At 41.2% G+C, this 272,667-nt stretch overlaps 5 protein-coding genes, 1 long non-coding RNA gene and 136 other non-coding genes across 156 annotated transcripts in view; 139 read left to right on the top strand and 3 right to left on the bottom strand.

The window, feature by feature from the left end:
- The window catches only part of hapln1b (hyaluronan and proteoglycan link protein 1b), a 13,777-nt gene extending 741 nt beyond the window's left edge, over positions 1 to 13,036 (top strand). The window contains exons 1-5 of one of the 3 annotated variants that reach the window (XM_027031227.3): positions 220 to 368; positions 6,949 to 7,082; positions 9,022 to 9,384; positions 10,030 to 10,329; positions 10,991 to 13,036. In XM_027031227.3, coding sequence (XP_026887028.1) covers positions 6,980 to 7,082; positions 9,022 to 9,384; positions 10,030 to 10,329; positions 10,991 to 11,280 — 1,056 coding nt within the window. In that variant the 5' untranslated portion in view covers positions 220 to 368; positions 6,949 to 6,979 and the 3' untranslated portion in view covers positions 11,281 to 13,036. Of the gene's footprint in view, positions 1 to 219; positions 369 to 6,224; positions 6,415 to 6,948; positions 7,083 to 9,021; positions 9,385 to 10,029; positions 10,330 to 10,990 lie in introns of those variants that run through there. The other 2 variants (XM_027031225.2, XM_027031226.3) reach the window with 2 other exon arrangements.
- Positions 13,037 to 13,699: 663 nt separating this feature from the next.
- vcanb (versican b) lies at positions 13,700 to 31,531 on the bottom strand. Of its 3 annotated transcripts, none has more exons than XM_035535927.2 (16): positions 31,374 to 31,531; positions 30,617 to 30,687; positions 29,295 to 29,720; positions 26,979 to 27,153; positions 26,740 to 26,867; positions 25,991 to 26,284; positions 22,375 to 22,872; positions 19,952 to 21,153; positions 19,648 to 19,810; positions 19,313 to 19,426; positions 19,101 to 19,214; positions 16,753 to 16,911; positions 16,057 to 16,139; positions 15,259 to 15,403; positions 14,784 to 14,966; positions 13,700 to 14,650 (listed from the first exon to the last, which is right to left on the bottom strand). In XM_035535927.2, exons 2-16 carry the CDS (start codon positions 30,684 to 30,686, stop codon positions 14,511 to 14,513), a joined length of 3,894 nt encoding a protein of 1,297 aa, XP_035391820.1. In that variant the 5' UTR covers position 30,687; positions 31,374 to 31,531; the 3' UTR covers positions 13,700 to 14,510. The 3 variants fall into 3 exon arrangements, with proteins under 3 accessions (XP_035391820.1, XP_035391821.1, XP_081558057.1); XM_035535928.2 differs by having other exon boundaries at positions 19,313 to 19,408; XM_081701931.1 differs by lacking the exons at positions 13,700 to 14,650; positions 14,784 to 14,966 and having other exon boundaries at positions 15,291 to 15,430.
- Positions 31,532 to 34,083: 2,552 nt separating this feature from the next.
- On the bottom strand, positions 34,084 to 59,398 carry xrcc4 (X-ray repair complementing 4). 9 transcript variants are annotated; one of them, XR_003412139.3, is made up of 9 exons: positions 58,622 to 59,138; positions 58,169 to 58,325; positions 57,887 to 58,077; positions 49,503 to 49,669; positions 47,082 to 47,231; positions 46,418 to 46,557; positions 43,252 to 43,393; positions 37,408 to 37,573; positions 34,084 to 34,356 (listed from the first exon to the last, which is right to left on the bottom strand). XR_003412139.3 is itself a non-coding variant. In XM_081701913.1 (9 exons), exons 3-9 carry the CDS (start codon positions 58,305 to 58,307, stop codon positions 34,254 to 34,256), a joined length of 1,032 nt encoding a protein of 343 aa, XP_081558039.1. In that variant the 5' UTR covers positions 58,308 to 58,325; positions 58,622 to 58,666; positions 59,290 to 59,305; the 3' UTR covers positions 34,084 to 34,253. The 9 variants fall into 9 exon arrangements, 8 of the variants coding, with proteins under 8 accessions (XP_081558039.1, XP_081558038.1, XP_026887019.2 ...); XM_081701913.1 differs by lacking the exon at positions 37,408 to 37,573 and adding an exon at positions 59,290 to 59,305 and having other exon boundaries at positions 58,622 to 58,666; XM_081701912.1 differs by lacking the exon at positions 37,408 to 37,573 and adding an exon at positions 59,203 to 59,251 and having other exon boundaries at positions 58,622 to 58,666.
- Positions 59,261 to 66,238, top strand: tmem167a (transmembrane protein 167A). Its single transcript, XM_027031219.3, has 4 exons — positions 59,261 to 59,400; positions 60,037 to 60,146; positions 64,062 to 64,096; positions 64,194 to 66,238. Exons 1-4 carry the CDS (start codon positions 59,398 to 59,400, stop codon positions 64,262 to 64,264), a joined length of 219 nt encoding a protein of 72 aa, XP_026887020.1. The 5' UTR covers positions 59,261 to 59,397; the 3' UTR covers positions 64,265 to 66,238.
- Positions 66,239 to 82,848: 16,610 nt separating this feature from the next.
- Positions 82,849 to 95,682, bottom strand: atg10 (ATG10 autophagy related 10 homolog (S. cerevisiae)). Of its 2 annotated transcripts, none has more exons than XM_027031220.3 (7): positions 95,563 to 95,682; positions 94,262 to 94,387; positions 94,001 to 94,120; positions 91,921 to 92,047; positions 91,204 to 91,301; positions 84,661 to 84,758; positions 82,849 to 83,971 (listed from the first exon to the last, which is right to left on the bottom strand). In XM_027031220.3, the coding sequence occupies exons 2-7, from the start codon at positions 94,385 to 94,387 to the stop codon at positions 83,872 to 83,874; spliced, it is 669 nt and encodes a 222-aa protein (XP_026887021.2). In that variant the 5' UTR covers positions 95,563 to 95,682; the 3' UTR covers positions 82,849 to 83,871. The 2 variants fall into 2 exon arrangements, with proteins under 2 accessions (XP_026887021.2, XP_026887022.2); XM_027031221.3 differs by lacking the exon at positions 95,563 to 95,682 and adding an exon at positions 95,266 to 95,408.
- LOC113590886 (uncharacterized) lies at positions 95,346 to 98,706 on the top strand. 2 transcript variants are annotated; one of them, XR_014118686.1, is made up of 3 exons: positions 95,346 to 95,478; positions 97,189 to 97,252; positions 97,680 to 98,706. It is a non-coding gene; the product is annotated as an uncharacterized LOC113590886 (long non-coding RNA). The 2 variants fall into 2 exon arrangements; XR_014118685.1 differs by lacking the exon at positions 95,346 to 95,478 and adding an exon at positions 95,585 to 95,680.
- A 5,061-nt stretch (positions 98,707 to 103,767) lies between these two features.
- Positions 103,768 to 103,848, top strand: trnas-aga (transfer RNA serine (anticodon AGA)). The gene has a single exon. It is a non-coding gene; the product is annotated as a tRNA-Ser (tRNA).
- Positions 103,849 to 105,821: 1,973 nt separating this feature from the next.
- On the top strand, positions 105,822 to 105,904 carry trnal-cag (transfer RNA leucine (anticodon CAG)). The gene has a single exon. It is a non-coding gene; the product is annotated as a tRNA-Leu (tRNA).
- Positions 105,905 to 105,985: 81 nt separating this feature from the next.
- trnas-aga (transfer RNA serine (anticodon AGA)) lies at positions 105,986 to 106,066 on the top strand. The gene has a single exon. It is a non-coding gene; the product is annotated as a tRNA-Ser (tRNA).
- A 2,050-nt stretch (positions 106,067 to 108,116) lies between these two features.
- Positions 108,117 to 108,199, top strand: trnal-cag (transfer RNA leucine (anticodon CAG)). Its single transcript has one exon. It is a non-coding gene; the product is annotated as a tRNA-Leu (tRNA).
- An 81-nt stretch (positions 108,200 to 108,280) lies between these two features.
- trnas-aga (transfer RNA serine (anticodon AGA)) lies at positions 108,281 to 108,361 on the top strand. The gene has a single exon. It is a non-coding gene; the product is annotated as a tRNA-Ser (tRNA).
- A 2,051-nt stretch (positions 108,362 to 110,412) lies between these two features.
- Positions 110,413 to 110,495, top strand: trnal-cag (transfer RNA leucine (anticodon CAG)). Its single transcript has one exon. It is a non-coding gene; the product is annotated as a tRNA-Leu (tRNA).
- An 81-nt stretch (positions 110,496 to 110,576) lies between these two features.
- trnas-aga (transfer RNA serine (anticodon AGA)) lies at positions 110,577 to 110,657 on the top strand. Its single transcript has one exon. It is a non-coding gene; the product is annotated as a tRNA-Ser (tRNA).
- Positions 110,658 to 112,874: 2,217 nt separating this feature from the next.
- trnas-aga (transfer RNA serine (anticodon AGA)) lies at positions 112,875 to 112,955 on the top strand. Its single transcript has one exon. It is a non-coding gene; the product is annotated as a tRNA-Ser (tRNA).
- A 2,054-nt stretch (positions 112,956 to 115,009) lies between these two features.
- Positions 115,010 to 115,092, top strand: trnal-cag (transfer RNA leucine (anticodon CAG)). Its single transcript has one exon. It is a non-coding gene; the product is annotated as a tRNA-Leu (tRNA).
- An 81-nt stretch (positions 115,093 to 115,173) lies between these two features.
- Positions 115,174 to 115,254, top strand: trnas-aga (transfer RNA serine (anticodon AGA)). The gene has a single exon. It is a non-coding gene; the product is annotated as a tRNA-Ser (tRNA).
- Positions 115,255 to 117,306: 2,052 nt separating this feature from the next.
- trnal-cag (transfer RNA leucine (anticodon CAG)) lies at positions 117,307 to 117,389 on the top strand. Its single transcript has one exon. It is a non-coding gene; the product is annotated as a tRNA-Leu (tRNA).
- A 60-nt stretch (positions 117,390 to 117,449) lies between these two features.
- On the top strand, positions 117,450 to 117,530 carry trnas-aga (transfer RNA serine (anticodon AGA)). Its single transcript has one exon. It is a non-coding gene; the product is annotated as a tRNA-Ser (tRNA).
- Positions 117,531 to 119,746: 2,216 nt separating this feature from the next.
- Positions 119,747 to 119,827, top strand: trnas-aga (transfer RNA serine (anticodon AGA)). Its single transcript has one exon. It is a non-coding gene; the product is annotated as a tRNA-Ser (tRNA).
- A 2,051-nt stretch (positions 119,828 to 121,878) lies between these two features.
- trnal-cag (transfer RNA leucine (anticodon CAG)) lies at positions 121,879 to 121,961 on the top strand. The gene has a single exon. It is a non-coding gene; the product is annotated as a tRNA-Leu (tRNA).
- An 81-nt stretch (positions 121,962 to 122,042) lies between these two features.
- Positions 122,043 to 122,123, top strand: trnas-aga (transfer RNA serine (anticodon AGA)). The gene has a single exon. It is a non-coding gene; the product is annotated as a tRNA-Ser (tRNA).
- Positions 122,124 to 124,176: 2,053 nt separating this feature from the next.
- Positions 124,177 to 124,259, top strand: trnal-cag (transfer RNA leucine (anticodon CAG)). The gene has a single exon. It is a non-coding gene; the product is annotated as a tRNA-Leu (tRNA).
- Positions 124,260 to 124,340: 81 nt separating this feature from the next.
- On the top strand, positions 124,341 to 124,421 carry trnas-aga (transfer RNA serine (anticodon AGA)). The gene has a single exon. It is a non-coding gene; the product is annotated as a tRNA-Ser (tRNA).
- A 2,220-nt stretch (positions 124,422 to 126,641) lies between these two features.
- Positions 126,642 to 126,722, top strand: trnas-aga (transfer RNA serine (anticodon AGA)). The gene has a single exon. It is a non-coding gene; the product is annotated as a tRNA-Ser (tRNA).
- Positions 126,723 to 128,939: 2,217 nt separating this feature from the next.
- trnas-aga (transfer RNA serine (anticodon AGA)) lies at positions 128,940 to 129,020 on the top strand. The gene has a single exon. It is a non-coding gene; the product is annotated as a tRNA-Ser (tRNA).
- Positions 129,021 to 131,073: 2,053 nt separating this feature from the next.
- trnal-cag (transfer RNA leucine (anticodon CAG)) lies at positions 131,074 to 131,156 on the top strand. The gene has a single exon. It is a non-coding gene; the product is annotated as a tRNA-Leu (tRNA).
- Positions 131,157 to 131,237: 81 nt separating this feature from the next.
- Positions 131,238 to 131,318, top strand: trnas-aga (transfer RNA serine (anticodon AGA)). Its single transcript has one exon. It is a non-coding gene; the product is annotated as a tRNA-Ser (tRNA).
- A 2,056-nt stretch (positions 131,319 to 133,374) lies between these two features.
- Positions 133,375 to 133,457, top strand: trnal-cag (transfer RNA leucine (anticodon CAG)). The gene has a single exon. It is a non-coding gene; the product is annotated as a tRNA-Leu (tRNA).
- An 81-nt stretch (positions 133,458 to 133,538) lies between these two features.
- Positions 133,539 to 133,619, top strand: trnas-aga (transfer RNA serine (anticodon AGA)). The gene has a single exon. It is a non-coding gene; the product is annotated as a tRNA-Ser (tRNA).
- A 2,220-nt stretch (positions 133,620 to 135,839) lies between these two features.
- On the top strand, positions 135,840 to 135,920 carry trnas-aga (transfer RNA serine (anticodon AGA)). Its single transcript has one exon. It is a non-coding gene; the product is annotated as a tRNA-Ser (tRNA).
- Positions 135,921 to 137,971: 2,051 nt separating this feature from the next.
- trnal-cag (transfer RNA leucine (anticodon CAG)) lies at positions 137,972 to 138,054 on the top strand. The gene has a single exon. It is a non-coding gene; the product is annotated as a tRNA-Leu (tRNA).
- Positions 138,055 to 138,135: 81 nt separating this feature from the next.
- On the top strand, positions 138,136 to 138,216 carry trnas-aga (transfer RNA serine (anticodon AGA)). The gene has a single exon. It is a non-coding gene; the product is annotated as a tRNA-Ser (tRNA).
- Positions 138,217 to 140,265: 2,049 nt separating this feature from the next.
- Positions 140,266 to 140,348, top strand: trnal-cag (transfer RNA leucine (anticodon CAG)). The gene has a single exon. It is a non-coding gene; the product is annotated as a tRNA-Leu (tRNA).
- Positions 140,349 to 140,429: 81 nt separating this feature from the next.
- On the top strand, positions 140,430 to 140,510 carry trnas-aga (transfer RNA serine (anticodon AGA)). The gene has a single exon. It is a non-coding gene; the product is annotated as a tRNA-Ser (tRNA).
- Positions 140,511 to 142,723: 2,213 nt separating this feature from the next.
- trnas-aga (transfer RNA serine (anticodon AGA)) lies at positions 142,724 to 142,804 on the top strand. Its single transcript has one exon. It is a non-coding gene; the product is annotated as a tRNA-Ser (tRNA).
- Positions 142,805 to 144,852: 2,048 nt separating this feature from the next.
- On the top strand, positions 144,853 to 144,935 carry trnal-cag (transfer RNA leucine (anticodon CAG)). The gene has a single exon. It is a non-coding gene; the product is annotated as a tRNA-Leu (tRNA).
- Positions 144,936 to 145,016: 81 nt separating this feature from the next.
- trnas-aga (transfer RNA serine (anticodon AGA)) lies at positions 145,017 to 145,097 on the top strand. The gene has a single exon. It is a non-coding gene; the product is annotated as a tRNA-Ser (tRNA).
- Positions 145,098 to 147,146: 2,049 nt separating this feature from the next.
- On the top strand, positions 147,147 to 147,229 carry trnal-cag (transfer RNA leucine (anticodon CAG)). Its single transcript has one exon. It is a non-coding gene; the product is annotated as a tRNA-Leu (tRNA).
- An 81-nt stretch (positions 147,230 to 147,310) lies between these two features.
- Positions 147,311 to 147,391, top strand: trnas-aga (transfer RNA serine (anticodon AGA)). The gene has a single exon. It is a non-coding gene; the product is annotated as a tRNA-Ser (tRNA).
- Positions 147,392 to 149,440: 2,049 nt separating this feature from the next.
- On the top strand, positions 149,441 to 149,523 carry trnal-cag (transfer RNA leucine (anticodon CAG)). Its single transcript has one exon. It is a non-coding gene; the product is annotated as a tRNA-Leu (tRNA).
- Positions 149,524 to 149,604: 81 nt separating this feature from the next.
- trnas-aga (transfer RNA serine (anticodon AGA)) lies at positions 149,605 to 149,685 on the top strand. Its single transcript has one exon. It is a non-coding gene; the product is annotated as a tRNA-Ser (tRNA).
- Positions 149,686 to 151,734: 2,049 nt separating this feature from the next.
- trnal-cag (transfer RNA leucine (anticodon CAG)) lies at positions 151,735 to 151,817 on the top strand. The gene has a single exon. It is a non-coding gene; the product is annotated as a tRNA-Leu (tRNA).
- An 81-nt stretch (positions 151,818 to 151,898) lies between these two features.
- Positions 151,899 to 151,979, top strand: trnas-aga (transfer RNA serine (anticodon AGA)). The gene has a single exon. It is a non-coding gene; the product is annotated as a tRNA-Ser (tRNA).
- Positions 151,980 to 154,028: 2,049 nt separating this feature from the next.
- trnal-cag (transfer RNA leucine (anticodon CAG)) lies at positions 154,029 to 154,111 on the top strand. Its single transcript has one exon. It is a non-coding gene; the product is annotated as a tRNA-Leu (tRNA).
- An 81-nt stretch (positions 154,112 to 154,192) lies between these two features.
- On the top strand, positions 154,193 to 154,273 carry trnas-aga (transfer RNA serine (anticodon AGA)). Its single transcript has one exon. It is a non-coding gene; the product is annotated as a tRNA-Ser (tRNA).
- A 2,213-nt stretch (positions 154,274 to 156,486) lies between these two features.
- Positions 156,487 to 156,567, top strand: trnas-aga (transfer RNA serine (anticodon AGA)). Its single transcript has one exon. It is a non-coding gene; the product is annotated as a tRNA-Ser (tRNA).
- A 2,049-nt stretch (positions 156,568 to 158,616) lies between these two features.
- trnal-cag (transfer RNA leucine (anticodon CAG)) lies at positions 158,617 to 158,699 on the top strand. Its single transcript has one exon. It is a non-coding gene; the product is annotated as a tRNA-Leu (tRNA).
- Positions 158,700 to 158,780: 81 nt separating this feature from the next.
- trnas-aga (transfer RNA serine (anticodon AGA)) lies at positions 158,781 to 158,861 on the top strand. The gene has a single exon. It is a non-coding gene; the product is annotated as a tRNA-Ser (tRNA).
- A 2,213-nt stretch (positions 158,862 to 161,074) lies between these two features.
- On the top strand, positions 161,075 to 161,155 carry trnas-aga (transfer RNA serine (anticodon AGA)). Its single transcript has one exon. It is a non-coding gene; the product is annotated as a tRNA-Ser (tRNA).
- Positions 161,156 to 163,204: 2,049 nt separating this feature from the next.
- On the top strand, positions 163,205 to 163,287 carry trnal-cag (transfer RNA leucine (anticodon CAG)). Its single transcript has one exon. It is a non-coding gene; the product is annotated as a tRNA-Leu (tRNA).
- Positions 163,288 to 163,368: 81 nt separating this feature from the next.
- Positions 163,369 to 163,449, top strand: trnas-aga (transfer RNA serine (anticodon AGA)). Its single transcript has one exon. It is a non-coding gene; the product is annotated as a tRNA-Ser (tRNA).
- A 2,049-nt stretch (positions 163,450 to 165,498) lies between these two features.
- On the top strand, positions 165,499 to 165,581 carry trnal-cag (transfer RNA leucine (anticodon CAG)). Its single transcript has one exon. It is a non-coding gene; the product is annotated as a tRNA-Leu (tRNA).
- An 81-nt stretch (positions 165,582 to 165,662) lies between these two features.
- Positions 165,663 to 165,743, top strand: trnas-aga (transfer RNA serine (anticodon AGA)). Its single transcript has one exon. It is a non-coding gene; the product is annotated as a tRNA-Ser (tRNA).
- A 2,048-nt stretch (positions 165,744 to 167,791) lies between these two features.
- trnal-cag (transfer RNA leucine (anticodon CAG)) lies at positions 167,792 to 167,874 on the top strand. The gene has a single exon. It is a non-coding gene; the product is annotated as a tRNA-Leu (tRNA).
- Positions 167,875 to 167,955: 81 nt separating this feature from the next.
- trnas-aga (transfer RNA serine (anticodon AGA)) lies at positions 167,956 to 168,036 on the top strand. The gene has a single exon. It is a non-coding gene; the product is annotated as a tRNA-Ser (tRNA).
- Positions 168,037 to 170,084: 2,048 nt separating this feature from the next.
- trnal-cag (transfer RNA leucine (anticodon CAG)) lies at positions 170,085 to 170,167 on the top strand. The gene has a single exon. It is a non-coding gene; the product is annotated as a tRNA-Leu (tRNA).
- An 81-nt stretch (positions 170,168 to 170,248) lies between these two features.
- trnas-aga (transfer RNA serine (anticodon AGA)) lies at positions 170,249 to 170,329 on the top strand. The gene has a single exon. It is a non-coding gene; the product is annotated as a tRNA-Ser (tRNA).
- A 2,049-nt stretch (positions 170,330 to 172,378) lies between these two features.
- trnal-cag (transfer RNA leucine (anticodon CAG)) lies at positions 172,379 to 172,461 on the top strand. The gene has a single exon. It is a non-coding gene; the product is annotated as a tRNA-Leu (tRNA).
- An 81-nt stretch (positions 172,462 to 172,542) lies between these two features.
- trnas-aga (transfer RNA serine (anticodon AGA)) lies at positions 172,543 to 172,623 on the top strand. The gene has a single exon. It is a non-coding gene; the product is annotated as a tRNA-Ser (tRNA).
- A 2,050-nt stretch (positions 172,624 to 174,673) lies between these two features.
- On the top strand, positions 174,674 to 174,756 carry trnal-cag (transfer RNA leucine (anticodon CAG)). The gene has a single exon. It is a non-coding gene; the product is annotated as a tRNA-Leu (tRNA).
- Positions 174,757 to 174,837: 81 nt separating this feature from the next.
- Positions 174,838 to 174,918, top strand: trnas-aga (transfer RNA serine (anticodon AGA)). Its single transcript has one exon. It is a non-coding gene; the product is annotated as a tRNA-Ser (tRNA).
- Positions 174,919 to 176,967: 2,049 nt separating this feature from the next.
- Positions 176,968 to 177,050, top strand: trnal-cag (transfer RNA leucine (anticodon CAG)). The gene has a single exon. It is a non-coding gene; the product is annotated as a tRNA-Leu (tRNA).
- An 81-nt stretch (positions 177,051 to 177,131) lies between these two features.
- Positions 177,132 to 177,212, top strand: trnas-aga (transfer RNA serine (anticodon AGA)). The gene has a single exon. It is a non-coding gene; the product is annotated as a tRNA-Ser (tRNA).
- Positions 177,213 to 179,260: 2,048 nt separating this feature from the next.
- trnal-cag (transfer RNA leucine (anticodon CAG)) lies at positions 179,261 to 179,343 on the top strand. The gene has a single exon. It is a non-coding gene; the product is annotated as a tRNA-Leu (tRNA).
- Positions 179,344 to 179,424: 81 nt separating this feature from the next.
- trnas-aga (transfer RNA serine (anticodon AGA)) lies at positions 179,425 to 179,505 on the top strand. Its single transcript has one exon. It is a non-coding gene; the product is annotated as a tRNA-Ser (tRNA).
- Positions 179,506 to 181,554: 2,049 nt separating this feature from the next.
- On the top strand, positions 181,555 to 181,637 carry trnal-cag (transfer RNA leucine (anticodon CAG)). The gene has a single exon. It is a non-coding gene; the product is annotated as a tRNA-Leu (tRNA).
- An 81-nt stretch (positions 181,638 to 181,718) lies between these two features.
- trnas-aga (transfer RNA serine (anticodon AGA)) lies at positions 181,719 to 181,799 on the top strand. Its single transcript has one exon. It is a non-coding gene; the product is annotated as a tRNA-Ser (tRNA).
- A 2,050-nt stretch (positions 181,800 to 183,849) lies between these two features.
- Positions 183,850 to 183,932, top strand: trnal-cag (transfer RNA leucine (anticodon CAG)). Its single transcript has one exon. It is a non-coding gene; the product is annotated as a tRNA-Leu (tRNA).
- An 81-nt stretch (positions 183,933 to 184,013) lies between these two features.
- On the top strand, positions 184,014 to 184,094 carry trnas-aga (transfer RNA serine (anticodon AGA)). Its single transcript has one exon. It is a non-coding gene; the product is annotated as a tRNA-Ser (tRNA).
- A 2,050-nt stretch (positions 184,095 to 186,144) lies between these two features.
- trnal-cag (transfer RNA leucine (anticodon CAG)) lies at positions 186,145 to 186,227 on the top strand. The gene has a single exon. It is a non-coding gene; the product is annotated as a tRNA-Leu (tRNA).
- An 81-nt stretch (positions 186,228 to 186,308) lies between these two features.
- trnas-aga (transfer RNA serine (anticodon AGA)) lies at positions 186,309 to 186,389 on the top strand. Its single transcript has one exon. It is a non-coding gene; the product is annotated as a tRNA-Ser (tRNA).
- Positions 186,390 to 188,438: 2,049 nt separating this feature from the next.
- trnal-cag (transfer RNA leucine (anticodon CAG)) lies at positions 188,439 to 188,521 on the top strand. Its single transcript has one exon. It is a non-coding gene; the product is annotated as a tRNA-Leu (tRNA).
- An 81-nt stretch (positions 188,522 to 188,602) lies between these two features.
- Positions 188,603 to 188,683, top strand: trnas-aga (transfer RNA serine (anticodon AGA)). Its single transcript has one exon. It is a non-coding gene; the product is annotated as a tRNA-Ser (tRNA).
- A 2,049-nt stretch (positions 188,684 to 190,732) lies between these two features.
- On the top strand, positions 190,733 to 190,815 carry trnal-cag (transfer RNA leucine (anticodon CAG)). The gene has a single exon. It is a non-coding gene; the product is annotated as a tRNA-Leu (tRNA).
- An 81-nt stretch (positions 190,816 to 190,896) lies between these two features.
- trnas-aga (transfer RNA serine (anticodon AGA)) lies at positions 190,897 to 190,977 on the top strand. Its single transcript has one exon. It is a non-coding gene; the product is annotated as a tRNA-Ser (tRNA).
- A 2,049-nt stretch (positions 190,978 to 193,026) lies between these two features.
- Positions 193,027 to 193,109, top strand: trnal-cag (transfer RNA leucine (anticodon CAG)). Its single transcript has one exon. It is a non-coding gene; the product is annotated as a tRNA-Leu (tRNA).
- An 81-nt stretch (positions 193,110 to 193,190) lies between these two features.
- On the top strand, positions 193,191 to 193,271 carry trnas-aga (transfer RNA serine (anticodon AGA)). The gene has a single exon. It is a non-coding gene; the product is annotated as a tRNA-Ser (tRNA).
- A 2,049-nt stretch (positions 193,272 to 195,320) lies between these two features.
- trnal-cag (transfer RNA leucine (anticodon CAG)) lies at positions 195,321 to 195,403 on the top strand. Its single transcript has one exon. It is a non-coding gene; the product is annotated as a tRNA-Leu (tRNA).
- Positions 195,404 to 195,484: 81 nt separating this feature from the next.
- On the top strand, positions 195,485 to 195,567 carry trnas-aga (transfer RNA serine (anticodon AGA)). The gene has a single exon. It is a non-coding gene; the product is annotated as a tRNA-Ser (tRNA).
- Positions 195,568 to 197,780: 2,213 nt separating this feature from the next.
- Positions 197,781 to 197,861, top strand: trnas-aga (transfer RNA serine (anticodon AGA)). The gene has a single exon. It is a non-coding gene; the product is annotated as a tRNA-Ser (tRNA).
- Positions 197,862 to 200,073: 2,212 nt separating this feature from the next.
- Positions 200,074 to 200,154, top strand: trnas-aga (transfer RNA serine (anticodon AGA)). Its single transcript has one exon. It is a non-coding gene; the product is annotated as a tRNA-Ser (tRNA).
- A 2,213-nt stretch (positions 200,155 to 202,367) lies between these two features.
- On the top strand, positions 202,368 to 202,448 carry trnas-aga (transfer RNA serine (anticodon AGA)). The gene has a single exon. It is a non-coding gene; the product is annotated as a tRNA-Ser (tRNA).
- Positions 202,449 to 204,498: 2,050 nt separating this feature from the next.
- trnal-cag (transfer RNA leucine (anticodon CAG)) lies at positions 204,499 to 204,581 on the top strand. Its single transcript has one exon. It is a non-coding gene; the product is annotated as a tRNA-Leu (tRNA).
- An 81-nt stretch (positions 204,582 to 204,662) lies between these two features.
- On the top strand, positions 204,663 to 204,743 carry trnas-aga (transfer RNA serine (anticodon AGA)). Its single transcript has one exon. It is a non-coding gene; the product is annotated as a tRNA-Ser (tRNA).
- Positions 204,744 to 206,792: 2,049 nt separating this feature from the next.
- trnal-cag (transfer RNA leucine (anticodon CAG)) lies at positions 206,793 to 206,875 on the top strand. The gene has a single exon. It is a non-coding gene; the product is annotated as a tRNA-Leu (tRNA).
- An 81-nt stretch (positions 206,876 to 206,956) lies between these two features.
- trnas-aga (transfer RNA serine (anticodon AGA)) lies at positions 206,957 to 207,037 on the top strand. Its single transcript has one exon. It is a non-coding gene; the product is annotated as a tRNA-Ser (tRNA).
- Positions 207,038 to 209,086: 2,049 nt separating this feature from the next.
- On the top strand, positions 209,087 to 209,169 carry trnal-cag (transfer RNA leucine (anticodon CAG)). The gene has a single exon. It is a non-coding gene; the product is annotated as a tRNA-Leu (tRNA).
- An 81-nt stretch (positions 209,170 to 209,250) lies between these two features.
- On the top strand, positions 209,251 to 209,331 carry trnas-aga (transfer RNA serine (anticodon AGA)). The gene has a single exon. It is a non-coding gene; the product is annotated as a tRNA-Ser (tRNA).
- Positions 209,332 to 211,380: 2,049 nt separating this feature from the next.
- On the top strand, positions 211,381 to 211,463 carry trnal-cag (transfer RNA leucine (anticodon CAG)). Its single transcript has one exon. It is a non-coding gene; the product is annotated as a tRNA-Leu (tRNA).
- An 81-nt stretch (positions 211,464 to 211,544) lies between these two features.
- Positions 211,545 to 211,625, top strand: trnas-aga (transfer RNA serine (anticodon AGA)). The gene has a single exon. It is a non-coding gene; the product is annotated as a tRNA-Ser (tRNA).
- Positions 211,626 to 213,674: 2,049 nt separating this feature from the next.
- trnal-cag (transfer RNA leucine (anticodon CAG)) lies at positions 213,675 to 213,757 on the top strand. The gene has a single exon. It is a non-coding gene; the product is annotated as a tRNA-Leu (tRNA).
- An 81-nt stretch (positions 213,758 to 213,838) lies between these two features.
- On the top strand, positions 213,839 to 213,919 carry trnas-aga (transfer RNA serine (anticodon AGA)). The gene has a single exon. It is a non-coding gene; the product is annotated as a tRNA-Ser (tRNA).
- Positions 213,920 to 215,968: 2,049 nt separating this feature from the next.
- trnal-cag (transfer RNA leucine (anticodon CAG)) lies at positions 215,969 to 216,051 on the top strand. Its single transcript has one exon. It is a non-coding gene; the product is annotated as a tRNA-Leu (tRNA).
- Positions 216,052 to 216,132: 81 nt separating this feature from the next.
- On the top strand, positions 216,133 to 216,213 carry trnas-aga (transfer RNA serine (anticodon AGA)). Its single transcript has one exon. It is a non-coding gene; the product is annotated as a tRNA-Ser (tRNA).
- A 2,049-nt stretch (positions 216,214 to 218,262) lies between these two features.
- On the top strand, positions 218,263 to 218,345 carry trnal-cag (transfer RNA leucine (anticodon CAG)). The gene has a single exon. It is a non-coding gene; the product is annotated as a tRNA-Leu (tRNA).
- Positions 218,346 to 218,426: 81 nt separating this feature from the next.
- trnas-aga (transfer RNA serine (anticodon AGA)) lies at positions 218,427 to 218,507 on the top strand. The gene has a single exon. It is a non-coding gene; the product is annotated as a tRNA-Ser (tRNA).
- Positions 218,508 to 220,557: 2,050 nt separating this feature from the next.
- trnal-cag (transfer RNA leucine (anticodon CAG)) lies at positions 220,558 to 220,640 on the top strand. The gene has a single exon. It is a non-coding gene; the product is annotated as a tRNA-Leu (tRNA).
- Positions 220,641 to 220,721: 81 nt separating this feature from the next.
- Positions 220,722 to 220,802, top strand: trnas-aga (transfer RNA serine (anticodon AGA)). The gene has a single exon. It is a non-coding gene; the product is annotated as a tRNA-Ser (tRNA).
- A 2,049-nt stretch (positions 220,803 to 222,851) lies between these two features.
- On the top strand, positions 222,852 to 222,934 carry trnal-cag (transfer RNA leucine (anticodon CAG)). The gene has a single exon. It is a non-coding gene; the product is annotated as a tRNA-Leu (tRNA).
- Positions 222,935 to 223,015: 81 nt separating this feature from the next.
- Positions 223,016 to 223,096, top strand: trnas-aga (transfer RNA serine (anticodon AGA)). Its single transcript has one exon. It is a non-coding gene; the product is annotated as a tRNA-Ser (tRNA).
- A 2,049-nt stretch (positions 223,097 to 225,145) lies between these two features.
- On the top strand, positions 225,146 to 225,228 carry trnal-cag (transfer RNA leucine (anticodon CAG)). The gene has a single exon. It is a non-coding gene; the product is annotated as a tRNA-Leu (tRNA).
- Positions 225,229 to 225,309: 81 nt separating this feature from the next.
- Positions 225,310 to 225,390, top strand: trnas-aga (transfer RNA serine (anticodon AGA)). The gene has a single exon. It is a non-coding gene; the product is annotated as a tRNA-Ser (tRNA).
- Positions 225,391 to 227,440: 2,050 nt separating this feature from the next.
- On the top strand, positions 227,441 to 227,523 carry trnal-cag (transfer RNA leucine (anticodon CAG)). Its single transcript has one exon. It is a non-coding gene; the product is annotated as a tRNA-Leu (tRNA).
- An 81-nt stretch (positions 227,524 to 227,604) lies between these two features.
- trnas-aga (transfer RNA serine (anticodon AGA)) lies at positions 227,605 to 227,685 on the top strand. The gene has a single exon. It is a non-coding gene; the product is annotated as a tRNA-Ser (tRNA).
- A 2,049-nt stretch (positions 227,686 to 229,734) lies between these two features.
- trnal-cag (transfer RNA leucine (anticodon CAG)) lies at positions 229,735 to 229,817 on the top strand. Its single transcript has one exon. It is a non-coding gene; the product is annotated as a tRNA-Leu (tRNA).
- Positions 229,818 to 229,898: 81 nt separating this feature from the next.
- Positions 229,899 to 229,979, top strand: trnas-aga (transfer RNA serine (anticodon AGA)). Its single transcript has one exon. It is a non-coding gene; the product is annotated as a tRNA-Ser (tRNA).
- Positions 229,980 to 232,028: 2,049 nt separating this feature from the next.
- On the top strand, positions 232,029 to 232,111 carry trnal-cag (transfer RNA leucine (anticodon CAG)). Its single transcript has one exon. It is a non-coding gene; the product is annotated as a tRNA-Leu (tRNA).
- Positions 232,112 to 232,192: 81 nt separating this feature from the next.
- trnas-aga (transfer RNA serine (anticodon AGA)) lies at positions 232,193 to 232,273 on the top strand. The gene has a single exon. It is a non-coding gene; the product is annotated as a tRNA-Ser (tRNA).
- A 2,050-nt stretch (positions 232,274 to 234,323) lies between these two features.
- trnal-cag (transfer RNA leucine (anticodon CAG)) lies at positions 234,324 to 234,406 on the top strand. The gene has a single exon. It is a non-coding gene; the product is annotated as a tRNA-Leu (tRNA).
- An 81-nt stretch (positions 234,407 to 234,487) lies between these two features.
- On the top strand, positions 234,488 to 234,568 carry trnas-aga (transfer RNA serine (anticodon AGA)). The gene has a single exon. It is a non-coding gene; the product is annotated as a tRNA-Ser (tRNA).
- Positions 234,569 to 236,617: 2,049 nt separating this feature from the next.
- On the top strand, positions 236,618 to 236,700 carry trnal-cag (transfer RNA leucine (anticodon CAG)). Its single transcript has one exon. It is a non-coding gene; the product is annotated as a tRNA-Leu (tRNA).
- Positions 236,701 to 236,781: 81 nt separating this feature from the next.
- On the top strand, positions 236,782 to 236,862 carry trnas-aga (transfer RNA serine (anticodon AGA)). The gene has a single exon. It is a non-coding gene; the product is annotated as a tRNA-Ser (tRNA).
- Positions 236,863 to 238,911: 2,049 nt separating this feature from the next.
- trnal-cag (transfer RNA leucine (anticodon CAG)) lies at positions 238,912 to 238,994 on the top strand. Its single transcript has one exon. It is a non-coding gene; the product is annotated as a tRNA-Leu (tRNA).
- Positions 238,995 to 239,075: 81 nt separating this feature from the next.
- trnas-aga (transfer RNA serine (anticodon AGA)) lies at positions 239,076 to 239,156 on the top strand. The gene has a single exon. It is a non-coding gene; the product is annotated as a tRNA-Ser (tRNA).
- Positions 239,157 to 241,206: 2,050 nt separating this feature from the next.
- Positions 241,207 to 241,289, top strand: trnal-cag (transfer RNA leucine (anticodon CAG)). The gene has a single exon. It is a non-coding gene; the product is annotated as a tRNA-Leu (tRNA).
- Positions 241,290 to 241,370: 81 nt separating this feature from the next.
- Positions 241,371 to 241,451, top strand: trnas-aga (transfer RNA serine (anticodon AGA)). The gene has a single exon. It is a non-coding gene; the product is annotated as a tRNA-Ser (tRNA).
- Positions 241,452 to 243,500: 2,049 nt separating this feature from the next.
- Positions 243,501 to 243,583, top strand: trnal-cag (transfer RNA leucine (anticodon CAG)). Its single transcript has one exon. It is a non-coding gene; the product is annotated as a tRNA-Leu (tRNA).
- Positions 243,584 to 243,664: 81 nt separating this feature from the next.
- Positions 243,665 to 243,745, top strand: trnas-aga (transfer RNA serine (anticodon AGA)). The gene has a single exon. It is a non-coding gene; the product is annotated as a tRNA-Ser (tRNA).
- A 2,049-nt stretch (positions 243,746 to 245,794) lies between these two features.
- Positions 245,795 to 245,877, top strand: trnal-cag (transfer RNA leucine (anticodon CAG)). Its single transcript has one exon. It is a non-coding gene; the product is annotated as a tRNA-Leu (tRNA).
- An 81-nt stretch (positions 245,878 to 245,958) lies between these two features.
- Positions 245,959 to 246,039, top strand: trnas-aga (transfer RNA serine (anticodon AGA)). Its single transcript has one exon. It is a non-coding gene; the product is annotated as a tRNA-Ser (tRNA).
- Positions 246,040 to 248,088: 2,049 nt separating this feature from the next.
- trnal-cag (transfer RNA leucine (anticodon CAG)) lies at positions 248,089 to 248,171 on the top strand. The gene has a single exon. It is a non-coding gene; the product is annotated as a tRNA-Leu (tRNA).
- Positions 248,172 to 248,252: 81 nt separating this feature from the next.
- On the top strand, positions 248,253 to 248,333 carry trnas-aga (transfer RNA serine (anticodon AGA)). Its single transcript has one exon. It is a non-coding gene; the product is annotated as a tRNA-Ser (tRNA).
- A 2,049-nt stretch (positions 248,334 to 250,382) lies between these two features.
- On the top strand, positions 250,383 to 250,465 carry trnal-cag (transfer RNA leucine (anticodon CAG)). The gene has a single exon. It is a non-coding gene; the product is annotated as a tRNA-Leu (tRNA).
- An 81-nt stretch (positions 250,466 to 250,546) lies between these two features.
- Positions 250,547 to 250,627, top strand: trnas-aga (transfer RNA serine (anticodon AGA)). Its single transcript has one exon. It is a non-coding gene; the product is annotated as a tRNA-Ser (tRNA).
- A 2,049-nt stretch (positions 250,628 to 252,676) lies between these two features.
- trnal-cag (transfer RNA leucine (anticodon CAG)) lies at positions 252,677 to 252,759 on the top strand. Its single transcript has one exon. It is a non-coding gene; the product is annotated as a tRNA-Leu (tRNA).
- Positions 252,760 to 252,840: 81 nt separating this feature from the next.
- Positions 252,841 to 252,921, top strand: trnas-aga (transfer RNA serine (anticodon AGA)). Its single transcript has one exon. It is a non-coding gene; the product is annotated as a tRNA-Ser (tRNA).
- A 2,049-nt stretch (positions 252,922 to 254,970) lies between these two features.
- Positions 254,971 to 255,053, top strand: trnal-cag (transfer RNA leucine (anticodon CAG)). The gene has a single exon. It is a non-coding gene; the product is annotated as a tRNA-Leu (tRNA).
- An 81-nt stretch (positions 255,054 to 255,134) lies between these two features.
- Positions 255,135 to 255,215, top strand: trnas-aga (transfer RNA serine (anticodon AGA)). Its single transcript has one exon. It is a non-coding gene; the product is annotated as a tRNA-Ser (tRNA).
- A 2,049-nt stretch (positions 255,216 to 257,264) lies between these two features.
- On the top strand, positions 257,265 to 257,347 carry trnal-cag (transfer RNA leucine (anticodon CAG)). The gene has a single exon. It is a non-coding gene; the product is annotated as a tRNA-Leu (tRNA).
- Positions 257,348 to 257,428: 81 nt separating this feature from the next.
- On the top strand, positions 257,429 to 257,509 carry trnas-aga (transfer RNA serine (anticodon AGA)). The gene has a single exon. It is a non-coding gene; the product is annotated as a tRNA-Ser (tRNA).
- Positions 257,510 to 259,558: 2,049 nt separating this feature from the next.
- On the top strand, positions 259,559 to 259,641 carry trnal-cag (transfer RNA leucine (anticodon CAG)). Its single transcript has one exon. It is a non-coding gene; the product is annotated as a tRNA-Leu (tRNA).
- Positions 259,642 to 259,722: 81 nt separating this feature from the next.
- Positions 259,723 to 259,803, top strand: trnas-aga (transfer RNA serine (anticodon AGA)). Its single transcript has one exon. It is a non-coding gene; the product is annotated as a tRNA-Ser (tRNA).
- Positions 259,804 to 261,852: 2,049 nt separating this feature from the next.
- On the top strand, positions 261,853 to 261,935 carry trnal-cag (transfer RNA leucine (anticodon CAG)). The gene has a single exon. It is a non-coding gene; the product is annotated as a tRNA-Leu (tRNA).
- An 81-nt stretch (positions 261,936 to 262,016) lies between these two features.
- On the top strand, positions 262,017 to 262,097 carry trnas-aga (transfer RNA serine (anticodon AGA)). Its single transcript has one exon. It is a non-coding gene; the product is annotated as a tRNA-Ser (tRNA).
- A 2,049-nt stretch (positions 262,098 to 264,146) lies between these two features.
- On the top strand, positions 264,147 to 264,229 carry trnal-cag (transfer RNA leucine (anticodon CAG)). Its single transcript has one exon. It is a non-coding gene; the product is annotated as a tRNA-Leu (tRNA).
- An 81-nt stretch (positions 264,230 to 264,310) lies between these two features.
- On the top strand, positions 264,311 to 264,391 carry trnas-aga (transfer RNA serine (anticodon AGA)). The gene has a single exon. It is a non-coding gene; the product is annotated as a tRNA-Ser (tRNA).
- Positions 264,392 to 266,441: 2,050 nt separating this feature from the next.
- trnal-cag (transfer RNA leucine (anticodon CAG)) lies at positions 266,442 to 266,524 on the top strand. The gene has a single exon. It is a non-coding gene; the product is annotated as a tRNA-Leu (tRNA).
- An 81-nt stretch (positions 266,525 to 266,605) lies between these two features.
- On the top strand, positions 266,606 to 266,686 carry trnas-aga (transfer RNA serine (anticodon AGA)). The gene has a single exon. It is a non-coding gene; the product is annotated as a tRNA-Ser (tRNA).
- Positions 266,687 to 268,735: 2,049 nt separating this feature from the next.
- On the top strand, positions 268,736 to 268,818 carry trnal-cag (transfer RNA leucine (anticodon CAG)). The gene has a single exon. It is a non-coding gene; the product is annotated as a tRNA-Leu (tRNA).
- Positions 268,819 to 268,899: 81 nt separating this feature from the next.
- On the top strand, positions 268,900 to 268,980 carry trnas-aga (transfer RNA serine (anticodon AGA)). The gene has a single exon. It is a non-coding gene; the product is annotated as a tRNA-Ser (tRNA).
- Positions 268,981 to 271,029: 2,049 nt separating this feature from the next.
- trnal-cag (transfer RNA leucine (anticodon CAG)) lies at positions 271,030 to 271,112 on the top strand. The gene has a single exon. It is a non-coding gene; the product is annotated as a tRNA-Leu (tRNA).
- An 81-nt stretch (positions 271,113 to 271,193) lies between these two features.
- Positions 271,194 to 271,274, top strand: trnas-aga (transfer RNA serine (anticodon AGA)). Its single transcript has one exon. It is a non-coding gene; the product is annotated as a tRNA-Ser (tRNA).
- The last annotated feature ends 1,393 nt before the right edge of the window (positions 271,275 to 272,667 follow it).

The raw sequence follows: 272,667 nt of genomic DNA, 5'->3' as shown, positions 1-272,667 counted from the left end.
TGGGGGGGGGAGGGGGGAAGCATCATAATAAGAACAGTGCGCTTGAAATCTGGTGGAGTAAAGCAGTTCCGTGGCTTACCACTATGGATGATGTGGATTCACATAATTCCGTTCATTAGCCTAACTAGTTGTTTTACACAAACAGCTTCGCCGTGTTAATTCTCAATGAATAATGAGAAAGTCTGGTTCCACAGAAACCAGTGAATCTAGCGCACATTCTTAGAAATGAAAAGCTCGCTTGTGGACCTTGTGCAATGACAGAATGTTCTGATGTAGCAAGTGGGCAGGAAAAGCATCTACACAGAGAACACTTCAATGTGGGCAAATATGGAGTGAAGGAACAGCTGCTTAAACAAATATTGGAAACGGTGAGTGTGAAATGGTCTGTGTTAATTATGTCTTATGTCCCACATGAAAGGAATGTTATGCAATGTTTTGTATCATTATCTCCTATTCATTTTTTAAGCAGGAGAATTTAGTTTCCCTAAAAATGATTTCAGACACAACACGTTGAGATGATGCATTTCATTCTTTCAACTTTCTTTTGGTTGCTATTGGGAATGGGCAGATCTGAGGCCAGACTGTTTGTATTGCCACGTGTTTGTCATACACAATTGTGCCACATAGAATAATAAGGATGGTTTGGCAATTTGTTAGCAAGGAGTTATTTGTGGACTTCAGAGTTGTGCAGTTATCAGAAACAACAGTACTCTAACATGTTATTTATTTATTTATTTATTTATACAATTTTATTGTAATACATTTCTGTCTTAACATCTTCAAGTGGCAGAGTGTCCTGGCTGGTTTAACATTAAGCTGGAAATTGATATAAGCAAATGTCTAAATGTCCTCTATCAGACTGTTACAAGCATATCTTTCACTCTGGTCATTCTGAATACTTTCTTGAGATTAAATCAAGAGGTGAGAGCTGGTGTTGTGTGAGCTGACCTCTGACCTGGTTATAACATGGATGTCTGCACACATTAAAGTTTCAGCACTTTCCTCTCCCCCACCAACAGTGCCACACTGTTGGGAATGTACAGCACAAAGCCCTGGACAACCTCCTCCAGTCTCAGCTCATGCTATGCTAAACTTTAACACAGGACTGTGTGGCATTTCATCAGGCATCCCTTTGATTTCATTTTCAGTGTCACAACTGGGATTTAAAAACAAAAGCTTTGCTTTCTTGCATGAGTTTAATGTATGAATAGTTCATTATTAAATAGCTCATTAACATCCCTATGGTTGTTTTATTGCTTTCAGTATTGGAATAATCAATAGGAACACTTAGCCTACCGAGACCGAATAGGAAAGAAAAAAGGTTTTGCTATGGACTCTGACTGTAGTTGGAGATACAGGCATACAACAGATATACCTTATTTATAACAGTTATGCCTTACTTACAACAGTTATACCGTATTTAGTCTAGGCCAAGTAAAAGAACAATGAAGCAAGTTGAGAGTTTTAATAAATGAATAAAAGTCACAACATGTTCTAAAACTATAGGAATTGGAATGTAGGCAATTTTATTGCAGCAAAAATCTACAGTGGCAGTCCTGTCCTTTCATAAATATTCAGTAATGTTATTCATTTTTGTGCACGTGGACAGTCTGCTTCTATATATAAACAATAACCTATTTGCATTAGTCACTTATGGGAACACACTGGAAGTCATACTGAGCGTAAGTGTGGATTTACTTAGGATGTTTGTGCCTGCCCACCCAGTGGAGTGGTGTATGCAGTATGCAGCTTTACTGAGACGTCTTTGTGTGAGCTAATGTGGTGCGAGGGTGACGTCAAAAACCCACACAGTTCTGATTGAGATCCTGGATGGTTGGACTGGAGTGAACCTACTGTGGGGGAGATTTAACTTTTATAAACAAAGACTTTATTTGTAATATTTGCAGATTTTAGCATTCATATGAACACTTAGTGCAAAGTGACTTGGTTCTTTTTGAATTTGTCCTGATCTTATTGTCAAAATGGACAAGTTTTCTGTAATAATGGTTAAATCATTTAATGTTAAGGAAGTATTACATATTGCATCATTGAAATGTTCATATGCTGTATTTAAACTAAGCTTGGACATTTCCATTTTTGGATGAAGTCTAACACAAACAGGTAGTTCTCCCACATCGATGGTTCATTATGCACTCACCATAGGAGCCTACCTGGATGAATCAGGGTGTGTTTCCTCTAGCTCTCACTAAAATAGTAAAATACTATACAGTACAAAACTGCAGCAGGAAAAAAGTATGTTTATAAAAAAGTATGTGTATTTGTACAAGGTTTCCATAATTGTACAATGTTTCCAGAGAAACAGGACATTTCAGATAGAGGTCAGAGCTGTGCAAGCAAAGTACACACACACACACACACACACACACACACACACAGACACACACACACACACACACACACACACACACACACACACACACAAAAAAAACATTCAGACTTTACATGTGGCCCTTAGGATGGGTTTAAAGCTAAATTTGTATACATCCTAAGGTTGAAACACAACTCCAAATGAAAGAAATAAGAAGAGCAAAGCATTCAAATATGGTTTTTGTTCTGTTCTCTGTTTGTGTGTGTGTGTGTGTGTGTGTGTGTGTGTGTTCAAAGAAAAAAAATATTTTCAAAATCTCCTCACCAAAGGTTATGTGAAATGTTAATTTATTTTACAGATAACATTAGTCTTACTTAATTACATGCAGAACATATAAAGGAATGTGACTGATGTTGTAGCACTGATTTATAACATGGGCTGTTGTGTTCTGGGTGCTGAGGCTGAAACAGGCTTTGTGTCACATCTAACAAAGTGTAGGTGAATAATTACATCTGTAATCAAGACCCTGACATGAACTAACTTTGTTATGGCTGAATAAGGGTCTTGGATACATGAATATGGATACAGAAGAGGTTCATTTTCTCTTTTGTACGAAATTGGTTAGGAGTAGTGCTTAATACATGTTTAATAAGTGGTTCCCTAGTTATGCAATCAGTAGGGCAATTCTTAAATATGTCAGGATGTTAATGTTAATGCTAGAAAAGCATTAGTGCTGGGTGCTGTGCTTTGAATAAGATACTGTTGCCTGTAAATGGAATATAAAGACTTGACATACTTACATACATAGAATATATATATATATATATATATATATATATATATATATATATATATATATATCTTGCATATATATATTTCACATATAGAGAATATCTATATTTCTCTATGCACCCCTGTTTTCTTTTCCTCAGTTTGGACAGAGCACTCTCCACCATTTCACTGCGAGTTATACTGTGTATGACTATGTATGTGACGAATAAACCAAACTTGAACTTGAACTTGACAGCGTGAATTAGATTTGCTCTTAAAAATTATAAGAGAACAGGACATGAAATTGTATGTTTATATTGTAATGTTCCAGGTCTCCAAGATGTTTGAAATTTTTTAATCTAAAAACTCTCTCTAATTTAGAATTATGTTTAATCTGCATCCTGTAATTTAGATTGTCTAAACCCTCTGAGCATGTGTAGGGGTATTAGCCCAATCCCTCTGAGATATCTTTGTATCTTTTGGAAAGCAAATCTGTGCTGAGAGCTGTGTTTTATGTAGCATATCTTCACCAAAAGTGTTTGCATTTCTTTAATAAAAAAAAATACAAGCAATCATCAGATTATATCTCTAGTAGATAGCAGATGTTCATTAGACATTTTGACATGTCCATTAGGCATAATTTGGCTCTTTACCTAAAATCCTAAAAAGTTTCAAAAAACATAGCTTGCATCCACTATAATAAATAAAACAAACATACAAACACCCCCCCCCCCCCCCCACTGGCACTGTCATTAATACATAGCTTTCTTTGTTATGTAGGTAGTACTTTAGTTTGACTCATGAATCACATCTGTTCGATTTAGGTGTGAATAATTAGAATAAAATAACCTTTGGGGTTATTTGAGTAGTTTTACTGGGTTATAAAGACTTGGTTTTCACCCAGTAAGAACTTGGAGGTGTCTGACAATCTTTGTGAAAAAAGCTTCATAATTGACACTCTTAATTGATAAAATGTGTACTTTTAACTCCGTGGAATATCCACTCAAATTAAAGCAATTCACATATTCACATGATGAGATTCCATCAATTAATCCTAAATCTGCTCGTTCTCATCTTATATCCACTCAAAGGAACTGAAGGTTAAGGAAGTTCTGCCCATGTCATACAGATTGACGGTTAGGGAGGTTTGTAGTTTCCAATATAAAAGGAGCCTTACCCTCTCTTACAGGTTATCTCTCATTCTCTTGCTATCTGGTGCAGAAACATTATGCTCTTCAAATGAATTAGGTTGTTTGAAGGGAAGTCATGGCCCTTTATCATCAGCAAATTCAGGGTTTATTTAACATTCTGTAAAAGCAAATATTATGCATTATAAACATCATTTACAAAATGCTGTTATTCACTCATATGGATCTATTTAGAGGTCACGGTGGCATTTTGTCACATCACTGAAGCTCTTGTAAACTATTTAAAAAAGCAAAGGCAAATGTATCAACCACCAGTCTATAAAGTCTTGTAGAAATGTATCAGCTACCAGGCTGTAAAGTGCTGTAGAAATGTATCAGCTACCAGGCTGTAAAGTGCTGTAGAAATGTATCAGCTACCAGGCTGTAAAGTGCTGTAGAAATGTATCCGTCACCAGACTGTAAAGTTCTGTAGAAATGCTGCAACCAAATGTTTGTCAATTTGTTGTATTTTCTCTTGTACCTTCTTGTATCATAGATTTTGTTTCTAATAGTCTTGCTATAATTATACTGACTGAAATGATGGAATTTATGGAGCTATGGAATTTAAAATTAACATGAAAGTTATTTTCAAAGCAAATACAAAAATTCTTACTTCGGTTTTGTAGGCACATTTTACAATGGCAGAAGATATGCTTGACTCCAAATTAGAATTGTGCAGTTAAAACAGATCAATGTGTTCCTGAAGTTTAATGGAGATGTTTAAATTACATCATTCTCAGACCTAGTATTTTCAGTAGGTCATTGTTTTTCTTTACAGATAAGCTTGTGCCTGGCAGCTTAAATTTCAACTATTTGGCCATGGAGTCTGGGACATGGCCACACTACTTGCTGTTCCCCCATAGAACCTGTTTTGCTGCATACACAGCAGTCATCATTTGTTTCTTATTTTGAAGATTCAACCAGTGCAGTTTGAGAGAGGAAAGAGAACCTCACTGTAGTGTGTGACAAAACTACAAACACATTTAAGTGCACTTAATCTTGCCAAAATCCATCCCATTTAGAAAGCATGCAGTACCCTGGCATTTATGCATCTGATTAGGTGGAATTAGCGTGAGTCAGTGTTTCTTCCGGCTTGCCTTTGGCCATGTGAAACTTCAGTGAAGCATGGGGTAGATTGTAGCCTGTACATTTTTCCCCCTGTCCCAGAACTTTTGATAAATTCCCTAATTCCCCAGTGATATCACAACCACACTGCACATACTTGTCCAAGTCTTGATATGTATGGTTGTATTTAAACTCATCACGTTGATCTGCTATTTCTGCTCTAGTCCTGCAGTGCATCTCACTGTAGTTTATCTACCAAGAAGTGTTTCTGATAACATTCAAGCATGAACCTGTTTTTTCAATGCTCATTCTCACTATAAACAGTGCAGTGTGACAGAGGAATGTGTTTGGTGATATAATCCTCTGTCAAAAGCATGTTTGCTGTTGACTGGAGTGAAAGGAGGCTGTGTTTGTTTAAGTAATGACACACAAAAAGCTCATGTCTGGCAGTCGTTACATTGTAGATACCCCTGGGACTCTTGGGTGGGAATAAACTTCTCCAGCTGTAACAACTGTCATAAAGCCATCTCATGGGCCACCTTAGTACTGCTAATGCAGTGCACGCCCTTCCTGTGGCTAATCTGGCATTTTGTTTTCATTAATGAAGCCAGACCTCATCTCCATTGTATTCTGCTGCAAAGGACTTCTCTGTAGTTTATTTACTGCAAACAAATTGAGCATGCTGTAACTTTGGTTGTAGGAGAGGACACTTGTGTGTGTCCTCTCAGGTCTTATCACTGGTGGATCCCAGGTCTGTGTAATGGTTATTTGTGGGCTGGCTGGGGGGTGGGGTGGGGTGGGAGGGGTTTGGGGGGGAGCTGTTCTGCAGAGAGCTCTGCTCTGCTCTGTTCTGTTCTGCTGACTGCAGAAGCACTGCCTGCCAGTGCGTCAGCACTCTGAAATAAATGAAGAGGGCGGAAAAGCCCAATCAGTGTGACTGCAGAGACAGAGCGAGAGTGAGAGAGAGAGAAAGAGAGAGGGAGAGAAGTCCACACACGTCTTTTGCGTGACTATCTGCACATACATTACACTAGTGGCTAGAACTGTATTCTCTGTAAGATGGTAAGTGTTCTACCTTCCTCCTTTAGGCTTTGGTGTGCTAGAAAAGGACAATTTAGCTCTGCTCAAAAAGTGTGTCTGCTAAAGTTTGTGTGTGTGTGTGTGTGTGAGAGAGAGAGAGAGAGAGAGAGAGAGATTTCTGCTTTTTGGTATTTCTACTGTTTGGCAAAATTTGGGGATGTTATTTGAAATTTGCTTATGCATGCAGAGGGCAATGGTGCGAGTTTAAAGCCATGCATGTTTATTCCTGTAGCTGCCCTATTTATGTGTGCCTGGTTTTGTAAAAACTGAGGGATCATAGTGGCAACGATAAGGACACTGTGTGCTCCGCACTGTAAGTGCAATCAAGGCCCTCCACCAGGGAATTACTGCAGATGGAGATATACAAGGGGCTCAGAAGCAGGTCACACAGGACCATTCAAAAAGAGCTTTCTTTAGACCAGCTTAGCCCTAAGATGTCACTTTTTGGACTTGCAGTTGTAGATGTATTATATGAAACTGGAATTACTGAGTCTGTTCTGCTCTATTTACTTGTAGTGAAGTGACCTCACTGGTGCTATACAGCAAAATGATCACTCTGCTTCTCCTCACCTTCATCTCCCTGAGCCAAGCAGACAACTTTAATGAGGTATACAGTGACCTGGAGCACTACAGGACTATTTACATCTCAGGTAGGTAGAGGCTGGCAGCTGTTTGAGTCTGCATCCATGTTGAAGGAAGTAATAAAAGAATGCCAGAGGGTGAGCATGGCCATTCACCCCTACTGTCTCTAGGCCATTTATAACATTTATCTCATTAAGTTTCTCTTGATAAAATGCAAACCTTTGGGTTCAATCAGAGCATGTGTTTTAAGAGTGGTATGTGTTAGCTGTACTAGAAATGCTGACAAACTGATAAGCTTTGGCATTGTATTTACAACAAGTTTTATGTCTGATGATAATGTTACAAACAGCATGGCCTCACAATCTTTTTTGCCACTGAGTCAGTGCATTCTGTTTTGAATGACAAGAGAAAAATATGGGTCTTGCAGCCACTCCAGAGAGAGGTATGCAGTAACTATCCATGACTAAGTATTCATGACAGCAACTGGCAACGTACCTTGCTTGACCTTGAAATGGTTTAGCACAATGAAATCACAGCTAGCATGAGGAGAGCACTTATTGAACACAGCTGTGAATGATCAGTGCAGTGGAGTCTTGAACCTGAAATGTGTCTTTGTTTCTTAATAAATTCTGTGACAACCACATGAATCCTTAGCAAGCTATATACATTATCAATGGAGAAAGATCTCCCTCACTGAACAAAATAACTTTTGAAAATGAAATTGAAGCAGTCCACTGGCAGCCTTCATGGTGTACTAAGTTCTTATGTCACAACCCCTAAGACATAATCAGTGTATAGTTCTATTTCACTGCCTTGACATTAACATGACTAATCAATTTTTCATCTGCATGTATGTAATAACACAAGACTAGAACAAAACAACAAACAAAACCCTAACTCTCAGAGAATGACATGAACATGCTGACTAACAAATGCATGTTATGTAAGGGAAGTGTAATGTGAGAACATAGACAGGCTCTTGCAGATTTATGTTTACTCTTTTACTCTTCGATTTGCTTTGTAATATCTAGCCTTCACTGCCATTTAGTAAAATAAATTTTATCATCTTATCAGCTGTATGAAAAGTTAAATATGGTTAAATTAGGAGTGTGGGTGGACTTTTTAGCTTAAACAACTTTATGCTATGGCAAATATGGTCTTGCATTTTTGTGCAATGCAAATCTTTAATCTTGCATTTTTTATATATGAAAACATATGATATAACAAAGTCAGATTCATGATGTGACACCTACATTGCCACTAGAAGAATGTTTAATTCTTCTAGAATTCCCTGTATCATACAAAAATGAAGGGGCAGTTCTAGTAAACATGGTGATTAACACATCTGCATAACCACAAGGTCCATGAAGGATTTGCTCATGAAAACACACTGTTCTGAGATGCCATATGCTATTGGACTTTAACCAGCACATCAATACACAGATGGCTGGTCTATACTAAATGCTAGACACTGCACCACACACTGTAGTAAATGGTTACGTGATTTGGTTATTTTCCCTAAATTCATTTTACTGCACTTAAAATCAGTCCAATTTTCAGTTTTGGTGTCAAGGTTGTCAAACATGTAATAGGGTTTTCAGACATAAAATACCCAAATTTAATATTTTTTATTTATATGAGATTTGGCATATATTTCTTAAATATTCTTAAAATATAATATTGAACGTGTCTTATGTATGAAACAACTGCAAGGATAACTTGTACCAAATAAATTCGTTGGCTCAGAGATTTATGATACAAAGAAGAGACGTTTTACACCCATTTGGCTCTTTACAGAGAGTTCTGGAAAAGTTTAATTAGTTATTGGTTCTTTCCTCCAATGGAACAGTGACATGTACCTATCTGTTTCCAAGGACATACAATGGATTATTTTGCCATTGACCCTGTTCTCATGATCTAAATACCAAAAAATTTACCTTCCAAACATTGTGATTGCTTAGACTTTTTTTAATCAGAATTTCAGAGCATTTTAATTTTGTATTTCAGAAAATGGGCCGCGACTCTCAGTTGGGACTGAGAAACCTCGAGTGGTGTCTCAACGTGGGGGCAACGTAACACTGCCATGCATTTTCCATAGGGACTCCTCATCTCCCCCCAACCCCAAACTGAGGATCAAATGGACTAAGCTGACCTCAGACTATCTTAAAGAGACTGATGTCTTTGTAGCTATGGGTTTCCACAAGAAGAGCTATGGTAGCTTTCATGGGCGAGTGCATCTGCAGGGTGCCAGCGACAATGATGCCTCATTGGTCATTACTGAGATAACTCTGGAGGATTACGGAACATACAAGTGTGAGGTCATTGATGGGCTAGAGGATGACACAGGAGTAGTGTCCCTGGATCTGCAAGGTAACAGTTACAACATGATTAAGAACTCCACATTTTGCATCTGCAAATGTGTGGTGAGAGGATTCACACTCTTTGGAGGAAGGCATATATGGCTTTCTTTGGGTGTTATAGGAAGAACAAAACTGCAAAAAAAAACAACTTAAGACTCTTTTTTAGAAGAATTAGGGTGAAAGATACAAATGAGTTTTAGAAAAGGAGTTCAAAATGACTCCTGCAATAGCTGAAGTTTGGGAGAAGGACCAAGCCTGAAGCATCTGTTATAGTTCTTCAGTGAGGGAGATCTTGAGCAAAGACCAGATCCACATCCCAAGGTTTCAGATTTCTTTCCCCTTCCATAATTCTACAGTCATTCCTCATACCACAGCCATAAACATCAAGGTGTGGTCTGCATTCACAAACTCAGAGTCAGGTCAAGGGGTGGGTGACATTGTTTATGCAATTGCTCTCTGGGTTCCTTGAGCTCCTTTTAAATTTGATTTAGGCTGTATTTTAATAAACTGTGTAAACATAACAAAATTTTGGATTTTGGAAAGAAGTGCAAAATAACTGGATTATAAGTTATAAGTTAAAGACATTATATACCTGTAATGAAAGACAACTATGCAACTTGCCAGCTAAAACACTGACTGATAAAACTCTCCTTAGGTGTCATTTTCCCATATTTCCCACGTCTTGGTCGGTACAACCTGAACTTCCATGATGCTGAGAAGGCGTGTAGGGACCAGGATGCCATTGTGGCTTCTTTCGACCAGCTATATGAGGCCTGGAGGGGAGGGCTGGACTGGTGCAATGCTGGTTGGCTTAGTGATGGATCAGTGCAATATCCAATCACCAAACCTCGAGAGCCTTGTGGAGGGAAGAACACAGTCCCTGGTGTAAGGAATTATGGCATGCAAGACAAGGAAAACAGATATGATGTCTTCTGTTTTACTTCTAACTACAAAGGTGTGTCATCATTTTAGTTTGGAAACAGCTGAAAAATATTTTTTATTACATCTATCTTTTCTAGCTTTTCTTCAATAAGGTATGCATTACATGGTTGAAATACATTATAGATACCCAGTTAGAGATAGATAAGCTCTATTTGGGGCAAAATCTCAGAGGATGTTAAGACACTACCCTTTGTAACTGGAGTAATTAATCACTGTCAAAAAGTAGTAAAGGGCTCCTACTTTTAACAGAATCTGCCATATGGGGGAAGCCCTGAAGCAGACAAATTCTCCAGATTCATATCAGATATTTCATTGAAAACAAGCCCCGAATCTTGCCAACCTGAATGTTAACACTATTTCTCAGAAAGAGGATCAGTTTTATTTAGCAGGTATGTTACACACAAGGAATTTGTGCTAATGAGTGGACATAGCAAACAGATTGAGTGGACACAATGGAATATTAATAGATATGTAGAAAGCATAGGGAATGATGAATAAACTAGACTAAGATAAAAATAAGTTAAAATAGAGTTGATTTAACATAGAGGTATATTATAACAGAGGGATAAAAATAAATATGTTTATATGAGCAAAGTTTGACATACAATACAATGTTGAACACATCCTTTATACTCTAATAATAAATGGTGTCAACATTATGTCTGTGTCTCTAGGCCGGTTTTACTACCTGACACCTTCTTCTAAGATGACGTATGATGAGGCAGTGATGGCATGTCTAAAAGACGGTGCTGAGATTGCCAAAGTGGGTCAGATGTATGCAGCATGGAGGCTTCTAGGCTACGACCGCTGCGATGCAGGCTGGCTGGCCGATGGCAGCGTGCGGTACCCCATCTCCCGACCCCGGCGACGCTGTAGCCCCACCGAGGCTGCCGTGCGCTTCTCAGGCTTTCCAGACAAGAAACACAAACTCTACGGTGTCTACTGCTTCAAAGGGCAAAACTAGACACACTCCCAAACTCTACTGAGTCTACTGCTTCAAAGGGCAAAACTAGACACACTTACATGAAGCATTGAAAGGGAGGAATCAGTATGTGTGTTAAAACTGTGACATTTTTCCAATACTGTAATATGCAGGTAATTGGGAATACAGTGTGGAAATGGTGTGTTTTGAGGTGAAGGTTTTGAGGCGGGAGGGACAGATTATGGTGAGAAGAAAAGGTTGCTCTCTCTTCAAATAGGAAGTTTACTCTGTAAAATACCAAAACTATAAAATAAATTCATTTCAAATTAGGCCATGCAAAATTCATTTTGGGGGTTTGAACAGTGTTTCAGTGATATATGTTTTATTTTTATAATGAGAGACAACTTTGCTGCAATATTACAGGAGGAAAAAATACCTAAATAAACAAAGATGACACACCATCTCACTAGCAATACAGAACTCTTTTAGTAAACACATTAGTAAGAACTTGAAGGATGTGCTAGGGCAGAATTGGCAGTAAAGCCTTAAAATACTGGACTAAGACATGTGGGCACTTAATTTTCTATTCAGTAGCATCATATGCCCTGAGAATTTAACAGCATGATGTGTTTTTTTTTCTTCAATGAAAAATGATTAAACAAGTAAACAGCCTAAAGTTTTATCAGAGCACAAGTAAACAATCTCTCTCTCTTTTTCTCACATCCTTCCTTTCATCCTTACATGGTGCTATAGTCTAAAGTATTTTGTTCTTAGACCATATGTTTTAAAATTGTATTTATGACATCTGCATTCTCCTTATCAAGTATTTTAAGACAGTGCAGAACAAGTAGGAAACAAAACACAGAAACAAAAAAATGTGCACTGATCTTCTTTATTAGTCGGAGGGCCAAAAAGAGACAGAGGCATGTGGTTCAGGATATCAACAGCACCATTCACATTTACACATGAATTTTTTATAATATGTTTTTATGTATTTTATGTATTGTATTTGTATTTTACATAACTTACAGGATGTGTTTTTAGCCTATGACAGCAGCTCAATATATCAGCATCCAAGGTCCTCAACTTCAGTTGAAAAAAAAGCACACCTTGCGGAATATGTGAGTAGCTTGTGTCCTGTTTTTATCAGCTACATATTCAAATCTCGATCTATAGTTTTAGTAACTGCATGTTAATATCTGTAGAGCACTCTTGATGTGGCTAATGTGATAACTCAAGTATGTGGGCCACAATTAAAGAAAAAAAGCAGAACAAGTATTCACCAGTAGAGCAAACAAACCTTGCAGGTTAAAGTGACTCAAAGAAGACCTGAATCAGTGATGCAGGAGCACAGCACACTGCATAGTGAGCATGCTGCATCTATATATTTCCTTTGAGTTGGCTGAAATACATTTAACTTGGAGAGTCATTGATTATGGCCTCTGTAAACAAAACACACTGACTGCCAACCCAAGACACACATTGTCTATGATTGTGTAAGACTGAGCAACCATTTGACATCTAAAGGGCATGTGCTATATTAGCCACTACTGTTAGCGTAAACAAAATCTGCTTTTGACAACATTGGAAATAATTCAAAAGCCTTTGTTTATATTTCATTATAAATCTATTTTGCTTTTTTTTTCTTGGCAACTGTAGCCTACAGGTGCCTTGTTTACAGTTTCAAGAATTACAGTTCTTTTGTGTACATAACACATTACATTTAGGATTTGATTGTATCTACATAAAGACCCTTTTGTCCCAGAGTCAAGAGAATAATAAAATCATTTTAAAATTGTGTTTGCATTGCTTGAATGTTGCTTGTCCTTGGAACAAGGAGCACATTTAACAATGATTACTGGCTGTTGCCCAGTATAGGAATATAGCAAGAAAGAAAGAAAATAAGTCAGCATGGTCTGAGCCTGTATGTTCAAACAACAAATAAAGAAAAATATTTTCATCTTACATTGTTTACAAATAGAACGGTTAAAACACAGACATGCACTTTCAAGAACTAGTGATAGAGATTTTTTTTGCTATGCTGGAGAAACACATATTCTATGAGTATTAACCCTCATGCTTTCTCCATAAACACTACCACAGAGGCCACACAAAAATTATTCCTTCAGATCAGTCAATTTTCTGTCCTTGTTTAGGACGTCTACCTCAGACTCTGCGCTTACATCCCAATCTCTTACCCAGCTGTAAAGTAAGAGTAGTTCAAAGAGTGTTATATAAAGGTTTGAACATAAAGAACTTTTTCATCATGAATGTGCATTTTAAAGTCCAGGTTTCGTTTTTTGTTGTTGTTCTAACATAAGCATGTTTTCAAAATTTACAGCCAGGAAAACATATAGCTATAACATGACATGGCTGTCAAATGCTTTTCTAGGCATTCTTCAAATTATATTTAATTTAAAAAATTGTAATTTTAAGAAAGAATACACAAAATAAAAATGTATTGATATGATGACAATATTTGAATGTCTTTTATTATTAAAATTCTCACAGTTTTTTCATTGTTATGAAATAAATTAAACCTCTATGGTTTCATGTAACAGTTGCAATATTGTCTGGCACAAAAAATGACCAACTCATTCAATCACATACAGTAGGCCATTATTTGCATTGTGATATTCAAAGAAAAGTTAAATATGGTTACAAACCCACATAATTATTGCACATTTTGTTCGTATATGTGCATATACTGATGGACAACAGACATATTTTGGGTTACCAAGGAGGCCAAGCTGCTTACAGCCTCTTATAGTTCCTCCTGTGTTGTGAGGATGAAGATGAGGAAGATGAAGATGGTCTTTATTGTCATGAGTTGCATTCCTTTCACCATTGTCTTCCTCTAGTCTTGTGACTTCTGTAAGCCTTTTGTTTCATTATTCTTGGCCTATTGGTATGCATATTGTAGTTCTCTCCTTTTTGTCTCATAGAAGTAACAACAACAGGAATCTATACAATATAGAGTTATGAATTCATTCGTCACAATTCGTTTGCCCTCATTCTATCATTTTTTAATATTGACTCTTCCCTTTTATGCTATAAATTTTGAGACTTTAACATAATATAGAATTACAGTATTGCATAGTCAGCAAGACAGCAAATATGTTTTAGTGATGTCATTTTTGTATTGCTCTAAGATAGAAGATCTTTTTGCTTATTTGCTTTAAAGTAGAATCAGCAATATGAAGAGACATTTAGAAGCATATTATTCAGATTTGCCACTTTGTCCCTTTAAAAACTGCAGAATTGCTCTTTGTTCAGGTGCTGCCTCTTCCCGTTTCACTGCAGTCTTTTCCCCTTTTCCAATCCTGTAGTGCTGCGTCACTGTGGGGTTTCTTAGTGTTGAAGTCATTATTTGACTGGTAATATTGTGAGAAGGTCTCTTGATATGTAGATGCTGCAAGAATAAAATAGACAAAGACTGTCAACATAAATAAGTATTTTTTTCAACAAGCAGCATCCCTTGACTTCATTTTTAGATTTTACTTTAACTGACCAATTCACAAAAAGCATATGGGGACGAGACTTACGATTCATGCAGGAGACTCTGGGTTTGTCCCAGTGGCCATCATCTCTACATCTGATGGTGGGTATGTGTCTCTGAATGAAGCCATTCTTACAGTGATACCTCACCAGAGAGTTGATCTCATAGCGTGGCTTAACGCTGCCAAAGATACGAGCATCCTTCACAGAGGGTGGCTGCCCGCAAGCCACTGGGAGGAGGGGAGGAGAAAATGCACTAGGTGCATATACTCACTACAGATTAACACAGCCTGGACTAACACTCCACTTAGCACAGTGTGGACTAAAGACTGTAAACTGTTTTGCACAATAGTTAATCTGTAACCTACTTCAATGCAATCCAATATTTGACAATAGAACTGAACTTGGAGATTCTACTGCTAACAATTTAATTATACTTGTACTATCTTACTGTAATAAATCCAGCTCCAGTAAAAAACTAAATCACCCACAGTGCTAATGGGCGAAAAAAAGAGGTCTTACCTGTGCCCTTTTTGCAGGTGAAAGTCAGATGGTAGTTGCATGGCACATCATTCCACTGTCCCCCCTCATGCCATATCATCACCACACAGTCCTCACCATTGGAGAAGAAGCTGTCTGGCTGGCCTGGTCTCCAGTTTTCATATTGCTAGCAGAAAGAAGAAGAAAGCACTAACTATATATATATATATATATATATATATATATATATATATATATATATATATATATATATATATATATATATATATTTATTTATTTTTTATTTTATTTTTGTTTTTATTTTTGTGTGTGTGTGTGTGTAATGAAAACATAGTAAAAGTACTGCAGTTTCATATTTTACTATTTTCAAGAGAACAGAAAATCTGCATTATGCAAGCCAAAGCTAAGAAGGCTTCTGCAGGACTGTAAATTTACTATATAGAGCAGCATTATTCACAGAGACCTATTCCTTGGAAGAAGCTAGATGATCTTTGTGTACCACATACTTTTTCTCACATGGGGGCGCTAAAATCAAGCCCTGCTATATGTTTTGCAACCCTTCAACTATGGCAGAGTTATAATGGATTATAATGGACACACAAATGCATGTGTATTTTTGTTTTAAGAGCGAAATAACTGTATATAAGCAAGTATGTGGTATAAAAGAAAGACAAAGCAATTATTTCAGTGGGAAAAGATGAAAATGTCAAGAAATTAAACTGGGAACATTACACCTTTTCTTGGCACTCTTTGTACAGTATATCATATTAATAAATCAAAAAGTGAATGGATGTTTTACATTTATGAATGTCCTCTTACCATGGGGTTGCCATCTGTCCAGTAGAAGTCATTCTCAAACATCTTGTCATTGAGTCCAATCCACTGGTAGTCATGCCCCAAGCCTATCAAACCATTGGATATAATTATTGTTTTGCCACACTTACTCTGCCCTCAAGAATTAAACAGACATCAGTTTCTTCCCCAAACAACAAGTAGATCCACCAGGAAGCCTGTTTCCTCTTCTTTATCCTACTAATCCTTTTAAGATGAATGTAATTAAACTGATGCATGTGCTCTCTAGAGCAAGAGCAATACCAAAGTAAGCAGTCCAAAGGGTAAGGCAGAAATTAACTGTTTTTTGGGGTTTTTTTTTTGATAGCGCAAAGTTATGCAAACTACAGTATTATCCTTCATAAAATACCTGACCAGCAGGAAGTCATTTAACCCAAACCATGCACTATGAAATAAACATATCTTTTTTTCCCTAGAGAAGTTGAGGAAGCTCAACAGTGGTGCCAAAAACGGGTAACATAACCAGGGATAGTCTCTTAGATAATCCCTTAGCTCACTTAGATAACATCTTTCTCCCTCTACTATGTACTGTACTTCCATTAATGTTATTCACAGAACAGTGTCACTGTTCATTTCAAACTTTATCTTTAAACTGTTTCAACAGTATCTTTAAATAGTTTCAACAGATATCTTGAACAGAAGTGTTTTGAACTTCAGACTTACGATTGACAAAGAGCTGTTCCTCATAGGAGAGGACGCTAGTCAGGTGGGCACCCTGCAGCCGACACTCCCTCTCTGCCACATCCCATGTGCGCCTGTGGTGGAAGTATTTATAACAGTAGCCCTGAAACTTGTGCCAGCCAAAGTCACAGGATTCTGTATCTGGATTTGAAAGACAAAAAAGAGAGATCAGACACACAACAAAAAAAGGCAGTGTGTAAGATAGTGGATAAGAATTTCTTTATTCCTCCATTGAGTTTCTGGTATATCTTCTAGTATCATCTGTTGTCACTGTGGGATTTTCTTTAAATTGCCACTGTACCAGTGATCAACTGCTACACTAAGAACATTCTGAGTTTAACATAAGCACACAGACTTAACCTCTAATTCAGCTCTGTAAATCTGTGTATATATATTCTTTTATCAACATGTAAAATTGCAGGCTACAAGGCAACACAATGTTGATGCTAGAATCTAAAAGCTATTGCTGAAGTTCTTAAGAAACAAGTAAGGCTTTGAAATAAAGTATAATCAGTTACTGGTGGAGAATACAGACAGGCACAGAACCATGTCTGTTTTGACGATTCCACATATAGCACACATCACTGTTTGTCCAGGAGCATACATTGATAACCCTCAACAATGTGTATGTTTGGAATCCCCTGATGATTGCATTGCTTATTGTCAGGGCTACTAGCACACATTAACATCCACTGAGACTGGCAAGAAAGGACCACACAAGGCATGAAACTAAATGACCTCAGAGTTTCCACTGCAGACACTATACTCCTTGATTATAACTACAAAAATTACACATATTAAGACTGAGCTTAATGCAAAATGTATTCTTCTGTTTACATCCATGAAGATCTAAAAACAAAAGGCTTGAACATCTTAAAAACTGATACTTGTTACTGCAGAAATAACACAAAGAGCTCAAAAACTCTTAATTCACATGTTAAGGGCTAAAGGATATTTAAAGTGCTAAAAACTAAACTAAAACAAAAAACATGTAATGTATTAGCATGTAATGTGTTCTATCATAATTAGAACAGAACAAAAACCATATTTGAATGCTTTGCTCTTCTTATTTCTTTCATTTGGAGTTGTGTTTCAACCTTAGGATGTATTCAAATTTAGTTTTAAGCCCATCCTAAGATCCCACATGTAAAGTCTGAATGTGTGTGTGTGTATGTGACTGCATGTTTATTTGTTTGTTTCTTAGATTAGATGGACTGTTTTACTGCCATTATTTTCATGAATTTACTTGAAACTGGAATTGCTACACTGAAGATTCAGTACTCAGTTTGATAATCAAGCATGTAAAGCATGAGTTTAAATTCTAACAAGCAGGCAGTAGAAATCTAACAGGTCTATTAAAAATAGTGATGTTAAAAGAGTTAAAAGAGTGATCGGATGAAAGCAGGTATGGGGTCTCCATGATTAGGGAAGTTTTTGACACAAGCAAAAACAGTTTTGGTATGCTTACACTTATAAAATTCACCTTACCTCTCACTGAAGATTCTGCACAATATTCAGGCAAATATATTGAGAATAACTGCTCCTCATAATCCAAACCACAAAAGAGGAGCCAACAAGGACATTCAATGTTTGAAGAATGTTTGATGTTATTTCAGGATGAAGCATGCATATTGGTGTGATAATAAGCAGATAATAAGAGTGTGTGAAGTGAATATACCCTGAATTCAAACATTCTACAGTGTCATAACTGTTTTACTCTTTACTTTAAAATATCAACGATCTTGGGAAATTGTTTTGTAATTCTAGAAAGAAGTGAAAGATTCAACTTATTGCCAGGTTTAAGTGCCAGACCAAGAGAGATGTCGAGTATCTGCAGGATAATTGTGCAAAGCCAACTAAAACTCCTAAATGGAATTGAAAAGCAAAGCTCGCTTTTTCTGACAACCAAATTAGACCAACAAGAGAGTAATTGCAGTAAATTAAGTTAAATACATTCATCTTTTACAGGCATATGCAATGACCTAAGGCACTGGTTCTGTGTATATGAAACTGCTGACTGCAAGAGTCAAGATATTGCCCTTTCTGACGATGTACTCTTCTCTGTGGACCCTGTTGTTGGCACTGCACTACACTACATTCCTTCCTTCAGGAGCCAGACTTCACTCCCACCAGAGTCCTATGCTACACTTGTGCCAGATGTGTGCTACAATAGATGGTTTGTCTGGAAGAAATACCAGGTTTGGACCTAATTCAATTTTCTTACTGCTCAAACAGATAAATTAACCAGGCTCACATCAGGAAAATATCTGCATTCAGTCATCAGACAATGGTGTTTCTGTTATTAGATCACATAAACATGGACATCTTACCTTGCTCACAGAGATCACCTGAGTAGCTGGGTAGACAAACACAGGTGAAAGAATTAGCTCCATCAATACAAGTGGCTCCATTATGACATGGATTGGACCGACATTCATCAATATCTGCACAACATACAAATTAAGAAAAGTTCATAAGATGTTTTGTTATGGTCATCAGGAAATTACAAAAAAAATATAAAGGAGTTTATAAAGCACCATACCATTTTCACAGCGTTCCCCACTGAATCCTGGCATACAATGACAAGTGTTGCTTTTACCATTAAAATAGCAAGTTCCTCCATTCTCACAAACAATTCCTGTGCACAAGGTGAGATCTGTAACAACAATCCAAATACTATTCTTTATCCATACTCAGTTACAAACAATTAAGAATTAATTGGGCGATAGTCCAAATTAGTTCCAATTGCAAGGTATAACCTCCAATTACTAGCTAGAATTCTACCTAAAAGCCATTACTTTTACAAGTACTAAATGAATACTAAATGAATACAACAACAAATTCCCACAAATTTAAAAGGTTTTCATGATACTCTACCTGAAAATTCAACTTTAGGCCCTTCCACTTCATATCCATAATCTGTCCCAGTTTCTGGCTCAGATGTAGTCACTTGTTCCTGGTGTGGAGGCAGAGCTTCTACTATTAATGGAGTACCATCAGAGTCTATCATAAATGGAATGGCAGTGGTATGGAATGGAATCTGAAGTGGAGTGGAAAGAAACAATTTTGTAGAAGGATACTGTGTGGTTATCTCAACTCCTGCTTGGACAGGTTCCTGCACATGTCCAGGAGCAGAGCTTACAACTTTCTCAGTGTTAAATGCAGACGGACTAACCATTACCTTGGGGATGGTCTCTTCTCCAGAGAGCGGGGTTGCTCTTTGATCATCAACTTCATCAAACTCAGGAGTTGTATCTAACTTACTCTCTCTGTCTTTTGTGGAGATACTAGTGATAATGATGCTCCCTGGCCTTTGCGTGAACATAGTTTGATATTGGTCAGGTGGCATGTAGTCTTCAGTAGAGCCCTCAGATTCTGAGCTTACTACAGAAGAATGTGTAAAAGTCTTTTCAGTGACTCCCATCTGCTGAATAAACGTGGATGGGACAGATGCTGTAGTCAAAGTTGATTCCCTTGAAAATGTTTCAGTGGTTTCATCACCAGACTTCACCTCTTTAGTCAAAGAAATAACCGTGCTTTTAGCTTTCTCTACTGTGGGTGATGAAAGAGGGACCTCAGTTACAAAATCAAGCATTTTGGAAGAGGTGGTGAAGATAGGGGATGACACAGTAAAAGGAGATGAGCTTAGATGTTTTGTGTATAGCTCCTGTGCTGAACCTTCCTCTGCTGAGGCAGATCCTTCAAAGTCATCTGAGTCTGGTTGCTTTTCTCTCTCAATAGTGCTGTGACCTGTAAAGACAGTGAAAAGGTGGGAAGGTGTTTGGGTGGAGAATTCCAAATCAAGCGGCTTTGAAGTCCTCTCTGATTTAAGGATTTCTGACTCATCTGTAACCACTACTTCTGGTCCATAAGAAGCAGGTGTTGGCAGGACATCTTCTGTGGGGTGCAACCCAGAATCCTCCTGAAGTGTAGGTGAGCTGCGAGTGGACTCTGCGGTGATCTCATAGGCTGAGGATTTGTCTATTGTGAATTCTGTCATTAGCTCTAAAGTTGTGACTGTCTCATGTGAAACCTTTAGGGTAGAACTATGTTTAGCATCCACTGCAGAGGAGGTAAACATTTCTATTTCATAATCAAAGAGCGTGGCTGTTTCAGTTTTCTGCTCAATTTCTGGACTTACTGTCTCAAACTGGTCTCCTCTGGCTTCCTGAGCCACCGTAGTCTCTAGAGTTAAATGCACCTCATGCTTGCCATTGATGAAAGTCAGAGTTGGACTGGTGGTACCAGAGGATGAAGGCAATCCATCAGTGTCCTCAATAATTGAAACAGGTTTACCTTGAATAGATTTAGTGGTATTTTTAGGAAGGAAAGGAGATGTTTGCTCTAATGGACCAGGCTCAAGTAGGTTCACTATGTCATCAGCTGCAAAAAAAGAAAATGTATTATTTTGATGCTATAAAGGTTCTGACTTCTTAATTATAATCAACCAGTTCATGAAGACCTCAAAAGGAATGTCTTGACTTAAGGAATGTCAAATATAGTACTGTAATTTTAAATTTAGCTTTCTCAAACTAAAACTCTTTTTAAAAAATGTCATTTAACTTAACACATTTTGAAAAATCTTCCTTTTGATGGTCAATGGCAAGTATACACAGTAAGATGACCCAAAGGGCAGATTAACTCTGGGAAATTATTTTGCTGAAAGTGACTGATGGTTGATGTTTAAGAGCTTTTGCCAGGCATATACTTATGCACATGGATACATGTGCACACATACACAATGACACAAATCCTCTTCATTCCCTACTCTGAAAACATTAATTTCAACTGTATCAAACATGAAACTCAAACTCAACTCAAACTCCACTCCAAAATCAACAGTAATTAACAATATATAAATCATTGGTCTGTGGTTCATTTTCAAACACAAACTGAAGACCCTCTTATTTGTGGAATATTTAAATAACCACTGATCCTGCGCTTATGTTGACTAACTGAAACATTAGTACTTATTGTAGGGTATTGTTTATTGCACTGATTGTGTTTTGCACTTCTAGGTATCAGCATTGATCCCTGTAGTCCAACAGTATTCTAGTTTAGTGGGATCTTGGACTCTAACCTACTGTACTGGCTAGGATGTATTCTATGAATAAATGACAAAGAACTTTTGTAAGTCGCTCTGGATAAGAGTGTCTGCCAAATGCTGTAAATGTAAATGTAAATTTACAAATTTCTGTCAAACGTATCTTTCTTCAGCAACATGGAAAATATGCTATGGTGATTGGAATGCCCTGAATCTAATACTGTTCATTAAGCAAGCAGGTAGATATTTTGCTTTAGCTATATTCTGACAAAAAATCTGAATAAAGAATTCTGGTTTGGTTGGCTGGTTGAACAGAGCCAAGTCTGCCCTTTCTGCAGTCAGTACCTACATATCTTTGGTCCTCTTTCCTGTGAATCTGTTAGTTATTTACAAATTTTTTCTCAGAAAAATGTATTTTATTATGAACAAGTATGGTCTTCTGAAAAGTAAGATGTTAAGTAAATCTGCCCTATTTTTTTGTATAAGAAGACACTAAAAGTAACAACTATTTTGCTATTTTCTCACTTCATGATCACACTGATACTGAAGACTCGGCTTACCTGACACCTTTTTATCATGCACATCAACTACGATGAGCTGGATAGGAGGCTGAGGGGCTGTTCCATTTCCCTTAGTGGTCATATCCTTGTCCACATACCCTCTCATCTGGGTGGTGACCTCTGCAGTGACCCCTGAGCGCTCCATATGTTCTTTATACACAATGGCCAGTGTAGCTTGGTCTTGCTTGATATCAAATGGCTCTTGAGTGGCAGTGACAATCATTTCTTGATTAGGAGTCTCAGATACTCCTGCGTTTTCACTGCCACTGCCTTCGATGATGTCCAACCCAGGAGGCATACTCTTCATCGTTGGGAGAGGAGGCATGGATGTGGGGTTTAAGAAATCTGGTTGATCAGGCACTGCCTGCACTTGGCCCCCAAACACACCCATGTCATAGTCACTGAAGGGAGTTGTGGAACCCATACTAGGAACAGAGAGGAACATTGTGGTTGAGGAGGTGGGAGAGATGTCCGTGATGCGAGTTGTTGGCTCTTTTCCTAAGGAAACAGAAAGATGAGGCAGTTTTTTTCAGTTTTGAGATAATGAACAAGACAGACTCAACAGATCCTACAGAGGACCTAAAAAATATTGTTTAAATTGAGAAGTATGATAGTATAATCTCCCAAAATAAGCATCCACCTCTGGATAAACTATGACCATTTAGGCATAACATTGGGCAATCAAATCAGAGTATTTTAGCAATGTATCCCACTTAGTATCCCACTTATAGTGGCAACAACAACAAAGAAGCCAAAGCATTTCTTTGAATCTTTGGCTTGTTAGAAAGTATTTTTAGGAAATTATGTCATAAGTGGGCTGAACATTACATTCTGTACTTGTTACATGGCTTTTCACCTTTTCAGCAGCTTATGTTCTTAGAATCAGATATAAATTTGCATGCATATAACACTAGTACCAACATTTTACTGTTAAAAACAGACATGAAGGCGATCTTCCAGATGTTTAGTTGTGACACTTAAGGGAGCTTTATCTCCCTTAACGCCACTCTAAGGAAAACACACTTATGGTTGGACACTGGTGCAAACCTAGTTATGAGGTCATATATTTTGGAAGTCGCTTATCTGGTTAAATGCAGCCCTAGAAACATTACAATAGCATTTAAAAGTATAGCTAGCATTATACCTCTACTAAAATACCTGCATGTTTCTGCTGTATAGTGAATTTCTTTACAGTACAATTCTCATAAAATCTTTTTTTTTTTGGCTAATGTTGCTAAATTAAGTGTGCTGATTTCTTAAGCCTGATAGTGCAGCAGAGGTTACTTTGACTGTGATTGACACCTGAGAATAAATGAATAAATGAAATGTGTGAAGCATTAAAATTATTTTCCAAGTAATAAAATATCCATGATGTAGTGTAGCCTAATATAGTGTATCCTGATAACACAACTTTAATTCTGATTTGTATCTAAATCACTATACACACACATACATTTTAAATATATATATATATATATATATATATATATATATATATATATATATACATTTTAAATATATATATATATATATATATATATATATATATATATATATATATATATGAAACTATGTGGAACTCTATAGATGCTAATCTGTGGCCTATGCCCTGATCCTTTTCTCACTTGTCATTTTCCCTTCTCTCTTCTCTCAGATGTCCCACTCTCTCTCCTACTCTACCCAATTTTCTCCTGCTACCCATTACAGCTCCTCTCCCTCTCCCCCATACTCATTCTCTCCATGGCATTGGAAGCAGCTGTTAAACATTAGGGACATGTCCTCCTTTTTCAGCAGTTCTCTCTGATGTAAAACATGAGGCTCTCTACTGAGCTACCACATAATACAAGAAGGGGTTTCCCCCAGTCCTTGTCTGTGTATTGTTGTAGGGTTCTTTTGCCTTCCCACCTTTGAGCATACTCACCATGACTTTGTATGTTTTGCGATATATAGTGCTAGAAATTCATTTAAAAGGGTCCCTGTCAGTACTGAATAGCTATTAAGGGAAAAGAAAGTTTTAATTATACCCATCAATTTTAACTGACAGGTTTGAGCTAGACCTTAGACATGGCCTAAGCAGGATTTAGAAGGAGAAGGGGAAGAACATGCAGAAATCTAATGATTCTCCAGAGAGAATAGCCAATCCAGTTTCCACCCAGCAGAGACAAGAGTTCGCAAAGCAGTCCAGCATCAAGCCAAGCCTGAAGTTACAGCTGTTATGATGTGACACCATTCTCTTCTTTTTAAAAAGCAGTGTGAGAAAAAGAATTTCACCCACAGCTTTGTATGCCTTCAAAATGTTATATATCACACACATTCAAAAGATTTTCCAAAATTATAGCTATTCTTGTATTTTCTGTAACTACACTATATATAGGTAGCAATGAACATTAATAAGCATTTGTACAGTGGTATGTTGTTTTGAACTAAGCACACAGGATTTAAAATTAAACAATGGCTATGAGGATAAAGTACAAAATGTCAGCTTTAATTTGTGTATTTAAATCTATACATGGTGGTGCTGTATGTGTGTATAATTATTTATTTTAGTTTTTTTGTGTGTGTATTTAGTTTTGTCTTTGGCCTGTCAAAAACACTTTGTGATCCTTAAGCAAAAATGCCATACTTGCATTAACAGTGTGTTCAGGTCATTATTTTTCTGTTCACTAAGGTTTGAGACATTTTGCTGGATCAGAGCAGTTAAGATTCTTCTGTACATCCAGATGCAGTCACATTATTAGTAAACACCAGTGACCTTACATGTCCATGATTTTAGATGTTTCATATTTGGATCACGAGCAGTTCTCAGGTCTTTATCATATTCTCCATACATTCTTGTTCCCATTACTTTGGTACAGATTATTTTTTTTACATTTACTTTACACTTTTATCCAAAGAAACCTTTTTTTATGACTGAGTCATACTTGAGCAATTTAGGGTTAAGGGTCTTGCTCAGGGGCCCAACAGTGGCAACTTGGCAGTGGTGGAGCCTGAACCAGCAACCTCTTAACTACAAGCCAAGTACCTTAACCACTGAGCTACCACTTTTTGCTAACATAAATTATCCTAGTCTCAGGTTCTTTGGGCATAATAGTTGTTTGTTCTTATGGTGAACCCTCCAAAGTCCTGGTTATTATGTTATGGTGGTCTTAGACACATATCATTTGACATCTCTGATTGATTTTCAAGACCTATTCTCATCAAGGCCTATTTTACTGGCTATTTTACACTTCTTTGGTCCTTTTGTTGAAAGACAAGAGCAACAGACACCAGATGTAAATTCTACATCTAAGCTCTACATTTGTGAGTTTGCTTATATGTGGCTGACCAAGAAACAACTCGGCATTCAATTGTCCATTTACTTATAGTCCCTTATGGCCTTGTATGGTTCCTATATTGTTCATTCTATACATGTGTAAACACCCTCCAATTAAAGCTGACATTGAATTTTTGACACATAGTTGATGTTTCATTTCTAATCACATTGAACATGGAATATAAAAAGAACACACAAAAAATGTCACTTTTCAAATGCTTATAATCTGCTCTATACTTTCAGATTGAACTGCAAATTTTCAGATTGAATTGCAGATTGAATTAGGCAATGACAAATGTGCACCTTTAAAACAGAAGGCTCCAAACTTCTCAGTGGGTAATGGATATCCAGTCTGGTTCAAAAAGCGGTACATGGTCCGGACCCCCAGCAATCCTCTACCACACTGCATCCTGGGCACTGAGATGGGGTAGCGGGCACTGCCATCTGACAGCCAGCCAAAGTCACACTGGTCCAGGCCCTCCCTCCAGGCTGCATACATCTGACCTGGGGAGGCCAGCACTGCGCCAAGCTGCTCACACTCCTCTCTAGCCTCCTGCAGTGTAAACTTATTGCTGGATGGATGATAAAACACTTCACCTAAAGAGTTCATGTGCACATGTGCATGCACACACCCACACCCACACCCACACACACACCCACAAAAAAACAAACAAACAAAAAAAACAAAACTGAAGTCATGGCTACAAAACTCAATATATGTGATGAACATTTTTTTTTAATCTCATAAAGCATACAGCCAAACACACACACACACACAAAATATATATATTATATATATGGTCTTTGTTAGATAAAGCTATTCTGCTCATGGGTGTATGCTGTAATTAAACTCTTGACTCTTATGTTGTCACCTTGGAATTCTGTGAGACCTAAGTCTGCTAAATGCATTATCTATGAATGTGCTGTGGGAACATTGTCCTGGATATAAAACAGATGGTGGAAACTGCACCATGTATTTTTTTAGTCCTCACTCTTGTTCTTGAGCCTCATTCTGTCTATTCCTTTCAAAGTATAGACGATTTTTAACTTACCTGCAAGTTTCCCCACATAACAGTATACATCATAAGTTTCTGAGGGATCTCTATTTCCATATGTTCTAATGCCTGGTTTCCCCATCTTGTCACCATGGCAACTTTCCCTAGGCTTTGTAATTGGGTATCTGTGAATAACAAGTCAGTGTACATAAAATCACCAATGTTTAAAAAGTTATAAATATGCTTCATTAATTGGACATAACCCAAAAAGACTTGAATATGTACAAAATTCAAACCTGACTGTTTGGTCAGCCAGCCATCCGGCATCGCACTGATCAAGGCCATCTTCATAGGCAGAGAGCAGCTGATCAACTGAGGCAATGGCTGCACCTGCATCTTTGCAGGCTTGTTTGGCGCTTTCGAAGTTCAGGCTGTACCGATTGGCGTTGACCCGGTAATGAAACACAACACCTGTGGAAATACAAGTGTCAGACCCATTAGGTTTTTGCCTACAGTTTTGTGACTAAAACCATGGTTTACTGAAACACCCACCTCCAGAAGTTAGGAAAACATTACCATCTCTATCTGTGTTCTAACAGGGCTCAGATTGAAACATTGAAACAAACTCAGGAATTGAAACATGACTAATGAATTGGTAAATGTTCTACCAGCAGACAAATCTGTACAGGTCTGTTTGAGCTACATCTATCTCCTGTATAGTATCTACTTCAGGCAACAACTCATTGTGCTAGTAGTAATGGTTTGATATTTATTCAGTAGCAGCATGGTTAGAGAGCTGATTTGAATTCATGCATACAGAAGTACTGCAATTACAGATAGGCAAACCTGTAAGGAAAACCTGTAAGTGAAGTTGTTTTCTTTAGTTGGTTGGTCGCAACATGTTTTCTGTATGTGTTGTGTATATAGATAAGCTATGTGAGATGGCATTGACAAGGGTAAACCCTCACTATAGAACAAGCTGTCCTAAGCATTGTGGAGAAAAATATTTTATGCTTCAAATATTTATAGTATAATATTTTAATCTCCTGTAAATTTGTATTGCTTAGTTGCTCCCACATATATTCTCAAGATTTGTTGTATAAAATGTTTCATAGAGAGAGGAGAAAGTTATGATAATGGTTCTTAAATTGTATTTTACACAACTATGCTTTCAAGAAAGCCAGTCAAATAGTTCAAAATGAGATTTAAATGACCAAGTTCTACAATCTGTAAGTTTAATATAATATTAAACTTTTGGTCATCTTAGATCAATAGCAATGTGGATGAGAGGGTCAATTTACCTATATAGCTCTTTATAACTCTCGACATGTTTTTAGCTTAATGTAATCAATGACTAGCTAATGGGAGCTGTAGTTTCCTAATATGCTGTATATATGCTTGATATGAAAAGAGCTACAATTGGTATTCATCACATATCAGGGCTTACAGACTATTTTGAGCTTTATAGTAGGTTTTTAAATTGCTAGAAGGAAGCAGATTCTGTTGTAGATTTCCTGGATACAGTATTTATGGGGGTTAGGGTTAGGGGATCTGAAGAAGGCTTCCTTGTATGGCTGCGCCTAAACAGTCACCACAACAACTGCTCATTGTTACACTGAAATCATGAATCATTGTGCATTTCAGTTACTTGTTGAGCCATGTTTGTCTGATATCAAGCCTGATTGTTTTAATGCCAATCATAACACATTCCAACATTTAAAGAATATTATGCAACAAAAAAATATAATGGTACAAAGGAAGGATTTTACCAAATATTATGTTTCATAAGAAAATAGGAACATGGGACTAATGATGTTCTGCTGGACTAATGGTATAAGTACAGGGTTTATTATAGTACACAGTAGATTTTTTTTTTAAACTTTTTTACATTTTCAACTGTGATTTGTGCAGTGGCATTTTTGTTAATTAAAAAGATGACTGAATTTTACTTAAAAATCTATTTTAAATAATGATAATGAATACAGTGTAGCCTAGTTTAAGAATGCCTCTTCTGTGTGGCATTACTCATTACTCAGGATGCAGTGTCACATATCTTCTCTACAATGAAGCAATGAGTTTATTCAACTGGAATAATGCAATAATGCCACTCATGGTAAAAAAACACCCTGTCCAGCTTTCCTTCTGAAACTCATCTAAGCCAATCACTGCATTCCACTGTAAGCATGCAAAATATCCTTTGGTATGGATGATTAAGTGGACAAGAAGACTGGTATTACTGTCTATGTGTTAGCATGGCCTATGCAAGTTTTGATATTTTTGCATAAGTACAAGCATGTGAAGATAAGGAAATTAAGATGTTTGAGAATGTGATGCTTTCAAAAATCAGTTTAGTCTCTATATGTAGTTTTTTTAAACAACAACTTCTTAAATAACTTCTTGTCTGAAGTTCATGGTAGCTCAAAAATTTAAAAAGAAATTTACCAGCAATTTACTAAAGCAGTAGAATGCCTTCTGCTTAGAATGGTTTTGTTTTTTTTGAAATAATGAATCATCAGACCAATGACAACTTTCTCTGAAGAAGAGTAAGCTGTTGTACAGATGTCAACTTGCAGTTAAATCTGTAACTGATGCATACTTTGTTAAACACTCACCAAAAACATCCAGGGGGATGACATCCTGTGTATCCTCAATGCCATGCATGACCTCACAGCGATAGGCTCCAGCATCACTGGCTCTCAAGTTCCCCATCGTGAGAGATGCATCCCCCACATCCTCAAGGTGACTTGGTACAGATACTCTCCCTTTATAATTTGGTCCAATCTTAGTAATGCCATTCTGGGCTACCAGTACTATGCTCTCAGTGTCACCCTCTAGTTTTGTCCACTTGATACGGAGGTGGTCTACTGGTGCAGGTGTGATGGTAACAGAAGCATTTTTCAGAGTGGTGGTGTCCAAGGTAGGTTTGGGTTTTGGCACCGATGGTCGCAGTGTGGAGAAATGGCAGGGCAGAACCACCGTCTGTGCCAGAGAGCCCAATACTGAAGAACTCTTTTCTACTCTAATTGCATTGCTTGACTCTAAACATAGACAATACACTGGGTTATGGACAATTGCTTCAAGTCAGTCAACCCTGCTGTAGGGTTGTTTTACAAGACAAATTGGATGCTAGTAAGGCAGATGTATCTGACATGGTATAGACTCACAGTATAATCAAAGATAATTTAATAATACTGGAAGTTAGCTAGTTAAACTATGTGAAAAATCAGTCCTGAATGTATGAAAAACCAGAAGTGATACATTTCTCCTTCTGTATTCCAAATTTATTTTCACACTTTCTTGTTTCAGAGTCAAATATTTAAAATTACACTTAAAAATATCATTTTTAAAAGGTGAAAAGTTTATTGTTAAAGACTCTTTCCCACAACACACAAATCACTATCTGTGACTGATCAGAGAAAAGTTTGATTACTGTTGCTGAATTTGAGGTGCTTATACAACTAAAGAATGTCTGCATAGCTGTCAGTAGAGTAGAAGAGACGGGGCTAGTTTCATATTGCTATTAATCTGTGAACTATGGAACCTACTGAAATATTAAGATTTGAGGGAAATGTTTGATTAGTTTTTTTTTCCATTTATTGATCTTTAATGAGAATTGAATTTTGCTAAAAATCTATTATAGGTATAATTTAAAAATAATTGTGACAACCCTGCCATGGGGTTGATTATCGCAAATGAACATGTAACATTCAAAATGCAATATCTTATTTCACCAATAAGTGAACTACATTAGGTTCCAATCCCTTTGTGCAGGACAGCCAGATCGTTCGTCTAGGCTTGTCTGACAGAAATAATTTGGTTTGGGAGTTGAGAGCAAGAAAAAATATGAGAACAAACCCTGGTCTCCCCCACTGTAATCAGTCAAAGTTTCCTAATCTCTAACCTCCTTTTCACATTAACCTTTATGAAAACTTACCATTATGGGTTACAGTACTCCACAGGAAAATTAACCAGAAGATGCACTTTATGTCCAAGAGCATCTCCATTCTGTGGACAAAATATCAGACTGTTTCCATCCATTTTGTTGTGAAAAATCCTTCAAGCACAACCTTAGAAGCCCCTCCCTCCCCAATCCATTGAAATGACACAATCCATCCACCATCATGCAGCAGTGTGAACAGCAGATGTATGCGTCAGACTCTCTTCATGTTTTCTTGCTTTTTAGCAAAAGTCAATACTTCTGCTAAAAGCCTGATGAAATGTGTGCAATGCTCTAGCATTTAAAAACTTTTCTGTATGGCGACACTATGGCCGAATCAAATGAACTTCAGAAGGTAATTGTTAGTTCTGGCAGGCAACTAAAACTGACACTCATTGAAATGAAAGTATCATAAACTGCTTGTAGCGAGGTATCTCCAACTGCCGACAGATAAAATAGGCTCAGCTAATAATGTAGGCCTATTTGTATTGTGCTGAGATAGACAGAATGTAGTATCGGAGCAAAGGAATTAATTCTGATCAAGTTATAGACAGACTTCTCGCACAGCCAGGTACTTGCACAAAACGTTTGTAACTGATGCCACAACGCTTGCGGGCAATACGCAAGCGAGTACAAATGAACACAAATAATAATAATAATAATAATAATAATAATAATAATAATAATAATAATAATAATAATAATAACAATAATAATAATATAACTCTATATATCCTATATTTTGTGTACTCACGACCGTCCAAATTCGAGAAATAAGAGGTGATCCAATTGTGAAAACTCGAGAAACTTCTCTTGATGCTACCAACACCGGTTCAGCAAATTCCGTTTAACGTGGTAACACCGAAAGAAGAAACAAGAAATCAGCCGGCTGACAGTCAAATTCAATTTACACCCAGTTTCGTCATTGATGAGAGGAGGGGCACAGAGACCGAGCCTCTCTCGGACAGCTACTTTCCTTTCTTGGAAAAACTTTGGAGAATTGCGTTTGTTACGTATATCAGTATGAACGAAGAAATGAAGTCTGCTTTGGGACCGCAGCTGCACAGGTCCACTAATGCTTTCTGCAGAAAGGATGAGTAAAGTATATGTAATACTTACGCTAATCAGCTTTTCGAAACAAGAACCTAAAGTCCATTATTATGAGACAGGGTTTACCCTACGCCGGTCCAATGACATTTCTATCTATCGAGACGTTAATTTGCTGTGACCTCATCTAGAACCTGAAGTCGTTCGGTTACGGAAACTCACTAAAATTTTTAAAATGTGTAATTTGTGAAAATATTATAAGTCTTCGACCATATGTTTAGAGACCACCAAAAATCAAGCTATGAATTTACAAATATGGAATTGAAATGTCTGTTTTACACTCAACATCTGCCTTGTCAAACGACCAGTTTTCCCCAAACCAACCGCAGCGGGAGACGAAACTATTATCCTTTGGGATCTTAATCCTTAAAAAAAGACCGAAATTAAAACAAGCAGAAACACACATGTATTGGCCTACTATGGCCTCCTGACTACCAGGAAAAAAAATGTCTCCCAATTTTTTTTTTTTTTAAACTTCCCCAATTGTTTGGAAGCAATGAGCATATTGAAAACATTTTTATTTTCAAAAATGTTTTTATTTTAGAAATATAATGTGTCCACTACAGTGGACATCTGAACACACTACCTATGAAACTGAATCATAATCACAGCAAATCAATCCCAAAGAAAATACCAAGTTGTCAGATTTATGATGAAAACTACCAACAGCTGAGCTAATCTATATGTAACTCTTTACTAGTGTATATCTAGTGTCTGTATTTTCATGTTATGGAGTTATGTTTATGGAGTATGATATTTCAAAAAGCAATTCCCTTTCTTTTAAACACAGAGGAAGATCTTGCATTTTGTACACATCACATACGTTTTGCTGTTGCAACCAGACCTGCGACACCTTGATGCATGTGTTTCATCCACCATCTTTGGGAGATGGATGGCCCCATAGTGTCTCAGAGCTGCATTTGGCTGAAGTTTCCACTTTTGACATGGGGGAGTCTAGTCATCTTCACTTTCACTGGAGATTCCTACTTAGACCTGAGTAATCATCTGCTCACCAAGGAGCAATTTCAAGGAACTTCAGCGGTTTCTTTCCCAGAACTTGGCAGTCAGTCATTCATTGGTGTTTGCCAAACCAAAAAAGTGGAAAATTGTACACACTGTCCATTTCCGAGTGCGAGTGGCCATCCTATAGAAACTTAGCATCCTGTCGGCCATTACCATACCACCCATGTTTTTGTTGTACTCAGCAATTGCCACTGGTCTTGACACCTGGACATACCTTTTCTATTTTTTAGACCATCTAGTGCATGTGTCCTGTGGCTCAATGCCATAAGCAGAGGATGCCATGACCATAGGTTTGTTGTCAAACCACTTGATGACAACAAGGTCAGGATCTCGCCTGACCACCATCTCAGATGCCCCTCTTCCTTTCTTTTTGATGGCCTGATCCCCTATAATGTTGCACTCCTTTGGAATTCTGTTCTTCAAGAGAGTTCCTGTACCTCCCAAGCCTTTCTCCATCATGGTGTCCAGGAGATTGACAGTTGTAAAGAACCTGTTAAAAAACAGGTGGGTTCCTCGGGGCACAGTCTCTGCCAAATGAAGGACAGCTTGTTCTCCAATGCCCAATCCCTCTGTGACTCTAAAGGTGGTCTTACCTTGGTAAACCACAAAATCTAAGACCATACCACTTGGTGTGGCCAAGACAAACACTTTCAATCCAGTGGGGTATGGTTTGCCCGGTACATACTGGCGAATTGGGCAGCGACCAGTAAATGGAATCATTTGTTCATCAATGGACAATTTTCCTGTTCTAAGCTCATTTAGACATCCTTGCCTTGCTTTGTTCAGAAGGGGCCTGACTTTCCACAAGACGTCTCTGCTTTTGTCCTCATCTGAAATATCAAGGTTATTGACAATCCCTTCCTTCTCAGTTGAAAATACAGAGAACAAAATGTAGGTATTAAGTACAAATGTCCACTGTGGAGGACATTTTTTTTTAACTCTCCTATCATTATAATATATTGTTATATTACTTTAGAAAATGGTTTAAAGTGTTCTTAGGAGATTCATATAAAAAAATGACAACATTATTTCAAGACAAAGTTTGCTCAATGATTATTAATAAGCACTTACTTTTCTTCTTTCCATAAAAGCAACTTGAAAAATGCTGATGAACAGCATTTTCTTTAAAGAAGAAGAGGAACTTGCCAAAACCCCACACCCATAACATTGGTATCATTTAAAAGTTCTAAATGTCCTCTTTAATGAACAAACGGAGTTAGCTCAGTAGTATGTTTGAGGTGGGAGATATTTAAGTCCTCTAGAGAGGACAAAATTGAACTGCTGGTAGTCAGGATAGAACTATTGGAGTGTCCAATAATCACAGAAGAAAAACATACAAGCAGCTCTTTATTTCAGCTTTCACATTACACATAAAGGACTAAAAATGTGGCTGTTTATTACTTAGGCTATAATTTCATTTTGTAAGATTAAAAGTTACTCTTCACTGTACAAATGTATGGTAAAAACTGACAGTTAAATATGGTATAAAAAAATAAAAAGCTTGTTAGATGTCATCAAACAGGTCATCAGGATCTGGACTGACTTGTGCATGCTGAACAGCTGGAAGTTGGCTCACCTCTGCTTTGGCTTCCTGATGCAGCTCATTCCTATAATTAGAGTTAGTGATAACTGTCAAAATAACAAATATTACTCACATGACAGCTACTTTTAACAAGAAGCATGTGTGGAAGTGCATAATTAACCAAGTAATTGGGAAAGTTGAATGGTACAATGATATTAATCCAAATGTCACGGTTATTAATTTCTATGAGAAGGTGTGTGGGATACTGTGACCGCTATAACTAGAACAGACTTCATTATGATCAGTTAGAAACATTACAAACATACTGAGCTACTCACAATGCTAATACAAAGGAAAAATCATTAAGACGATTTAAAAATCTCCAAATGTATTGTAAAATAGCAATTTTATTAACTAGCAGGGCAATTGACATACTAGTGCGAATTGCATTTTACAAAAATGACAACTAAGCCTCCCTCTAGTGAAATCATGTGTACATAACACAAATCTCTCTGTATTTCTGAAGGATCCAACAAAGAAACACTGAACACTTTTCAAAGCACAGTCCTGCAAGATGAATATATCAGCTTGGAGGACAATAGACAAAGTTTATGACCCTGCCTCCTGATTAAATGTAAGGACATGCTAAGGCTCAGGCAGCCTTTTGTGCAAGCCTTGTCCCCTGGAATACCAAATAATTTACTGAAATAAACAACCCTGAAAAGAAATTACATAAAAAGAGGGACAGATGTGACAGGAGAGTAGTTTGGCTGTATGTTAGAGGGTTAATACATAAATACAACATAGTCATTGGTCAATAGTGGTTGCTACCCACTGTTTCTGCAAAAAAAAAAAAAAAAAGAAAAAAAAGAAAAGTACTTCTTAAAGTGCTTTCTCCCCTTATATCAAAGCTGAATGGTAACAATTATAAGCTCATTTCCCAATGGATCCACAAAACTATCAGTAGTGAATAGCTTAAAGTTTACAGATTATGGCATTTTAGAATGCTTATTTATGGAACGTTTGTCTAACAGCTAGCCATTGGCGGGCAGCTGCTCAATAACCTAAAAGGATAAACAGTGCTACACACTGGGTACAAGAAGGACATTTCCCAGCTTTTTAAACAGGATTAGAATAAATAAAGGACGGCGCAAGATGCCATGGTCATAGTGTGTGGCGATACTTTCAACAATCCTCGAGGAGCAGTGTTCCAGATGTCAGCTGGGGTAAGAACGTTTGGCAAAGGATAATGTGAACCAGACATGGCATCAACCAATGGTAATTATGCAAATAAGCATTAAAGTGAATTTGTCTAACTGTTAGATATCAAATGTACAACACACTAGCAAATAGGTACACTGATCATTTGACATCTGTTCTGAAAGCACAAATTATAACTAGTTACATACTGAAACACGAGTAATAATGAATCTATGTAATTGCATAAGCTACTTTAGAATTCATATTTGCATTTTCCAAATATGTAATGCATTACTATACAAACTTTAATCTCAGCATACCAGTTATACATCACATATCTGTCATAGTCCTCGATCAATACATTTTGTGAAAGCATTCAAGAAATATCACCACCTTAGTTATTTTAAACAACTTTTAGCTAAACAAAACTGCCACAAGAGAAAAATGCTTTATAAAATCTTTAGTTTTTTGGGCTTTCCTATAAAAACCTGTACATCTAAAGCAGACCAGGCACACAATTTGCATGTGTATGTGCATGTAGTGTAAATACATAAGTAAACACTTGGCCTGATCAAGGTGCTTTCATGTACATTGTACATCTGGAAGTCATTCTGAAGATATATCAAAGACAGTGAGTCTAAAGCAACTACACACAGCAGGCTTGTGTATATAGTCTTGATAATGCACTTTACATGATACTTTTACAACAGAGTTACAACTCTTGAGAGAAAAAGCTATGCAGCACCAGGATGTAAGAGGTGACTAAGGACTCAGTATAGCAACATTATGTTTAAAAGTGAATAAAAATGAACTGTATTCATCTTTCTTCTCTATTCATCTATGGGCTCTTCTCACTTTCCCTCATCTCTCTCACTTTTTCTCATTGTCCTTATCTTCAATTCGGCTCATTAATTTCACTAACATTGCTGAGACTGGCCTCTATATGACCTAGAGAAGAGATAGTTCAGTGAAAAGGGAAAAATCAATGGGGGAAATGGATAGTGATTCAATAATTATAACACCTGACTGTGGAGTAAAGAGCTCCAAATCTATGACTCCAAACTGAACTTGGCACAAATTAATTACAGATGAGAGATTCTTTTTGGTATTATAGACAAAAAAGATAATTCTGTGAAAATGGGCATTTATTTGAGCAGATGTGCATGGCTCATTGTCTCCCCATCTGTGTGAGGCTCTGAGTCAGGGTCACTGACCCATAGATCCATAGATTACAAATCTGTCTGTGAAAAGCCTGTTCTTGCTTCCTCTCATAGTAAAGGCCACATGTTTGGACATTCAACAGGCCAGTTACTATTTGCAATGCCCATTTGTTAATGCCCCACCATTAAATGTTGAGGAACAAACTCTTTGGTTAATTGAGAGTCTTGGCATGGTGGCTGAGAAAATAGTAGGCAGAAATTGTAAGAATTATTCAATAAAAAATAAAATCAGTGAAAACAAATCCATGTCTAAATCTTTTTTTTTTTTTTTTCACAAAATGCAGCCATATTTTCCACTGTTTAATAAATACTGGAAATGGCTACACTCAGTGGAAATGGCAGGGCTCACTATAGTAACTGCAGACCCAAGGCTGAGACAGAGCCCAACAGAAAATCCCCCCACCCCTTCCATCACTTACCCATTCACACACTCTGGCACAGAGCAACATTCTGTAATAGGCCATAATAGCCAACAACACAGACAAGACATTGGAGATTAGGGGCTTAGTCAAGTTTGTGTTGCTAATGGGAACAGTGAGTGACTAAGAGCTATAATTGTAACTAGACTAAATGACAATTGACCCATTACCCTAACATTTGTAGTCATAAAATATATACATTACTACATCTGAAGGATATCACAAGCCTGTAGTTCTCCTATCAGGCCAACAAGATTTCTGATGATGCAGTCAACATGGGTAAGCAAACAAACTCACCAAACTCAGTGTCCCTGTGTCCATCTGCCAGTGCATTAACAATTTCCTTACAGATAGACTATAGCAGATAAGGTTGAGGAAATTCTCATCTCACAATCAGTATGTTAAGCCCCGATGTTGTCATCTCCCCACTGCTTTTCTCATTGCACATCCTCAAACCCCAGTCCTGAAGTTTGGAAGAAAAAATATATATACACTACAGTCATGCACTCAAAAGAGTGGTAAAGTGGACAAACATTCCTTCACTAAATACATTGCATTATCAGGTCTGCAGAAGAGACCATCAATGCAAACTTGCTCACAGCTCATGTCCTATTTAACATTTTTATCAAAATTATATGCATCCAAGTAAATCTTAAAGGCAACAATATGTGAATGAATGATTGTCCTTTAATCTATCTTAAATTATTTCAGTTGTACTTGTTTAAAAATAAGTATTTCAGGGAAACAGTACACTCTCTCTCATGATCTAAATCTCTCAGAAGACACTGGATCTGAAGCACTTTAGTATTGCTCAACAAATCTGAACCATCTGGGTTATTATAATGTTCAAATAAAGATTCATAAAAATGACATTCAGTGTTGCACATTTCCCATTAATAAATAAAGCAGAAGGGAAAAAGAAGCATCCGGGAGGTCTTCGCGGACAGGGACATCCCTCAGGGGATCTGCTACTATTTGTACAAAAAGTCCTGGCAAAAGAAGACCAGGAAAAAATAAAAAGACTTGATTTCCACAAAGTGGAAAAGAGTTGTGAGAAAACTGGTTGTGTCTGCTTGACTGGATGTAGGCACACTATAAAGCAGCATCCAAGACTGCATAAAACAGACAGCTGAGAATAAGAGATCTGGGAATATGACTGATGTTTTCTGTGAGCTGTAAGAGCCAAGTCCTGCTAAAACATGTGCACTGAAATACTAAAGTATCACTTTAATCAGTTCAAGTCAAACTCAAGACCCAGCTAAGAATAAGAACAAAGATTTTGGATCCATGCATGGATTGCAGGGTTTCTCCCAGGGCAGATCCCATGGTAGAATTAAAAGTGAAGGAGTAAGAGCTAAAAATTAAAAAAACAAAAACAAAAACAGGAACAAGAGGCTGAGCTGCTACATCTTTGTGCTCCACAGGTAGATATGCAAAGGGAGGTGACACTCAAGAGGTTGACTATGGGCTTGGAAAAACATACATCTTTGTCTGCCCAGCACCCGTAAGCTCTGTACCTCTGGGTACACCAGTGTCTAAGCCCTGTTCTCCTCGGGTCTGTTACCCCAGCTCCCTCCAACCCTGCCACTGGACATTTTGATGTCACTCGACATATTACCTTGGTCTCTACTTTTAAGGAACATGAAGTTGACATTTATTTCCCAGTGTTTGAGCACATAGTGATGACTCTGAACTGGACCAAGGAAGTATGGGCTCTCTTACTGCAGTGTAAGCTAGTTGGTAAGGCCCAAAATGTGTGTTCCTCCTCATCACTTGAACAGAGTCTGGATTATGACATTGTTAAAGCAACTGTTCTTTTAGATTATGAACTAGTGCCAGAAGCATACTTACAGAATTTCAGAAGTTTAAAGAAAAACCCCAGGCAGACATTCATGGAACTTGCCAGGGAAAAGAGTTATTATTCATATTAGAGAAGTGGTGTGCTGCTTGTAATGTTACTATAGTTGACCAATTTAAGAGCTTATTCTGGTTGAAGTACTCAAGAATTGTCTTCCCGAGAGCATCGTTATGTATTTAAATCAGAGGTGTCTGATTTTTTGCAGGATTCTGGCCCTCCAGGACTGGACTTGGAAACCTGAGTGTGTACTCTATCCATGGCTGCTGCACTTGCTGATGAATTTGTGCTGACTCATAGAACTGTTTTAATGGACCTGTGCCCCATAGTGAAGCCACCAGGCTTTAAGGACTCCTTCTCAAGGACTCACTCAAGGACCCCTGTGAACTCCCCGAAATCTGATGCCCTACGTTTCAGCTGCTTCTGTGGAAACACGAGTGCTTTTACTGCCATGAGCGTAGACACGTTATAGCTAAATGCCCTCTGCTGAAGCACAAGAATGCCAGTTCAACAAAAATGGTAAGTCCTATAGTCTGCAGATAAGTCCTTGCTTTCCGCTGTTTCAGCCTTTTCTTTTTGAGAGATATATGTCTGTCTTCGTCTGCCTCAAGAAGAAATCACAGGTTGGTGTGATACGGGTGCTGCAGTGTCTCTTATGTTGGATACTGTTTTGCCCTTTTCGATTTGATCCTATTGTGGTAGTGATGTATTAGTGCAAGATGTTGAACTAGAAGTACTCAGGCGCCTACTGCATAACATTTTCCTAAGAACAGACAGAATCACTGGCATGGTTAGAGCTGTTAGTACAGGTTTGCCTGTGAACAGGGTGTCCTTTATACTAGGGAATGATATTGCTGGTGCAATTGTATTTCCCTTGCCTGAAGTAGTTTTGAGCACAGTTGATGATGATGGTGTAGATGCTGCTATCGATAAGCCTGTTCTGTCTAGCCCCATTTCGACAGAGTCTATAGATCAAGCTGTGTTGATGTCTGTGCAAAGGGCAGACCAATCCCTTGCACACTGTTTTGAGTTGGCTGAAGGGAAAACAGTCACCCCAAATCAGTAACAGCACTATTTATTTATAGATGGTGTATTAATGAGGACCTGGTCTCAATCTAATATAAGTGAAGGGTGGGGCACTCTTCAACAAATAGGTATTGTATTTGGCTTATGAACATCCCCTTTCTGGACATTTTAGACTCAGGAAAACCATTATTTTATCACCTTGCTTTTGACCTTCTATAAATAGTGACATTAGTTCACTACTGTTGTTTTTGACACACTTGTCAAATGGTTGGAAAACCTATTCAAGTGATCACCTGTGCTCCACTTTGCCCCATACCAGTTGTTGGTGAGCCTTTCGAGAAACTACTAGTAGATTGTGTAGGTCCCTTGTTCAAAACCCACTCCAGAAATAGCTACCTCCTTGCGTTAACGTGTGCCGCTACCAGGTTCCCAGAGGCCATTCCCCTGCATTCCTTTAAATCAAAGGTAACAGTGAAACTGTTAAATAAGTTTTGCACTACATTTGGTTTACTTAAATGCATACAGACAGAGCAAGGTTCTAACTTCATGTCAACCCTGTTTGCACAAGTAGTTAGCAAATTAAAAATTCCACATCATCACGTGTCTACCATCCAGAGTCGCAAGGACCCCTAGAAAGGTTCCATCAGATCTTCAAGAATATGTTGAAAACATATCATGATTTTGATAAACATTGGGATGAGGGAGTGCCTCATTGTTGTTGCCTCATTGATGTTTGTCATTTGCAATACAGTGCAAGAATCCACTGGTTTTAGTCCAAACACCCTGCTTTTTGGTCAATCAGTGCAAGGTCTCAGTTCCTCCATCTGTCTTGAGTTGTGTGCCATCTACAAACTGACTAGCAAAAACCTATGTTCAGTCCAGACACCTATAAAATTTCATTTTGATCAGAAGGCTTACGTTCATTTTAATTAGATCATGTGCTTGCTCTTTTGCCCATTACAGTTCCTCTTCTTAGTACTCGATTTTCTGGCCCTTATGTTGTGCAGTCTAAGATACCCCCCAATAATTATATATTGGCAACTGCTTGTCATCGACACAAATCATGTGTGTCACATAAACCTGTTAAAGCCATATTTAGACTGCCAGCACTCCTTTAAATCGGATTACGTCACTACCCTTTCTTCTGTGCCTGTTTCAGTAGTTACTACCACAGTAACCAGTGAGATGCAGGTCACCCGAGCAAGACAACCTGCATCTTGGCCAGAATTGCTTACCTTGTGCCCATCTCCCCAATTCCTTTACATTGCAGGCTTCTGCCCTTCCCCTAGCAGCTCAGGCTGACTTAAGCACCCTTATAGATAAATTCCCCCCTTTGTTTTCTGATGTCCTCATTAGCACGTCTGTGCTACAAACATATAGCATCTATACCACTTGAACCCCCATAAACACTATAATGCAAAAAGAAACAATATATTTTAGAAAATGGCCTTGCTAGAAAGGTCCTTAGTTGTAGAACATGGTGCTCTCCATGTCTGCTGATGCCAAAACCAGATGGTACTTTTTGTGTCTGAACAGATTATTGTACGGTTAATGACCATCTCAGACTTATTTCCAATGACTAGAATGGAAGATTTCCTTGACCGTATTTTTGTCAGAAAACTTATATAAAAATATATTGAAAGGTTACTAGTAGTGCCCACTCACCACTCATGCATCAGAAATATCTGCTTTTGCCACACACACACACGATACATTTATCCAATACATTATCATGGCTTTTGGTCTCCAAAATACTCCGTCCACCTTTCAAAGGCTGAAGACTTTGGTACTGGGTGACATGCCTAACTGTGAAGCTTACTTGGATGACGTAATTTATACTCACACCTGGGATCATCATATGCAGGACTAGAGACTATTTTTTAAAGAAATTGCAGGAAGCTTCCCTTGTTTTAAATTTGGAAAAGTGTGAAGCTGAGGTTATCTATCCAAGAAAAGTGCCCTCTCCATGCCAAGGTGCAAGCCATAGGTTCTTTTCCTCCTTCCCTAACAAAACAACAATTTAGATGCTTTTAAGTTTGTCAGGCTACTACCACTGCCTTTGTTAGAACTTCTTTGATGTGTCAAAAAAATAAATAAATCAAAAACTGAAATCTCATTCACAAGAGTATTCAGACTAGACATACTACCAGTTTTTCTTTATCAATTCAGTAACAAATTCTTGCATTTAAAAGATGCAAGAAAAGCCTTTTATCAGTACTGATCTGATACTTTTAATTAAAAACCACTGTGGAGCTATGGTTCAGTTGATTGGGTGAAACTTTGTTAGGGAAATTTTTTGGGGTGATATGTATTCTATATTTTATAGATTGGCAAATTATACAACAGAAACACGTTGTTTACATTACTAAAGCATTTTTTTTTCCTTCCATTGCCATATAGCATCTTTCTTAGTGAGATATTTGTTGCCTTACTCATCACCTGTTTTCTTCCCAGCTGTACAGTATCGGACTGGTACATATCGGATTAGGTTCCTTTAAAACATTTTCTCCTGTTGTCCAACTAAGCAACAACCTATATGCTTCAGGTCATTGTTGTGTTGAAAGGTGACCTTTTTTGTACCAGTCAATGCTGATGGTACAAAACGTATGATGGTTCTGTAAACATGCCCCAATATTGAATCAATTCAACTGCTGCATCCCTCTGAAAGATATTTTACAATTTTTGACTTTTCAGAGTCAGTTAAAACTTTTTTCTGGTCCATTTTGGCAGAGGAAAAAAAGCTGCCTAATAGTTATGCACACCTTAATATAGGGTGTTGATCTCCTTAGGCCACGCCCTTCCTCATTACACAAATACACATCACCTGATATGTTTAAATCCAATAAGCATTCAAGTTTATAAAGCTTGAAATTAGAAAATATGCATAAAAATGATAATATGGTCAAAATACTTTCTTGCCTAATAATTGCACACATAGTGTAGTGTAGCTTTAAAAGCTCTGGTCACTATGCCGGTTTGACTTACCTTGTGCACAAAAAGATCACTTTAATCAGTCACTTCCTCTAATAAAACCTGTTCAATCTTAAATTCCCTTGGGGTTTACATAAGAGAAGCAGACAGAGTTAAATTCCATTTACCAGAACTGTGTCTATCAAAAGAGATGATATAAAGAGGTTCTGTCTACAGAATGCCCTTGTAAACTAAACATTATGCTGTTTTCTTCTTGCAGTCATGTATGACCCTCAGTACATTGTGTAATGCATGCATTTTTTAATTACCTTAAGGTAAGAAGGCCTTACCTTGAGCTCTTATGCTGCTCCAGAGCTGCTTTCTTGGTCTGAGACTTCAGCTGCTGGAGATGACGACAACGACGTTTACGGCTGGGTGCTACATCCGTCATGTCATTCAGCCTGTCATCCAATGGGTTTTTTGCCAACAGTTCTAAAGAAAAAAACCAATAATAGCATTCACCACATATCAAATATAAATGCATCAAAAGAATTATGCATATTTTGTTCTTAAATATGTTTTTACACCAGAGTTATGGACTGGTAGCCAAACCATTAATCATTTGAAAGTTTTCTAAAAATGTGTTAAATACAAACTGTACATTATTAGCTGTACAAGAAGGGCTAGACCCAACTTTACATTCAGAGAAGGTCTTTTGGTGTAAGAGGCCAGATGATGCAAATTTTCAATGAATCTGTGGTTTTAAGTGCCATCTTTTATGCTGCTGTGTGCTAGGGCAGTAGTATTATTGGTGCTAGACTAGACAGGGCCAACAATTCAAAAACTGCCAACCTCACAAGCTTTTCTGTGTTGGAGAGTATACCGATCAATGGTGTGAAAAACAAACATTCACGGGAAAGGGCATCCCATGGATGCAAAAATGTAAAGTTTATATAGTGCATTTCACAAACTCAAGGACGCTTTACATTGGGAGGGGTAAAAAGCAGAAAGAATAATGAGCAGTAAAGAGTAAAGTTTTTTTGTTGATTTTTAAAGGAAGGCAGAGAAGAACAGTTAAAGAGATTGTGGCAGAGAGTTGCAAAGTTTAGGAGCAGCAGCAAAGAAGGGATCTGCTACCTATGGTTTCAATTGGAGTCTGTGGGACAAAAAGAAAACCAGTTAGAAGATCTAAGGGTGAGAGAGGGACAGTATAAATGAATGTTCTCGGAGACATACATAGGGGCAAGACCATGCCCCTATAGACATACATAGGGGCAAAACCATGGATTTTATGCTTAGTCCAGGAGGTAACAGGGAGCCAGTTCAGTTGCTGAAGAACAGATATGATGTGTGATATGACAGGTGTAATGTGTGCAGTTCCTTTGGCAGATGTGAGGACTGAGTTTTGGATGTACTAAAGACAGTTCTTCAGTTTATGAGGGTGACCATAAAAATGAGAGTTCCACTAATCAATATGGGGGAAAAAATAAAGGCATGTATCAACATTCTTGCATCATTATCACTGAGCATAGGGCAAAGGTGTGCAATGTTGTGCATATACCTACAGAATCTCATACCCATTTGCCATACAGCTCTTCACATTCCTGCAAAAAGTCCATCCCTTACTCAGACCTAAGACTTAAGTACATTTGCAGTGACAACAAAGACATCCTCCAGAAAAATATAGAAGTGTGAAAATATAGAATATTTTCAAAACTGTGGGTTCCCTAAGGAAGTCATAAATGATGCTTTACTTATGTTTTACCTGTTCAGAGAATGGATGTATAAACAAACAATCTGCTGTTACGACAAAAATAATCCCCTTGGGGCTGACATATCATCCTACAAATAAAACAGTGGCTAATATTATAGTTCAACACTTCAGAATCTTCCAGAATTATGCAAAGACTACATCCCTTTTTAACAATCCTCCACTAATCTCGTACAGACAAGACAACAACATTAAAGACATGCTCATCAAGAGTGAAATAAATGACCATTCAAATGATAACTGTGGCACGGTAGGGTACAGCCACTATAGATTTGCTGCATGTAGATTTATTAAACACAGCCACTAAAATAACTGGCACAAAAGGATCAACTGTCATCACCCAATCCTCTTTATGCATTAGTACAGGAGTTGTCTACTGTATTATTTGCAAGAGATGTAATCAGCTTTACTAAGAAAAGGCTTACTGGTTTGTTGAACACCTTTGGATAATCAGAATTAATGATTTGTCATTTACAGTGTCAAGGCATTTTAATACTAATGCAGCCTGCATTCAGGACATATCGGTTTGGATTGTCAATTGTTGCTATAGCAGCAATAAAATTAGGAAACTCAAAAGAAAAAGAACTCATCTACTTTGTGTATGTCACTAAACTAATATATATATATATATAAATATATATATATATATATAATATATATATTTAGAAAAATAAATAAATAACCGATTTACCCACCCCCCCACCCCAAGACCAGTTTTCCATCTGCCCAATAAAAGCACCAGAGAACCAACCTAAACAAAACATTCTGCATCTAGCAACTAGGCATTACATTAACGATGATTAATAGTAGGCATAACAGAGGGGAAAGTGATGCTGACTTTTACAAGCAGCTATTAATAAATGGGATTTACACTGGTATAAACGAAAGTTGAGCAAATCACATACAAAACATGATGTTTCTACATCCTCCACTCATTTCACATCAGACTTTCTATGTGCATGTTTTAAGAGTCTGCATGTACAGATGGACCCACAAAATTCAGCCTGAAAGTAACCTAATGTTGAACTCCAAAGAACACTTAATTTAAAAAATATGGTGACAATGACATCACACCAGAAGTCTAGAGATGCAAAAGGAACTATGGATAAACAGAAAGAAACTACCTGTGGGTTGTCACACTCACTTCTACACCAAGCCATCTGGTGCACTGATTGGAACCTCTGGAACTGAACTCAGTTACATGATGAGGAATTCCAACATGTAATGGGGTCAAAACGGTGCCTTGTTCTTCAGCCATAAAAAGATCCAAGAGCTCCACATTATACTAAACTCCAAGCTGAGGCAGAACACCACTGCTTGCTTAGCTCTGCTCTGCTTATGCAGAGTTCATTCACATCTGGGGCATTAATATAAGAGCAGAACTGAATCTGAGTTTGATAGCTACGATGGATGTCTGCATTTACATTTACAGCAGTTGGCAAACATTCTTATCCAGAGACATCTTATCCAACTTGTTCCATGACAGAAATGCACTGTTTGTGAATAAATATGTCATGCTGAAATTGCAGTGAATGTCTAATAACTGTAAGTACTGAACTCTAGACTTGCAGGGCCATGTTGTGACAGGTGTGTGTGTGTGTGTGTGTGTGTGTGTGTGTGTGTGTGTGTGTGTGTGTGTGTGTGTGTGTGTGTATATATATATCACTTGACCATTAGCAGAATAAAACCTTAAAAGCAGATGTTGCTTCAAACTTAAATGTAATTCCAATGAAATGCCATTATACCTTTATTGTGCAGTTTAGCAGGAGGTAGTTTTGGATCCCCTGGCCCTTCCTCATCTGTAGTGCTTCCGTAGTAATTCTCTTCTTCAGGTTCATCACCTGCAAACCGATACTCTACACAGCCGACTGCTTCACTGTTCAATCTGGAGAAGAGAGCAGTAGAGTGTACATTAATAGATAATTCAAAATGTAAACCAATGTAAAAGACAAATGGTTTCATTTCCAGTGCTGCATTGGTTTGTTTCATGTAATGTAACTTATTCTCATGTCATTTAAATATTATAGATTTTTGTATTACTTATTAATTTAAATAAAAATAATAAGAATTATTACAATATTGCTTTCTGTGACAATATGTTATGTCCCTTCTGTTTATTTTTTTTAAATCACACATTTAATAGAAGTGCAACATTACTAGGCATGACATTAGGTGAAAGAGTGTAGACTAAACAGAACAGAGAATATTTCAACAATAATGTTATTGGTATTCAAATGCTCCATTATGTTTTGTGATACTGGTACCTTCTGAAACAATTATTTGTGGTTTTAATTGGGGAAAAGGGAAAACGTGTACATGTATCAAATACATAATACTGTTTCATATTCCACAGGACTTTGCATGTGATATTCATTGTGAAAGGTTATAGGCAATCATATAATGTGTTACCTCTGCTTTTCTGCCTCTATAGTGTCTTGTAGTTGTTTAATTGTCTCCTGGAAGGTGCGAATTTTGGCCTTCTTCTCATTGAGGACCAACACAAAGCGACTGTACAGGTCCTTTTCCAGCGTCTCCTTTTGCCGAACGTACCTTTCCAGCCTGTAAAGGAGTCATCAAAGACATGCTTTAGAAAATGAATGAATGAATGAATGAATGAAAGTCCATATATTCTAGCGTTAGTTTATTCCAATAAATAAAAGAAATTTACACACTGAGTATGAGTCAGCTGAAAGATGACAGACCACTAAAGCAATACAACACAGAAAAAGTGTGAGAGAAAAAAACAAATAGTGTTATATACTCAGTTGTGGAATGCATTACTAATAATTCACAATCCCATTTTTTAGGATGCACCATAATTTATCATGTGTAATACTTGGCTCTAACAGTCCTAAAATTGCACATATCAATAATCAGATAATCAGTTTACCAGTACCCACTTCTCTGCACAGACTGTAGGGCTAAGTTTTTTTTTTTTAGGTGAACAGTTTAGCAGTGACTACGGCCCCTAGTCAATACATCTATGATCTAAATAATAAATATGTGGTCTAGGTGGAGATATCCCTAATGTTATTTCAAGTCATATGTAGAAAGCACTAGCCTAGTGGTGGACTTAAACCTGCGCATGCACGCACGCACACACACACAATCAAGGATTGTCTGCATTTGGGTCATAATGGCACACCAACATTACCTCATACTTTTACTTCGCAGTTACATACAAAGCACTTGTGAGAGTTGCTCAAACATAGTGAGTTTAAGTTCCCTAGCAATGTCAGATGCAGGAAAACTTGTGTCTTATGTTGAAACTTTATGCATAGTGAGGAAATGGAACATGTTACACAGCATATGTAAGTCTAAACACTGAGTGCTTTTTATATTACTGGATCAAAAACTATGAAAGGCAGTGAAACCTGACTTTTGTTTAGAGTTAATCTACTGAGTGGAACAGGTTTTTTTTAAACTCAGCCCAATCTGTAGCAAAAGCCATCATTTACTATCAAAACAAATATGGTAATAACTTAAAAAGGGTGAGAATATACAGTGGCATGAATGCGTTAGTAGCTATATGGTTACAGGCTATATTTATTTACCATTATTTACCATATACTTTACAATTATGTAATTTATTTAAGTGTTCTGAGGTAAGCTAGCTTACGATCAAAAATTTGTCCCATTTCAATGTGGCTAACCTTAGATTTAAGTTTACATTTATGGCATTTAGCGGACGCTTTTATCCAAAGCAACTTACAATTATGACTGAATACAACTCGAGCTATTGAGGGTTAAGGGCCTTGTTCAGGGGCCGAACAATGGCAACTTGCTTGAACCAGCAACCTTCTGATTACTAGTTGAGTACTTTAACCACTGAGCTATCACTGCCCAAATTCTGTGCATCTGATGGCAGTCCGGCAAAACTAAGCTTGCTTAGTCTTGTTTATTTTTGTGTGTACATGCTATTATACTTATTGTTTGTAAAAAGCCTTGTCACAGATTTATCGTAAGATTACATTACGATTTTCCAAGTTCTACTTTTTTTAATTTTTTTTTTTTTTTTTACAAAAGACAACATGAAAGATGATACTTTTTCAGCCTTTTCAGAATAATGTAAAGTATTAATGCGACATTTATCCCATAGTTGAAAGAAGCAGGTTCTGCATGGTGAACCATGAGGCAGAAAGAGTTATATCCCCCAGAACATATACTAACTGTATGCCCAACCAAGAGTGGCACAAGGCAACAGGATCAGCAGAGTGCTGGAACAGCAAAGAGCCTTGGGCTGTGTTGGTACAATATTTCAGAATTATACTCCTACATAGTGAATATGAGATATGGCTTGTAATATATTAACACCCACAGGGTACCCCCTAATTTGACATGACCTTGATTACTTTGATCCAGGTGATATTGGTTTCATTCAAGTGACACGATCAGTTGCAAATCAAAGTGTAGATACTTTTGAAAAGGTCAGAAGGGGCCATAAACATTTTTTAATCAAGTTAAATCTCATTTTATCCACATTCAACCATCCTTGAGGACACTTTGACTGACTATTAAAAATGCAACAACTGAAACTCTATTCACAAATAGAAATGGTTCATGTCTTTATAATGAGTCAAAGCAGATGTATTTAGCAAAATATTTCATCTTTACAATTTCAGATTTAACAAGATGTGGTCCTACTTTTATACAAATATATATTTGAATTTTTCCTTCCAAGAACTTGCATTAATTAGTACATTTCTATTCCATTAGTAAAAGGCTCTGAATAAGAATAGACAAATAAGTAGAGTAAGTGGAAATCTCTTTTATAAGGAAAAATAATGTATTTAGCATTGAGCACTGCCTGGAAGTGAAATCATTACTTACTCTGAAGTGATGTGCTCCTGTTCACTCTTGAGTCTCTGGTTCTCCTCATGAAGGTGGTGGTTCTCCACCTGCACATGTGTGCTGCGCTCCAGGCCATAACTAATGAGCTCTCTGATGACCTTAGTGGGCTCTGGTACTGGCAGCAGTTCCACCACACCAAGCTTGAACTGAAAGAGCAACCCCCCGCCCAAAAAAAAAAACCAAAAACAAAACAAAAACACACTTTACATTTTAGGGACACACTGATATTACAGTAGCAGGTCACAGACTGTAGGGCAGTATATGCACAATTGCAGTATATACACAATTATAAACACAACACAAAACATACATAATATAATTTGATATATTTGTTCATTATTGTTTTAATGAATGCTTTAAAATGTGTCCACTGTCACACTACAGTTTTTCTTCCATGTTTCTTTCAAACTTATCTTATCTAATCTGTCCATGGAAATGTACAGAAACAAACCTAAGTAGGGTGGCTGCTACATTGTGCAGACGGATGCACAATTAACAGTTGAAATATGGTGAACTGTATATTCTCTACAATGATGCTTATGTGAAAACTTGTAAAAAGAAAACTTGGAAGAGAAAAAGGTGGTTAGCTTTATGTCCTTCAAAGTATGTGTGTGTTCGCTTATACCCCCTGACTGTTTTGTGATATGGAGGACACTTACAGTGCTGGCTATAGCTAAGTTACCAGAAAACAGATTGTTAAAGGCTCACTGCAGTTTGTGATAAAGCATGGATAGTGCTAGAGTATTAATACACAGAAGACCACATGCATGTCTGCAATGCTCCAAAAACTGCACCCTCCAGGCCCTACAAGTCCTACCTCACAAAGTCTGCAATGTGGTAGATTTAACCAAGTTAACCTTTTGGACTCCTTGCTTTTGGTGACTGGTATCGCCACAATTCAAACTTGGGACAGGTTTCAAACTTGAGCAAGAGGACACAATGACCTCAGTTACTTGTGTCTCTTGGGAGCCTCTGAGAGTCAACAGCCTTAGTGCAGTCTTAATTTCAGGGCTCAGAAAGAAATCTTGTTAGTGCACCATCTATCATTACCACACTAAAAACATTTGTGAAAAGCAGGTTGATGAAGGTAATAAATTTGGGCCTGACTCAAAGCTTCAAGGGTCTTAAAAAGATACAGATGGTCAGCTTCCTCAAAGGCCTTTTCAGGGTCAAGAGAAAGGAAACGGACACTGAGGTTAAAAGGACTCAAACAGGTAACTATATCTCTGACCAGTAACAGCATATCAAAAAAGATTTTCTCCAGAACACAGAATAGAATATATATATACACACACACATCGCTTCAGCTATGCTTTTGAAGTTAGTTTTGTATCTTAAATCTCACTACCTTAAAAGTGAGAGGTTGTGGAGACACGAGTCACAAATGTAAAACAAACCATCCTTAGGTATACTGACCAAAGAATTATATGTTGTAAATTTCCAAATTGCGAACTATGTATGTGCTAACCCCGGATATTAGGGAAATACAGCATTTGACAATGCCTGATGATAAATTAATATTTTTGAAGAGGTATTGGATGATGTGGTAAGTAAAATTCCTTTCCATAGTGGAGTGGAACTCTGAGCTTACAACAATTCAATACAGTTCTTTAGTAAATAGTTCAAAGTGTCATAAAATCTAGCATTTCATCATTGTGGAAGATGAGGACCTCACACTAGTCATAACTACATAACAGTCATAACTAGTGTATGCCAACTTCTCACCTCTGCTCAATCATGATCGACCACACAGTGTTCTGTCCATAAAAGAACCCACATAGGAAATGGTTTGGGGATTTGGACACAGGATCTGGATTCACTAGATTTTTGTTATGACTTGATAAATGACTTTTATGACAATACTACATATTGGCCTACCAGAGGAAGCTAACTATGAACAACTGTTTAATTTTAATTCAGTTTAATTTGGGCAAGAGTAGCATATTTCCATCATCATACCTATAACAATTATAATAAATAGGCTATAATTCTGTATAAACTTGTAAGTGCTAGGAAAATGAACCACTCCACAAAAAAAAAAAAAGAAAGTCAGTCAGAGAGTCAAACTGATGATGCACAAAGTGCTTTTCAGTGTTTGTGAACTCATGTAAATGTAATTTAAGCAGACAGATTATGCTGCAGCTGATGCAATGGACAGGTCAGAATTATGTTATTTAAAACAAAATTATAGTAAAATTATATAGGGTGTCTGCATAAAAAGTAACTGAATGGGAAGAAAACATAAGAACGAGAGGAAGTTGCAATCAAAAGGGGTATTATTGAGGAAAAGCATAACTGCACCAGACTTGCAGTTGTGACCATGATTTGCACGTAGACCTCCACAACAGAGCAAGCATTGTTTCTTTACATAGCTGGTCTGGAAAGCATTAGACAGTTACAACTCTGCAATCAATCAACCAGCCAGCACAACTTTCAGCAACGATCACCCCCTGCAAGGGTGCTGGGAACCAATCTCAGTTTGTCACAGTGGGAACAACTGTTTTCTAGGTGTCACACAACAGATGTGCCACACATGGTGTGATGGGTTCCCTTGGGGCTCACAAACTGAGCTGAGTTTTGCTTAAATCTTCAGTATGGTTTTAAATGTCCATTATTTCTTACACTTAAAAGTCTGCATAACTGAGTTATTGCATATTGCATTGGTCAGTTGAAAATTTACATGGCTGTATTGGCTCTTTTTTGTCTTTTGTAGAACCACTCTGAACTTCAAAAATGCACAACTCACTTTACATATGCCCAGTACTGTGTATTGGACTAAATAATTGCACTGTCTACTCATTTTGTATTTGTCTTGTCCTGTATTTTTTATTGTTTATTTAATGACATATTTGCACTATATTGGACTGTTTGCACTTGTGTAGCATGTTGTCTGTTGCACTGTTGTTTTGTGTTGTACCATGGTCCTGGAGGAACATTGTCTCGTTTTTGTTGTGTACTTATATATAGCTTAAATGACAATAAAACCTCTTTGAACTTGAACTTTGAACTTTGAACTTGAAAGTGTCACTGTCAGGGTAGTTCAGACTGTACTTCACACTGCTAGTAGTAGCGTATTCCTGTGTATCAGAGTTTAATTCCAAATCAGTATATTAAAAAAGAAACATAACAGGATTTCAAATCTAATAGTAATTTAGCTTTTGCAAGACCCTCTAAGGACAAACAAACACAAATGACTTTATTAATTTAGCTACAGGTCATAGATATCATATTTAAGACAACACTCTAAAAAGGGAATAAGCCTCTATGGAATATACTAATCCAGACAGCAGAGATTCAATTTAATAAACATATTAAAGTGATTCTATCGCACCAAGTTGTTGAAACATTTAAAATTTAACAAATCACACTGCACCACCTCCTACTAGTTGATGAGATGAAAAATAATTTACAATATACATTTTAATACAGAACTCATATGCAACAACACTGGAAATGATTTACAATATACACTTTAAAATATAACTCGTATGTGCAACACTGAAAAGCAGCATTTACGGGATGAAGGATACAATATTAATGGCCCAACCGATAATTGAAGCCGATAATAATGCAATTTCACAATTACTGGAATTGGCACATGAACATTTCCTTGACAAAAAAGGCATTTTTAAAATCAAGGGACACAACCGACAACCACGATCAAAAACACACTTCTGTAGTCTGGCTCAATGTTCTACCTAGTGTTACTGGATTGCCTGAAATGTGGCTGATGCATCAAGTAAACATACAAACACAAAGTCTGTCTCTATACCCCACTTGCAGAGTTATTTGAATGGCATTAAAGCCAACCAACACTTACGTATTTTGTCTCTATGACCGGCATGAAGCAGATTTTCATTGGAACTTGTGTGGGCAAATGTGCTTCGGAAGCTGGACAAAATTTGGGGTGGTTTGTCATCATTTTGAGCAGGTTTTTTTTATTCATAAAATATGTATTGCTTAATAAAGCATTTGAAATTTGAAGAAGCCTACCTTATCCCAACATTCAATCAGATGTCAAAACCATCATTGACATGTTAGTTGGGTGATGCTGCTTCCTGTTTTTGAAACTGTTTCACACCAACACCACTGCTTTGACATATTAGCCCTTACTGTTCATCTAGCTGTTCATCAATTCTTTCCTTGGACTTAACTACAGTCTACCTGGAAACTAGTAACTTTATCATCACAAACTACATCCAAAGAACTACCAAAAAAGTAAGTAATTTTTCATCATGGCCGTTTCTGTTCTACTTCAGTGTGCTGAGTGCAGCATGTTTAGTTATTCTTCCTTCGTTAGCGATATTTTTATCTGTGAGAAGTGTAGATTAATTGCTAGTCTGATTCTAGTGCTAGAAGTGTGCATTCAGACCTTAGAAAGTGTTGGACCTACCGAGGAATTAGAAGTACAAACTCTGGATGCCTATGGGGAAGTTAGCAAGCCCTCAGCTCCGGCACGACAGCCCTTGCAGCGGAGCGAATGGTTGACTGAACTGCTGAATGTCCAAGTGGTACTCACAAAACAATGTGGGGTTTATAGATAATTGGAACACATTCGAGGGAAAACCTGGCCTTTTATGGCAGGATGGTATCCATCCTACTAGGGAGGGCACTGCTCTCCTTTCCTGTAACATAAGCCATAATCTCATGACAGACCTAGTTAATCTATGACAATCCAGAGCGGAGCCAGGCAACAGACAAAGAGGCTAAACCAACCATCTGCTGGTCGCTACATGACTTCACCCGTGGTTCATCATACTGACACTGCGTCTGTTTCCCGGGCTAAGCTGAAATACTGAAAACAAAGAAAAACATGCCTCAACAGAATTAGCATTAAAGTAACTGATTTACAGAACACCTTTGATCTAAAGCTGCACCTTTTATCTAAAGCTGGCTTTACTAAATGTTAGATCCCTAACATCTAAAGCACATGATAAGTGAAATCCTAACAGATCATAGAATTTATTTTGCCTAACAGAAACCTGGATCAAGCCAAATGAGTACATAGCTTTAAATGAAGCATGTCCATCTGGCTGCAGCTATGTACACCGCCCTTGTCTAACTGAACATGGAAGCAAATTGCGGTTATTTATACTGACACATTAGGCATAAACCAGAAAGCTAGATATGATTTTGAGCCCTTTGAAGTTATTTTCACTAGCATAAAAGATGAGCCAGCAATGAGAAGCCTACCCAGCCTCTTCCAATAATTGGTATCTACAGGCCACCAGGACTCTACTCAGAATTTAAGAAGGAATTTGCAGATTTCCTTTCCTAAGACCCTCTGAGATCGGCCTTTATTTCTATATTAGAATCAATTGGTTTCTCCCAGTGTATAATAGAACCCACACACTCTGGTGGACGTACGCTTGACTTAGTACTGACATACGGTGTAGACATAGAGAACATAGTTATACTATCCCAGTTGGATCTCATATCAGACCAATCCCTAATTTCATTTGAACCACGCTATCATACCAGATGCACGATTACGTCAATCACTGCACCTAGATTTATTACAAATCTCCCAGATTTATCATTTGTGACTAGGATACCCTCAAACTCCATGAAACTTGATCAAATAACTGAATGCTTAGAATCAGTATTCTGCTGCACACTCAATGATGATCCACTTAAGAATAAAAATATTAGAGACAAAAACTTAGTAATGATGACATGCTCATGTTTACAACAGATGTGCATTAATTTGCAATAAACAAAAGATAAGATAGAACAAGATATTTTATGCATGTGTCAAAATATTATTTTACTTTTATTACAAAATGATGATACATATACGCAGGCATTTAGATTTAATAAGGCCTTTCAAAAATAAAAGTCTTGCAATAATGGCAGAACCTTATGCAAATCAACTTTATCGTCATGTTACAATGCCCAGCTTTGTTTAGCTCCTAGTTATTGATTAGGCACATTAGTAAACAGCTTATTTGGAGACCTGACTACTTTGAACTTGTTTTGTAGCTAATTAACAGGTTCTAAACCGGTTGCAATCATTACTCCCCTGCGATCTCTGATACCACTTTCATATTTTTGGTTGTGTGCATTTACATCGAAGATTAAGTCTACTGACAGTACAGTGCACCTTATGTAATTTTGCATCTGTACTTGGAATGTACATTAACCACAGTGGGGTGGAGGAGCACAGGGATCAGTCAGTACAAGAATAAACTATATCACTCAATTCTCATACATTTTCTTGTCTTTGTAGAAGATACTACTTCAAGACGCAAAATTCTCAATGCCGTGATATCCAACATTTTATACATGACTACAGAGCACATAGTTGCATGGATCAAGTGACTTGTAGATGTGCAGTATAAATGCTAGGTTACTCAGTCAACTAATAAAGGTATCTGGCCACTGAACTAGTAGTCATTTTGACAAATACTCCTCCCAGTCTAATATTTTGCAGGCATCTGGGAGAACGTCTCCTGCTGGTAGGGTGAGTTTGCTTATATAACTGACATGATCCTGCTAATTAAGTTGATTCTCATAGGGACTTACAGTAGATGCCACCATTATTATGAAACCTTTATTTTGAAAAACCCTATTATATCTAAATGGATGCGAACATATATCATTATGCACGGATAAATGGAATCATGCTTTGATACACATACATACAAAATCTTGATATCTTTTACTAACTGATTTAGCAAGAAATGGGATCACCACTGTGGATCAATGGCACTTCCATTACCAAAATACGCACACATCTTTATGGTGATGCTGCTCCTGAAACTGTCTTACTTGATTGGTAGAAATGTAGACCATATGTTGAGTAAATCTAAAATAAAGCAGTGCCTGCATTCACTTCCAGAATAAGATGAAAAATAAGAACATGTTGAGGTTGAACAACGCTGTTGGCAGAAGCACAATGCATTCATTCATATAATTTCATTCATACACATGTTGAGATAATGACTGTCATAAGTGTACTTTTCACACAGTTTTTGTTCTTGTTCTGATGCACATGTCTAGCAAAACTTATGGTTTGGCCTATGGTTTATCACAACCAACCTAAACATCACTTTTTGTGCCTTCCAGTTTAAGCCTTCAACAGGAATTCCTTTGTTCTGAGGGCAGTACAGCAACTCCTCTTACCGGCTCAAAGCCGTAACCACTCTTCACTCAAGAATGAAGTGAATATCTTAGAAAGATTATCTAACATCATAACTATCTTAAAGATAAGTTTCAAAGATGTTTCTTTATGTAGAAAGATGTTTCTACAAGCTTTGGTGGAAATATTTAGTCCAAATGTTATTGGCCAAAGACCGTTGAAGGTCTTTAGATGACATAAAAGTCGAAGGCATCGCACTTGGTTGAGTCTAAGAAAGCTAAACTGCAAATTCTCCAGTATTTTTCCCAGTGAAGGATGAACATGAATTTTTCACACTCATTAAAATAATACAAAAACTGGCAGGATCATTTCATGGGTAAAACATCATTTCCTCTAATTTCTTCCTAAACCATCAACAGATTTCATGCATGTTTTACTCCTGTCCACCTACATAATTAAAGTGTAAAAACTGTTTCGAGAAACAGAAGGTAGGGTTCATGTCTTACTCTAAGGTTGAGGTCTCCACCATGAAAAATGTTGCTTTTGTGAAAGGTGTTGCTTCCTTTTTTCTCTCCATCTTTATTGTTATTGTAACGCGACCTTGAGTCTGTGAAAGGCGCTATATAAATTAAACTATTATTATTATTATTGTTATTTTAGACAGTTCATGTCATCTTATTTAGCTGCAATGAAAACTATCCTAGCATGTCAAACAACTGCTTAACCAACCTTAAACACATATATTTGCAAATGCAAGTGAACCTGTGCATTAAATATCCTCATGGCACACTGAAAGATCACCAAGTAGTATAACACAGACCTAGTCACAAAAACCAAAACTTTCTCAGAAAACACATTTCCCTTAGCTCCCTTTTTCACATTAATTCATGTTTGATCATTTTCATGCTAAAAATTCTATATAGAAAACAGGTCTTGATAGAAAAAATTAAATATTACTGCAGAAATTAAAACAACTAAATCAAAAAAGCAAGAATGCTAATAAAAATGGGCAGTCAACACATTCTGAATCAATTAATGTTGACCAATATCATTTCATAAGGCATGAAACATGAATAAGTATAAAATGAAGTCAACAGGCCTGTGTGCTCGGATCAGACAAAGCAAAACGCAAACCCAAACACAAACCCAGTTGAAGAATTCAATATTACACCATTCTGAAACTAACAGTGTGCACATCTAGATCTGCATGAATCTAAAGATCGAATGTTGCTCCCCTTTACATCTACACCACATTGAGTGCCAACCAAGAGATGCCACTCACCGAGATGTCACTCTCAACTTTGTCATAAAACAGCTGGAGCTTTGGACCACCAGCTTTCTCAGGAGTCAGATGGAAGCTATACTTCTGGGCTGTCTGGCCCTCCTCTGTCAGAGCCAGCTCCAGTTCTTGAACATACCTCTCCCTTGGCATCTCCATCTCCTGAGCCTCCCTGGTTACATCCTCCTCTGAAACTAGAAGCAACACACAATGTCACAGATGTTAAAAAAAGGAATTTAACTCTTTTCAGACAACAAATTGATTCTGTCAGTAACAACAATCTACCTTCACCACTCCATGCAGAGATGCCATCACAGAGAACAACAACAAAGCCAGCTCCCAGATCTTTGGTCCACTCTAACTTGAGGTAGAATGTGCACTCACGTTTAGAAGCAGTAGATATCTGACGCACAGTGACCTTCATAGCAAAAGGTGTACAAACCTAAAATGTATATAAAAAGCTATATTACTCACTATATTCCACCATCTTAAAAATCGTTCTTCCAGAAAAACTTCAATTACACACTTTGTTATCTTTAAAGCGAGAAGGAATCACACATCAAGTCAATCTGTTGTTAAATCTGAGATTTATAGTCTGGTAGTCCACACCAAGTAAATTAATCCATCTATTTTAAACTAGGAAACTAGATTGGGTTAACAAGGATAAACATTTTTAGCTGAATTTGACATTTAGAAAATCCGATGTCCTATAAAAGTGTTTCGGGATCATATTCTTACTTTGTCGCGTGTAGCGGGTTCACAGTTTATCAAGAACACGTAAAACTGAAAAATGTGAAAAGGTGATAGAATTTTTGCTGTCACATACAGGATAAGTATATGCGGTCTGCTGTCACAATAAATCGCGAGTGTAAAAATGGTTACTTTTCAACTACTCTCAGTCACTTTCGGACCTTCCAGTTGCTCTTAAACTAAACAGCATTTGACAAGGAAGGTTCAATTTGCATTAACTGCTTCTAGACCCTTTGTTAAATTAACGTAGTTAACGTTAGGTTAAATCATCGTGATACTACAGTTCAGCCAAACAAAACACAAAGGCAGTTAGATAATTTCAGCGTTGCAAAACACCAATTACTTTTATGTTTGCTATTGTTTAGTGGGTCAGTAGCTACGAATATTACTCTAGTTTAATTTATCGCATAAGAAATGTAAATCTTTGCTAACGTTAGCTATTTACCAGAACTGTTTACAACATTTACTATGCATTTTTACAGGAAATGACGTATCTACTAATGTAGCTAGCTAGAGAGTTAACGCTAACCAAATGATGCAAATACGTTTTAAATAGATCGCAAACATACCGTGAGCGAATTACTGATTAGGCTACACTTCAAAGCTGTTACCTAATATATTTGTTTGGTTCGTATTTGTTTGCAGTCTCGTTTTACCTCTCTGAAAGGTATCTGATGAATTTTCGATTCGCCCGCGAGGCATCCGTACTTTAGTCATTTCCTCGATACACAGGAAGTGTGAGGTGGCTTGGCAGAGCTGTTAAAATGGTAAGGCATGTCGTTTCATCCTTCTTTGCCTAGCGTGTTAAATAGGAAAATCTCGCCATAGTTCATTGTTTCCCTTGGTATTTTTAGCTTATTTCATTTCGCCTGGCATAATGTAGCGATGAAAGATGGTAGAGCTAATAAACAAGCTAGGTTTACACCTTATTGACTTGAATGCTAGCTGGCTATGTCGCTCTCTAGCTAGCTATTAGATTAAAAGTATCACAGATCTCACAATTTCAGGACTCCTCACGTCAGTCCTGATGGATTATTTGCAAGGCATTCCACCTTCTGTAAATCGGGTCCATCAAGTTAATATTGCTCGCTAGCCTACTAGTTGTCGAAAATTGGCTAGTAGTGTCGACACTTTTTTTTTTCTTTTTTTTTTTTTTCTTTTCTTTTTTTTTACATCAGTCTGGCAGTGATCAAACATATGTTATTTGTCGAAATCGCAAATTAAATATCGCCTGCTGTATTGTGTCAAGAGCCATTAATCGTCGAATCACATGTTTTGAAATTGTTTGTTTCTGTGACTTTTAGAAATATAAATAAGTATAGGTTGTAATTGTTGTTACACGTGAAACATGGATATAATTAATCAGGTCATATTTTGTTAATAACATGTCTGCTTTCTTGCAGTCTGCCATATTCAACTTCCAGAGTTTACTCACTGTCATCTTACTGCTCATCTGCACGTGTGCATACATCAGAGCACTATCACCAAAATTGCTTGATAAGAACAAAACAGGGTATGTACTTGAAATTGTCTTGAATCCATGTTTTTTTTTTAATATCATGAAAACGATTGATTTAAAATGATCAGTGAGATGACAAACTCCTATTAAACTCTTTGTACATTTTTACTATGATTGATTTTTGTAGGGCTTGTCCATATTCTTTTCAGTTTGAGTAATTTTGTGTCTACAGTGGTCTGAGACCAACCACAATCCAGATTGCAACACCATTTTTTTTACTGTATTATTTATTTTCAGTATCTATTCCTAAATCAACTAAATGATTTCTGTAATATAAGGACTACACAAATTGAGAAAAGTACTGCACTATGATTATATTAAATATTGTAATTGTAAAAAGATTTGCGATATATTAAACAATGGTGACTTCTTTATATGATTCAAATTTTGCATCTATTAGCAACAATAATTACACTTGTTGGATCATGTGAATGCTGTCATTCATTAAACGCTCATCTCTAATGTCTGTGATATCAGTATTACTGTATTGCAATTAAATAATATATGAAAGGTGTGCTGCTATACTGAATATCAGTGCCTTTGACCAAATCAGCCATGCTGACATTCAGTATAACAGTACAATCTCAAGTGTGATATTGCTTTTAAACAACAGGTCTACACCTGCCATTTATTAGTTAACAGTAATAAATAACAACAGCTACTTTGTATCATCTGTGTCGGTGCTGGAAGTGGACCAGTACTCACTGCTATGCATGTCTATACTTTGGTGTACCGTGACCTTTTCTGGTATACTGGCACTTCTCACAAGCCCCATGTACTCTTTTCTGCCATATCCATTTCATGTTCTGAGCAATTCATAATGATCCTAAAGAAACTGCATTACCTAGAGGGCACTATGTGCTGCTCATCTGTTCTTGTTCTCTCTACAAGTCTAATACAAGTAAGACAAGTAGCATTAATTATAGTCTAAGTAATGTTAATGCTAAATAACAATGTTTGCCTGGCTCCAAAAAGGCACAACAGAGTTTCAACCAGAACCAGTACTAAATGCAGGTCAAGAACAGCAAGCTAACGTTAGCGCCATCCTAGCAGTAAGGGGCCTGTTGATGTAGCACCTGAGCTACTGCTACCATGTACAGTGTTAACATCAGTAACATCAATAAAGATTAATGTTGGCCCAACAGATTTTTGTCCAAATACATGTTATAGATATTACATTATTAAATTATTCTGTAGGCTATTATATATGATAATTAATAGTTTTGAATAATGGTTTGAATTAATACATTTGTTGTGATATCTCGTAGTATCTTTTATTCGCTATAGAAATTAAGAATGTAATACTTAATGATTTGCTGATACCAGTCAATATATACATCAGTATGTGAAAATGGGGACTACTGATCTGCTTGTTTATTATATTTATCTGTATCTCCAGTAACTTTATTTCCTCCCCTTCATCCTCTCCTGAGGACCATTCATAATTTAACTGTTATTTGTCAAAATATGTTCATCTTTGCACTGCAAAGTTTGTTGCACTTTAAGATAGATAACAATCATTAATCTACTTAACATTAATAGAACACCCCTGTAAAGTGGGGTGTTGCATGTTAAAAATCCCTGTGCTGCTATACTTTACATCAGCACTACTGGAATGTCTTTTGGTCAATCAAATTACTTGGTCAGAACTAACTGTTCTATGATATAAATTAACAGTCAATATATAGTACAGCCTCATCCACACTTATCTCCAACCGTCAAATAGCAGGAGTGTTTGGAAACTGTTAAGATTCCCTTTATTGATCCCCACGGAAAAACTCGGGTGATACAGCAGCTCCAGCACAGAATAAATTAAAGGTAGAATTACAATTAAATAACTAAAAATAAAAACTATGGGGACCATTACTATATTAAACACAATAGCCCAAGTGCCACCCCATCCCCTAGTGATATTCACTGACTAGTGATATGGAGTGTAATGAAAGTGACGGTGTGAAATAGCAGCAGGTATACAACATGGAGGACTATTGGGACTATGCAACAATGGTTTATGATATTAAAATATTATTAGTATACAATAGTAGTAGAACACTCATTTATGTGTGTGTGTGTATATGTATATATGTGTGTGTGTGTGTATATATATATATATATATATACACACACACACACACACACACACACATATGTGCTATGTAATAATTAACAAGAAGTCTAGTGCAGTAGAAGTGGGAGAAAGAGACTCAAGTTATTGTATGAGGAGGGTGCTGGTCAGCATGAGGACAGACTGTGTCCTCAGATATTGTAATATAGTCTGATTTCAGACAGACTTTGTCCTCAGCTATTGGTTATATAGTCTGATCGCCGTGGGCACAAAAGAACATCTGAAGCATTCTGTCCTACACTTGGGTTGAAAGAGTCTATGAGTAAATGAACTGCCCAGCTGCCACAGTTCCTCATTGAGAGGGTGGGAGGGATTGTCCAGAATTGCCCTGGATTTTGTCCTTCATTCTCCTCTCACACAGTCTCCAGACTGTCCAGCTCCAGGCCCACCACAGAGCTGCATTTCCTCACCAGCTTTTTCAGTCAGTCAGCCTCTTCAGCCTTGATTCCACCACCCCAATGCACCACTGCAAAAAAGAGGGCACTGGCTACCACACACTAGTAGAATACCTTCAACAATTTATTGCAAACATTGAAAGACCTCAGCCAGAACAGCCTACTCTGTCCCTTCCTATAAATTACATCAGTGTTGTGTTGTCAGTATTCTTCAGATTTTGTCAGTAAAAATGATGTACATTTATGTGATCAATTCTAATAACATAACAAATGCCTTTGTTTATTGCTGATTTCCTTTTTCTATGCAAAAAGGTCCCAGTTTCTATTGTTTGTCTTGGGAAGAATTCCTGAAAGGAACAATAGTTCTAGTTTGAGCAACAAGATGTCTGCCACATGTTTGGACATCAAGTGGTCAGGGAAGGAAATGAAGGGGATTATCATTAGCCAGTGATCTGATCTCTGCAAGCATGATTTTTCCATGATTATTTTTCAAGAATTTTGGGGAATTATAGTAATGATTTTTGCACTCCCTAAATCATTCTACAAACATGGATTGCTGTTTGAGTGTTTTCAGCACCACATAGTTCCCATTTGGCTATCTGATTAATTATTGGAAAGGAAAAAAGAGAGTGAATCTAAAGACAATGTTGTAATAAATCTTTGTTTCATTTCATAAAACAAGTCATTCAACTATGTGGAAATCCCAGTCTGCTCATAGACGGGAGAATTTTTGTTTGTTCTTCCTGTTCATGCCAGATGCCAGGGCCTGTGTTTTTAAAGTTTTCTCCTACACTATTTTGCTTGTCAAGATCTGTTACCTCTTAAAAAACACTCATATAGTCCTGATACCAGTGATTTTGGTGTAGGAAGATGTCTTAAAACCCTCTTGGCATGTAGTACATCAGTAGATGTTAAATGGCTGTGGTGTGCTTCTTTGCTGTTTTTGCCTTTCTTCCTGGTTGTAAAGTAATAGGCTTTTATAAACTTAACAAAATTGTTTCTTATGGAGAGAAAAGAAGCAAAAGACTTAGTCCTTTACCTGTTTGCTATGAGATCTGAATAAAAACTTTCATCTTGGTAGTTTCCCTTTTCTGCGGTTAGAATGGACTGGTGAATGCTGTGTGTACTGGTTGTCTGCTTAAGATTGAATGTTCTGTCAATTCACAGGTCTTTATGCATGCTGATTAATTTGTTATTGAAGGACAGTTTAAGTGGACTGTAAAAGGGAATTTGAGTTCATGTCCACTGTAAGATTGTGTGAATTATTGTTAATTGCAGTTTTTTATTGTAGTCAAAATAAATATATTCACACATCTTTTTAATCAGGATTGATTTTAATGTTGTGTATTGTCACATATAATAAAATGATCTCTTTCTCCCTCCCCCCAGATTTCTTGGGATTTTTTGGAAATGTGCAAGAATAGGTATGTTATGGACTGTCTGAAATTGCCTGAAAATATTACTTTTTTTTTTTTTTACTTCAGAATTATGATGATAATGATTTTAACTCCTCTTTTTTAGGTGAACGGAAAAGCCCTTATGTGGCTTGTTGCTGTATTATCATGGCATTCACTATTTTATTTTCAGAGTAGCAGCACATCATGAAAGAACTTTGCAAATGATGACAGACATTGCAATATCTAAGAAGTCTCTTCACCAGGGAATTTGTCAGAATTTGTACTGGATTTTTCCTCATGTTTGGCAGTGCTGGGGTTCTGCTGAAATGTACCATTTATGCATCAGGACTAAAACGCTTTTGAAGTACCATTTTTCATTTCTCTGCCTTGCGGACCTTATTTTAAAACCTGAATTTTTGTTTGTGCCTTATTGCTCCTGTTGTCTCTCCCTGAAATAATTTTGCTAATAACAAATCTGTTGACTTTCTTTCAGCACAAGACGTGTACCTTGCAGATGCACATATGTGCCTTCTGCAGTCACTCTTGTGAATGTATGCATTTCAATCCATTGCTACTCTATACAGTGAAACATCTCTTAGATATACACCATAATTAAAGACTATACCTTCATTTCACCCTTAAAATTCACTTATCTTTGATTAGTGGGCATTCCATTGGGGTGTCAAAACAGGACAAAGGTGTTAGATGATTTTAGATGAGTTTTAGTTTTAGATGATTTTAGTTTTGACACATGCCATTTATTTTGCATCTACAACCAGTATCCCGATTACAACACCTGTTACCCAGTATGGCTTTTGTAGTCACAGCTTAACTGGTACACAGATTCCTTGGTGGTTGTCCTTCCCCAGGAAAAGGACAAATTAATGATGCAGTTTTCTACTATTTCACACACACACGTAGACATATCTAATTTCATTGCTGCCACAGCAACAACTGGCTATGTAAACAGATATGCTATTAAATTTGTTTGAAATGTCAGTTGTTGCTATGGAAGAAAAGAAAGTAGGAAACTCAAATAAAAATTACTTTGAACTTTAGAACCCCATGGAATATTTTTCTAATATACACTGGCTCCTCCTACAAGTTCAGAAGCCGTTTGCTTGCACAGCTGTTGATGGACTTCTGTCCGAAACATCCAGTTTCACTGAAAACCTTGTACTTCACTATGATTTTGAATATCTTTACATCACTTATTGCAGTGTATTATATATATTATATTGGGGGGGGGGGGGGGGGGGATTGTTTTAAAATTTCATTAAATCTATTTGTGTTCCTCAGTAATCTTCCACTTTAGGGTAAATTGTGTATATTTAGAGATCTTCATGTCAGTTATTGAAAATTATGGTTATTGAAAATTACACTCACTTATTCACTCACTCACTTCTGCTTCCTCTGTCGTACCTTTATTAAATAGTTTTGACTAGCTAGTGACACAGAAGGCTAAACAGCCAGACTGAGGGAGGCTATGGCTACTACTTTTATGGCTACTAGCCATAGCCAACTATTTTGCATATTTCTGAAATGCAATAAAATGTGTATTACTAACTGCATTTCATTTTCAAAAATTTGAAAAAAGCAATGATGCCCCAATAACCACTTCAGCAACACACTGATTATCAACCATTCAGCATTAATACCCACAGAGTGCTCTTTGCATCTGCTGTTGTGAACTGATTTCATCCTGCAGCTTTTGGAAGAATCCAAACCCATAGAGAAAGAAGCGGGGGAGGGGGGGGGGGGGAATGTGACTTTCAGCGATATGGCCTGTGACATAATTAGAAGAATATATTTGAGTCATGATATAAAATGAACATAAGTACAAAACTACAAAAATAGTAATAAAATGAAAATATCAAAAATAAGATGGCAAAAATGTGAACATCTCCCCCTCCCTCCCACATGTCAGATTAAAGCTATAGTAAATTTTGTTCGGATCTTTAAATGGTCTACTAATTTCTGCAGTATAGGATGTCAGCTATCAGTGTGTTATGTTCAAGGAAAACCAACTTGAAATGTGTATATATCTGTCTGCACACAAAATTAATGTGTTTGTTTTAAAAGTAGTGGTTGATATTCACTTTAAGACTTTAGAAACATTATCATGACTGAATGGAAATTACACTGAATAAAAGGTTGGTCACGGATTCACCAAGGTCTGAAATACTTTTTAGTACTTATTGTAAGAAGTTGCTCAAGTGCAGGAAGGATAACAAAATCCTATTCAGCTTAAACCCTTGCTATTTTTCATAAATATGATTACTATTGGGGAAATATGACCTTAGCCTTAAAAAAACAAAAACTTAAGCAATGGTTTGCAAGTATTTAAAGATTTTAAAAGAAAATATTCTTCAGGACACGTGTCACTGAGATGTCCTTATATTTAGACTTTCTTCACTCAGATTAACATGAAAATCAACAAAGTGTTGTGGTACATAATACAGTAATTGACATGGGTAGTTTGAATGGGTTTGAGGACTACAAAATGGTTAAGTAGCACTCTTTGAATCACAGATCCTTTCTATTTACTAATCAGCTATCATGAATCATAGAATCATTCAATGCCCAGTATCCTCATAATTCCTTATGAGTAAATTTACACAATGCATTGTATTTGAGCAAATATGAAGGATCGGTTTGCAAAGATGAATACCAGTAGACATACAGTCACACCGAATAAGACATTAAGTAAATCTGTAACATTACAGTGACTATAAGATATAGTCAAAAAAGGACCTCAGAATAAAAAGTAAGTGACCCCAATAAAACAGGGCCTAATAAATAGGAAATGGATCATTATGTAATAGTTAATTATCCATTATTTGTAATTTAAAGGTTTATAGACATTCATAAATTTAGGTAGGAGTGTATGTGTGTGTGTGTGTGTGTGTGTGTCTGCGCGTGGGGGGGGGGGGGTGTTGGGGTTGTCTTTTTTTATTGCATCCACTGCCATCCCTCCTCAAATGGAGCTTTGGCTGTAGCATGGTTTTCATTGATTATAACAGCTAGAGATGGAGTGCTAGGTTTACTTGTAACCCAAATTCACACTCATACAAACAAACCCTGGAACCAGTTTGGAGGCTCAGAGGAAGAGGTACAAAGAACTACAGCATCCAAGTATCTCTGAGTAGAACAAATGGACAGATATACAAGTTCATGTTTAGTAATTCAAATAAACCAAGTAAAGAATATAAATAGTTATATAATTTTAACAATTATTAATAAACTATTATATAATTATTAAATTCCTAAATTACTATGTAATAGGGCTATTGCTAAATTGAAGGTTAAAGTACACACAGAACACAGATCAGCAAAAATACTTTTTTTTTAAATAAAATGAATTCATTTTAAAATTACATGACAAATGTTAATGTGATTCTGTGATGATGGTGGAAGTACACTGTGAAAATTAAAAACATATTTAGGTTCTTATGTTACCCTGCCTTCCTGGAACTGCTGAGACTGCACTAAACAGTTGGGACATTCAAACCTGGAATGACTAAGACTCTGTCTCTGTTCCTTTTTCCACTTTGACAGAAGCTTTACTGAAAAGATGAAACTTAACACTATTCTAAATAGAAACAAGATTAGAGAAATATTTTATCAGATCAACTTGAAGGACTATCATACAGTTTGTACATACAGTAAAATGTGCTTATTTAAGTAAGTTTTCTTTTTTTCTTTTGGCTTTTTTTTTTGGTCAATGGCCCATTCATCACTCATGACTGATGGGTTCTAGAAACTAATAAAGAAGAAAAAATCAAGTTATTAATCAGGAAAACCACCATTAATGTTTATTAAAGCTGATCAACAGTCTGCCATGAATGTTTATTAACTGTGTATTCAGAAACTTTAAGATTACAGTATTGTCTTATTTTATAGCAGACTATTGATCATCTTTAAAGAGGATGCCAAGTTGAAAACTTGAACACTTAAGAACTCATCAAAAGAGGCAGTGAAGGGTAAGAAAAAACTGAGTCATTAGGGATGTATAAGATGCTTTTGTGCTAAATTGAAAACAGGGCATATGGTAGAGCATGCTGTTATGAATAGATCCTCTGTGCCTTTGTTATGTAATCCAACCCCCTGCATATTAAATGTTTGTAGAATTGCATAATAAACATCTTTTGCATTGATTTCTTTGTTGGGCAGTTTGCTTGCTCCATTGGCACACAAGTAACTAAAGTGCCCATGGGCATAATTGAGTGGTCTACTCTCAGTCACCAGATCCACTGTTAGAACATGCTGCCAGAGGGGAATCATGAATGATTCTGCAAAATGATTTCAAGCTGTTGTGTGTGAACGCCACTATTGTCTATTACCAAGTATGAACTCCACTACATGCTCTATTACCAAGTGTGAACCCCACTAAATTCTTTGGTACCAAGCATTAAAATACAAGAAAAAAGCTAGTACCTCATCCTCTTTAAGGGTGTTGCCAAAGAATTTGTCGGAGGCCAGTATCAGTGATGCTGACATTGCACCAATCTAGTCAAGTCATGAGTCAAGAAGTCATTATCAAAAAAAAAACAAAAACTAAATGTCTTAATGTGCACAATATATATATGCATTTATAGTTAGGAAGCACATATTTCCAATAAAAAATGTTTTGAAAAATAATGCAGTTATCCAAGAGGACAGATATGACTGGAGTCATTTTCATGTGTTCTTCATGTGTTTCCTGTAAGGGTTCACATTTGAGCAGACATTGAAACCTGGACATTACTCATGAGATCTACGAAGAACAAATAAACCAAATCTTGTTAAACATGTGTAAACCATGTTCATCTATCTATCCATCTTCATTCATAATAGAGGCTTTATCAGTGGATAGTTTAAAATTTCATCCATCTGTTCTGCTGTTCCTGAATAGGTACTTTGGGCTTCTTTCAGTTATATGTTGTAGATTCAGATTTATTAATGTAGACTGAGCAGACTGAGCTCTACTGAATGTTTTTTAAATGATTGCAGCTGTATTGCTTAAAGTGAACAGATTTATAAAATAGTAAATAACAGCCAGGAGGGCCATCTTTATTAACTGTTAAACTGAAGGTCACTCAGTTTGGCAAAACAAAGAGCACAAATAAATCTTACTCTAAAAGTGGACATCCCCACTGCACAAACTCATGTTATCTCTGGTTGTTTTTCAAATGTAATTTATCTCCACATTAACACAAAAGCAACGGTGTTACCAGTCTCTTCAGACATGAGTTAAAGAATGAAAAGGTACGTAATCACTGTTGACTCTTAGTACATTAGAGCACAAATGAGACAAGGGACAATGTTAGATAATTTCCTTTAGTTTGAGAAGAAGTTCAAAGGAAAGTTTTAAAAAAAAAGGCAGTGGCTTTCCCTTGGTGACTAATTATGTGCACCTGTAAAAGTTTAGGTTGTTCTGTCATACCATACAGATATACTTTAAAGTCATGCTGAGGTTTTTTTTTTAGGTTTATATACATGGTGCACATGTTACAATAATTGGCTAAAAGTCAAAAGAAATATGTATTGTGAATTAAATACTCTGAGAAGGCTATGAGGAGGTGAGGTAGCACACCCATGGAGATGACCTGTGATGCATGAAGCCTGTTTTAGATGACTCATCATTGTGCATCAGAGAAAACCATGGAAGAAGGGAAGAAGGGCTTTTGGAAAAAGACTGTAAAGTTGAATTATTGCCATCTTATGTTTCAAGGAAACAAGCAAATCATGCCAATTCTCAAATAGGAAGCAGCTGAATGTAAAGACCATTATAGGGCCTTCAAATAAATGAAAGCCAAATAAGATGTGCCTGATGCATACCTGGACAGATTTCAGTCAGTTAAAATTAAAAGTGACCCTCCAATGCTCCACTCTATCCATGTAACATATAACTGTAAATAACTGTAAATATAACTGTAAATATGTCAATTACAAGATGGGACTGTACATTCTGTACATTGTGTACATACATATATACATCATATATACATTGTACATTGTGTATATAAACATAATATACATATATTGTACATACATTGTTAATATATTTTTGTATATATATAGAATATATATTTCTCTATGCACTCCTGTTTTTCTTTTTCCTCAGTTTGGACAGAGCACTCAACCATTTCACTGCGAGTTATACTGTGTATGACTATGTATGTGACAAATAAACCAAACTTAAACTTAAACAAACTTATCTACACAAAAGCATAGTGCCATCCAGGTAGACTGAGAAAGAAGTCTTAATTGTGATGTTTGCTGAATATTTAAATTTAAGTTTCGCAACATGATTAAGCTAAATTTAAATCAAGTACTAGGCTTCATGTTATAATGTGCAGTGATGTAACATATATAACATTAACAGTCATAGCTATTTAGAACTATATAGAACAGACTGTTCATTCATTTTATGCTAACTGAATAAAAACAGTAGATGAACACAGTTTAATATGGAGTAGCGAAGTTCAAAGACTTCTCAATGAGAATCTCGAAAAACACATATGATTGAGCCTTAAGGTATGTATGTATGGTGAGATCCACTTTAGGTGGCCTAGCTATGTACACATCCTAAAAACTGCTCATATGAATTGAGGCCTCTGTCACCACACCAGATTCACTCCATATGGGACTACTTTACTATCCTGTGAGCCAAACCTAAGGGGGCATTTTAACAAGTGCAGCATGAGGCTCTCTCCACACATTCAGAACTGCTTTCCCAAGCAGAGACCAAACTGTAGGGTTAAAATGCATCAGCGTGTGAACCTTACAGCAATTGATTTACCTTTTTTAAAGCTAACACTACTCTTAGAATTTTTTTTTTTAAAACTACCAACTTGGATCAATTTTAACACAATACATACAATATAGTTAGGCCTTAATGAAAGCCATATGCATGGACTGAAAACCCAGAGAAAAAGAAAGCACAAGCAAGAGAAAGGCAGTCTGGCAGTGCATTTGGAGCCTTCAAGACTTTGCATCATCTGTGACGCAGGGCTCCTTTCTGGTTCTCCTTGGGGTTTTACCTCTTTCAGAAAATTGTAGTCATTAGTTTGACTTACTATAGTTTCACACAGTTGTCAATGTGCCTCATTAACGTGATAAAAGGTTCAAGTTTTAAGGAAGTAAAATGCCCCGATAACCACTGAATTAAGTATTTTGAAGTCTTCCACCCCTACAACCATGCCCATGTAAGCCTTCATGTGAAACTCTGATATATACTCTCTAGCCAATATTATTAGACAGAAAACTTAAAGAAATGTATTGCATTTTGTGGTTTTGCTAAACTATACATTGTACACTACATAACTATCCAGATAAAGGCTATAAGGCCATCTGCTGATCCAGGACTCTGGACTCAGCTCCTGTTGTTATGCTACTTTCTTCCATCAGAGCAACTCTGTTTCACTTGGCACTGCAGACATCTCAACATAGTTGGGGAAGCCATTGTTAAAGCCCATTATAAAGGGAAACAATGTGCCATTTCTTCATCAAATCCAGGAAAAGCATTTGGTTGACTTTAACACAAAGACCGCAGACTGACTAAATAAACTAAAGGACTTCTATTTCCATGACCGTAAATAAGCGCAGACAGTTATGGTATGTTCTCATTTACTACCTACTACTCAGAAATCTGCAGATTCATGAAACATTTCAGTGGACTCAAACAACTGCTAGCTCAGTTCCTTGTACTGTAACATAAAGGCACAAAACAAAACAGACACCACCAACCAGTGCATGCAGGATGATCATTTAATATGTTGTCTACGAATTCTACAATTACTGACCAAGATTTTAATAAGCATTTAAGCATTAATGATACTATGTCTCATCAGAGCCAGTGAATTTCAACTTCAGTGTTTATTTTGAGTCATCACAATTCTGAACGATTTAAGAATTTAGTAAAACAGCATCAGAAACCTAATAAATGTACTCATATATTTGTACTTATAAATTGCTATATTTCTTGTGGTCTGTAAATATTTTTCTGTTCCACATGAAGGATAGTATGCTTTATACATCAACATAGGACCAAGTCCACATTAATGTATAGTTTAAGAAGCAACCACATTCACTTTAGAAAGCCAAAGAAAATGTAACTATTTAGCATCAACGTAAATGATGCACATAACATTTAGATCAGAACATTTGATTTAAAGCTAGGATTACTAAAATTAGATCTCTAAGCTCTAAAGAGCTGATGAAAGAGATGAAGAGATGAAAAATGATCATAAATGATAAGTCATCACTGATCATACATTTAATGTACTCTGTCTAACAGAAACCTGGATCAAGCCAAATGAGTATATAGCTTTAAATGAAGTTTGTTTTTCTGCCTACAGCTATGTACACTGCTCTTGTTTAACTGGCCATGGAGGCGGCATTGCAGTTATTTATTCTGACACATTAGGCATAAACCAGAAAGCTGGTAATGATTTAAAATCCTATTAAATTATTTTTATTAACATAAATGTTGTAGCCGACAAAACAAGTCTATGTGTATTTTTCACTAATTAGAATTTACAAGTCAGCCTATGCTGTAGCTAACAAAACAAGTCTAGGTGTATTTTTCACTAATTAGAATTTACAAGTCAGACTATTATGAATTTCTTAATGAGTTTGTAGATTTCCTCTCTAATCTAGTTATTTTGTTAAAAGGAGCTATCATCAGATATTTCAATATTAACTTTCATCATCCTCAATCAACATTTAGTTTTGTACTAGAATCAGTTAGTGTGTGAGAGAACCCACACATTAAAGGTGGACATATGCTTGATTTAATACTGATGTATGGCATAGACATTGAAAATATCCTACCCCAGTCTGATGTCATCTTAGACCACTCTATTAATTCATTTGAACTGTGTATCAGTCACAATATAGTACATATGCATTAATATAGTCCACCTTGCTTTATTGCAAATCTTCCAGATTTAGCAGTTCTCACTAGAATACCCTCTGTAAGTGCTTGCAGGTAAGCACAAAGTGATGTGAGGGGTCAGATGCAAGTGCAGATGGATTTTATTAAATAACAAAGCACAAACATAAACACGAATCAGGGAGATACACACAATGTAATAAATAAGGCTAACAAAGATAATGAAGGCTAGGGCACAGAACATCACAAACCAAACATAGCAAACAAACTAAACAAACCAAACATTAGCCTACCTTTAGTAGGCACTATAAAGGAATACCAAATCAGTAGCCGCAAGGCCGCACAGATGAAACCGTTCTTTGTGAAGTAGCAATTCCACCTTATTCTTTTTCTCATCTCTAATGCTGCACTAAAAATGGATTATTCAGGTAACCACTCCCCTCTAGGTATAGAATGTTCCATTACAGCAATAAAGGTTAAAAGCAAACTAACAGTTTAAAAGATTTTTTCGAGATATGTATACTGTGTACAATGTCTCATGAGTATTTACATGTCTAAACTGGTCAGTATATACATTTTCATTGTCAATTTGTGCACATGCAGTCTCTTTTCTTTTACAGGTTCCCCTGTCTGCAAGGATGGCTGTGGTACAACCCAACCTCCTAACAGTACGCGCACCTGCTGGTCGATCTCTTTTCTTTGGCATAGAATGCAACTCACCATTCACATTACACAGACACGGAGTGTTACAGTGTCCGTGGTAATGGGACTGTGTACATGTCCTCATCACATCATGCTCATACTTTAAAAGAGAACACTCGAAAGACAAAATGCAAATGCTCATAGCCTGGGCATAACTTTGGACAACCAGTTGTCATTCTCAACTCATGTTTCAAATCTGACCCTGTCTTGCAGATTTCTCCTTTGTAGCATATGAAGGATTTGGTGATTTCTCTCGCACGAAGCTGCCCAGGTACTTGTGCAGTCTAATTCTGCTGCTGCGCTCCCTTCATTGGCTTTCAGTAGCTGCCTGCATCAAATTTAAAACCTTGATGCCTGCCTACAAAGCCAAAAATGGACCATTCCCTCCCTACATGTCAATGGTCAAAGCCCAATCCAACCTCAAGTACTTCAAACCTCAATTACGGCTCAGCTGGAAATAAGGCTCATGGAGTCTATTCTCTGTCCTGGCTCCCAGATGGTGGAACAAACTTCCACTAGCCGTCCGGACAACAGAGTCCCTTGCAGTCTTCAAACACCCAACTATTTGTGGAATATTTAAATGACCACTGATCCTGTTCCTATATCGACTAAATGAAACTCTTATAAACTAGTACTTATTGTAGGGTATTGTGTATTGCACTTATTGTTGTCTGTTATAGAGCTTATGTGTTTTGCACTTCTAGGCATTAGCATTGTGATGGTTACCCTGTCTTGTGTCTGTTTTGCTTTACTTCCTTGTTGTGGTTTTGTTCCTTAATTTTGTTTTCTCCACCCCTCATGAGTTTCACCTGTGTCTTGTTTAGTTCTCATTAGCCCATGTGCTTAATCCTTATGTTTGCCTAAGTGTGTTGCTAGTCATGGTGTTAATCCTAGCCTCCATTTGTAATTCTTACCTCGTTATTCTCCTGCCTGTTTTGTTAATCACTAGTGATAGTTAAGTGGTCTTATCATTGCTTGTGTTTTTATTATAGCCTGCTTCCTCCTTTTCATCGTGTTTTGTTTATGATCTATTCTCGTACTCTACACATAACCCTGGACTGTTCTATTAATTATGATTCATGATTTGCCCATCATTAATCCTGCTCTTCTCAGGATATGCATCTGTCTCCTAACCGCTCAATGTTACAGTGAGCATAAATGATAACTTAAGCTTACACTAAGGTTAGATTTGGTGTCCCACAAGAATCTGTTTTAGGGCCCCTGCTTTTTCCTTTATATATGCTACCTTTAGGTGAAAAGATTTATAAACACTAGTTGCCACTGCTATGCGGATGACATCACAATTAAGCTTAATATTATTGTGCAATGTGTAAAGGACATTAAACACTGGATGTTGAAAAACCTTCTCTTACTTAATGCTCACAAAACATTAGGTTGCTAGTAGGCCCACATGCAGCAATGAGTAAGCTCCCTGAATTTGTAATAAACTTGGGATGGTCTCCCAATTACACCATGTTTAATGGTTAAAGATCTAGGTGTAATTATGGACCCCAGTCTCTTGTTTGAAGCTCATGTAAATAATATTTCTCAGACAGCCTTTTTCTACCTCAGGAACATTGCAAAGGTTAGATATATTAGATTAGATATTATTAGATTAGATATCTAATCTAATAGATATTAGATAAATACTATCATTAGATGATCTTGAAAAATAAGTCCATGCATTTATCACTTCCAGAATAGATTATTCTATGTAGTTGTACCAGTAAGTGTATAACACTTCAGATAGTTCAAAATACAGCAGCCAGAGTTCTTACTAGAACTAGAAAGTTTAATTATATTACTCCTATTTTAGCTACACTGCATTGGCTCCCAATTCTTTCATTGTTTCTAAATTACTTCTAAAGACATACAAAGCACTGAATGGTTTTGCCCATTCTTGTCTAATACCTTAGTGAATTCCTGGTGTATTATGATCTGCCACATCTTAGATCATAAGGTGCATATTTAAGGCTGGGCTGAAAATCTATTTCTTTAAACAAGCATTTTATGTAAGTAAAAGTATAGATCTAAGGGTCCATGGGCATTGAGAGTTACAGTAAACCAGGATGTGATGCTGTCACTTAACCTCTTTTTGTCTGAGAGCAGCAGGTTGTTGATGTTCCAGGGAGCCCTCATGTATGTTATCTTCTGCCTCTATCATTTTAGCTGTACTGCCATACCTAGATCTGCCAGAGTCCATCCTTGTACTTTATATACCCCTATTTTACACACTTTAGCATTTGACTATGCTTAACAATCTATCCTCTCTCTCTTCCAAGATACATTTATTCTTGGTGTCAAGTTGTTGCTGAGCCTCGACCCATCTCAGCTGCTGTGGTTTCTCCCACCCCCCCACCTACCAGTCACTTCTTCTCTGCCCTGAACAGCTGTTCCTGGGTCATTCCTTAGCCAGATGGGTTTCTGATACACCTCATTTTATAAACCCACACTAGGACTAGGTAACCTGGAATAGACTATTGCTAACTTGTTGCTATTACTTATTTTGTTCTTTGTTTATATTGTTGCTGTTGTTGTGTCCATTGTTGGCCAGAGGAGGATGGGCCCCCTTTGAGTCTTGGTTCCTCTCAAGGTTTCACCCTCATGCTCCAGGGAGTTTTTCCTTGCCATTGTCGCCCTTGTCTTGCTCACTAGGGGCTTGGACTCGGAAATGTGTAAGGCTACATTGTGACAACAGCTGTTGTGAAAAGTGCTATATAAATAAACTTGATTTTGACTTGTTCCTCTTCAAAGGCTGGCACTATGTAAACTCTGAAAACAGCATAAAATAGTAACATGAAGTTGCTAATAGGACATTGTCAAAGGTCCCACAAAAAACACATGTGCATTTCAACGTGTAGTATTAGGATATGTAAAATGGCAAGAAAAGGAATGTGAACTCTTTGAAATTACCTGCATTTATGCATAAAAGCATCTTAAAATTGTAACGCTGTCCCAAGTGCCACAAGGCACGGTACAGAACACACAGACTTCCTCGACAGTGACAGTGATGTTTATTAACACACAACACAGACATTAACGGTGGCACTCACATGTAACATTTACGAGCAACACGACTCTACACTTAATACATAACAAAGCTAACTAAAAGGCAACGGAAGATGATACAAACAGGCATAACAGCTAAACAGACGTTTTAACATTACAGGGCGACAATAACCAATGGGGATCATACACTGACAAGGGTTTAAGTAGACAGACTAACATTAATCCCTGTCCAGGTGTACGCAATCCCCAGGGGGGCGTAGTTACAAATGACACGTGAGTCCCCCTGCACGCTGTGGGCCGTACCACGTGACTCGTGGGGGAGGAGCGTTCCATGACAAAAATATCATCTGGTCTTCATCTAAAATACAATAAAGATCAATGACAGTCTGACAGTCTGTTTTAACTAATAACACAAAAATATATTGTTCTTGTCCATGTTGAATACATCATGCAAACATTCACAATGTTGGTTGGAAACATATGTGAATCCCTAGGCTAATAGCTTCAACCAAAGATAAATGGAATCAAGGGTTTGTAAACCTGCAGTCAGAGCTCAGACCTTAATCCAATAGATGCCATGAAATGACCTAAAGAGAGCCACTGACAACAACATGAAGAGTATGAAGTGAAGCAATTATGTATGAAAGAAACATTCAAAACTTCCTCTTGAACATTGTGCAGGTCTGATCTGCAGATAGCAGAAGCACTTGCTTGAGGTTATTGCAGGCAAAGGAGGTTCAATCAGTTATTAAATGACTTCATCCACCTGTAATGTGAAAGTGTAATTGGTATGCACAACGAACACATATGATCATAACTGTTTGTGTATTATTAGCTTTAGCACATTGTGCTTTTCTATACTTGTGACTGATAAGCAACACATTTTATGAAGAATTTGATAGAAAAGTAGGCAATTCCAAAGGGTTCAAATACTTTTTCCTGCCACTGCGTTTGTGTGTATATGTAGCTCTAGGAGATGAAACTGAATTGTGTACCACAATGCAAACTACTACATCTATGACCACAGTACACTGCTATAACTTTATAATAAGATTTCAGGGAGTAACTGTAGTGTATTCTAGTTAGAGATATTATTTTATAATAGCACTTCATTGAAAACAAAGAAAAATAGCAAAAGCAATCTCTCTAGTTAAATTATACTGTAACCCATTTTGTTTGTATTCATGCACTTGCATGTGAGCTATTGTGCCTAGGCAGTCCCTTTCATTATCTGTGTATTTACTTTTCATACTTCCTAGTTCTTAGGCACTATCCATATTTCATCAATGCATGAATAATACAATTCAGATAGCTTGTACAGACTATACATAGCCTATAGTTTGAAATAGTTTACATTTCATTATTACAAAAAAACATTTACATTTTAAGGATTTGACAGATGCAGTTATCTAGATCAACTTACATATTTATTTATTATAGCAGGATGTATTCTCCCTGGGAATCAAACCCATGATCATGTTGTTGGCACCTTGCACTACTAGGTGAGCTAAACAAAATCAACTCCAACTCCACTTCTAATGGGTATATGGGTAATATTATCTAATTAGATAATGGAGGGTATCTAAGTTGTTAACAAAAAAAAAAAATCATTTTTTAATGCTGGTTACTTTGCTGGTTACTTCCTTAATTTACCTCTGACAACAGGTATGTTGAGTCTCCTTTCTACTATCCTCTTCTATAATTGATTGTTTTCCAAGTCCAATAAAGCAGCCTCTTTGGTTCAATATTACTGACAAATATTCACTGTTACTAATATTAGTCTGCATATTAGTATACCAAATTCACATTTCAAATTAATGAGCCCTTTGGTGTTAGTATATACATGATGAAGGTGCCTTTTTGCACCAGAGTCTGAAATTAAATTCTATTTGTTAGAGAGCAAATGTGGAGCAAAAAAACCCCAAATAGTTTAAGCCTGAAAAACAAACATCCATATGATGTCTGATTGGATGTCTCATTAACATTTGGTCTGGTGAGGTGAGACAATCATCAATAACCTGATTAATAAATAATAACAATAAATATGAATTAAATTATAACAGAAATATGAATTTAAACAAGAAATGAATTTATTTATAAAGAATGCAGAGCCTTGGTATTGCTTTCTAACACAGAGAGAAAAAGAGAGGGCGAGCGAGGAAGAGAAGTGGAAAGTATGTGAGAATTTACAGAAGAAGAGTAAAGGTGAACATTACATTTAGGCACAATAGTTGAGGGCAGATAGAAATTGTTTTTCGAAACAAGGAGTCAGGCCAGTTATCCTAGCAACCAAGGTGGAGTATAAGACATGATGAAGACATCTGAGCACTTTAGAAAATGGGCCTTGTGATGGGCAAAAAAACCCAAAAACATCTTTATATTGTTAATTGAAGTGGGGAAAATTCCAGTCTTACCCATTTTTGTGTGCGACAGTCAGAGGTAAGGCAGGAAAGTGTTTGGGGCCCCAGGTCAGTGGGGAGCCCCTGTGAGCTGACAAACTTTAAACTACAGCAGTGGCATTGTGCAAAGTTTGCAATGACAATATGAGAACTGAATTCCATATTTTTTTGCCTAGGGCCACAACACACTCCAGAATTGCCAATGTTGATAGTGTATTCATCACCTGGGTTCAGCAAAATACTATCTTCTGTGAATATGACTTATCGACTGTATGATGTAGATTAATATACTTGAGTAAGAATCATCAATCCTTTAGAAACTACATATGGTGTATAGGCATATACAAAGGAAGAAAGGTAAGAGAATGAGGCAAATGTACAGGTGGTGAGGTTAGCACTGAATCAGTACATCAAATCAGAAACTTTGGTCCAATCAGATGGTGGGGGTGTATACATGCACTGGGAAGAACACCTGCAGGGCCGTCATGGTGGGGCTAGATGTGGAAACTGGCAGGCATTAGCACACCCAATAATCTTCCCTTGGTGTGTGAAATCCCTCATCATCAGGGACATATTGGTAACCTAAATGCCATTCATCATGGGCGCCACCAAAACAGAGAGGGTCAGTAATAACAGGGGATGCCTTAAGGTTCAACCTGGACACAATACACCAAACAAAACATCTCCTCTTTTCATATGGGCCTTGAAAGACAGCTGCAGAACAGATGATGCAGGCGGAACAGGTTTAATCTGTTGCAGATGGATCCATCAATTTTACCAGGCTCTAACTCTGCTATCAATGACTTATGCGTGGTCAGCAGAACTGTACATGGCCCCTTGTAAGCTGATTCTGCAGAAGATCGTAATCAGCTTTATCTACTAGCACCTGGTCACCTCTGTTCAGAGGATAGTGAGCATTTAAAAATTTTATTGTGAGTTTCGCAGATCTTTCAAAGCATTGGAACTAATGGCAGAGAAATTAATGTGTCAAAGGCATTTAGTGAGTAAGGCCAGATAATCAATCAAAAGATGGGCAAAGGGGCCTGAGGAATTGCTCTTACTCAGAAGAGCTTCAAAGGGCAGCAGCATAGGCTTACCTATGCAAATCTCAAAAGGGAACAGCCCAAAGAAGTGTGGGGCTAGGACTGTATCGACATCAAGACAGTGGTTATATGCTGAACCTAACTTTGTCCAAGGGCTGTGATGATCCTGAAGGGCTGTTATGATGGATTTGTTCTATGAATCCACCAGTAATAATAATATTACGTTTATAGCAACTTTCACAGACTCAAGGTCGCTTTACAATGACAAAGCTGGAGAGAAAAAAGAGCCATTGACACAATCAACACATGAATTAACAAATAGAGATGTTGAAGAGAAATGCTGAGATAAGACATATGTTTTAAGTTGTGATTTGAAAGAGTAAAGTGAAGAGCAGAAATAGAGAGATTGAAGTAAAGTGTTCCATAATTCTAGGGCCTTGACACTAAAGGATCTGCCTCCTACAGAGACCAATCTAAACTTGGGGATGGAAAGGAGACCTGTATCAGAGGACCGATGTGTACGGATGGGTCAGTATGAGTGTAGGAGTTCAGCTAAGTAGGGAGGTGCAAGTCGGTGCAGACCTTTGAATGTAAGGAGGAGTATTTCAAATGCGTTCAGGGACAGGGAACTGGTGTAAGTGATGTAGACTAGAGGTGATGTGGACTGATTTTCTTATATGAAGGAGGATACGCCCGGCTGAGTTTTGGACATACTTAACTGAGTGGATGGGTTTTTTTGGGATGCCAGTGAAGAGTTACAGTAGTCAAGACAGGTGGTGACAAAGGCATGAAAATATTTATGTCAGGGCAAAAGGCATTCAGAAGGGTGCTGGACTTAGCAACAAGAAATGCAGTGGGGTTAGAGACTATTTGGTTGAGTGTAGTTAACTGTCAAGCAACAAGTGCCATGAGGCCTCTTAACAGGCCACAGGGGGTAGTTAGTATTGTAAGGTTCTTTAGTGTAAGTGCAGCTGTACCATTTCTGTCCAGTTTGATCTCTCCATGACCTCAGAGGGCAACCCCAAATCAAGAGACCAGAGTCAATTATAGTCAGAGGTGCTCTAGTTTATTAGCAGGAAAGAGAATAAAGGTATTTGTAGGGGTGAAGTGTGTGTGAGGAAGAGAGAAGGGATGCAGGGAAGGAGGAGCAGTGTGTGTGTGTGTGTGTGTGTGTGTGTGTGTGTGTCTGAGAAGGTCATAGTGGTGATAAGTAATAGTGCTGTTTGGGAGCAGAGATTAGCCAACTACTACTGGTTATTCATTGCGCTACAGATACAAGAGAAATGATCTCCTAGGACATGAAGTACTCCTCGGGGTCAGAGGTCACAGATGTTAATAGAGTGCTGCATCATCAGAGTATGCCACCACTGCCAAGTTACCACTGTTGGGCCCTGTGAAAGGCCTTTAACCCTCAATTGCTCAAGTTGTATTAAGTCACAATTGTAAGTTCCTTTGGATAAATCTAAGTACTGGACACCGGGTGATTACAAACACAATGGTCTGTACTTACACAAACATGGCAAGAGGGAATGCTCCCCTGGCCATTGTTCTTACCTTTACCCTTTGGGGTATTAAAATCAGGTTCTATGGCTGCTACCTGGTGTGTTTTACATTTGGCACCTTGGTGTTGAGAGCCTGAGCATGCTGTCCCTAGCTACAAAAGTCAGCCATTGACGGGGATGCTAGTATTATAGCCTGATAAGGAGAACTGTTAAGATTACTGCAAGCAGCATGTAGAATTACAGGGTCATCCTGATGGGACCACCATTATTAAGAGCATATTCACATGAGCTTGTGCAACGTAATCAGAGAAGTGCCTTCGACACAGGTGCAGACTCATCTGTGCCCTGTACAACATTATTCACATCAGAATAGGTCATAGCACCATAGATCAGCTTACTGATGGGCATATATCTGAACAACAGTGGGAGGAGGTTTGAGAACCTTGATGCCATTGGAGTTAGGGGGAGTGGTACATTCAACAAAGCAATAAGGTCCTTAATGGACAGTCAATCTGAGCCAAGACCCACAGTTTGTTCCAAAAGGGGCAGTTAGGATTACTATGGTGCAAAAGAGGAAAAGCAGCTATTATATCAGATCATATTTTAGTAGTAAAAGTAACATGCATACCAGCGTTACCAGAAAAATCAGTCATTAGGTCATTGTCCCCCTCTAGCAGAGCCCAAGTATGCTGGCAAAAACTTATGATACAGAGGAGTAAGAGGGCCCCAAGGAATGGGATTTGAATCTGAAAACTCAATCTGGGGTAGGGGTAGGTGGAGAGAGGGTTGGGTAGTGGGCGGGTAGAGAGAGGGTTGTTGCAAAGGATCATGACACTCCTGATCACTGGTCTCATCTTCCCTGTCAGGAGTAGTTTAGGAGGGCTCAGCACCCTTCTCAACCTACTCAAGCACCACAGCTGTGACTTGGGCTTTAGGTCCTGCTAATAGGGGCGAAGCTTGAACAGATAGCAGACACATGCACACCACTTAAATAATTCCTCCACAGGCAGTTGGGTTCATAAAACCATTGAAGACTCATGGGCTGACCTAAAACCTAATTAATCCCATAGATCAACAATAGCAGTACATTTACATTTACGGCATTTAGCAGATGCTCTTATCCAGAGTGACTTGCAAAAGTGCTTTGTCATTTACCCATAGAATACATCCTAGCCAGTACAGTAGGTTACTCCAAGATACCAATAAACTTGAATACTGTAAAAATACAGAGATCAATGCTGGTGCCTAGAAGTACAAATACATAAGGTCTTTAATATCAGTATAAATATCATGCAAATTATTGCTTGAGATTAAATTACTACTCAACAGCCAGTGAGAGGTACATGTTGGAGTCATATAAGGAGAAAATCCAGACTTCATCATGTCTCTAGGAATATCACCATCTCCATCTAATATTATGAATGAAAAACAAACTCTCTTTCATACCAGTAACACACCAAAAGGTTCTAACAGCCTAACACAGTTTGAACAGCATGAGAAACTCAGATTAGTGATTCACTGGTTCACATCTGAAAACAAATGGAATCAATCCCTCTTTCTAAAATACACAAGTTTCAAAATTCCATTTACATTGCATTACATTAATATGAATCAATTTTCCTCTTCTGTCTCATCATCCTGGCTAGATTGCCAAACTGCAAAACATTTTGTTGATGGCTGGATGAGTTCAAAATTATTATTATTATTATTATTATTATTATTATTATTAATATGGAGGAGCAGTCAGTAAAGACAGCACTCAAACATTTCAAATGTTTACATTTTTACTAGATGGCTACAGAACCACCTACTACAAATTAAACTATACTCTCCTAATGTAAGTAATATCACTACCGCCTTTTAATTAGCATCTGTTCATATAGGCACAAAGATACACAAAGCTATTTATTAGGTTAATTAATATTATTAAGTTAAGCAGCAACACAAATTTAAATAAGTACATATTTACAGTTCACAAAGGTTACACAGGGGTGGGAAAGCACAGCTCAGAGTCAGACAGTGAAGATTCTATTGCCTGCAGCTTGCTACCATTGCCAGTTCTTGTCAACATAAAACTGATATTTTAAAAAATTGAAATCAGAAAAAATAAACTTAAATCTTAATACATCAATAATCAGAAAGTCGTTGACTTTTGTCAAATGAATAATCAGTTTGTTTGCATCTTGTTGTGCTCTCCGGTGCCTAAGCAGACTGAACGGCTGAGTGGATGGGGTCTGCTGATCTGTAAGCTATAATAGATATTGAAGTCTCAGTCTGGAGCAGTTACTGCTGTGCTATAGCTAAGAGGTATGTCTAGTCCTACCACAGGCCCAACCACACTCAGCCATGCCAAAATGTAGTTCACTCTCCTGAAAAAGACAACAATGGAAATGAATATACAGACAGAGTATGCTTTCTTACTTCATTACCAAGCCAGCAAAGGTATTAGAGTTCTTAAACAGGAAAATGTCCTTGAGAACTACTAGTATCCATAAATAATTAAAATGTTTAAAAAATTAGCTAAAACTTAATTTGTTATACAGGTTTTCTTTGCTAAGCTGCAAGACATATAAACAACTATATCACATTGATAATTATTCCAGTAAATACTGATTTTCAATGTTTACCATCTCCAAGCAAAATGTAAGCTCTAAAGTCATTAGTTATAAGGAAGATTTTGTACCACATCTTAAAGCAATCGTATCAGTGAAAAATGTGAAATGCAATAAACAAACATTTTCTGTCAAAAAGTAAAATCTTTTGTGTATTGCACTTAATATTTTTTCATTGCCACACTCCATAATGAATGACCTCTATACATGTTAACATCACACACAAACTTAGAAAATGTAAAATTATAATTACACAAAATAAGATACTGCTCATTAAATCTCCCTGGACAGCAAATAATTTATACATTAAAATGGTTAATATTAGCTCTTCACCATGTTTTGGCTATAAGGTGAAGTAAGTATGCGGCCACCTTCTCTGCTTAAGACTGCCAACAATAATGAAATGATAACAGAACTGTATGACAGAGTTACCATTGTGATGTTACCTTTTCTCAGAATGTGCCATTTGTAAAATTGGCCTTATAAACTCCTCAGTTCGACAAGGATGTAGCATGAAGAACGGCTGGCCTAACAAAGGATGCTCCTAAAATGTAAGCATGCACACACATGCAAAAAACAACAAAAAAGTTCCATTATTAATAGTTATGCACTGACAAATGAGTAACTCAAATGGAAATCAACTACCTTAAATCATTTAAGTTCAAACCATTTGAGCACAAATAAATTCGTTAAGTAATGCAAAGTCAAAGTTATTTGTTTAGCACATTTTACAACTGTTGTCACAAAGATTTTAACTCAGATGTCTGAGTCCAAGTCCTCAGTGTGCAAGTAGGTGTGAATACCACAGAGGTTTATGACTGTGTAAATCAAGTGAATTGTACAAATACATGGTGCTGAACTAAAATTAGGTAGCTATAACTAATGGCATTTATGGTAGTTTGACCTTTTCACAAATTGCATTACACAGCTACCTGTTCAACGCAAAGACCGGAATCTTGACAAATTTATTTCCACAGAAATACTTCATAAACACCAACACAAAGTGCACGCACAAATCAAGTTAACCACAGGAACAGATTAACTTGCCTTGTGCGTACATGAAGCGTGATGACAGGAGCCAATACAGCAGTTGCACAGAAACAAAGTAAAAGAAAAAACAATCAAACAAACAAACAACAAAAAAAAGCACTGGCTGGGTTTTCCAGGTAATAAATAGCAATATCAGCAATGCGGCCAGTGGAGTTTTTTAAACTGGCCATCAAGCTGTGAATTCACACATTTCTGATTGATTGGAATGTAATAAAAGTGTTTTTTTCAAAACCATGTTGCTGACTGTAAAAAGCTTGTTTTTCAATGCAGAGCTTAATACAGTCATTGGTATGAGTTCTCACATTGTGTTGCTTTGTTTTTTCTGTTACATAAAATAAATCTATTTGACTATACTGTAAACCAAAAATGAGTTATGAATAACCTAGATCTGAATCAACAAGGCCAAGGAGCTAAACGTCATATCACCACCTCCCCCCATGGACCCATTCACCTGTCAAGCTCCATGTCCATGTTATGTCTGAAAGATTGCACTGACCAGTTAGTAACCATCTTCACACAGATGTTCAACAAGTCATTGGAGTTGTCCACTGTCCTATCCTGCTTTAAAAGCCCTATCGTCATTCCCATCCCCCCAAAAATCCTGCATCTCAGGACTGAATGACTTCAGGCAAGTTGCTCTAACAACTGTGGTGATGAAGACCTTCAAAAGAATACTATTTGCCCACCTGTAAGACATTACAGAACAAGGAACTGTACTCCTTCTGTGTCAGAAAACAGGCAGGGAATATTACTGAGAACCTATTGGACCCAGGAAACACTCTCATACTACTACCACCATCTGGCAGGCACTACAGAACACCTGGCACCAAAACATGCAGACACAGGAATAGTTTTCTTCCACTACTCATTAAGCTAAATCAATACCCTACTGAGAGCACCAAACCAGCCAGCTCTATGGTCAAAACACTATTTGGACAGGCCAGCTGGCATTAACCTGGGTTATGACCTTGCTATCTTGAGGAATGGACACAAACACCCATTAGATGATACAGATCCCACTCTATTACTATATGAAGCAGCACATTAGCTTGGCCTTCAGGGATCACCCAAAGTACACCATGATGTACTTGTTGTCCATGGAGCCACAATGTCAACAGCCAACCAACCACTAAGACCTTCTACCGTTGGAGAGCATTTACCACATAAGAGCTTAGTCTGTCTCCCCACACCTACCCAGTCTCAACACTCAAGATGATGAGGGTTAAGGGCCTTGTTCAGTGGCAACTTGGTGGTGTTGGGGCTTGAACTGGCAACCTTCTGATTACTAGACAAGTACCTTAACCACTGAGTTACCACTGCCCTGCTCTCACAACTCTGCCACCCACATCACAAAGCCTGTTTGTCTAGGCCCACCAGGAGAGCTATCTGCAGTTAAAACCCAGCTGGGTTGGTTACTTTAGGGTTCATCCAAGTAGCTAAAATGCAGCCCTTTTGCTCAGCAGTGCCTTCTGACATCCATGTCCCCTACCTCAGAGCTACTTAGCCATGTTAAGAAGCTGTGGATACTTTACACTATAGAAGAAATAAGATTGTGACAAGTTCAAGGCAGGACACAGATTTTGAAGGAGAAAACTGTCCGAGTAGAGATAGGAGTTCTATTCCTGTGGAATCCACTACTGTGGAAAAATGAATGGAAAACCCATGATTGCTCCTTGTGATGTGATGCCCCATCTGCACTGTACAGACAACAGGCTTGCTGGTGATCCTCATATGACTGTCACTTACAACATGGAGATCACCCAATTGGTTGAGAGATCCTACATGAAGAAGGCCATGTGAAGAAGAGGTCACTACTCCTGGGTGATACATTCCTCATCACAATTGAAAGAACAGAATAGTTTTCAACTGTTCCTTCTCTCTCAGTGGTATTAGTTTGAATGATCACCTCTTCTCTGGACCTACGTTGGGTGAAATACTTCTCTCCTCTGCTGCAACTTCCAGTACAGTTGCCCAGGGTGTTGCAAGTGGCGCGGAACATCCCATGGATGGCTGACTTGGCCCCCTCCAGCCTAGGGATCTACAGACCAGCTTTTTCATCTGCAGACTTAAACTGTTTTGGCATATTCCTGATCAGGGTATGGATACACAATGAAAAAAGGTTGGGACATCTTACACATGTGCCATACCACTAAAATAATGCACATAGATCTCCTGTTAAGCCTAGATTCTGACTCCATTTTCGCATGTCAGTTTCATGTGCAGGAGAGGCAAAGCACATGATTTTGTGTTATCGAGACACCAACATCAAGCAGCCTTATAGAACTGACAGAGATGTTCCAGACCCTCCGATCATTCCCGAAAGAACAGCTGACTGCTCTACAGATTGATTTCCACTACAACCTACCAAGTGCTCCCCACTTCAGTGTATCTTAGGAAAGAGAAATATGGCACACTAATGCAGCATTGTACAAGGTTCTTGGAGGACAGACGGTGCCAGCAGAGGTGCTCAGGACAATCTTGGTACAGATCAAAGGCATATTTAATTTGAAACCTCTTAGTTGTATTTCTTGGACATCTCAGACACAGACCCCATGACTCCACATTTCCCCTTATGGGGTTGCCAGACCCCTCTCTACCCAAAGTGGTTTATGCTGAATCTGAGCTATTTACCCACAAAAGATGGACACACATTCAAGTTCTGCCTGACCACTTTTGCGCCAGATTTGTCCATCATTATTTGCCACCACTACAGGCACATCAAAAGTGGCAGACAAAGGACTTGACTGTGAATATAGCGGTGATGATTGTGGATCCTCAGGCACCAAGGCCTCTCTGGCTGGTTGGAACTATTATGGAAGTCGGAAGAGTGAGGACAACCAAGGTGCTAGTGTAGTTTTAGCCTTTTTTTCATGTTAAATAATAACATACCAGAATCATAAACCAGAGTTATAATTGGTTTGATCGAGTTCAGGGAAACATCTTCCATTACAACACCAACAATATAACATTACTTGCCTACCATAATTAATATTTTTTCTTCGGTTTCCAATTCCCATACCTGTTACAAATGCATGCTTAAAACTATATTTACAAAGTGCTGCTTGATTTTCTTTAATGAAAGAAGATGAAAAGATTAAAAACTTTCCATGTACATTTCAGGCATAATAAGACCATCTTCCTGTGATTTCTCTTGGCAAAAGTATTCATCTTTTTGAATGATCTATTTTTCTGTCATAAATCCACAGTGGCACCTAGTGGCTGAAATGTTAAGTTGCATACATTCATTAACCATGCATTCTGAGTTATATGATGATTCTTTTCTAATGCTTTGCTTGAACATTTGCTTCTCCTGTTGCCTTTTCTTCACATTTATTGCTGACAGAAGTGTTAACCATTTCTAATTGCATTACTGGTAGTCCTGTATAAACCAGTTAGGTGAAATATTTGATTTTATTGAAATAAATTCAAATGTGATTTATTTAGTCCGTAACTAGTCCAAGTTAAGGACTAGTCCTTAACTAGTCCAAGTTAAGGTAGGAAAGAAAATGAAGTAATTGTCTTTCTTTGTGTTCCTGAGGATCTGAAGGTTGCAATGCATTTATTTTCTTTTATTTTCATTATTAATATTATGTTATGTAAACCAGATTCGAAGACCACGAGGTATGAAACTATGCAAGAAGTCTTATTTATTATTTTTCTTATTTATTATTTTATGTATTTTATTATCTTAAATTTTTGGTTGCAGTGAGTCTCCCTGTAATACCTGGATAGGGAGCTTGACCCCCAATAGCTAGATAGGTTAGGACAAACAATGAGTAATTAGAAAAGATGTTTCCCACAAGAAGAAAACTAAGAATTAAAGGTTAAGAGAAAACCATGTTAAAAGAAAATCAAGACTCTCATGAGAAGAACATAAATCATGAGTTTTCTTTTATTTTCTTAGATTCAAGTTTTTGTTGTCAAGTTCATTGTCCACCTTCGCTTTGCTCACATGTGCCTGGTAAATTTAATTTTATCGTTTAGTAGATCTGTTTTTTCTACAAGTCTGATAGAGACAGTTTTTTGTCACTTTGCCAGTGGCAATTAGTCTTGGATCTTCAGAGTAGGTAGTTACAGAATTACAGAAATGGTCCTGCATCTTACTTTGGACAAACCCAATATCAGTAGTTTGCCTAAAAAAATCAATGAGGTCATGGCAGTTCCAAAAGGGGCCAGCTTTGAACATGCAGGAACACCATCTCCTCTCTCCTAGAATATCCTTTGAGTGATGGGTTGTTGAAATGTAATTCCAGGCCTCCAAACTAAGCCTTGGGCTTAGCCAGCAAGTGTAATCCAACTTTGGCCCAGTCCAAACATGAACGGCCTGCGATTTTTTAAAACCCGTCACTCTAAGTAAGGTATAATATATGCAAAGTTGATGCTGTTGATTAGAGAATTCCCTCACATTCTTCCTGATTTGTCATCCCAAATTAATTCCCTCTCATCACTACATGTTGTTTTAATTATTTGTTGTTTTTAATGTTTTTTTTAAATTATTATTATAGCCCATCTCAGGAGATTACCATGAATCTTGATTAATCTTTTCCTTTCCTTTCTCTCAGGTAGTTCTGTGAATTTGATACATGTAGTCCATATATGTCTATACCTTGTCCACCTCTACCTATCATTTAAGGCACAATTCATTATTGCTGATTGATCAATAAACATTCCATTAATTGTAAAATCTGTGGTTCATGGGTAATATTTCTATGTTTTGGTAGATTATCAATAACTATGTTGCAGAGCTTTCAGCTTTTAGTTGAGACTAACATTCTGTTGAAATTGAGTACCACCGTAATTCAGGGAAAAATGATTAGATTTTAATTCAATTTGCTAATTTATTAGGAACCATATTACCATAACACTGTAAAGGTATAGACTTTAAGTGACAGTCAAACATAAGTATGTCTTGTTTTCCATTACTTGGCATTAACAGCTCTTGATGGAAGCTGTTCTACTACTGATATTATAGTGGTGTTTTCCATTCTCTGAAAGCTGAATTCTGAATGTTGCTCTTTTTTTGTTCACATGGTATTTTTATGAATAACACTTATGAATAGCACTTAATGGACAAATGGGGCACAGAGTCTGACAGTACAGTCATAAGAACTGACTTAACGACAAAACTGTTTCAATGCAAAGCACCTTCGCAGCATTCGTTCAATGCTCTCAGCACGTATTCATCCAGCATGCTCTCAGCACTCATTCATCTAGCATGCTCTCAGCATGCATTCATTCTAAGTCAGTTGTGATAACTTCAACAGACCTGCATATTTAGGAATATGGCTGCATAGAGGATTATGTCTCCACAGAACACAGACCACAAAACCTTTCCAAACATGCTTCTCCCAAAACTGCTTCCAACTTTCTTAGTACCCTTTCTTTATATATATATATATATATATATATATATATATGTACCTGTGGCTCTCCTGGTGTGCCTTTTCCCTGAAGCATCAACATTTCTTTCTATGCTCCTTTGCATTTGATACTATAATGATGCAAAATCTCTTGTGCTTTCCTGGAAACATTATTCAAAATCATGGTATCCATGATAAAGTGTAATGTATGCTTTCCCCCAGTGCAGGGCTAATATTACAATACATCTATAATGTCTGCATTTTCTTGATCTTATTTAAATAGCTTGAGCACATTTACTTGCTATGTAGGTTTTCATTTATTGCAAGCTTTAAACTAAGGATAGTGTTTACTGCTGACTGTGGTGAGAAAACAGATTGTTAGAATTCAAGCATGGGGTTTGTGCTCCATTTGGATATGTTCAAAGCACAAAGTACAGAACTTCATATGAAAGCAAATAAGTCCCAAATACACCCCCATTAGCAGTTCTGTGAGAAATGAAGCACAGACACTGCACAAATGTTACCTGTAAATTGAATCTGGTAAGTGCAATGGTGTTGGTGTAATTCAGTGAGTATCACCTGTTGGGTCAGTGTATCCCAAGGTCCTTGCAGTAGTCTCTGCCTGTAGTTTGGGTGGACATTGTTCCAGACCTCTTCAAAAGACAAGGACCGTCCATCTGACAAGGGAGAACAGAAAGCTGACATATAAAAGCAAGGTTTACCAACAGTTCTTTTTAAAGACAAATGCAAGCTTTTTTCTCCCAATTTAGTTATGCCAATTGCCACCCACATACTAGCTAGCCTTGACCATATGACAACTACCAACTGTAGGGGTTGAGGTAAGCACATGCTTCCCACAAAACACATGATGGCAAGCATCAAGTTTTTTAAACTTAATTTGTGCAGTGTCAGAGGGCAGCATCAGAGGGCATTCAGAGAATAGCACTAAATCAAATGTATTTATTTAGTGCTTTTTACAACAGATGTTGGGACAAAGCAGCTTTATAAATGTCCAAGTACAAGCCCTCAGTGAACAAGCCAAGGGCAACAGTGGCAAGGAAAAACTCCCTAGAGCATGAGGAAGAAACCTTGAGAGGAACCAAGACTCAAAGGGGGGCCCATGCTTCTCTGGCCACTAACTGCCCTTCATCAGCAAGCACAAACACACAGTCCTCACCAATTGGCTAGTGCCGAGTTAATGACAGGAGCAGAATAATGGCATCCCTCCCTCCCAGAGAACAGTGCCAATTTGCTCCCATAGACTACAAGGCATGTGTGCAACTTTTAATATCATACCCATAGAAGAAGCTCTGAAGTACAGAACGGGGGCCTGATAGCTGCAGGAGTATAAAACATGGTATTCGTAGTGTACGACAGCTTGGCTCTCACATACAGAACAAGTTCCACCATCCACATTATCCACCTAGAGAGAACACATTATATTAATGAATACACTGCAACAAAATTTGACTTTTTTTGCTTCACAAACTAAAATAGGTGTACCATGTAGTTACTCTGAATTCAAATCTGGTTTTAGAATTTATCAATCACATTTGGTTTTTAATTAACAGGGCAATTAAATGTTATTAAGTACATATTACTTATTCATTAACTCTTAAAAGAAATGTACAAACTTACTTCTAAAATGTACAGTGTATGATTTTGCCTATATGTGGCCTCATGAACATCCCTCTACAGTGTCTCTACAAAAGATAGATAAATTCTGAAAACATATTTGGATACAGCGTGCAAAAATATATAAGAACCAGGTATTTTGCTGCAGGAAGCAAAATCACTGTTGACCAGTGTTATCAAATATACAATTCAAATGTATTCATTGTACACACATTTAGGGATTATTTTCTTAGAATTATAATCATAATATTATAACCACATCTATTTTATTTTATTTTTTTTTAGTCATAATTTCAGTCCCTGCTGCTGAAAGGTATCCGTACTGGATTATATGACTGCCAGCAGAATTCCGAGAGGGATGATGCAGACTGATCCGAGAGGGATGATGCATCACTTAAACTTACTATTACTATTGTGGTGACCGTTGTCGGCCACAGAAGGATGGGGCCCACCTTTGAGTCTTGGTTCCTTTGAAGGCTTCTTCCTCATGTTTTAGGGAGCTTTTCATTGCCACTGTCAGCTTTGGCTTGCTCACATTTCTTTTTTTTGGTATATCTGTTTATATTTTGGTATATCTGTTTGACTTGTAATTGGAAGGTTGCTGGTTCAAACCCCACCACTGCCACTGTTGGGCCCCTGAGCAAGGCCCTTAATCCTCAAATGCTCAAGTTGTACTCCATCATAACTGCAAGTCGCTTTGGATAAAAGTGTCAGGTAAATGTTACACTGGCTCTGCATCTCACAGTGCATTCAGTTTAAAGATCTCCGGCTAACCTATAAAGTTCACTTTCTCTCTTCAAGGCCAATCTTAAAACCCTTTTCCTTTCTCAACAATGCTTTTCACCCCAGTTGATATTGCACACAAAAAATCGCAGTAGTAAGTGTGCATGTGCATACTTTGTCTTGTACAGCACCTTGGAGTATGAATAAGTTGTTATATAAAGCATTATCTTTGTTGATAAACTGGACGTGTAGACTGAACTTTGAAAATTTTATTTTCTTAATAGTGGAGAAAATGTCAGAACAGAACTCACTAGCTGAAACAGAGACCTTTTAGTACTTTGAAAGTACTACAAATCTTTGAAAAGAGCAGCAGTATCTGTTTTAAATGGTAAAGAAAGATTAAAATATGTTTCCTTTAATAATTATTGTAGCGGTGTACTAACCAATACTACTTACCTTAAGCCATCTTATGTAACCTAAATATTTATTGTCAGATATATACTGTAATAATAAAAAACTAAAACTAATGCAGCACTGAAAGTTAAAAATAAAGAATCTATTTTGTTCAAATGTAGATGTGATTTTAGAAGCCTAAAGGTCTCAGAGATCACAGACTTCTGTGTTCACAAGAGTCTACTTAATGAACATTTTAGCCAAACTACACAACCTATCAAATTAGCTCAACATATATGTTCAACAATGCTAGGTATCTGGTGAACGAGCATACTAAATCATTGCTACATTTTGTGTCAGGCACATTGTAGTCATATAAACAGTGAATTTAAGACCAACCTATGTAACCCCTATATAAGTAGCCAAATGAAAAGATCGCATATTATGCTAGTGTGCTCAAGTTTTCAATTTAGATAGGTAAATATTTGGTGTTAGGCAACAGCAGCAGACTTTGTAGACTTTTTGAGCAGTTACCAGAGTGCCAGTAGCACACCTTTTTGAAGGACTTCTCTATTAGGTTTATGAGAATGCAAACATACATGTGCTAAAAATACTTTGAGTTTACCTGGTCTTCTTCCGTCACAATATCTATATATTCCTCAGTCTTGTGTTGTCCATGCTGGCTAAGCAGAGAACCTAGTCTTCCAGGTACTAGAACAGTCTTTTTCATGTAGCCTTCAACACCCTGAATCAAAACAACAGTGAATGTTATGTAGGGTTAATGCCATATGATAATTTGACAAGAGTATTGTTTCCAGTCTAGTTCTTACATTTTTAAAAAGCTGTTCCACTATAAAGATGTTAAGAGTCTCGGCTGTTAGCACACCTTAATTTCTCTCCAGCTCCATCCATCTCCAAGGACACTGGAGTGATGAAGGAAAAGCTGGCAGCAGAGATAAAAGGTCTTCTGATCCAGGCAACAGTTAGTATTGCCCAACTTTTCATCAGACATCTGAGAAATAAAATATGCTATTACAAACACTAAATCACGTAATCATGACCTGAGCTGGGTGAAGCACAATTATAATGGCTTATACTGTCAAACACAAAAAGAAGTTAAAATTTTAAGAGAGCCAGTTTTGTAAACTCAGTCAGCATAGAAAAAGTAGACTGACCCTCGGTCACATTAGTAGTAAATCAATTTTGCAAATACAGCAATACATGGATTAATTTTTTAAATAATGCAGTGAAAACTGAATACACTACAATGTAATAATGTATGAACATTGGGCAAAGAGCAGATGTGCAGGAACGGGTTGAATCATCACATTATTAGTTTAAAGACAATGATATTAACAGAAAACCCAGTGTTGTCACTTAGTTTTATCTGCAACTTTATTGTTATGTTGCTTGATTGTGACCTTTGCATTACTTTGAATTAGTCTCTTAAATGTAATTTCTCCTTGCATGTACCTGGAACCAGGTTACTTGCTTTTTTTCCCCACAATTGTTGTTCCCAGTAATATGAAAAAGCAGCATAAACTTACTATACAAGAATAGATATTCTCAGAAAATCTGGCTTTTACTGATTCATCAGAAAGGGAACTAGCTATATAATTGAGCCACGAGGTTCTACTGTGGTAGACCTATTGTCAAAACAAATGAGTGAATGTTATCTAATGTTTTTGTTGTTTGCGTATTTGTTTTTAAATAGCTGTTCAGGATGTTTTTATTCAACAAAACAGTAAATCGAATTTAATACGTGAAATAAATAATTCATTTGGTACGCCTGTTTTAAGATGTATCAGCTTTACGTTAAACGTCCTACTTTTGGTTCTCCCCGCCCAAAATACGACAAACAGATCCATATTCCTTCTTAAACTCCATTACTCTTAGATGTAGAAGATGCTGGATTCCTGCTGCTAAGTAGAGCAGTTCCGCACGCCACTTTGGGGGCTTGTTTAACACTCCCTGTCTCGTTAATAGTAGCTGGCAGTATAATGTTCTCAATCATCGAAGGGTTGAAAGGCCAACACCAGTTCGGTACTGCAATCTGAGGTACTGATCACACAGAAAAGGCAGACATGTTCAGGTCGAGGCGAGGTTAGTATGAGAGCGTTTACATTCACAGCGTTATAAGAGTAAAATGTACGATAACATGCCACAAGCCTGCCAGTACCGTCTTACCGTGGTCAGTGCGCTAAACTTCCGGGATCCTTCAAGCGGAAGTGGTAACGTGACACAGCCCGTGTTGTTCAGTACGGACGGCAGTAACGAACCAACAATGTTAAGAAAACATAATATGGTAGATCTTTGTGTATTATTTTTAATCGTTTATGACTGTAGACAAGTACCGTTTTTGTACCGTTGTCGCTAGCTGGCCAACTAACTATAAAGAGAGAAACTAACGTTATGTTTTTCGATATTAATGTCGAAATGTTCCGTGCAGTGGAGCTAACGTTTATCTTACTTCCAGTGCAAGCTAGCAAGGTTAACCTAGTTAAGCTAAGTAGCTAGTTGCCTAACTAGATTCATTTAATAAATGATTCATTTAATAAAAGCCTTGTTATCTCTGAAGTGTCTTGTTCTCATCCATGTTGCCCTGTCTCATATATATATATATATATATATATATATATATATATATATATATATATATATATATATTCTAGAATATTCACAGAATATTCACATATATATATATTCTAGAATATTCACAGAATATATTCTAATATTGTGATGTTACATGTTATTTAACATATTTTGAAAAATATCTATATTTTCTTAGCATATGAGATGTTTAATATCACATTCATCTCACATTGTCCCCCTCCTTTCTGAAAAGACCATTTTCAAAGCACTTGTTTACTACTAATAACATGTTAACAGTTACTTTATCATTAATGTACTGATGCCACCTAATGGAGAATTGTTATAAATCTGAGTGACCCCTTGTCAATAGCCCTGGTCTTTAATTCTGTATTTACTGGGAGAAACTGATGAGTACATCTTGTACTGACTGTATTATCTTAATGTATGATTACTAAAAGGAGTCTAAGCTCCCTAGAAATATTTCAGCCTTTTGCAAAGGGCCTAAAAGTGGATCAGTGTCAGTTTCGATTAGGGTTAGGGTCTGCATGCTAACTTTACAGACTACTTGTTCTGTTAAATTATGTAATTATTATTATTTTTTTTTTTTGCATTATTTTTTTAAATGTAATTTTTAATCCAACTTATGTAATCATGAGAAAGCTGCCCTGTCCAAGCATTGAACAGCAGAAATGCATGATTTTAATTACAACATAATTGAAAATGATGTAATATTTCTGCAATAAACATAACAATTACATATGTCTTCTGTTTTTAAAAGTAATGCTTGTATTTTATTGTAGAACTCATTTCTCACCACCAGGTGGCAGTGTTATGTAGCGTTTTGTCCTTAGAAATAACATGCATATTTTTTCTGTACACTTTTACAGAATCTTTCTATGGAGTTCTGTCATACCCCTTACAGAATCAATCTGTCTTAATATTGAATTTTCATATTTTTTCTATATGCTGTCATAACTTTTACAAAATCTGTCCTTATAGAGAATTGTGTATATATTGTGTATATATTTTTCTCTATTATGTAACCGAGTCTAATCCTAGTATCCGATATATTGGGAAGATCCAGATTGTTTGACGTGCCCCAATGGAGAGCTGTGGTGCTCAGATAAAGACCAGACTTGAATTACAGACATTTTACAGAATCTTTCTAGGTCTTAATAGAGAACTCACATATGTTTCTATATTCTGTAACCCAAACTCTAGTTTTCAGCACGTGGACAGGATCCAGATGGTCTAATGTGCCCCACTGCCAACTTCTAGAGCTCAGGTAAAGACCAGATTTGTATTTCAGAAAGTTTAAAGAATCTTTCTATGGAGTTCTTGTTAATGGTCATTTCTCTCTCTTTGCACTCTTAACAGTTCTGGGTGTGCCCAGAGAACTTTGTTTGCCTAAGACAAAGAGTAAAGTTAATATAAAGTCTTCAATGATTGAATTAAATAAATTAAATTTCATATAAATAAATTGTATTGTGTTGCTTTATGTGTTCGTACCAAACCATGAGTGAACTTCATTCCATTTGTCCATGAAAGCAATTCTGATTGTTCTCTTGAAATCATCATTATAATTCATTTTTTATCATTTGCATTTTAGCCATTAAGAAAATATTTGTACATTTATTTGCGTAGTGCACCTTTTAGCATGCCTAATTTAGTTCCCGAGTCAATTTTCATTTTCATTTTTCATTCTTTTTCAGCACTCACTGCACCTGAATAAAAACAGTTGTTTTCTTAAGTTCTCATTAGGTAAGTGTGGATGTGGTATCATACATGTAGGAAGGTAAGGAAGTATATTAGTGGTTTAAAGGAGTAATTTGCATATGTATCTCTGTTTTTTATTGTTGTCATGAAGGTGAGTTAACCGTTCCTTTTTGAGCCCAGGGGGGAATTTTCAGTATGGTTGAATGAAGCTATGAATTTTAAAAATGTCATTATGGATGAATAAAATGTAATTGGGTTTAGTGTTTTAGGCATACCAGTTGCATCAATTCTTGGATATTTTCAGGAGGTTCATCAATGGCATCTGATTTTTCAGACTCTGAACTCTTGCCTACTTCAGTAATATGATCACCTCTCTCTGCTGGGACAGCTCTGCTGGTTCTGTTCCTCACTTGTCTTTCCTTCATAATCACAGTTTATCTCTTATGTGTTCTTATTCTTTTGATAACCTTGGCTTTTTTCCTCACTGTCCCTATACTGCTCATTGGCTTCTGGTTTGTCCCTTCAGCTTCCTGCATGTTCCCTTCACATGCTTTTTTTCATTAGAAATGGAACATTTACAGAAGCTGCTGGGCTGGAGTTGGCAAGATAGAATTTGTCTGATGTTTTTAAGGTGTGACACATTGCTTCAACAACTCTCTCTCTCTCATCCTGACAGATTGTGATTCGCCTGTGTAAAACACATCAAAATTAAAATCAAGCAAAAGAAATAAAGTCGTGGACAAAATCACGAGCTTATTACTTATGTGTGGCTACAGATGACCATATATCTGTTATGTTTGTCTTCTCTCGTAACCCCGCATAGACCCAGGCCATGGAATAATAATGAGACATTTTTCTGAGTGCAGTGTCTGTTCTTGTGAAAAACAGGGTGTCGGTGACATCGCTGTAGCCTGGCAACCTTTGACAGAGATCCGCAAACCTCTGAAACCAGGCAAACTCCTCTTGTGAGGGAAAATGTTCTTCTTCAATGGTTTTGTGGTTACACACATAAAAGACCTAAATATAAAAAAAGTGTTTTGATACAAAGTCTCTAAAGGTAGATATTTTGAAGAGTATCAACAAGTTATTTTTGTGTTTACTACATGGTGATCTTCATGCTTAGCTGTCCTGAGGTCTTGAAAGGTCATGTTGGTAAACACACAAGGGCGGTACCCTGCAACACAGCCTGCATAATCTGTCAAAAACCCAAACAGGAGATGCCAGATAGCTATGTTGTTGGGTGCTAACTTGTAATTCTCTTGGGGGGGGAATGACCTGTGACATGTCAATGTTGTGCAGAAGTGTTGCCCTAATTCTGGACTTGTATTATTAAACACAAGTGTGCATAATATATTAGGATTAGTATGTTTTGGCCTTTTAAACACTAAACACCCTAGGCCTAGGTTTTGAGAATCAATGACTTCCCCCATTGCTGTCCATCAAACGGAATGGTAGAACAGGAAGGTCAAGGGTCATGCACAGGGTGGCACTTGTTAAGCTTTGCCACTGGTCTTAGGTTTTCTCATTTTAGACTCAGCCTGTATGGGTTTTGTCTTAGGGTGTCTCATCAGAGAGTCAGAAGTTAAGGGCTGGGGTGACTCATCATATGATTTCAGGGTGGCTTTTAGGCTTGCAGAAGGAGTAGGTGCACCACCGGGTTTAGCGGGACACCACCCATACCTGTCTGGGCACTTTCCACTCACCTACCCATACTCCCTACCTCTCATTTGACAAGCTAGAAGGTGGGCTGGTGTGGAGTGTGTGTGTGTGTGTGTGTGTGTTAGGGTTAGGGTGAGGGTTTAGGGTTAGGATTAGTGTTATGTTAGGTCTAGGTTGAGGGTTTAGGGTTAGGGGTTAGGGTTAGGTTAGGGCTAGGGTTAGTAGGGTTAGGGTTAGGGTCAGGTTAGGGTTAGGATTTGGGTTTAGGGTTAGGGTTAGGTTATGGTTAGGGTTAGAGAATTCATCACCTTTTTGGAATATTTAACATGGGCCGGAATACGTGTCTTGGAATATATTCCAAGATGTTGTTTGCTTCCAAGTTTTTAGAATGGTGGGAATAGGAAGCTTGGAATCCAAAAAGTTGATGAGAAAAACTTGCCACCAGTTGGTGCCATAGAGTCACTGAATCAGATCTTATTTTTGGAAGTTCAGACTGTATATTTGGAATGGGTGGCTTTTAAAACCCTGACCAATCAGAAAACATTTCAGTTGTTGTTACAAAATCTTTATCCCATTGCCAAGACCATGATCTATATTATTCCAAAGGTTGTATCTCAATTACAAGAAAACAATCTTTTCATTCCAAAAGGTGCATCTCAATTCCAAAAATACCATCTCTTGGTTCAAAAAGTGCATCTCAATTCCAAGAATACCATCTGTTACTCCAAAAGTTGTCTCAATTCAAAGAATACCATCTCTTATTCTAAAAGTTGTATCTCAATTCCGAAAATACTATCTTTTATTCCAAAAGTTGTATTTCAATTTCAAGTATACCCTCCTTCATTACAAAAAGTGCATCTCTAGGTCGATATCTCCTCATTCCAAGAAAATAATGTTTTTCTAAAATCTTAAATCTCAATTCTAATAATTCCGTCTGTCATTCCTAAATTTGTATCTCAAATTCCAAGAATACCATCTTTCAATCTTTCATTCCTAAAGATGCATCTCAATTCCAGGAATACCATCTGTTATTCCAAAAGTTGTATCTCAATTCCAAGAACACGATCTTTAATTTTCATTTCATTTCATTCCAAAAATTCCATTCCGAGAATAGTGTTATTCAAAAATCTCAATTCCAAGAATACCATCTGGTATTATAAAAGTTCTCTCAATTCCAAGAATACCATCTTTCAGTCCAAAAAGTGCATCTCCAGATCAATATCTCCTCCTTCCAAGAAAACAATTTTTTTTCCAAAACCTGAATCTCAATTCCAAATAATACCATGTCATTCCAAAATCACTCTAATTAGACTGTATGAAAAGTTCTGTGCATGTGCAGAGATGGAGTCCCTCACAGCAAAGTGAATGCAACTTTATTAGAGAACAGGGGAATTCCACAGTCAACATCCAAAAATCAAAGCAAACCAAAACAGGCAGGGAACAGGCAAAGAGGGTTATCCAAAAACAGGCAGAGAGCCAACAAACCAGAAGCGATAAGCAGCTCAGAAACATAACACAAGTTGACAACTTTGCAAAAAACTGAACACACAGGGCTTATATACAGGGAGACTAATGAGGACTAACACAATACAAGTTATTACAATAACAGGAGGGGATACTAACCAGGAGGAGTAACCAACAGAAACCAAAACAAAGAAGCACAAGGAAACAAAACAAGGACGTAACTCAACAGAGGCATTGCCGTGGGAACCGCGATGCAAGGTAGGGTCGAAGGTGACAATGTTAAAAACACAGATTGAGCAGGGTTGCATGGCAACGCTTATGCATAGCTGCTCCTAACTAGGCAGGCATAGACTACTCCTTGGCCAGATAGAGCATTCCCAGTTTCAACCCCTCACCTTTAAAGATGCATGTATGGTGGCCATGAACCGACCCACTTTGGCCATGATCTTTTTTTCCCCAAAATTCACCCATGTGTTAGTCTTGGTCCCGCAAATGACATATCAGAGCACCAAGTAGCCAACTCTAAGTACCCTTGGGGAGGAATTAGAAAGTTGGGACAAGCAAATGAGTGTCTCTCAAGTCTCTGACCTGAGATTTGAGTTTTTAAATCTGGTGAATCTTTGTATCCCAGTTTCTTCCAAGTTTAGCATGTAAAGTTCTAAACATTCCAACTAGTAAATAAACATTAATTAATTTATTTATCTGGGGTAGCCAGAAATCTAAATAGTTTTCCCGACCATGTGGGGGTCAAGCATAGACACGCATGTATGCATTTGTGCATGCATGCATGTGTATGCGTGCGTGTGTGTATGTGGGTGTGTATGTGTGTGTGTGTGTGTGAGTGTGTGTGCATGCATGCATATTTGTGTGTGTGTGTGTGTGTGTGCATGCATGCGTATTTGTGCGTGGATGTGTGTGTGAGTGTGTTTGCATGTGCGTGCATGTATGTACGTGCGTGTGTGTGCGTGTGTTTTGTGTGTGTGTGCTCGCACGAAAGCATGTGTGTGCGCACGTGTGTGTGTATGTGCATGCATGTGAACGAGTGCGTGCTTGCGTGTGTGTTTGTATGTGTTCATTCTTATTTGTGCGTGTGCTCGTGTGTGTGTGATTGTATGTACATGTGTCTGCGTGCTTTTGTGAGTGTTTGTGCATGCGATTGTGGAAGCATTTGTATGTGTGCACATGTGCTTGTCTGGCAGTGTGTGTGCGCATGTGTGCATGTGTATGTTTGTTTGTGTGCGTGCGTGTGCATGTGTGTGAGTGTGTGTCTGTGTGTGTACATATGTGTGTGTGTATGTGTGTGTACGTGTGCGTGTGCATGCGTGTGTGTGTGTGTATGTGGGTGTGTATGTGTGTGTGTGAGTATGTATTTATGTATGTGTATGTATGTATGTGTGTGCATGTGTGTGTGCATGCATATTTGTGTGTGGGTGTGCGTGAGTGTGTGTGTGTGCCTGTGCATGCGTGCATGTGTGTGTGTGTGTATGTATGTGTATGTGTGTTTATGTGTGTATGTGCGTGTGTGTGTGTGTAAATGTGTGTGTGTGTATGCGTGTGAGTGCGTTTGCGTGCGTGTGTGTGTGTGTATGTGTTCATGTGTGTGTGTGTGTATCTGTGTGTTGGGGTTAACCCTAACCCTAATTCTAACCATAACCATAACCATAACCCTATCCTAAACCCTAGACCCATAACCCTAACCCTAACCCTACCCTAACTGTAACCCTAACCCTAACCCCTACTGAGCTAAAACATAAAAGAAATTAACACTTTTTGATACTGTTTTTACTGTTCCAAATATTGGTGAAAAATCATAAGTGAAGGTAAGGCTATTCCTTCATGTATTTAAGCAGTTTAGGTGCAAAAAGTTAGAGTGATTTTCTTTGTTAAATTGGAAAGTTATTGATGTTTTAATGCATACGAAAGTGATTTAAACTCAAAATAGATCAAATTAAGACTTTTGGTACTATTTTTACTGTTCTATATATTTGTGAAAAATCATAAGTGAACGTAAACCTATAGCCTTATTTAATTTACAAGTTTAGGTGCAAAAATGCAGAGGGATTTTCTTTGTTAAATTGGGTTGTTATTGATGTTTTAAAGCATATGAATGTGATTTCAACTCAAAAAGAAGAGAAATTAACACTTTTTTTCTACTATTTTTACTGTTCCAAATATTGGAGAAAAACAATATATGAAGGTAAGGCTATTCCTTCATGTATTTAAGCAGTTTAGGTACAAAAATGAAGTGATTTTCTTTGTTAAACTGGATTGTTATTGATGTTTTAATGCATGTGAAAGTGATTTCAAATCAAAATAGACGAAAAAAAGACTTTTTGTACTATTTTTACTGTTCCATATATTGGTGAAAAATGAAATGTGAAGGTAAAGCTATTCCTTCATGTATTTTAGCAATTTAGGTGCAAAAACGCAGAGGGATTTTCTTTGTTGAACTGCATTGTATTTGATTTTTTTAATGCATATGAAAGTGATTTCAACTCAAAAAGTAATTAACAATTTTTGGGACTATTTTTGCTCTTCCATATATTGGTTAAAAGTCATAAGTGAATATGGGCCTAGAGCCTTATGTAATTTAACAGTTTAGGTGCAAAGAGGCAGAGGGATATTCTTTGTTAAACTGTATTGTTATTGATATTTTTAATGCACAAGAAAGTGATTTCAACTCAAAAAAGAAGAAATTAACACTTTTTGGGAGTATTTTTCCTGTTCCATATATTGGTGTAAATACATGATAGCCTTACTCTCACATAAGATTTTTCCAGAACATATGAACTGATAAGAATTGTTGATAAGTTTCCTGATCTGTAGCATGTTAGAGTTCAGTCTTGTCTAGAGGTGTGGGTTCGAATCCCACTTCTGACAAGCTTTTCTCACTCGACATTTCATGCGTTGCGTCGGTGCTCTTCAGCTTCAGAGCTGTGCAGTATCCACCTTTGGTACGTGGTAGTCATGGCCGAGAGGTTAAGGCGATGGACTAGAAATCCATTGGGTTTTCCCGCGCAGGTTTGAGTCCTGCTGACTACATGAGTGTTCTCTGCTGTTCATGAGCTTTGAGTCTGCCTGCAAAACTGCCTTTCCTATCTGGGAGGGAGTCTAAGCACTCTTCTTTCTGTGAGTTTCCATGTGCGGAGCTCTCTTATTTGTCCATCAAAGGCATGATCATTTCAGACCTTTGCTATGCTGTGTTTCCACCATAGCCGGCTTTCTTACTTCACCCAATTGTTACCAACAGGTGTATCTGTAATAGGTGATGAAGAACAACCCAGTTCTTCTCCTGTAGTTCTTCCACCCTACATAATCTAGTTGCCTGCCTAATATAACTTGACTGTTACGTTACAGCCAGTCCTTCGATGTCATCTTTACATAGCCTTTGAAAAGAACACTCCTAAGACCTTGAAAAGAACACTCCATTCGGCCTCAACTTTTTTAGCCTCTGAAATACACATTGGACATGACAGGGCAAAATGCACTTAAAAAAAAAACAAACAAAAAAAAACACGACCGCAAGGCCTGTGCATCAATGATTTCACTTAGCCACACCAAACTCAATGGCTTTAACCTATCCTTTGGACAGAGGGAGGTCATCGACTTTTAAAGCCCCATTCTTTAAAGTTGGACCTAGGGCGACCCGTTTCTCTTTAGACGTAGACATTGCTTTAAGGTGAGGGTTGCCGTTGTAAATTCCTAAAAACATAACAAGCCAATTTTGCACCAGGAGAGTTTCTTCTTAAACCCAATGTAGCGCAATTGTTAGATTTACTGCACTCTTTCAATTATTTTAGAGTAAACTGTACTAAAGGTATTCTCTGTGGGACACTGGATCACCAGGAAAGGACTTGGGCACCATTGCTTGGTCTGAAGTTGAACTTCACTCAGCAAAATTAAACACAAACCTAAATGCTCTCACAGCAAGAAGAGTTTCAAGGTCAAGGTGGGCTTTTGGGCCAGTTGAACATAATAACTCTTGCAACCAAAGCTACTATCGCAAGCCTAAAATACCAAGCCTCTTAGTAGGGCAATCTAGTGCCATTTTGACTGGACATTCGTAAGAAGCAGAAGTCATTTATTTTGCTCATTTCATAAGGAGACAACGAAGCATGGTGCAGCGCAACTGTGGATCAGAAGTACGGATAAAGAGCTCATCCAGCAATTGAACCTGGGACCACTCACACCCTAAGCAAGAATCAGACACCTAGACCAACGAGCCCAGTTCCCGCAGCTTGCTTTGTTATTCTTTCGACGTTTGCCTCTTGTCCACATTCTGCTCAATTGGCATTATTGATTTGTTAGAATTTTCCTTTGATCAATTTAGAGTTCATTTGATGACTTTATTGGCAAGAGATCAGCACGCTGTTTAAAAATGAGCTGTCCCAGAGAAAGGTCTCACTCCTGGTTCAAAATGTATACCATTTTCTTTTTTATTCCGTTGAAATCGAAAGCTCGTCAGACGCTGGTATATAAATTTGAACAACTAGCGCGCTATGTAAAAATGAATAAAATGCTTTTCTTTTCCCAAATTCAAAAGCAAATGTTGAAATATTTCAAGGAACGGGTATTATTCCTCATCTTTGATTCAACACTAAAATCAATGCAAAGCATGCTTGCAATACACTGAATTTGTATTGTGAGAATGAGACAGTTTTCAAAAATGATTCAACATCACACGGGCGCATCATTGCAGAGTAAGGAAAAGGCTTTATGCAAGTTCGCACGTCTGTCATAAAGAGTTTTAAAGTGTTTTGAAATATAGCCACTTGTGGGAACCTTACACAGTAACTCTGTGCTAATATTCGGAGTATGTAAATAACATGATAGCCTTACCCTCACATAAGATTTTTCCAGAACATGTGCACTGATAAGAATTGTTGATAAGTTTCTTGATCTGTAGCATGTTAGAGCTCTGTCAGTTTATGGACAACTCGGGCTCAAAGGCAGCGCTCATCATTGCATAAAAAGTGGAGGCGTGGTCTGGTGGTCCCCGCCACCCACAGAAGCGTGTCAGGATGGCCGAGCGGACCAAGGCGCTGCGTTCAGGTTGCAGTCTCGTCTAGAGGGGTGGGTTCGAATCCCACTTCTGACAAGCTTTTCTCACTCGACATTTCATGCGTTGCGTCGGTGCTCTTCAGCTTCAGAGCTGTGCAGTATCGACCTTCAGTACCTGGTAGTCGTGGCCGAGAGGTTAAGGTGATGGACTAGAAATCCATTGGGTTTTCCTGCGCAGGTTTGAGTCCTGCTGACTACGTGAGTGTTCTCTGCTGGTCATGAGCTTTGAGTCTGCCTGCAAAACTGCCTTTCCTATCTGGGAGGGAGTCTAAGTCCTCTTCTCTCTGTGAGTTTCCATGTGCTGAGCTCTCTTATTTGTCCATCAAAGGCATGATCATTTCAGGCCTTTGCTATGCTGTGTTTCCACCGTAGCCGGCTTTCTTACTTCACCCAATTGTTACCAACAGGTGTATCTGTAATAGGTGATGAAGAACAACCCAGTTCTTGTCCTGTAGTTCTTCCACCCTACAGAATGTAGTTGCCTGCCTAATATAACTTGACTGTTACGTCACAGCCAGTCCTTCGATGTCATCTTTACATAGCCTTTGAAAAGAACACTCCTAAGGCCTGCACACCAGTGCTTGGACCTATCGGTACCAAACTCGCTGGCTCTAACCTAAGCCTTGACCAGATGGTGCACGGAGCTTTTCGTGGCGCTGCATCATTCGGCCTCAACTTTTTTAGCCTCTGAAATAAACATTGGAAATGACAGGGCAAAATGCACTTAAAAAAAAAAAAAAAAAAAAAACATGACCGCAAGGCCTGTGCATCAATGATTTCACTTAGCCACACCAAACTCAATGGCTTTAACCTATCCTTTGGACAGAGGGAGGTCATCGACTTTTAAAGCCCCATTCTTTAAAGTTGGACCTAGGGCGACCCGTTTCTCTTTAGACGTAGACATTGCTTTAAGGTGAGGGTTGCCGCTGTAAATTCCTAAAAACATAACAAGCCAATTTTGCACCAGGAGAGTTTCTTCTTAAACCCAATGTAGCGCAATTGTTAGATTTACTGCACTCTTTCAATTATTTTAGAGTAAACTATACTAAAGGTATTCTCTGTGGGACACTGGATCACCAGGAAAGGACTTGGGCACCATTGCTTGGTCTGAAGTTGAACTTCACTCAGCAAAATTAAAGACAAACCTAAATGCTCTCACAGCAAGAAGAGTTTCAAGGTCAAGGTGGGCTTTTGGGCCAGTTGAACATAATAACTCTTGCACCCAAAGCTACTATCGCAAGCCTAAAATACCAAGCCTCTTAGTAGGGCAATCTAGTGCCATTTTGACTGGACACTCGTAAGAAGCAGAAGTCATTTAATTTGCTCATTTCATAAGGAGACAACGAAGCATGGTGCAGCGCAACTGTGGATCAGAAGTACGGATAAAGAGCTCATCCAGCAATTGAACCTGGGATCACTCACACCCTAAGCAAGAATCAGACACCTAGACCAACGAGCCCAGTTCCCGCAGCTTGCTTTGTTATTCTTTCGACGTTTGCCTCTTGTCCACATTCTGCTCAATTGGCATTATTGATTTGTTACAATTTTCCTTTGATCAATTTAGAGTTCATTTGATGACTTTATTGGCAAGAGATCAGCACGCTGTTTAAAAATGAGCTGTCCCAGAGAAAGGTCTCACTCCTGGTTCAAAATGTATACCATTTTCTTTTTTATTCCGTTGAAATCGAAAGCTCGTCAGACGATGGTATATAAATTTGAACAACTAGCGCGCTATGTAAAAATGAATAAAATGCTTTTCTTTTCCCAAATTCAAAAGCAAATGTTGAAATATTTCAAGGAACGGGTATTATTCCTCATCTTTGATTCAACACTAAAATCAATGCAAAGCATGCTTGCAATACACTGAATTTGTATTGTGAGAATGAGACAGTTTTCAAAAATGATTCAACATCACACGGGCGCATCATTGCAGAGTAAGGAAAAGGCTTTATGCAAGTTCGCACGTCTGTCATAAAGAGTTTTAAAGTGTTTTGAAATATAGCCACTTGTGGGAACCTTACACAGTAACTCTGTGCTAATATTCGGAGTATGTAAATAACATGATAGCCTTACCCTCACATAAGATTTTTCCAGAACATGTGCACTGATAAGAATTGTTGATAAGTTTCTTGATCTGTAGCATGTTAGAGCTCTGTCAGTTTATGGACAACTCGGGCTCAAAGGCAGCGCTCATCATTGCATAAAAAGTGGAGGCGTGGTCTGGTGGTCCCCGCCACCCACAGAAGCGTGTCAGGATGGCCGAGCGGACCAAGGCGCTGCGTTCAGGTTGCAGTCTCGTCTAGAGGGGTGGGTTCGAATCCCACTTCTGACAAGCTTTTCTCACTCGACATTTCATGCGTTGCGTCGGTGCTCTTCAGCTTCAGAGCTGTGCAGTATCGACCTTCAGTACCTGGTAGTCGTGGCCGAGAGGTTAAGGTGATGGACTAGAAGTCCATTGGGTTTTCCTGCGCAGGTTTGAGTCCTGCTGACTACGTGAGCGTTCTCTGCTGGTCATGAGCTTTGAGTCTGCCTGCAAAACTGCCTTTCCTATCTGGGAGGGAGTCTAAGTCCTCTTCTCTCTGTGAGTTTCCATGTGCTGAGCTCTCTTATTTGTCCATCAAAGGCATGATCATTTCAGGCCTTTGCTATGCTGTGTTTCCACCGTAGCCGGCTTTCTTACTTCACCCAATTGTTACCAACAGGTGTATCTGTAATAGGTGATGAAGAACAACCCAGTTCTTGTCCTGTAGTTCTTCCACCCTACAGAATGTAGTTGCCTGCCTAATATAACTTGACTGTTACGTCACAGCCAGTCCTTCGATGTCATCTTTACATAGCCTTTGAAAAGAACACTCCTAAGGCCTGCACACCAGTGCTTGGACCTATCGGTACCAAACTCGCTGGCTCTAATCTAAGCCTTGACCAGATGGTGCACGGAGCTTTTCGTGGCGCTGCATCATTCGGCCTCAACTTTTTTAGCCTCTGAAATAAACATTGGAAATGACAGGGCAAAATGCACTTAAAAAAAAACAAAAAAAAAAAAACATGACCGCAAGGCCTGTGCATCAATGATTTCACTTAGCCACACCAAACTCAATGGCTTTAACCTATCCTTTGGACAGAGGGAGGTCATCGACTTTTAAAGCCCCATTCTTTAAAGTTGGACCTAGGGCGACCCGTTTCTCTTTAGACGTACACATTGCTTTAAGGTGAGGGTTGCCGCTGTAAATTCCTAAAAACATAACAAGCCAATTTTGCACCAGGAGAGTTTCTTCTTAAACCCAATGTAGCGCAATTGTTAGATTTACTGCACTCTTTCAATTATTTTAGAGTAAACTATACTAAAGGTATTCTCTGTGGGACACTGGATCACCAGGAAAGGACTTGGGCACCATTGCTTGGTCTGAAGTTGAACTTCACTCAGCAAAATTAAAGACAAACCTAAATGCTCTCACAGCAAGAAGAGTTTCAAGGTCAAGGTGGGCTTTTGGGCCAGTTGAACATAATAACTCTTGCACCCAAAGCTACTATCGCAAGCCTAAAATACCAAGCCTCTTAGTAGGGCAATCTAGTGCCATTTTGACTGGACACTCGTAAGAAGCAGAAGTCATTTATTTTGCTCATTTCATAAGGAGACAATGAAGCATGGTGCAGCGCAACTGTGGATCAGAAGTACGGATAAAGAGCTCATCCAGCAATTGAACCTGGGATCACTCACACCCTAAGCAAGAATCAGACACCTAGACCAACGAGCCCAGTTCCCGCAGCTTGCTTTGTTATTCTTTCGACGTTTGCCTCTTGTCCACATTCTGCTCAATTGGCATTATTGATTTGTTACAATTTTCCTTTGATCAATTTAGAGTTCGTTTGATGACTTTATTGGCAAGAGATCAGCACGCTGTTTAAAAATGAGCTGTCCCAGAGAAAGGTCTCACTCCTGGTTCAAAATGTATACCATTTTCTTTTTTATCCCGTTGAAAGCGAAAGCTCGTCAGACGCTGGTATATAAATTTGAACACCTAGCGCGCTATGTAAAAATGAATAAAATGCTTTTCTTTTCCCAAATTCAAAAGCAAATGTTGAAATATATCAAGGAATGGGTATTATTCCTCATCTTTGATTCAACACTAAAATCAATGCAAAGCATGCTTGCAATACACTGAATTTGTATTGTGAGAATGAGACAGTTTTCAAAAATGATTCAACATCACACGGGCGCATCATTGCAGAGTAAGGAAAAGGCTTTATGCAAGTTCGCACGTCTGTCATAAAGAGTTTTAAAGTGTTTTGAAATATAGCCACTTGTGGGAACCTTACACAGTAACTCTGTGCTAATATTCGGAGTATGTAAATAACATGATAGCCTTACCCTCACATAAGATTTTTCCAGAACATGTGCACTGATAAGAATTGTTGATAAGTTTCTTGATCTGTAGCATGTTAGAGTTCTGTCAGTTTATGGACAACTCGGGCTCAAAGGCAGCGCTCATCATTGCATAAAAAGAGGGGGCGTGGTCTCATGGTCCCCGCCACCCACAGAAGCGTGTCAGGATGGCCGAGCGGACCAAGGCGCTGCGTTCAGGTCGCAGTCTCGTCTAGAGGCGTGGGTTCGAATCCCACTTCTGACAAGCTTTTCTCACTCGACATTTCATGCGTTGCGTCGGTGCTCTTCAGCTTCAGAGCTGTGCAGTATCGACCTGCGGCACGTGGTAGTCATGGCCGAGAGGTTAAGGCGATGGACTAGAAATCCATTGGGTTTTCCCGCGCAGGTTGGAGTCCTGCTGACTACGTGAGTGTTCTCTGCTGTTCATGAGCTTTGAGTCTGCCTGCAAAACTGCCTTTCCTATCTGGGAGGGAGTCTAAGCCCTCTTCTCTCTCTGAGTTTCCATGTGCTGAGCTCTCTTATTTGGCCATCAAAGGCATGATCATTTCAGGCCTTTGCTATGCTGTGTTTCCACCATAGCCGGCTTTCTTACTTCACCTAATTGTTACCAACAGGTGTATCTGTAATAGGTGATGAAGAACAACCCAGTTCTTGTCCTGTAGTTCTTCCGCCCTACAGAATCTGGTTGCCTGCCTAATATAACTTGACTGTTACGTCACAGCCAGTCCTTCGATGTCATCTTTACATAGCCTTTGAAAAGAACACTCCTAAGGCCTGCACACCAGTGCTTGGACCTATCGGTACCAAACTCGCTGGCTCTAATCTAAGCCTTGACCAGATGGTGCACGGACCTTTTCGTGGTGCTGCATCATTCGGCCTCAACTTTTTTAGCCTCTGAAATACACATTGGAAATGACAGGGCAAAATGCACTTAAAAAAAAAAAAAAAAAAAAAAAAACACGACCGCAAGGCCTGTGCATCAATGATTTCACTTAGCCACACCAAACTCAATGGCTTTAACCTATCCTTTGGACTGAGGGAGGTCATCGACTTTTAAAGCCCCATTCTTTAAAGTTGGAACTAGGGCGACCCGTTTCTCTTTAGACGTAGACATTGCTTTAAGGTGAGGGTTGCCGCTGTAAATTCCTAAAAACATAACAAGCCAATTTTGCACCAGGAGAGTTTCTTCTTAAACCCAATGTAGCGCAATTGTTAGATTTACTGCACTCTTTCAATTATTTTAGAGTAAACTATACTAAAGGTATTCTCTGTGGGACACTGGATCACCAGGAAAGGACTTGGGCACCATTGCTTGGTCTGAAGTTGAACTTCACTCAGCAAAATTAAACACAAACCTAAATGCTCTCACAGCAAGAAGAGTTTCAAGGTCAAGGTGGGCTTTTGGGCCAGTTGAACATAATAACTCTTGCACCCAAAGCTACTATCGCAAGCCTAAAATACCAAGCCTCTTAGTAGGGCAATCTAGTGCCATTTTGACTGGACACTCGTAAGAAGCAGAAGTCATTTATTTTGCTCATTTCATAAGGAGACAACGAAGCATGGTGCAGCGCAACTGTGGATCAGAAGTACGGATAAAGAGCTCATCCAGCAATTGAACCTGGGATCACTCACACCCTAAGCAAGAATCAGACACCTAGACCAACGAGCCCAGTTCCCGCAGCTTGCTTTGTTATTCTTTCGACGTTTGCCTCTTGTCCACATTCTGCTCAATTGGCATTATTGATTTGTTACAATTTTCCTTTGATCAATTTAGAGTTCGTTTGATGACTTTATTGGCAAGAGATCAGCACGCTGTTTAAAAATGAGCTGTCCCAGAGAAAGGTCTCACTCCTGGTTCAAAATGTATACCATTTTCTTTTTTATCCCGTTGAAAGCGAAAGCTCGTCAGACGCTGGTATATAAATTTGAACACCTAGCGCGCTATGTAAAAATGAATAAAATGCTTTTCTTTTCCCAAATTCAAAAGCAAATGTTGAAATATTTCAAGGAACGGGTATTATTCCTCATCTTTGATTCAACACTAAAATCAATGCAAAGCATGCTTGCAATACACTGAATTTGTATTGTGAGAATGAGACAGTTTTCAAAAATGATTCAACATCACACGGGCGCATCATTGCAGAGTAAGGAAAAGGCTTTATGCAAGTTCGCACGTCTGTCATAAAGAGTTTTAAAGTGTTTTGAAATATAGCCACTTGTGGGAACCTTACACAGTAACTCTGTGCTAATATTCGGAGTATGTAAATAACATGATAGCCTTACCCTCACATAAGATTTTTCCAGAACATGTGCACTGATAAGAATTGTTGATAAGTTTCTTGATCTGTAGCATGTTAGAGTTCTGTCAGTTTATGGACAACTCGGGCTCAAAGGCAGCGCTCATCATTGCATAAAAAGAGGGGGCGTGGTCTCGTGGCCCCCGCCACCCACAGAAGCGTTTCAGGATGGCCGAGCGGACCAAGGCGCTGCGTTCAGGTTGCAGTTTCGTGTAGAGGCGTGGGTTCGAATCCCACTTCTGACAAGCTTTTCTCACTCGACATTTCATGCGTTGCGTCGGTGCTCTTCAGCTTCAGAGCTGTGCAGTATCGACCTGCGGCACGTGGTAGTCATGGCCGAGAGGTTAAGGCGATGGACTAGAAATCCATTGGGTTTTCCCGCGCAGGTTCGAGTCCTGCTGACTACGTGAGTGTTCTCTGCTGTTCATGAGCTTTGAGTCTGCCTGCAAAACTGCCTTTCCTATCTGGGAGGGAGTCTAAGCCCTCTTCTCTCTCTGAGTTTCCATGTGTGGAGCTCTCTTATTTGTCCATCAAAGGCATGATCATTTCAGGCCTTTGCTATGCTGTGTTTCCACCGTAGCCGGCTTTCTTACTTCACCCAATTGTTACCAACAGGTGTATCTGTAATAGGTGATGAAGAACAACCCAGTTCTTGTCCTGTAGTTCTTCCGCCCTACAGAATCTGGTTGCCTGCCTAATATAACTTGACTGTTACGTCACAGCCAGTCCTTCGATGTCATCTTTACATAGCCTTTGAAAAGAACACTCCTAAGGCCTGCACACCAGTGCTTGGACCTATCGGTACCAAACTCGCTGGCTCTAATCTAAGCCTTGACCAGATGGTGCACGGAGCTTTTCGTGGTGCTGCATCATTCGGCCTCAAGTTTTTTAGCCTCTGAAATACACATTGGAAATGACAGGGCAAAATGCACTTTAAAAAAACAACAACAAAAAAAAAAACACGACCGCAAGGCCTGTGCATCAATGATTTCACTTAGCCACACCAAACTCAATGGCTTTAACCTATCCTTTGGACTGAGGGAGGTCATCGACTTTTAAAGCCCCATTCTTTAAAGTTGGAACTAGGGCGACCCGTTTCTCTTTAGACGTAGACATTGCTTTAAGGTGAGGGTTGCCGCTGTAAATTCCTAAAAACATAACAAGCCAATTTTGCACCAGGAGAGTTTCTTCTTAAACCCAATGTAGCGCAATTGTTAGATTTACTGCACTCTTTCAATTATTTTAGAGTAAACTATACTAAAGGTATTCTCTGTGGGACACTGGATCACCAGGAAAGGACTTGGGCACCATTGCTTGGTCTGAAGTTGAACTTCACTCAGCAAAATTAAACACAAACCTAAATGCTCTCACAGCAAGAAGAGTTTCAAGGCCAAGGTGGGCTTTTGGGCCAGTTGAACATAATAACTCTTGCACCCAAAGCTACTATCGCAAGCCTAAAATACCAAGCCTCTTAGTAGGGCAATCTAGTGCCATTTTGACTGGACACTCGTAAGAAGCAGAAGTCATTTATTTTGCTCATTTCATAAGGAGACAACGAAGCATGGTGCAGCGCAACTGTGGATCAGAAGTACGGATAAAGAGCTCATCCAGCAATTGAACCTGGGATCACTCACACCCTAAGCAAGAATCAGACACCTAGACCAACGAGCCCAGTTCCCGCAGCTTGCTTTGTTATTCTTTCGACGTTTGCCTCTTGTCCACATTCTGCTCAGTTGGCATTATTGATTTGTTACAATTTTCCTTTGATCAATTTAGAGTTCGTTTGATGACTTTATTGGCAAGAGATCAGCACGCTGTTTAAAAATGAGCTGTCCCAGAGAAAGGTCTCACTCCTGGTTCAAAATGTATACCATTTTCTTTTTTATCCCGTTGAAAGCGAAAGCTCGTCAGACGCTGGTATATAAATTTGAACACCTAGCGCGCTATGTAAAAATGAATAAAATGCTTTTCTTTTCCCAAATTCAAAAGCAAATGTTGAAATATATCAAGGAATGGGTATTATTCCTCATCTTTGATTCAACACTAAAATCAATGCAAAGCATGCTTGCAATACACTGAATTTGTATTGTGAGAATGAGACAGTTTTCAAAAATGATTCAACATCACACGGGCGCATCATTGCAGAGTAAGGAAAAGGCTTTATGCAAGTTCGCACGTCTGTCATAAAGAGTTTTAAAGTGTTTTGAAATATAGCCACTTGTGGGAACCTTACACAGTAACTCTGTGCTAATATTCGGAGTATGTAAATAACATGATAGCCTTACCCTCACATAAGATTTTTCCAGAACATGTGCACTGATAAGAATTGTTGATAAGTTTCTTGATCTGTAGCATGTTAGAGTTCTGTCAGTTTATGGACAACTCGGGCTCAAAGGCAGCGCTCATCATTGCATAAAAAGAGGGGGCGTGGTCTCGTGGTCCCCGCCACCCACGGAAGCGTGTCAGGATGGCCGAGCGGACCAAGGCGCTGCGTTCAGGTCGCAGTCTCGTCTAGAGGCGTGGGTTCGAATCCCACTTCTGACAAGCTTTTCTCACTCGACATTTCATGCGTTGCGTCGGTGCTCTTCAGCTTCAGAGCTGTGCAGTATCGACCTGCGGCACTTGGTAGTCATGGCCGAGAGGTTAAGGCGATGGACTAGAAAGCCATTGGGTTTTCCCGCGCAGGTTCGAGTCCTGCTGACTACGTGAGTGTTCTCTGCTGTTCATGAGCTTTGAGTCTGCCTGCAAAACTGCCTTTCCTATCTGGGAGGGAGTCTAAGCCCTCTTCTCTCTCTGAGTTTCCATGTGCGGAGCTCTCTTATTTGTCCATCAAAGGCATGATCATTTCAGGCCTTTGCTATGCTGTGTTTCCACCGTAGCCGGCTTTCTTACTTCACCCAATTGTTACCAACAGGTGTATCTGTAATAGGTGATGAAGAACAACCCAGTTCTTGTCCTGTAGTTCTTCCGCCCTACAGAATCTGGTTGCCTGCCTAATATAACTTGACTGTTACGTCACAGCCAGTCCTTCGATGTCATCTTTACATAGCCTTTGAAAAGAACACTCCTAAGGCCTGCACACCAGTGCTTGGACCTATCGGTACCAAACTCGCTGGCTCTAATCTAAGCCTTGGCCAGATGGTGCACGGACCTTTTCGTGGTGCTGCATCATTCGGCCTCAACTTTTTTAGCCTCTGAAATACACATTGGAAATGACAGGGCAAAATGCACTTAAAAAAAAAACAAAAAAATAAAAACACGACCGCAAGGCCTGTGCATCAATGATTTCACTTAGCCACACCAAACTCAATGGCTTTAACCTATCCTTTGGACAGAGGGAGGTCATCGACTTTTAAAGCCCCATTCTTTAAAGTTGGACCTAGGGCGACCCGTTTCTCTTTAGACGTAGACATTGCTTTAAGGTGAGGGTTGCCGCTGTAAATTCCTAAAAACATAACAAGCCAATTTTGCACCAGGAGAGTTTCTTCTTAAACCCAATGTAGCGCAATTGTTAGATTTACTGCACTCTTTCAATTATTTTAGAGTAAACTATACTAAAGGTATTCTCTGTGGGACACTGGATCACCAGGAAAGGACTTGGGCACCATTGCTTAGTCTGAAGTTGAACTTCACTCAGCAAAATTAAACACAAACCTAAATGCTCTCACAGCAAGAAGAGTTTCAAGGTCAAGGTGGGCTTTTGGGCCAGTTGAACATAATAACTCTTGCACCCAAAGCTACTATCGCAAGCCTAAAATACCAAGCCTCTTAGTAGGGCAATCTAGTGCCATTTTGACTGGACACTCGTAAGAAGCAGAAGTCATTTATTTTGCTCATTTCATAAGGAGACAACGAAGCATGGTGCAGCGCAACTGTGGATCAGAAGTACGGATAAAGAGCTCATCCAGCAATTGAACCTGGGATCACTCACACCCTAAGCAAGAATCAGACACCTAGACCAACGAGCCCAGTTCCCGCAGCTTGCTTTGTTATTCTTTCGACGTTTGCCTCTTGTCCACATTCTGCTCAATTGGCATTATTGATTTGTTACAATTTTCCTTTGATCAATTTAGAGTTCGTTTGATGACTTTATTGGCAAGAGATCAGCACGCTGTTTAAAAATGAGCTGTCCCAGAGAAAGGTCTCACTCCTGGTTCAAAATGTATACCATTTTCTTTTTTATTCCGTTGAAAGCGAAAGCTCATCAGACGCTGGTATATAAATTTGAACACCTAGCGCGCTATGTAAAAATGAATAAAATGCTTTTCTTTTCCCAAATTCAAAAGCAAATGTTGAAATATTTCAAGGAACGGGTATTATTCCTCATCTTTGATTCAACACTAAAATCAATGCAAAGCATGCTTGCAATACACTGAATTTGTATTGTGAGAATGAGACAGTTTTCAAAAATGATTCAACATCACACGGGCGCATCATTGCAGAGTAAGGAAAAGGCTTTATGCAAGTTCGCACGTCTGTCATAAAGAGTTTTAAAGTGTTTTGAAATATAGCCACTTGTGGGAACCTTACACAGTAACTCTGTGCTAATATTCGGAGTATGTAAATAACATGATAGCCTTACCCTCACATAAGATTTTTCCAGAACATGTGCACTGATAAGAATTGTTGATAAGTTTCTTGATCTGTAGCATGTTAGAGTTCTGTCAGTTTATGGACAACTCGGGCTCAAAGGCAGCGCTCATCATTGCATAAAAAGAGGGGGCGTGGTCTCGTGGTCCCCGCCACCCACGGAAGCGTGTCAGGATGGCCGAGCGGACCAAGGCGCTGCGTTCAGGTCGCAGTCTCGTCTAGAGGCGTGGGTTCGAATTCCACTTCTGACTTCTGCGTTGCGTCGGTGCTCTTCAGCTTCAGAGCTGTGCAGTATCGACCTGCGGCACGCGGTAGTCATGGCCGAGAGTTTAAGGCGATGGACTAGAAATCCATTGGGTTTTCCCGCGCAGGTTCGAGTCCTGCTGACTACGTGAGTGTTCTCTGCTGTTCATGAGCTTTGAGTCTGCCTGCAAAACTGCCTTTCCTATCTGGGAGGGAGTCTAAGCCCTCTTCTCTCTCTGAGTTTCCATGTGCGGAGCTCTCTTATTTGTCCATCAAAGGCATGATCATTTCAGGCCTTTGCTATGCTGTGTTTCCACCGTAGCCGGCTTTCTTACTTCACCCAATTGTTACCAACAGGTGTATCTGTAATAGGTGATGAAGAACAACCCAGTTCTTGTCCTGTAGTTCTTCCGCCCTACAGAATCTGGTTGCCTGCCTAAAATAACTTGACTGTTACGTCACAGCCAGTCCTTCGATGTCATCTTTACATAGCCTTTGAAAAGAACACTCCTAAGGCCTGCACACCAGTGCTTGGACCTATCGGTACCAAACTCGCTGGCTCTAATCTAAGCCTTGACCAGATGGTGCACGGACCTTTTCGTGGTGCTGCATCATTCGGCCTCAACTTTTTTAGCCTCTGAAATACACATTGGAAATGACAGGGCAAAATGCACTTAAAAAAAACAACAAAAAAAAAAAACCACGACCGCAAGGCCTGTGCATCAATGATTTCACTTAGCCACACCAAACTCAATGGCTTTAACCTATCCTTTGGACAGAGGGAGGTCATCGACTTTTAAAGCCCCATTCTTTAAAGTTGGACCTAGGGCGACCCGTTTCTCTTTAGACGTAGACATTGCTTTAAGGTGAGGGTTGCCGCTGTAAATTCCTAAAAACATAACAAGCCAATTTTGCACGAGGAGAGTTTCTTCTTAAACCCAATGTAGCGCAATTGTTAGATTTACTGCACTCTTTCAATTATTTTAGAGAAACTATACTAAAGGTATTCTCTGTGGGACACTGGATCACCAGGAAAGGACTTGGGCACCATTGCTTGGTCTGAAGTTCAACTTCACTCAGCAAAATTAAACACAAACCTAAATGCTCTCACAGCAAGAAGAGTTTCAAGGTCAAGGTGGGCTTTTGGGCCAGTTGAACATAATAACTCTTGCACCCAAAGCTACTATCGCAAGCCTAAAATACCAAGCCTCTTAGTAGGGCAATCTAGTGCCATTTTGACTGGACACTCGTAAGAAGCAGAAGTCATTTATTTTGCTCATTTCATAAGGAGACAACAAAGCATGGTGCAGCGCAACTGTGGATCAGAAGTACGGATAAAGAGCTCATCCAGCAATTGAACCTGGGATCACTCACACCCTAAGCAAGAATCAGACACCTAGACCAACGAGCCCAGTTCCCGCAGCTTGCTTTGTTATTCTTTCGACGTTTGCCTCTTGTCCACATTCTGCTCAATTGGCATTATTGATTTGTTACAATTTCCCTTTGATCAATTTAGAGTTCGTTTGATGACTTTATTGGCAAGAGATCAGCACGCTGTTTAAAAATGAGCTGTCCCAGAGAAAGGTCTCACTCCTGCTTCAAAATGTATACCATTTTCTTTTTTATCCCGTTGAAAGCGAAAGCTCGTCAGACGCTGGTATATAAATTGGAACACCTAGCGCGCTATGTAAAAATGAATAAAATGCTTTTCTTTTCCCAAATTCAAAAGCAAATGTTGAAATATTTCAAGGAACGGGTATTATTCCTCATCTTTGATTCAACACTAAAATCAATGCAAAGCATGCTTGCAATACACTGAATTTGTATTGTGAGAATGAGACAGTTTTCAAAAATGATTCAACATCACACGGGCGCATCATTGCAGAGTAAGGAAAAGGCTTTATGCAAGTTCGCACGTCTGTCATAAAGAGTTTTAAAGTGTTTTGAAATATAGCCACTTGTGGGAACCTTACACAGTAACTCTGTGCTAATATTCGGAGTATGTAAATAACATGATAGCCTTACCCTCACATAAGATTTTTCCAGAACATGTGCACTGATAAGAATTGTTGATAAGTTTCTTGATCTGTAGCATGTTAGAGTTCTGTCAGTTTATGGACAACTCGGGCTCAAAGGCAGCGCTCATCATTGCATAAAAAGAGGGGGCGTGGTCTCGTGGTCCCCACCACCCACGGAAGCGTGTCGGGATGGCCGAGCGGACCAAGGCGCTGCTTTCAGGTCGCAGTCTCGTCTAGAGGCGTGGGTTCGACTCCCACTTCTGACAAGCTTTTCTCACTGGACATTTCATGCGTTGCGTCGGAGATCTCCAGCTTCAGAGCTGTGCAGTATCGACCTGCGGCACGTGGTAGTCATGGCCGAGAGGTTAAGGCGATGGACTAGAAATCCATTGGGTTTTCCCGCGCAGGTTCGAGTCCTGCTGACTACGTGAGAGTTCTCTGCTGTTCATGAGCTTTGAGTCTGCCTGCAAAACTGCCTTTCCTATCTGGGAGGGAGTCTAAGCCCTCTTCTCTCTCTGAGTTTCCATGTGCGGAGCTCTCTTATTTGTCCATCAAAGGCATGATCATTTCAGGCCTTTGCTATGCTGTGTTTCCACCGTAGCTGGCTTTCTTACTTCACCCAATTGTTACCAACAGGTGTATCTGTAATAGGTGATGAAGAACAACCCAGTTCTTGTCCTGTAGTTCTTCCGCCCTACAGAATCTGGTTGCCTGCCTAATATAACTTGACTGTTACGTCACAGCCAGTCCTTCGATGTCATCTTTACATAGCCTTTGAAAAGAACACTCCTAAGGCCTGCACACCAGTGCTTGGACCTATCGGTACCAAACTCGCTGGCTCTAATCTAAGCCTTGACCAGATGGTGCACGGACCTTTTCGTGGTGCTGCATCATTCGGCCTCAACTTTTTTAGCCTCTGAAATACACATTGGAAATGACAGGGCAAAATGCACTTAAAAAAAACAACAACAAAAAAAAACCACGACCGCAAGGCCTGTGCATCAATGATTTCACTTAGCCACACCAAACTCAATGGCTTTAACCTATCCTTTGGACAGAGGGAGGTCATCGACTTTTAAAGCCCCATTCTTTAAAGTTGGACCTAGGGCGACCCGTTTCTCTTTCGACGTAGACATTGCTTTAAGGTGAGGGTTGCCGCTGTAAATTCCTAAAAACATAACAAGCCAATTTTGCACCAGGAGAGTTTCTTCTTAAACCCAATGTAGCGCAATTGTTAGATTTACTGCACTCTTTCAATTATTTTAGAGAAACTATACTAAAGGTATTCTCTGTGGGACACTGGATCACCAGGAAAGGACTTGGGCACCATTGCTTGGTCTGAAGTTCAACTTCACTCAGCAAAATTAAACACAAACCTAAATGCTCTCACAGCAAGAAGAGTTTCAAGGTCAAGGTGGGCTTTTGGGCCAGTTGAACATAATAACTCTTGCACCCAAAGCTACTATCGCAAGCCTAAAATACCAAGCCTCTTAGTATGGCAATCTATTGCCATTTTGACTGGACACTCGTAAGAAGCAGAAGTCATTTATTTTGCTCATTTCATAAGAGACAACGAAGCATGGTGCAGCGCAACTGTGGATCAGAAGTACGGATAAAGAGCTCATCCAGCAATTGAACCTGGGATCACTCACACCCTAAGCAAGAATCAGACACCTAGACCAACGAGCCCAGTTCCCGCAGCTTGCTTTGTTATTCTTTCGAGGTTTGCCTCTTGTCCACATTCTGCTCAATTGGCATTATTGATTTGTTACAATTTTCCTTTGATCAATTTAGAGTTCGTTTGATGACTTTATTGGCAAGAGATCAGCACGCTGTTTAAAAATGAGCTGTCCCAGAGAAAGGTCTCACTCCTGGTTCAAAATGTATACCATTTTCTTTTTTATCCCGTTGAAAGCGAAAGCTCGTCAGACGCTGGTATATAAATTGGAACACCTAGCGCGCTATGTAAAAATGAATAAAACGCTTTTCTTTTCCCAAATTCAAAAGCAAATGTTGAAATATTTCAAGGAACGGGTATTATTCCTCATCTTTGATTCAACACTAAAATCAATGCAAAGCATGCTTGCAATACACTGAATTTGTATTGTGAGAATGAGACAGTTTTCAAAAATGATTCAACATCACACGGGCGCATCATTGCAGAGTAAGGAAAAGGCTTTATGCAAGTTCGCACGTCTGTCATAAAGAGTTTTAAAGTGTTTTGAAATATAGCCACTTGTGGGAACCTTACACAGTAACTCTGTGCTAATATTCGGAGTATGTAAATAACATGATAGCCTTACCCTCACATAAGATTTTTCCAGAACATGTGCACTGATAAGAATTGTTGATAAGTTTCTTGATCTGTAGCATGTTAGAGTTCTGTCAGTTTATGGACAACTCGGGCTCAAAGGCAGCGCTCATCATTGCATAAAAAGAGGGGGCGTGGTCTCGTGGTCCCCGCCACCCACGGAAGCGTGTCAGGATGGCCGAGCGGACCAAGGCGCTGCGTTCAGGTCGCAGTCTCGTCTAGAGGCGTGGGTTCGAATCCCACTTCTGACAAGCTTTTCTCACTGGACATTTCATGCGTTGCGTCGGAGATCTCCAGCTTCAGAGCTGTGCAGTATCGACCTGCGGCACGTGGTAGTCATGGCCGAGAGGTTAAGGCGATGGACTAGAAATCCATTGGGTTTTCCCGCGCAGGTTCGAGTCCTGCTGACTACGTGAGTGTTCTCTGCTGTTCATGAGCTTTGAGTCTGCCTGCAAAACTGCCTTTCCTATCTGGGAGGGAGTCTAAGCCCTCTTCTCTCTCTGAGTTTCCATGTGCGGAGCTCTCTTATTTGTCAATCAAAGGCATGATCATTTCAGGCCTTTGCTATGCTGTGTTTCCACCGTAGCCGGCTTTCTTACTTCACCCAATTGTTACCAACAGGTGTATCTGTAATAGGTGATGAAGAACAACCCAGTTCTTGTCCTGTAGTTCTTCCGCCCTACAGAATCTAGTTGCCTGCCTAATATAACTTGACTGTTACGTCACAGCCAGTCCTTCGATGTCATCTTTACATAGCCTTTGAAAAGAACACTCCTAAGGCCTGCACACCAGTGCTTGGACCTATCGGTACCAAACTCGCTGGCTCTAATCTAAGCCTTGACCAGATGGTGCACGGAGCTTTTCGTGGTGCTGCATCATTCGGCCTCAAGTTTTTTAGCCTCTGAAATACACATTGGAAATGACAGGGCAAAATGCACTTTAAAAAAACAACAAAAAAAAAAAAACACGACCGCAAGGCCTGTGCATCAATGATTTCACTTAGCCACACCAAACTCCATGGCTTTAACCTATCCTTTGGACAGAGGGAGGTCATCGACTTTTAAAGCCCCATTCTTTAAAGTTGGACCTAGGGCGACCCGTTTCTCTTTAGACGTAGACATTGCTTTAAGGTGAGGGTTGCCGCTGTAAATTCCTAAAAACATAACAAGCCAATTTTGCACCAGGAGAGTTTCTTCTTAAACCCAATGTAGCGCAATTGTTAGATTTACTGCACTCTTTCAATTATTTTAGAGTAAACTATACTAAAGGTATTCTCTGTGGGACACTGGATCACCAGGAAAGGACTTGGGCACCATTGCTTGGTCTGAAGTTGAACTTCACTCAGCAAAATTAAACACAAACCTAAATGCTCTCACAGCAAGAAGAGTTTCAAGGTCAAGGTGGGCTTTTGGGCCAGTTGAACATAATAACTCTTGCACCCAAAGCTACTATCGCAAGCCTAAAATACCAAGCCTCTTAGTAGGGCAATCTAGTGCCATTTTGACTGGACACTCGTAAGAAGCAGAAGTCATTTATTTTGCTCATTTCATAAGGAGACAACGAAGCATGGTGCAGCGCAACTGTGGATCAGAAGTACGGATAAAGAGCTCATCCAGCAATTGAACCTGGGATCACTCACACCCTAAGCAAGAATCAGACACCTAGACCAACGAGCCCAGTTCCCGCAGCTTGCTTTGTTATTCTTTCGACGTTTGCCTCTTGTCCACATTCTGCTCAATTGGCATTATTGATTTGTTACAATTTCCCTTTGATCAATTTAGAGTTCGTTTGATGACTTTATTGGCAAGAGATCAGCACGCTGTTTAAAAATGAGCTGTCCCAGAGAAAGGTCTCACTCCTGCTTCAAAATGTATACCATTTTCTTTTTTATTCCGTTGAAAGCGAAAGCTCGTCAGACGCTGGTATATAAATTGGAACACCTAGCGCGCTATGTAAAAATGAATAAAATGCTTTTCTTTTCCCAAATTCAAAAGCAAATGTTGAAATATTTCAAGGAACGGGTATTATTCCTCATCTTTGATTCAACACTAAAATCAATGCAAAGCATGCTTGCAATACACTGAATTTGTATTGTGAGAATGAGACAGTTTTCAAAAATGATTCAACATCACACGGGCGCATCATTGCAGAGTAAGGAAAAGGCTTTATGCAAGTTCGCACGTCTGTCATAAAGAGTTTTAAAGTGTTTTGAAATATAGCCACTTGTGGGAACCTTACACAGTAACTCTGTGCTAATATTCGGAGTATGTAAATAACATGATAGCCTTACCCTCACATAAGATTTTTCCAGAACATGTGCACTGATAAGAATTGTTGATAAGTTTCTTGATCTGTAGCATGTTAGAGTTCTGTCAGTTTATGGACAACTCGGGCTCAAAGGCAGCGCTCATCATTGCATAAAAAGAGGGGGCGTGGTCTCGTGGTCCCCGCCACCCATGGAAGCGTGTCAGGATGGCCGAGCGGACCAAGGTGCTGCGTTCAGGTCGCAGTCTCGTCTAGAGGCGTGGGTTCGAATCCCACTTCTGACAAGCTTTTCTCACTGGACATTTCATGCGTTGCGTCGGAGATCTCCAGCTTCAGAGCTGTGCAGTATCGACCTGCGGCACGTGGTAGTCATGGCCGAGAGGTTAAGGCGATGGACTAGAAATCCATTGGGTTTTCCCGCGCAGGTTCGAGTCCTGCTGACTACGTGAGTGTTCTCTGCTGTTCATGAGCTTTGAGTCTGCCTGCAAAACTGCCTTTCCTATCTGGGAGGGAGTCTAAGCCCTCTTCTCTCTCTGAGTTTCCATGTGCGGAGCTCTCTTATTTGTCCATCAAAGGCATGATCATTTCAGGCCTTTGCTATGCTGTGTTTCCACCGTAGCCGGCTTTCTTACTTCACCCAATTGTTACCAACAGGTGTATCTGTAATAGGTGATGAAGAACAACCCAGTTCTTGTCCTGTAGTTCTTCCGCCCTACAGAATCTGGTTGCCTGCCTAATATAACTTGACTGTTACGTCACAGCCAGTCCTTCGATGTCATCTTTACATAGCCTTTGAAAAGAACACTCCTAAGGCCTGCACACCAGTGCTTGGACCTATCGGTACCAAACTCGCTGGCTCTAATCTAAGCCTTGACCAGATGGTGCACGGACCTTTTCGTGGTGCTGCATCATTCGGCCTCAACTTTTTTAGCCTCTGAAATACACATTGGAAATGACAGGGCAAAATGCACTTAAAAAAAAACCAAAAAAAAAACCAAAAACACGACCGCAAGGCCTGTGCATCAATGATTTCACTTAGCCACACCAAACTCAATGGCTTTAACCTATCCTTTGGACAGAGGGAGGTCATCGACTTTTAAAGCCCCATTCTTTAAAGTTGGACCTAGGGCGACCCGTTTCTCTTTAGACGTAGACATTGCTTTAAGGTGAGGGTTGCCGCTGTAAATTCCTAAAAACATAACAAGCCAATTTTGCACCAGGAGAGTTTCTTCTTAAACCCAATGTAGCGCAATTGTTAGATTTACTGCACTCTTTCAATTATTTTAGAGTAAACTATACTAAAGGTATTCTCTGTGGGACACTGGATCACCAGGAAAGGACTTGGGCACCATTGCTTGGTCTGAAGTTGAACTTCACTCAGCAAAATTAAACACAAACCTAAATGCTCTCACAGCAAGAAGAGTTTCAAGGTCAAGGTGGGCTTTTGGGCCAGTTGAACATAATAACTCTTGCACCCAAAGCTACTATCGCAAGCCTAAAATACCAAGCCTCTTAGTAGGGCAATCTAGTGCCATTTTGACTGGACACTCGTAAGAAGCAGAAGTCATTTATTTTGCTCATTTCATAAGGAGACAACGAAGCATGGTGCAGCGCAACTGTGGATCAGAAGTACGGATAAAGAGCTCATCCAGCAATTGAACCTGGGATCACTCACACCCTAAGCAAGAATCAGACACCTAGACCAACGAGCCCAGTTCCCGCAGCTTGCTTTGTTATTCTTTCGACGTTTGCCTCTTGTCCACATTCTGCTCAATTGGCATTATTGATTTGTTACAATTTCCCTTTGATCAATTTAGAGTTCGTTTGATGACTTTATTGGCAAGAGATCAGCACGCTGTTTAAAAATGAGCTGTCCCAGAGAAAGGTCTCACTCCTGGTTCAAAATGTATACCATTTTCTTTTTTATCCCGTTGAAAGCGAAAGCTCGTCAGACGCTGGTATATAAATTGGAACACCTAGCGCGCTATGTAAAAATGAATAAAATGCTTTTCTTTTCCCAAATTCAAAAGCAAATGTTGAAATATTTCAAGGAACGGGTATTATTCCTCATCTTTGATTCAACACTAAAATCAATGCAAAGCATGCTTGCAATACACTGAATTTGTATTGTGAGAATGAGACAGTTTTCAAAAATGATTCAACATCACACGGGCACATCATTGCAGAGTAAGGAAAAGGCTTTATGCAAGTTCGCACGTCTGTCATAAAGAGTTTTAAAGTGTTTTGAAATATAGCCACTTGTGGGAACCTTACACAGTAACTCTGTGCTAATATTCGGAGTATGTAAATAACATGATAGCCTTACCCTCACATAAGATTTTTCCAGAACATGTGCACTGATAAGAATTGTTGATAAGTTTCTTGATCTGTAGCATGTTAGAGTTCTGTCAGTTTATGGACAACTCGGGCTCAAAGGCAGCGCTCATCATTGCATAAAAAGAGGGGGCGTGGTCTCATGGTCCCCGCCACCCACGGAAGCGTGTCAGGATGGCCGAGCGGACCAAGGTGCTGCGTTCAGGTTGCAGTCTCGTCTAGAGGCGTGGTTTCGAATCCCACTTCTGACAAGCTTTTCTCACTGGACATTTCATGCGTTGCGTCGGAGATCTCCAGCTTCAGAGCTGTGCAGTATCGACCTGCGGCACGTGGTAGTCATGGCCGAGAGGTTAAGGCGATGGACTAGAAATCCATTGGGTTTTCCCGCGCAGGTTCGAGTCCTGCTGACTACGTGAGTGTTCTCTGCTGTTCATGAGCTTTGAGTCTGCCTGCAAAACTGCCTTTCCTATCTGGGAGGGAGTCTAAGCCCTCTTCTCTCTCTGAGTTTCCATGTGCGGAGCTCTCTTATTTGTCCATCAAAGGCATGATCATTTCAGGCCTTTGCTATGCTGTGTTTCCACCGTAGCCGGCTTTCTTACTTCACCCAATTGTTACCAACAGGTGTATCTGTAATAGGTGATGAAGAACAACCCAGTTCTTGTCCTGTAGTTCTTCCGCCCTACAGAATCTGGTTGCCTGCCTAATATAACTTGACTGTTACGTCACAGCCAGTCCTTCGATGTCATCTTTACATAGCCTTTGAAAAGAACACTCCTAAGGCCTGCACACCAGTGCTTGGACCTATCGGTACCAAACTCGCTGGCTCTAATCTAAGCCTTGACCAGATGGTGCACGGAGCTTTTCGTGGTGCTGCATCATTCGGCCTCAACTTTTTTAGCCTCTGAAATACACATTGGAAATGACAGGGCAAAATGCACTTAAAAAAAACAACAACAAAAAAAAAACACGACCGCAAGGCCTGTGCATCAATGATTTCACTTAGCCACACCAAACTCAATGGCTTTAACCTATCCTTTGGACAGAGGGAGGTCATCGACTTTTAAAGCCCCATTCTTTAAAGTTGGACCTAGGGCGACCCGTTTCTCTTTCGACGTAGACATTGCTTTAAGGTGAGGGTTGCCGCTGTAAATTCCTAAAAACATAACAAGCCAATTTTGCACCAGGAGAGTTTCTTCTTAAACCCAATGTAGCGCAATTGTTAGATTTACTGCACTCTTTCAATTATTTTAGAGTAAACTATACTAAAGGTATTCTCTGTGGGACACTGGATCACCAGGAAAGGACTTGGGCACCATTGCTTGGTCTGAAGTTGAACTTCACTCAGCAAAATTAAACACAAACCTAAATGCTCTCACAGCAAGAAGAGTTTCAAGGTCAAGGTGGGCTTTTGGGCCAGTTGAACATAATAACTCTTGCACCCAAAGCTACTATCGCAAGCCTAAAATACCAAGCCTCTTAGTAGGGCAATCTAGTGCCATTTTGACTGGACACTCGTAAGAAGCAGAAGTCATTTATTTTGCTCATTTCATAAGGAGACAACGAAGCATGGTGCAGCGCAACTGTGGATCAGAAGTACGGATAAAGAGCTCATCCAGCAATTGAACCTGGGATCACTCACACCCTAAGCAAGAATCAGACACCTAGACCAACGAGCCCAGTTCCCGCAGCTTGCTTTGTTATTCTTTCGACGTTTGCCTCTTGTCCACATTCTGCTCAATTGGCATTATTGATTTGTTACAATTTCCCTTTGATTAATTTAGAGTTCGTTTGATGACTTTATTGGCAAGAGATCAGCACGCTGTTTAAAAATGAGCTGTCCCAGAGAAAGGTCTCACTCCTGGTTCAAAATGTATACCATTTTCTTTTTTATCCCGTTGAAAGCGAAAGCTCGTCAGACGCTGGTATATAAATTTGAACACCTAGCGCGCTATGTAAAAATGAATAAAATGCTTTTCTTTTCCCAAATTCAAAAGCAAATGTTGAAATATTTCAAGGAACGGGTATTATTCCTCATCTTTGATTCAACACTAAAATCAATGCAAAGCATGCTTGCAATACACTGAATTTGTATTGTGAGAATGAGACAGTTTTCAAAAATGATTCAACATCACACGGGCGCATCATTGCAGAGTAAGGAAAAGGGTTTATGCAAGTTCGCACGTCTGTCATAAAGAGTTTTAAAGTGTTTTGAAATATAGCCACTTGTGGGAACCTTACACAGTAACTCTGTGCTAATATTCGGAGTATGTAAATAACATGATAGCCTTACCCTCACATAAGATTTTTCCAGAACATGTGCACTGATAAGAATTGTTGATAAGTTTCTTGATCTGTAGCATGTTAGAGTTCTGTCAGTTTATGGACAACTCGGGCTCAAAGGCAGCGCTCATCATTGCATAAAAAGAGGGGGCGTGGTCTCATGGTCCCCGCCACCCACGGAAGCATGTCAGGATGGCCGAGCGGACCAAGGTGCTGCGTTCAGGTTGCAGTCTCGTCTAGAGGCGTGGTTTCGAATCCCACTTCTGACAAGCTTTTCTCACTGGACATTTCATGCGTTGCGTCGGAGATCTCCAGCTTCAGAGCTGTGCAGTATCGACCTGCGGCACGTGGTAGTCATGGCCGAGAGGTTAAGGCGATGGACTAGAAATCCATTGGGTTTTCCCGCGCAGGTTCGAGTCCTGCTGACTACGTGAGTGTTCTCTGCTGTTCATGAGCTTTGAGTCTGCCTGCAAAACTGCCTTTCCTATCTGGGAGGGAGTCTAAGCCCTCTTCTCTCTCTGAGTTTCCATGTGCGGAGCTCTCTTATTTGTCCATCAAAGGCATGATCATTTCAGGCCTTTGCTATGCTGTGTTTCCACCGTAGCCGGCTTTCTTACTTCACCCAATTGTTACCAACAGGTGTATCTGTAATAGGTGATGAAGAACAACCCAGTTCTTGTCCTGTAGTTCTTCCGCCCTACAGAATCTGGTTGCCTGCCTAATATAACTTGACTGTTACGTCACAGCCAGTCCTTCGATGTCATCTTTACATAGCCTTTGAAAAGAACACTCCTAAGGCCTGCACACCAGTGCTTGGACCTATCGGTACCAAACTCGCTGGCTCTAATCTAAGCCTTGACCAGATGGTGCACGGAGCTTTTCGTGGTGCTGCATCATTCGGCCTCAATTTTTTTAGCCTCTGAAATACACATTGGAAATGACAGGGCAAAATGCACTTAAAAAAAACAACAACAAAAAAAAAACACGACCGCAAGGCCTGTGCATCAATGATTTCACTTAGCCACACCAAACTCAATGGCTTTAACCTATCCTTTGGACAGAGGGAGGTCATCGACTTTTAAAGCCCCATTCTTTAAAGTTGGACCTAGGGCGACCCGTTTCTCTTTCGACGTAGACATTGCTTTAAGGTGAGGGTTGCCGCTGTAAATTCCTAAAAACATAACAAGCCAATTTTGCACCAGGAGAGTTTCTTCTTAAACCCAATGTAGCGCAATTGTTAGATTTACTGCACTCTTTCAATTATTTTAGAGTAAACTATACTAAAGGTATTCTCTGTGGGACACTGGATCACCAGGAAAGGACTTGGGCACCATTGCTTGGTCTGAAGTTGAACTTCACTCAGCAAAATTAAACACAAACCTAAATGCTCTCACAGCAAGAAGAGTTTCAAGGTCAAGGTGGGCTTTTGGGCCAGTTGAACATAATAACTCTTGCACCCAAAGCTACTATCGCAAGCCTAAAATACCAAGCCTCTTAGTAGGGCAATCTAGTGCCATTTTGACTGGACACTCGTAAGAAGCAGAAGTCATTTATTTTGCTCATTTCATAAGGAGACAACGAAGCATGGTGCAGCGCAACTGTGGATCAGAAGTACGGATAAAGAGCTCATCCAGCAATTGAACCTGGGATCACTCACACCCTAAGCAAGAATCAGACACCTAGACCAACGAGCCCAGTTCCCGCAGCTTGCTTTGTTATTCTTTCGACGTTTGCCTCTTGTCCACATTCTGCTCAATTGGCATTATTGATTTGTTACAATTTCCCTTTGATCAATTTAGAGTTCGTTTGATGACTTTATTGGCAAGAGATCAGCACGCTGTTTAAAAATGAGCTGTCCCAGAGAAAGGTCTCACTCCTGCTTCAAAATGTATACCATTTTCTTTTTTATCCCGTTGAAAGCGAAAGCTCGTCAGACGCTGGTATATAAATTGGAACACCTAGCGCGCTATGTAAAAATGAATAAAATGCTTTTCTTTTCCCAAATTCAAAAGCAAATGTTGAAATATTTCAAGGAAGGGGTATTATTCCTCATCTTTGATTCAACACTAAAATCAATGCAAAGCATGCTTGCAATACACTGAATTTGTATTGTGAGAATGAGACAGTTTTCAAAAATGATTCAACATCACACGGGCGCATCATTGCAGAGTAAGGAAAAGGCTTTATGCAAGTTCGCACGTCTGTCATAAAGAGTTTTAAAGTGTTTTGAAATATAGCCACTTGTGGGAACCTTACACAGTAACTCTGTGCTAATATTCGGAGTATGTAAATAACATGATAGCCTTACCCTTACATAAGATTTTTCCAGAACATGTGCACTGATAAGAATTGTTGATAAGTTTCTTGATCTGTAGCATGTTAGAGTTCTGTCAGTTTATGGACAACTCGGGCTCAAAGGCAGCGCTCATCATTGCATAAAAAGAGGGGGCATGGTCTCATGGTCCCCGCCACCCACCGAAGCGTGTCAGGATGGCCGAGCGGACCAAGGTGCTGCGTTCAGGTCGCAGTCTCGTCTAGAGGCGTGGGTTCGAATCCCACTTCTGACAAGCTTTTCTCACTGGACATTTCATGCATTGCGTCGGAGATCTCCAGCTTCAGAGCTGTGCAGTATCGACCTGCGGCACGTGGTAGTCATGGCCGAGAGGTTAAGGCGATGGACTAGAAATCCATTGGGTTTTCCCGCGCAGGTTCGAGTCCTGCTGACTACGTGAGTGTTCTCTGCTGTTCATGAGCTTTGAGTCTGCCTGCAAAACTGCCTTTCCTATCTGGGAGGGAGTCTAAGCCCTCTTCTCTCTCTGAGTTTCCATGTGCGGAGCTCTCTTATTTGTCCATCAAAGGCACGATCATTTCAGGCCTTTGCTATGCTGTGTTTCCACCGTAGCCAGCTTTCTTACTTCACCCAATTGTTACCAACAGGTGTATCTGTAATAGGTGATGAAGAACAACCCAGTTCTTGTCCTGTAGTTCTTCCGCCCTACAGAATCTGGTTGCCTGCCTAATATAACTTGACTGTTACGTCACAGCCAGTCCTTCGATGTCATCTTTACATAGCCTTTGAAAAGAACACTCCTAAGGCCTGCACACCAGTGCTTGGACCTATCGGTACCAAACTCGCTGGCTCTAATCTAAGCCTTGACCAGATGGTGCAAGGAGCTTTTCGTGGTGCTGCATCATTCGGCCTCAAGTTTTTTAGCCTCTGAAATACACATTGGAAATGACAGGGCAAAATGCACTTAAAAAAAAAACAAAAAAAAAACCAAAAACACGACCGCAAGGCCTGTGCATCAATGATTTCACTTAGCCACACCAAACTCAATGGCTTTAACCTATCCTTTGGACAGAGGGAGGTCATCGACTTTTAAAGCCCCATTCTTTAAAGTTGGACCTAGGGCGACCCGTTTCTCTTTAGACGTAGACATTGCTTTAAGGTGAGGGTTGCCGCTGTAAATTCCTAAAAACATAACAAGCCAATTTTGCACCAGGAGAGTTTCTTCTTAAACCCAATGTAGCGCAATTGTTAGATTTACTGCACTCTTTCAATTATTTTAGAGTAAACTATACTAAAGGTATTCTCTGTGGGACACTGGATCACCAGGAAAGGACTTGGGCACCATTGCTTGGTCTGAAGTTGAACTTCACTCAGCAAAATTAAACACAAACCTAAATGCTCTCACAGCAAGAAGAGTTTCAAGGTCAAGGTGGGCTTTTGGGCCAGTTGAACATAATAACTCTTGCACCCAAAGCTACTATCGCAAGCCTAAAATACCAAGCCTCTTAGTAGGGCAATCTAGTGCCATTTTGACTGGACACTCGTAAGAAGCAGAAGTCATTTATTTTGCTCATTTCATAAGGAGACAACGAAGCATGGTGCAGCGCAACTGTGGATCAGAAGTACGGATAAAGAGCTCATCCAGCAATTGAACCTGGGATCACTCACACCCTAAGCAAGAATCAGACACCTAGACCAACGAGCCCAGTTCCCGCAGCTTGCTTTGTTATTCTTTCGACGTTTGCCTCTTGTCCACATTCTGCTCAATTGGCATTATTGATTTGTTACAATTTCCCTTTGATCAATTTAGAGTTCGTTTGATGACTTTATTGGCAAGAGATCAGCACGCTGTTTAAAAATGAGCTGTCCCAGAGAAAGGTCTCACTCCTGCTTCAAAATGTATACCATTTTCTTTTTTATCCCGTTGAAAGCGAAAGCTCGTCAGACGCTGGTATATAAATTGGAACACCTAGCGCGCTATGTAAAAATGAATAAAATGCTTTTCTTTTCCCAAATTCAAAAGCAAATGTTGAAATATTTCAAGGAAGGGGTATTATTCCTCATCTTTGATTCAACACTAAAATCAATGCAAAGCATGCTTGCAATACACTGAATTTGTATTGTGAGAATGAGACAGTTTTCAAAAATGATTCAACATCACACGGGCGCATCATTGCAGAGTAAGGAAAAGGCTTTATGCAAGTTCGCACGTCTGTCATAAAGAGTTTTAAAGTGTTTTGAAATATAGCCACTTGTGGGAACCTTACACAGTAACTCTGTGCTAATATTCGGAGTATGTAAATAACATGATAGCCTTACCCTTACATAAGATTTTTCCAGAACATGTGCACTGATAAGAATTGTTGATAAGTTTCTTGATCTGTAGCATGTTAGAGTTCTGTCAGTTTATGGACAACTCGGGCTCAAAGGCAGCGCTCATCATTGCATAAAAAGAGGGGGCATGGTCTCATGGTCCCCGCCACCCACCGAAGCGTGTCAGGATGGCCGAGCGGACCAAGGTGCTGCGTTCAGGTCGCAGTCTCGTCTAGAGGCGTGGGTTCGAATCCCACTTCTGACAAGCTTTTCTCACTGGACATTTCATGCATTGCGTCGGAGATCTCCAGCTTCAGAGCTGTGCAGTATCGACCTGCGGCACGTGGTAGTCATGGCCGAGAGGTTAAGGCGATGGACTAGAAATCCATTGGGTTTTCCCGCGCAGGTTCGAGTCCTGCTGACTACGTGAGTGTTCTCTGCTGTTCATGAGCTTTGAGTCTGCCTGCAAAACTGCCTTTCCTATCTGGGAGGGAGTCTAAGCCCTCTTCTCTCTCTGAGTTTCCATGTGCGGAGCTCTCTTATTTGTCCATCAAAGGCACGATCATTTCAGGCCTTTGCTATGCTGTGTTTCCACCGTAGCCAGCTTTCTTACTTCACCCAATTGTTACCAACAGGTGTATCTGTAATAGGTGATGAAGAACAACCCAGTTCTTGTCCTGTAGTTCTTCCGCCCTACAGAATCTGGTTGCCTGCCTAATATAACTTGACTGTTACGTCACAGCCAGTCCTTCGATGTCATCTTTACATAGCCTTTGAAAAGAACACTCCTAAGGCCTGCACACCAGTGCTTGGACCTATCGGTACCAAACTCGCTGGCTCTAATCTAAGCCTTGACCAGATGGTGCAAGGAGCTTTTCGTGGTGCTGCATCATTCGGCCTCAAGTTTTTTAGCCTCTGAAATACACATTGGAAATGACAGGGCAAAATGCACTTAAAAAAAAAACAAAAAAAAAACCAAAAACACGACCGCAAGGCCTGTGCATCAATGATTTCACTTAGCCACACCAAACTCAATGGCTTTAACCTATCCTTTGGACAGAGGGAGGTCATCGACTTTTAAAGCCCCATTCTTTAAAGTTGGACCTAGGGCGACCCGTTTCTCTTTAGACGTAGACATTGCTTTAAGGTGAGGGTTGCCGCTGTAAATTCCTAAAAACATAACAAGCCAATTTTGCACCAGGAGAGTTTCTTCTTAAACCCAATGTAGCGCAATTGTTAGATTTACTGCACTCTTTCAATTATTTTAGAGTAAACTATACTAAAGGTATTCTCTGTGGGACACTGGATCACCAGGAAAGGACTTGGGCACCATTGCTTGGTCTGAAGTTGAACTTCACTCAGCAAAATTAAACACAAACCTAAATGCTCTCACAGCAAGAAGAGTTTCAAGGTCACGGTGGGCTTTTGGGCCAGTTGAACATAATAACTCTTGCACCCAAAGCTACTATCGCAAGCCTAAAATACCAAGCCTCTTAGTAGGGCAATCTAGTGCCATTTTGACTGGACACTCGTAAGAAGCAGAAGTCATTTATTTTGCTCATTTCATAAGGAGACAACGAAGCATGGTGCAGCGCAACTGTGGATCAGAAGAACGGATAAAGAGCTCATCCAGCAATTGAACCTGGGTTCACTCACACCCTAAGCAAGAATCAGACACCTAGACCAACGAGCCCAGTTCCCGCAGCTTGCTTTGTTATTCTTTCGAGGTTTGCCTCTTGTCCACATTCTGCTCAATTGGCATTATTGATTTGTTACAATTTTCCTTTGATCAATTTAGAGTTCGTTTGATGACTTTATTGGCAAGAGATCAGCACGCTGTTTAAAAATGAGCTGTCCCAGAGAAAGGTCTCACTCCTGCTTCAAAATGTATACCATTTTCTTTTTTATCCCGTTGAAAGCGAAAGCTCGTCAGACGCTGGTATATAAATTTGAACACCTAGCGCGCTATGTAAAAATGAATAAAATGCTTTTCTTTTCCCAAATTCAAAAGCAAATGTTGAAATATTTCAAGGAACGGGTATTATTCCACATCTTTGATTCAACACTAAAATCAATGCAAAGCATGCTTGCAATACACTGAATTTGTATTGTGAGAATGAGACAGTTTTCAAAAATGATTCAACATCACACGGGCGCATCATTGCAGAGTAAGGAAAAGGCTTTATGCAAGTTCGCACGTCTGTCATAAAGAGTTTTAAAGTGTTTTGAAATATAGCCACTTGTGGGAACCTTACACAGTAACTCTGTGCTAATATTCGGAGTATGTAAATAACATGATAGCCTTACCCTCACATAAGATTTTTCCAGAACATGTGCACTGATAAGAATTGTTGATAAGTTTCTTGATCTGTAGCATGTTAGAGTTCTGTCAGTTTATGGACAACTCGGGCTCAAAGGCAGCGCTCATCATTGCATAAAAAGAGGGGGCGTGGTCTCGTGGTCCCCGCCACCCACGGAAGCGTGTCAGGATGGCCGAGCGGACCAAGGCGCTGCGTTCAGGTCGCAGTCTCGTCTAGAGGCGTGGGTTGGGATCCCACTTCTGACAAGCTTTTCTCACTCGACATTTCATGCGTTGCGTCGGTGCTCTTCAGCTTCAGAGCTGTGCAGTATCGACCTGCGGCACGTGGTAGTCATGGCCGAGAGGTTAAGGCGATGGACTAGAAATCCATTGGGTTTTCCCGTGCATGTTCGAGTCCTGCTGGCTACGTGAGTGTTCTCTGCTGTTCATGAGCTTTGAGTCTGCCTGCAAAACTGCCTTTCCTATCTGGGAGGGAGTCTAAGCCCTCTTCTCTCTCTGAGTTTCCATGTGCGGAGCTCTCTTATTTGGCCATGAAAGGCATGATCATTTCAGGCCTTTGCTATGCTGTGTTTCCACCGTAGCCGGCTTTCTTACTTCACCTAATTGTTACCAACAGGTGTATCTGTAATAGGTGATGAAGAACAACCCAGTTCTTGTCCTGTAGTTCTTCCGCCCTACAGAATCTGGTTGCCTGCCTAATATAACTTGACTGTTACGTCACAGCCAGTCCTTCGATGTCATCTTTACATAGCCTTTGAAAAGAACAATCCTAAGGCCTGCACACCAGTGCTTGGACCTATCGGTACCAAACTCGCTGGCTCTAATCTAAGCCTTGACCAGATGGTGCACGGAGCTTTTCGTGGTGCTGCATCATTCGGCCTCAAGTTTTTTAGCCTCTGAAATACACATTGGAAATGACAGGGCAAAATGCACTTAAAAAAAAAAAAAAAAAAAAAAACACGACCGCAAGGCCTGTGCATCAATGATTTCACTTAGCCACACCAAACTCAATGGCTTTAACCTATCCTTTGGAAAGAGGGAGGTCATCGACTTTTAAAGCCCCATTCTTTAAAGTTGGACCTAGGGCGACCCGTTTCTCTTTAGACGTAGACATTGCTTTAAGGTGAGGGTTGCCGCTGTAAATTCCTAGAAACATAACAAGCCAATTTTGCACCAGGAGAGTTTCTTCTTAAACCCAATGTAGCGCAATTGTTAGATTTACTGCACTCTTTCAATTATTTTAGAGTAAACTATACTAAAGGTATTCTCTGTGGGACACTGGATCACCAGGAAAGGACTTGGGCACCATTGCTTGGTCTGAAGTTGAACTTCACTCAGCAAAATTAAACACAAACCTAAATGCTCTCACAGCAAGAAGAGTTTCAAGGTCAAGGTGGGCTTTTGCGCCAGTTGAACATAATAACTCTTGCACCCAAAGCTACTATCGCAAGCCTTAAATACCAAGCCTTTTAGTAGGGCAATCTAGTGCCATTTTCACTGGACACTCGTAAGAAGCAGAAGTCATTTATTTTGCTCATTTCATAAGGAGACAACGAAGCATGGTGCAGCGCAACTGTGGATCAGAAGTACGGATAAAGAGCTCATCCAGCAGTTGAACCTGGGATCACTCACACCCTAAGCAAGAATCAGACACCTAGACCAACGAGCCCAGTTCCCGCAGCTTGCTTTGTTATTCTTTCGACGTTTGCCTCTTGTCCACATTCTGCTCAATTGGCATTATTGATTTGTTACAATTTTCCTTTGATCAATTTAGAGTTCATTTGATGACTTTATTGGCAAGAGATCAGCACGCTGTTTAAAAATGAGCTGTCCCAGAGAAAGGTCTCACTCCTGCTTCAAAATGTATACCATTTTCTTTTTTATTCCGTTGAAAGCGAAAGCTCGTCAGACGCTGGTATATAAATTTGAACACCTAGCGCGCTATGTAAAAATGAATAAAATGCTTTTCTTTTCCCAAATTCAAAAGCAAATGTTGAAATATTTCAAGGAAGGGGTATTATTCCTCATCTTTGATTCAACACTAAAATCAATGCAAAGCATGCTTGCAATACACTGAATTTGTATTGTGAGAATGAGACAGTTTTCAAAAATGATTCAACATCACACGGGCGCATCATTGCAGAGTAAGGAAAAGGCTTTATGCAAGTTCGCACGTCTGTCATAAAGAGTTTTAAAGTGTTTTGAAATATAGCCACTTGTGGGAACCTTACACAGTAACTCTGTGCTAATATTCGGAGTATGTAAATAACATGATAGCCTTACCCTCACATAAGATTTTTCCAGAACATGTGCACTGATAAGAATTGTTGATAAGTTTCTTGATCTGTAGCATGTTAGAGTTCTGTCAGTTTATGGACAACTCGGGCTCAAAGGCAGCGCTCATCATTGCATAAAAAGAGGGGGCGTGGTCTCATGGTCCCCGCCACCCACGGAAGCGTGTCAGGATGGCCGAGCGGAACAAGGCGCTGCGTTCAGGTCGCAGTCTCGTCTAGAGGCGTGGGTTCGAATCCCTCTTCTGACAAGCTTTTCTCACTCGACATTTCATGCGTTGCGTCGGTGCTCTTCAGCTTCAGAGCTGTGCAGTATCGACCTGCGGCACGTGGTAGTCATGGCCGAGAGGTTAAGGCGATGGACTAGAAATCCATTGGGTTTTCCCGCGCAGGTTCGAGTCCTGCTGACTACTTGAGTGTTCTCTGCTGTTCATGAGCTTTGAGTCTGCCTGCAAAACTGCCTTTCCTATCTGGGAGGGAGTCTAAGCCCTCTTCTCTCTCTGAGTTTCCATGTGCGGAGCTCTCTTATTTGTCCATCAAAGGCATAATCATTTCAGGCCTTTGCTATGCTGTGTTTCCACCGTAGCCGGCTTTCTTACTTCACCCAATTGTTACCAACAGGTGTATCTGTAATAGGTGATGAAGAACAACCCAGTTCTTGTCCTGTAGTTCTTCCGCCCTACAGAATCTAGTTGCCTGCCTAATATAACTTGACTGTTACGTCACAGCCAGTCCTTCGATGTCATCTTTACATAGCCTTTGAAAAGAACACTCCTAAGGCCTGCACACCAGTGCTTGGACCTATCGGTACCAAACTCGCTGGCTCTAATCTAAGCCTTGACCAGATGGTGCACGGAGCTTTTCGTGGTGCTGCATCATTCGGCCTCAAGTTTTTTAGCCTCTGAAATACACATTGGAAATGACAGGGCAAAATGCACTTAAAAAAAAAAAAAAAAAAAAACACGACCGCGAGGCCTGTGCATCAATGATTTCACTTAGCCACACCAAACTCAATGGCTTTAACCTATCCTTTGGACAGAGGGAGGTCATCGACTTTTAAAGCCCCATTCTTTAAAGTTGGACCTAGGGCGACCCGTTTCTCTTTAGACGTAGACATTGCTTTAAGGTGAGGGTTGCCGCTGTAAATTCCTAAAAACATAACAAGCCAATTTTGCACCAGGAGAGTTTCTTCTTAAACCCAATGTAGCGCAATTGTTAGATTTACTGCACTCTTTCAATTATTTTAGAGTAAACTATACTAAAGGTATTCTCTGTGGGACACTGGATCACCAGGAAAGGACTTGGGCACCATTGCTTGGTCTGAAGTTGAACTTCACTCAGCAAAATTAAACACAAACCTAAATGCTCTCACAGCAAGAAGAGTTTCAAGGTCAAGGTGGGCTTTTGCGCCAGTTGAACATAATAACTCTTGCACCCAAAGCTGCTATCGCAAGCCTTAAATACCAAGCCTCTTAGTAGGGCAATCTAGTGCCATTTTCACTGGACACTCGTAAGAAGCAGAAGTCATTTATTTTGCTCATTTCATAAGGAGACAACGAAGCATGGTGCAGCGCAACTGTGGATCAGAAGTTCGGATAAAGAGCTCATCCAGCAGTTGAACCTGGGATCACTCACACCCTAAGCAAGAATCAGACACCTAGACCAACGAGCCCAGTTCCCGCAGCTTGCTTTGTTATTCTTTCGACGTTTGCCTCTTGTCCACATTCTGCTCAATTGGCATTATTGATTTGTTACAATTTTCCTTTGATCAATTTAGAGTTCATTTGATGACTTTATTGGCAAGAGATCAGCACGCTGTTTAAAAATGAGCTGTCCCAGAGAAAGGTCTCACTCCTGCTTCAAAATGTATACCATTTTCTTTTTTATTCCGTTGAAAGCGAAAGCTCGTCAGACGCTGGTATATAAATTTGAACACCTAGCGCGCTATGTAAAAATGAATAAAATGCTTTTCTTTTCCCAAATTCAAAAGCAAATGTTGAAATATTTCAAGGAAGGGGTATTATTCCTCATCTTTGATTCAACACTAAAATCAATGCAAAGCATGCTTGCAATACACTGAATTTGTATTGTGAGAATGAGACAGTTTTCAAAAATGATTCAACATCACACGGGCGCATCATTGCAGAGTAAGGAAAAGGCTTTATGCAAGTTCGCACGTCTGTCATAAAGAGTTTTAAAGTGTTTTGAAATATAGCCACTTGTGGGAACCTTACACAGTAACTCTGTGCTAATATTCGGAGTATGTAAATAACATGATAGCCTTACCCTCACATAAGATTTTTCCAGAACATGTGCACTGATAAGAATTGTTGATAAGTTTCTTGATCTGTAGCATGTTAGAGTTCTGTCAGTTTATGGACAACTCGGGCTCAAAGGCAGCGCTCATCATTGCATAAAAAGAGGGGGCGTGGTCTCATGGTCCCCGCCACCCACGGAAGCGTGTCGGGATGGCCGAGCGGACCAAGGCGCTGCGTTCAGGTCGCAGTCTCGTCTAGAGGCGTGGGTTCGAATCCAACTTCTGACAAGCTTTTCTCACTCGACATTTCATGCGTTGCGTCGGTGCTCTTCAGCTTCAGAGCTGTGCAGTATCGACCTGCGGCACGTGGTAGTCATGGCCGAGAGGTTAAGGCGATGGACTAGAAATCCATTGGGTTTTCCCGCGCAGGTTCGAGTCCTGCTGACTACGTGAGTGTTCTCTGCTGTTCATGAGCTTTGAGTCTGCCTGCAAAACTGCCTTTCCTATCTGGGAGGGAGTCTAAGCCCTCTTCTCTCTCTGAGTTTCCATGTGCGGAGCTCTCTTATTTGTCCATCAAAGGCATGATCATTTCAGGCCTTTGCTATGCTGTGTTTCCACCGTAGCCGGCTTTCTTACTTCACCCAATTGTTACCAACAGGTGTATCTGTAATAGGTGATGAAGAACAACCCAGTTCTTGTCCTGTAGTTCTTCCGCCCTACAGAATCTAGTTGCCTGCCTAATATAACTTGACTGTTACGTCACAGCCAGTCCTTCGATGTCATCTTTACATAGCCTTTGAAAAGAACACTCCTAAGGCCTGCACACCAGTGCTTGGACCTAACGGTACCAAACTCGCTGGCTCTAATCTAAGCCTTGACCAGATGGTGCACAGAGCTTTTCGTGGTGCTGCATCATTCGGCCTCAAGTTTTTTAGCCTCTGAAATACACATTGGAAATGACAGGGCAAAATGCACTTAAAAAAAAAAAAAAAAAAAAACACGACCGCGAGGCCTGTGCATCAATGATTTCACTTAGCCACACCAAACTCAATGGCTTTAACCTATCCTTTGGACAGAGGGAGGTCATCGACTTTTAAAGCCCCATTCTTTAAAGTTGGACCTAGGGCGACCCGTTTCTCTTTAGACGTAGACATTGCTTTAAGGTGAGGGTTGCCGCTGTAAATTCCTAAAAACATAACAAGCCAATTTTGCACCAGGAGAGTTTCTTCTTAAACCCAATGTAGCGCAATTGTTAGATTTACTGCACTCTTTCAATTATTTTAGAGTAAACTATACTAAAGGTATTCTCTGTGGGACACTGGATCACCAGGAAAGGACTTGGGCACCATTGCTTGGTCTGAAGTTGAACTTCACTCAGCAAAATTAAACACAAACCTAAATGCTCTCACAGCAAGAAGAGTTTCAAGGTCAAGGTGGGCTTTTGCGCCAGTTGAACATAATAACTCTTGCACCCAAAGCTGCTATCGCAAGCCTTAAATACCAAGCCTCTTAGTAGGGCAATCTAGTGCCATTTTCACTGGACACTCGTAAGAAGCAGAAGTCATTTATTTTGCTCATTTCATAAGGAGACAACGAAGCATGGTGCAGCGCAACTGTGGATCAGAAGTTCGGATAAAGAGCTCATCCAGCAATTGAACCTGGGATCACTCACACCCTAAGCAAGAATCAGACACCTAGACCAACGAGCCCAGTTCCCGCAGCTTGCTTTGTTATTCTTTCGACGTTTGCCTCTTGTCCACATTCTGCTCAATTGGCATTATTGATTTGTTACAATTTTCCTTTGATCAATTTAGAGTTCATTTGATGACTTTATTGGCAAGAGATCAGCACGCTGTTTAAAAATGAGCTGTCCCAGAGAAAGGTCTCACTCCTGCTTCAAAATGTATACCATTTTCTTTTTTATTCCGTTGAAAGCGAAAGCTCGTCAGACGCTGGTATATAAATTTGAACACCTAGCGCGCTATGTAAAAATGAATAAAATGCTTTTCTTTTCCCAAATTCAAAAGCAAATGTTGAAATATTTCAAGGAAGGGGTATTATTCCTCATCTTTGATTCAACACTAAAATCAATGCAAAGCATGCTTGCAATACACTGAATTTGTATTGTGAGAATGAGACAGTTTTCAAAAATGATTCAACATCACACGGGCGCATCATTGCAGAGTAAGGAAAAGGCTTTATGCAAGTTCGCACGTCTGTCATAAAGAGTTTTAAAGTGTTTTGAAATATAGCCACTTGTGGGAACCTTACACAGTAACTCTGTGCTAATATTCGGAGTATGTAAATAACATGATAGCCTTACCCTCACATAAGATTTTTCCAGAACATGTGCACTGATAAGAATTGTTGATAAGTTTCTTGATCTGTAGCATGTTAGAGTTCTGTCAGTTTATGGACAACTCGGGCTCAAAGGCAGCGCTCATCATTGCATAAAAAGAGGGGGCGTGGTCTCATGGTCCCCGCCACCCACGGAAGCGTGTCGGGATGGCCGAGCGGACCAAGGCGCTGCGTTCAGGTTGCAGTCTCGTCTAGAGGCGTGGGTTCGAATCCAACTTCTGACAAGCTTTTCTCACTCGACATTTCATGCGTTGCGTCGGTGCTCTTCAGCTTCAGAGCTGTGCAGTATCGACCTGCGGCACGTGGTAGTCATGGCCGAGAGGTTAAGGCGATGGACTAGAAATCCATTGGGTTTTCCCGCGCAGGTTCGAGTCCTGCTGACTACGTGAGTGTTCTCTGCTGTTCATGAGCTTTGAGTCTGCCTGCAAAACTGCCTTTCCTATCTGGGAGGGAGTCTAAGCCCTCTTCTCTCTCTGAGTTTCCATGTGCGGAGCTCTCTTATTTGTCCATCAAAGGCATGATCATTTCAGGCCTTTGCTATGCTGTGTTTCCACCGTAGCCGGCTTTCTTACTTCACCCAATTGTTACCAACAGGTGTATCTGTAATAGGTGATGAAGAACAACCCAGTTCTTGTCCTGTAGTTCTTCCGCCCTACAGAATCTAGTTGCCTGCCTAATATAACTTGACTGTTACGTCACAGCCAGTCCTTCGATGTCATCTTTACATAGCCTTTGAAAAGAACACTCCTAAGGCCTGCACACCAGTGCTTGGACCTATCGGTACCAAACTCGCTGGCTCTAATCTAAGCCTTGACCAGATGGTGCACGGAGCTTTTCGTGGTGCTGCATCATTCGGCCTCAAGTTTTTTAGCCTCTGAAATACACATTGGAAATGACAGGGCAAAATGCACTTAAAAAAAAAAAAAAAAAAAACACGACCGCGAGGCCTGTGCATCAATGATTTCACTTAGCCACACCAAACTCAATGGCTTTAACCTATCCTTTGGACAGAGGGAGGTCATCGACTTTTAAAGCCCCATTCTTTAAAGTTGGACCTAGGGCGACCCGTTTCTCTTTAGACGTAGACATTGCTTTAAGGTGAGGGTTGCCGCTGTAAATTCCTAAAAACATAACAAGCCAATTTTGCACCAGGAGAGTTTCTTCTTAAACCCAATGTAGCGCAATTGTTAGATTTACTGCACTCTTTCAATTATTTTAGAGTAAACTATACTAAAGGTATTCTCTGTGGGACACTGGATCACCAGGAAAGGACTTGGGCACCATTGCTTGGTCTGAAGTTGAACTTCACTCAGCAAAATTAAACACAAACCTAAATGCTCTCACAGCAAGAAGAGTTTCAAGGTCAAGGTGGGCTTTTGCGCCAGTTGAACATAATAACTCTTGCACCCAAAGCTGCTATCGCAAGCCTTAAATACCAAGCCTCTTAGTAGGGCAATCTAGTGCCATTTTCACTGGACACTCGTAAGAAGCAGAAGTCATTTATTTTGCTCATTTCATAAGGAGACAACGAAGCATGGTGCAGCGCAACTGTGGATCAGAAGTTCGGATAAAGAGCTCATCCAGCAATTGAACCTGGGATCACTCACACCCTAAGCAAGAATCAGACACCTAGACCAACGAGCCCAGTTCCCGCAGCTTGCTTTGTTATTCTTTCGACGTTTGCCTCTTGTCCACATTCTGCTCAATTGGCATTATTGATTTGTTACAATTTTCCTTTGATCAATTTAGAGTTCATTTGATGACTTTATTGGCAAGAGATCAGCACGCTGTTTAAAAATGAGCTGTCCCAGAGAAAGGTCTCACTCCTGCTTCAAAATGTATACCATTTTCTTTTTTATTCCGTTGAAAGCGAAAGCTCGTCAGACGCTGGTATATAAATTTGAACACCTAGCGCGCTATGTAAAAATGAATAAAATGCTTTTCTTTTCCCAAATTCAAAAGCAAATGTTGAAATATTTCAAGGAAGGGGTATTATTCCTCATCTTTGATTCAACACTAAAATCAATGCAAAGCATGCTTGCAATACACTGAATTTGTATTGTGAGAATGAGACAGTTTTCAAAAATGATTCAACATCACACGGGCGCATCATTGCAGAGTAAGGAAAAGGCTTTATGCAAGTTCGCACGTCTGTCATAAAGAGTTTTAAAGTGTTTTGAAATATAGCCACTTGTGGGAACCTTACACAGTAACTCTGTGCTAATATTCGGAGTATGTAAATAACATGATAGCCTTACCCTCACATAAGATTTTTCCAGAACATGTGCACTGATAAGAATTGTTGATAAGTTTCTTGATCTGTAGCATGTTAGAGTTCTGTCAGTTTATGGACAACTCGGGCTCAAAGGCAGCGCTCATCATTGCATAAAAAGAGGGGGCGTGGTCTCATGGTCCCCGCCACCCACGGCAGCGTGTCGGGATGGCCGAGCGGACCAAGGCGCTGCGTTCAGGTCGCAGTCTCGTCTAGAGGCGTGGGTTCGAATCCAACTTCTGACAAGCTTTTCTCACTCGACATTTCATGCGTTGCGTCGGTGCTCTTCAGCTTCAGAGCTGTGCAGTATCGACCTGCGGCACGTGGTAGTCATGGCCGAGAGGTTAAGGCGATGGACTAGAAATCCATTGGGTTTTCCCGCGCAGGTTCGAGTCCTGCTGACTACGTGAGTGTTCTCTGCTGTTCATGAGCTTTGAGTCTGCCTGCAAAACTGCCTTTCCTATCTGGGAGGGAGTCTAAGCCCTCTTCTCTCTCTGAGTTTCCATGTGCGGAGCTCTCTTATTTGTCCATCAAAGGCATGATCATTTCAGGCCTTTGCTATGCTGTGTTTCCACCGTAGCCGGCTTTCTTACTTCACCCAATTGTTACCAACAGGTGTATCTGTAATAGGTGATGAAGAACAACCCAGTTCTTGTCCTGTAGTTCTTCCGCCCTACAGAATCTAGTTGCCTGCCTAATATAACTTGACTGTTACGTCACAGCCAGTCCTTCGATGTCATCTTTACATAGCCTTTGAAAAGAACACTCCTAAGGCCTGCACACCAGTGCTTGGACCTATCGGTACCAAACTCGCTGGCTCTAATCTAAGCCTTGACCAGATGGTGCACGGAGCTTTTCGTGGTGCTGCATCATTCGGCCTCAAGTTTTTTAGCCTCTGAAATACACATTGGAAATGACAGGGCAAAATGCACTTAAAAAAAAAACAAAAAAAAAACACGACCGCGAGGCCTGTGCATCAATGATTTCACTTAGCCACACCAAACTCAATGGCTTTAACCTATCCTTTGGACAGAGGGAGGTCATCGACTTTTAAAGCCCCATTCTTTAAAGTTGGACCTAGGGCGACCCGTTTCTCTTTAGACGTAGACATTGCTTTAAGGTGAGGGTTGCCGCTGTAAATTCCTAAAAACATAACAAGCCAATTTTGCACCAGGAGAGTTTCTTCTTAAACCCAATGTAGCGCAATTGTTAGATTTACTGCACTCTTTCAATTATTTTAGAGTAAACTATACTAAAGGTATTCTCTGTGGGACACTGGATCACCAGGAAAGGACTTGGGCACCATTGCTTGGTCTGAAGTTGAACTTCACTCAGCAAAATTAAACACAAACCTAAATGCTCTCACAGCAAGAAGAGTTTCAAGGTCAAGGTGGGCTTTTGCGCCAGTTGAACATAATAACTCTTGCACCCAAAGCTGCTATCGCAAGCCTTAAATACCAAGCCTCTTAGTAGGGCAATCTAGTGCCATTTTCACTGGACACTCGTAAGAAGCAGAAGTCATTTATTTTGCTCATTTCATAAGGAGACAACGAAGCATGGTGCAGCGCAACTGTGGATCAGAAGTTCGGATAAAGAGCTCATCCAGCAATTGAACCTGGGATCACTCACACCCTAAGCAAGAATCAGACACCTAGACCAACGAGCCCAGTTCCCGCAGCTTGCTTTGTTATTCTTTCGACGTTTGCCTCTTGTCCACATTCTGCTCAATTGGCATTATTGATTTGTTACAATTTTCCTTTGATCAATTTAGAGTTCATTTGATGACTTTATTGGCAAGAGATCAGCACGCTGTTTAAAAATGAGCTGTCCCAGAGAAAGGTCTCACTCCTGCTTCAAAATGTATACCATTTTCTTTTTTATTCCGTTGAAAGCGAAAGCTCGTCAGACGCTGGTATATAAATTTGAACACCTAGCGCGCTATGTAAAAATGAATAAAATGCTTTTCTTTTCCCAAATTCAAAAGCAAATGTTGAAATATTTCAAGGAAGGGGTATTATTCCTCATCTTTGATTCAACACTAAAATCAATGCAAAGCATGCTTGCAATACACTGAATTTGTATTGTGAGAATGAGACAGTTTTCAAAAATGATTCAACATCACACGGGCGCATCATTGCAGAGTAAGGAAAAGGCTTTATGCAAGTTCGCACGTCTGTCATAAAGAGTTTTAAAGTGTTTTGAAATATAGCCACTTGTGGGAACCTTACACAGTAACTCTGTGCTAATATTCGGAGTATGTAAATAACATGATAGCCTTACCCTCACATAAGATTTTTCCAGAACATGTGCACTGATAAGAATTGTTGATAAGTTTCTTGATCTGTAGCATGTTAGAGTTCTGTCAGTTTATGGACAACTCGGGCTCAAAGGCAGCGCTCATCATTGCATAAAAAGAGGGGGCGTGGTCTCATGGTCCCCGCCACCCACGGCAGCGTGTCGGGATGGCCGAGCGGACCAAGGCGCTGCGTTCAGGTCGCAGTCTCGTCTAGAGGCGTGGGTTCGAATCCAACTTCTGACAAGCTTTTCTCACTCGACATTTCATGCGTTGCGTCGGTGCTCTTCAGCTTCAGAGCTGTGCAGTATCGACCTGCGGCACGTGGTAGTCATGGCCGAGAGGTTAAGGCGATGGACTAGAAATCCATTGGGTTTTCCCGCGCAGGTTCGAGTCCTGCTGACTACGTGAGTGTTCTCTGCTGTTCATGAGCTTTGAGTCTGCCTGCAAAACTGCCTTTCCTATCTGGGAGGGAGTCTAAGCCCTCTTCTCTCTCTGAGTTTCCATGTGCGGAGCTCTCTTATTTGTCCATCAAAGGCATGATCATTTCAGGCCTTTGCTATGCTGTGTTTCCACCGTAGCCGGCTTTCTTACTTCACCCAATTGTTACCAACAGGTGTATCTGTAATAGGTGATGAAGAACAACCCAGTTCTTGTCCTGTAGTTCTTCCGCCCTACAGAATCTAGTTGCCTGCCTAATATAACTTGACTGTTACGTCACAGCCAGTCCTTCGATGTCATCTTTACATAGCCTTTGAAAAGAACACTCCTAAGGCCTGCACACCAGTGCTTGGACCTATCGGTACCAAACTCGCTGGCTCTAATCTAAGCCTTGACCAGATGGTGCACGGAGCTTTTCGTGGTGCTGCATCATTCGGCCTCAAGTTTTTTAGCCTCTGAAATACACATTGGAAATGACAGGGCAAAATGCACTTAAAAAAAAAACAAAAAAAAAACACGACCGCGAGGCCTGTGCATCAATGATTTCACTTAGCCACACCAAACTCAATGGCTTTAACCTATCCTTTGGACAGAGGGAGGTCATCGACTTTTAAAGCCCCATTCTTTAAAGTTGGACCTAGGGCGACCCGTTTCTCTTTAGACGTAGACATTGCTTTAAGGTGAGGGTTGCCGCTGTAAATTCCTAAAAACATAACAAGCCAATTTTGCACCAGGAGAGTTTCTTCTTAAACCCAATGTAGCGCAATTGTTAGATTTACTGCACTCTTTCAATTATTTTAGAGTAAACTATACTAAAGGTATTCTCTGTGGGACACTGGATCACCAGGAAAGGACTTGGGCACCATTGCTTGGTCTGAAGTTGAACTTCACTCAGCAAAATTAAACACAAACCTAAATGCTCTCACAGCAAGAAGAGTTTCAAGGTCAAGGTGGGCTTTTGCGCCAGTTGAACATAATAACTCTTGCACCCAAATCTGCTATCGCAAGCCTTAAATACCAAGCCTCTTAGTAGGGCAATCTAGTGCCATTTTCACTGGACACTCGTAAGAAGCAGAAGTCATTTATTTTGCTCATTTCATAAGGAGACAACGAAGCATGGTGCAGCGCAACTGTGGATCAGAAGTTCGGATAAAGAGCTCATCCAGCAATTGAACCTGGGATCACTCACACCCTAAGCAAGAATCAGACACCTAGACCAACGAGCCCAGTTCCCGCAGCTTGCTTTGTTATTCTTTCGACGTTTGCCTCTTGTCCACATTCTGCTCAATTGGCATTATTGATTTGTTACAATTTTCCTTTGATCAATTTAGAGTTCATTTGATGACTTTATTGGCAAGAGATCAGCACGCTGTTTAAAAATGAGCTGTCCCAGAGAAAGGTCTCACTCCTGCTTCAAAATGTATACCATTTTCTTTTTTATTCCGTTGAAAGCGAAAGCTCGTCAGACGCTGGTATATAAATTTGAACACCTAGCGCGCTATGTAAAAATGAATAAAATGCTTTTCTTTTCCCAAATTCAAAAGCAAATGTTGAAATATTTCAAGGAAGGGGTATTATTCCTCATCTTTGATTCAACACTAAAATCAATGCAAAGCATGCTTGCAATACACTGAATTTGTATTGTGAGAATGAGACAGTTTTCAAAAATGATTCAACATCACACGGGCGCATCATTGCAGAGTAAGGAAAAGGCTTTATGCAAGTTCGCACGTCTGTCATAAAGAGTTTTAAAGTGTTTTGAAATATAGCCACTTGTGGGAACCTTACACAGTAACTCTGTGCTAATATTCGGAGTATGTAAATAACATGATAGCCTTACCCTCACATAAGATTTTTCCAGAACATGTGCACTGATAAGAATTGTTGATAAGTTTCTTGATCTGTAGCATGTTAGAGTTCTGTCAGTTTATGGACAACTCGGGCTCAAAGGCAGCGCTCATCATTGCATAAAAAGAGGGGGCGTGGTCTCATGGTCCCCGCCACCCACGCCAGCGTGTCGGGATGGCCGAGCGGACCAAGGCGCTGCGTTCAGGTCGCAGTCTCGTCTAGAGGCGTGGGTTCGAATCCAACTTCTGACAAGCTTTTCTCACTCGACATTTCATGCGTTGCGTCGGTGCTCTTCAGCTTCAGAGCTGTGCAGTATCGACCTGCGGCACGTGGTAGTCATGGCCGAGAGGTTAAGGCGATGGACTAGAAATCCATTGGGTTTTCCCGCGCAGGTTCGAGTCCTGCTGACCACGTGAGGGTTCTCTGCTGTTCATGAGCTTTGAGTCTGCCTGCAAAACTGCCTTTCCTATCTGGGAGGGAGTCTAAGCCCTCTTCTCTCTCTGAGTTTCCATGTGCGGAGCTCTCTTATTTGTCCATCAAAGGCATGATCATTTCAGGCCTTTGCTATGCTGTGTTTCCACCGTAGCCGGCTTTCTTACTTCACCCAATTGTTACCAACAGGTGTATCTGTAATAGGTGATGAAGAACAACCCAGTTCTTGTCCTGTAGTTCTTCCGCCCTACAGAATCTAGTTGCCTGCCTAATATAACTTGACTGTTACGTCACAGCCAGTCCTTCGATGTCATCTTTACATAGCCTTTGAAAAGAACACTCCTAAGGCCTGCACACCAGTGCTTGGACCTATCGGTACCAAACTCGCTGGCTCTAATCTAAGCCTTGACCAGATGGTGCACGGAGCTTTTCGTGGTGCTGCATCATTCGGCCTCAAGTTTTTTAGCCTCTGAAATACACATTGGAAATGACAGGGCAAAATGCACTTAAAAAAAAAAAAAAAAAAAAACACGACCGCGAGGCCTGTGCATCAATGATTTCACTTAGCCACACCAAACTCAATGGCTTTAACCTATCCTTTGGACAGAGGGAGGTCATCGACTTTTAAAGCCCCATTCTTTAAAGTTGGACCTAGGGCGACCCGTTTCTCTTTAGACGTAGACATTGCTTTAAGGTGAGGGTTGCCGCTGTAAATTCCTAAAAACATAACAAGCCAATTTTGCACCAGGAGAGTTTCTTCTTAAACCCAATGTAGCGCAATTGTTAGATTTACTGCACTCTTTCAATTATTTTAGAGTAAACTATACTAAAGGTATTCTCTGTGGGACACTGGATCACCAGGAAAGGACTTGGGCACCATTGCTTGGTCTGAAGTTGAACTTCACTCAGCAAAATTAAACACAAACCTAAATGCTCTCACAGCAAGAAGAGTTTCAAGGTCAAGGTGGGCTTTTGCGCCAGTTGAACATAATAACTCTTGCACCCAAAGCTGCTATCGCAAGCCTTAAATACCAAGCCTCTTAGTAGGGCAATCTAGTGCCATTTTCACTGGACACTCGTAAGAAGCAGAAGTCATTTATTTTGCTCATTTCATAAGGAGACAACGAAGCATGGTGCAGCGCAACTGTGGATCAGAAGTTCGGATAAAGAGCTCATCCAGCAATTGAACCTGGGATCACTCACACCCTAAGCAAGAATCAGACACCTAGACCAACGAGCCCAGTTCCCGCAGCTTGCTTTGTTATTCTTTCGACGTTTGCCTCTTGTCCACATTCTGCTCAATTGGCATTATTGATTTGTTACAATTTTCCTTTGATCAATTTAGAGTTCATTTGATGACTTTATTGGCAAGAGATCAGCACGCTGTTTAAAAATGAGCTGTCCCAGAGAAAGGTCTCACTCCTGCTTCAAAATGTATACCATTTTCTTTTTTATTCCGTTGAAAGCGAAAGCTCGTCAGACGCTGGTATATAAATTTGAACACCTAGCGCGCTATGTAAAAATGAATAAAATGCTTTTCTTTTCCCAAATTCAAAAGCAAATGTTGAAATATTTCAAGGAAGGGGTATTATTCCTCATCTTTGATTCAACACTAAAATCAATGCAAAGCATGCTTGCAATACACTGAATTTGTATTGTGAGAATGAGACAGTTTTCAAAAATGATTCAACATCACACGGGCGCATCATTGCAGAGTAAGGAAAAGGCTTTATGCAAGTTCGCACGTCTGTCATAAAGAGTTTTAAAGTGTTTTGAAATATAGCCACTTGTGGGAACCTTACACAGTAACTCTGTGCTAATATTCGGAGTATGTAAATAACATGATAGCCTTACCCTCACATAAGATTTTTCCAGAACATGTGCACTGATAAGAATTGTTGATAAGTTTCTTGATCTGTAGCATGTTAGAGTTCTGTCAGTTTATGGACAACTCGGGCTCAAAGGCAGCGCTCATCATTGCATAAAAAGAGGGGGCATGGTCTCATGGTCCCCGCCACCCACGGCAGCGTGTCGGGATGGCCGAGCGGACCAAGGCGCTGCGTTCAGGTCGCAGTCTCGTCTAGAGGCGTGGGTTCGAATCCAACTTCTGACAAGCTTTTCTCACTCGACATTTCATGCGTTGCGTCGGTGCTCTTCAGCTTCAGAGCTGTGCAGTATCGACCTGCGGCACGTGGTAGTCATGGCCGAGAGGTTAAGGCGATGGACTAGAAATCCATTGGGTTTTCCCGCGCAGGTTCGAGTCCTGCTGACCACGTGAGTGTTCTCTGCTGTTCATGAGCTTTGAGTCTGCCTGCAAAACTGCCTTTCCTATCTGGGAGGGAGTCTAAGCCCTCTTCTCTCTCTGAGTTTCCATGTGCGGAGCTCTCTTATTTGTCCATCAAAGGCATGATCATTTCAGGCCTTTGCTATGCTGTGTTTCCACCGTAGCCGGCTTTCTTACTTCACCCAATTGTTACCAACAGGTGTATCTGTAATAGGTGATGAAGAACAACCCAGTTCTTGTCCTGTAGTTCTTCCGCCCTACAGAATCTAGTTGCCTGCCTAATATAACTTGACTGTTACGTCACAGCCAGTCCTTCGATGTCATCTTTACATAGCCTTTGAAAAGAACACTCCTAAGGCCTGCACACCAGTGCTTGGACCTATCGGTACCAAACTCGCTGGCTCTAATCTAAGCCTTGACCAGATGGTGCACGGAGCTTTTCGTGGTGCTGCATCATTCGGCCTCAAGTTTTTTAGCCTCTGAAATACACATTGGAAATGACAGGGCAAAATGCACTTAAAAAAAAAAAAAAAAAAAAACACGACCGCGAGGCCTGTGCATCAATGATTTCACTTAGCCACACCAAACTCAATGGCTTTAACCTATCCTTTGGACAGAGGGAGGTCATCGACTTTTAAAGCCCCATTCTTTAAAGTTGGACCTAGGGCGACCCGTTTCTCTTTAGACGTAGACATTGCTTTAAGGTGAGGGTTGCCGCTGTAAATTCCTAAAAACATAACAAGCCAATTTTGCACCAGGAGAGTTTCTTCTTAAACCCAATGTAGCGCAATTGTTAGATTTACTGCACTCTTTCAATTATTTTAGAGTAAACTATACTAAAGGTATTCTCTGTGGGACACTGGATCACCAGGAAAGGACTTGGGCACCATTGCTTGGTCTGAAGTTGAACTTCACTCAGCAAAATTAAACACAAACCTAAATGCTCTCACAGCAAGAAGAGTTTCAAGGTCAAGGTGGGCTTTTGCGCCAGTTGAACATAATAACTCTTGCACCCAAAGCTGCTATCGCAAGCCTTAAATACCAAGCCTCTTAGTAGGGCAATCTAGTGCCATTTTCACTGGACACTCGTAAGAAGCAGAAGTCATTTATTTTGCTCATTTCATAAGGAGACAACGAAGCATGGTGCAGCGCAACTGTGGATCAGAAGTTCGGATAAAGAGCTCATCCAGCAATTGAACCTGGGATCACTCACACCCTAAGCAAGAATCAGACACCTAGACCAACGAGCCCAGTTCCCGCAGCTTGCTTTGTTATTCTTTCGACGTTTGCCTCTTGTCCACATTCTGCTCAATTGGCATTATTGATTTGTTACAATTTTCCTTTGATCAATTTAGAGTTCATTTGATGACTTTATTGGCAAGAGATCAGCACGCTGTTTAAAAATGAGCTGTCCCAGAGAAAGGTCTCACTCCTGCTTCAAAATGTATACCATTTTCTTTTTTATTCCGTTGAAAGCGAAAGCTCGTCAGACGCTGGTATATAAATTTGAACACCTAGCGCGCTATGTAAAAATGAATAAAATGCTTTTCTTTTCCCAAATTCAAAAGCAAATGTTGAAATATTTCAAGGAAGGGGTATTATTCCTCATCTTTGATTCAACACTAAAATCAATGCAAAGCATGCTTGCAATACACTGAATTTGTATTGTGAGAATGAGACAGTTTTCAAAAATGATTCAACATCACACGGGCGCATCATTGCAGAGTAAGGAAAAGGCTTTATGCAAGTTCGCACGTCTGTCATAAAGAGTTTTAAAGTGTTTTGAAATATAGCCACTTGTGGGAACCTTACACAGTAACTCTGTGCTAATATTCGGAGTATGTAAATAACATGATAGCCTTACCCTCACATAAGATTTTTCCAGAACATGTGCACTGATAAGAATTGTTGATAAGTTTCTTGATCTGTAGCATGTTAGAGTTCTGTCAGTTTATGGACAACTCGGGCTCAAAGGCAGCGCTCATCATTGCATAAAAAGAGGGGGCGTGGTCTCATGGTCCCCGCCACCCACGGAAGCGTGTCGGGATGGCCGAGCGGACCAAGGCGCTGCGTTCAGGTCGCAGTCTCGTCTAGAGGCGTGGGTTCGAATCCAACTTCTGACAAGCTTTTCTCACTCGACATTTCATGCGTTGCGTCGGTGCTCTTCAGCTTCAGAGCTGTGCAGTATCGACCTGCGGCACGTGGTAGTCATGGCCGAGAGGTTAAGGCGATGGACTAGAAATCCATTGGGTTTTCCCGCGCAGGTTCGAGTCCTGCTGACTACGTGAGTGTTCTCTGCTGTTCATGAGCTTTGAGTCTGCCTGCAAAACTGCCTTTCCTATCTGGGAGGGAGTCTAAGCCCTCTTCTCTCTCTGAGTTTCCATGTGCGGAGCTCTCTTATTTGTCCATCAAAGGCATGATCATTTCAGGCCTTTGCTATGCTGTGTTTCCACCGTAGCCGGCTTTCTTACTTCACCCAATTGTTACCAACAGGTGTATCTGTAATAGGTGATGAAGAACAACCCAGTTCTTGTCCTGTAGTTCTTCCGCCCTACAGAATCTAGTTGCCTGCCTAATATAACTTGACTGTTACGTCACAGCCAGTCCTTCGATGTCATCTTTACATAGCCTTTGAAAAGAACACTCCTAAGGCCTGCACACCAGTGCTTGGACCTATCGGTACCAAACTCGCTGGCTCTAATCTAAGCCTTGACCAGATGGTGCACGGAGCTTTTCGTGGTGCTGCATCATTCGGCCTCAAGTTTTTTAGCCTCTGAAATACACATTGGAAATGACAGGGCAAAATGCACTTTAAAAAAAACAAAAAAAAAAACACGACCGCGAGGCCTGTGCATCAATGATTTCACTTAGCCACACCAAACTCAATGGCTTTAACCTATCCTTTGGACAGAGGGAGGTCATCGACTTTTAAAGCCCCATTCTTTAAAGTTGGACCTAGGGCGACCCGTTTCTCTTTAGACGTAGACATTGCTTTAAGGTGAGGGTTGCCGCTGTAAATTCCTAAAAACATAACAAGCCAATTTTGCACCAGGAGAGTTTCTTCTTAAACCCAATGTAGCGCAATTGTTAGATTTACTGCACTCTTTCAATTATTTTAGAGTAAACTATACTAAAGGTATTCTCTGTGGGACACTGGATCACCAGGAAAGGACTTGGGCACCATTGCTTGGTCTGAAGTTGAACTTCACTCAGCAAAATTAAACACAAACCTAAATGCTCTCACAGCAAGAAGAGTTTCAAGGTCAAGGTGGGCTTTTGCGCCAGTTGAACATAATAACTCTTGCACCCAAAGCTGCTATCGCAAGCCTTAAATACCAAGCCTCTTAGTAGGGCAATCTAGTGCCATTTTCACTGGACACTCGTAAGAAGCAGAAGTCATTTATTTTGCTCATTTCATAAGGAGACAACGAAGCATGGTGCAGCGCAACTGTGGATCAGAAGTACGGATAAAGAGCTCATCCAGCAGTTGAACCTGGGATCACTCACACCCTAAGCAAGAATCAGACACCTAGACCAACGAGCCCAGTTCCCGCAGCTTGCTTTGTTATTCTTTCGACGTTTGCCTCTTGTCCACATTCTGCTCAATTGGCATTATTGATTTGTTACAATTTTCCTTTGATCAATTTAGAGTTCATTTGATGACTTTATTGGCAAGAGATCAGCACGCTGTTTAAAAATGAGCTGTCCCAGAGAAAGGTCTCACTCCTGCTTCAAAATGTATACCATTTTCTTTTTTATTCCGTTGAAAGCGAAAGCTCGTCAGACGCTGGTATATAAATTTGAACACCTAGCGCGCTATGTAAAAATGAATAAAATGCTTTTCTTTTCCCAAATTCAAAAGCAAATGTTGAAATATTTCAAGGAAGGGGTATTATTCCTCATCTTTGATTCAACACTAAAATCAATGCAAAGCATGCTTGCAATACACTGAATTTGTATTGTGAGAATGAGACAGTTTTCAAAAATGATTCAACATCACACGGGCGCATCATTGCAGAGTAAGGAAAAGGCTTTATGCAAGTTCGCACGTCTGTCATAAAGAGTTTTAAAGTGTTTTGAAATATAGCCACTTGTGGGAACCTTACACAGTAACTCTGTGCTAATATTCGGAGTATGTAAATAACATGATAGCCTTACCCTCACATAAGATTTTTCCAGAACATGTGCACTGATAAGAATTGTTGATAAGTTTCTTGATCTGTAGCATGTTAGAGTTCTGTCAGTTTATGGACAACTCGGGCTCAAAGGCAGCGCTCATCATTGCATAAAAAGAGGGGGCGTGGTCTCATGGTCCCCGCCACCCACGGAAGCGTGTCGGGATGGCCGAGCGGACCAAGGCGCTGCATTCAGGTCGCAGTCTCGTCTAGAGGCGTGGGTTCGAATCCAACTTCTGACAAGCTTTTCTCACTCGACATTTCATGCGTTGCGTCGGTGCTCTTCAGCTTCAGAGCTGTGCAGTATCGACCTGCGGCACGTGGTAGTCATGGCCGAGAGGTTAAGGCGATGGACTAGAAATCCATTGGGTTTTCCCGCGCAGGTTCGAGTCCTGCTGACTACGTGAGTGTTCTCTGCTGTTCATGAGCTTTGAGTCTGCCTGCAAAACTGCCTTTCCTATCTGGGAGGGAGTCTAAGCCCTCTTCTCTCTCTGAGTTTCCATGTGCGGAGCTCTCTTATTTGTCCATCAAAGGCATGATCATTTCAGGCCTTTGCTATGCTGTGTTTCCACCGTAGCCGGCTTTCTTACTTCACCCAATTGTTACCAACAGGTGTATCTGTAATAGGTGATGAAGAACAACCCAGTTCTTGTCCTGTAGTTCTTCCGCCCTACAGAATCTAGTTGCCTGCCTAATATAACTTGACTGTTACGTCACAGCCAGTCCTTCGATGTCATCTTTACATAGCCTTTGAAAAGAACACTCCTAAGGCCTGCACACCAGTGCTTGGACCTATCGGTACCAAACTCGCTGGCTCTAATCTAAGCCTTGACCAGATGGTGCACGGAGCTTTTCGTGGTGCTGCATCATTCGGCCTCAAGTTTTTTAGCCTCTGAAATACACATTGGAAATGACAGGGCAAAATGCACTTTAAAAAAAACAAAAAAAAAAACACGACCGCGAGGCCTGTGCATCAATGATTTCACTTAGCCACACCAAACTCAATGGCTTTAACCTATCCTTTGGACAGAGGGAGGTCATCGACTTTTAAAGCCCCATTCTTTAAAGTTGGACCTAGGGCGACCCGTTTCTCTTTAGACGTAGACATTGCTTTAAGGTGAGGGTTGCCGCTGTAAATTCCTAAAAACATAACAAGCCAATTTTGCACCAGGAGAGTTTCTTCTTAAACCCAATGTAGCGCAATTGTTAGATTTACTGCACTCTTTCAATTATTTTAGAGTAAACTATACTAAAGGTATTCTCTGTGGGACACTGGATCACCAGGAAAGGACTTGGGCACCATTGCTTGGTCTGAAGTTGAACTTCACTCAGCAAAATTAAACACAAACCTAAATGCTCTCACAGCAAGAAGAGTTTCAAGGTCAAGGTGGGCTTTTGCGCCAGTTGAACATAATAACTCTTGCACCCAAAGCTGCTATCGCAAGCCTTAAATACCAAGCCTCTTAGTAGGGCAATCTAGTGCCATTTTCACTGGACACTCGTAAGAAGCAGAAGTCATTTATTTTGCTCATTTCATAAGGAGACAACGAAGCATGGTGCAGCGCAACTGTGGATCAGAAGTACGGATAAAGAGCTCATCCAGCAGTTGAACCTGGGATCACTCACACCCTAAGCAAGAATCAGACACCTAGACCAACGAGCCCAGTTCCCGCAGCTTGCTTTGTTATTCTTTCGACGTTTGCCTCTTGTCCACATTCTGCTCAATTGGCATTATTGATTTGTTACAATTTTCCTTTGATCAATTTAGAGTTCATTTGATGACTTTATTGGCAAGAGATCAGCACGCTGTTTAAAAATGAGCTGTCCCAGAGAAAGGTCTCACTCCTGCTTCAAAATGTATACCATTTTCTTTTTTATTCCGTTGAAAGCGAAAGCTCGTCAGACGCTGGTATATAAATTTGAACACCTAGCGCGCTATGTAAAAATGAATAAAATGCTTTTCTTTTCCCAAATTCAAAAGCAAATGTTGAAATATTTCAAGGAAGGGGTATTATTCCTCATCTTTGATTCAACACTAAAATCAATGCAAAGCATGCTTGCAATACACTGAATTTGTATTGTGAGAATGAGACAGTTTTCAAAAATGATTCAACATCACACGGGCGCATCATTGCAGAGTAAGGAAAAGGCTTTATGCAAGTTCGCACGTCTGTCATAAAGAGTTTTAAAGTGTTTTGAAATATAGCCACTTGTGGGAACCTTACACAGTAACTCTGTGCTAATATTCGGAGTATGTAAATAACATGATAGCCTTACCCTCACATAAGATTTTTCCAGAACATGTGCACTGATAAGAATTGTTGATAAGTTTCTTGATCTGTAGCATGTTAGAGTTCTGTCAGTTTATGGACAACTCGGGCTCAAAGGCAGCGCTCATCATTGCATAAAAAGAGGGGGCGTGGTCTCATGGTCCCCGCCACCCACGGAAGCGTGTCGGGATGGCCGAGCGGACCAAGGCGCTGCGTTCAGGTCGCAGTCTCGTCTAGAGGCGTGGGTTCGAATCCAACTTCTGACAAGCTTTTCTCACTCGACATTTCATGCGTTGCGTCGGTGCTCTTCAGCTTCAGAGCTGTGCAGTATCGACCTGCGGCACGTGGTAGTCATGGCCGAGAGGTTAAGGCGATGGACTAGAAATCCATTGGGTTTTCCCGCGCAGGTTCGAGTCCTGCTGACTACGTGAGTGTTCTCTGCTGTTCATGAGCTTTGAGTCTGCCTGCAAAACTGCCTTTCCTATCTGGGAGGGAGTCTAAGCCCTCTTCTCTCTCTGAGTTTCCATGTGCGGAGCTCTCTTATTTGTCCATCAAAGGCATGATCATTTCAGGCCTTTGCTATGCTGTGTTTCCACCGTAGCCGGCTTTCTTACTTCACCCAATTGTTACCAACAGGTGTATCTGTAATAGGTGATGAAGAACAACCCAGTTCTTGTCCTGTAGTTCTTCCGCCCTACAGAATCTAGTTGCCTGCCTAATATAACTTGACTGTTACGTCACAGCCAGTCCTTCGATGTCATCTTTACATAGCCTTTGAAAAGAACACTCCTAAGGCCTGCACACCAGTGCTTGGACCTATCGGTACCAAACTCGCTGGCTCTAATCTAAGCCTTGACCAGATGGTGCACGGAGCTTTTCGTGGTGCTGCATCATTCGGCCTCAAGTTTTTTAGCCTCTGAAATACACATTGGAAATGACAGGGCAAAATGCACTTTAAAAAAAACAAAAAAAAAAACACGACCGCGAGGCCTGTGCATCAATGATTTCACTTAGCCACACCAAACTCAATGGCTTTAACCTATCCTTTGGACAGAGGGAGGTCATCGACTTTTAAAGCCCCATTCTTTAAAGTTGGACCTAGGGCGACCCGTTTCTCTTTAGACGTAGACATTGCTTTAAGGTGAGGGTTGCCGCTGTAAATTCCTAAAAACATAACAAGCCAATTTTGCACCAGGAGAGTTTCTTCTTAAACCCAATGTAGCGCAATTGTTAGATTTACTGCACTCTTTCAATTATTTTAGAGTAAACTATACTAAAGGTATTCTCTGTGGGACACTGGATCACCAGGAAAGGACTTGGGCACCATTGCTTGGTCTGAAGTTGAACTTCACTCAGCAAAATTAAACACAAACCTAAATGCTCTCACAGCAAGAAGAGTTTCAAGGTCAAGGTGGGCTTTTGCGCCAGTTGAACATAATAACTCTTGCACCCAAAGCTGCTATCGCAAGCCTTAAATACCAAGCCTCTTAGTAGGGCAATCTAGTGCCATTTTCACTGGACACTCGTAAGAAGCAGAAGTCATTTATTTTGCTCATTTCATAAGGAGACAACGAAGCATGGTGCAGCGCAACTGTGGATCAGAAGTACGGATAAAGAGCTCATCCAGCAGTTGAACCTGGGATCACTCACACCCTAAGCAAGAATCAGACACCTAGACCAACGAGCCCAGTTCCCGCAGCTTGCTTTGTTATTCTTTCGACGTTTGCCTCTTGTCCACATTCTGCTCAATTGGCATTATTGATTTGTTACAATTTTCCTTTGATCAATTTAGAGTTCATTTGATGACTTTATTGGCAAGAGATCAGCACGCTGTTTAAAAATGAGCTGTCCCAGAGAAAGGTCTCACTCCTGCTTCAAAATGTATACCATTTTCTTTTTTATTCCGTTGAAAGCGAAAGCTCGTCAGACGCTGGTATATAAATTTGAACACCTAGCGCGCTATGTAAAAATGAATAAAATGCTTTTCTTTTCCCAAATTCAAAAGCAAATGTTGAAATATTTCAAGGAAGGGGTATTATTCCTCATCTTTGATTCAACACTAAAATCAATGCAAAGCATGCTTGCAATACACTGAATTTGTATTGTGAGAATGAGACAGTTTTCAAAAATGATTCAACATCACACGGGCGCATCATTGCAGAGTAAGGAAAAGGCTTTATGCAAGTTCGCACGTCTGTCATAAAGAGTTTTAAAGTGTTTTGAAATATAGCCACTTGTGGGAACCTTACACAGTAACTCTGTGCTAATATTCGGAGTATGTAAATAACATGATAGCCTTACCCTCACATAAGATTTTTCCAGAACATGTGCACTGATAAGAATTGTTGATAAGTTTCTTGATCTGTAGCATGTTAGAGTTCTGTCAGTTTATGGACAACTCGGGCTCAAAGGCAGCGCTCATCATTGCATAAAAAGAGGGGGCGTGGTCTCATGGTCCCCGCCACCCACGGAAGCGTGTCGGGATGGCCGAGCGGACCAAGGCGCTGCATTCAGGTCGCAGTCTCGTCTAGAGGCGTGGGTTCGAATCCAACTTCTGACAAGCTTTTCTCACTCGACATTTCATGCGTTGCGTCGGTGCTCTTCAGCTTCAGAGCTGTGCAGTATCGACCTGCGGCACGTGGTAGTCATGGCCGAGAGGTTAAGGCGATGGACTAGAAATCCATTGGGTTTTCCCGCGCAGGTTCGAGTCCTGCTGACTACGTGAGTGTTCTCTGCTGTTCATGAGCTTTGAGTCTGCCTGCAAAACTGCCTTTCCTATCTGGGAGGGAGTCTAAGCCCTCTTCTCTCTCTGAGTTTCCATGTGCGGAGCTCTCTTATTTGTCCATCAAAGGCATGATCATTTCAGGCCTTTGCTATGCTGTGTTTCCACCGTAGCCGGCTTTCTTACTTCACCCAATTGTTACCAACAGGTGTATCTGTAATAGGTGATGAAGAACAACCCAGTTCTTGTCCTGTAGTTCTTCCGCCCTACAGAATCTAGTTGCCTGCCTAATATAACTTGACTGTTACGTCACAGCCAGTCCTTCGATGTCATCTTTACATAGCCTTTGAAAAGAACACTCCTAAGGCCTGCACACCAGTGCTTGGACCTATCGGTACCAAACTCGCTGGCTCTAATCTAAGCCTTGACCAGATGGTGCACGGAGCTTTTCGTGGTGCTGCATCATTCGGCCTCAAGTTTTTTAGCCTCTGAAATACACATTGGAAATGACAGGGCAAAATGCACTTTAAAAAAAACAAAAAAAAAAACACGACCGCGAGGCCTGTGCATCAATGATTTCACTTAGCCACACCAAACTCAATGGCTTTAACCTATCCTTTGGACAGAGGGAGGTCATCGACTTTTAAAGCCCCATTCTTTAAAGTTGGACCTAGGGCGACCCGTTTCTCTTTAGACGTAGACATTGCTTTAAGGTGAGGGTTGCCGCTGTAAATTCCTAAAAACATAACAAGCCAATTTTGCACCAGGAGAGTTTCTTCTTAAACCCAATGTAGCGCAATTGTTAGATTTACTGCACTCTTTCAATTATTTTAGAGTAAACTATACTAAAGGTATTCTCTGTGGGACACTGGATCACCAGGAAAGGACTTGGGCACCATTGCTTGGTCTGAAGTTGAACTTCACTCAGCAAAATTAAACACAAACCTAAATGCTCTCACAGCAAGAAGAGTTTCAAGGTCAAGGTGGGCTTTTGCGCCAGTTGAACATAATAACTCTTGCACCCAAAGCTGCTATCGCAAGCCTTAAATACCAAGCCTCTTAGTAGGGCAATCTAGTGCCATTTTCACTGGACACTCGTAAGAAGCAGAAGTCATTTATTTTGCTCATTTCATAAGGAGACAACGAAGCATGGTGCAGCGCAACTGTGGATCAGAAGTACGGATAAAGAGCTCATCCAGCAGTTGAACCTGGGATCACTCACACCCTAAGCAAGAATCAGACACCTAGACCAACGAGCCCAGTTCCCGCAGCTTGCTTTGTTATTCTTTCGACGTTTGCCTCTTGTCCACATTCTGCTCAATTGGCATTATTGATTTGTTACAATTTTCCTTTGATCAATTTAGAGTTCATTTGATGACTTTATTGGCAAGAGATCAGCACGCTGTTTAAAAATGAGCTGTCCCAGAGAAAGGTCTCACTCCTGCTTCAAAATGTATACCATTTTCTTTTTTATTCCGTTGAAAGCGAAAGCTCGCCAGACGCTGGTATATAAATTTGAACACCTAGCGCGCTATGTAAAAATGAATAAAATGCTTTTCTTTTCCCAAATTCAAAAGCAAATGTTGAAATATTTCAAGGAAGGGGTATTATTCCTCATCTTTGATTCAACACTAAAATCAATGCAAAGCATGCTTGCAATACACTGAATTTGTATTGTGAGAATGAGACAGTTTTCAAAAATGATTCAACATCACACGGGCGCATCATTGCAGAGTAAGGAAAAGGCTTTATGCAAGTTCGCACGTCTGTCATAAAGAGTTTTAAAGTGTTTTGAAATATAGCCACTTGTGGGAACCTTACACAGTAACTCTGTGCTAATATTCGGAGTATGTAAATAACATGATAGCCTTACCCTCACATAAGATTTTTCCAGAACATGTGCACTGATAAGAATTGTTGATAAGTTTCTTGATCTGTAGCATGTTAGAGTTCTGTCAGTTTATGGACAACTCGGGCTCAAAGGCAGCGCTCATCATTGCATAAAAAGAGGGGGCGTGGTCTCGTGGTCCCCGCCACCCACGGAAGCGTGTCGGGATGGCCGAGCGGACCAAGGCGCTGCGTTCAGGTTGCAGTCTCGTCTAGAGGCGTGGGTTCGAATCCCACTTCTGACAAGCTTTTCTCACTCGACATTTCATGCGTTGCGTCGGTGCTCTTCAGCTTCAGAGCTGTGCAGTATCGACCTGCGGCACGTGGTAGTCATGGCCGAGAGGTTAAGGCGATGGACTAGAAATCCATTGGGTTTTCCCGCGCAGGTTCGAGTCCTGCTGACTACGTGAGTGTTCTCTGCTGTTCATGAGCTTTGAGTCTGCCTGCAAAACTGCCTTTCCTATCTGGGAGGGAGTCTAAGCCCTCTTCTCTCTCTGAGTTTCCATGTGTGGAGCTCTCTTATTTGTCCATCAAAGGCATGATCATTTCAGGCCTTTGCTATGCTGTGTTTCCACCGTAGCCGGCTTTCTTACTTCACCCAATTGTTACCAACAGGTGTATCTGTAATAGGTGATGAAGAACAACCCAGTTCTTGTCCTGTAGTTCTTCCGCCCTACAGAATCTAGTTGCCTGCCTAATATAACTTGACTGTTACGTCACAGCCAGTCCTTCGATGTCATCTTTACATAGCCTTTGAAAAGAACACTCCTAAGGCCTGCACACCAGTGCTTGGACCTATCGGTACCAAACTCGCTGGCTCTAATCTAAGCCTTGACCAGATGGTGCACGGAGCTTTTCGTGGTGCTGCATCATTCGGCCTCAAGTTTTTTAGCCTCTGAAATACACATTGGAAATGACAGGGCAAAATGCACTTAAAAAAAAAAAAAAAAAAAAACACGACCGCGAGGCCTGTGCATCAATGATTTCACTTAGCCACACCAAACTCAATGGCTTTAACCTATCCTTTGGAAAGAGGGAGGTCATCGACTTTTAAAGCCCCATTCTTTAAAGTTGGACCTAGGGCGACCCGTTTCTCTTTAGACGTAGACATTGCTTTAAGGTGAGGGTTGCCGCTGTAAATTCCTAGAAACATAACAAGCCAATTTTGCACCAGGAGAGTTTCTTCTTAAACCCAATGTAGCGCAATTGTTAGATTTACTGCACTCTTTCAATTATTTTAGAGTAAACTATACTAAAGGTATTCTCTGTGGGACACTGGATCACCAGGAAAGGACTTGGGCACCATTGCTTGGTCTGAAGTTGAACTTCACTCAGCAAAATTAAACACAAACCTAAATGCTCTCACAGCAAGAAGAGTTTCAAGGTCAAGGTGGGCTTTTGCGCCAGTTGAACATAATAACTCTTGCACCCAAAGCTGCTATCGCAAGCCTTAAATACCAAGCCTCTTAGTAGGGCAATCTAGTGCCATTTTCACTGGACACTCGTAAGAAGCAGAAGTCATTTATTTTGCTCATTTCATAAGGAGACAACGAAGCATGGTGCAGCGCAACTGTGGATCAGAAGTACGGATAAAGAGCTCATCCAGCAGTTGAACCTGGGATCACTCACACCCTAAGCAAGAATCAGACACCTAGACCAACGAGCCCAGTTCCCGCAGCTTGCTTTGTTATTCTTTCGACGTTTGCCTCTTGTCCACATTCTGCTCAATTGGCATTATTGATTTGTTACAATTTTCCTTTGATCAATTTAGAGTTCATTTGATGACTTTATTGGCAAGAGATCAGCACGCTGTTTAAAAATGAGCTGTCCCAGAGAAAGGTCTCACTCCTGCTTCAAAATGTATACCATTTTCTTTTTTATTCCGTTGAAAGCGAAAGCTCGTCAGACGCTGGTATATAAATTTGAACACCTAGCGCGCTATGTAAAAATGAATAAAATGCTTTTCTTTTCCCAAATTCAAAAGCAAATGTTGAAATATTTCAAGGAAGGGGTATTATTCCTCATCTTTGATTCAACACTAAAATCAATGCAAAGCATGCTTGCAATACACTGAATTTGTATTGTGAGAATGAGACAGTTTTCAAAAATGATTCAACATCACACGGGCGCATCATTGCAGAGTAAGGAAAAGGCTTTATGCAAGTTCGCACGTCTGTCATAAAGAGTTTTAAAGTGTTTTGAAATATAGCCACTTGTGGGAACCTTACACAGTAACTCTGTGCTAATATTCGGAGTATGTAAATAACATGATAGCCTTACCCTCACATAAGATTTTTCCAGAACATGTGCACTGATAAGAATTGTTGATAAGTTTCTTGATCTGTAGCATGTTAGAGTTCTGTCAGTTTATGGACAACTCGGGCTCAAAGGCAGCGCTCATCATTGCATAAAAAGAGGGGGCGTGGTCTCGTGGTCCCCGCCACCCACGGAAGCGTGTCAGGATGGCCGAGCGGACCAAGGCGCTGCGTTCAGGTCGCAGTCTCGTCTAGAGGCGTGGGTTCGAATCCCACTTCTGACAAGCTTTTCTCACTCGACATTTCATGCGTTGCGTCGGAGATCTCCAGCTTCAGAGCTGTGCAGTATCGACCTGCGGCACGTGGTAGTCATGGCCGAGAGGTTAAGGCGATGGACTAGAAATCCATTGGGTTTTCCCGCGCAGGTTCGAGTCCTGCTGACTACGTGAGTGTTCTCTGCTGTTCATGAGCTTTGAGTCTGCCTGCAAAACTGCCTTTCCTATCTGGGAGGGAGTCTAAGCCCTCTTCTCTCTCTGAGTTTCCATGTGCGGAGCTCTCTTATTTGTCCATCAAAGGCATGATCATTTCAGGCCTTTGCTATGCTGTGTTTCCACCGTAGCCGGCTTTCTTACTTCACCCAATTGTTACCAACAGGTGTATCTGTAATAGGTGATGAAGAACAACCCAGTTCTTGTCCTGTAGTTCTTCCGCCCTACAGAATCTAGTTGCCTGCCTAATATAACTTGACTGTTACGTCACAGCCAGTCCTTCGATGTCATCTTTACATAGCCTTTGAAAAGAACACTCCTAAGGCCTGCACACCAGTGCTTGGACCTATCGGTACCAAACTCGCTGGCTCTAATCTAAGCCTTGACCAGATGGTGCACGGAGCTTTTCGTGGTGCTGCATCATTCGGCCTCAAGTTTTTTAGCCTCTGAAATACACATTGGAAATGACAGGGCAAAATGCACTTAAAAAAAAAAAAAAAAAAAACACGACCGCGAGGCCTGTGCATCAATGATTTCACTTAGCCACACCAAACTCAATGGCTTTAACCTATCCTTTGGAAAGAGGGAGGTCATCGACTTTTAAAGCCCCATTCTTTAAAGTTGGACCTAGGGCGACCCGTTTCTCTTTAGACGTAGACATTGCTTTAAGGTGAGGGTTGCCGCTGTAAATTCCTAGAAACATAACAAGCCAATTTTGCACCAGGAGAGTTTCTTCTTAAACCCAATGTAGCGCAATTGTTAGATTTACTGCACTCTTTCAATTATTTTAGAGTAAACTATACTAAAGGTATTCTCTGTGGGACACTGGATCACCAGGAAAGGACTTGGGCACCATTGCTTGGTCTGAAGTTGAACTTCACTCAGCAAAATTAAACACAAACCTAAATGCTCTCACAGCAAGAAGAGTTTCAAGGTCAAGGTGGGCTTTTGCGCCAGTTGAACATAATAACTCTTGCACCCAAAGCTGCTATCGCAAGCCTTAAATACCAAGCCTCTTAGTAGGGCAATCTAGTGCCATTTTCACTGGACACTCGTAAGAAGCAGAAGTCATTTATTTTGCTCATTTCATAAGGAGACAACGAAGCATGGTGCAGCGCAACTGTGGATCAGAAGTACGGATAAAGAGCTCATCCAGCAGTTGAACCTGGGATCACTCACACCCTAAGCAAGAATCAGACACCTAGACCAACGAGCCCAGTTCCCGCAGCTTGCTTTGTTATTCTTTCGACGTTTGCCTCTTGTCCACATTCTGCTCAATTGGCATTATTGATTTGTTACAATTTTCCTTTGATCAATTTAGAGTTCATTTGATGACTTTATTGGCAAGAGATCAGCACGCTGTTTAAAAATGAGCTGTCCCAGAGAAAGGTCTCACTCCTGCTTCAAAATGTATACCATTTTCTTTTTTATTCCGTTGAAAGCGAAAGCTCGTCAGACGCTGGTATATAAATTTGAACACCTAGCGCGCTATGTAAAAATGAATAAAATGCTTTTCTTTTCCCAAATTCAAAAGCAAATGTTGAAATATTTCAAGGAAGGGGTATTATTCCTCATCTTTGATTCAACACTAAAATCAATGCAAAGCATGCTTGCAATACACTGAATTTGTATTGTGAGAATGAGACAGTTTTCAAAAATGATTCAACATCACACGGGCGCATCATTGCAGAGTAAGGAAAAGGCTTTATGCAAGTTCGCACGTCTGTCATAAAGAGTTTTAAAGTGTTTTGAAATATAGCCACTTGTGGGAACCTTACACAGTAACTCTGTGCTAATATTCGGAGTATGTAAATAACATGATAGCCTTACCCTCACATAAGATTTTTCCAGAACATGTGCACTGATAAGAATTGTTGATAAGTTTCTTGATCTGTAGCATGTTAGAGTTCTGTCAGTTTATGGACAACTCGGGCTCAAAGGCAGCGCTCATCATTGCATAAAAAGAGGGGGCGTGGTCTCGTGGTCCCCGCCACCCACGGAAGCGTGTCAGGATGGCCGAGCGGACCAAGGCGCTGCGTTCAGGTCGCAGTCTCGTCTAGAGGCGTGGGTTCGAATCCCACTTCTGACAAGCTTTTCTCACTCGACATTTCATGCGTTGCGTCGGAGATCTCCAGCTTCAGAGCTGTGCAGTATCGACCTGCGGCACGTGGTAGTCATGGCCGAGAGGTTAAGGCGATGGACTAGAAATCCATTGGGTTTTCCCGCGCAGGTTCGAGTCCTGCTGACTACGTGAGTGTTCTCTGCTGTTCATGAGCTTTGAGTCTGCCTGCAAAACTGCCTTTCCTATCTGGGAGGGAGTCTAAGCCCTCTTCTCTCTCTGAGTTTCCATGTGCGGAGCTCTCTTATTTGTCCATCAAAGGCATGATCATTTCAGGCCTTTGCTATGCTGTGTTTCCACCGTAGCCGGCTTTCTTACTTCACCCAATTGTTACCAACAGGTGTATCTGTAATAGGTGATGAAGAACAACCCAGTTCTTGTCCTGTAGTTCTTCCGCCCTACAGAATCTAGTTGCCTGCCTAATATAACTTGACTGTTACGTCACAGCCAGTCCTTCGATGTCATCTTTACATAGCCTTTGAAAAGAACACTCCTAAGGCCTGCACACCAGTGCTTGGACCTATCGGTACCAAACTCGCTGGCTCTAATCTAAGCCTTGACCAGATGGTGCACGGAGCTTTTCGTGGTGCTGCATCATTCGGCCTCAAGTTTTTTAGCCTCTGAAATACACATTGGAAATGACAGGGCAAAATGCACTTAAAAAAAAAAAAAAAAAAAACACGACCGCGAGGCCTGTGCATCAATGATTTCACTTAGCCACACCAAACTCAATGGCTTTAACCTATCCTTTGGACAGAGGGAGGTCATCGACTTTTAAAGCCCCATTCTTTAAAGTTGGACCTAGGGCAACCCGTTTCTCTTTAGACGTAGACATTGCTTTAAGGTGAGGGTTGCCGCTGTAAATTCCTAAAAACATAACAAGCCAATTTTGCACCAGGAGAGTTTCTTCTTAAACCCAATGTAGCGCAATTGTTAGATTTACTGCACTCTTTCAATTATTTTAGAGTAAACTATACTAAAGGTATTCTCTGTGGGACACTGGATCACCAGGAAAGGACTTGGGCACCATTGCTTGGTCTGAAGTTGAACTTCACTCAGCAAAATTAAACACAAACCTAAATGCTCTCACAGCAAAAAGAGTTTCAAGGTCAAGGTGGGCTTTTGCGCCAGTTGAACATAATAACTCTTGCACCCAAAGCTACTATCGCAAGCCTTAAATACCAAGCCTCTTAGTAGGGCAATCTAGTGCCATTTTCACTGGACACTCGTAAGAAGCAGAAGTCATTTATTTTGCTCATTTCATAAGGAGACAACGAAGCATGGTGCAGCGCAACTGTGGATCAGAAGTACGGATAAAGAGCTCATCCAGCAGTTGAACCTGGGATCACTCACACCCTAAGCAAGAATCAGACACCTAGACCAACGAGCCCAGTTCCCGCACCTTGCTTTGTTATTCTTTCGACGTTTGCTTCTTGTCCACATTCTGCTCAATTGGCATTATTGATTTGTTACAATTTTCCTTTGATCAATTTAGAGTTCATTTGATGACTTTATTGGCAAGAGATCAGCACACTGTTTAAAAATGAGCTGTCCCAGAGAAAGGTCTCACTCCTGCTTCAAAATGTATACCATTTTCTTTTTTATTCCGTTGAAAGCGAAAGCTCGTCAGACGCTGGTATATAAATTTGAACACCTAGCGCGCTATGTAAAAATGAATAAAATGCTTTTCTTTTCCCAAATTCAAAAGCAAATGTTGAAATATTTCAAGGAAGGGGTATTATTCCTCATCTTTGATTCAACACTAAAATCAATGCAAAGCATGCTTGCAATACACTGAATTTGTATTGTGAGAATGAGACAGTTTTCAAAAATGATTCAACATCACACGGGCGCATCATTGCAGAGTAAGGAAAAGGCTTTATGCAAGTTCGCACGTCTGTCATAAAGAGTTTTAAAGTGTTTTGAAATATAGCCACTTGTGGGAACCTTACACAGTAACTCTGTGCTAATATTCGGAGTATGTAAATAACATGATAGCCTTACCCTCACATAAGATTTTTCCAGAACATGTGCACTGATAAGAATTGTTGATAAGTTTCTTGATCTGTAGCATGTTAGAGTTCTGTCAGTTTATGGACAACTCGGGCTCAAAGGCAGCGCTCATCATTGCATAAAAAGAGGGGGCGTGGTCTCGTGGTCCCCGCCACCCACGGAAGCGTGTCAGGATGGCCGAGCGGACCAAGGCGCTGCGTTCAGGTCGCAGTCTCGTCTAGAGGCGTGGGTTCGAATCCCACTTCTGACAAGCTTTTCTCACTCGACATTTCATGCGTTGCGTCGGTGCTCTTCAGCTTCAGAGCTGTGCAGTATCGACCTGCGGCACGTGGTAGTCATGGCCGAGAGGTTAAGGCGATGGACTAGAAATCCATTGGGTTTTCCCGCGCAGGTTCGAGTCCTGCTGACTACGTGAGTGTTCTCTGCTGTTCATGAGCTTTGAGTCTGCCTGCAAAACTGCCTTTCCTATCTGGGAGGGAGTCTAAGCCCTCTTCTCTCTCTGAGTTTCCATGTGCGGAGCTCTCTTATTTGTCCATCAAAGGCATGATCATTTCAGGCCTTTGCTATGCTGTGTTTCCACCGTAGCCGGCTTTCTTACTTCACCCAATTGTTACCAACAGGTGTATCTGTAATAGGTGATGAAGAACAACCCAGTTCTTGTCCTGTAGTTCTTCCGCCCTACAGAATCTAGTTGCCTGCCTAATATAACTTGACTGTTACGTCACAGCCAGTCCTTCGATGTCATCTTTACATAGCCTTTGAAAAGAACACTCCTAAGGCCTGCACACCAGTGCTTGGACCTATCGGTACCAAACTCGCTGGCTCTAATCTAAGCCTTGACCAGATGGTGCACGGAGCTTTTCGTGGTGCTGCATCATTCGGCCTCAAGTTTTTTAGCCTCTGAAATACACATTGGAAATGACAGGGCAAAATGCACTTAAAAAAAAAAAAAAAAAAAAACACGACCGCGAGGCCTGTGCATCAATGATTTCACTTAGCCACACCAAACTCAATGGCTTTAACCTATCCTTTGGACAGAGGGAGGTCATCGACTTTTAAAGCCCCATTCTTTAAAGTTGGACCTAGGGCGACCCGTTTCTCTTTAGACGTAGACATTGCTTTAAGGTGAGGGTTGCCGCTGTAAATTCCTAAAAACATAACAAGCCAATTTTGCACCAGGAGAGTTTCTTCTTAAACCCAATGTAGCGCAATTGTTAGATTTACTGCACTCTTTCAATTATTTTAGAGTAAACTATACTAAAGGTATTCTCTGTGGGACACTGGATCACCAGGAAAGGACTTGGGCACCATTGCTTGGTCTGAAGTTGAACTTCACTCAGCAAAATTAAACACAATCCTAAATGCTCTCACAGCAAGAAGAGTTTCAAGGTCAAGGTGGGCTTTTGCGCCAGTTGAACATAATAACTCTTGCACCCAAAGCTACTATCGCAAGCCTTAAATACCAAGCCTCTTAGTAGGGCAATCTAGTGCCATTTTCACTGGACACTCGTAAGAAGCAGAAGTCATTTATTTTGCTCATTTCATAAGGAGACAACGAAGCATGGTGCAGCGCAACTGTGGATCAGAAGTACGGATAAAGAACTCATCCAGCAGTTGAACCTGGGATCACTCACACCCTAAGCAAGAATCAGACACCTAGACCAACGAGCCCAGTTCCCGCAGCTTGCTTTGTTATTCTTTCGACGTTTGCCTCTTGTCCACATTCTGCTCAATTGGCATTATTGATTTGTTACAATTTTCCTTTGATCAATTTAGAGTTCATTTGATGACTTTATTGGCAAGAGATCAGCACGCTGTTTAAAAATGAGCTGTCCCAGAGAAAGGTCTCACTCCTGCTTCAAAATGTATACCATTTTCTTTTTTATTCCGTTGAAAGCGAAAGCTCGTCAGACGCTGGTATATAAATTTGAACACCTAGCGCGCTATGTAAAAATGAATAAAATGCTTTTCTTTTCCCAAATTCAAAAGCAAATGTTGAAATATTTCAAGGAAGGGGTATTATTCCTCATCTTTGATTCAACACTAAAATCAATGCAAAGCATGCTTGCAATACACTGAATTTGTATTGTGAGAATGAGACAGTTTTCAAAAATGATTCAACATCACACGGGCGCATCATTGCAGAGTAAGGAAAAGGCTTTATGCAAGTTCGCACGTCTGTCATAAAGAGTTTTAAAGTGTTTTGAAATATAGCCACTTGTGGGAACCTTACACAGTAACTCTGTGCTAATATTCGGAGTATGTAAATAACATGATAGCCTTACCCTCACATAAGATTTTTCCAGAACATGTGCACTGATAAGAATTGTTGATAAGTTTCTTGATCTGTAGCATGTTAGAGTTCTGTCAGTTTATGGACAACTCGGGCTCAAAGGCAGCGCTCATCATTGCATAAAAAGAGGGGGCGTGGTCTCGTGGTCCCCGCCACCCACGGAAGCGTGTCAGGATGGCCGAGCGGACCAAGGCGCTGCGTTCAGGTCGCAGTCTCGTCTAGAGGCGTGGGTTCGAATCCCACTTCTGACAAGCTTTTCTCACTCGACATTTCATGCGTTGCGTCGGTGCTCTTCAGCTTCAGAGCTGTGCAGTATCGACCTGCGGCACGTGGTAGTCATGGCCGAGAGGTTAAGGCGATGGACTAGAAATCCATTGGGTTTTCCCGCGCAGGTTCGAGTCCTGCTGACTACGTGAGTGTTCTCTGCTGTTCATGAGCTTTGAGTCTGCCTGCAAAACTGCCTTTCCTATCTGGGAGGGAGTCTAAGCCCTCTTCTCTCTCTGAGTTTCCATGTGCGGAGCTCTCTTATTTGTCCATCAAAGGCATGATCATTTCAGGCCTTTGCTATGCTGTGTTTCCACCGTAGCCGGCTTTCTTACTTCACCCAATTGTTACCAACAGGTGTATCTGTAATAGGTGATGAAGAACAACCCAGTTCTTGTCCTGTAGTTCTTCCGCCCTACAGAATCTAGTTGCCTGCCTAATATAACTTGACTGTTACGTCACAGCCAGTCCTTCGATGTCATCTTTACATAGCCTTTGAAAAGAACACTCCTAAGGCCTGCACACCAGTGCTTGGACCTATCGGTACCAAACTCGCTGGCTCTAATCTAAGCCTTGACCAGATGGTGCACGGAGCTTTTCGTGGTGCTGCATCATTCGGCCTCAAGTTTTTTAGCCTCTGAAATACACATTGGAAATGACAGGGCAAAATGCACTTAAAAAAAAAAAAAAAAAAAAAACACGACCGCGAGGCCTGTGCATCAATGATTTCACTTAGCCACACCAAACTCAATGGCTTTAACCTATCCTTTGGACAGAGGGAGGTCATCGACTTTTAAAGCCCCATTCTTTAAAGTTGGACCTAGGGCGACCCGTTTCTCTTTAGACGTAGACATTGCTTTAAGGTGAGGGTTGCCGCTGTAAATTCCTAAAAACATAACAAGCCAATTTTGCACCAGGAGAGTTTCTTCTTAAACCCAATGTAGCGCAATTGTTAGATTTACTGCACTCTTTCAATTATTTTAGAGTAAACTATACTAAAGGTATTCTCTGTGGGACACTGGATCACCAGGAAAGGACTTGGGCACCATTACTTGGTCTGAAGTTGATCTTCACTCAGCAAAATTAAACACAATCCTAAATGCTCTCACAGCAAGAAGAGTTTCAAGGTCAAGGTGGGCTTTTGCGCCAGTTGAACATAATAACTCTTGCACCCAAAGCTACTATCGCAAGCCTTAAATACCAAGCCTCTTAGTAGGGCAATCTAGTGCCATTTTCACTGGACACTCGTAAGAAGCAGAAGTCATTTATTTTGCTCATTTCATAAGGAGACAACGAAGCATGGTGCAGCGCAACTGTGGATCAGAAGTACGGATAAAGAGCTCATCCAGCAGTTGAACCTGGGATCACTCACACCCTAAGCAAGAATCAGACACCTAGACCAACGAGCCCAGTTCCCGCAGCTTGCTTTGTTATTCTTTCGACGTTTGCCTCTTGTCCACATTCTGCTCAATTGGCATTATTGATTTGTTACAATTTTCCTTTGATCAATTTAGAGTTCATTTGATGACTTTATTGGCAAGAGATCAGCACGCTGTTTAAAAATGAGCTGTCCCAGAGAAAGGTCTCACTCCTGCTTCAAAATGTATACCATTTTCTTTTTTATTCCGTTGAAAGCGAAAGCTCGTCAGACGCTGGTATATAAATTTGAACACCTAGCGCGCTATGTAAAAATGAATAAAATGCTTTTCTTTTCCCAAATTCAAAAGCAAATGTTGAAATATTTCAAGGAAGGGGTATTATTCCTCATCTTTGATTCAACACTAAAATCAATGCAAAGCATGCTTGCAATACACTGAATTTGTATTGTGAGAATGAGACAGTTTTCAAAAATGATTCAACATCACACGGGCGCATCATTGCAGAGTAAGGAAAAGGCTTTATGCAAGTTCGCACGTCTGTCATAAAGAGTTTTAAAGTGTTTTGAAATATAGCCACTTGTGGGAACCTTACACAGTAACTCTGTGCTAATATTCGGAGTATGTAAATAACATGATAGCCTTACCCTCACATAAGATTTTTCCAGAACATGTGCACTGATAAGAATTGTTGATAAGTTTCTTGATCTGTAGCATGTTAGAGTTCTGTCAGTTTATGGACAACTCGGGCTCAAAGGCAGCGCTCATCATTGCATAAAAAGAGGGGGCGTGGTCTCGTGGTCCCCGCCACCCACGGAAGCGTGTCAGGATGGCCGAGCGGACCAAGGCGCTGCGTTCAGGTCGCAGTCTCGTCTAGAGGCGTGGGTTCGAATCCCACTTCTGACAAGCTTTTCTCACTCGACATTTCATGCGTTGCGTCGGTGCTCTTCAGCTTCAGAGCTGTGCAGTATCGACCTGCAGCACGTGGTAGTCATGGCCGAGAGGTTAAGGCGATGGACTAGAAATCCATTGGGTTTTCCCGCGCAGGTTCGAGTCCTGCTGACTACGTGAGTGTTCTCTGCTGTTCATGAGCTTTGAGTCTGCCTGCAAAACTGCCTTTCCTATCTGGGAGGGAGTCTAAGCCCTCTTCTCTCTCTGAGTTTCCATGTGCGGAGCTCTCTTATTTGTCCATCAAAGGCATGATCATTTCAGGCCTTTGCTATGCTGTGTTTCCACCGTAGCCGGCTTTCTTACTTCACCCAATTGTTACCAACAGGTGTATCTGTAATAGGTGATGAAGAACAACCCAGTTCTTGTCCTGTAGTTCTTCCGCCCTACAGAATCTAGTTGCCTGCCTAATATAACTTGACTGTTACGTCACAGCCAGTCCTTCGATGTCATCTTTACATAGCCTTTGAAAAGAACACTCCTAAGGCCTGCACACCAGTGCTTGGACCTATCGGTACCAAACTCGCTGGCTCTAATCTAAGCCTTGACCAGATGGTGCACGGAGCTTTTCGTGGTGCTGCATCATTCGGCCTCAAGTTTTTTAGCCTCTGAAATACACATTGGAAATGACAGGGCAAAATGCACTTAAAAAAAAAAAAAAAAAAAAACACGACCGCGAGGCCTGTGCATCAATGATTTCACTTAGCCACACCAAACTCAATGGCTTTAACCTATCCTTTGGACAGAGGGAGGTCATCGACTTTTAAAGCCCCATTCTTTAAAGTTGGACCTAGGGCGACCCGTTTCTCTTTAGACGTAGACATTGCTTTAAGGTGAGGGTTGCCGCTGTAAATTCCTAAAAACATAACAAGCCAATTTTGCACCAGGAGAGTTTCTTCTTAAACCCAATGTAGCGCAATTGTTAGATTTACTGCACTCTTTCAATTATTTTAGAGTAAACTATACTAAAGGTATTCTCTGTGGGACACTGGATCACCAGGAAAGGACTTGGGCACCATTGCTTGGTCTGAAGTTGAACTTCACTCAGCAAAATTAAACACAATCCTAAATGCTCTCACAGCAAGAAGAGTTTCAAGGTCAAGGTGAGCTTTTGCGCCAGTTGAACATAATAACTCTTGCACCCAAAGCTACTATCGCAAGCCTTAAATACCAAGCCTCTTAGTAGGGCAATCTAGTGCCATTTTCACTGGACACTCGTAAGAAGCAGAAGTCATTTATTTTGCTCATTTCATAAGGAGACAACGAAGCATGGTGCAGCGCAACTGTGGATCAGAAGTACGGATAAAGAGCTCATCCAGCAGTTGAACCTGGGATCACTCACACCCTAAGCAAGAATCAGACACCTAGACCAACGAGCCCAGTTCCCGCAGCTTGCTTTGTTATTCTTTCGACGTTTGCCTCTTGTCCACATTCTGCTCAATTGGCATTATTGATTTGTTACAATTTTCCTTTGATCAATTTAGAGTTCATTTGATGACTTTATTGGCAAGAGATCAGCACGCTGTTTAAAAATGAGCTGTCCCAGAGAAAGGTCTCACTCCTGCTTCAAAATGTATACCATTTTCTTTTTTATTCCGTTGAAAGCGAAAGCTCGTCAGACGCTGGTATATAAATTTGAACACCTAGCGCGCTATGTAAAAATGAATAAAATGCTTTTCTTTTCCCAAATTCAAAAGCAAATGTTGAAATATTTCAAGGAAGGGGTATTATTCCTCATCTTTGATTCAACACTAAAATCAATGCAAAGCATGCTTGCAATACACTGAATTTGTATTGTGAGAATGAGACAGTTTTCAAAAATGATTCAACATCACACGGGCGCATCATTGCAGAGTAAGGAAAAGGCTTTATGCAAGTTCGCACGTCTGTCATAAAGAGTTTTAAAGTGTTTTGAAATATAGCCACTTGTGGGAACCTTACACAGTAACTCTGTGCTAATATTCGGAGTATGTAAATAACATGATAGCCTTACCCTCACATAAGATTTTTCCAGAACATGTGCACTGATAAGAATTGTTGATAAGTTTCTTGATCTGTAGCATGTTAGAGTTCTGTCAGTTTATGGACAACTCGGGCTCAAAGGCAGCGCTCATCATTGCATAAAAAGAGGGGGCGTGGTCTCGTGGTCCCCGCCACCCACGGAAGCGTGTCAGGATGGCCGAGCGGACCAAGGCGCTGCGTTCAGGTTGCAGTCTCGTCTAGAGGCGTGGGTTCGAATCCCACTTCTGACAAGCTTTTCTCACTCGACATTTCATGCGTTGCGTCGGTGCTCTTCAGCTTCAGAGCTGTGCAGTATCGACCTGCGGCACGTGGTAGTCATGGCCGAGAGGTTAAGGCGATGGACTAGAAATCCATTGGGTTTTCCCGCGCAGGTTCGAGTCCTGCTGACTACGTGAGTGTTCTCTGCTGTTCATGAGCTTTGAGTCTGCCTGCAAAACTGCCTTTCCTATCTGGGAGGGAGTCTAAGCCCTCTTCTCTCTCTGAGTTTCCATGTGCGGAGCTCTCTTATTTGTCCATCAAAGGCATGATCATTTCAGGCCTTTGCTATGCTGTGTTTCCACCGTAGCCGGCTTTCTTACTTCACCCAATTGTTACCAACAGGTGTATCTGTAATAGGTGATGAAGAACAACCCAGTTCTTGTCCTGTAGTTCTTCCGCCCTACAGAATCTAGTTGCCTGCCTAATATAACTTGACTGTTACGTCACAGCCAGTCCTTCGATGTCATCTTTACATAGCCTTTGAAAAGAACACTCCTAAGGCCTGCACACCAGTGCTTGGACCTATCGGTACCAAACTCGCTGGCTCTAATCTAAGCCTTGACCAGATGGTGCACGGAGCTTTTCGTGGTGCTGCATCATTCGGCCTCAAGTTTTTTAGCCTCTGAAATACACATTGGAAATGACAGGGCAAAATGCACTTAAAAAAAAAAAAAAAAAAAACACGACCGCGAGGCCTGTGCATCAATGATTTCACTTAGCCACACCAAACTCAATGGCTTTAACCTATCCTTTGGACAGAGGGAGGTCATCGACTTTTAAAGCCCCATTCTTTAAAGTTGGACCTAGGGCGACCCGTTTCTCTTTAGACGTAGACATTGCTTTAAGGTGAGGGTTGCCGCTGTAAATTCCTAAAAACATAACAAGCCAATTTTGCACCAGGAGAGTTTCTTCTTAAACCCAATGTAGCGCAATTGTTAGATTTACTGCACTCTTTCAATTATTTTAGAGTAAACTATACTAAAGGTATTCTCTGTGGGACACTGGATCACCAGGAAAGGACTTGGGCACCATTGCTTGGTCTGAAGTTGAACTTCACTCAGCAAAATTAAACACAATCCTAAATGCTCTCACAGCAAGAAGAGTTTCAAGGTCAAGGTGGGCTTTTGCGCCAGTTGAACATAATAACTCTTGCACCCAAAGCTACTATCGCAAGCCTTAAATACCAAGCCTCTTAGTAGGGCAATCTAGTGCCATTTTCACTGGACACTCGTAAGAAGCAGAAGTCATTTATTTTGCTCATTTCATAAGGAGACAACGAAGCATGGTGCAGCGCAACTGTGGATCAGAAGTACGGATAAAGAACTCATCCAGCAGTTGAACCTGGGATCACTCACACCCTAAGCAAGAATCAGACACCTAGACCAACGAGCCCAGTTCCCGCAGCTTGCTTTGTTATTCTTTCGACGTTTGCCTCTTGTCCACATTCTGCTCAATTGGCATTATTGATTTGTTACAATTTTCCTTTGATCAATTTAGAGTTCATTTGATGACTTTATTGGCAAGAGATCAGCACGCTGTTTAAAAATGAGCTGTCCCAGAGAAAGGTCTCACTCCTGCTTCAAAATGTATACCATTTTCTTTTTTATTCCGTTGAAAGCGAAAGCTCGTCAGACGCTGGTATATAAATTTGAACACCTAGCGCGCTATGTAAAAATGAATAAAATGCTTTTCTTTTCCCAAATTCAAAAGCAAATGTTGAAATATTTCAAGGAAGGGGTATTATTCCTCATCTTTGATTCAACACTAAAATCAATGCAAAGCATGCTTGCAATACACTGAATTTGTATTGTGAGAATAAGACAGTTTTCAAAAATGATTCAACATCACACGGGCGCATCATTGCAGAGTAAGGAAAAGGCTTTATGCAAGTTCGCACGTCTGTCATAAAGAGTTTTAAAGTGTTTTGAAATATAGCCACTTGTGGGAACCTTACACAGTAACTCTGTGCTAATATTCGGAGTATGTAAATAACATGATAGCCTTACCCTCACATAAGATTTTTCCAGAACATGTGCACTGATAAGAATTGTTGATAAGTTTCTTGATCTGTAGCATGTTAGAGTTCTGTCAGTTTATGGACAACTCGGGCTCAAAGGCAGCGCTCATCATTGCATAAAAAGAGGGGGCGTGGTCTCGTGGTCCCCGCCACCCACGGAAGCGTGTCAGGATGGCCGAGCGGACCAAGGCGCTGCGTTCAGGTCGCAGTCTCGTCTAGAGGCGTGGGTTCGAATCCCACTTCTGACAAGCTTTTCTCACTCGACATTTCATGCGTTGCGTCGGTGCTCTTCAGCTTCAGAGCTGTGCAGTATCGACCTGCGGCACGTGGTAGTCATGGCCGAGAGGTTAAGGCGATGGACTAGAAATCCATTGGGTTTTCCCGCGCAGGTTCGAGTCCTGCTGACTACGTGAGTGTTCTCTGCTGTTCATGAGCTTTGAGTCTGCCTGCAAAACTGCCTTTCCTATCTGGGAGGGAGTCTAAGCCCTCTTCTCTCTCTGAGTTTCCATGTGTGGAGCTCTCTTATTTGTCCATCAAAGGCATGATCATTTCAGGCCTTTTCTATGCTGTGTTTCCACCGTAGCCGGCTTTCTTACTTCACCCAATTGTTACCAACAGGTGTATCTGTAATAGGTGATGAAGAACAACCCAGTTCTTGTCCTGTAGTTCTTCCGCCCTACAGAATCTAGTTGCCTGCCTAATATAACTTGACTGTTACGTCACAGCCAGTCCTTCGATGTCATCTTTACATAGCCTTTGAAAAGAACACTCCTAAGGCCTGCACACCAGTGCTTGGACCTATCGGTACCAAACTCGCTGGCTCTAATCTAAGCCTTGACCAGATGGTGCACGGAGCTTTTCGTGGTGCTGCATCATTCGGCCTCAAGTTTTTTAGCCTCTGAAATACACATTGGAAATGACAGGGCAAAATGCACTTAAAAAAAAAAAAAAAAAAAAACACGACCGCGAGGCCTGTGCATCAATGATTTCACTTAGCCACACCAAACTCAATGGCTTTAACCTATCCTTTGGACAGAGGGAGGTCATCGACTTTTAAAGCCCCATTCTTTAAAGTTGGACCTAGGGCGACCCGTTTCTCTTTAGACGTAGACATTGCTTTAAGGTGAGGGTTGCCGCTGTAAATTCCTAAAAACATAACAAGCCAATTTTGCACCAGGAGAGTTTCTTCTTAAACCCAATGTAGCGCAATTGTTAGATTTACTGCACTCTTTCAATTATTTTAGAGTAAACTATACTAAAGGTATTCTCTGTGGGACACTGGATCACCAGGAAAGAACTTGGGCACCATTGCTTGGTCTGAAGTTGAACTTCACTCAGCAAAATTAAACACAAACCTAAATGCTCTCACAGCAAGAAGAGTTTCAAGGTCAAGGTGGGCTTTTGCGCCAGTTGAACATAATAACTCTTGCACCCAAAGCTACTATCGCAAGCCTTAAATACCAAGCCTCTTAGTAGGGCAATCTAGTGCCATTTTCACTGGACACTCGTAAGAAGCAGAAGTCATTTATTTTGCTCATTTCATAAGGAGACAACGAAGCATGGTGCAGCGCAACTGTGGATCAGAAGTACGGATAAAGAGCTCATCCAGCAGTTGAACCTGGGATCACTCACACCCTAAGCAAGAATCAGACACCTAGACCAACGAGCCCAGTTCCCGCAGCTTGCTTTGTTATTCTTTCGACGTTTGCCTCTTGTCCACATTCTGCTCAATTGGCATTATTGATTTGTTACAATTTTCCTTTGATCAATTTAGAGTTCATTTGATGACTTTATTGGCAAGAGATCAGCACGCTGTTTAAAAATGAGCTGTCCCAGAGAAAGGTCTCACTCCTGCTTCAAAATGTATACCATTTTCTTTTTTATTCCGTTGAAAGCGAAAGCTCGTCAGACGCTGGTATATAAATTTGAACACCTAGCGCGCTATGTAAAAATGAATAAAATGCTTTTCTTTTCCCAAATTCAAAAGCAAATGTTGAAATATTTCAAGGAAGGGGTATTATTCCTCATCTTTGATTCAACACTAAAATCAATGCAAAGCATGCTTGCAATACACTGAATTTGTATTGTGAGAATGAGACAGTTTTCAAAAATGATTCAACATCACACGGGCGCATCATTGCAGAGTAAGGAAAAGGCTTTATGCAAGTTCGCACGTCTGTCATAAAGAGTTTTAAAGTGTTTTGAAATATAGCCACTTGTGGGAACCTTACACAGTAACTCTGTGCTAATATTCGGAGTATGTAAATAACATGATAGCCTTACCCTCACATAAGATTTTTCCAGAACATGTGCACTGATAAGAATTGTTGATAAGTTTCTTGATCTGTAGCATGTTAGAGTTCTGTCAGTTTATGGACAACTCGGGCTCAAAGGCAGCGCTCATCATTGCATAAAAAGAGGGGGCGTGGTCTCGTGGTCCCCGCCACCCACGGAAGCGTGTCAGGATGGCCGAGCGGACCAAGGCGCTGCGTTCAGGTCGCAGTCTCGTCTAGAGGCGTGGGTTCGAATCCAACTTCTGACAAGCTTTTCTCACTCGACATTTCATGCGTTGCGTCGGTGCTCTTCAGCTTCAGAGCTGTGCAGTATCGACCTGCGGCACGTGGTAGTCATGGCCGAGAGGTTAAGGCGATGGACTAGAAATCCATTGGGTTTTCCCGCGCAGGTTCGAGTCCTGCTGACTACGTGAGTGTTCTCTGCTGTTCATGAGCTTTGAGTCTGCCTGCAAAACTGCCTTTCCTATCTGGGAGGGAGTCTAAGCCCTCTTCTCTCTCTGAGTTTCCATGTGTGGAGCTCTCTTATTTGTCCATCAAAGGCATGATCATTTCAGGCCTTTGCTATGCTGTGTTTCCACCGTAGCCGGCTTTCTTACTTCACCCAATTGTTACCAACAGGTGTATCTGTAATAGGTGATGAAGAACAACCCAGTCCTTGTCCTGTAGTTCTTCCGCCCTACAGAATCTAGTTGCCTGCCTAATATAACTTGACTGTTACGTCACAGCCAGTCCTTCGATGTCATCTTTACATAGCCTTTGAAAAGAACACTCCTAAGGCCTGCACACCAGTGCTTGGACCTATCGGTACCAAACTCGCTGGCTCTAATCTAAGCCTTGACCAGATGGTGCACGGAGCTTTTCGTGGTGCTGCATCATTCGGCCTCAACTTTTTTAGCCTCTGAAATACACATTGGAAATGACAGGGCAAAATGCACTTAAAAAAAAAAAAAAAAAAAAAACACGACCGCGAGGCCTGTGCATCAATGATTTCACTTAGCCACACCAAACTCAATGGCTTTAACCTATCCTTTGGAAAGAGGGAGGTCATCGACTTTTAAAGCCCCATTCTTTAAAGTTGGACCTAGGGCGACCCGTTTCTCTTTAGACGTAGACATTGCTTTAAGGTGAGGGTTGCCGCTGTAAATTCCTAGAAACATAACAAGCCAATTTTGCACCAGGAGAGTTTCTTCTTAAACCCAATGTAGCGCAATTGTTAGATTTACTGCACTCTTTCAATTATTTTAGAGTAAACTATACTAAAGGTATTCTCTGTGGGACACTGGATCACCAGGAAAGGACTTGGGCACCATTGCTTGGTCTGAAGTTGAACTTCACTCAGCAAAATTAAACACAAACCTAAATGCTCTCACAGCAAGAAGAGTTTCAAGGTCAAGGTGGGCTTTTGCGCCAGTTGAACATAATAACTCTTGCACCCAAAGCTGCTATCGCAAGCCTTAAATACCAAGCCTCTTAGTAGGGCAATCTAGTGCCATTTTCACTGGACACTCGTAAGAAGCAGAAGTCATTTATTTTGCTCATTTCATAAGGAGACAACGAAGCATGGTGCAGCGCAACTGTGGATCAGAAGTACGGATAAAGAGCTCATCCAGCAGTTGAACCTGGGATCACTCACACCCTAAGCAAGAATCAGACACCTAGACCAACGAGCCCAGTTCCCGCAGCTTGCTTTGTTATTCTTTCGACGTTTGCCTCTTGTCCACATTCTGCTCAATTGGCATTATTGATTTGTTACAATTTTCCTTTGATCAATTTAGAGTTCATTTGATGACTTTATTGGCAAGAGATCAGCACGCTGTTTAAAAATGAGCTGTCCCAGAGAAAGGTCTCACTCCTGCTTCAAAATGTATACCATTTTCTTTTTTATTCCGTTGAAAGCGAAAGCTCGTCAGACGCTGGTATATAAATTTGAACACCTAGCGCGCTATGTAAAAATGAATAAAATGCTTTTCTTTTCCCAAATTCAAAAGCAAATGTTGAAATATTTCAAGGAAGGGGTATTATTCCTCATCTTTGATTCAACACTAAAATCAATGCAAAGCATGCTTGCAATACACTGAATTTGTATTGTGAGAATGAGACAGTTTTCAAAAATGATTCAACATCACACGGGCGCATCATTGCAGAGTAAGGAAAAGGCTTTATGCAAGTTCGCACGTCTGTCATAAAGAGTTTTAAAGTGTTTTGAAATATAGCCACTTGTGGGAACCTTACACAGTAACTCTGTGCTAATATTCGGAGTATGTAAATAACATGATAGCCTTACCCTCACATAAGATTTTTCCAGAACATGTGCACTGATAAGAATTGTTGATAAGTTTCTTGATCTGTAGCATGTTAGAGTTCTGTCAGTTTATGGACAACTCGGGCTCAAAGGCAGCGCTCATCATTGCATAAAAAGAGGGGGCGTGGTCTCGTGGTCCCCGCCACCCACGGAAGCGTGTCAGGATGGCCGAGCGGACCAAGGCGCTGCGTTCAGGTCGCAGTCTCGTCTAGAGGCGTGGGTTCGAATCCCACTTCTGACAAGCTTTTCTCACTCGACATTTCATGCGTTGCGTCGGTGCTCTTCAGCTTCAGAGCTGTGCAGTATCGACCTGCGGCACGTGGTAGTCATGGCCGAGAGGTTAAGGCGATGGACTAGAAATCCTTTGGGTTTTCCCGCGCAGGTTCGAGTCCTGCTGACTACGTGAGTGTTCTCTGCTGTTCATGAGCTTTGAGTCTGCCTGCAAAACTGCCTTTCCTATCTGGGAGGGAGTCTAAGCCCTCTTCTCTCTCTGAGTTTCCATGTGCGGAGCTCTCTTATTTGTCCATCAAAGGCATGATCATTTCAGGCCTTTGCTATGCTGTGTTTCCACCGTAGCCGGCTTTCTTACTTCACCCAATTGTTACCAACAGGTGTATCTGTAATAGGTGATGAAGAACAACCCAGTTCTTGTCCTGTAGTTCTTCCGCCCTACAGAATCTAGTTGCCTGCCTAATATAACTTGACTGTTACGTCACAGCCAGTCCTTCGATGTCATCTTTACATAGCCTTTGAAAAGAACACTCCTAAGGCCTGCACACCAGTGCTTGGACCTATCGGTACCAAACTCGCTGGCTCTAATCTAAGCCTTGACCAGATGGTGCACGGAGCTTTTCGTGGTGCTGCATCATTCGGCCTCAACTTTTTTAGCCTCTGAAATACACATTGGAAATGACAGGGCAAAATGCACTTAAAAAAAAAAAAAAAAAAAAAACACGACCGCGAGGCCTGTGCATCAATGATTTCACTTAGCCACACCAAACTCAATGGCTTTAACCTATCCTTTGGAAAGAGGGAGGTCATCGACTTTTAAAGCCCCATTCTTTAAAGTTGGACCTAGGGCGACCCGTTTCTCTTTAGACGTAGACATTGCTTTAAGGTGAGGGTTGCCGCTGTAAATTCCTAGAAACATAACAAGCCAATTTTGCACCAGGAGAGTTTCTTCTTAAACCCAATGTAGCGCAATTGTTAGATTTACTGCACTCTTTCAATTATTTTAGAGTAAACTATACTAAAGGTATTCTCTGTGGGACACTGGATCACCAGGAAAGGACTTGGGCACCATTGCTTGGTCTGAAGTTGAACTTCACTCAGCAAAATTAAACACAAACCTAAATGCTCTCACAGCAAGAAGAGTTTCAAGGTCAAGGTGGGCTTTTGCGCCAGTTGAACATAATAACTCTTGCACCCAAAGCTGCTATCGCAAGCCTTAAATACCAAGCCTCTTAGTAGGGCAATCTAGTGCCATTTTCACTGGACACTCGTAAGAAGCAGAAGTCATTTATTTTGCTCATTTCATAAGGAGACAACGAAGCATGGTGCAGCGCAACTGTGGATCAGAAGTACGGATAAAGAGCTCATCCAGCAGTTGAACCTGGGATCACTCACACCCTAAGCAAGAATCAGACACCTAGACCAACGAGCCCAGTTCCCGCAGCTTGCTTTGTTATTCTTTCGACGTTTGCCTCTTGTCCACATTCTGCTCAATTGGCATTATTGATTTGTTACAATTTTCCTTTGATCAATTTAGAGTTCATTTGATGACTTTATTGGCAAGAGATCAGCACGCTGTTTAAAAATGAGCTGTCCCAGAGAAAGGTCTCACTCCTGCTTCAAAATGTATACCATTTTCTTTTTTATTCCGTTGAAAGCGAAAGCTCGTCAGACGCTGGTATATAAATTTGAACACCTAGCGCGCTATGTAAAAATGAATAAAATGCTTTTCTTTTCCCAAATTCAAAAGCAAATGTTGAAATATTTCAAGGAAGGGGTATTATTCCTCATCTTTGATTCAACACTAAAATCAATGCAAAGCATGCTTGCAATACACTGAATTTGTATTGTGAGAATGAGACAGTTTTCAAAAATGATTCAACATCACACGGGCGCATCATTGCAGAGTAAGGAAAAGGCTTTATGCAAGTTCGCACGTCTGTCATAAAGAGTTTTAAAGTGTTTTGAAATATAGCCACTTGTGGGAACCTTACACAGTAACTCTGTGCTAATATTCGGAGTATGTAAATAACATGATAGCCTTACCCTCACATAAGATTTTTCCAGAACATGTGCACTGATAAGAATTGTTGATAAGTTTCTTGATCTGTAGCATGTTAGAGTTCTGTCAGTTTATGGACAACTCGGGCTCAAAGGCAGCGCTCATCATTGCATAAAAAGAGGGGGCGTGGTCTCGTGGTCCCCGCCACCCACAGAAGCGTGTCAGGATGGCCGAGCGGACCAAGGCGCTGCGTTCAGGTCGCAGTCTCGTCTAGAGGCGTGGGTTCGAATCCCACTTCTGACAAGCTTTTCTCACTCGACATTTCATGCGTTGCGTCGGTGCTCTTCAGCTTCAGAGCTGTGCAGTATCGACCTGCGGCACGTGGTAGTCATGGCCGAGAGGTTAAGGCGATGGACTAGAAATCCATTGGGTTTTCCCGCGCAGGTTCGAGTCCTGCTGACTACGTGAGTGTTCTCTGCTGTTCATGAGCTTTGAGTCTGCCTGCAAAACTGCCTTTCCTATCTGGGAGGGAGTCTAAGCCCTCTTCTCTCTCTGAGTTTCCATGTGCGGAGCTCTCTTATTTGTCCATCAAAGGCATGATCATTTCAGGCCTTTGCTATGCTGTGTTTCCACCGTAGCCGGCTTTCTTACTTCACCCAATTGTTACCAACAGGTGTATCTGTAATAGGTGATGAAGAACAACCCAGTTCTTGTCCTGTAGTTCTTCCGCCCTACAGAATCTAGTTGCCTGCCTAATATAACTTGACTGTTACGTCACAGCCAGTCCTTCGATGTCATCTTTACATAGCCTTTGAAAAGAACACTCCTAAGGCCTGCACACCAGTGCTTGGACCTATCGGTACCAAACTCGCTGGCTCTAATCTAAGCCTTGACCAGATGGTGCACGGAGCTTTTCGTGGTGCTGCATCATTCGGCCTCAAGTTTTTTAGCCTCTGAAATACACATTGGAAATGACAGGGCAAAATGCACTTAAAAAAAAAAAAAAAAAAAAACACGACCGCGAGGCCTGTGCATCAATGATTTCACTTAGCCACACCAAACTCAATGGCTTTAACCTATCCTTTGGACAGAGGGAGGTCATCGACTTTTAAAGCCCCATTCTTTAAAGTTGGACCTAGGGCGACCCGTTTCTCTTTAGACGTAGACATTGCTTTAAGGTGAGGGTTGCCGCTGTAAATTCCTAAAAACATAACAAGCCAATTTTGCACCAGGAGAGTTTCTTCTTAAACCCAATGTAGCGCAATTGTTAGATTTACTGCACTCTTTCAATTATTTTAGAGTAAACTATACTAAAGGTATTCTCTGTGGGACACTGGATCACCAGGAAAGGACTTGGGCACCATTGCTTGGTCTGAAGTTGAACTTCACTCAGCAAAATTAAACACAAACCTAAATGCTCTCACAGCAAGAAGAGTTTCAAGGTCAAGATGGGCTTTTGCGCCAGTTGAACATAATAACTCTTGCACCCAAAGCTGCTATCGCAAGCCTTAAATACCAAGCCTCTTAGTAGGGCAATCTAGTGCCATTTTCACTGGACACTCGTAAGAAGCAGAAGTCATTTATTTTGCTCATTTCATAAGGAGACAACGAAGCATGGTGCAGCGCAACTGTGGATCAGAAGTTCGGATAAAGAGCTCATCCAGCAATTGAACCTGGGATCACTCACACCCTAAGCAAGAATCAGACACCTAGACCAACGAGCCCAGTTCCCGCAGCTTGCTTTGTTATTCTTTCGACGTTTGCCTCTTGTCCACATTCTGCTCAATTGGCATTATTGATTTGTTACAATTTTCCTTTGATCAATTTAGAGTTCATTTGATGACTTTATTGGCAAGAGATCAGCACGCTGTTTAAAAATGAGCTGTCCCAGAGAAAGGTCTCACTCCTGCTTCAAAATGTATACCATTTTCTTTTTTATTCCGTTGAAAGCGAAAGCTCGTCAGACGCTGGTATATAAATTTGAACACCTAGCGCGCTATGTAAAAATGAATAAAATGCTTTTCTTTTCCCAAATTCAAAAGCAAATGTTGAAATATTTCAAGGAAGGGGTATTATTCCTCATCTTTGATTCAACACTAAAATCAATGCAAAGCATGCTTGCAATACACTGAATTTGTATTGTGAGAATGAGACAGTTTTCAAAAATGATTCAACATCACACGGGCGCATCATTGCAGAGTAAGGAAAAGGCTTTATGCAAGTTCGCACGTCTGTCATAAAGAGTTTTAAAGTGTTTTGAAATATAGCCACTTGTGGGAACCTTACACAGTAACTCTGTGCTAATATTCGGAGTATGTAAATAACATGATAGCCTTACCCTCACATAAGATTTTTCCAGAACATGTGCACTGATAAGAATTGTTGATAAGTTTCTTGATCTGTAGCATGTTAGAGTTCTGTCAGTTTATGGACAACTCGGGCTCAAAGGCAGCGCTCATCATTGCATAAAAAGAGGGGGCGTGGTCTCGTGGTCCCCGCCACCCACGGAAGCGTGTCAGGATGGCCGAGCGGACCAAGGCGCTGCGTTCAGGTCGCAGTCTCGTCTAGAGGCGTGGGTTCGAATCCCACTTCTGACAAGCTCTTCTCACTCGACATTTCATGCGTTGCGTCGGTGCTCTTCAGCTTCAGAGCTGTGCAGTATCGACCTGCGGCACGTGGTAGTCATGGCCGAGAGGTTAAGGCGATGGACTAGAAATCCATTGGGTTTTCCCGCGCAGGTTCGAGTCCTGCTGATTACGTGAGTGTTCTCTGCTGTTCATGAGCTTTGAGTCTGCCTGCAAAACTGCCTTTCCTATCTGGGAGGGAGTCTAAGCCCTCTTCTCTCTCTGAGTTTCCATGTGCGGAGCTCTCTTATTTGTCCATCAAAGGCATGATCATTTCAGGCCTTTGCTATGCTGTGTTTCCACCGTAGCCGGCTTTCTTACTTCACCCAATTGTTACCAACAGGTGTATCTGTAATAGGTGATGAAGAACAACCCAGTTCTTGTCCTGTAGTTCTTCCGCCCTACAGAATCTAGTTGCCTGCCTAATATAACTTGACTGTTACGTCACAGCCAGTCCTTCGATGTCATCTTTACATAGCCTTTGAAAAGAACACTCCTAAGGCCTGCACACCAGTGCTTGGACCTATCGGTACCAAACTCGCTGGCTCTAATCTAAGCCTTGACCAGATGGTGCACGGAGCTTTTCGTGGTGCTGCATCATTCGGCCTCAAGTTTTTTAGCCTCTGAAATACACATTGGAAATGACAGGGCAAAATGCACTTAAAAAAAAAAAAAAAAAAAAACACGACCGCGAGGCCTGTGCATCAATGATTTCACTTAGCCACACCAAACTCAATGGCTTTAACCTATCCTTTGGACAGAGGGAGGTCATCGACTTTTAAAGCCCCATTCTTTAAAGTTGGACCTAGGGCGACCCGTTTCTCTTTAGACGTAGACATTGCTTTAAGGTGAGGGTTGCCGCTGTAAATTCCTAAAAACATAACAAGCCAATTTTGCACCAGGAGAGTTTCTTCTTAAACCCAATGTAGCGCAATTGTTAGATTTACTGCACTCTTTCAATTATTTTAGAGTAAACTATACTAAAGGTATTCTCTGTGGGACACTGGATCACCAGGAAAGGACTTGGGCACCATTGCTTGGTCTGAAGTTGAACTTCACTCAGCAAAATTAAACACAAACCTAAATGCTCTCACAGCAAGAAGAGTTTCAAGGTCAAGGTGGGCTTTTGCGCCAGTTGAACATAATAACTCTTGCACCCAAAGCTGCTATCGCAAGCCTTAAATACCAAGCCTCTTAGTAGGGCAATCTAGTGCCATTTTCACTGGACACTCGTAAGAAGCAGAAGTCATTTATTTTGCTCATTTCATAAGGAGACAACGAAGCATGGTGCAGCGCAACTGTGGATCAGAAGTTCGGATAAAGAGCTCATCCAGCAATTGAACCTGGGATCACTCACACCCTAAGCAAGAATCAGACACCTAGACCAACGAGCCCAGTTCCCGCAGCTTGCTTTGTTATTCTTTCGACGTTTGCCTCTTGTCCACATTCTGCTCAATTGGCATTATTGATTTGTTACAATTTTCCTTTGATCAATTTAGAGTTCATTTGATGACTTTATTGGCAAGAGATCAGCACGCTGTTTAAAAATGAGCTGTCCCAGAGAAAGGTCTCACTCCTGCTTCAAAATGTATACCATTTTCTTTTTTATTCCGTTGAAAGCGAAAGCTCGTCAGACGCTGGTATATAAATTTGAACACCTAGCGCGCTATGTAAAAATGAATAAAATGCTTTTCTTTTCCCAAATTCAAAAGCAAATGTTGAAATATTTCAAGGAAGGGGTATTATTCCTCATCTTTGATTCAACACTAAAATCAATGCAAAGCATGCTTGCAATACACTGAATTTGTATTGTGAGAATGAGACAGTTTTCAAAAATGATTCAACATCACACGGGCGCATCATTGCAGAGTAAGGAAAAGGCTTTATGCAAGTTCGCACGTCTGTCATAAAGAGTTTTAAAGTGTTTTGAAATATAGCCACTTGTGGGAACCTTACACAGTAACTCTGTGCTAATATTCGGAGTATGTAAATAACATGATAGCCTTACCCTCACATAAGATTTTTCCAGAACATGTGCACTGATAAGAATTGTTGATAAGTTTCTTGATCTGTAGCATGTTAGAGTTCTGTCAGTTTATGGACAACTCGGGCTCAAAGGCAGCGCTCATCATTGCATAAAAAGAGGGGGCGTGGTCTCATGGTCCCCGCCACCCACGGAAGCGTGTCGGGATGGCCGAGCGGACCAAGGCGCTGCGTTCAGGTCGCAGTCTCGTCTAGAGGCGTGGGTTCGAATCCAACTTCTGACAAGCTTTTCTCACTCGACATTTCATGCGTTGCGTCGGTGCTCTTCAGCTTCAGAGCTGTGCAGTATCGACCTGCGGCACGTGGTAGTCATGGCCGAGAGGTTAAGGCGATGGACTAGAAATCCATTGGGTTTTCCCGCGCAGGTTCGAGTCCTGCTGACTACGTGAGTGTTCTCTGCTGTTCATGAGCTTTGAGTCTGCCTGCAAAACTGCCTTTCCTATCTGGGAGGGAGTCTAAGCCCTCTTCTCTCTCTGAGTTTCCATGTGCGGAGCTCTCTTATTTGTCCATCAAAGGCATGATCATTTCAGGCCTTTGCTATGCTGTGTTTCCACCGTAGCCGGCTTTCTTACTTCACCCAATTGTTACCAACAGGTGTATCTGTAATAGGTGATGAAGAACAACCCAGTTCTTGTCCTGTAGTTCTTCCGCCCTACAGAATCTAGTTGCCTGCCTAATATAACTTGACTGTTACGTCACAGCCAGTCCTTCGATGTCATCTTTACATAGCCTTTGAAAAGAACACTCCTAAGGCCTGCACACCAGTGCTTGGACCTATCGGTACCAAACTCGCTGGCTCTAATCTAAGCCTTGACCAGATGGTGCACGGAGCTTTTCGTGGTGCTGCATCATTCGGCCTCAAGTTTTTTAGCCTCTGAAATACACATTGGAAATGACAGGGCAAAATGCACTTAAAAAAAAAACAAAAAAAAAACACGACCGCGAGGCCTGTGCATCAATGATTTCACTTAGCCACACCAAACTCAATGGCTTTAACCTATCCTTTGGACAGAGGGAGGTCATCGACTTTTAAAGCCCCATTCTTTAAAGTTGGACCTAGGGCGACCCGTTTCTCTTTAGACGTAGACATTGCTTTAAGGTGAGGGTTGCCGCTGTAAATTCCTAAAAACATAACAAGCCAATTTTGCACCAGGAGAGTTTCTTCTTAAACCCAATGTAGCGCAATTGTTAGATTTACTGCACTCTTTCAATTATTTTAGAGTAAACTATACTAAAGGTATTCTCTGTGGGACACTGGATCACCAGGAAAGGACTTGGGCACCATTGCTTGGTCTGAAGTTGAACTTCACTCAGCAAAATTAAACACAAACCTAAATGCTCTCACAGCAAGAAGAGTTTCAAGGTCAAGGTGGGCTTTTGCGCCAGTTGAACATAATAACTCTTGCACCCAAAGCTGCTATCGCAAGCCTTAAATACCAAGCCTCTTAGTAGGGCAATCTAGTGCCATTTTCACTGGACACTCGTAAGAAGCAGAAGTCATTTATTTTGCTCATTTCATAAGGAGACAACGAAGCATGGTGCAGCGCAACTGTGGATCAGAAGTACGGATAAAGAGCTCATCCAGCAGTTGAACCTGGGATCACTCACACCCTAAGCAAGAATCAGACACCTAGACCAACGAGCCCAGTTCCCGCAGCTTGCTTTGTTATTCTTTCGACGTTTGCCTCTTGTCCACATTCTGCTCAATTGGCATTATTGATTTGTTACAATTTTCCTTTGATCAATTTAGAGTTCATTTGATGACTTTATTGGCAAGAGATCAGCACGCTGTTTAAAAATGAGCTGTCCCAGAGAAAGGTCTCACTCCTGCTTCAAAATGTATACCATTTTCTTTTTTATTCCGTTGAAAGCGAAAGCTCGTCAGACGCTGGTATATAAATTTGAACACCTAGCGCGCTATGTAAAAATGAATAAAATGCTTTTCTTTTCCCAAATTCAAAAGCAAATGTTGAAATATTTCAAGGAAGGGGTATTATTCCTCATCTTTGATTCAACACTAAAATCAATGCAAAGCATGCTTGCAATACACTGAATTTGTATTGTGAGAATGAGACAGTTTTCAAAAATGATTCAACATCACACGGGCGCATCATTGCAGAGTAAGGAAAAGGCTTTATGCAAGTTCGCACGTCTGTCATAAAGAGTTTTAAAGTGTTTTGAAATATAGCCACTTGTGGGAACCTTACACAGTAACTCTGTGCTAATATTCGGAGTATGTAAATAACATGATAGCCTTACCCTCACATAAGATTTTTCCAGAACATGTGCACTGATAAGAATTGTTGATAAGTTTCTTGATCTGTAGCATGTTAGAGTTCTGTCAGTTTATGGACAACTCGGGCTCAAAGGCAGCGCTCATCATTGCATAAAAAGAGGGGGCGTGGTCTCGTGGTCCCCGCCACCCACGGAAGCGTGTCAGGATGGCCGAGCGGACCAAGGCGCTGCGTTCAGGTCGCAGTCTCGTCTAGAGGCGTGGGTTCGAATCCCACTTCTGACAAGCTCTTCTCACTCGACATTTCATGCGTTGTGTCGGTGCTCTTCAGCTTCAGAGCTGTGCAGTATCGACCTGCGGCACGTGGTAGTCATGGCCGAGAGGTTAAGGCGATGGACTAGAAATCCATTGGGTTTTCCCGCGCAGGTTCGAGTCCTGCTGATTACGTGAGTGTTCTCTGCTGTTCATGAGCTTTGAGTCTGCCTGCAAAACTGCCTTTCCTATCTGGGAGGGAGTCTAAGCCCTCTTCTCTCTCTGAGTTTCCATGTGCGGAGCTCTCTTATTTGTCCATCAAAGGCATGATCATTTCAGGCCTTTGCTATGCTGTGTTTCCACCGTAGCCGGCTTTCTTACTTCACCCAATTGTTACCAACAGGTGTATCTGTAATAGGTGATGAAGAACAACCCAGTTCTTGTCCTGTAGTTCTTCCGCCCTACAGAATCTAGTTGCCTGCCTAATATAACTTGACTGTTACGTCACAGCCAGTCCTTCGATGTCATCTTTACATAGCCTTTGAAAAGAACACTCCTAAGGCCTGCACACCAGTGCTTGGACCTATCGGTACCAAACTCGCTGGCTCTAATCTAAGCCTTGACCAGATGGTGCACGGAGCTTTTCGTGGTGCTGCATCATTCGGCCTCAAGTTTTTTAGCCTCTGAAATACACATTGGAAATGACAGGGCAAAATGCACTTAAAAAAAAAACAAAAAAAAAACACGACCGCGAGGCCTGTGCATCAATGATTTCACTTAGCCACACCAAACTCAATGGCTTTAACCTATCCTTTGGACAGAGGGAGGTCATCGACTTTTAAAGCCCCATTCTTTAAAGTTGGACCTAGGGCGACCCGTTTCTCTTTAGACGTAGACATTGCTTTAAGGTGAGGGTTGCCGCTGTAAATTCCTAAAAACATAACAAGCCAATTTTGCACCAGGAGAGTTTCTTCTTAAACCCAATGTAGCGCAATTGTTAGATTTACTGCACTCTTTCAATTATTTTAGAGTAAACTATACTAAAGGTATTCTCTGTGGGACACTGGATCACCAGGAAAGGACTTGGGCACCATTGCTTGGTCTGAAGTTGAACTTCACTCAGCAAAATTAAACACAAACCTAAATGCTCTCACAGCAAGAAGAGTTTCAAGGTCAAGGTGGGCTTTTGCGCCAGTTGAACATAATAACTCTTGCACCCAAAGCTACTATCGCAAGCCTTAAATACCAAGCCTCTTAGTAGGGCAATCTAGTGCCATTTTCACTGGACACTCGTAAGAAGCAGAAGTCATTTATTTTGCTCATTTCATAAGGAGACAACGAAGCATGGTGCAGCGCAACTGTGGATCAGAAGTACGGATAAAGAGCTCATCCAGCAGTTGAACCTGGGATCACTCACACCCTAAGCAAGAATCAGACACCTAGACCAACGAGCCCAGTTCCCGCAGCTTGCTTTGTTATTCTTTCGACGTTTGCCTCTTGTCCACATTCTGCTCAATTGGCATTATTGATTTGTTACAATTTTCCTTTGATCAATTTAGAGTTCATTTGATGACTTTATTGGCAAGAGATCAGCACGCTGTTTAAAAATGAGCTGTCCCAGAGAAAGGTCTCACTCCTGCTTCAAAATGTATACCATTTTCTTTTTTATTCCGTTGAAAGCGAAAGCTCGTCAGACGCTGGTATATAAATTTGAACACCTAGCGCGCTATGTAAAAATGAATAAAATGCTTTTCTTTTCCCAAATTCAAAAGCAAATGTTGAAATATTTCAAGGAAGGGGTATTATTCCTCATCTTTGATTCAACACTAAAATCAATGCAAAGCATGCTTGCAATACACTGAATTTGTATTGTGAGAATGAGACAGTTTTCAAAAATGATTCAACATCACACGGGCGCATCATTGCAGAGTAAGGAAAAGGCTTTATGCAAGTTCGCACGTCTGTCATAAAGAGTTTTAAAGTGTTTTGAAATATAGCCACTTGTGGGAACCTTACACAGTAACTCTGTGCTAATATTCGGAGTATGTAAATAACATGATAGCCTTACCCTCACATAAGATTTTTCCAGAACATGTGCACTGATAAGAATTGTTGATAAGTTTCTTGATCTGTAGCATGTTAGAGTTCTGTCAGTTTATGGACAACTCGGGCTCAAAGGCAGCGCTCATCATTGCATAAAAAGAGGGGGCGTGGTCTCGTGGTCCCCGCCACCCACGGAAGCGTGTCAGGATGGCCGAGCGGACCAAGGCGCTGCGTTCAGGTCGCAGTCTCGTCTAGAGGCGTGGGTTCGAATCCCACTTCTGACAAGCTTTTCTCACTCGACATTTCATGCGTTGCGTCGGTGCTCTTCAGCTTCAGAGCTGTGCAGTATCGACCTGCGGCACGTGGTAGTCATGGCCGAGAGGTTAAGGCGATGGACTAGAAATCCATTGGGTTTTCCCGCGCAGGTTTTCGAGTCCTGCTGACTACGTGAGTGTTCTCTGCTGTTCATGAGCTTTGAGTCTGCCTGCAAAACTGCCTTTCCTATCTGGGAGGGAGTCTAAGCCCTCTTCTCTCTCTGAGTTTCCATGTGCGGAGCTCTCTTATTTGTCCATCAAAGGCATGATCATTTCAGGCCTTTGCTATGCTGTGTTTCCACCGTAGCCGGCTTTCTTACTTCACCCAATTGTTACCAACAGGTGTATCTGTAATAGGTGATGAAGAACAACCCAGTTCTTGTCCTGTAGTTCTTCCGCCCTACAGAATCTAGTTGCCTGCCTAATATAACTTGACTGTTACGTCACAGCCAGTCCTTCGATGTCATCTTTACATAGCCTTTGAAAAGAACACTCCTAAGGCCTGCACACCAGTGCTTGGACCTATCGGTACCAAACTCGCTGGCTCTAATCTAAGCCTTGACCAGATGGTGCACGGAGCTTTTCGTGGTGCTGCATCATTCGGCCTCAAGTTTTTTAGCCTCTGAAATACACATTGGAAATGACAGGGCAAAATGCACTTAAAAAAAAAAAAAAAAAAAAACACGACCGCGAGGCCTGTGCATCAATGATTTCACTTAGCCACACCAAACTCAATGGCTTTAACCTATCCTTTGGACAGAGGGAGGTCATCGACTTTTAAAGCCCCATTCTTTAAAGTTGGACCTAGGGCGACCCGTTTCTCTTTAGACGTAGACATTGCTTTAAGGTGAGGGTTGCCGCTGTAAATTCCTAAAAACATAACAAGCCAATTTTGCACCAGGAGAGTTTCTTCTTAAACCCAATGTAGCGCAATTGTTAGATTTACTGCACTCTTTCAATTATTTTAGAGTAAACTATACTAAAGGTATTCTCTGTGGGACACTGGATCACCAGGAAAGGACTTGGGCACCATTGCTTGGTCTGAAGTTGAACTTCACTCAGCAAAATTAAACACAAACCTAAATGCTCTCACAGCAAGAAGAGTTTCAAGGTCAAGGTGGGCTTTTGCGCCAGTTGAACATAATAACTCTTGCACCCAAAGCTGCTATCGCAAGCCTTAAATACCAAGCCTCTTAGTAGGGCAATCTAGTGCCATTTTCACTGGACACTCGTAAGAAGCAGAAGTCATTTATTTTGCTCATTTCATAAGGAGACAACGAAGCATGGTGCAGCGCAACTGTGGATCAGAAGTTCGGATAAAGAGCTCATCCAGCAATTGAACCTGGGATCACTCACACCCTAAGCAAGAATCAGACACCTAGACCAACGAGCCCAGTTCCCGCAGCTTGCTTTGTTATTCTTTCGACGTTTGCCTCTTGTCCACATTCTGCTCAATTGGCATTATTGATTTGTTACAATTTTCCTTTGATCAATTTAGAGTTCATTTGATGACTTTATTGGCAAGAGATCAGCACGCTGTTTAAAAATGAGCTGTCCCAGAGAAAGGTCTCACTCCTGCTTCAAAATGTATACCATTTTCTTTTTTATTCCGTTGAAAGCGAAAGCTCGTCAGACGCTGGTATATAAATTTGAACACCTAGCGCGCTATGTAAAAATGAATAAAATGCTTTTCTTTTCCCAAATTCAAAAGCAAATGTTGAAATATTTCAAGGAAGGGGTATTATTCCTCATCTTTGATTCAACACTAAAATCAATGCAAAGCATGCTTGCAATACACTGAATTTGTATTGTGAGAATGAGACAGTTTTCAAAAATGATTCAACATCACACGGGCGCATCATTGCAGAGTAAGGAAAAGGCTTTATGCAAGTTCGCACGTCTGTCATAAAGAGTTTTAAAGTGTTTTGAAATATAGCCACTTGTGGGAACCTTACACAGTAACTCTGTGCTAATATTCGGAGTATGTAAATAACATGATAGCCTTACCCTCACATAAGATTTTTCCAGAACATGTGCACTGATAAGAATTGTTGATAAGTTTCTTGATCTGTAGCATGTTAGAGTTCTGTCAGTTTATGGACAACTCGGGCTCAAAGGCAGCGCTCATCATTGCATAAAAAGAGGGGGCGTGGTCTCATGGTCCCCGCCACCCACGGAAGCGTGTCGGGATGGCCGAGCGGACCAAAGCGCTGCGTTCAGGTCGCAGTCTCGTCTAGAGGCGTGGGTTCGAATCCAACTTCTGACAAGCTTTTCTCACTCGACATTTCATGCGTTGCGTCGGTGCTCTTCAGCTTCAGAGCTGTGCAGTATCGACCTGCGGCACGTGGTAGTCATGGCCGAGAGGTTAAGGCGATGGACTAGAAATCCATTGGGTTTTCCCGCGCAGGTTCGAGTCCTGCTGACTACGTGAGTGTTCTCTGCTGTTCATGAGCTTTGAGTCTGCCTGCAAAACTGCCTTTCCTATCTGGGAGGGAGTCTAAGCCCTCTTCTCTCTCTGAGTTTCCATGTGCGGAGCTCTCTTATTTGTCCATCAAAGGCATGATCATTTCAGGCCTTTGCTATGCTGTGTTTCCACCGTAGCCGGCTTTCTTACTTCACCCAATTGTTACCAACAGGTGTATCTGTAATAGGTGATGAAGAACAACCCAGTTCTTGTCCTGTAGTTCTTCCGCCCTACAGAATCTAGTTGCCTGCCTAATATAACTTGACTGTTACGTCACAGCCAGTCCTTCGATGTCATCTTTACATAGCCTTTGAAAAGAACACTCCTAAGGCCTGCACACCAGTGCTTGGACCTATCGGTACCAAACTCGCTGGCTCTAATCTAAGCCTTGACCAGATGGTGCACGGAGCTTTTCGTGGTGCTGCATCATTCGGCCTCAAGTTTTTTAGCCTCTGAAATACACATTGGAAATGACAGGGCAAAATGCACTTAAAAAAAAAACAAAAAAAAAACACGACCGCGAGGCCTGTGCATCAATGATTTCACTTAGCCACACCAAACTCAATGGCTTTAACCTATCCTTTGGACAGAGGGAGGTCATCGACTTTTAAAGCCCCATTCTTTAAAGTTGGACCTAGGGCGACCCGTTTCTCTTTAGACGTAGACATTGCTTTAAGGTGAGGGTTGCCGCTGTAAATTCCTAAAAACATAACAAGCCAATTTTGCACCAGGAGAGTTTCTTCTTAAACCCAATGTAGCGCAATTGTTAGATTTACTGCACTCTTTCAATTATTTTAGAGTAAACTATACTAAAGGTATTCTCTGTGGGACACTGGATCACCAGGAAAGGACTTGGGCACCATTGCTTGGTCTGAAGTTGAACTTCACTCAGCAAAATTAAACACAAACCTAAATGCTCTCACAGCAAGAAGAGTTTCAAGGTCAAGGTGGGCTTTTGCGCCAGTTGAACATAATAACTCTTGCACCCAAAGCTACTATCGCAAGCCTTAAATACCAAGCCTCTTAGTAGGGCAATCTAGTGCCATTTTCACTGGACACTCGTAAGAAGCAGAAGTCATTTATTTTGCTCATTTCATAAGGAGACAACGAAGCATGGTGCAGCGCAACTGTGGATCAGAAGTACGGATAAAGAGCTCATCCAGCAGTTGAACCTGGGATCACTCACACCCTAAGCAAGAATCAGACACCTAGACCAACGAGCCCAGTTCCCGCAGCTTGCTTTGTTATTCTTTCGACGTTTGCCTCTTGTCCACATTCTGCTCAATTGGCATTATTGATTTGTTACAATTTTCCTTTGATCAATTTAGAGTTCATTTGATGACTTTATTGGCAAGAGATCAGCACGCTGTTTAAAAATGAGCTGTCCCAGAGAAAGGTCTCACTCCTGCTTCAAAATGTATACCATTTTCTTTTTTATTCCGTTGAAAGCGAAAGCTCGTCAGACGCTGGTATATAAATTTGAACACCTAGCGTGCTATGTAAAAATGAATAAAATGCTTTTCTTTTCCCAAATTCAAAAGCAAATGTTGAAATATTTCAAGGAAGGGGTATTATTCCTCATCTTTGATTCAACACTAAAATCAATGCAAAGCATGCTTGCAATACACTGAATTTGTATTGTGAGAATGAGACAGTTTTCAAAAATGATTCAACATCACACGGGCGCATCATTGCAGAGTAAGGAAAAGGCTTTATGCAAGTTCGCACGTCTGTCATAAAGAGTTTTAAAGTGTTTTGAAATATAGCCACTTGTGGGAACCTTACACAGTAACTCTGTGCTAATATTCGGAGTATGTAAATAACATGATAGCCTTACCCTCACATAAGATTTTTCCAGAACATGTGCACTGATAAGAATTGTTGATAAGTTTCTTGATCTGTAGCATGTTAGAGTTCTGTCAGTTTATGGACAACTCGGGCTCAAAGGCAGCGCTCATCATTGCATAAAAAGAGGGGGCGTGGTCTCGTGGTCCCCGCCACCCACGGAAGCGTGTCAGGATGGCCGAGCGGACCAAGGCGCTGCGTTCAGTCGCAGTCTCGTCTAGAGGCGTGGGTTCGAATCCCACTTCTGACAAGCTTTTCTCACTCGACATTTCATGCGTTGCGTCGGTGCTCTTCAGCTTCAGAGCTGTGCAGTATCGACCTGTGGCACGTGGTAGTCATGGCCGAGAGGTTAAGGCGATGGACTAGAAATCCATTGGGTTTTCCCGCGCAGGTTCGAGTCCTGCTGACTACGTGAGTGTTCTCTGCTGTTCATGAGCTTTGAGTCTGCCTGCAAAACTGCCTTTCCTATCTGGGAGGGAGTCTAAGCCCTCTTCTCTCTCTGAGTTTCCATGTGCGGAGCTCTCTTATTTGTCCATCAAAGGCATGATCATTTCAGGCCTTTGCTATGCTGTGTTTCCACCGTAGCCGGCTTTCTTACTTCACCCAATTGTTACCAACAGGTGTATCTGTAATAGGTGATGAAGAACAACCCAGTTCTTGTCCTGTAGTTCTTCCGCCCTACAGAATCTAGTTGCCTGCCTAATATAACTTGACTGTTACGTCACAGCCAGTCCTTCGATGTCATCTTTACATAGCCTTTGAAAAGAACACTCCTAAGGCCTGCACACCAGTGCTTGGACCTATCGGTACCAAACTCGCTGGCTCTAATCTAAGCCTTGACCAGATGGTGCACGGAGCTTTTCGTGGTGCTGCATCATTCGGCCTCAAGTTTTTTAGCCTCTGAAATACACATTGGAAATGACAGGGCAAAATGCACTTAAAAAAAAAAAAAAAAAAAAACACGACCGCGAGGCCTGTGCATCAATGATTTCACTTAGCCACACCAAACTCAATGGCTTTAACCTATCCTTTGGACAGAGGGAGGTCATCGACTTTTAAAGCCCCATTCTTTAAAGTTGGACCTAGGGCGACCCGTTTCTCTTTAGACGTAGACATTGCTTTAAGGTGAGGGTTGCCGCTGTAAATTCCTAAAAACATAACAAGCCAATTTTGCACCAGGAGAGTTTCTTCTTAAACCCAATGTAGCGCAATTGTTAGATTTACTGCACTCTTTCAATTATTTTAGAGTAAACTATACTAAAGGTATTCTCTGTGGGACACTGGATCACCAGGAAAGGACTTGGGCACCATTGCTTGGTCTGAAGTTGAACTTCACTCAGCAAAATTAAACACAAACCTAAATGCTCTCACAGCAAGAAGAGTTTCAAGGTCAAGGTGGGCTTTTGCGCCAGTTGAACATAATAACTCTTGCACCCAAAGCTACTATCGCAAGCCTTAAATACCAAGCCTCTTAGTAGGGCAATCTAGTGCCATTTTCACTGGACACTCGTAAGAAGCAGAAGTCATTTATTTTGCTCATTTCATAAGGAGACAACGAAGCATGGTGCAGCGCAACTGTGGATCAGAAGTACGGATAAAGAGCTCATCCAGCAGTTGAACCTGGGATCACTCACACCCTAAGCAAGAATCAGACACCTAGACCAACGAGCCCAGTTCCCGCAGCTTGCTTTGTTATTCTTTCGACGTTTGCCTCTTGTCCACATTCTGCTCAATTGGCATTATTGATTTGTTACAATTTTCCTTTGATCAATTTAGAGTTCATTTGATGACTTTATTGGCAAGAGATCAGCACGCTGTTTAAAAATGAGCTGTCCCAGAGAAAGGTCTCACTCCTGCTTCAAAATGTATACCATTTTCTTTTTTATTCCGTTGAAAGCGAAAGCTCGTCAGACGCTGGTATATAAATTTGAACACCTAGCGCGCTATGTAAAAATGAATAAAATGCTTTTCTTTTCCCAAATTCAAAAGCAAATGTTGAAATATTTCAAGGAAGGGGTATTATTCCTCATCTTTGATTCAACACTAAAATCAATGCAAAGCATGCTTGCAATACACTGAATTTGTATTGTGAGAATGAGACAGTTTTCAAAAATGATTCAACATCACACGGGCGCATCATTGCAGAGTAAGGAAAAGGCTTTATGCAAGTTCGCACGTCTGTCATAAAGAGTTTTAAAGTGTTTTGAAATATAGCCACTTGTGGGAACCTTACACAGTAACTCTGTGCTAATATTCGGAGTATGTAAATAACATGATAGCCTTACCCTCACATAAGATTTTTCCAGAACATGTGCACTGATAAGAATTGTTGATAAGTTTCTTGATCTGTAGCATGTTAGAGTTCTGTCAGTTTATGGACAACTCGGGCTCAAAGGCAGCGCTCATCATTGCATAAAAAGAGGGGGCGTGGTCTCGTGGTCCCCGCCACCCACGGAAGCGTGTCAGGATGGCCGAGCGGACCAAGGCGCTGCGTTCAGGTAGCAGTCTCGTCTAGAGGCGTGGGTTCGAATCCCACTACTGACAAGCTTTTCTCACTCGACATTTCATGCGTTGCGTCGGTGCTCTTCAGCTTCAGAGCTGTGCAGTATCGACCTGCGGCACGTGGTAGTCATGGCCGAGAGGTTAAGGCGATGGACTAGAAATCCATTGGGTTTTCCCGCGCAGGTTCGAGTCCTGCTGACTACGTGAGTGTTCTCTGCTGTTCATGAGCTTTGAGTCTGCCTGCAAAACTGCCTTTCCTATCTGGGAGGGAGTCTAAGCCCTCTTCTCTCTCTGAGTTTCCATGTGCGGAGCTCTCTTATTTGTCCATCAAAGGCATGATCATTTCAGGCCTTTGCTATGCTGTGTTTCCACCGTAGCCGGCTTTCTTACTTCACCCAATTGTTACCAACAGGTGTATCTGTAATAGGTGATGAAGAACAACCCAGTTCTTGTCCTGTAGTTCTTCCGCCCTACAGAATCTAGTTGCCTGCCTAATATAACTTGACTGTTACGTCACAGCCAGTCCTTCGATGTCATCTTTACATAGCCTTTGAAAAGAACACTCCTAAGGCCTGCACACCAGTGCTTGGACCTATCGGTACCAAACTCGCTGGCTCTAATCTAAGCCTTGACCAGATGGTGCACGGAGCTTTTCGTGGTGCTGCATCATTCGGCCTCAAGTTTTTTAGCCTCTGAAATACACATTGGAAATGACAGGGCAAAATGCACTTAAAAAAAAAACAAAAAAAAAAACACGACCGCGAGGCCTGTGCATCAATGATTTCACTTAGCCACACCAAACTCAATGGCTTTAACCTATCCTTTGGACAGAGGGAGGTCATCGACTTTTAAAGCCCCATTCTTTAAAGTTGGACCTAGGGCGACCCGTTTCTCTTTAGACGTAGACATTGCTTTAAGGTGAGGGTTGCCGCTGTAAATTCCTAAAAACATAACAAGCCAATTTTGCACCAGGAGAGTTTCTTCTTAAACCCAATGTAGCGCAATTGTTAGATTTACTGCACTCTTTCAATTATTTTAGAGTAAACTATACTAAAGGTATTCTCTGTGGGACACTGGATCACCAGGAAAGGACTTGGGCACCATTGCTTGGTCTGAAGTTGAACTTCACTCAGCAAAATTAAACACAAACCTAAATGCTCTCACAGCAAGAAGAGTTTCAAGGTCAAGGTGGGCTTTTGCGCCAGTTGAACATAATAACTCTTGCACCCAAAGCTACTATCGCAAGCCTTAAATACCAAGCCTCTTAGTAGGGCAATCTAGTGCCATTTTCACTGGACACTCGTAAGAAGCAGAAGTCATTTATTTTGCTCATTTCATAAGGAGACAACGAAGCATGGTGCAGCGCAACTGTGGATCAGAAGTACGGATAAAGAGCTCATCCAGCAGTTGAACCTGGGATCACTCACACCCTAAGCAAGAATCAGACACCTAGACCAACGAGCCCAGTTCCCGCAGCTTGCTTTGTTATTCTTTCGACGTTTGCCTCTTGTCCACATTCTGCTCAATTGGCATTATTGATTTGTTACAATTTTCCTTTGATCAATTTAGAGTTCATTTGATGACTTTATTGGCAAGAGATCAGCACGCTGTTTAAAAATGAGCTGTCCCAGAGAAAGGTCTCACTCCTGCTTCAAAATGTATACCATTTTCTTTTTTATTCCGTTGAAAGCGAAAGCTCGTCAGACGTTGGTATATAAATTTGAACACCTAGCGCGCTATGTAAAAATGAATAAAATGCTTTTCTTTTCCCAAATTCAAAAGCAAATGTTGAAATATTTCAAGGAAGGGGTATTATTCCTCATCTTTGATTCAACACTAAAATCAATGCAAAGCATGCTTGCAATACACTGAATTTGTATTGTGAGAATGAGACAGTTTTCAAAAATGATTCAACATCACACGGGCGCATCATTGCAGAGTAAGGAAAAGGCTTTATGCAAGTTCGCACGTCTGTCATAAAGAGTTTTAAAGTGTTTTGAAATATAGCCACTTGTGGGAACCTTACACAGTAACTCTGTGCTAATATTCGGAGTATGTAAATAACATGATAGCCTTACCCTCACATAAGATTTTTCCAGAACATGTGCACTGATAAGAATTGTTGATAAGTTTCTTGATCTGTAGCATGTTAGAGTTCTGTCAGTTTATGGACAACTCGGGCTCAAAGGCAGCGCTCATCATTGCATAAAAAGAGGGGGCGTGGTCTCGTGGTCCCCGCCACCCACGGAAGCGTGTCAGGATGGCCGAGCGGACCAAGGCGCTGCGTTCAGGTCGCAGTCTCGTCTAGAGGCGTGGGTTCGAATCCCACTTCTGACAAGCTTTTCTCACTCGACATTTCATGCGTTGCGTCGGTGCTCTTCAGCTTCAGAGCTGTGCAGTATCGACCTGCGGCACGTGGTAGTCATGGCCGAGAGGTTAAGGCGATGGACTAGAAATCCATTGGGTTTTCCCGTGCAGGTTCGAGTCCTGCTGACTACGTGAGTGTTCTCTGCTGTTCATGAGCTTTGAGTCTGCCTGCAAAACTGCCTTTCCTATCTGGGAGGGAGTCTAAGCCCTCTTCTCTCTCTGAGTTTCCATGTGCGGAGCTCTCTTATTTGTCCATCAAAGGCATGATCATTTCAGGCCTTTGCTATGCTGTGTTTCCACCGTAGCCGGCTTTCTTACTTCACCCAATTGTTACCAACAGGTGTATCTGTAATAGGTGATGAAGAACAACCCAGTTCTTGTCCTGTAGTTCTTCCGCCCTACAGAATCTAGTTGCCTGCCTAATATAACTTGACTGTTACGTCACAGCCAGTCCTTCGATGTCATCTTTACATAGCCTTTGAAAAGAACACTCCTAAGGCCTGCACACCAGTGCTTGGACCTATCGGTACCAAACTCGCTGGCTCTAATCTAAGCCTTGACCAGATGGTGCACGGAGCTTTTCGTGGTGCTGCATCATTCGGCCTCAAGTTTTTTAGCCTCTGAAATACACATTGGAAATGACAGGGCAAAATGCACTTAAAAAAAAAAAAAAAAAAAAACACGACCGCGAGGCCTGTGCATCAATGATTTCACTTAGCCACACCAAACTCAATGGCTTTAACCTATCCTTTGGACAGAGGGAGGTCATCGACTTTTAAAGCCCCATTCTTTAAAGTTGGACCTAGGGCGACCCGTTTCTCTTTAGACGTAGACATTGCTTTAAGGTGAGGGTTGCCGCTGTAAATTCCTAAAAACATAACAAGCCAATTTTGCACCAGGAGAGTTTCTTCTTAAACCCAATGTAGCGCAATTGTTAGATTTACTGCACTCTTTCAATTATTTTAGAGTAAACTATACTAAAGGTATTCTCTGTGGGACACTGGATCACCAGGAAAGGACTTGGGCACCATTGCTTGGTCTGAAGTTGAACTTCACTCAGCAAAATTAAACACAATCCTAAATGCTCTCACAGCAAGAAGAGTTTCAAGGTCAAGGTGGGCTTTTGCGCCAGTTGAACATAATAACTCTTGCACCCAAAGCTACTATCGCAAGCCTTAAATACCAAGCCTCTTAGTAGGGCAATCTAGTGCCATTTTCACTGGACACTCGTAAGAAGCAGAAGTCATTTATTTTGCTCATTTCATAAGGAGACAACGAAGCATGGTGCAGCGCAACTGTGGATCAGAAGTACGGATAAAGAGCTCATCCAGCAGTTGAACCTGGGATCACTCACACCCTAAGCAAGAATCAGACACCTAGACCAACGAGCCCAGTTCCCGCAGCTTGCTTTGTTATTCTTTCGACGTTTGCCTCTTGTCCACATTCTGCTCAATTGGCATTATTGATTTGTTACAATTTTCCTTTGATCAATTTAGAGTTCATTTGATGACTTTATTGGCAAGAGATCAGCACGCTGTTTAAAAATGAGCTGTCCCAGAGAAAGGTCTCACTCCTGCTTCAAAATGTATACCATTTTCTTTTTTATTCCGTTGAAAGCGAAAGCTCGTCAGACGCTGGTATATAAATTTGAACACCTAGCGCGCTATGTAAAAATGAATAAAATGCTTTTCTTTTCCCAAATTCAAAAGCAAATGTTGAAATATTTCAAGGAAGGGGTATTATTCCTCATCTTTGATTCAACACTAAAATCAATGCAAAGCATGCTTGCAATACACTGAATTTGTATTGTGAGAATGAGACAGTTTTCAAAAATGATTCAACATCACACGGGCGCATCATTGCAGAGTAAGGAAAAGGCTTTATGCAAGTTCGCACGTCTGTCATAAAGAGTTTTAAAGTGTTTTGAAATATAGCCACTTGTGGGAACCTTACACAGTAACTCTGTGCTAATATTCGGAGTATGTAAATAACATGATAGCCTTACCCTCACATAAGATTTTTCCAGAACATGTGCACTGATAAGAATTGTTGATAAGTTTCTTGATCTGTAGCATGTTAGAGTTCTGTCAGTTTATGGACAACTCGGGCTCAAAGGCAGCGCTCATCATTGCATAAAAAGAGGGGGCGTGGTCTCGTGGTCCCCGCCACCCACGGAAGCGTGTCAGGATGGCCGAGCGGACCAAGGCGCTGCGTTCAGGTCGCAGTCTCGTCTAGAGGCGTGGGTTCGAATCCCACTTCTGACAAGCTTTTCTCACTCGACATTTCATGCGTTGCGTCGGTGCTCTTCAGCTTCAGAGCTGTGCAGTATCGACCTGCGGCACGTGGTAGTCATGGCCGAGAGGTTAAGGCGATGGACTAGAAATTCATTGGGTTTTCCCGCGCAGGTTCGAGTCCTGCTGACTACGTGAGTGTTCTCTGCTGTTCATGAGCTTTGAGTCTGCCTGCAAAACTGCCTTTCCTATCTGGGAGGGAGTCTAAGCCCTCTTCTCTCTCTGAGTTTCCATGTGCGGAGCTCTCTTATTTGTCCATCAAAGGCATGATCATTTCAGGCCTTTGCTATGCTGTGTTTCCACCGTAGCCGGCTTTCTTACTTCACCCAATTGTTACCAACAGGTGTATCTGTAATAGGTGATGAAGAACAACCCAGTTCTTGTCCTGTAGTTCTTCCGCCCTACAGAATCTAGTTGCCTGCCTAATATAACTTGACTGTTACGTCACAGCCAGTCCTTCGATGTCATCTTTACATAGCCTTTGAAAAGAACACTCCTAAGGCCTGCACACCAGTGCTTGGACCTATCGGTACCAAACTCGCTGGCTCTAATCTAAGCCTTGACCAGATGGTGCACGGAGCTTTTCGTGGTGCTGCATCATTCGGCCTCAAGTTTTTTAGCCTCTGAAATACACATTGGAAATGACAGGGCAAAATGCACTTAAAAAAAAAAAAAAAAAAAAACACGACCGCGAGGCCTGTGCATCAATGATTTCACTTAGCCACACCAAACTCAATGGCTTTAACCTATCCTTTGGACAGAGGGAGGTCATCGACTTTTAAAGCCCCATTCTTTAAAGTTGGACCTAGGGCGACCCGTTTCTCTTTAGATGTAGACATTGCTTTAAGGTGAGGGTTGCCGCTGTAAATTCCTAAAAACATAACAAGCCAATTTTGCACCAGGAGAGTTTCTTCTTAAACCCAATGTAGCGCAATTGTTAGATTTACTGCACTCTTTCAATTATTTTAGAGTAAACTATACTAAAGGTATTCTCTGTGGGACACTGGATCACCAGGAAAGGACTTGGGCACCATTGCTTGGTCTGAAGTTGAACTTCACTCAGCAAAATTAAACACAATCCTAAATGCTCTCACAGCAAGAAGAGTTTCAAGGTCAAGGTGGGCTTTTGCGCCAGTTGAACATAATAACTCTTGCACCCAAAGCTACTATCGCAAGCCTTAAATACCAAGCCTCTTAGTAGGGCAATCTAGTGCCATTTTCACTGGACACTCGTAAGAAGCAGAAGTCATTTATTTTGCTCATTTCATAAGGAGACAACGAAGCATGGTGCAGCGCAACTGTGGATCAGAAGTACGGATAAAGAGCTCATCCAGCAGTTGAACCTGGGATCACTCACACCCTAAGCAAGAATCAGACACCTAGACCAACGAGCCCAGTTCCCGCAGCTTGCTTTGTTATTCTTTCGACGTTTGCCTCTTGTCCACATTCTGCTCAATTGGCATTATTGATTTGTTACAATTTTCCTTTGATCAATTTAGAGTTCATTTGATGACTTTATTGGCAAGAGATCAGCACGCTGTTTAAAAATGAGCTGTCCCAGAGAAAGGTCTCACTCCTGCTTCAAAATGTATACCATTTTCTTTTTTATTCCGTTGAAAGCGAAAGCTCGTCAGACGCTGGTATATAAATTTGAACACCTAGCGCGCTATGTAAAAATGAATAAAATGCTTTTCTTTTCCCAAATTCAAAAGCAAATGTTGAAATATTTCAAGGAAGGGGTATTATTCCTCATCTTTGATTCAACACTAAAATCAATGCAAAGCATGCTTGCAATACACTGAATTTGTATTGTGAGAATGAGACAGTTTTCAAAAATGATTCAACATCACACGGGCGCATCATTGCAGAGTAAGGAAAAGGCTTTATGCAAGTTCGCACGTCTGTCATAAAGAGTTTTAAAGTGTTTTGAAATATAGCCACTTGTGGGAACCTTACACAGTAACTCTGTGCTAATATTCGGAGTATGTAAATAACATGATAGCCTTACCCTCACATAAGATTTTTCCAGAACATGTGCACTGATAAGAATTGTTGATAAGTTTCTTGATCTGTAGCATGTTAGAGTTCTGTCAGTTTATGGACAACTCGGGCTCAAAGGCAGCGCTCATCATTGCATAAAAAGAGGGGGCGTGGTCTCGTGGTCCCCGCCACCCACGGAAGCGTGTCAGGATGGCCGAGCGGACCAAGGCGCTGCGTTCAGGTCGCAGTCTCGTCTAGAGGCGTGGGTTCGAATCCCACTTCTGACAAGCTTTTCTCACTCGACATTTCATGCGTTGCGTCGGTGCTCTTCAGCTTCAGAGCTGTGCAGTATCGACCTGCGGCACGTGGTAGTCATGGCCGAGAGGTTAAGGCGATGGGCTAGAAATCCATTGGGTTTTCCCGCGCAGGTTCGAGTCCTGCTGACTACGTGAGTGTTCTCTGCTGTTCATGAGCTTTGAGTCTGCCTGCAAAACTGCCTTTCCTATCTGGGAGGGAGTCTAAGCCCTCTTCTCTCTCTGAGTTTCCATGTGCGGAGCTCTCTTATTTGTCCATCAAAGGCATGATCATTTCAGGCCTTTGCTATGCTGTGTTTCCACCGTAGCCGGCTTTCTTACTTCACCCAATTGTTACCAACAGGTGTATCTGTAATAGGTGATGAAGAACAACCCAGTTCTTGTCCTGTAGTTCTTCCGCCCTACAGAATCTAGTTGCCTGCCTAATATAACTTGACTGTTACGTCACAGCCAGTCCTTCGATGTCATCTTTACATAGCCTTTGAAAAGAACACTCCTAAGGCCTGCACACCAGTGCTTGGACCTATCGGTACCAAACTCGCTGGCTCTAATCTAAGCCTTGACCAGATGGTGCACGGAGCTTTTCGTGGTGCTGCATCATTCGGCCTCAAGTTTTTTAGCCTCTGAAATACACATTGGAAATGACAGGGCAAAATGCACTTAAAAAAAAAAAAAAAAAAAAACACGACCGCGAGGCCTGTGCATCAATGATTTCACTTAGCCACACCAAACTCAATGGCTTTAACCTATCCTTTGGACAGAGGGAGGTCATCGACTTTTAAAGCCCCATTCTTTAAAGTTGGACCTAGGGCGACCCGTTTCTCTTTAGACGTAGACATTGCTTTAAGGTGAGGGTTGCCGCTGTAAATTCCTAAAAACATAACAAGCCAATTTTGCACCAGGAGAGTTTCTTCTTAAACCCAATGTAGCGCAATTGTTAGATTTACTGCACTCTTTCAATTATTTTAGAGTAAACTATACTAAAGGTATTCTCTGTGGGACACTGGATCACCAGGAAAGGACTTGGGCACCATTGCTTGGTCTGAAGTTGAACTTCACTCAGCAAAATTAAACACAATCCTAAATGCTCTCACAGCAAGAAGAGTTTCAAGGTCAAGGTGGGCTTTTGCGCCAGTTGAACATAATAACTCTTGCACCCAAAGCTACTATCGCAAGCCTTAAATACCAAGCCTCTTAGTAGGGCAATCTAGTGCCATTTTCACTGGACACTCGTAAGAAGCAGAAGTCATTTATTTTGCTCATTTCATAAGGAGACAACGAAGCATGGTGCAGCGCAACTGTGGATCAGAAGTACGGATAAAGAGCTCATCCAGCAGTTGAACCTGGGATCACTCACACCCTAAGCAAGAATCAGACACCTAGACCAAGGAGCCCAGTTCCCGCAGCTTGCTTTGTTATTCTTTCGACGTTTGCCTCTTGTCCACATTCTGCTCAATTGGCATTATTGATTTGTTACAATTTTCCTTTGATCAATTTAGAGTTCATTTGATGACTTTATTGGCAAGAGATCAGCACGCTGTTTAAAAATGAGCTGTCCCAGAGAAAGGTCTCACTCCTGCTTCAAAATGTATACCATTTTCTTTTTTATTCCGTTGAAAGCGAAAGCTCGTCAGACGCTGGTATATAAATTTGAACACCTAGCGCGCTATGTAAAAATGAATAAAATGCTTTTCTTTTCCCAAATTCAAAAGCAAATGTTGAAATATTTCAAGGAAGGGGTATTATTCCTCATCTTTGATTCAACACTAAAATCAATGCAAAGCATGCTTGCAATACACTGAATTTGTATTGTGAGAATGAGACAGTTTTCAAAAATGATTCAACATCACACGGGCGCATCATTGCAGAGTAAGGAAAAGGCTTTATGCAAGTTCGCACGTCTGTCATAAAGAGTTTTAAAGTGTTTTGAAATATAGCCACTTGTGGGAACCTTACACAGTAACTCTGTGCTAATATTCGGAGTATGTAAATAACATGATAGCCTTACCCTCACATAAGATTTTTCCAGAACATGTGCACTGATAAGAATTGTTGATAAGTTTCTTGATCTGTAGCATGTTAGAGTTCTGTCAGTTTATGGACAACTCGGGCTCAAAGGCAGCGCTCATCATTGCATAAAAAGAGGGGGCGTGGTCTCGTGGTCCCCGCCACCCACGGAAGCGTGTCAGGATGGCCGAGCGGACCAAGGCGCTGCGTTCAGGTCGCAGTCTCGTCTAGAGGCGTGGGTTCGAATCCCACTTCTGACAAGCTTTTCTCACTCGACATTTCATGCGTTGCGTCGGTGCTCTTCAGCTTCAGAGCTGTGCAGTATCGACCTGCGGCACGTGGTAGTCATGGCCGAGAGGTTAAGGCGATGGACTAGAAATTCATTGGGTTTTCCCGCGCAGGTTCGAGTCCTGCTGACTACGTGAGTGTTCTCTGCTGTTCATGAGCTTTGAGTCTGCCTGCAAAACTGCCTTTCCTATCTGGGAGGGAGTCTAAGCCCTCTTCTCTCTCTGAGTTTCCATGTGCGGAGCTCTCTTATTTGTCCATCAAAGGCATGATCATTTCAGGCCTTTGCTATGCTGTGTTTCCACCGTAGCCGGCTTTCTTACTTCACCCAATTGTTACCAGCAGGTGTATCTGTAATAGGTGATGAAGAACAACCCAGTTCTTGTCCTGTAGTTCTTCCGCCCTACAGAATCTAGTTGCCTGCCTAATATAACTTGACTGTTACGTCACAGCCAGTCCTTCGATGTCATCTTTACATAGCCTTTGAAAAGAACACTCCTAAGGCCTGCACACCAGTGCTTGGACCTATCGGTACCAAACTCGCTGGCTCTAATCTAAGCCTTGACCAGATGGTGCACGGAGCTTTTCGTGGTGCTGCATCATTCGGCCTCAAGTTTTTTAGCCTCTGAAATACACATTGGAAATGACAGGGCAAAATGCACTTAAAAAAAAACAAAAAAAAAAACACGACCGCGAGGCCTGTGCATCAATGATTTCACTTAGCCACACCAAACTCAATGGCTTTAACCTATCCTTTGGACAGAGGGAGGTCATCGACTTTTAAAGCCCCATTCTTTAAAGTTGGACCTAGGGCGACCCGTTTCTCTTTAGACGTAGACATTGCTTTAAGGTGAGGGTTGCCGCTGTAAATTCCTAAAAACATAACAAGCCAATTTTGCACCAGGAGAGTTTCTTCTTAAACCCAATGTAGCGCAATTGTTAGATTTACTGCACTCTTTCAATTATTTTAGAGTAAACTATACTAAAGGTATTCTCTGTGGGACACTGGATCACCAGGAAAGGACTTGGGCACCATTGCTTGGTCTGAAGTTGAACTTCACTCAGCAAAATTAAACACAATCCTAAATGCTCTCACAGCAAGAAGAGTTTCAAGGTCAAGGTGGGCTTTTGCGCCAGTTGAACATAATAACTCTTGCACCCAAAGCTACTATCGCAAGCCTTAAATACCAAGCCTCTTAGTAGGGCAATCTAGTGCCATTTTCACTGGACACTCGTAAGAAGCAGAAGTCATTTATTTTGCTCATTTCATAAGGAGACAACGAAGCATGGTGCAGCGCAACTGTGGATCAGAAGTACGGATAAAGAGCTCATCCAGCAGTTGAACCTGGGATCACTCACACCCTAAGCAAGAATCAGACACCTAGACCAACGAGCCCAGTTCCCGCAGCTTGCTTTGTTATTCTTTCGACGTTTGCCTCTTGTCCACATTCTGCTCAATTGGCATTATTGATTTGTTACAATTTTCCTTTGATCAATTTAGAGTTCATTTGATGACTTTATTGGCAAGAGATCAGCACGCTGTTTAAAAATGAGCTGTCCCAGAGAAAGGTCTCACTCCTGCTTCAAAATGTATACCATTTTCTTTTTTATTCCGTTGAAAGCGAAAGCTCGTCAGACGCTGGTATATAAATTTGAACACCTAGCGTGCTATGTAAAAATGAATAAAATGCTTTTCTTTTCCCAAATTCAAAAGCAAATGTTGAAATATTTCAAGGAAGGGGTATTATTCCTCATCTTTGATTCAACACTAAAATCAATGCAAAGCATGCTTGCAATACACTGATTTTGTATTGTGAGAATGAGACAGTTTTCAAAAATGATTCAACATCACACGGGCGCATCATTGCAGAGTAAGGAAAAGGCTTTATGCAAGTTCGCACGTCTGTCATAAAGAGTTTTAAAGTGTTTTGAAATATAGCCACTTGTGGGAACCTTACACAGTAACTCTGTGCTAATATTCGGAGTATGTAAATAACATGATAGCCTTACCCTCACATAAGATTTTTCCAGAACATGTGCACTGATAAGAATTGTTGATAAGTTTCTTGATCTGTAGCATGTTAGAGTTCTGTCAGTTTATGGACAACTCGGGCTCAAAGGCAGCGCTCATCATTGCATAAAAAGAGGGGGCGTGGTCTCGTGGTCCCCGCCACCCACGGAAGCGTGTCAGGATGGCCGAGCGGACCAAGGCGCTGCGTTCAGGTCGCAGTCTCGTCTAGAGGCGTGGGTTCGAATCCCACTTCTGACAAGCTTTTCTCACTCGACATTTCATGCGTTGCGTCGGTGCTCTTCAGCTTCAGAGCTGTGCAGTATCGACCTGCGGCACGTGGTAGTCATGGCCGAGAGGTTAAGGCGATGGACTAGAAATCCATTGGGTTTTCCCGCGCAGGTTCGAGTCCTGCTGACTACGTGAGTGTTCTCTGCTGTTCATGAGCTTTGAGTCTGCCTGCAAAACTGCCTTTCCTATCTGGGAGGGAGTCTAAGCCCTCTTCTCTCTCTGAGTTTCCATGTGCGGAGCTCTCTTATTTGTCCATCAAAGGCATGATCATTTCAGGCCTTTGCTATGCTGTGTTTCCACCGTAGCCGGCTTTCTTACTTCACCCAATTGTTACCAACAGGTGTATCTGTAATAGGTGATGAAGAACAACCCAGTTCTTGTCCTGTAGTTCTTCCGCCCTACAGAATCTAGTTGCCTGCCTAATATAACTTGACTGTTACGTCACAGCCAGTCCTTCGATGTCATCTTTACATAGCCTTTGAAAAGAACACTCCTAAGGCCTGCACACCAGTGCTTGGACCTATCGGTACCAAACTCGCTGGCTCTAATCTAAGCCTTGACCAGATGGTGCACGGAGCTTTTCGTGGTGCTGCATCATTCGGCCTCAAGTTTTTTAGCCTCTGAAATACACATTGGAAATGACAGGGCAAAATGCACTTAAAAAAAAAAAAAAAAAAAAACACGACCGCGAGGCCTGTGCATCAATGATTTCACTTAGCCACACCAAACTCAATGGCTTTAACCTATCCTTTGGACAGAGGGAGGTCATCGACTTTTAAAGCCCCATTCTTTAAAGTTGGACCTAGGGCGACCCGTTTCTCTTTAGACGTAGACATTGCTTTAAGGTGAGGGTTGCCGCTGTAAATTCCTAAAAACATAACAAGCCAATTTTGCACCAGGAGAGTTTCTTCTTAAACCCAATGTAGCGCAATTGTTAGATTTACTGCACTCTTTCAATTATTTTAGAGTAAACTATACTAAAGGTATTCTCTGTGGGACACTGGATCACCAGGAAAGGACTTGGGCACCATTGCTTGGTCTGAAGTTGAACTTCACTCAGCAAAATTAAACACAATCCTAAATGCTCTCACAGCAAGAAGAGTTTCAAGGTCAAGGTGGGCTTTTGCGCCAGTTGAACATAATAACTCTTGCACCCAAAGCTACTATCGCAAGCCTTAAATACCAAGCCTCTTAGTAGGGCAATCTAGTGCCATTTTCACTGGACACTCGTAAGAAGCAGAAGTCATTTATTTTGCTCATTTCATAAGGAGACAACGAAGCATGGTGCAGCGCAACTGTGGATCAGAAGTACGGATAAAGAGCTCATCCAGCAGTTGAACCTGGGATCACTCACACCCTAAGCAAGAATCAGACACCTAGACCAAGGAGCCCAGTTCCCGCAGCTTGCTTTGTTATTCTTTCGACGTTTGCCTCTTGTCCACATTCTGCTCAATTGGCATTATTGATTTGTTACAATTTTCCTTTGATCAATTTAGAGTTCATTTGATGACTTTATTGGCAAGAGATCAGCACGCTGTTTAAAAATGAGCTGTCCCAGAGAAAGGTCTCACTCCTGCTTCAAAATGTATACCATTTTCTTTTTTATTCCGTTGAAAGCGAAAGCTCGTCAGACGCTGGTATATAAATTTGAACACCTAGCGCGCTATGTAAAAATGAATAAAATGCTTTTCTTTTCCCAAATTCAAAAGCAAATGTTGAAATATTTCAAGGAAGGGGTATTATTCCTCATCTTTGATTCAACACTAAAATCAATGCAAAGCATGCTTGCAATACACTGAATTTGTATTGTGAGAATGAGACAGTTTTCAAAAATGATTCAACATCACACGGGCGCATCATTGCAGAGTAAGGAAAAGGCTTTATGCAAGTTCGCACGTCTGTCATAAAGAGTTTTAAAGTGTTTTGAAATATAGCCACTTGTGGGAACCTTACACAGTAACTCTGTGCTAATATTCGGAGTATGTAAATAACATGATAGCCTTACCCTCACATAAGATTTTTCCAGAACATGTGCACTGATAAGAATTGTTGATAAGTTTCTTGATCTGTAGCATGTTAGAGTTCTGTCAGTTTATGGACAACTCGGGCTCAAAGGCAGCGCTCATCATTGCATAAAAAGAGGGGGCGTGGTCTCGTGGTCCCCGCCACCCACGGAAGCGTGTCAGGATGGCCGAGCGGACCAAGGCGCTGCGTTCAGGTCGCAGTCTCGTCTAGAGGCGTGGGTTCGAATCCCACTTCTGACAAGCTTTTCTCACTCGACATTTCATGCGTTGCGTCGGTGCTCTTCAGCTTCAGAGCTGTGCAGTATCGACCTGCGGCACGTGGTAGTCATGGCCGAGAGGTTAAGGCGATGGACTAGAAATTCATTGGGTTTTCCCGCGCAGGTTCGAGTCCTGCTGACTACGTGAGTGTTCTCTGCTGTTCATGAGCTTTGAGTCTGCCTGCAAAACTGCCTTTCCTATCTGGGAGGGAGTCTAAGCCCTCTTCTCTCTCTGAGTTTCCATGTGCGGAGCTCTCTTATTTGTCCATCAAAGGCATGATCATTTCAGGCCTTTGCTATGCTGTGTTTCCACCGTAGCCGGCTTTCTTACTTCACCCAATTGTTACCAGCAGGTGTATCTGTAATAGGTGATGAAGAACAACCCAGTTCTTGTCCTGTAGTTCTTCCGCCCTACAGAATCTAGTTGCCTGCCTAATATAACTTGACTGTTACGTCACAGCCAGTCCTTCGATGTCATCTTTACATAGCCTTTGAAAAGAACACTCCTAAGGCCTGCACACCAGTGCTTGGACCTATCGGTACCAAACTCGCTGGCTCTAATCTAAGCCTTGACCAGATGGTGCACGGAGCTTTTCGTGGTGCTGCATCATTCGGCCTCAAGTTTTTTAGCCTCTGAAATACACATTGGAAATGACAGGGCAAAATGCACTTAAAAAAAAACAAAAAAAAAAACACGACCGCGAGGCCTGTGCATCAATGATTTCACTTAGCCACACCAAACTCAATGGCTTTAACCTATCCTTTGGACAGAGGGAGGTCATCGACTTTTAAAGCCCCATTCTTTAAAGTTGGACCTAGGGCGACCCGTTTCTCTTTAGACGTAGACATTGCTTTAAGGTGAGGGTTGCCGCTGTAAATTCCTAAAAACATAACAAGCCAATTTTGCACCAGGAGAGTTTCTTCTTAAACCCAATGTAGCGCAATTGTTAGATTTACTGCACTCTTTCAATTATTTTAGAGTAAACTATACTAAAGGTATTCTCTGTGGGACACTGGATCACCAGGAAAGGACTTGGGCACCATTGCTTGGTCTGAAGTTGAACTTCACTCAGCAAAATTAAACACAATCCTAAATGCTCTCACAGCAAGAAGAGTTTCAAGGTCAAGGTGGGCTTTTGCGCCAGTTGAACATAATAACTCTTGCACCCAAAGCTACTATCGCAAGCCTTAAATACCAAGCCTCTTAGTAGGGCAATCTAGTGCCATTTTCACTGGACACTCGTAAGAAGCAGAAGTCATTTATTTTGCTCATTTCATAAGGAGACAACGAAGCATGGTGCAGCGCAACTGTGGATCAGAAGTACGGATAAAGAGCTCATCCAGCAGTTGAACCTGGGATCACTCACACCCTAAGCAAGAATCAGACACCTAGACCAACGAGCCCAGTTCCCGCAGCTTGCTTTGTTATTCTTTCGACGTTTGCCTCTTGTCCACATTCTGCTCAATTGGCATTATTGATTTGTTACAATTTTCCTTTGATCAATTTAGAGTTCATTTGATGACTTTATTGGCAAGAGATCAGCACGCTGTTTAAAAATGAGCTGTCCCAGAGAAAGGTCTCACTCCTGCTTCAAAATGTATACCATTTTCTTTTTTATTCCGTTGAAAGCGAAAGCTCGTCAGACGCTGGTATATAAATTTGAACACCTAGCGTGCTATGTAAAAATGAATAAAATGCTTTTCTTTTCCCAAATTCAAAAGCAAATGTTGAAATATTTCAAGGAAGGGGTATTATTCCTCATCTTTGATTCAACACTAAAATCAATGCAAAGCATGCTTGCAATACACTGATTTTGTATTGTGAGAATGAGACAGTTTTCAAAAATGATTCAACATCACACGGGCGCATCATTGCAGAGTAAGGAAAAGGCTTTATGCAAGTTCGCACGTCTGTCATAAAGAGTTTTAAAGTGTTTTGAAATATAGCCACTTGTGGGAACCTTACACAGTAACTCTGTGCTAATATTCGGAGTATGTAAATAACATGATAGCCTTACCCTCACATAAGATTTTTCCAGAACATGTGCACTGATAAGAATTGTTGATAAGTTTCTTGATCTGTAGCATGTTAGAGTTCTGTCAGTTTATGGACAACTCGGGCTCAAAGGCAGCGCTCATCATTGCATAAAAAGAGGGGGCGTGGTCTCGTGGTCCCCGCCACCCACGGAAGCGTGTCAGGATGGCCGAGCGGACCAAGGCGCTGCGTTCAGGTCGCAGTCTCGTCTAGAGGCGTGGGTTCGAATCCCACTTCTGACAAGCTTTTCTCACTCGACATTTCATGCGTTGCGTCGGTGCTCTTCAGCTTCAGAGCTGTGCAGTATCGACCTGCGGCACGTGGTAGTCATGGCCGAGAGGTTAAGGCGATGGACTAGAAATCCATTGGGTTTTCCCGTGCAGGTTCGAGTCCTGCTGACTACGTGAGTGTTCTCTGCTGTTCATGAGCTTTGAGTCTGCCTGCAAAACTGCCTTTCCTATCTGGGAGGGAGTCTAAGCCCTCTTCTCTCTCTGAGTTTCCATGTGCGGAGCTCTCTTATTTGTCCATCAAAGGCATGATCATTTCAGGCCTTTGCTATGCTGTGTTTCCACCGTAGCCGGCTTTCTTACTTCACCCAATTGTTACCAACAGGTGTATCTGTAATAGGTGATGAAGAACAACCCAGTTCTTGTCCTGTAGTTCTTCCGCCCTACAGAATCTAGTTGCCTGCCTAATATAACTTGACTGTTACGTCACAGCCAGTCCTTCGATGTCATCTTTACATAGCCTTTGAAAAGAACACTCCTAAGGCCTGCACACCAGTGCTTGGACCTATCGGTACCAAACTCGCTGGCTCTAATCTAAGCCTTGACCAGATGGTGCACGGAGCTTTTCGTGGTGCTGCATCATTCGGCCTCAAGTTTTTTAGCCTCTGAAATACACATTGGAAATGACAGGGCAAAATGCACTTAAAAAAAAAAAAAAAAAAAAAACACGACCGCGAGGCCTGTGCATCAATGATTTCACTTAGCCACACCAAACTCAATGGCTTTAACCTATCCTTTGGACAGAGGGAGGTCATCGACTTTTAAAGCCCCATTCTTTAAAGTTGGACCTAGGGCGACCCGTTTCTCTTTAGACGTAGACATTGCTTTAAGGTGAGGGTTGCCGCTGTAAATTCCTAAAAACATAACAAGCCAATTTTGCACCAGGAGAGTTTCTTCTTAAACCCAATGTAGCGCAATTGTTAGATTTACTGCACTCTTTCAATTATTTTAGAGTAAACTATACTAAAGGTATTCTCTGTGGGACACTGGATCACCAGGAAAGGACTTGGGCACCATTGCTTGGTCTGAAGTTAAACTTCACTCAGCAAAATTAAACACAATCCTAAATGCTCTCACAGCAAGAAGAGTTTCAAGGTCAAGGTGGGCTTTTGCGCCAGTTGAACATAATAACTCTTGCACCCAAAGCTACTATCGCAAGCCTTAAATACCAAGCCTCTTAGTAGGGCAATCTAGTGCCATTTTCACTGGACACTCGTAAGAAGCAGAAGTCATTTATTTTGCTCATTTCATAAGGAGACAACGAAGCATGGTGCAGCGCAACTGTGGATCAGAAGTACGGATAAAGAGCTCATCCAGCAGTTGAACCTGGGATCACTCACACCCTAAGCAAGAATCAGACACCTAGACCAACGAGCCCAGTTCCCGCAGCTTGCTTTGTTATTCTTTCGACGTTTGCCTCTTGTCCACATTCTGCTCAATTGGCATTATTGATTTGTTACAATTTTCCTTTGATCAATTTAGAGTTCATTTGATGACTTTATTGGCAAGAGATCAGCACGCTGTTTAAAAATGAGCTGTCCCAGAGAAAGGTCTCACTCCTGCTTCAAAATGTATACCATTTTCTTTTTTATTCCGTTGAAAGCGAAAGCTCGTCAGACGCTGGTATATAAATTTGAACACCTAGCGCGCTATGTAAAAATGAATAAAATGCTTTTCTTTTCCCAAATTCAAAAGCAAATGTTGAAATATTTCAAGGAAGGGGTATTATTCCTCATCTTTGATTCAACACTAAAATCAATGCAAAGCATGCTTGCAATACACTGAATTTGTATTGTGAGAATGAGACAGTTTTCAAAAATGATTCAACATCACACGGGCGCATCATTGCAGAGTAAGGAAAAGGCTTTATGCAAGTTCGCACGTCTGTCATAAAGAGTTTTAAAGTGTTTTGAAATATAGCCACTTGTGGGAACCTTACACAGTAACGCTGTGCTAATATTCGGAGTATGTAAATAACATGATAGCCTTACCCTCACATAAGATTTTTCCAGAACATGTGCACTGATAAGAATTGTTGATAAGTTTCTTGATCTGTAGCATGTTAGAGTTCTGTCAGTTTATGGACAACTCGGGCTCAAAGGCAGCGCTCATCATTGCATAAAAAGAGGGGGCGTGGTCTCGTGGTCCCCGCCACCCACGGAAGCGTGTCAGGATGGCCGAGCGGACCAAGGCGCTGCGTTCAGGTCGCAGTCTCGTCTAGAGGCGTGGGTTCGAATCCCACTTCTGACAAGCTTTTCTCACTCGACATTTCATGCGTTGCGTCGGTGCTCTTCAGCTTCAGAGCTGTGCAGTATCGACCTGCGGCACGTGGTAGTCATGGCCGAGAGGTTAAGGCGATGGACTAGAAATTCATTGGGTTTTCCCGCGCAGGTTCGAGTCCTGCTGACTACGTGAGTGTTCTCTGCTGTTCATGAGCTTTGAGTCTGCCTGCAAAACTGCCTTTCCTATCTGGGAGGGAGTCTAAGCCCTCTTCTCTCTCTGAGTTTCCATGTGCGGAGCTCTCTTATTTGTCCATCAAAGGCATGATCATTTCAGGCCTTTGCTATGCTGTGTTTCCACCGTAGCCGGCTTTCTTACTTCACCCAATTGTTACCAACAGGTGTATCTGTAATAGGTGATGAAGAACAACCCAGTTCTTGTCCTGTAGTTCTTCCGCCCTACAGAATCTAGTTGCCTGCCTAATATAACTTGACTGTTACGTCACAGCCAGTCCTTCGATGTCATCTTTACATAGCCTTTGAAAAGAACACTCCTAAGGCCTGCACACCAGTGCTTGGACCTATCGGTACCAAACTCGCTGGCTCTAATCTAAGCCTTGACCAGATGGTGCACGGAGCTTTTCGTGGTGCTGCATCATTCGGCCTCAAGTTTTTTAGCCTCTGAAATACACATTGGAAATGACAGGGCAAAATGCACTTAAAAAAAAAAAAAAAAAAAAACACGACCGCGAGGCCTGTGCATCAATGATTTCACTTAGCCACACCAAACTCAATGGCTTTAACCTATCCTTTGGACAGAGGGAGGTCATCGACTTTTAAAGCCCCATTCTTTAAAGTTGGACCTAGGGCGACCCGTTTCTCTTTAGATGTAGACATTGCTTTAAGGTGAGGGTTGCCGCTGTAAATTCCTAAAAACATAACAAGCCAATTTTGCACCAGGAGAGTTTCTTCTTAAACCCAATGTAGCGCAATTGTTAGATTTACTGCACTCTTTCAATTATTTTAGAGTAAACTATACTAAAGGTATTCTCTGTGGGACACTGGATCACCAGGAAAGGACTTGGGCACCATTGCTTGGTCTGAAGTTGAACTTCACTCAGCAAAATTAAACACAATCCTAAATGCTCTCACAGCAAGAAGAGTTTCAAGGTCAAGGTGGGCTTTTGCGCCAGTTGAACATAATAACTCTTGCACCCAAAGCTACTATCGCAAGCCTTAAATACCAAGCCTCTTAGTAGGGCAATCTAGTGCCATTTTCACTGGACACTCGTAAGAAGCAGAAGTCATTTATTTTGCTCATTTCATAAGGAGACAACGAAGCATGGTGCAGCGCAACTGTGGATCAGAAGTACGGATAAAGAGCTCATCCAGCAGTTGAACCTGGGATCACTCACACCCTAAGCAAGAATCAGACACCTAGACCAACGAGCCCAGTTCCCGCAGCTTGCTTTGTTATTCTTTCGACGTTTGCCTCTTGTCCACATTCTGCTCAATTGGCATTATTGATTTGTTACAATTTTCCTTTGATCAATTTAGAGTTCATTTGATGACTTTATTGGCAAGAGATCAGCACGCTGTTTAAAAATGAGCTGTCCCAGAGAAAGGTCTCACTCCTGCTTCAAAATGTATACCATTTTCTTTTTTATTCCGTTGAAAGCGAAAGCTCGTCAGACGCTGGTATATAAATTTGAACACCTAGCGCGCTATGTAAAAATGAATAAAATGCTTTTCTTTTCCCAAATTCAAAAGCAAATGTTGAAATATTTCAAGGAAGGGGTATTATTCCTCATCTTTGATTCAACACTAAAATCAATGCAAAGCATGCTTGCAATACACTGAATTTGTATTGTGAGAATGAGACAGTTTTCAAAAATGATTCAACATCACACGGGCGCATCATTGCAGAGTAAGGAAAAGGCTTTATGCAAGTTCGCACGTCTGTCATAAAGAGTTTTAAAGTGTTTTGAAATATAGCCACTTGTGGGAACCTTACACAGTAACTCTGTGCTAATATTCGGAGTATGTAAATAACATGATAGCCTTACCCTCACATAAGATTTTTCCAGAACATGTGCACTGATAAGAATTGTTGATAAGTTTCTTGATCTGTAGCATGTTAGAGTTCTGTCAGTTTATGGACAACTCGGGCTCAAAGGCAGCGCTCATCATTGCATAAAAAGAGGGGGCGTGGTCTCGTGGTCCCCGCCACCCACGGAAGCGTGTCAGGATGGCCGAGCGGACCAAGGCGCTGCGTTCAGGTCGCAGTCTCGTCTAGAGGCGTGGGTTCGAATCCCACTTCTGACAAGCTTTTCTCACTCGACATTTCATGCGTTGCGTCGGTGCTCTTCAGCTTCAGAGCTGTGCAGTATCGACCTGCGGCACGTGGTAGTCATGGCCGAGAGGTTAAGGCGATGGACTAGAAATCCATTGGGTTTTCCCGCGCAGGTTCGAGTCCTGCTGACTACGTGAGTGTTCTCTGCTGTTCATGAGCTTTGAGTCTGCCTGCAAAACTGCCTTTCCTATCTGGGAGGGAGTCTAAGCCCTCTTCTCTCTCTGAGTTTCCATGTGCGGAGCTCTCTTATTTGTCCATCAAAGGCATGATCATTTCAGGCCTTTGCTATGCTGTGTTTCCACCGTAGCCGGCTTTCTTACTTCACCCAATTGTTACCAACAGGTGTATCTGTAATAGGTGATGAAGAACAACCCAGTTCTTGTCCTGTAGTTCTTCCGCCCTACAGAATCTAGTTGCCTGCCTAATATAACTTGACTGTTACGTCACAGCCAGTCCTTCGATGTCATCTTTACATAGCCTTTGAAAAGAACACTCCTAAGGCCTGCACACCAGTGCTTGGACCTATCGGTACCAAACTCGCTGGCTCTAATCTAAGCCTTGACCAGATGGTGCACGGAGCTTTTCGTGGTGCTGCATCATTCGGCCTCAAGTTTTTTAGCCTCTGAAATACACATTGGAAATGACAGGGCAAAATGCACTTAAAAAAAAAAAAAAAAAAAAACACGACCGCGAGGCCTGTGCATCAATGATTTCACTTAGCCACACCAAACTCAATGGCTTTAACCTATCCTTTGGACAGAGGGAGGTCATCGACTTTTAAAGCCCCATTCTTTAAAGTTGGACCTAGGGCGACCCGTTTCTCTTTAGATGTAGACATTGCTTTAAGGTGAGGGTTGCCGCTGTAAATTCCTAAAAACATAACAAGCCAATTTTGCACCAGGAGAGTTTCTTCTTAAACCCAATGTAGCGCAATTGTTAGATTTACTGCACTCTTTCAATTATTTTAGAGTAAACTATACTAAAGGTATTCTCTGTGGGACACTGGATCACCAGGAAAGGACTTGGGCACCATTGCTTGGTCTGAAGTTGAACTTCACTCAGCAAAATTAAACACAATCCTAAATGCTCTCACAGCAAGAAGAGTTTCAAGGTCAAGGTGGGCTTTTGCGCCAGTTGAACATAATAACTCTTGCACCCAAAGCTACTATCGCAAGCCTTAAATACCAAGCCTCTTAGTAGGGCAATCTAGTGCCATTTTCACTGGACACTCGTAAGAAGCAGAAGTCATTTATTTTGCTCATTTCATAAGGAGACAACGAAGCATGGTGCAGCGCAACTGTGGATCAGAAGTACGGATAAAGAGCTCATCCAGCAGTTGAACCTGGGATCACTCACACCCTAAGCAAGAATCAGACACCTAGACCAACGAGCCCAGTTCCCGCAGCTTGCTTTGTTATTCTTTCGACGTTTGCCTCTTGTCCACATTCTGCTCAATTGGCATTATTGATTTGTTACAATTTTCCTTTGATCAATTTAGAGTTCATTTGATGACTTTATTGGCAAGAGATCAGCACGCTGTTTAAAAATGAGCTGTCCCAGAGAAAGGTCTCACTCCTGCTTCAAAATGTATACCATTTTCTTTTTTATTCCGTTGAAAGCGAAAGCTCGTCAGACGCTGGTATATAAATTTGAACACCTAGCGTGCTATGTAAAAATGAATAAAATGCTTTTCTTTTCCCAAATTCAAAAGCAAATGTTGAAATATTTCAAGGAAGGGGTATTATTCCTCATCTTTGATTCAACACTAAAATCAATGCAAAGCATGCTTGCAATACACTGATTTTGTATTGTGAGAATGAGACAGTTTTCAAAAATGATTCAACATCACACGGGCGCATCATTGCAGAGTAAGGAAAAGGCTTTATGCAAGTTCGCACGTCTGTCATAAAGAGTTTTAAAGTGTTTTGAAATATAGCCACTTGTGGGAACCTTACACAGTAACTCTGTGCTAATATTCGGAGTATGTAAATAACATGATAGCCTTACCCTCACATAAGATTTTTCCAGAACATGTGCACTGATAAGAATTGTTGATAAGTTTCTTGATCTGTAGCATGTTAGAGTTCTGTCAGTTTATGGACAACTCGGGCTCAAAGGCAGCGCTCATCATTGCATAAAAAGAGGGGGCGTGGTCTCGTGGTCCCCGCCACCCACGGAAGCGTGTCAGGATGGCCGAGCGGACCAAGGCGCTGCGTTCAGGTCGCAGTCTCGTCTAGAGGCGTGGGTTCGAATCCCACTTCTGACAAGCTTTTCTCACTCGACATTTCATGCGTTGCGTCGGTGCTCTTCAGCTTCAGAGCTGTGCAGTATCGACCTGCGGCACGTGGTAGTCATGGCCGAGAGGTTAAGGCGATGGACTAGAAATCCATTGGGTTTTCCCGTGCAGGTTCGAGTCCTGCTGACTACGTGAGTGTTCTCTGCTGTTCATGAGCTTTGAGTCTGCCTGCAAAACTGCCTTTCCTATCTGGGAGGGAGTCTAAGCCCTCTTCTCTCTCTGAGTTTCCATGTGCGGAGCTCTCTTATTTGTCCATCAAAGGCATGATCATTTCAGGCCTTTGCTATGCTGTGTTTCCACCGTAGCCGGCTTTCTTACTTCACCCAATTGTTACCAACAGGTGTATCTGTAATAGGTGATGAAGAACAACCCAGTTCTTGTCCTGTAGTTCTTCCGCCCTACAGAATCTAGTTGCCTGCCTAATATAACTTGACTGTTACGTCACAGCCAGTCCTTCGATGTCATCTTTACATAGCCTTTGAAAAGAACACTCCTAAGGCCTGCACACCAGTGCTTGGACCTATCGGTACCAAACTCGCTGGCTCTAATCTAAGCCTTGACCAGATGGTGCACGGAGCTTTTCGTGGTGCTGCATCATTCGGCCTCAAGTTTTTTAGCCTCTGAAATACACATTGGAAATGACAGGGCAAAATGCACTTAAAAAAAAAAAAAAAAAAAAAACACGACCGCGAGGCCTGTGCATCAATGATTTCACTTAGCCACACCAAACTCAATGGCTTTAACCTATCCTTTGGACAGAGGGAGGTCATCGACTTTTAAAGCCCCATTCTTTAAAGTTGGACCTAGGGCGACCCGTTTCTCTTTAGACGTAGACATTGCTTTAAGGTGAGGGTTGCCGCTGTAAATTCCTAAAAACATAACAAGCCAATTTTGCACCAGGAGAGTTTCTTCTTAAACCCAATGTAGCGCAATTGTTAGATTTACTGCACTCTTTCAATTATTTTAGAGTAAACTATACTAAAGGTATTCTCTGTGGGACACTGGATCACCAGGAAAGGACTTGGGCACCATTGCTTGGTCTGAAGTTGAACTTCACTCAGCAAAATTAAACACAATCCTAAATGCTCTCACAGCAAGAAGAGTTTCAAGGTCAAGGTGGGCTTTTGCGCCAGTTGAACATAATAACTCTTGCACCCAAAGCTACTATCGCAAGCCTTAAATACCAAGCCTCTTAGTAGGGCAATCTAGTGCCATTTTCACTGGACACTCGTAAGAAGCAGAAGTCATTTATTTTGCTCATTTCATAAGGAGACAACGAAGCATGGTGCAGCGCAACTGTGGATCAGAAGTACGGATAAAGAGCTCATCCAGCAGTTGAACCTGGGATCACTCACACCCTAAGCAAGAATCAGACACCTAGACCAACGTGCCCAGTTCCCGCAGCTTGCTTTGTTATTCTTTCGACGTTTGCCTCTTGTCCACATTCTGCTCAATTGGCATTATTGATTTGTTACAATTTTCCTTTGATCAATTTAGAGTTCATTTGATGACTTTATTGGCAAGAGATCAGCACGCTGTTTAAAAATGAGCTGTCCCAGAGAAAGGTCTCACTCCTGCTTCAAAATGTATACCATTTTCTTTTTTATTCCGTTGAAAGCGAAAGCTCGTCAGACGCTGGTATATAAATTTGAACACCTAGCGCGCTATGTAAAAATGAATAAAATGCTTTTCTTTTCCCAAATTCAAAAGCAAATGTTGAAATATTTCAAGGAAGGGGTATTATTCCTCATCTTTGATTCAACACTAAAATCAATGCAAAGCATGCTTGCAATACACTGAATTTGTATTGTGAGAATGAGACAGTTTTCAAAAATGATTCAACATCACACGGGCGCATCATTGCAGAGTAAGGAAAAGGCTTTATGCAAGTTCGCACGTCTGTCATAAAGAGTTTTAAAGTGTTTTGAAATATAGCCACTTGTGGGAACCTTACACAGTAACTCTGTGCTAATATTCGGAGTATGTAAATAACATGATAGCCTTACCCTCACATAAGATTTTTCCAGAACATGTGCACTGATAAGAATTGTTGATAAGTTTCTTGATCTGTAGCATGTTAGAGTTCTGTCAGTTTATGGACAACTCGGGCTCAAAGGCAGCGCTCATCATTGCATAAAAAGAGGGGGCGTGGTCTCGTGGTCCCCGCCACCCACGGAAGCGTGTCAGGATGGCCGAGCGGACCAAGGCGCTGCGTTCAGGTCGCAGTCTCGTCTAGAGGCGTGGGTTCGAATCCCACTTCTGACAAGCTTTTCTCACTCGACATTTCATGCGTTGCGTCGGTGCTCTTCAGCTTCAGAGCTGTGCAGTATCGACCTGCGGCACGTGGTAGTCATGGCCGAGAGGTTAAGGCGATGGACTAGAAATCCATTGGGTTTTCCCGCGCAGGTTCGAGTCCTGCTGACTACGTGAGTGTTCTCTGCTGTTCATGAGCTTTGAGTCTGCCTGCAAAACTGCCTTTCCTATCTGGGAGGGAGTCTAAGCCCTCTTCTCTCTCTGAGTTTCCATGTGCGGAGCTCTCTTATTTGTCCATCAAAGGCATGATCATTTCAGGCCTTTGCTATGCTGTGTTTCCACCGTAGCCGGCTTTCTTACTTCACCCAATTGTTACCAACAGGTGTATCTGTAATAGGTGATGAAGAACAACCCAGTTCTTGTCCTGTAGTTCTTCCGCCCTACAGAATCTAGTTGCCTGCCTAATATAACTTGACTGTTACGTCACAGCCAGTCCTTCGATGTCATCTTTACATAGCCTTTGAAAAGAACACTCCTAAGGCCTGCACACCAGTGCTTGGACCTATCGGTACCAAACTCGCTGGCTCTAATCTAAGCCTTGACCAGATGGTGCACGGAGCTTTTCGTGGTGCTGCATCATTCGGCCTCAAGTTTTTTAGCCTCTGAAATACACATTGGAAATGACAGGGCAAAATGCACTTAAAAAAAAAAAAAAAAAAAAACACGACCGCGAGGCCTGTGCATCAATGATTTCACTTAGCCACACCAAACTCAATGGCTTTAACCTATCCTTTGGACAGAGGGAGGTCATCGACTTTTAAAGCCCCATTCTTTAAAGTTGGACCTAGGGCGACCCGTTTCTCTTTAGACGTAGACATTGCTTTAAGGTGAGGGTTGCCGCTGTAAATTCCTAAAAACATAACAAGCCAATTTTGCACCAGGAGAGTTTCTTCTTAAACCCAATGTAGCGCAATTGTTAGATTTACTGCACTCTTTCAATTATTTTAGAGTAAACTATACTAAAGGTATTCTCTGTGGGACACTGGATCACCAGGAAAGGACTTGGGCACCATTGCTTGGTCTGAAGTTGAACTTCACTCAGCAAAATTAAACACAATCCTAAATGCTCTCACAGCAAGAAGAGTTTCAAGGTCAAGGTGGGCTTTTGCGCCAGTTGAACATAATAACTCTTGCACCCAAAGCTACTATCGCAAGCCTTAAATACCAAGCCTCTTAGTAGGGCAATCTAGTGCCATTTTCACTGGACACTCGTAAGAAGCAGAAGTCATTTATTTTGCTCATTTCATAAGGAGACAACGAAGCATGGTGCAGCGCAACTGTGGATCAGAAGTACGGATAAAGAGCTCATCCAGCAGTTGAACCTGGGATCACTCACACCCTAAGCAAGAATCAGACACCTAGACCAAGGAGCCCAGTTCCCGCAGCTTGCTTTGTTATTCTTTCGACGTTTGCCTCTTGTCCACATTCTGCTCAATTGGCATTATTGATTTGTTACAATTTTCCTTTGATCAATTTAGAGTTCATTTGATGACTTTATTGGCAAGAGATCAGCACGCTGTTTAAAAATGAGCTGTCCCAGAGAAAGGTCTCACTCCTGCTTCAAAATGTATACCATTTTCTTTTTTATTCCGTTGAAAGCGAAAGCTCGTCAGACGCTGGTATATAAATTTGAACACCTAGCGCGCTATGTAAAAATGAATAAAATGCTTTTCTTTTCCCAAATTCAAAAGCAAATGTTGAAATATTTCAAGGAAGGGGTATTATTCCTCATCTTTGATTCAACACTAAAATCAATGCAAAGCATGCTTGCAATACACTGAATTTGTATTGTGAGAATGAGACAGTTTTCAAAAATGATTCAACATCACACGGGCGCATCATTGCAGAGTAAGGAAAAGGCTTTATGCAAGTTCGCACGTCTGTCATAAAGAGTTTTAAAGTGTTTTGAAATATAGCCACTTGTGGGAACCTTACACAGTAACTCTGTGCTAATATTCGGAGTATGTAAATAACATGATAGCCTTACCCTCACATAAGATTTTTCCAGAACATGTGCACTGATAAGAATTGTTGATAAGTTTCTTGATCTGTAGCATGTTAGAGTTCTGTCAGTTTATGGACAACTCGGGCTCAAAGGCAGCGCTCATCATTGCATAAAAAGAGGGGGCGTGGTCTCGTGGTCCCCGCCACCCACGGAAGCGTGTCAGGATGGCCGAGCGGACCAAGGCGCTGCGTTCAGGTCGCAGTCTCGTCTAGAGGCGTGGGTTCGAATCCCACTTCTGACAAGCTTTTCTCACTCGACATTTCATGCGTTGCGTCGGTGCTCTTCAGCTTCAGAGCTGTGCAGTATCGACCTGCGGCACGTGGTAGTCATGGCCGAGAGGTTAAGGCGATGGACTAGAAATTCATTGGGTTTTCCCGCGCAGGTTCGAGTCCTGCTGACTACGTGAGTGTTCTCTGCTGTTCATGAGCTTTGAGTCTGCCTGCAAAACTGCCTTTCCTATCTGGGAGGGAGTCTAAGCCCTCTTCTCTCTCTGAGTTTCCATGTGCGGAGCTCTCTTATTTGTCCATCAAAGGCATGATCATTTCAGGCCTTTGCTATGCTGTGTTTCCACCGTAGCCGGCTTTCTTACTTCACCCAATTGTTACCAGCAGGTGTATCTGTAATAGGTGATGAAGAACAACCCAGTTCTTGTCCTGTAGTTCTTCCGCCCTACAGAATCTAGTTGCCTGCCTAATATAACTTGACTGTTACGTCACAGCCAGTCCTTCGATGTCATCTTTACATAGCCTTTGAAAAGAACACTCCTAAGGCCTGCACACCAGTGCTTGGACCTATCGGTACCAAACTCGCTGGCTCTAATCTAAGCCTTGACCAGATGGTGCACGGAGCTTTTCGTGGTGCTGCATCATTCGGCCTCAAGTTTTTTAGCCTCTGAAATACACATTGGAAATGACAGGGCAAAATGCACTTAAAAAAAAACAAAAAAAAAAACACGACCGCGAGGCCTGTGCATCAATGATTTCACTTAGCCACACCAAACTCAATGGCTTTAACCTATCCTTTGGACAGAGGGAGGTCATCGACTTTTAAAGCCCCATTCTTTAAAGTTGGACCTAGGGCGACCCGTTTCTCTTTAGACGTAGACATTGCTTTAAGGTGAGGGTTGCCGCTGTAAATTCCTAAAAACATAACAAGCCAATTTTGCACCAGGAGAGTTTCTTCTTAAACCCAATGTAGCGCAATTGTTAGATTTACTGCACTCTTTCAATTATTTTAGAGTAAACTATACTAAAGGTATTCTCTGTGGGACACTGGATCACCAGGAAAGGACTTGGGCACCATTGCTTGGTCTGAAGTTGAACTTCACTCAGCAAAATTAAACACAATCCTAAATGCTCTCACAGCAAGAAGAGTTTCAAGGTCAAGGTGGGCTTTTGCGCCAGTTGAACATAATAACTCTTGCACCCAAAGCTACTATCGCAAGCCTTAAATACCAAGCCTCTTAGTAGGGCAATCTAGTGCCATTTTCACTGGACACTCGTAAGAAGCAGAAGTCATTTATTTTGCTCATTTCATAAGGAGACAACGAAGCATGGTGCAGCGCAACTGTGGATCAGAAGTACGGATAAAGAGCTCATCCAGCAGTTGAACCTGGGATCACTCACACCCTAAGCAAGAATCAGACACCTAGACCAACGAGCCCAGTTCCCGCAGCTTGCTTTGTTATTCTTTCGACGTTTGCCTCTTGTCCACATTCTGCTCAATTGGCATTATTGATTTGTTACAATTTTCCTTTGATCAATTTAGAGTTCATTTGATGACTTTATTGGCAAGAGATCAGCACGCTGTTTAAAAATGAGCTGTCCCAGAGAAAGGTCTCACTCCTGCTTCAAAATGTATACCATTTTCTTTTTTATTCCGTTGAAAGCGAAAGCTCGTCAGACGCTGGTATATAAATTTGAACACCTAGCGTGCTATGTAAAAATGAATAAAATGCTTTTCTTTTCCCAAATTCAAAAGCAAATGTTGAAATATTTCAAGGAAGGGGTATTATTCCTCATCTTTGATTCAACACTAAAATCAATGCAAAGCATGCTTGCAATACACTGATTTTGTATTGTGAGAATGAGACAGTTTTCAAAAATGATTCAACATCACACGGGCGCATCATTGCAGAGTAAGGAAAAGGCTTTATGCAAGTTCGCACGTCTGTCATAAAGAGTTTTAAAGTGTTTTGAAATATAGCCACTTGTGGGAACCTTACACAGTAACTCTGTGCTAATATTCGGAGTATGTAAATAACATGATAGCCTTACCCTCACATAAGATTTTTCCAGAACATGTGCACTGATAAGAATTGTTGATAAGTTTCTTGATCTGTAGCATGTTAGAGTTCTGTCAGTTTATGGACAACTCGGGCTCAAAGGCAGCGCTCATCATTGCATAAAAAGAGGGGGCGTGGTCTCGTGGTCCCCGCCACCCACGGAAGCGTGTCAGGATGGCCGAGCGGACCAAGGCGCTGCGTTCAGGTCGCAGTCTCGTCTAGAGGCGTGGGTTCGAATCCCACTTCTGACAAGCTTTTCTCACTCGACATTTCATGCGTTGCGTCGGTGCTCTTCAGCTTCAGAGCTGTGCAGTATCGACCTGCGGCACGTGGTAGTCATGGCCGAGAGGTTAAGGCGATGGACTAGAAATCCATTGGGTTTTCCCGTGCAGGTTCGAGTCCTGCTGACTACGTGAGTGTTCTCTGCTGTTCATGAGCTTTGAGTCTGCCTGCAAAACTGCCTTTCCTATCTGGGAGGGAGTCTAAGCCCTCTTCTCTCTCTGAGTTTCCATGTGCGGAGCTCTCTTATTTGTCCATCAAAGGCATGATCATTTCAGGCCTTTGCTATGCTGTGTTTCCACCGTAGCCGGCTTTCTTACTTCACCCAATTGTTACCAACAGGTGTATCTGTAATAGGTGATGAAGAACAACCCAGTTCTTGTCCTGTAGTTCTTCCGCCCTACAGAATCTAGTTGCCTGCCTAATATAACTTGACTGTTACGTCACAGCCAGTCCTTCGATGTCATCTTTACATAGCCTTTGAAAAGAACACTCCTAAGGCCTGCACACCAGTGCTTGGACCTATCGGTACCAAACTCGCTGGCTCTAATCTAAGCCTTGACCAGATGGTGCACGGAGCTTTTCGTGGTGCTGCATCATTCGGCCTCAAGTTTTTTAGCCTCTGAAATACACATTGGAAATGACAGGGCAAAATGCACTTAAAAAAAAAAAAAAAAAAAAAACACGACCGCGAGGCCTGTGCATCAATGATTTCACTTAGCCACACCAAACTCAATGGCTTTAACCTATCCTTTGGACAGAGGGAGGTCATCGACTTTTAAAGCCCCATTCTTTAAAGTTGGACCTAGGGCGACCCGTTTCTCTTTAGACGTAGACATTGCTTTAAGGTGAGGGTTGCCGCTGTAAATTCCTAAAAACATAACAAGCCAATTTTGCACCAGGAGAGTTTCTTCTTAAACCCAATGTAGCGCAATTGTTAGATTTACTGCACTCTTTCAATTATTTTAGAGTAAACTATACTAAAGGTATTCTCTGTGGGACACTGGATCACCAGGAAAGGACTTGGGCACCATTGCTTGGTCTGAAGTTGAACTTCACTCAGCAAAATTAAACACAATCCTAAATGCTCTCACAGCAAGAAGAGTTTCAAGGTCAAGGTGGGCTTTTGCGCCAGTTGAACATAATAACTCTTGCACCCAAAGCTACTATCGCAAGCCTTAAATACCAAGCCTCTTAGTAGGGCAATCTAGTGCCATTTTCACTGGACACTCGTAAGAAGCAGAAGTCATTTATTTTGCTCATTTCATAAGGAGACAACGAAGCATGGTGCAGCGCAACTGTGGATCAGAAGTACGGATAAAGAGCTCATCCAGCAGTTGAACCTGGGATCACTCACACCCTAAGCAAGAATCAGACACCTAGACCAACGAGCCCAGTTCCCGCAGCTTGCTTTGTTATTCTTTCGACGTTTGCCTCTTGTCCACATTCTGCTCAATTGGCATTATTGATTTGTTACAATTTTCCTTTGATCAATTTAGAGTTCATTTGATGACTTTATTGGCAAGAGATCAGCACGCTGTTTAAAAATGAGCTGTCCCAGAGAAAGGTCTCACTCCTGCTTCAAAATGTATACCATTTTCTTTTTTATTCCGTTGAAAGCGAAAGCTCGTCAGACGCTGGTATATAAATTTGAACACCTAGCGCGCTATGTAAAAATGAATAAAATGCTTTTCTTTTCCCAAATTCAAAAGCAAATGTTGAAATATTTCAAGGAAGGGGTATTATTCCTCATCTTTGATTCAACACTAAAATCAATGCAAAGCATGCTTGCAATACACTGAATTTGTATTGTGAGAATGAGACAGTTTTCAAAAATGATTCAACATCACACGGGCGCATCATTGCAGAGTAAGGAAAAGGCTTTATGCAAGTTCGCACGTCTGTCATAAAGAGTTTTAAAGTGTTTTGAAATATAGCCACTTGTGGGAACCTTACACAGTAACGCTGTGCTAATATTCGGAGTATGTAAATAACATGATAGCCTTACCCTCACATAAGATTTTTCCAGAACATGTGCACTGATAAGAATTGTTGATAAGTTTCTTGATCTGTAGCATGTTAGAGTTCTGTCAGTTTATGGACAACTCGGGCTCAAAGGCAGCGCTCATCATTGCATAAAAAGAGGGGGCGTGGTCTCGTGGTCCCCGCCACCCACGGAAGCGTGTCAGGATGGCCGAGCGGACCAAGGCGCTGCGTTCAGGTCGCAGTCTCGTCTAGAGGCGTGGGTTCGAATCCCACTTCTGACAAGCTTTTCTCACTCGACATTTCATGCGTTGCGTCGGTGCTCTTCAGCTTCAGAGCTGTGCAGTATCGACCTGCGGCACGTGGTAGTCATGGCCGAGAGGTTAAGGCGATGGACTAGAAATTCATTGGGTTTTCCCGCGCAGGTTCGAGTCCTGCTGACTACGTGAGTGTTCTCTGCTGTTCATGAGCTTTGAGTCTGCCTGCAAAACTGCCTTTCCTATCTGGGAGGGAGTCTAAGCCCTCTTCTCTCTCTGAGTTTCCATGTGCGGAGCTCTCTTATTTGTCCATCAAAGGCATGATCATTTCAGGCCTTTGCTATGCTGTGTTTCCACCGTAGCCGGCTTTCTTACTTCACCCAATTGTTACCAACAGGTGTATCTGTAATAGGTGATGAAGAACAACCCAGTTCTTGTCCTGTAGTTCTTCCGCCCTACAGAATCTAGTTGCCTGCCTAATATAACTTGACTGTTACGTCACAGCCAGTCCTTCGATGTCATCTTTACATAGCCTTTGAAAAGAACACTCCTAAGGCCTGCACACCAGTGCTTGGACCTATCGGTACCAAACTCGCTGGCTCTAATCTAAGCCTTGACCAGATGGTGCACGGAGCTTTTCGTGGTGCTGCATCATTCGGCCTCAAGTTTTTTAGCCTCTGAAATACACATTGGAAATGACAGGGCAAAATGCACTTAAAAAAAAAAAAAAAAAAAAACACGACCGCGAGGCCTGTGCATCAATGATTTCACTTAGCCACACCAAACTCAATGGCTTTAACCTATCCTTTGGACAGAGGGAGGTCATCGACTTTTAAAGCCCCATTCTTTAAAGTTGGACCTAGGGCGACCCGTTTCTCTTTAGATGTAGACATTGCTTTAAGGTGAGGGTTGCCGCTGTAAATTCCTAAAAACATAACAAGCCAATTTTGCACCAGGAGAGTTTCTTCTTAAACCCAATGTAGCGCAATTGTTAGATTTACTGCACTCTTTCAATTATTTTAGAGTAAACTATACTAAAGGTATTCTCTGTGGGACACTGGATCACCAGGAAAGGACTTGGGCACCATTGCTTGGTCTGAAGTTGAACTTCACTCAGCAAAATTAAACACAATCCTAAATGCTCTCACAGCAAGAAGAGTTTCAAGGTCAAGGTGGGCTTTTGCGCCAGTTGAACATAATAACTCTTGCACCCAAAGCTACTATCGCAAGCCTTAAATACCAAGCCTCTTAGTAGGGCAATCTAGTGCCATTTTCACTGGACACTCGTAAGAAGCAGAAGTCATTTATTTTGCTCATTTCATAAGGAGACAACGAAGCATGGTGCAGCGCAACTGTGGATCAGAAGTACGGATAAAGAGCTCATCCAGCAGTTGAACCTGGGATCACTCACACCCTAAGCAAGAATCAGACACCTAGACCAACGAGCCCAGTTCCCGCAGCTTGCTTTGTTATTCTTTCGACGTTTGCCTCTTGTCCACATTCTGCTCAATTGGCATTATTGATTTGTTACAATTTTCCTTTGATCAATTTAGAGTTCATTTGATGACTTTATTGGCAAGAGATCAGCACGCTGTTTAAAAATGAGCTGTCCCAGAGAAAGGTCTCACTCCTGCTTCAAAATGTATACCATTTTCTTTTTTATTCCGTTGAAAGCGAAAGCTCGTCAGACGCTGGTATATAAATTTGAACACCTAGCGCGCTATGTAAAAATGAATAAAATGCTTTTCTTTTCCCAAATTCAAAAGCAAATGTTGAAATATTTCAAGGAAGGGGTATTATTCCTCATCTTTGATTCAACACTAAAATCAATGCAAAGCATGCTTGCAATACACTGAATTTGTATTGTGAGAATGAGACAGTTTTCAAAAATGATTCAACATCACACGGGCGCATCATTGCAGAGTAAGGAAAAGGCTTTATGCAAGTTCGCACGTCTGTCATAAAGAGTTTTAAAGTGTTTTGAAATATAGCCACTTGTGGGAACCTTACACAGTAACTCTGTGCTAATATTCGGAGTATGTAAATAACATGATAGCCTTACCCTCACATAAGATTTTTCCAGAACATGTGCACTGATAAGAATTGTTGATAAGTTTCTTGATCTGTAGCATGTTAGAGTTCTGTCAGTTTATGGACAACTCGGGCTCAAAGGCAGCGCTCATCATTGCATAAAAAGAGGGGGCGTGGTCTCGTGGTCCCCGCCACCCACGGAAGCGTGTCAGGATGGCCGAGCGGACCAAGGCGCTGCGTTCAGGTCGCAGTCTCGTCTAGAGGCGTGGGTTCGAATCCCACTTCTGACAAGCTTTTCTCACTCGACATTTCATGCGTTGCGTCGGTGCTCTTCAGCTTCAGAGCTGTGCAGTATCGACCTGCGGCACGTGGTAGTCATGGCCGAGAGGTTAAGGCGATGGACTAGAAATCCATTGGGTTTTCCCGCGCAGGTTCGAGTCCTGCTGACTACGTGAGTGTTCTCTGCTGTTCATGAGCTTTGAGTCTGCCTGCAAAACTGCCTTTCCTATCTGGGAGGGAGTCTAAGCCCTCTTCTCTCTCTGAGTTTCCATGTGCGGAGCTCTCTTATTTGTCCATCAAAGGCATGATCATTTCAGGCCTTTGCTATGCTGTGTTTCCACCGTAGCCGGCTTTCTTACTTCACCCAATTGTTACCAACAGGTGTATCTGTAATAGGTGATGAAGAACAACCCAGTTCTTGTCCTGTAGTTCTTCCGCCCTACAGAATCTAGTTGCCTGCCTAATATAACTTGACTGTTACGTCACAGCCAGTCCTTCGATGTCATCTTTACATAGCCTTTGAAAAGAACACTCCTAAGGCCTGCACACCAGTGCTTGGACCTATCGGTACCAAACTCGCTGGCTCTAATCTAAGCCTTGACCAGATGGTGCACGGAGCTTTTCGTGGTGCTGCATCATTCGGCCTCAAGTTTTTTAGCCTCTGAAATACACATTGGAAATGACAGGGCAAAATGCACTTAAAAAAAAAAAAAAAAAAAAACACGACCGCGAGGCCTGTGCATCAATGATTTCACTTAGCCACACCAAACTCAATGGCTTTAACCTATCCTTTGGACAGAGGGAGGTCATCGACTTTTAAAGCCCCATTCTTTAAAGTTGGACCTAGGGCGACCCGTTTCTCTTTAGATGTAGACATTGCTTTAAGGTGAGGGTTGCCGCTGTAAATTCCTAAAAACATAACAAGCCAATTTTGCACCAGGAGAGTTTCTTCTTAAACCCAATGTAGCGCAATTGTTAGATTTACTGCACTCTTTCAATTATTTTAGAGTAAACTATACTAAAGGTATTCTCTGTGGGACACTGGATCACCAGGAAAGGACTTGGGCACCATTGCTTGGTCTGAAGTTGAACTTCACTCAGCAAAATTAAACACAATCCTAAATGCTCTCACAGCAAGAAGAGTTTCAAGGTCAAGGTGGGCTTTTGCGCCAGTTGAACATAATAACTCTTGCACCCAAAGCTACTATCGCAAGCCTTAAATACCAAGCCTCTTAGTAGGGCAATCTAGTGCCATTTTCACTGGACACTCGTAAGAAGCAGAAGTCATTTATTTTGCTCATTTCATAAGGAGACAACGAAGCATGGTGCAGCGCAACTGTGGATCAGAAGTACGGATAAAGAGCTCATCCAGCAGTTGAACCTGGGATCACTCACACCCTAAGCAAGAATCAGACACCTAGACCAACGAGCCCAGTTCCCGCAGCTTGCTTTGTTATTCTTTCGACGTTTGCCTCTTGTCCACATTCTGCTCAATTGGCATTATTGATTTGTTACAATTTTCCTTTGATCAATTTAGAGTTCATTTGATGACTTTATTGGCAAGAGATCAGCACGCTGTTTAAAAATGAGCTGTCCCAGAGAAAGGTCTCACTCCTGCTTCAAAATGTATACCATTTTCTTTTTTATTCCGTTGAAAGCGAAAGCTCGTCAGACGCTGGTATATAAATTTGAACACCTAGCGTGCTATGTAAAAATGAATAAAATGCTTTTCTTTTCCCAAATTCAAAAGCAAATGTTGAAATATTTCAAGGAAGGGGTATTATTCCTCATCTTTGATTCAACACTAAAATCAATGCAAAGCATGCTTGCAATACACTGATTTTGTATTGTGAGAATGAGACAGTTTTCAAAAATGATTCAACATCACACGGGCGCATCATTGCAGAGTAAGGAAAAGGCTTTATGCAAGTTCGCACGTCTGTCATAAAGAGTTTTAAAGTGTTTTGAAATATAGCCACTTGTGGGAACCTTACACAGTAACTCTGTGCTAATATTCGGAGTATGTAAATAACATGATAGCCTTACCCTCACATAAGATTTTTCCAGAACATGTGCACTGATAAGAATTGTTGATAAGTTTCTTGATCTGTAGCATGTTAGAGTTCTGTCAGTTTATGGACAACTCGGGCTCAAAGGCAGCGCTCATCATTGCATAAAAAGAGGGGGCGTGGTCTCGTGGTCCCCGCCACCCACGGAAGCGTGTCAGGATGGCCGAGCGGACCAAGGCGCTGCGTTCAGGTCGCAGTCTCGTCTAGAGGCGTGGGTTCGAATCCCACTTCTGACAAGCTTTTCTCACTCGACATTTCATGCGTTGCGTCGGTGCTCTTCAGCTTCAGAGCTGTGCAGTATCGACCTGCGGCACGTGGTAGTCATGGCCGAGAGGTTAAGGCGATGGACTAGAAATCCATTGGGTTTTCCCGTGCAGGTTCGAGTCCTGCTGACTACGTGAGTGTTCTCTGCTGTTCATGAGCTTTGAGTCTGCCTGCAAAACTGCCTTTCCTATCTGGGAGGGAGTCTAAGCCCTCTTCTCTCTCTGAGTTTCCATGTGCGGAGCTCTCTTATTTGTCCATCAAAGGCATGATCATTTCAGGCCTTTGCTATGCTGTGTTTCCACCGTAGCCGGCTTTCTTACTTCACCCAATTGTTACCAACAGGTGTATCTGTAATAGGTGATGAAGAACAACCCAGTTCTTGTCCTGTAGTTCTTCCGCCCTACAGAATCTAGTTGCCTGCCTAATATAACTTGACTGTTACGTCACAGCCAGTCCTTCGATGTCATCTTTACATAGCCTTTGAAAAGAACACTCCTAAGGCCTGCACACCAGTGCTTGGACCTATCGGTACCAAACTCGCTGGCTCTAATCTAAGCCTTGACCAGATGGTGCACGGAGCTTTTCGTGGTGCTGCATCATTCGGCCTCAAGTTTTTTAGCCTCTGAAATACACATTGGAAATGACAGGGCAAAATGCACTTAAAAAAAAAAAAAAAAAAAAAACACGACCGCGAGGCCTGTGCATCAATGATTTCACTTAGCCACACCAAACTCAATGGCTTTAACCTATCCTTTGGACAGAGGGAGGTCATCGACTTTTAAAGCCCCATTCTTTAAAGTTGGACCTAGGGCGACCCGTTTCTCTTTAGACGTAGACATTGCTTTAAGGTGAGGGTTGCCGCTGTAAATTCCTAAAAACATAACAAGCCAATTTTGCACCAGGAGAGTTTCTTCTTAAACCCAATGTAGCGCAATTGTTAGATTTACTGCACTCTTTCAATTATTTTAGAGTAAACTATACTAAAGGTATTCTCTGTGGGACACTGGATCACCAGGAAAGGACTTGGGCACCATTGCTTGGTCTGAAGTTGAACTTCACTCAGCAAAATTAAACACAATCCTAAATGCTCTCACAGCAAGAAGAGTTTCAAGGTCAAGGTGGGCTTTTGCGCCAGTTGAACATAATAACTCTTGCACCCAAAGCTACTATCGCAAGCCTTAAATACCAAGCCTCTTAGTAGGGCAATCTAGTGCCATTTTCACTGGACACTCGTAAGAAGCAGAAGTCATTTATTTTGCTCATTTCATAAGGAGACAACGAAGCATGGTGCAGCGCAACTGTGGATCAGAAGTACGGATAAAGAGCTCATCCAGCAGTTGAACCTGGGATCACTCACACCCTAAGCAAGAATCAGACACCTAGACCAACGTGCCCAGTTCCCGCAGCTTGCTTTGTTATTCTTTCGACGTTTGCCTCTTGTCCACATTCTGCTCAATTGGCATTATTGATTTGTTACAATTTTCCTTTGATCAATTTAGAGTTCATTTGATGACTTTATTGGCAAGAGATCAGCACGCTGTTTAAAAATGAGCTGTCCCAGAGAAAGGTCTCACTCCTGCTTCAAAATGTATACCATTTTCTTTTTTATTCCGTTGAAAGCGAAAGCTCGTCAGACGCTGGTATATAAATTTGAACACCTAGCGCGCTATGTAAAAATGAATAAAATGCTTTTCTTTTCCCAAATTCAAAAGCAAATGTTGAAATATTTCAAGGAAGGGGTATTATTCCTCATCTTTGATTCAACACTAAAATCAATGCAAAGCATGCTTGCAATACACTGAATTTGTATTGTGAGAATGAGACAGTTTTCAAAAATGATTCAACATCACACGGGCGCATCATTGCAGAGTAAGGAAAAGGCTTTATGCAAGTTCGCACGTCTGTCATAAAGAGTTTTAAAGTGTTTTGAAATATAGCCACTTGTGGGAACCTTACACAGTAACTCTGTGCTAATATTCGGAGTATGTAAATAACATGATAGCCTTACCCTCACATAAGATTTTTCCAGAACATGTGCACTGATAAGAATTGTTGATAAGTTTCTTGATCTGTAGCATGTTAGAGTTCTGTCAGTTTATGGACAACTCGGGCTCAAAGGCAGCGCTCATCATTGCATAAAAAGAGGGGGCGTGGTCTCGTGGTCCCCGCCACCCACGGAAGCGTGTCAGGATGGCCGAGCGGACCAAGGCGCTGCGTTCAGGTCGCAGTCTCGTCTAGAGGCGTGGGTTCGAATCCCACTTCTGACAAGCTTTTCTCACTCGACATTTCATGCGTTGCGTCGGTGCTCTTCAGCTTCAGAGCTGTGCAGTATCGACCTGCGGCACGTGGTAGTCATGGCCGAGAGGTTAAGGCGATGGACTAGAAATCCATTGGGTTTTCCCGCGCAGGTTCGAGTCCTGCTGACTACGTGAGTGTTCTCTGCTGTTCATGAGCTTTGAGTCTGCCTGCAAAACTGCCTTTCCTATCTGGGAGGGAGTCTAAGCCCTCTTCTCTCTCTGAGTTTCCATGTGCGGAGCTCTCTTATTTGTCCATCAAAGGCATGATCATTTCAGGCCTTTGCTATGCTGTGTTTCCACCGTAGCCGGCTTTCTTACTTCACCCAATTGTTACCAACAGGTGTATCTGTAATAGGTGATGAAGAACAACCCAGTTCTTGTCCTGTAGTTCTTCCGCCCTACAGAATCTAGTTGCCTGCCTAATATAACTTGACTGTTACGTCACAGCCAGTCCTTCGATGTCATCTTTACATAGCCTTTGAAAAGAACACTCCTAAGGCCTGCACACCAGTGCTTGGACCTATCGGTACCAAACTCGCTGGCTCTAATCTAAGCCTTGACCAGATGGTGCACGGAGCTTTTCGTGGTGCTGCATCATTCGGCCTCAAGTTTTTTAGCCTCTGAAATACACATTGGAAATGACAGGGCAAAATGCACTTAAAAAAAAAAAAAAAAAAAAACACGACCGCGAGGCCTGTGCATCAATGATTTCACTTAGCCACACCAAACTCAATGGCTTTAACCTATCCTTTGGACAGAGGGAGGTCATCGACTTTTAAAGCCCCATTCTTTAAAGTTGGACCTAGGGCGACCCGTTTCTCTTTAGACGTAGACATTGCTTTAAGGTGAGGGTTGCCGCTGTAAATTCCTAAAAACATAACAAGCCAATTTTGCACCAGGAGAGTTTCTTCTTAAACCCAATGTAGCGCAATTGTTAGATTTACTGCACTCTTTCAATTATTTTAGAGTAAACTATACTAAAGGTATTCTCTGTGGGACACTGGATCACCAGGAAAGGACTTGGGCACCATTGCTTGGTCTGAAGTTGAACTTCACTCAGCAAAATTAAACACAATCCTAAATGCTCTCACAGCAAGAAGAGTTTCAAGGTCAAGGTGGGCTTTTGCGCCAGTTGAACATAATAACTCTTGCACCCAAAGCTACTATCGCAAGCCTTAAATACCAAGCCTCTTAGTAGGGCAATCTAGTGCCATTTTCACTGGACACTCGTAAGAAGCAGAAGTCATTTATTTTGCTCATTTCATAAGGAGACAACGAAGCATGGTGCAGCGCAACTGTGGATCAGAAGTACGGATAAAGAGCTCATCCAGCAGTTGAACCTGGGATCACTCACACCCTAAGCAAGAATCAGACACCTAGACCAACGAGCCCAGTTCCCGCAGCTTGCTTTGTTATTCTTTCGACGTTTGCCTCTTGTCCACATTCTGCTCAATTGGCATTATTGATTTGTTACAATTTTCCTTTGATCAATTTAGAGTTCATTTGATGACTTTATTGGCAAGAGATCAGCACGCTGTTTAAAAATGAGCTGTCCCAGAGAAAGGTCTCACTCCTGCTTCAAAATGTATACCATTTTCTTTTTTATTCCGTTGAAAGCGAAAGCTCGTCAGACGCTGGTATATAAATTTGAACACCTAGCGCGCTATGTAAAAATGAATAAAATGCTTTTCTTTTCCCAAATTCAAAAGCAAATGTTGAAATATTTCAAGGAAGGGGTATTATTCCTCATCTTTGATTCAACACTAAAATCAATGCAAAGCATGCTTGCAATACACTGAATTTGTATTGTGAGAATGAGACAGTTTTCAAAAATGATTCAACATCACACGGGCGCATCATTGCAGAGTAAGGAAAAGGCTTTATGCAAGTTCGCACGTCTGTCATAAAGAGTTTTAAAGTGTTTTGAAATATAGCCACTTGTGGGAACCTTACACAGTAACTCTGTGCTAATATTCGGAGTATGTAAATAACATGATAGCCTTACCCTCACATAAGATTTTTCCAGAACATGTGCACTGATAAGAATTGTTGATAAGTTTCTTGATCTGTAGCATGTTAGAGTTCTGTCAGTTTATGGACAACTCGGGCTCAAAGGCAGCGCTCATCATTGCATAAAAAGAGGGGGCGTGGTCTCGTGGTCCCCGCCACCCACGGAAGCGTGTCAGGATGGCCGAGCGGACCAAGGCGCTGCGTTCAGGTCGCAGTCTCGTCTAGAGGCGTGGGTTCGAATCCCACTTCTGACAAGCTTTTCTCACTCGACATTTCATGCGTTGCGTCGGTGCTCTTCAGCTTCAGAGCTGTGCAGTATCGACCTGCGGCACGTGGTAGTCATGGCCGAGAGGTTAAGGCGATGGACTAGAAATCCATTGGGTTTTCCCGCGCAGGTTCGAGTCCTGCTGACTACGTGAGTGTTCTCTGCTGTTCATGAGCTTTGAGTCTGCCTGCAAAACTGCCTTTCCTATCTGGGAGGGAGTCTAAGCCCTCTTCTCTCTCTGAGTTTCCATGTGCGGAGCTCTCTTATTTGTCCATCAAAGGCATGATCATTTCAGGCCTTTGCTATGCTGTGTTTCCACCGTAGCCGGCTTTCTTACTTCACCCAATTGTTACCAACAGGTGTATCTGTAATAGGTGATGAAGAACAACCCAGTTCTTGTCCTGTAGTTCTTCCGCCCTACAGAATCTAGTTGCCTGCCTAATATAACTTGACTGTTACGTCACAGCCAGTCCTTCGATGTCATCTTTACATAGCCTTTGAAAAGAACACTCCTAAGGCCTGCACACCAGTGCTTGGACCTATCGGTACCAAACTCGCTGGCTCTAATCTAAGCCTTGACCAGATGGTGCACGGAGCTTTTCGTGGTGCTGCATCATTCGGCCTCAAGTTTTTTAGCCTCTGAAATACACATTGGAAATGACAGGGCAAAATGCACTTAAAAAAAAAAAAAAAAAAAAACACGACCGCGAGGCCTGTGCATCAATGATTTCACTTAGCCACACCAAACTCAATGGCTTTAACCTATCCTTTGGACAGAGGGAGGTCATCGACTTTTAAAGCCCCATTCTTTAAAGTTGGACCTAGGGCGACCCGTTTCTCTTTAGACGTAGACATTGCTTTAAGGTGAGGGTTGCCGCTGTAAATTCCTAAAAACATAACAAGCCAATTTTGCACCAGGAGAGTTTCTTCTTAAACCCAATGTAGCGCAATTGTTAGATTTACTGCACTCTTTCAATTATTTTAGAGTAAACTATACTAAAGGTATTCTCTGTGGGACACTGGATCACCAGGAAAGGACTTGGGCACCATTGCTTGGTCTGAAGTTGAACTTCACTCAGCAAAATTAAACACAATCCTAAATGCTCTCACAGCAAGAAGAGTTTCAAGGTCAAGGTGGGCTTTTGCGCCAGTTGAACATAATAACTCTTGCACCCAAAGCTACTATCGCAAGCCTTAAATACCAAGCCTCTTAGTAGGGCAATCTAGTGCCATTTTCACTGGACACTCGTAAGAAGCAGAAGTCATTTATTTTGCTCATTTCATAAGGAGACAACGAAGCATGGTGCAGCGCAACTGTGGATCAGAAGTACGGATAAAGAGCTCATCCAGCAGTTGAACCTGGGATCACTCACACCCTAAGCAAGAATCAGACACCTAGACCAAGGAGCCCAGTTCCCGCAGCTTGCTTTGTTATTCTTTCGACGTTTGTCTCTTGTCCACATTCTGCTCAATTGGCATTATTGATTTGTTACAATTTTCCTTTGATCAATTTAGAGTTCATTTGATGACTTTATTGGCAAGAGATCAGCACGCTGTTTAAAAATGAGCTGTCCCAGAGAAAGGTCTCACTCCTGCTTCAAAATGTATACCATTTTCTTTTTTATTCCGTTGAAAGCGAAAGCTCGTCAGACGCTGGTATATAAATTTGAACACCTAGCGCGCTATGTAAAAATGAATAAAATGCTTTTCTTTTCCCAAATTCAAAAGCAAATGTTGAAATATTTCAAGGAAGGGGTATTATTCCTCATCTTTGATTCAACACTAAAATCAATGCAAAGCATGCTTGCAATACACTGAATTTGTATTGTGAGAATGAGACAGTTTTCAAAAATGATTCAACATCACACGGGCGTATCATTGCAGAGTAAGGAAAAGGCTTTATGCAAGTTCGCACGTCTGTCATAAAGAGTTTTAAAGTGTTTTGAAATATAGCCACTTGTGGGAACCTTACACAGTAACTCTGTGCTAATATTCGGAGTATGTAAATAACATGATAGCCTTACCCTCACATAAGATTTTTCCAGAACATGTGCACTGATAAGAATTGTTGATAAGTTTCTTGATCTGTAGCATGTTAGAGTTCTGTCAGTTTATGGACAACTCGGGCTCAAAGGCAGCGCTCATCATTGCATAAAAAGAGGGGGCGTGGTCTCGTGGTCCCCGCCACCCACGGAAGCGTGTCAGGATGGCCGAGCGGACCAAGGCGCTGCGTTCAGGTCGCAGTCTCGTCTAGAGGCGTTGGTTCGAATCCCACTTCTGACAAGCTTTTCTCACTCGACATTTCATGCGTTGCGTCGGTGCTCTTCAGCTTCAGAGCTGTGCAGTATCGACCTGCGGCACGTGGTAGTCATGGCCGAGAGGTTAAGGCGATGGACTAGAAATTCATTGGGTTTTCCCGCGCAGGTTCGAGTCCTGCTGACTACGTGAGTGTTCTCTGCTGTTCATGAGCTTTGAGTCTGCCTGCAAAACTGCCTTTCCTATCTGGGAGGGAGTCTAAGCCCTCTTCTCTCTCTGAGTTTCCATGTGCGGAGCTCTCTTATTTGTCCATCAAAGGCATGATCATTTCAGGCCTTTGCTATGCTGTGTTTCCACCGTAGCCGGCTTTCTTACTTCACCCAATTGTTACCAGCAGGTGTATCTGTAATAGGTGATGAAGAACAACCCAGTTCTTGTCCTGTAGTTCTTCCGCCCTACAGAATCTAGTTGCCTGCCTAATATAACTTGACTGTTACGTCACAGCCAGTCCTTCGATGTCATCTTTACATAGCCTTTGAAAAGAACACTCCTAAGGCCTGCACACCAGTGCTTGGACCTATCGGTACCAAACTCGCTGGCTCTAATCTAAGCCTTGACCAGATGGTGCACGGAGCTTTTCGTGGTGCTGCATCATTCGGCCTCAAGTTTTTTAGCCTCTGAAATACACATTGGAAATGACAGGGCAAAATGCACTTAAAAAAAAAAAAAAAAAAAAACACGACCGCGAGGCCTGTGCATCAATGATTTCACTTAGCCACACCAAACTCAATGGCTTTAACCTATCCTTTGGACAGAGGGAGGTCATCGACTTTTAAAGCCCCATTCTTTAAAGTTGGACCTAGGGCGACCCGTTTCTCTTTAGACGTAGACATTGCTTTAAGGTGAGGGTTGCCGCTGTAAATTCCTAAAAACATAACAAGCCAATTTTGCACCAGGAGAGTTTCTTCTTAAACCCAATGTAGCGCAATTGTTAGATTTACTGCACTCTTTCAATTATTTTAGAGTAAACTATACTAAAGGTATTCTCTGTGGGACACTGGATCACCAGGAAAGGACTTGGGCACCATTGCTTGGTCTGAAGTTGAACTTCACTCAGCAAAATTAAACACAATCCTAAATGCTCTCACAGCAAGAAGAGTTTCAAGGTCAAGGTGGGCTTTTGCGCCAGTTGAACATAATAACTCTTGCACCCAAAGCTACTATCGCAAGCCTTAAATACCAAGCCTCTTAGTAGGGCAATCTAGTGCCATTTTCACTGGACACTCGTAAGAAGCAGAAGTCATTTATTTTGCTCATTTCATAAGGAGACAACGAAGCATGGTGCAGCGCAACTGTGGATCAGAAGTACGGATAAAGAGCTCATCCAGCAGTTGAACCTGGGATCACTCACACCCTAAGCAAGAATCAGACACCTAGACCAACGAGCCCAGTTCCCGCAGCTTGCTTTGTTATTCTTTCGACGTTTGCCTCTTGTCCACATTCTGCTCAATTGGCATTATTGATTTGTTACAATTTTCCTTTGATCAATTTAGAGTTCATTTGATGACTTTATTGGCAAGAGATCAGCACGCTGTTTAAAAATGAGCTGTCCCAGAGAAAGGTCTCACTCCTGCTTCAAAATGTATACCATTTTCTTTTTTATTCCGTTGAAAGCGAAAGCTCGTCAGACGCTGGTATATAAATTTGAACACCTAGCGTGCTATGTAAAAATGAATAAAATGCTTTTCTTTTCCCAAATTCAAAAGCAAATGTTGAAATATTTCAAGGAAGGGGTATTATTCCTCATCTTTGATTCAACACTAAAATCAATGCAAAGCATGCTTGCAATACACTGATTTTGTATTGTGAGAATGAGACAGTTTTCAAAAATGATTCAACATCACACGGGCGCATCATTGCAGAGTAAGGAAAAGGCTTTATGCAAGTTCGCACGTCTGTCATAAAGAGTTTTAAAGTGTTTTGAAATATAGCCACTTGTGGGAACCTTACACAGTAACTCTGTGCTAATATTCGGAGTATGTAAATAACATGATAGCCTTACCCTCACATAAGATTTTTCCAGAACATGTGCACTGATAAGAATTGTTGATAAGTTTCTTGATCTGTAGCATGTTAGAGTTCTGTCAGTTTATGGACAACTCGGGCTCAAAGGCAGCGCTCATCATTGCATAAAAAGAGGGGGCGTGGTCTCGTGGTCCCCGCCACCCACGGAAGCGTGTCAGGATGGCCGAGCGGACCAAGGCGCTGCGTTCAGGTCGCAGTCTCGTCTAGAGGCGTGGGTTCGAATCCCACTTCTGACAAGCTTTTCTCACTCGACATTTCATGCGTTGCGTCGGTGCTCTTCAGCTTCAGAGCTGTGCAGTATCGACCTGCGGCACGTGGTAGTCATGGCCGAGAGGTTAAGGCGATGGACTAGAAATCCATTGGGTTTTCCCGTGCAGGTTCGAGTCCTGCTGACTACGTGAGTGTTCTCTGCTGTTCATGAGCTTTGAGTCTGCCTGCAAAACTGCCTTTCCTATCTGGGAGGGAGTCTAAGCCCTCTTCTCTCTCTGAGTTTCCATGTGCGGAGCTCTCTTATTTGTCCATCAAAGGCATGATCATTTCAGGCCTTTGCTATGCTGTGTTTCCACCGTAGCCGGCTTTCTTACTTCACCCAATTGTTACCAACAGGTGTATCTGTAATAGGTGATGAAGAACAACCCAGTTCTTGTCCTGTAGTTCTTCCGCCCTACAGAATCTAGTTGCCTGCCTAATATAACTTGACTGTTACGTCACAGCCAGTCCTTCGATGTCATCTTTACATAGCCTTTGAAAAGAACACTCCTAAGGCCTGCACACCAGTGCTTGGACCTATCGGTACCAAACTCGCTGGCTCTAATCTAAGCCTTGACCAGATGGTGCACGGAGCTTTTCGTGGTGCTGCATCATTCGGCCTCAAGTTTTTTAGCCTCTGAAATACACATTGGAAATGACAGGGCAAAATGCACTTAAAAAAAAAAAAAAAAAAAAACACGACCGCGAGGCCTGTGCATCAATGATTTCACTTAGCCACACCAAACTCAATGGCTTTAACCTATCCTTTGGACAGAGGGAGGTCATCGACTTTTAAAGCCCCATTCTTTAAAGTTGGACCTAGGGCGACCCGTTTCTCTTTAGACGTAGACATTGCTTTAAGGTGAGGGTTGCCGCTGTAAATTCCTAAAAACATAACAAGCCAATTTTGCACCAGGAGAGTTTCTTCTTAAACCCAATGTAGCGCAATTGTTAGATTTACTGCACTCTTTCAATTATTTTAGAGTAAACTATACTAAAGGTATTCTCTGTGGGACACTGGATCACCAGGAAAGGACTTGGGCACCATTGCTTGGTCTGAAGTTGAACTTCACTCAGCAAAATTAAACACAATCCTAAATGCTCTCACAGCAAGAAGAGTTTCAAGGTCAAGGTGGGCTTTTGCGCCAGTTGAACATAATAACTCTTGCACCCAAAGCTACTATCGCAAGCCTTAAATACCAAGCCTCTTAGTAGGGCAATCTAGTGCCATTTTCACTGGACACTCGTAAGAAGCAGAAGTCATTTATTTTGCTCATTTCATAAGGAGACAACGAAGCATGGTGCAGCGCAACTGTGGATCAGAAGTACGGATAAAGAGCTCATCCAGCAGTTGAACCTGGGATCACTCACACCCTAAGCAAGAATCAGACACCTAGACCAACGAGCCCAGTTCCCGCAGCTTGCTTTGTTATTCTTTCGACGTTTGCCTCTTGTCCACATTCTGCTCAATTGGCATTATTGATTTGTTACAATTTTCCTTTGATCAATTTAGAGTTCATTTGATGACTTTATTGGCAAGAGATCAGCACGCTGTTTAAAAATGAGCTGTCCCAGAGAAAGGTCTCACTCCTGCTTCAAAATGTATACCATTTTCTTTTTTATTCCGTTGAAAGCGAAAGCTCGTCAGACGCTGGTATATAAATTTGAACACCTAGCGCGCTATGTAAAAATGAATAAAATGCTTTTCTTTTCCCAAATTCAAAAGCAAATGTTGAAATATTTCAAGGAAGGGGTATTATTCCTCATCTTTGATTCAACACTAAAATCAATGCAAAGCATGCTTGCAATACACTGAATTTGTATTGTGAGAATGAGACAGTTTTCAAAAATGATTCAACATCACACGGGCGCATCATTGCAGAGTAAGGAAAAGGCTTTATGCAAGTTCGCACGTCTGTCATAAAGAGTTTTAAAGTGTTTTGAAATATAGCCACTTGTGGGAACCTTACACAGTAACTCTGTGCTAATATTCGGAGTATGTAAATAACATGATAGCCTTACCCTCACATAAGATTTTTCCAGAACATGTGCACTGATAAGAATTGTTGATAAGTTTCTTGATCTGTAGCATGTTAGAGTTCTGTCAGTTTATGGACAACTCGGGCTCAAAGGCAGCGCTCATCATTGCATAAAAAGAGGGGGCGTGGTCTCGTGGTCCCCGCCACCCACGGAAGCGTGTCAGGATGGCCGAGCGGACCAAGGCGCTGCGTTCAGGTCGCAGTCTCGTCTAGAGGCGTGGGTTCGAATCCCACTTCTGACAAGCTTTTCTCACTCGACATTTCATGCGTTGCGTCGGTGCTCTTCAGCTTCAGAGCTGTGCAGTATCGACCTGCGGCACGTGGTAGTCATGGCCGAGAGGTTAAGGCGATGGACTAGAAATTCATTGGGTTTTCCCGCGCAGGTTCGAGTCCTGCTGACTACGTGAGTGTTCTCTGCTGTTCATGAGCTTTGAGTCTGCCTGCAAAACTGCCTTTCCTATCTGGGAGGGAGTCTAAGCCCTCTTCTCTCTCTGAGTTTCCATGTGCGGAGCTCTCTTATTTGTCCATCAAAGGCATGATCATTTCAGGCCTTTGCTATGCTGTGTTTCCACCGTAGCCGGCTTTCTTACTTCACCCAATTGTTACCAACAGGTGTATCTGTAATAGGTGATGAAGAACAACCCAGTTCTTGTCCTGTAGTTCTTCCGCCCTACAGAATCTAGTTGCCTGCCTAATATAACTTGACTGTTACGTCACAGCCAGTCCTTCGATGTCATCTTTACATAGCCTTTGAAAAGAACACTCCTAAGGCCTGCACACCAGTGCTTGGACCTATCGGTACCAAACTCGCTGGCTCTAATCTAAGCCTTGACCAGATGGTGCACGGAGCTTTTCGTGGTGCTGCATCATTCGGCCTCAAGTTTTTTAGCCTCTGAAATACACATTGGAAATGACAGGGCAAAATGCACTTAAAAAAAAAAAAAAAAAAAAACACGACCGCGAGGCCTGTGCATCAATGATTTCACTTAGCCACACCAAACTCAATGGCTTTAACCTATCCTTTGGACAGAGGGAGGTCATCGACTTTTAAAGCCCCATTCTTTAAAGTTGGACCTAGGGCGACCCGTTTCTCTTTAGATGTAGACATTGCTTTAAGGTGAGGGTTGCCGCTGTAAATTCCTAAAAACATAACAAGCCAATTTTGCACCAGGAGAGTTTCTTCTTAAACCCAATGTAGCGCAATTGTTAGATTTACTGCACTCTTTCAATTATTTTAGAGTAAACTATACTAAAGGTATTCTCTGTGGGACACTGGATCACCAGGAAAGGACTTGGGCACCATTGCTTGGTCTGAAGTTGAACTTCACTCAGCAAAATTAAACACAATCCTAAATGCTCTCACAGCAAGAAGAGTTTCAAGGTCAAGGTGGGCTTTTGCGCCAGTTGAACATAATAACTCTTGCACCCAAAGCTACTATCGCAAGCCTTAAATACCAAGCCTCTTAGTAGGGCAATCTAGTGCCATTTTCACTGGACACTCGTAAGAAGCAGAAGTCATTTATTTTGCTCATTTCATAAGGAGACAACGAAGCATGGTGCAGCGCAACTGTGGATCAGAAGTACGGATAAAGAGCTCATCCAGCAGTTGAACCTGGGATCACTCACACCCTAAGCAAGAATCAGACACCTAGACCAACGAGCCCAGTTCCCGCAGCTTGCTTTGTTATTCTTTCGACGTTTGCCTCTTGTCCACATTCTGCTCAATTGGCATTATTGATTTGTTACAATTTTCCTTTGATCAATTTAGAGTTCATTTGATGACTTTATTGGCAAGAGATCAGCACGCTGTTTAAAAATGAGCTGTCCCAGAGAAAGGTCTCACTCCTGCTTCAAAATGTATACCATTTTCTTTTTTATTCCGTTGAAAGCGAAAGCTCGTCAGACGCTGGTATATAAATTTGAACACCTAGCGCGCTATGTAAAAATGAATAAAATGCTTTTCTTTTCCCAAATTCAAAAGCAAATGTTGAAATATTTCAAGGAAGGGGTATTATTCCTCATCTTTGATTCAACACTAAAATCAATGCAAAGCATGCTTGCAATACACTGAATTTGTATTGTGAGAATGAGACAGTTTTCAAAAATGATTCAACATCACACGGGCGCATCATTGCAGAGTAAGGAAAAGGCTTTATGCAAGTTCGCACGTCTGTCATAAAGAGTTTTAAAGTGTTTTGAAATATAGCCACTTGTGGGAACCTTACACAGTAACTCTGTGCTAATATTCGGAGTATGTAAATAACATGATAGCCTTACCCTCACATAAGATTTTTCCAGAACATGTGCACTGATAAGAATTGTTGATAAGTTTCTTGATCTGTAGCATGTTAGAGTTCTGTCAGTTTATGGACAACTCGGGCTCAAAGGCAGCGCTCATCATTGCATAAAAAGAGGGGGCGTGGTCTCGTGGTCCCCGCCACCCACGGAAGCGTGTCAGGATGGCCGAGCGGACCAAGGCGCTGCGTTCAGGTCGCAGTCTCGTCTAGAGGCGTGGGTTCGAATCCCACTTCTGACAAGCTTTTCTCACTCGACATTTCATGCGTTGCGTCGGTGCTCTTCAGCTTCAGAGCTGTGCAGTATCGACCTGCGGCACGTGGTAGTCATGGCCGAGAGGTTAAGGCGATGGACTAGAAATCCATTGGGTTTTCCCGCGCAGGTTCGAGTCCTGCTGACTACGTGAGTGTTTTCTGCTGTTCATGAGCTTTGAGTCTGCCTGCAAAACTGCCTTTCCTATCTGGGAGGGAGTCTAAGCCCTCTTCTCTCTCTGAGTTTCCATGTGCGGAGCTCTCTTATTTGTCCATCAAAGGCATGATCATTTCAGGCCTTTGCTATGCTGTGTTTCCACCGTAGCCGGCTTTCTTACTTCACCCAATTGTTACCAACAGGTGTATCTGTAATAGGTGATGAAGAACAACCCAGTTCTTGTCCTGTAGTTCTTCCGCCCTACAGAATCTAGTTGCCTGCCTAATATAACTTGACTGTTACGTCACAGCCAGTCCTTCGATGTCATCTTTACATAGCCTTTGAAAAGAACACTCCTAAGGCCTGCACACCAGTGCTTGGACCTATCGGTACCAAACTCGCTGGCTCTAATCTAAGCCTTGACCAGATGGTGCACGGAGCTTTTCGTGGTGCTGCATCATTCGGCCTCAAGTTTTTTAGCCTCTGAAATACACATTGGAAATGACAGGGCAAAATGCACTTAAAAAAAAAAAAAAAAAAAAACACGACCGCGAGGCCTGTGCATCAATGATTTCACTTAGCCACACCAAACTCAATGGCTTTAACCTATCCTTTGGACAGAGGGAGGTCATCGACTTTTAAAGCCCCATTCTTTAAAGTTGGACCTAGGGCGACCCGTTTCTCTTTAGATGTAGACATTGCTTTAAGGTGAGGGTTGCCGCTGTAAATTCCTAAAAACATAACAAGCCAATTTTGCACCAGGAGAGTTTCTTCTTAAACCCAATGTAGCGCAATTGTTAGATTTACTGCACTCTTTCAATTATTTTAGAGTAAACTATACTAAAGGTATTCTCTGTGGGACACTGGATCACCAGGAAAGGACTTGGGCACCATTGCTTGGTCTGAAGTTGAACTTCACTCAGCAAAATTAAACACAATCCTAAATGCTCTCACAGCAAGAAGAGTTTCAAGGTCAAGGTGGGCTTTTGCGCCAGTTGAACATAATAACTCTTGCACCCAAAGCTACTATCGCAAGCCTTAAATACCAAGCCTCTTAGTAGGGCAATCTAGTGCCATTTTCACTGGACACTCGTAAGAAGCAGAAGTCATTTATTTTGCTCATTTCATAAGGAGACAACGAAGCATGGTGCAGCGCAACTGTGGATCAGAAGTACGGATAAAGAGCTCATCCAGCAGTTGAACCTGGGATCACTCACACCCTAAGCAAGAATCAGACACCTAGACCAACGAGCCCAGTTCCCGCAGCTTGCTTTGTTATTCTTTCGACGTTTGCCTCTTGTCCACATTCTGCTCAATTGGCATTATTGATTTGTTACAATTTTCCTTTGATCAATTTAGAGTTCATTTGATGACTTTATTGGCAAGAGATCAGCACGCTGTTTAAAAATGAGCTGTCCCAGAGAAAGGTCTCACTCCTGCTTCAAAATGTATACCATTTTCTTTTTTATTCCGTTGAAAGCGAAAGCTCGTCAGACGCTGGTATATAAATTTGAACACCTAGCGCGCTATGTAAAAATGAATAAAATGCTTTTCTTTTCCCAAATTCAAAAGCAAATGTTGAAATATTTCAAGGAAGGGGTATTATTCCTCATCTTTGATTCAACACTAAAATCAATGCAAAGCATGCTTGCAATACACTGAATTTGTATTGTGAGAATGAGACAGTTTTCAAAAATGATTCAACATCACACGGGCGCATCATTGCAGAGTAAGGAAAAGGCTTTATGCAAGTTCGCACGTCTGTCATAAAGAGTTTTAAAGTGTTTTGAAATATAGCCACTTGTGGGAACCTTACACAGTAACTCTGTGCTAATATTCGGAGTATGTAAATAACATGATAGCCTTACCCTCACATAAGATTTTTCCAGAACATGTGCACTGATAAGAATTGTTGATAAGTTTCTTGATCTGTAGCATGTTAGAGTTCTGTCAGTTTATGGACAACTCGGGCTCAAAGGCAGCGCTCATCATTGCATAAAAAGAGGGGGCGTGGTCTCGTGGTCCCCGCCACCCACGGAAGCGTGTCAGGATGGCCGAGCGGACCAAGGCGCTGCGTTCAGGTCGCAGTCTCGTCTAGAGGCGTGGGTTCGAATCCCACTTCTGACAAGCTTTTCTCACTCGACATTTCATGCGTTGCGTCGGTGCTCTTCAGCTTCAGAGCTGTGCAGTATCGACCTGCGGCACGTGGTAGTCATGGCCGAGAGGTTAAGGCGATGGACTAGAAATCCATTGGGTTTTCCCGCGCAGGTTCGAGTCCTGCTGACTACGTGAGTGTTCTCTGCTGTTCATGAGCTTTGAGTCTGCCTGCAAAACTGCCTTTCCTATCTGGGAGGGAGTCTAAGCCCTCTTCTCTCTCTGAGTTTCCATGTGCGGAGCTCTCTTATTTGTCCATCAAAGGCATGATCATTTCAGGCCTTTGCTATGCTGTGTTTCCACCGTAGCCGGCTTTCTTACTTCACCCAATTGTTACCAACAGGTGTATCTGTAATAGGTGATGAAGAACAACCCAGTTCTTGTCCTGTAGTTCTTCCGCCCTACAGAATCTAGTTGCCTGCCTAATATAACTTGACTGTTACGTCACAGCCAGTCCTTCGATGTCATCTTTACATAGCCTTTGAAAAGAACACTCCTAAGGCCTGCACACCAGTGCTTGGACCTATCGGTACCAAACTCGCTGGCTCTAATCTAAGCCTTGACCAGATGGTGCACGGAGCTTTTCGTGGTGCTGCATCATTCGGCCTCAAGTTTTTTAGCCTCTGAAATACACATTGGAAATGACAGGGCAAAATGCACTTAAAAAAAAAAAAAAAAAAAAACACGACCGCGAGGCCTGTGCATCAATGATTTCACTTAGCCACACCAAACTCAATGGCTTTAACCTATCCTTTGGACAGAGGGAGGTCATCGACTTTTAAAGCCCCATTCTTTAAAGTTGGACCTAGGGCGACCCGTTTCTCTTTAGATGTAGACATTGCTTTAAGGTGAGGGTTGCCGCTGTAAATTCCTAAAAACATAACAAGCCAATTTTGCACCAGGAGAGTTTCTTCTTAAACCCAATGTAGCGCAATTGTTAGATTTACTGCACTCTTTCAATTATTTTAGAGTAAACTATACTAAAGGTATTCTCTGTGGGACACTGGATCACCAGGAAAGGACTTGGGCACCATTGCTTGGTCTGAAGTTGAACTTCACTCAGCAAAATTAAACACAATCCTAAATGCTCTCACAGCAAGAAGAGTTTCAAGGTCAAGGTGGGCTTTTGCGCCAGTTGAACATAATAACTCTTGCACCCAAAGCTACTATCGCAAGCCTTAAATACCAAGCCTCTTAGTAGGGCAATCTAGTGCCATTTTCACTGGACACTCGTAAGAAGCAGAAGTCATTTATTTTGCTCATTTCATAAGGAGACAACGAAGCATGGTGCAGCGCAACTGTGGATCAGAAGTACGGATAAAGAGCTCATCCAGCAGTTGAACCTGGGATCACTCACACCCTAAGCAAGAATCAGACACCTAGACCAACGAGCCCAGTTCCCGCAGCTTGCTTTGTTATTCTTTCGACGTTTGCCTCTTGTCCACATTCTGCTCAATTGGCATTATTGATTTGTTACAATTTTCCTTTGATCAATTTAGAGTTCATTTGATGACTTTATTGGCAAGAGATCAGCACGCTGTTTAAAAATGAGCTGTCCCAGAGAAAGGTCTCACTCCTGCTTCAAAATGTATACCATTTTCTTTTTTATTCCGTTGAAAGCGAAAGCTCGTCAGACGCTGGTATATAAATTTGAACACCTAGCGCGCTATGTAAAAATGAATAAAATGCTTTTCTTTTCCCAAATTCAAAAGCAAATGTTGAAATATTTCAAGGAAGGGGTATTATTCCTCATCTTTGATTCAACACTAAAATCAATGCAAAGCATGCTTGCAATACACTGAATTTGTATTGTGAGAATGAGACAGTTTTCAAAAATGATTCAACATCACACGGGCGCATCATTGCAGAGTAAGGAAAAGGCTTTATGCAAGTTCGCACGTCTGTCATAAAGAGTTTTAAAGTGTTTTGAAATATAGCCACTTGTGGGAACCTTACACAGTAACTCTGTGCTAATATTCGGAGTATGTAAATAACATGATAGCCTTACCCTCACATAAGATTTTTCCAGAACATGTGCACTGATAAGAATTGTTGATAAGTTTCTTGATCTGTAGCATGTTAGAGTTCTGTCAGTTTATGGACAACTCGGGCTCAAAGGCAGCGCTCATCATTGCATAAAAAGAGGGGGCGTGGTCTCGTGGTCCCCGCCACCCACGGAAGCGTGTCAGGATGGCCGAGCGGACCAAGGCGCTGCGTTCAGGTCGCAGTCTCGTCTAGAGGCGTGGGTTCGAATCCCACTTCTGACAAGCTTTTCTCACTCGACATTTCATGCGTTGCGTCGGTGCTCTTCAGCTTCAGAGCTGTGCAGTATCGACCTGCGGCACGTGGTAGTCATGGCCGAGAGGTTAAGGCGATGGACTAGAAATCCATTGGGTTTTCCCGCGCAGGTTCGAGTCCTGCTGACTACGTGAGTGTTCTCTGCTGTTCATGAGCTTTGAGTCTGCCTGCAAAACTGCCTTTCCTATCTGGGAGGGAGTCTAAGCCCTCTTCTCTCTCTGAGTTTCCATGTGCGGAGCTCTCTTATTTGTCCATCAAAGGCATGATCATTTCAGGCCTTTGCTATGCTGTGTTTCCACCGTAGCCGGCTTTCTTACTTCACCCAATTGTTACCAACAGGTGTATCTGTAATAGGTGATGAAGAACAACCCAGTTCTTGTCCTGTAGTTCTTCCGCCCTACAGAATCTAGTTGCCTGCCTAATATAACTTGACTGTTACGTCACAGCCAGTCCTTCGATGTCATCTTTACATAGCCTTTGAAAAGAACACTCCTAAGGCCTGCACACCAGTGCTTGGACCTATCGGTACCAAACTCGCTGGCTCTAATCTAAGCCTTGACCAGATGGTGCACGGAGCTTTTCGTGGTGCTGCATCATTCGGCCTCAAGTTTTTTAGCCTCTGAAATACACATTGGAAATGACAGGGCAAAATGCACTTAAAAAAAAAAAAAAAAAAAAACACGACCGCGAGGCCTGTGCATCAATGATTTCACTTAGCCACACCAAACTCAATGGCTTTAACCTATCCTTTGGACAGAGGGAGGTCATCGACTTTTAAAGCCCCATTCTTTAAAGTTGGACCTAGGGCGACCCGTTTCTCTTTAGATGTAGACATTGCTTTAAGGTGAGGGTTGCCGCTGTAAATTCCTAAAAACATAACAAGCCAATTTTGCACCAGGAGAGTTTCTTCTTAAACCCAATGTAGCGCAATTGTTAGATTTACTGCACTCTTTCAATTATTTTAGAGTAAACTATACTAAAGGTATTCTCTGTGGGACACTGGATCACCAGGAAAGGACTTGGGCACCATTGCTTGGTCTGAAGTTGAACTTCACTCAGCAAAATTAAACACAATCCTAAATGCTCTCACAGCAAGAAGAGTTTCAAGGTCAAGGTGGGCTTTTGCGCCAGTTGAACATAATAACTCTTGCACCCAAAGCTACTATCGCAAGCCTTAAATACCAAGCCTCTTAGTAGGGCAATCTAGTGCCATTTTCACTGGACACTCGTAAGAAGCAGAAGTCATTTATTTTGCTCATTTCATAAGGAGACAACGAAGCATGGTGCAGCGCAACTGTGGATCAGAAGTACGGATAAAGAGCTCATCCAGCAGTTGAACCTGGGATCACTCACACCCTAAGCAAGAATCAGACACCTAGACCAACGAGCCCAGTTCCCGCAGCTTGCTTTGTTATTCTTTCGACGTTTGCCTCTTGTCCACATTCTGCTCAATTGGCATTATTGATTTGTTACAATTTTCCTTTGATCAATTTAGAGTTCATTTGATGACTTTATTGGCAAGAGATCAGCACGCTGTTTAAAAATGAGCTGTCCCAGAGAAAGGTCTCACTCCTGCTTCAAAATGTATACCATTTTCTTTTTTATTCCGTTGAAAGCGAAAGCTCGTCAGACGCTGGTATATAAATTTGAACACCTAGCGCGCTATGTAAAAATGAATAAAATGCTTTTCTTTTCCCAAATTCAAAAGCAAATGTTGAAATATTTCAAGGAAGGGGTATTATTCCTCATCTTTGATTCAACACTAAAATCAATGCAAAGCATGCTTGCAATACACTGAATTTGTATTGTGAGAATGAGACAGTTTTCAAAAATGATTCAACATCACACGGGCGCATCATTGCAGAGTAAGGAAAAGGCTTTATGCAAGTTCGCACGTCTGTCATAAAGAGTTTTAAAGTGTTTTGAAATATAGCCACTTGTGGGAACCTTACACAGTAACTCTGTGCTAATATTCGGAGTATGTAAATAACATGATAGCCTTACCCTCACATAAGATTTTTCCAGAACATGTGCACTGATAAGAATTGTTGATAAGTTTCTTGATCTGTAGCATGTTAGAGTTCTGTCAGTTTATGGACAACTCGGGCTCAAAGGCAGCGCTCATCATTGCATAAAAAGAGGGGGCGTGGTCTCGTGGTCCCCGCCACCCACGGAAGCGTGTCAGGATGGCCGAGCGGACCAAGGCGCTGCGTTCAGGTCGCAGTCTCGTCTAGAGGCGTGGGTTCGAATCCCACTTCTGACAAGCTTTTCTCACTCGACATTTCATGCGTTGCGTCGGTGCTCTTCAGCTTCAGAGCTGTGCAGTATCGACCTGCGGCACGTGGTAGTCATGGCCGAGAGGTTAAGGCGATGGACTAGAAATCCATTGGGTTTTCCCGCGCAGGTTCGAGTCCTGCTGACTACGTGAGTGTTCTCTGCTGTTCATGAGCTTTGAGTCTGCCTGCAAAACTGCCTTTCCTATCTGGGAGGGAGTCTAAGCCCTCTTCTCTCTCTGAGTTTCCATGTGCGGAGCTCTCTTATTTGTCCATCAAAGGCATGATCATTTCAGGCCTTTGCTATGCTGTGTTTCCACCGTAGCCGGCTTTCTTACTTCACCCAATTGTTACCAACAGGTGTATCTGTAATAGGTGATGAAGAACAACCCAGTTCTTGTCCTGTAGTTCTTCCGCCCTACAGAATCTAGTTGCCTGCCTAATATAACTTGACTGTTACGTCACAGCCAGTCCTTCGATGTCATCTTTACATAGCCTTTGAAAAGAACACTCCTAAGGCCTGCACACCAGTGCTTGGACCTATCGGTACCAAACTCGCTGGCTCTAATCTAAGCCTTGACCAGATGGTGCACGGAGCTTTTCGTGGTGCTGCATCATTCGGCCTCAAGTTTTTTAGCCTCTGAAATACACATTGGAAATGACAGGGCAAAATGCACTTAAAAAAAAAAAAAAAAAAAAACACGACCGCGAGGCCTGTGCATCAATGATTTCACTTAGCCACACCAAACTCAATGGCTTTAACCTATCCTTTGGACAGAGGGAGGTCATCGACTTTTAAAGCCCCATTCTTTAAAGTTGGACCTAGGGCGACCCGTTTCTCTTTAGACGTAGACATTGCTTTAAGGTGAGGGTTGCCGCTGTAAATTCCTAAAAACATAACAAGCCAATTTTGCACCAGGAGAGTTTCTTCTTAAACCCAATGTAGCGCAATTGTTAGATTTACTGCACTCTTTCAATTATTTTAGAGTAAACTATACTAAAGGTATTCTCTGTGGGACACTGGATCACCAGGAAAGGACTTGGGCACCATTGCTTGGTCTGAAGTTGAACTTCACTCAGCAAAATTAAACACAATCCTAAATGCTCTCACAGCAAGAAGAGTTTCAAGGTCAAGGTGGGCTTTTGCGCCAGTTGAACATAATAACTCTTGCACCCAAAGCTACTATCGCAAGCCTTAAATACCAAGCCTCTTAGTAGGGCAATCTAGTGCCATTTTCACTGGACACTCGTAAGAAGCAGAAGTCATTTATTTTGCTCATTTCATAAGGAGACAACGAAGCATGGTGCAGCGCAACTGTGGATCAGAAGTACGGATAAAGAGCTCATCCAGCAGTTGAACCTGGGATCACTCACACCCTAAGCAAGAATCAGACACCTAGACCAACGAGCCCAGTTCCCGCAGCTTGCTTTGTTATTCTTTCGACGTTTGCCTCTTGTCCACATTCTGCTCAATTGGCATTATTGATTTGTTACAATTTTCCTTTGATCAATTTAGAGTTCATTTGATGACTTTATTGGCAAGAGATCAGCACGCTGTTTAAAAATGAGCTGTCCCAGAGAAAGGTCTCACTCCTGCTTCAAAATGTATACCATTTTCTTTTTTATTCCGTTGAAAGCGAAAGCTCGTCAGACGCTGGTATATAAATTTGAACACCTAGCGCGCTATGTAAAAATGAATAAAATGCTTTTCTTTTCCCAAATTCAAAAGCAAATGTTGAAATATTTCAAGGAAGGGGTATTATTCCTCATCTTTGATTCAACACTAAAATCAATGCAAAGCATGCTTGCAATACACTGAATTTGTATTGTGAGAATGAGACAGTTTTCAAAAATGATTCAACATCACACGGGCGCATCATTGCAGAGTAAGGAAAAGGCTTTATGCAAGTTCGCACGTCTGTCATAAAGAGTTTTAAAGTGTTTTGAAATATAGCCACTTGTGGGAACCTTACACAGTAACTCTGTGCTAATATTCGGAGTATGTAAATAACATGATAGCCTTACCCTCACATAAGATTTTTCCAGAACATGTGCACTGATAAGAATTGTTGATAAGTTTCTTGATCTGTAGCATGTTAGAGTTCTGTCAGTTTATGGACAACTCGGGCTCAAAGGCAGCGCTCATCATTGCATAAAAAGAGGGGGCGTGGTCTCGTGGTCCCCGCCACCCACGGAAGCGTGTCAGGATGGCCGAGCGGACCAAGGCGCTGCGTTCAGGTCGCAGTCTCGTCTAGAGGCGTGGGTTCGAATCCCACTTCTGACAAGCTTTTCTCACTCGACATTTCATGCGTTGCGTCGGTGCTCTTCAGCTTCAGAGCTGTGCAGTATCGACCTGCGGCACGTGGTAGTCATGGCCGAGAGGTTAAGGCGATGGACTAGAAATCCATTGGGTTTTCCCGCGCAGGTTCGAGTCCTGCTGACTACGTGAGTGTTCTCTGCTGTTCATGAGCTTTGAGTCTGCCTGCAAAACTGCCTTTCCTATCTGGGAGGGAGTCTAAGCCCTCTTCTCTCTCTGAGTTTCCATGTGCGGAGCTCTCTTATTTGTCCATCAAAGGCATGATCATTTCAGGCCTTTGCTATGCTGTGTTTCCACCGTAGCCGGCTTTCTTACTTCACCCAATTGTTACCAACAGGTGTATCTGTAATAGGTGATGAAGAACAACCCAGTTCTTGTCCTGTAGTTCTTCCGCCCTACAGAATCTAGTTGCCTGCCTAATATAACTTGACTGTTACGTCACAGCCAGTCCTTCGATGTCATCTTTACATAGCCTTTGAAAAGAACACTCCTAAGGCCTGCACACCAGTGCTTGGACCTATCGGTACCAAACTCGCTGGCTCTAATCTAAGCCTTGACCAGATGGTGCACGGAGCTTTTCGTGGTGCTGCATCATTCGGCCTCAAGTTTTTTAGCCTCTGAAATACACATTGGAAATGACAGGGCAAAATGCACTTAAAAAAAAAAAAAAAAAAAAACACGACCGCGAGGCCTGTGCATCAATGATTTCACTTAGCCACACCAAACTCAATGGCTTTAACCTATCCTTTGGACAGAGGGAGGTCATCGACTTTTAAAGCCCCATTCTTTAAAGTTGGACCTAGGGCGACCCGTTTCTCTTTAGACGTAGACATTGCTTTAAGGTGAGGGTTGCCGCTGTAAATTCCTAAAAACATAACAAGCCAATTTTGCACCAGGAGAGTTTCTTCTTAAACCCAATGTAGCGCAATTGTTAGATTTACTGCACTCTTTCAATTATTTTAGAGTAAACTATACTAAAGGTATTCTCTGTGGGACACTGGATCACCAGGAAAGGACTTGGGCACCATTGCTTGGTCTGAAGTTGAACTTCACTCAGCAAAATTAAACACAATCCTAAATGCTCTCACAGCAAGAAGAGTTTCAAGGTCAAGGTGGGCTTTTGCGCCAGTTGAACATAATAACTCTTGCACCCAAAGCTACTATCGCAAGCCTTAAATACCAAGCCTCTTAGTAGGGCAATCTAGTGCCATTTTCACTGGACACTCGTAAGAAGCAGAAGTCATTTATTTTGCTCATTTCATAAGGAGACAACGAAGCATGGTGCAGCGCAACTGTGGATCAGAAGTACGGATAAAGAGCTCATCCAGCAGTTGAACCTGGGATCACTCACACCCTAAGCAAGAATCAGACACCTAGACCAACGAGCCCAGTTCCCGCAGCTTGCTTTGTTATTCTTTCGACGTTTGCCTCTTGTCCACATTCTGCTCAATTGGCATTATTGATTTGTTACAATTTTCCTTTGATCAATTTAGAGTTCATTTGATGACTTTATTGGCAAGAGATCAGCACGCTGTTTAAAAATGAGCTGTCCCAGAGAAAGGTCTCACTCCTGCTTCAAAATGTATACCATTTTCTTTTTTATTCCGTTGAAAGCGAAAGCTCGTCAGACGCTGGTATATAAATTTGAACACCTAGCGCGCTATGTAAAAATGAATAAAATGCTTTTCTTTTCCCAAATTCAAAAGCAAATGTTGAAATATTTCAAGGAAGGGGTATTATTCCTCATCTTTGATTCAACACTAAAATCAATGCAAAGCATGCTTGCAATACACTGAATTTGTATTGTGAGAATGAGACAGTTTTCAAAAATGATTCAACATCACACGGGCGCATCATTGCAGAGTAAGGAAAAGGCTTTATGCAAGTTCGCACGTCTGTCATAAAGAGTTTTAAAGTGTTTTGAAATATAGCCACTTGTGGGAACCTTACACAGTAACTCTGTGCTAATATTCGGAGTATGTAAATAACATGATAGCCTTACCCTCACATAAGATTTTTCCAGAACATGTGCACTGATAAGAATTGTTGATAAGTTTCTTGATCTGTAGCATGTTAGAGTTCTGTCAGTTTATGGACAACTCGGGCTCAAAGGCAGCGCTCATCATTGCATAAAAAGAGGGGGCGTGGTCTCGTGGTCCCCGCCACCCACGGAAGCGTGTCAGGATGGCCGAGCGGACCAAGGCGCTGCGTTCAGGTCGCAGTCTCGTCTAGAGGCGTGGGTTCGAATCCCACTTCTGACAAGCTTTTCTCACTCGACATTTCATGCGTTGCGTCGGTGCTCTTCAGCTTCAGAGCTGTGCAGTATCGACCTGCGGCACGTGGTAGTCATGGCCGAGAGGTTAAGGCGATGGACTAGAAATCCATTGGGTTTTCCCGCGCAGGTTCGAGTCCTGCTGACTACGTGAGTGTTCTCTGCTGTTCATGAGCTTTGAGTCTGCCTGCAAAACTGCCTTTCCTATCTGGGAGGGAGTCTAAGCCCTCTTCTCTCTCTGAGTTTCCATGTGCGGAGCTCTCTTATTTGTCCATCAAAGGCATGATCATTTCAGGCCTTTGCTATGCTGTGTTTCCACCGTAGCCGGCTTTCTTACTTCACCCAATTGTTACCAACAGGTGTATCTGTAATAGGTGATGAAGAACAACCCAGTTCTTGTCCTGTAGTTCTTCCGCCCTACAGAATCTAGTTGCCTGCCTAATATAACTTGACTGTTACGTCACAGCCAGTCCTTCGATGTCATCTTTACATAGCCTTTGAAAAGAACACTCCTAAGGCCTGCACACCAGTGCTTGGACCTATCGGTACCAAACTCGCTGGCTCTAATCTAAGCCTTGACCAGATGGTGCACGGAGCTTTTCGTGGTGCTGCATCATTCGGCCTCAAGTTTTTTAGCCTCTGAAATACACATTGGAAATGACAGGGCAAAATGCACTTAAAAAAAAAAAAAAAAAAAAAACACGACCGCGAGGCCTGTGCATCAATGATTTCACTTAGCCACACCAAACTCAATGGCTTTAACCTATCCTTTGGACAGAGGGAGGTCATCGACTTTTAAAGCCCCATTCTTTAAAGTTGGACCTAGGGCGACCCGTTTCTCTTTAGATGTAGACATTGCTTTAAGGTGAGGGTTGCCGCTGTAAATTCCTAAAAACATAACAAGCCAATTTTGCACCAGGAGAGTTTCTTCTTAAACCCAATGTAGCGCAATTGTTAGATTTACTGCACTCTTTCAATTATTTTAGAGTAAACTATACTAAAGGTATTCTCTGTGGGACACTGGATCACCAGGAAAGGACTTGGGCACCATTGCTTGGTCTGAAGTTGAACTTCACTCAGCAAAATTAAACACAATCCTAAATGCTCTCACAGCAAGAAGAGTTTCAAGGTCAAGGTGGGCTTTTGCGCCAGTTGAACATAATAACTCTTGCACCCAAAGCTACTATCGCAAGCCTTAAATACCAAGCCTCTTAGTAGGGCAATCTAGTGCCATTTTCACTGGACACTCGTAAGAAGCAGAAGTCATTTATTTTGCTCATTTCATAAGGAGACAACGAAGCATGGTGCAGCGCAACTGTGGATCAGAAGTACGGATAAAGAGCTCATCCAGCAGTTGAACCTGGGATCACTCACACCCTAAGCAAGAATCAGACACCTAGACCAACGAGCCCAGTTCCCGCAGCTTGCTTTGTTATTCTTTCGACGTTTGCCTCTTGTCCACATTCTGCTCAATTGGCATTATTGATTTGTTACAATTTTCCTTTGATCAATTTAGAGTTCATTTGATGACTTTATTGGCAAGAGATCAGCACGCTGTTTAAAAATGAGCTGTCCCAGAGAAAGGTCTCACTCCTGCTTCAAAATGTATACCATTTTCTTTTTTATTCCGTTGAAAGCGAAAGCTCGTCAGACGCTGGTATATAAATTTGAACACCTAGCGCGCTATGTAAAAATGAATAAAATGCTTTTCTTTTCCCAAATTCAAAAGCAAATGTTGAAATATTTCAAGGAAGGGGTATTATTCCTCATCTTTGATTCAACACTAAAATCAATGCAAAGCATGCTTGCAATACACTGAATTTGTATTGTGAGAATGAGACAGTTTTCAAAAATGATTCAACATCACACGGGCGCATCATTGCAGAGTAAGGAAAAGGCTTTATGCAAGTTCGCACGTCTGTCATAAAGAGTTTTAAAGTGTTTTGAAATATAGCCACTTGTGGGAACCTTACACAGTAACTCTGTGCTAATATTCGGAGTATGTAAATAACATGATAGCCTTACCCTCACATAAGATTTTTCCAGAACATGTGCACTGATAAGAATTGTTGATAAGTTTCTTGATCTGTAGCATGTTAGAGTTCTGTCAGTTTATGGACAACTCGGGCTCAAAGGCAGCGCTCATCATTGCATAAAAAGAGGGGGCGTGGTCTCGTGGTCCCCGCCACCCACGGAAGCGTGTCAGGATGGCCGAGCGGACCAAGGCGCTGCGTTCAGGTCGCAGTCTCGTCTAGAGGCGTGGGTTCGAATCCCACTTCTGACAAGCTTTTCTCACTCGACATTTCATGCGTTGCGTCGGTGCTCTTCAGCTTCAGAGCTGTGCAGTATCGACCTGCGGCACGTGGTAGTCATGGCCGAGAGGTTAAGGCGATGGACTAGAAATCCATTGGGTTTTCCCGCGCAGGTTCGAGTCCTGCTGACTACGTGAGTGTTTTCTGCTGTTCATGAGCTTTGAGTCTGCCTGCAAAACTGCCTTTCCTATCTGGGAGGGAGTCTAAGCCCTCTTCTCTCTCTGAGTTTCCATGTGCGGAGCTCTCTTATTTGTCCATCAAAGGCATGATCATTTCAGGCCTTTGCTATGCTGTGTTTCCACCGTAGCCGGCTTTCTTACTTCACCCAATTGTTACCAACAGGTGTATCTGTAATAGGTGATGAAGAACAACCCAGTTCTTGTCCTGTAGTTCTTCCGCCCTACAGAATCTAGTTGCCTGCCTAATATAACTTGACTGTTACGTCACAGCCAGTCCTTCGATGTCATCTTTACATAGCCTTTGAAAAGAACACTCCTAAGGCCTGCACACCAGTGCTTGGACCTATCGGTACCAAACTCGCTGGCTCTAATCTAAGCCTTGACCAGATGGTGCACGGAGCTTTTCGTGGTGCTGCATCATTCGGCCTCAAGTTTTTTAGCCTCTGAAATACACATTGGAAATGACAGGGCAAAATGCACTTAAAAAAAAAAAAAAAAAAAAACACGACCGCGAGGCCTGTGCATCAATGATTTCACTTAGCCACACCAAACTCAATGGCTTTAACCTATCCTTTGGACAGAGGGAGGTCATCGACTTTTAAAGCCCCATTCTTTAAAGTTGGACCTAGGGCGACCCGTTTCTCTTTAGACGTAGACATTGCTTTAAGGTGAGGGTTGCCGCTGTAAATTCCTAAAAACATAACAAGCCAATTTTGCACCAGGAGAGTTTCTTCTTAAACCCAATGTAGCGCAATTGTTAGATTTACTGCACTCTTTCAATTATTTTAGAGTAAACTATACTAAAGGTATTCTCTGTGGGACACTGGATCACCAGGAAAGGACTTGGGCACCATTGCTTGGTCTGAAGTTGAACTTCACTCAGCAAAATTAAACACAATCCTAAATGCTCTCACAGCAAGAAGAGTTTCAAGGTCAAGGTGGGCTTTTGCGCCAGTTGAACATAATAACTCTTGCACCCAAAGCTACTATCGCAAGCCTTAAATACCAAGCCTCTTAGTAGGGCAATCTAGTGCCATTTTCACTGGACACTCGTAAGAAGCAGAAGTCATTTATTTTGCTCATTTCATAAGGAGACAACGAAGCATGGTGCAGCGCAACTGTGGATCAGAAGTACGGATAAAGAGCTCATCCAGCAGTTGAACCTGGGATCACTCACACCCTAAGCAAGAATCAGACACCTAGACCAACGAGCCCAGTTCCCGCAGCTTGCTTTGTTATTCTTTCGACGTTTGCCTCTTGTCCACATTCTGCTCAATTGGCATTATTGATTTGTTACAATTTTCCTTTGATCAATTTAGAGTTCATTTGATGACTTTATTGGCAAGAGATCAGCACGCTGTTTAAAAATGAGCTGTCCCAGAGAAAGGTCTCACTCCTGCTTCAAAATGTATACCATTTTCTTTTTTATTCCGTTGAAAGCGAAAGCTCGTCAGACGCTGGTATATAAATTTGAACACCTAGCGCGCTATGTAAAAATGAATAAAATGCTTTTCTTTTCCCAAATTCAAAAGCAAATGTTGAAATATTTCAAGGAAGGGGTATTATTCCTCATCTTTGATTCAACACTAAAATCAATGCAAAGCATGCTTGCAATACACTGAATTTGTATTGTGAGAATGAGACAGTTTTCAAAAATGATTCAACATCACACGGGCGCATCATTGCAGAGTAAGGAAAAGGCTTTATGCAAGTTCGCACGTCTGTCATAAAGAGTTTTAAAGTGTTTTGAAATATAGCCACTTGTGGGAACCTTACACAGTAACTCTGTGCTAATATTCGGAGTATGTAAATAACATGATAGCCTTACCCTCACATAAGATTTTTCCAGAACATGTGCACTGATAAGAATTGTTGATAAGTTTCTTGATCTGTAGCATGTTAGAGTTCTGTCAGTTTATGGACAACTCGGGCTCAAAGGCAGCGCTCATCATTGCATAAAAAGAGGGGGCGTGGTCTCGTGGTCCCCGCCACCCACGGAAGCGTGTCAGGATGGCCGAGCGGACCAAGGCGCTGCGTTCAGGTCGCAGTCTCGTCTAGAGGCGTGGGTTCGAATCCCACTTCTGACAAGCTTTTCTCACTCGACATTTCATGCGTTGCGTCGGTGCTCTTCAGCTTCAGAGCTGTGCAGTATCGACCTGCGGCACGTGGTAGTCATGGCCGAGAGGTTAAGGCGATGGACTAGAAATTCATTGGGTTTTCCCGCGCAGGTTCGAGTCCTGCTGACTACGTGAGTGTTCTCTGCTGTTCATGAGCTTTGAGTCTGCCTGCAAAACTGCCTTTCCTATCTGGGAGGGAGTCTAAGCCCTCTTCTCTCTCTGAGTTTCCATGTGCGGAGCTCTCTTATTTGTCCATCAAAGGCATGATCATTTCAGGCCTTTGCTATGCTGTGTTTCCACCGTAGCCGGCTTTCTTACTTCACCCAATTGTTACCAGCAGGTGTATCTGTAATAGGTGATGAAGAACAACCCAGTTCTTGTCCTGTAGTTCTTCCGCCCTACAGAATCTAGTTGCCTGCCTAATATAACTTGACTGTTACGTCACAGCCAGTCCTTCGATGTCATCTTTACATAGCCTTTGAAAAGAACACTCCTAAGGCCTGCACACCAGTGCTTGGACCTATCGGTACCAAACTCGCTGGCTCTAATCTAAGCCTTGACCAGATGGTGCACGGAGCTTTTCGTGGTGCTGCATCATTCGGCCTCAAGTTTTTTAGCCTCTGAAATACACATTGGAAATGACAGGGCAAAATGCACTTAAAAAAAAAAAAAAAAAAAAACACGACCGCGAGGCCTGTGCATCAATGATTTCACTTAGCCACACCAAACTCAATGGCTTTAACCTATCCTTTGGACAGAGGGAGGTCATCGACTTTTAAAGCCCCATTCTTTAAAGTTGGACCTAGGGCGACCCGTTTCTCTTTAGACGTAGACATTGCTTTAAGGTGAGGGTTGCCGCTGTAAATTCCTAAAAACATAACAAGCCAATTTTGCACCAGGAGAGTTTCTTCTTAAACCCAATGTAGCGCAATTGTTAGATTTACTGCACTCTTTCAATTATTTTAGAGTAAACTATACTAAAGGTATTCTCTGTGGGACACTGGATCACCAGGAAAGGACTTGGGCACCATTGCTTGGTCTGAAGTTGAACTTCACTCAGCAAAATTAAACACAATCCTAAATGCTCTCACAGCAAGAAGAGTTTCAAGGTCAAGGTGGGCTTTTGCGCCAGTTGAACATAATAACTCTTGCACCCAAAGCTACTATCGCAAGCCTTAAATACCAAGCCTCTTAGTAGGGCAATCTAGTGCCATTTTCACTGGACACTCGTAAGAAGAAGAAGTCATTTATTTTGCTCATTTCATAAGGAGACAACGAAGCATGGTGCAGCGCAACTGTGGATCAGAAGTACGGATAAAGAGCTCATCCAGCAGTTGAACCTGGGATCACTCACACCCTAAGCAAGAATCAGACACCTAGACCAACGAGCCCAGTTCCCGCAGCTTGCTTTGTTATTCTTTCGACGTTTGCCTCTTGTCCACATTCTGCTCAATTGGCATTATTGATTTGTTACAATTTTCCTTTGATCAATTTAGAGTTCATTTGATGACTTTATTGGCAAGAGATCAGCACGCTGTTTAAAAATGAGCTGTCCCAGAGAAAGGTCTCACTCCTGCTTCAAAATGTATACCATTTTCTTTTTTATTCCGTTGAAAGCGAAAGCTCGTCAGACGCTGGTATATAAATTTGAACACCTAGCGCGCTATGTAAAAATGAATAAAATGCTTTTCTTTTCCCAAATTCAAAAGCAAATGTTGAAATATTTCAAGGAAGGGGTATTATTCCTCATCTTTGATTCAACACTAAAATCAATGCAAAGCATGCTTGCAATACACTGATTTTGTATTGTGAGAATGAGACAGTTTTCAAAAATGATTCAACATCACACGGGCGCATCATTGCAGATTAAGGAAAAGGCTTTATGCAAGTTCCCACGTCTGTCATAAAGAGTTTTAAAGTGTTTTGAAATATAGCCACTTGTGGGAACCTTACACAGTAACTCTGTGCTAATATTCGGAGTATGTAAATAACATGATAGCCTTACCCTCACATAAGATTTTTCCAGAACATGTGCACTGATAAGAATTGTTGATAAGTTTCTTGATCTGTAGCATGTTAGAGTTCTGTCAGTTTATGGACAACTCGGGCTCAAAGGCAGCGCTCATCATTGCATAAAAAGAGGGGGCGTGGTCTCGTGGTCCCCGCCACCCACGGAAGCGTGTCAGGATGGCCGAGCGGACCAAGGCGCTGCGTTCAGGTCGCAGTCTCGTCTAGAGGCGTGGGTTCGAATCCCACTTCTGACAAGCTTTTCTCACTCGACATTTCATGCGTTGCGTCGGTGCTCTTCAGCTTCAGAGCTGTGCAGTATCGACCTGCGGCACGTGGTAGTCATGGCCGAGAGGTTAAGGCGATGGACTAGAAATTCATTGGGTTTTCCCGCGCAGGTTCGAGTCCTGCTGACTACGTGAGTGTTCTCTGCTGTTCATGAGCTTTGAGTCTGCCTGCAAAACTGCCTTTCCTATCTGGGAGGGAGTCTAAGCCCTCTTCTCTCTCTGAGTTTCCATGTGCGGAGCTCTCTTATTTGTCCATCAAAGGCATGATCATTTCAGGCCTTTGCTATGCTGTGTTTCCACCGTAGCCGGCTTTCTTACTTCACCCAATTGTTACCAACAGGTGTATCTGTAATAGGTGATGAAGAACAACCCAGTTCTTGTCCTGTAGTTCTTCCGCCCTACAGAATCTAGTTGCCTGCCTAATATAACTTGACTGTTACGTCACAGCCAGTCCTTCGATGTCATCTTTACATAGCCTTTGAAAAGAACACTCCTAAGGCCTGCACACCAGTGCTTGGACCTATCGGTACCAAACTCGCTGGCTCTAATCTAAGCCTTGACCAGATGGTGCACGGAGCTTTTCGTGGTGCTGCATCATTCGGCCTCAAGTTTTTTAGCCTCTGAAATACACATTGGAAATGACAGGGCAAAATGCACTTAAAAAAAAAAAAAAAAAAAAACACGACCGCGAGGCCTGTGCATCAATGATTTCACTTAGCCACACCAAACTCAATGGCTTTAACCTATCCTTTGGACAGAGGGAGGTCATCGACTTTTAAAGCCCCATTCTTTAAAGTTGGACCTAGGGCGACCCGTTTCTCTTTAGACGTAGACATTGCTTTAAGGTGAGGGTTGCCGCTGTAAATTCCTAAAAACATAACAAGCCAATTTTGCACCAGGAGAGTTTCTTCTTAAACCCAATGTAGCGCAATTGTTAGATTTACTGCACTCTTTCAATTATTTTAGAGTAAACTATACTAAAGGTATTCTCTGTGGGACACTGGATCACCAGGAAAGGACTTGGGCACCATTGCTTGGTCTGAAGTTGAACTTCACTCAGCAAAATTAAACACAATCCTAAATGCTCTCACAGCAAGAAGAGTTTCAAGGTCAAGGTGGGCTTTTGCGCCAGTTGAACATAATAACTCTTGCACCCAAAGCTACTATCGCAAGCCTTAAATACCAAGCCTCTTAGTAGGGCAATCTAGTGCCATTTTCACTGGACACTCGTAAGAAGCAGAAGTCATTTATTTTGCTCATTTCATAAGGAGACAACGAAGCATGGTGCAGCGCAACTGTGGATCAGAAGTACGGATAAAGAGCTCATCCAGCAGTTGAACCTGGGATCACTCACACCCTAAGCAAGAATCAGACACCTAGACCAACGAGCCCAGTTCCCGCAGCTTGCTTTGTTATTCTTTCGACGTTTGCCTCTTGTCCACATTCTGCTCAATTGGCATTATTGATTTGTTACAATTTTCCTTTGATCAATTTAGAGTTCATTTGATGACTTTATTGGCAAGAG

The sequence above is a fragment of the Electrophorus electricus genome, chromosome 19 (genome assembly GCF_041902795.1).
Source record: "Electrophorus electricus isolate QZ-2024a chromosome 19, ASM4190279v1, whole genome shotgun sequence".
In the NCBI taxonomy this organism is placed as follows: Eukaryota; Metazoa; Chordata; class Actinopteri; order Gymnotiformes; family Gymnotidae; genus Electrophorus; species Electrophorus electricus.
The sequence above is the reverse complement of the archived record's forward strand: the minus strand, read 5'-3'. Positions and strand labels throughout refer to the sequence as shown.

Coding starts and splice junctions, on each gene's coding strand:
- atg10 (XM_027031220.3), bottom strand. CDS start 94,387: ATGTCTGATGAAAAGTTGGGCAATACTAACTGTTGCCTGGATCAGAAG. Junction 91,302..91,920: donor CTTCAGAGCTTCTTCTATGG/GTATGATATTAA, acceptor CTCCCTTGTCAG/ATGGACGGTCCTTGTCTTTT. Junction 84,759..91,203: donor GGGATACACTGACCCAACAG/GTGATACTCACT, acceptor CTTACATTTTAG/GAGCATCCTTTGTTAGGCCA.
- tmem167a (XM_027031219.3), top strand. Junction 60,147..64,061: donor CTTGATAAGAACAAAACAGG/GTATGTACTTGA, acceptor CCCTCCCCCCAG/ATTTCTTGGGATTTTTTGGA. Junction 64,097..64,193: donor TTGGAAATGTGCAAGAATAG/GTATGTTATGGA, acceptor CCTCTTTTTTAG/GTGAACGGAAAAGCCCTTAT.
- xrcc4 (XM_027031214.3), bottom strand. CDS start 58,307: ATGAAGGTCACTGTGCGTCAGATATCTACTGCTTCTAAACGTGAGTGC. Junction 49,670..57,886: donor AAGTTGAGAGTGACATCTCG/GTGAGTGGCATC, acceptor TTGCTCTTTCAG/TTCAAGCTTGGTGTGGTGGA. Junction 43,394..46,417: donor TGCTAAACTGCACAATAAAG/GTATAATGGCAT, acceptor TTTTTTCTTTAG/AACTGTTGGCAAAAAACCCA.
- vcanb (XM_035535927.2), bottom strand. CDS start 30,686: ATGGAGATGCTCTTGGACATAAAGTGCATCTTCTGGTTAATTTTCCTG. Junction 29,721..30,616: donor GAGTACTGTAACCCATAATG/GTAAGTTTTCAT, acceptor GTCTATGTTTAG/AGTCAAGCAATGCAATTAGA. Junction 19,811..19,951: donor GAGAAGAGACCATCCCCAAG/GTAATGGTTAGT, acceptor ACTCCACTTCAG/ATTCCATTCCATACCACTGC.